The sequence below is a fragment of the Pelecanus crispus genome, chromosome 7 (assembly GCF_030463565.1).
Source record: "Pelecanus crispus isolate bPelCri1 chromosome 7, bPelCri1.pri, whole genome shotgun sequence".
Classification (NCBI taxonomy): Eukaryota; Metazoa; Chordata; class Aves; order Pelecaniformes; family Pelecanidae; genus Pelecanus; species Pelecanus crispus.
This window is the reverse complement of record NC_134649.1, coordinates 15,209,102-15,497,459: the sequence shown is the minus strand read 5'-3', so window position 1 is coordinate 15,497,459 and position 288,358 is coordinate 15,209,102. Positions and strand designations below refer to the sequence as shown.

Sequence of the window (288,358 nt, the reverse complement as noted above, 5' to 3'; positions counted from 1 at the left end):
CACTGGGGCTGGGAGCAGAGGGCTGTTCAGCAGCATTTGGCCCCCTTGGAGGCCCGTGTGGCTTGTGAGCCGTGTGTTGGCCACCGCTGCACTGCACCTTCTCCCCAGCATGTCATCCAGAGAGGGTTTTGTCCTTCAGGTCTCAAGATGATACATGGTTTCAATCCATCCTTATTGCTAAATCACAGTGGCAGGAAACTATTTACCTTTTATAATTACCTTGAAGTCTCATTACAGCAGACACCTGGTACTTGCCATCACATTTAAGGTTGCAAAACAGTTTCCATAGCAACAGCTGTCTCTGCACACCATAATTTTGTACACCGCTTCCCTATTGGCTAAAAAAAAATCCACAGTTGCTCTCTGTCCAAGGTTTAATTTTCCCATCAATCAATTCTGAATTAATTTGAGGTGAAAGAATATATTCCTTATTAGAAAAAAAAAAATACCTCCCATTTTCTTCTGGGAAAAACTATTGCAAAAATAGGCTGAAGACTACTAGTATTGTTTGGGCTGAGAAAAAATTTGGTTTTAATTTAGTTTTAATTAAAGTACAATAATAACTTGGGTTTATGAGGCAGTGATTTGTTTTTGACCATTCAGTTGTACTGTTGTCTGTCTGTCCTTTTACTTGACTTGCTTGCCAGTTTTAAATACTTAAACATTTTCAAAAAGTAAAAGCTATCTGTCTTTTTGGCACATATTCTACTTTGAATCTTAGCTGTCCAGACAGTAAAAATGACCCAGTGTTTTCAGACTACATCCCTTCCATTATTAATATACATGTAACATTGCTAGAATCAGTCACAGCTAAAACCATGCTGGGAGATTTGGAGCCTCTAGCTTTGACTTTACCCACTCTGACATGAATCAGACCCAGGATTTGCTGCTTTAAATGTTTTTAACTTAAAATTAGCAAAACATTGATTTTCTTCAGACTTAGACTTATACTGACTCCTGAAGAAATCTTCAAAGCAAATCCAGTTTGAAGAAACATACCATTTTAGTTCTAAAGTTATTTGCATTTAACAAAATTAATTGTAAACTGATAGAATCTTAGTAATGCTGTTTCAGATCTCATTCTGTCCATGTTTAATGATCGTCTCTTAATTTTATCGTTCTTGGATTTCTTCAGTTTCTCAAGCTTTATGAAAACTCTTTGTATTGTCTTTTTGGAATATTCTGCATAGCCTGCTTTGTTCAGTTTGGTAGATTTTAATCTGTATAAATCCCATTTAAAGCATTTGTAGGATTTAAATTGTGGGCATGTATAAAAACCCAAATTTGGGTGATAGCAAAATGTATTAGGAGTCAAGAGATATTTATGTTCCTTTTAACAGTATATATACTACAAATATTAATCTGGAAATGAATGGTCAGCTGTCAGATTTATTGACAGTTTCCTGTGCATCACCTTTGTGTCCACAGCAGCTGCAGCAGAATTGTAGGCCTCCCATTGCACTTTCTGGTGCCTAGCAGTTCTGTGCATAGTGCTTCAAATGCACAGCTTCCAGCTTGACCCCAAATGCCCTCTTATCCAACAGGTTACAGCACAGAAATAGTCTTTTGTCTTTAAAAAATGCAGTGCAGGTTAATTGCACATTTACGTCTTGAGAGATCAGAAGAAAATAACAATATTATATTTAAATTACTTTTATTCTTTGTGTATATACATTACGATAATCTTCAATAATCTGAGGATATCGGTTTTATTGATTTAATGAAATAACTTCCTATTCAAACTCAATATATGTGTATCAGTTTTTATACTACAACACTTTTTGTGTGAGGGAATGAGTTGATGGAAATTGCTTAGGTATAAGTAGAAAATTAAACACATTGAATTACATTGAATTACACTGAAAGTGTGTTATAAAAAAACAGTGCAAAAAGTCTGAATTCTAAAGCTGGTAATGTTAATGTAATGTGACTGTATTTTTTTTCTTTTAGCATTAAAATTTATAGCATTGCAATTTCAATGTATTCAAAATAATAGGCTGTAGAATTTGGGCTGCAAGTCTGAGATGGATTCAGTGTATTTGAAAGCTGTTAAATAATGATAGAGATTTTTGGAAGGAAATATCTTTTCCAACGTACTTGTGGTCTGGGAAAAAATTTTGCTCCTAAGAGCACCAAAATGCATATTGACTTTTGAAAAGACAAGTAGTCCAAATCTTACTTGAATAAATAGCTCATCAATTTGCCATTATCATGTTGTAACGGCATTAATGAATGGTATATTTTGGACAGTTACATTACACGGGAAATACCTATTTTTCCCATTTGCATTAAAGAATATATTTTCTAAAGTATCAGAGACATATACTTAGTTCTGTTAAAATTCAATTCTTTCCACAATTTTGAACTATACCCCTTTAAATAGGTAGTTCAGCAGCAGATTAGCAGAAAAAGGCACAATTACATTCACTTTTTCACGTTTTTTTGCATCCTCATCCATCAAGTTCAGACTTCCTTGGTTTTTGTCATATTTTTATTAAAATGTTAATGTACAATGTGAGAGTGCAAAAAGACTAAGAAAATGTGGAGGCATCTAAACTAACATTCAGAGTAACTGAAAAGAGTACATGGATCTTTTGCTGCTTATGTTCAGATGCTGACTTTTAGAAGTTGATAATATTCCTAAACATCTGCTGAATGTGTCTGTTCCTTGAGCCTGGTGGGTTATTATTTTTCCATTTTAGCTGAGCTCCTAGACTGTTCTATAACAGTAACATAGTTTTTGCAGTCTGACACTGCAAATTATGTGGCAATATTAAGCTATATTTACTCTTGGTATTTGAATAACACAAGCAGGTCAATAAAATAGATAAAAGTTGAGGTTTACAAAGACAGATCTAGCTGGAAAGGCAAAATGATCTGTGTTTCATATTCGACAGCAGGCAGAGTATTCCTATGAATAAGGATATCCAGGGATGCCTTTGTTAATGAGAGGGGACATCAAATTAAATAGCAAAAAACATTTTTCCTGCAAAAGAAGTCATTTTCGCAGGTTCAATCCCTGCTTACTGCAGGGGGGTTGGGCTCGATGATCTCTCAAGGTCCCTTCCAACCCAAAGCATTCTATGATTCTATGATTCTATGATTCCTGGGTGTGTAGGCAGCTTCTGCAATTTCCTTTAGTTTTATCATTACTACATTTTTGTGTAGTGTTTGGAAAAAGTGTTTGGAAACACTTTTTATAAGATGATTTCTCTTGGAATGACTGTCCGTTAATGTTTGGGGCTTGACATTAGTGTTTGATGTTTGATGTGGTGGTACCATCCTCTGACAAAGGCTTTGAAACTTAAATTTTTCCAGATGCTGCCTTACATCTTATTTTATTACAGGTCGTGCAGTTCTGTTTTGTTTACAGTCAGGTAGGATGAATATATCTTTTAGTGCTCTGTTTTAAACATAGCACGAAGAATTAAGAAGCATGTCTTCCATTTATGAATTGATATTTGGTTGTAATACCTGTATAAAGCACTAAGTATATGCCTTGCTTACAAGTTCTATTTTTCAGAATTTTTAAGAGCATGTTCTTGATGTTTGTGACCCCACTGGCTATTTGATTGATCCCTTTAGTGTCTATTATCAGCCATTTGCATTATAAATCCTGTAACATGGGTATTAGCCTTTTGCTTTGTACTTTTCCTTTTATGCTAGTGTGTTTTATTAATTATTAAACTGCAATTCTGTTTTGTTTCCCTTGTTTTTAAATCTGCTGCATTTTTCAATTTTGTGAAAGTGTGGGTTGCTGTTATCCAGTAGGATTTTTGCCAGTGTTTTCAATTTGAAATATAGTATTCTTAGCAGGGATGTTTTTGCTATTACATATGCATAGGATGTGAAAGAAGAAAAAGGTTTTGGGAGGTAGATACTATATAATTCTTGTTCTCTTTTTTTTTAAGCTTTTTTTCTAAAGAAAGAAGTTACAAAATACATTGGATATAGCATTAAATAAAAATAATGAAAAGAAACCAAAAAGAAAACAAATAAAGAAACACCACCAAAAAGAAACAACTTCTATATAAAAGAAATCTCTGAAAAATGGGCTGATTATCCAAAAGAGGTTTTATTCAGGAGTAAAGTCAAGTTTGTTTTTTTTTTTTTAAACTTTAAGTTTCAACTTCCTAGCTAAGCACAGAAGTCATGCAAATGAGGGAAAGGTGAAGCAGTTGAGTCCTTTGAAAGTGAAACAGTATGTCTCATCTTAGAATCAGGAGGGAATTCAATGAACTACTTAATATAGACTCTCTTTCAAGTTTATTAAATAGGGTTTCTCAGTTTCTGAACTTGCACTGGAAAAAGTTCTAGCTGATGTTAAAACTATTGGCTCTATTTATGACATTGAGAGTCAGCTTAGAGTCCGTAAAGGCAATTTCACCTGTTTGAGAGCTGACCAGAGTGGATTTATTACATGGATTTTTGTCTTGTGTTTTGAAATCTGTGGAGAGCAGGACTAGCTAATTATATACCTTGACTTAGATTGGAAAGAAATACTGGTAATACTTTTGCCAGAAATAACCAGCTGAAGTTTTACAGAAAGCAGATTTAGTTTGAATTATAAGATATTACGTGTTGTTAGAAAGCTTTCATTGCATATGTGTGGCCCAGATGGCAATGCAAGGAACTTATCAATATGAGGCAGGAACACAAGTAATGTATTAGTCAGACTGAACAACAGTTTGTTGTTGCCAGCATAAACCCACTGTGGTTAGTTAGGCTTCTGGAAAACAATTTGGTCTTCCTGAGCTGAGAGTTGTATATGGACTAGTGTGTGTAATAGCAATTAACGGACCCATTTCCTATAAATTTATGTAATTATTCTTTTTGGTTCTATGCCTCTAGAATGCATCTGGCCATGTTTAAACTGGCCTACAGTTTAACTGTGCACTATGTAAAGAAAGGTACTTGCCTTTTGGCTTGCGTTGGCAAGTCATTCCCTGTAAACCTTCTCGGTACTGTGTTTGTAGCTTTCTCTGCACCAGAATGACTGTCCTTATGTTCTCCTCCATAACTCCCACCTGTCATCTCTTTCTAGAATTGAAATTGTGTTCTGTGGATGTTAACACTGGTCATTCTCACCTCTGCTGTTCTGACAGGAAGACAGGTTGAATACTCATGGTAAGTTGCTCAGAAAATCATATTTGCATTTTTTTTTATCTTGTAGAGGAAAATTTTTTGGCCCTAGTGATTTTTCCCCTCCTTTTGTCTTGTTTCCTTTTCTGTGCATTAATTCTGACACAATTCCTCATATTCTTCCTTTTCAAAGATTTGAACTGTTACAGATGTTCACTGGAGTGAGCAACACCACAGATAATTCATTTAGTTTCTCTCCTAACCGAGAGTCCATCTAGCTCGCTAGTTTTGCTTCTGATCAGTCACAACCCTACCCTTGTAAGAAGGGACGAGACTGTGCATCCCACTATACACAGAGCTGCAAATCACTGCTGCAATGTCACAGGGATCTTGAAACTGACGGAGATATCTTGCCACTGAAAAGACAGGACCCATAAGCTAGCATGAAATGATGCAACTGCGTTTTGAGGGGTTTATATACTTGAATATACAGAATTACAGCAGTGCTCCAGTCTAGAAGCAGAAATAGTATGAATGTCTTCTGAAACTCAGGGAGGCTAACACTTGTTCTCATAAACATGTTCTGAGAAAAAAAGAACAACCCCATTTGGTATCCTGTGGCTTACACGATTAAGGACTCTGAAACTTACTGTGAAAAGGAGTGTAAACTTGTGGCTCACTCCGGCCCTTCTCTGGACTAGCCAGATGTGAATCAAGTCTGGTCTAGAAGCCTGGCCTCGTTAGAGTAATGTTGTTCCTAAGCTAACGTAAGGCGCTGTTGATGATCACAATGTCCTGCTAATGCAGCCGCATTAGCTGCATTGCATCCTGAGTGGACTAAAGCTGCCTCCCATCCACTTGACTTGGAGCATAAGCAAAGAAGTGTCTACATGGTTCAGGGTAGACACAATATGAACCATAAATAGGAAAGGTCTGAATGTTTCTGAAAATGTAGGCTTCTCAAGTCACTTAAGCCTTGCATATTAGAGCTACATCTAAATACTTCAAAAAGTCTCAGTCTAAATTAATACGATGCAAATGAAATACCTAATTGTAAAATACATGGTTGCAGCAGTCTTCTGATCATGAATTATGCTCTAGGAGAAACTATGAATAGTCCTGAGAATAGAAAAAAGGAATGTTTGTGACTAAATTACCTTCTAACTTCACTCTTAAATTGTGTAAAGCTGGATACTTGGTTCTTCTGGGGTTTTTTTTTTGGGTGGTGTTTTTTTTTTTTTTTTGGCTGATTTTGGAAACAAATCACACACAAACCATCTCCAATTACTAAGTAGTATAAAGGTTTACAGTGTGACAGAAAGACTGCTTAGTCTGCTATTGTGAATAGCAGATTCTGTGTTTCATTGCTGAGAATTGCTGTTTCAAAATATGCTTACAAAGACTCAAAGGGAAATATTCCCATTTGCTAGAAACTTCCCAAACATAATAGTTTTCAATAACTTCATGCAATTCAGTGATAAAATGGCATGTTTGCAATGAGTTCAGGAAAATAAATTTTTCTTTTTGAAAGCTAGTATGGGATAGTTGAAATAAGGAGAGCTTGGGCTGTTTGTCTGGAGTAGATATCATCTCTGAGAAATAAAAGCACAAGGAATGCCATCTGGCCCATGAAGATATGCCATTGAAATTATTATGAAATGATTAAATAGAACAGTCGACTAACATTTAGCAGTGTAATGAATATCATTGCTATCACTTTAAATAGGATGGCAAACCCAAGGATTTGTTAGAGCAAGAAAATTCTCCATTGTGAGAGGAACAAAATTCTTCTATGTCATTTATGGCCCCTGGTCACCAATTCACATAAACTCCTCAGCTGATGCAAGACTGTTAGCCATGCAAAGCTGGTGCTGAATTACCATTTCATCTTCCCTTGTGATGGAAATGTGTCTGCAGCTGCAAATGCAAAACCTCCTACGGATTTTCAGTGTTCAGTTCCTTAGATAGCTGGTGTTTCTCTTGGCACTTAAAGAACCCTGTATTCACCTCTGGAGATATCAAAATATTAACTGTGACAGCAATGCATATATCACAAGCTCTACAAAATGAATTTGTGTCATGTCACCTGTAGAGCCTGATAACCATACTGATCATTTCCAGCTGTGGGAAAGCTTTTGTGCTCTGATGTGAACAAGGAATGCCTGGATGGTTTGGAAGTGATTAGAAAATGATTATAGTTTTACAGTGCAAGGCTGGTAGCTTTTAACTTAGCCTGGTGAATGTGTGTCTGCCTCTTTCAGAAACAGGTGACGAACTTTAACCAAAAAGAACATACCAATTACTTATGCTAGTCATGATGCATTTGCAGCTAGGAAAGCGCGTTACTGAATCCTTCTCTGCCATTTAGATTACTGACAAAGTCATTTCAACTGTACATACAGAAAATATGGGAAACAAACAAAACTGTTCTCACTTATTAATTTAATACTGGACTCTGGGCAAATGAGTGAAGTTTCTATTTTCAAATGTGACCTTCATTTTTAGGTCCTGCACACTTTACAGGTATCTAACATTAGCCATTTGCTTTTTCTGAATTCAGGAGGATTGAACACCTGCTTTTTCTATTAACTACTACTTAAAGTACTCTCTAGATCTGTAGGAAAAAAACCCCTCTGAAAGTCAAGTAATGAAATTTGAGACATTTTTGAAATATGACTTTTAATTTCCTGCACTTCAATGTCCCCATCTGTACAATGGCCCAGCTGGATGCTGAGGAGGCTTGTCAGCTTAGAAGTAACCTGGAAGGAAGTCATTAGTACTGTTCTCAGATTGCACTGTAAAAACTCAGGAGAGGAAAAGTCCATGGTAATTCACGTTCCCCCATGGAGCTTTTTCCTTGCTGCTCTGTCAGGGGAAAGACTTAATTTCTGTTGCCCTTCAATGGACTTACCTCTAAATCTCACAGATATTGGGCCCTATGCAGAAACTCTGAATCTCCATGACAGTTAAGTGCCACCGGTGACTGTGTAAATCTTGTCAGCACAACCTTAAGGGATCTGTACTGGCCATTAAAGGATCCAGTGAAAATGATGAATATCTGCTCACACTTTTTCCATCCTTTTATGCCCATTCATCAGCATGTCTGCAGAAAGTGAGGAATATGTCTTAGTAGAGTGGCATCTACTCAAATACACATAATTGGGGCTCTCTGCGGGGAGCTTTTGTAGGCCCATATCTGCCACCTACAAAATGGTTGTGATGTTGGCCACGTAATGTCTACTGTATATACAAAAAAAGTCCCACTGTGAACTTGCTGGGCTGGCTGTTAAATGTATTAAACTCTTCTAATTGGAATGCCTGCACTGAATAGTAAAATCCTGGGTCTATATTTACCTTTGCAGTGTCTAATTAGCTCCCTGTGAGATTGGTCATTCAGGCCTCAGTTTCTCGGAGCTATGAACCAATCCTTAATTTTGTTAAGTGCAGGGAGTTCTCATTTTAAAAGTCATCTTCTGTATATTGAAATTTAAATAATTTGAACATCAAATAGGCATTTAATTTTATGTAATATTCTCCCTGAGCTTTGATAAAGCAGCGACCCTGCACAAAAGGTAAAATTGTTTAACTGACCAGCCTGAGCAAGCCTGTTTTTGAATAAAACTCTCTCTTTGGTCATGAGTTAAAACTTTCTGATGATATATATGAAAGGCACCTTGTCTGCACACCAGAGCAGCTCACAGTAATTTTCTGGAAACTGCAGACTGAGGCAGACTGTTATGCAATACTGGACAGCTTCCAATGCATTTTCTTCAGTGCAAATGTGCTGCAGGTTGCAGTGACCCATTCTTTGCTAACTTTTATAGGGAGTTATTTTAATTTATATGAAACTCCATTTATGAAAGATTAGGTTTTCAAACCCTTGATTGATCAGTCTCAGATGTCTCAGAAGTATTACATTCTTGGTAATCATAGAATCATTTAGGTTGGAAGAGACCTTTAAGATCGTCCAGTCCAACCATTAACCTAACACTACTAAGTCCACCACTACACCAGTTAAGGGTAGAATAATAGTTAATTTCATGTTTCCTGGCTTGGTGGCTGGCTTATTTTTTAATGAAAGTAAAACTAGGAATCATTAAGGTTGGAAAGGACCTCTAAGATCATCAGTCCAACCATCAACCCAACACCACCATGCCTACTAAACCATGTCCCAAAGTGCCATGTCTACACATTTTTTGAACACAGTAATGTATCTGCTCAAAGTCTCTCAATAATATTTATAGTGTTTTCTATCATTAATAGTTTCTGATTGACAGGTTTGAATTTTTGGTGGCTAAACCAGCCTGAATTTCAAATTTCTGAACTTTACAAGCTATGCTAGGAAACTGCATGGGGAAAATTTTCCACTTCTAAGATAGGATTAAGATACAACAGGTAAAACAAACCTAAAACAATTTGATCTTTTTTTTTTTTTTCTAAATAAGGTTCTGACTAATTTATTTATCTTACTCACTCTATTTGAAAGAAGAGTACAATACTTTGATAAATAGGAAAAAAATTGAATTTAACAGTAAAAGGAGTTGTCATCTTTGATATTACCTGCTTGACTCTTTGTGTTATTGCCTGGAAAATCATAGGAATAACAGAGCAATATCAAGGGCAGTTTTACACACGTTTACCCTTTTATGTACAGTATCAAGTACACTTATGTTTAGTCTATCTATTCCTTGGGCTTATACAAGGTAACCCTCCACCCCCATATATTTACACATGACTGTGATAGTTGTTCCTTGCAAAATTCCTTGCTTAGTCATTATCAATGGGGTTGTTTATTGATTTCCTACTAAATTTCATGAACCTAACACTGTTGAGAACAGATGTGGTGCAACTGGGATACAAATAGAAAGATTATATGCTTGATCCTTCTTATGCGTGTTGGGGTAAATGAGCTCCAGTGGGGTGGTGGAGCTTTGCCTGCCAAGTCTGGCTATAATTGAAGATACAAAACAGATAATTAGAGACATGATAATTAGAGATGTGAAAACCCCTCCAGCAGAGGGACACAATTAAGTGGTTGTGCCTTTGGCCTCTCAGTAAGGAAACTGTGCTCGTTGAAAGAGGACTGTATTTTAATAACATCCGATTTCATAAAACCAAAAGAAGCTATTTGTCCATCATGGAACAGAATGCTATGATTCCTGTTCTGGGGAAAACAATGCTGAATTTTGGATATATTTTTGGATGAAAATCTAGCACCATCTATTTCCATCTTAAAGGTTAGTTATGTGCATACCCAGAGCAGCAGCTGCGAATCTACTGATATTATAGCAGTTTCTCATTTTTTATGTTTCCATGATATTAGACTTATTTCAGGGACAATATAATGTGGAAACAGAGACAGTGTAAGTGGCCCAAGGTCATAATGTTGGCACCAGTTAGAAAAAAACAGACAGGACTTTAATATTGCATTTTATAGGCAGTTAAAGATGCTCCCAAACAGCTTCACTCATGAATATGATTCGCTTTTTTAATAACCTGTGGGTCTCTGAAAAGCAATGACAACAGTGTGATTGTTCTGCAAGTGTATTTCTAGGGCAAAGTATAATGACATAGTCATACAGCATTTTTGTAACACAGAAAGAGCAAGACTATGTTCTGATTTGCTTGTTGAGCGGTTCTGCCCCCAGATAAGATGTAAATGGATGAAACAATAACACCACCATTTTTTGAGGATTACTTCTGGTATGGATGAGCAAACCCACTTTTTTTTTACAAAATTTTAGGACTGTAGTTCAAAGGTAGCAACTAATTTAAAAAGTTATGATGGGTCAGTGTCTGGTTTATTCCATCTGCCATTAACAGCATGTAGAAAGGTCATTCTGAGTTTAGGCAGGAAATTTTGTATCCCGTGAAATCTGCATGGAGCTTTGCATTTTATATTTAGAAAAAAACAAAACAAAAGCAAGTATAGATGAAGAGCATCCTCATACAAGAAATCTGTTCGGAGGAGATCTCTCTGTTGCAAAGTAAGGTGGTGGAAGGATGACACCAGTTGCAACTCAAGTACTTATTCAGGAAATATTACAAATGACAGAACCTATTGAATGTGACGTCCTGCCTAGACTGCCAGTCAGGTTTGTCTAAGGGTACTGAAAATGGAGAAAGAAGGCCCAAATTAAAGGAATGGCTTTAGTGAGCAATTACAGTAGTCAGCTATCTTAAACAAAACAGGTACTGTAGGAGGATAAAGACCTACAAGAGTGAATACTTGCAGGCTATTTTGATGCTTTAGAGATGTCTCTACTTTTTGTTCTTTGACACATCTTTGTCATCCCAAATGTTAGTCACAAAAGACATTTTCTAGATGGTTTTTTTGCATTTCTGCCTGGGATGAATCTCTAAATATTTACATGAAAGTTACATTGCATATAAATATTTAGATGTTAGAGGAAAGATGGTCTGAATTGTCTTTACAGAGAGATTCCTTTGCAGTAGTAAGATAAACCTTGTCTCTATTTTGCAGACAAAATTAACTGAAGTTTTTTGCCTAGAAAATTCAGATCTGGAAAAAACTCAAAGATTTTCATGTGTAAATAGTGTGCTGACTGTGGTGTATCCATTATGTATGAATAATTTATATAGATCTGGAGACCTGCTGTATGTTTTACAGTCTTTCAGGCAAATGTATTCATTTTACAAATAGACAAATCAGTCAGATGGTTACAAATCTGTTTTACTTTCTGGCTTAAATCACTCTGAATGGTCATTAATTCCAAGTTAGGGCCCTTGCCTCTGCTGCCTTGATGTAAAGTTCGCACTTCCTCTGTGTGGCCTCATTGCCTTGAGATTTTGCCTGGCACTTTTACCTGACAGGTCCTGGAGCCCAAACCTGGTTACTGATTGTACATGACAAGCAGGATAGAAATGGGCTTTTAGTCTGTGTGGCGCTAGGTCTGTAAGCCAGTGAGAATAAAAACTAACTACATGGTGTCACGAACACAGATTTGTGGATCCTCCTCACTATATTAGTTTGTTGCGAATGAGTGACTTTACACACTTTGATTTAGTAACAGGTAGAATTTACTCGTGGCAAATCGCAGGACTTCACTGTGATATTTTAATAGCACTCAATCATCAGTCAATTAACAAAGTGATTAGACAAAATTAATCAAAACAGCGACTCAGTTACAGATTCAAAGAGCAAGGTTCACTCTATTACTACATGGAAGAAATGCACAAGGGAAAATTAAGTTACACTCGAGTTAGAATGATTCGCAGAGGGACCGTGGATGCAGGAGATAAAGATAACCCTCCCATTGAGTCATGAGGTTCAGAACAGACCCCCTTGCTTTCTAAACTCCTTCTCAGAGAGGAGTCTAGGTGCAGCTGGGTCTAATCTTAGTCTCAGAGGTGGTCAACGGTTTATGTGAATAAGGATAGATATATCACAAAATTAGGTTGTATACTTCTTAGCATCAGTTAAGCATCAGGCAATTTAAAAGAGCAATTTGATGGAATTTGGTACAAATCAAAATAGGGACTTAGTTAAAGATTCGAGAATGGCAAGGGTCACCCGAAACGTAGAGCAGGGTTGCACACACAGATGGGGCTTAAATCAAATCACACACGGACAGACCAACAAACAGCTCTAAATCAAATTGCACACATACACACACAGACAAACAGTTCTGAGTCAAACCGCACACATACACACCCTGAGGTTAACCTGTGATTAAACTTTCCCTTTGCGTGAGATTCATGTGCCGGCATTCATCAACGGACCGTCAGTGAACCTCACGAAATCAGGCCTTGGAGTCCTCGCGAAATTGTGGATGGACAATCCTTCAGTCCTCACAAAATCTACCCAGAGAGGTGTCGCAGCTCAGGGGGAGGTACTGGGTCGCACAGCCTGCTGCAGTCTTGGAGAGCTCCAAAAGGTCTCCCTTTTGGATCGCTATTTATAGGATCGAGATGATCGGCTTTGGTCAGTATTTTACATTCTGGCCCCAATTTGTGCTGGTATACAATTCAGGGAGCAGATGGTGCAGGTGTGGACAGGGAGTGCTTGACACCCAAGTCGCTGCACTTATGACCAAGGTAACATCACTATAGGGCTTATCCTGAGGTCCCAGGGTGGTCCTGAGGTACCGTGCAGGCAGCAGATGGCCCAGGTGTGAACAGAGACTGCCTTTACGCCCCAGTCACTGCATTTGTGACCAAGATAACAGCACAATAGGGCTTGTCCTGAGATCCCAGAGCGGCCCGGGGCAGGGGGAAGCTCCACCACCACACATAGTTTGAGCCACTCTTATCTTCAGGAATACCCTGGATATCACTGAATATCTGAAAGAAATTATACTGAATTTATAGTCTTAGATTCCAAGTTATTCTTTTATGTACTTTTTCATGGAAATGCCGCTATTGGAACACAAAAAAATTCACATTTCCAAACGCAAACAGTTTACATAAGAAGGTCCTTCAGAGCAGGGCGCTGTCTTGCATGCCTGCAAACCATTGTGCATGCAAAGATTTCTCTGTTAATGACAACTCAATGGAACTCTCATGGGTTAGTTCAACCCTGGAGGAGCATGGTACTTACAAGTGGGAGTAGTTCAGAATTGCATTGCCTGTCTTATTGCACTCATTGCTATTGGGAAGCTGCATGTTTTGTGTATTACCAAAGCAAAAAAAAAAACCTGGTGGTAGTGTAAGGAAGGCAGATCAAGTCACTGGCCAGCCCACACGCATTTTTCCCTCTGAAGCAGCATGGAGGCACTGGGATCTAAAATGCAACCCTTAAACTTGGTGCAGTCCATCCATCCCAGGATGACAGTGCAGTGGGTTGTGCTGATTTATACGGCATTGTTCCCAGAAGTGCAATCTTTTGATGTGTCTACTTTTTTTTCCAGAATATTAAAACCACTAAATAAGTATCGAATGGCATCATTCAGTGTAAGAAGGATAGTGAAGGGAGTGGATCCTCATCCACACAACTTGTTGATTTTTAGATCATTACATATAAAGCTCATGAATCTTTACCAAACTGCTTCATTCACTGAAATCCATAACTGATTTTTTTCAGCATGAGACTTGTGCTGCACAAATAAATTTTTAGCGTCTGTTGGAAAGCAGAGGTCATAAATTACCTATTTTACTGCAAACTCCTGGGATTTCAGTAGCAGGTTTTTAAAGCCTGTTGGACTAATTTTACATGAGGGGTGTATCTACTTATTCTACTGTAAAATATTCTTCTCTAATAAAATCTATGTGTGCAACTAGGAGAGGTTTTACTTGTTCTGTTATTTTGTTTTGGGTGAAGACATTTACTGGCTTTTATTAAAATAAAAAACAATGGAATAATACATTCAGTTTAGTATTTTATTTGCGGGGGGTTTTTTTGTTTGTTTATTTTTATATAGTGTTCTGTGAAGTCCTTCATGAAATTTAGCATTTACCTTGTGTTTATTTAATCAGTTACTTAATTTATATTCCACTCACTCTTAAATGCCTTGCTTGGAGCCAAAACTCTACTGTGTTAGATACTATGGAAATGTAAAGGAAGAGGACAATCTGGTTTTACCATCTGCTACTTGGTCTTGTGAACATGCACTTACATGGCACATTTTTTGCAGCATATACAGTTCCTGTCATATTAAAAGTAATGTTTGCAATGTATTAACTGAACACATTTAAGTCCTTGCCAAACTTTTCTGGGCTACAAGTGCTGCTTGACTAGTTCTTGGTAAGAAACTGTTCTCAATATCAGGTGTTGTATGTGTGTGTGTCTGTAAGAAAGAGCTGCAGGTGAAGACACATTTTGGGAAGGAGTAAAAGAAAATTACAGTTACAGTGTCTATGAATATAGGCTAGCTTCATGTACAGCAGGTTAGTTTGTTTCTTTTCTAAGTCATGAACTATAAAGAACAGATTGTATCACAGAATTACCTACTCCAGCTAATGCTGGCTTCCCATGGGCGCTGTGGCATAAGGTCTCTCTGTACAGTTCTGCCACTGACTCAATAAGCAACCTTCATTAGCATGCTTGCAATTGTTTCAAGGTGACAGTGCCGCACAACTTTGCTTTTTTTTTTGCTGTCTAAATCGGGATGGTGGTATCTTAATTTGATATATCATCTGTCAGTGAAACTGAGCAGATTTATAGGACTTTGCGTAATTGCAAAAGATGCAAATTGCCCATGCTCTAGAATTGGAGAAGTTTCCTTGTCTTCTGGTTCAGCTTCTTTATCCACAAATTGGAGATTATACTTAACCTTGCTTTGTGCAAGACTTGTAACTCCTCAGCTGATGCAGTTCCCTAGGATTATATTTCTTTCATTTTGTAGGTTGTTATTTTATTTTACCCACATTCCTAATAAAATAAAGTTTTACTTTCTAATAGAGTTCAAGTTACACAGCAAATCCTTAAACAATATGGATAGCAAAAGTTAATTATGCAAATAATTCAAGTACTCCACTGAGACCTTAGGAGAGTCAGACTCAATTAATCAGTAATAATTTAAATCTTTTAGTGCTTATTGTGTTTTGTTTTTATTTGGTAAAATAATTTTTGAATGAAAATGACAATTATTTAATGTTTAGTTTCTAATTCCCTAACAAACACAATGTACCCAGCTAGGAACTTGCAGGCTGTGAATAAGCAAAACCAGCTATGAACTTCACTAGTCTTAAAACTGTGTCGTGGTTTAGCCCCAGCCAGCAACTAAGCACCACGCAGCCGCTCGCTCACTCCCCCTACCCCGATGGGATGGGGGAGAGAATTGGAGGAGTAAGAGTGAGAAACACTCCTGGGCTGAGATAAGAACAGTTTAATAATTGAAATAAAGTAAAATAGTAATGCTAATAGTAACAGTATAATAATGATAATAATAATAATGATACACGAAGCAAGTGATGCACAATGCAATTGCTCACCACCCGCCGACCGATACCCAGACAGTTCCCGAGCAGCAATCGCTGCTCCCCGGCCAACCCCCCCCAGTTTATATACTGAGCATGACGTCATATGGTATGGAATAGCCCTTTGGTCAGTTTGGATCAACTATTCTGGCTGTGCCCCCTCCCAGTTTCTTGTGCGCCTGGCAGAGCATGGGAAGCTGAAAAAGTCCTTGACTAGCATAAGCAGTACTCAGCAACAACTACAAACATCAGCCTGTTATCAACATTCTTCTCCTACTAAATCCAAAACACAGCACTATGCCTGCTGTTAGGAAGAAAATTAACTCTATCCCAGCCGAAACCAGGACAAACTGAATGGCTTACATATTCATGAAGCTTTTTGATTGTCACTGGTGGATAACACTGCTGTTTTACATATTTCCTACCTCTATCTATGAGTCTCCAAAGTCAGGTCTCTTGTGATTTGCTCTATGGGATACAGAGAATGCTTGTCAGGCATATTGAAGAACAGAAGAATAACTAGTCCTTTATTTATTTGTCCCATTGCAATGTCTTTCATGTGAGCTTATACATGTTAGTGATTTACCAGCTACATGAACACATTTGTTTTCTGAGGATTAAGCTTAATAGTAGAAAACGTATTTTCTGAGTAGCTTACAGTATGTAACCTACAATTTCAGGGACTACAGTGATTACAGAGAAGAATTACCTTAAACCCCTTGGAATAGACAGCATCAGCTAAAAAAGTAGTGCTTTTCTAAAGTCAGTATTAAGCATCATTGTTATTTAATGCAAACCATGTATGCTCCAGAAAGGGCTTAAGGAACGAAGCTGACTACAGTACAGCCACCACTAGCTACAGTGGGCTGGGGTCCAGGTTTGAAAGTGGAAAAGTGATTATTTGTAGCTGAATAGAAGGGAAAGCAACCTGTCAGCAATCTTGTGTGTGTCATGATGGCAGTGGGAGGAGAGGGAGGCCTGGGGATTTAGGAATATTTGTCAGGGTGCAAAGACAACTGGCTGACCCCTAAGGTCAGGGGTCTCTCCAGCCTTTTTTGACCTATACAACTGAGGAAGAAAAAAAGATTCTCCATCACGAGTAAAGGTTTTATTCTTCAGCTTTCTCCCCCTATAGCTCTGACATTTTACAGGTGAGGATAACAAAAAAATCTCCAAGCTAATTCCAGTTCTGGATGCCGCGTATCTTACCACTGTCATCATGTCCATGCTAATTGCTTCTGCTGTGAGCCTAGGATGTCTCTGGGATTTTTTGATGACAAAGCCCCACTGCTTCTATACAAGTGGAACATCCCTAGTGTACGGTTTCATTTCCATTAATTTAGGCTTATTTTTAGTTACACTGAGCTTTGCAGTAATCCACAAGGTTCAGAATATTCAAAGTAGGTGCTTGCTTTTCAGAAGATTCAGAAAGCCAGAACAACACATACAAATTCATGTTCACTGTTCAATAGAGAATGCAGAAGAAGGTCTGAAATCACGCTTTATGCTTTATAGAAAGTAATGGCAAATTTATTGAAACAAAGAAATGCAGAGATTCCTCCTTTCAGGATGGTAGTTTCTGACCTGGTACTGGATGATGGCATGCAGAGTGGAGCCACTTCTACCAGGTGAGTTGCCAGTGCCTTCTCTCCGGACTACCAGGCAGTCTGGTAGAGCACTTCCTTGGGGCTGGGAGTCCTAGGCTCCAAACCCTCACACAAAGGAGGGAACTGAACTGTACAAGTGCCCTAGCCACTGAATTACATTTTATTTTTTAAGAGGCAAGGGTCCTAACAATGGTACCAGCCCATTACTTTTCTGACCACATTTTCTAATTATCAGCCCTGAAATAACCAGCCCCTCTAGATTGCCTGTGGGTTGATGCAATAAGAGAGGCACAATCCCATCGCTCCAGAGAATGGCTGAGACTGATTCATGTAAAGGTATGTACCACTCTGCCCAGACTGGAAACTTTCTGCAGAATTGTGGCATGTACAGAAATTCCACATTGAAAAGTTAGCCATGTATGAACTTCAGGTATGCCCTGGAGGTACCTGAGGGCTGAGTCATGGCTTTAAGTATTTCAGTTTTTACTTTTGTTGCCTAGATCCCTTTTGGATGTAGATTTGCACCATTTCCTTTGAAACCTCTTTATTTTATATATATATTTGTCTCTCTTCTATTCCTCTGTATGCAGCATTGGTGCTTTTTAATAAACAAGATGTGAATTCAGTTAATTTTAAGTCTTTGTGACTCTCCTATTACAAAATGGCTCCACTGCCTGTATGAATAGCTTTAGTGTAACTATTTTGAGGAGGCTTTTAGTTTGCATTTCAAATTGATATTTGAGAAGTGCTATATGTTTATTTAGATCAACAAACAAAGCAGAAGAATCACCAACTGGCAAAACAATCTCTCGTAGTTCGGTCTTCGTGATACCAAAAAAACCCCACCCAGAAATGTTGTTTCCATAGTCCATCAAGATGAGAAATGAAATTGAAACCTATCTGGAGACAACAAAGATGCTCTTGGAGATGAAATCTGATGAAAATCCATCAGTGTGGCAGAGGGAGACCGTATTTCAGGGCAGTTCACCTGTCTGAACTGGAAGGACTCTGAAGCTGCAGACAGTGACAAAATGCTGGGGCTATTATTTGTATATTTGTGTGGAAGCTGAAGCTTGCCAAATTTAAAATGTCCTCCCATATTATGCCCTATGTCAGGAAACTTGAAATGGGAAATAGTATAATTTTGTGATTAGAGTGTCATTTATAATATGGCTACAGAAATCTCTGTTGGGTATCTTGCAATGGGTGAATTTTTCTTTCACATAGCACTATATAACTTTGATCAACTCTTATTCTATATATAACTTTAATCAGGTTTTTTTACACACATATATTCTAGTGTGAATGGAAGGTTAATCTATAGTCATAGTCAGTATGATAGCAATACTGCTACTAAAGATGACAGAATTTACACTGTTCCCAAAGGCTAATTCTTTTCTACATCTCATTTAGAAAAAGCACATGGGACCCAGCATGTCAGAAGAAAGTTTGAAATTTTGGAGCGGTTTCCTAAGCCAATCACAGTTCTTTCTTATGAGCAGAAGCTGATCAAAGTAATCACATTTTTATTGGTTATCTTTGTCATTGGAGATGCATGACACGGCCCTTTTAATTTCAATGCCTCTTCCATGTGTTTGTACAGCTGCATTATGATCCTTAAGGCATCTGCAATTGTTGCTCATAGTGAAAAGTAATATTTTAAAAGATGTTAATATTCCACGTTTGCTCAGAAGTTGTTTGATCATGCTAGAGAAGGTGGAACCATTCTCAGCTGGGTATCTACACAGTGCAAGAACTGGGTAAGGAAAGAAATTATTTTTACATATTGGGATTTCATGGGACTATGACACATATGTGTACCTGAAACCAGAGTGAACAACATACAGTGGCAATTGGTATAAAATTATATTGACAGACCCTGATTAAGCATATTTGCTCAGTGGGATCATTCTAAAATTCCTGATGTTAACAGGAATAGAATGTAATTTTAATACTATGCTCATGCAAAATTCAGAGAAGTTATTATCTGTATTTCTCATTGCATAATTTTCCATTGCACTTCCTGCTGTTTGCTGTTTAACTCTCCCCCCCCAATACTAGCATTTTCAGGTTAAGTAATAATGTGGCAATTAAAATTCAGGATGCAACAAAGCTGGAAGCATGCGTTCCTGCCCTGTATAGTAACAGTAATTCAGATTCTTTTGTTAAGTCAGGGCAGTCAGGATTTCACTCTTTCATTTTTTTAAAAAGATGTTAAAGCTAACAATAGGTCTCACCTGTGTCTCTCCTACAGGGTGTAAAGAACATTGAAACAGACGTGAAAACAATCTGCTTTAAGTAATGTTTAAAGCTCTAATAAGTGTGAAGTTTTTGGCACAGGCCCTGTGAAGAGCTGTAAATGTATTAGCATGCACTTACTCAACGTTTGGAACAGTTGCTTGCTTTCTTATGCATACAGATGAACGTGCACATATAGTCTCACAACTAGATCCAGGTTAGTGAGGTAAGGATACCACATCTGAAAGAACCTGCACGTACTGTAATTTTGATATGATTTTCCTTAGGCCTTGCTGGTGTTTCTTTTGCGCTCAAACTGCAGATGTTTGTACAGTCAAATTTGGTAGCACAATACCAAATTTCATCAAACCCAATAATTATAATACTTGATGCTTAAATAAATGGGTAACTGGACAAATTAATTTTCAAATGTATGAATGCCATCAATGGATATACTTCAGTGTTTGTATAATGAAGTCTCTGGCTAATTGTGCTTTTCCTTGCCCAGGAACAACAGATCATATTCAGAATATTTGCAATAAATTCCTTGAAAAAAGTGTTTTAATGTTTTAAGCTAATGTTTAAGCAAAATGTATTGAGTAATTTGCTATCTGCTTGCAGAGAGAATCTTAATTAATTGAGAAAGTTTGTTAATTAATCATTCAGCTCTAAAGTAAACATGTTTTTATAATATAAGTGATTTATATTGATTATAATGGAAATTGTGGTGGCGTTGAAGCCGCTCAGATTTAAAACCTAATGTAATGGACATGTAAGGTTACACCTTAAAAATGTGACTCAGTAATATTTTCATATTTAGTAATTACACTTATCACACTGGATGTCTTTTATTATAGTTTTAGAATTTCAGTAGTGATTGTGAGCTGAAAGTATAATCATGGCCTTTAAGTATAATATTCTTGATTAGTGTTTGCTTGAAAAAACTACTATTTAAAGAAAACCAAAAGTAAGGTGGTGTCCTGAGGTTCTTTTTCATATTGAGGAGTGTTTGTGATAAGACATCCCTAGATATATTAAGTCTGTTTTGTGCAGAGGAGCTTTTTCCTGTATAAGAAGTAGCACTAGATTAGACAAACTATCTTAGATTTACAACATAGATGTATTTAAAACTGTCCTTGATTCAAAATTCACCTGGGTAGCTACAAGTAGTGTCACATTTAAATCGATTTATTTCCTTTCTGGTTTTGTATTCATGCTTTCAGAGACTTGTCTTTTCAGAAAAAGAGTAAAACATTCTGTTAGGGCCAAATTCTGCACTCGTGTTAATTGAACTATATAGTTTGTGTGACTTCAAACAAGGGCACAATTTGAAGTAATTTCCTGAGGACAGCTGCATATCAAGATAACAATAGAGTTACTGACACCTGTATGGTTTAAAATCATTGTTCTTACTTTATTATTCTATTTATTTAATGTTAACACTTCCTAGCAGTTAGACACTTGAAACACCATCTCTTCCACCACCCTCTGGTATACAAGGGATCAAGTAGAAATGATAATTAAGTCTAATAAATAATGACCAGATGCAAATCAATCTGGCCATCAAATTTCAGTGGCAGACATGACACATGTCATCAGGGCTATAGCTGATTGGACGTGAGTTGACTGAGAAGTTGTTCAAAATTCTACCAATTTTACCTGAATGTTCTTTGGGTTTTACTTGATTTTAAAATCAATCCTATTTCTCTCCTCCATTTCCAAGCTTTTTTTTCAATCTCTCAGCAAAATGTCTGAGACTTTTCTCTGCAGGCCTCCAAATTGCCCAGTATGCTTTAGATTGATGTCTGTACCACAGGTGCATTTACAAACTTTGTCAGCATTTTCAAAAGTGGGTGCCCAGGAGTTGAGCACTTCACTTCTCTTGAGAGCACCCAGGTAGAACTAGCCTGAGTTTCAGATTAGCTGAATTTCCTGGAATGACTCCAGCCCTTTTCAAACTAATGTATTTGTATCTTACGTGTTAAATTGAAGACTTGGGTTTTTTTTTCACTGCATAACTGAAAACACTTCTTTGAAGGGTTAACTTTTAGAAGCTTTGGGCAACAAATGCTGGCTGAAATGTTGTCCACCTGGCTACTCTTTGGACAGTTTATCTGCATTCTGGGCTCGTCCCAAGGAACTAACACATTAACTTCAATTACCTTACTGGTTTCTTTAATTTTAGGTTATAGTATGTTTTATTCAGGCCCAGGGTTGAAATTCCGTTAGTATCAGCTTTTAAAATGCCTCTTCTCCAAACACACTCTGTAAGTGGCTACCAAAGAATGTAGAATTTGAAACATGAATTTAAGAGCAAAGCAAGGGAAAAGTTACAAAGTCTCACTTGGTGAGTAAATGCTGTAAGAATTAATTGCATACCTATCTCACCTGGAACTGAACTATGTTTAACACTGACTGAACTTCATGCCTGAGACTGAGAAATGTCTCTGTTTTTCACCTCCTGATGCCATCCCACAGGATAGAAAAATGCCTTGGTTTAGTTGCCATGTTAGCTTCTTTAACCCTTTACAACTCTTGAGCTGCTTCTATCTAGAATTCTACCTCCTCACTAGTTCACAGTTTCTGAATGTGAGTATAAGTATTGTGATTAATTTGACTAACTGCTGACCAGCCTTCTGTCACACTTCTGCATTCAAATGACATAGAAATTGGTGCTGTTTAATTAAACAAAAGATGTGTAAGCACATGCAAGTGCAAACACATACATTACATGATAATGCAAGCTGCATTATGTTACGAGACATGTTAATTTTATATTATAAAGTAACCAAACACATTTTATTTGCTAAATGAAAATGAAGGGTAAATTACAAAAACCTGTAATGATGCTGAAAACTATTTTTGATTTAGAACCTTGTCTGAGACTTCCCCTGGTAACACGGTGACAGTAGCTTTTCCCAGTAGCTATGTTAAAATATAAAATGTAAATGGCTGTGCAATGATGTATGAAATCAGTAAGTATTATGATGATAATCTGCCCACCAATTCTGTCTTTAAAACCTGATGCATTCAATGTTAAGTTTCTAGATTCAGATGTAGTAACACAGATTTTTCTATTATTATTTTTATTTCTATAGTACAAAATCTCTAGACCTAGATCTGCAAAAGGCTGATGGGTATGTTGTAATTCTGGCTTCATTGTAATTAGTTAGTTGAATCCCTGTACCTTTGCAAAAATCCTGGCCATGATAGATAAAGGTTGAAAAGCTTCATATTTGCTCTCTTGATAGTAAAGTGAAACAAGTAGAAGACTTGTAGCTTGTAGAATGAGCTTTTTGCATCAATTTTCCAACATACTTTGCTTTTGTAATGATTTTTCCTACTCATTTTTACTATAGACAATGTAATATAAGTTTTTTAGTGCATAATGTCATTGGTATCCATTGCCTTCTAAAGTACACGTAACATATGGAGGTCCTTTAAGCTGTAAAATACCATTTGTGTCCATATACTATTTAGGTACATTTGATGGCACAGCAGAGCCTTCTTCCCCCCGCCCCCTGCCTTTCTTTCATTATTATCCTCAAAAAGCTAAATTGCCTCTACTTATTCTCTAATATTCCAGATAGTGGCTGTATATCTATTACAGTCTATAGCAGTAACTAGAGTAGTACACTTTGGTTGTAGTTTTCTCTCTCGTGTATCTCCTTCAGCTCAGTGTGTGGACTTGATAATGGTGTTTAGGCTTGCTCTTGTGGGAGGCTCAGTGCCTTCCTCCAGGTAGGGTGTTCAGTGCGTGTAGGATCAAGCCCGGGATAAATACATAAGCTGGGTTCTTCATAAAAAGAAATCATAATGAGTTCATGGGGGAACTTATGATGCACTGCTTTGAGAACACTAGCCTGGAGAGTTGTGGATCTGTAGGAAACACAGAGCCCAGAACCTTAAAAATACTCATATTGATTTCCTTAAGTGAGAAGGATTCTATAAATTAACAGTTCCCACAAGAATTTTAGGGCAAGGCTGCCCAGTCTCAGAAATTTCTATTCTAGTCTGATACAGAGTCTGACCCTGAATCCAAGAGTACCACAAGTGCTCTTTTCATTAAAGTGGTGGTTGAAAATCTGCGGGTGGAAGGAAACAGCAAGTTGAACCGTCATTTGGAGTGGAAGCTTCTGATCATGGAGAAGGGTAGATTTTCTGTTAAACATGTAAATGTTCAGGTAAAAAGATTAATTGGGGAGCTCATTTTCTAACCCAAGTATTGTTTTAATGTTACAAAAGTAATAAAAAGTTAATGTTAACATTGATTAATACTGTAGTCATTGATCATGATAACATGTTGTTTTGATCACAGATAGCTCTGCACATCCAAACAGGCATTATTAATTTCCTTTGCTTTTTTTTTTAAAGTTGTTACATTACTCTTTATACTGAATGTTTTTTTAAAGAAATATATTTTTCTTCCTAAATCTTAACCTCAATATTATATGTGAAAAAATACAAAGAATCAAATCTGTTTAAAGCACTTTTTAAAAGTCTCCTTTTAAATAATTCAAACAGTTTTGCAGTGTTAGTGACTAAAAATCATAACAATAAATACTTTCCTCCTGGAAAACATTCGTTTAAGAATATGCCAGCTGCAGTCTATTCATTTTACAATCTGTTCTGCAAAATATAGGACATTAAGATTTAATATAATCTAACTTAGAACACCGAGATTTAATAAAATCTAACTTACTGAATGTTTCGTCTTTTGGAAAGCATTTTCAGACTTTTTTGGGGACTTGCTTGAAATATTTAGTAGTTCCTCAGACAAAATTTTGTAATTTTGAGCAACAACTTGGGATGTGAAAATACATATCTTTTCTGTAGATACAGGAACTCTACACTTTTATTCAAATTCTGTAAATGAAAGGGAATTGTATTTATAGTTCTACAATGAGTGTCATGGAATACTACAAGTCTAGTTTATGTTCACTTCACCTATCAGAAAATACACTGTAATTTTATGACACAATATAAAATTGAAGGACATGAAGCCCTTATTATGGTATTGAAAGGTTTATAACTTCCTTCATCAATCAAATGGGGATTAAGTATATTCCTAATTATGCTATGCCATGATATTTTTCAATGAAATTCCCTAATTTAAGGAAACTAATGTGCATAAAGGAAGAAATATAGCCTTACATCTGAAAACTACCTTCAGACGCTTTGAAGAGTTACATCATAGAATCATAGAATAGAATCATGGGATGCTTTGGGTTGGAAGGGACCTCTAGAGGTCATCTAGCCCAACCCCACTGCAGTCAGCAGGGACAGCTTTAACCAGATCAGGTTGCTCAGAGCCCCATCCAACCTGACCTGGAATGTTTCTAGGGATGGGCCTTCCACCACCTCTCTGGGCAACCTGTGCCAGTGCTTCACCACCCTCATTGTAAAAAATGTCTTCCTTATGTCTAGTCTAAATCTATCCTCCTTTAGTTTAAATCCATTACTCCTTGTCCTGTCACAACAGGTCTTGCTAAAAAGATTGCCCCCATCCTTCCTAGAGACCTCCATAAGTGCTGAAAGGCCACAATCAGGTCTCCTCACAGCCTTCTCTTCTCCAGGCTGAACAACCCCAACTCTCTCAGCCTGGCCTCGTAGGAGAGGTGCTCCAGCCCTCAGACCATTTCTGTGGCCCTCCTCTGGACCCGCTCCAACAGTTCCATGTCCTTCTTGTGCTGAGAGCTCCAGAGCTGGACGCAGTACTCCAGGTGAGGTCTCACCAGAGCAGAGCAGAGGGGCAGAATCACCTCCCTTGACCTGCTGGCCATGCTTCTTTTGATGCAGCCCAGGATTTGGTTGGCTTTCTGGGCTGCAAGTGCACATTGCCGGCTCATGTCCAGCTTTTCCTCCACCAGTACCCCCAAGTCCTTCTCTGCAGGGCTGCTCTCAAGCCCTTCATCCCCCAGCCTGTATTGATATCAGGGGTTGCCCTGTCCCAGGTGCAGGACCTTGCATTTGGCCTTGTTGAACCTCATGAGGTTCACACAGGCCCACCTCTCCAGCTTGTACTCTCCATCATACTTAATAAAGATCTGATTGATAGCCTAACCAATTTGAAAAGAAAGTTGGGTTTAAAAAGTTTACTGAAATTGAAAGGGTTTGCAGGAACATTTAGTGAAAAATAGCCTTTGTGATGTATTGTTTTTCTGATATTTGTGTTTTGTTCTGGAATATATGTTATACAGGGATAGATAATAAAGTGCAGTATCGTAGAATGACCGTCTTACAACTTTTTAAGTAGAACTGTTGGCTCCTTGGCTCTGATTTGTCAACCCGTCTCAGTAGGATATGTACACAGGTATCGTTTCATTAAGAAAATTGTGTTTAAAATTATGCAAATGTGTATAACTGCTGTATTGAAGCCCCAAATTGAGAAATGATATTTAAAATTTAAATGGACCCATGTCTGGTGGTTTAATTCTCTGTAATCCTGCCTTGGCAGGGTACCTACGGAGCTCAGTATTTCATAAAGCAAGAAAAGTATTTTCTCAGCTGAGCCACCTAAATACTTTAGATATAGATAATGTAAGAGGAATTTGGTGCAATTCTAGTCTTCAGCATTAAACCTAGCATATGCCCATCATTTTTAAAGTACAGCTTCAAGCTGGAAAGTTGTCTCATCTCATCTCCTTCTGGCACAAAGTTGTTCCTAAGCAGACATTTTTAATGTATTGTAGTGAGAAATAGTTAATGTGACAGTGTTCAAAAAGGAGTGATGGTAATATGATCTCATTGCCTAAGAGGTTTCACTACACAAAAAAACCTCAAAAAATTCTTGTCGTTCTTTCACCTGAGTATTTCCTTATCTAAACCCTATTGTGTATACCTCAGTTTAATTTCCTCAGAATATTTCATCTTTCAGTCCTCTACCTTACTATGTAGCTGTATCATAAGTGTTGATGATCCATATCTTTTTGGTGAAAGTATATAGAAAATTTATTGCTTTATTTCAACTTTCCACCACCATCAGCGTTATTCTATTTAGATGTTGAAAGCATTATATTGGAATGTACATTGCAAACAAAATGTAGAATAAAATGAATGTGTGTATGTATGTGTTGCACACAGCAAAAATAATGACATTAATCTGCAGTATCTGTGACGTTAATTCAGAACGTTTTTATGATGCAGATGTAAAACCTGCTTCTGATGGATGTTAATGTTGTAGATAAGACCCCAAACAAATAAATGGATTATCTGCTGCAGACATAACACTGGATTTTGTGGTTAAGTATGCACACAAAGAAGGTAAAATGAAGGGAAAGTACAGGGAGACTTTCTGTTAATTTCTTTTTTTCTTTTCAATTTTTTTTTAATGTATAAACATGATGGTGTCCAGACATATAGGGCGTGCATTTTTGCACGAGTGTTCTGTTTGTTATCTTATACAAAGGACCTCTTCCATCTATAGTTACAGTCAATTCTTAGAAAAGCTTTCTTGCTAATGGTTGATTCTTGATTATTTTGAAAATGTTTGACCAAAAAGACATCTTCTGAAGCTGTGTGTGCTCTAGAATAATCTTTGTGTTGCTCGCTGTCTCTTGGGTCAATGTTCAGAACTTTGAAACTCGACCTGTGGCAGACAGACTGAAGTCATTTCTAAGAAAATAATTTGAGGAAAAAATTCCTTTTCCATTTTGACTGAAGTGGACTCATTAGAAACCTTCACAGACCAGAGAATTAAAAAAATTCCAGTCTGTTTTCATACAACAGATTAACAGAAACACTTAAAAAGATTACACATCCTTCGGCTTAAGATAAATACATATTTTTGATGTACTTTTAACTTTAAAAATACATAGAAGCTCTTATTTTTAGGTAATCTTTTGCACAATCTGTCTTTCATAGATTTATGTGCACAATGTAAATTGATCCTTACTGAAATGAGAGGATAGGAAGAGAAAACATTTTTATTCTGACAGCTCAGTGTAATGGCCAAGAGAATGACTGTTCAGTGGGCCCAGTAATTCTTCCAGGTGACATTCCAATTGACACTTTCTGTTGTGTTTTCAGACGCCAAGAAGCAGATTAAGGCCAAGTGAAAGATCTTGGTAGACTATTCCTAATTAATGTAAAATGCTTGAAGACTCCCTTCAGAAATGGATGATTAATTTCAACTTGTTTTCCACTGATTAGAGAAAACCAGAAATTCAAATTATGATTTGATTACCATGAAATTTTATATGCAAACAAAATCATGTTTTGGTTGGTGTGGTGTGAGGGTTTTTTTGGGTTTTTTGGGTTTTTTTTTTTTTTCTTCCTTTTTTCTTTCTGCTGTTTGTATAAATAAAGCATTTTAGATGTAGGAGTACATATGTCACCCCACAGAAATCCAAAAGATAGATTCTCAAATGATGTGGTATACCAAAACATAGTCACAGGCAGCAGTTTAGATGAAGGTCTATTTCATTTAAAACATAAATGTAATAAAGACTTGGGCAACAGTAGGAAATTGTTATTGATTTCCACGCATGACGCACCAGTGGGTTCTGACAAAAAGCTGATTACAGATATCCTCTGCTTGGGAAAATATCCAAATGTTCTGCCTGGGGCAGCCTCATAGATGGTGTTCAGCTGTGTCACAGCCTTTGTGTGAGTACCCAGACAGAGCTAATGAATGGTGCATGCGCTGCCACGGCTTGGACAGACTGTGCATGAACTAGAAAGGCTGCAGCTGCCTGCAGTCACCGAGTTGTTTTTCTTTGAATTTACCTATTGCTTGGGATGTAATTGGCAACAAGAGCTGGTAGGAAATTTTCTGATAAAATCAAGTACCTGGCAGATACTGAAAGTTAGTAATTTCCTTTGCTAAATGAGACTAGTGGGTCAGTCCCATTCATGGACAATATACACCCTGGGTCACAGCCCATAGGGGTTTCCCATGCAAAGTTTGCTCCAGAGATGTGGGCCCTGAGTGTGTTGAATTCAGTCCTCAAGGAATGAAGTGACCGAGGGGACTCTGTCCTGAATCCTGCTACACTTCAGAGTGAAATCATATTAAGGTTAGGTCTGTGAGGTTCCCAGGGTTCAGCTGGTGTGAAGCATGGTTGCTCTGCCCAGGGAGCAGTATGGGAGGAGCCCTGCCCTGCTCTTGGGGTCTTCTGTGCTTTGCTGGTCCTATGAGCAAATTGTCAAGTTAATTTGACATGACTCCAGGACCTTTTGTTTCAGGAATACAGCACTTCAGTGTTTTTAGGGAAAAATTTTTGCAGAATTTCTGGTTCATCAAAAATTAAGAGAGAGACTGATGACAAATCAGAATTAAATTGATATTTTTATGAAACACCTGTCCAGCCTTTAACGCCAGGTTTACTGACCATGGGGAAGATTCAGCTTCTAGAATTCTGTAATTCAGTTGGAAGACAGTTATAATATTTGTAGTGTGAAGTACAGTTTAAAGAAAGTCAAAAGAAAAACTGATTTTTCATTGTATATATTCCTTACTAGATAAGTTTTCTTTTAATTGATTGAGATATCATCAGGTGAGCTATTTGGGTGATTTTTCTCTATCCTTCTTTACTAGTATTTAGATGACTATAAATGCAAGCATATACTGATGTCAATTCTCATAATGCATTAGACTATTATATCCCATTTTTAGTCTGAAACTCAATTGGCTGAAGATGTAGCAGGAAGACAACAATGTATAGTGTGGAAGATAACTGGAAAGTACTGATAAAATCACTGCCAAAGAGAATACCCAGTTATGGTTTTGTGTTGTTTTTTTTTTTTTTTTAAAACCTGTAACTTACTTTTGTTCAGCGATACAGTCAGAGTCCTGAAACACATTTAATAAACTTCTGATTTTGAAACATTTTAGTGGCTTTAATAGCTAAGATTGAGTTGCTTTTGGCAGTCACAGATATGGCTGGTTGGGATGGTTTGTCAACCCAAACTGATCATCAGGCTGAGCAGGAAAGTGGAAGGTCCAGCAATTGCCATTAAAATATTATGGATGTGGTTCAAAATGACAAGGGGACAACCTTGCACAAAGAAATCCAGACAGAACAGGAAAACCTTTCCAAAAAGACTGTAATTATTTTGACAGAAGACATTGTACGTCAAATTTAAAAAAAAAAAAAAAGGCCAATCCTCAAATTGTCATAACTTGTGTAAGGAGAGATTTTACAGCTCTTGGTTGTTGGCATTTCTCATGGTAGGGGCAACAGAAGTGATGTGAGTCTCTGTGAGACAGAGAACAGAATACAGTAGATGAGAAAACTTTCTGGTAACTTGCTTTACACTTGCAGTTTGATCCAAAAGGGTTTCAGTACCTTGCTGAACATGTTCATCATTTCGTCAAGCTGTAGCAGAAATCACAAAAAGTCAAGTGAGCCAAATTCTGTAACTTTGCACATTTACATTTATTCCAGTGCATGTACTCATTTGTTTTACTTTTAGGATGGTGCAAGAGCTATTTTAATTTTATCTTAGTTTTTCCTCTTAGAAAGGAAGAGATAGTAAAGAGACATTTTCTCTAAAAGATAAGACTTGAGATACCTTCTTTTTAAAATACCACCACTAGCACTGCAAAATAAAACAATTGTTTATTCTTCTGTGGAACTCTTCTAGCAATGAAGAAGATGCACCTTCTCTTTGATAAGCACAATTTTTTAGGCTACCTACTATCTAAGAACTTCAGTATAGGAATGTGTGCTTGAATTAGGCAATATTCTGAAGGTAAAGCAGTTTATTCTGAATTTATGAGAATAAATAAAAACTCACAAGGTGATAATGTACACTTTGTAGAGAGTTTCTTACATTTGATCTTGTTCTTTTTCTGTTGCTGTCTCTTATGGACCGCATTTGATTCCTTTTATGTTTTTTCTGCTTGTAATGGCATCAAGTTTCTCTAGAAAGATAGGGTGGAATTGAGCCTGCCTGGAGAGGAGGTTATGAAGACTGCACTGGCAGCAAGTGAGAAGGCTTGAATTGGAGCAGCCAGCATGGTCTTAGAGGGGGTGGAAGGAACTTCCTAAGGACCAGAGAAGATTGGGTAGATTTTTCTGCAACTCAGAAAATTAATGAGCTGGGTAAAATCAACTCTAAGACTGTGGTGGTGCATCCTCCCCCCTCTCCCCTCCTTTTTCTTTCTTTGACTGCTTTATGATTTCAGGAATTCCAGACCATGGCCTTTGTGTAGCGCATCGGTCAGTTAAGTGCCCCTTAATTGTACCAGAAACTCCTACATGGTTGAAGCTGAGAGTGGTCCTGTCCTTATCAGAAACTCCGTATTGTGGCTAATGAGGGGAGCAAGAACAAACAGCTACCCCTGACAGCCTTGAAACAGAGTGGTATCATCATTACTGGAATTCCAGCAACTACCAAGGCAAATTGTGGCTTGGATGGAAATTTACTGATGAGTAAAGCCAATCACCTCACAATCCTATAAACAGCAGTCCTAAGTGAGGCCCTTTGAGATCTCCTGGACTGCAGCAGGCTGCACCAGCATGTCCTTTTGAGCGGGATGCTTCTCAGAGCTAGCAAACTCTCAAAGTTTGCTAAAATTGAAGGTCCATTGCTGAAGAATGATGGTGGAGCCTGGGCCGAAACCCTTCACTCCTCAAGGCTCAACCCTTGCCCGTTGAGAAATTTGATGTATTTCACTGAACTCGAGGGGAATTTTTAACAGGCATACCTTTCTTTTTATATATATATATGCGCATATGCGTCTGTGTGTATGCATGTGTGAACTAGTTTGTCTGTAGATCATAGAATCATAGAATCGTTTAGGTTGGAAAAGACCTTTAAGATCATCCAGTCCAACTATTAACCCACACTACCAAGTCTACTCTAAGCCAGTCAAGGGTTGACTAGACTAAACCATGTCCTGAAGTGCCACATCTACCCATTTTGTATGATTTAATTACAAAGTGAGTCTTATACTGCTGCATTATCCTTAGTCCTATAAACTGTTGACCAAGGCTGAGACTAAGATTGGACCTAGCTGTACCTAGACTCCTCTCTGAGAAGGAGTTTAGAAAGCAAGGGGGTCCGTTCTGAACCTCATGACTCAATGGGAGGGTCATCCTTATCTCCTGCATCCACGATCTCTCTGTGAATCATTCTAACTCGAGTGTAACTTAATTTTCCTTTGTGCATTTGTTCCATGTAGTAATAGAGTGAACCTTGCCATCTTTGAATCTGTAACTGAGTCACTGTTTTGATTAATTTTGTCTAATCACTTTGTTAATTGACTGATGATTGAGTGCTATTAAAATATCACAATCAAATCCTGCGATTTGCCACGAGTAGATTCTGAACTGTTACTAAATCAAAGTGTGTAAAGTCACTCATTGACGATAAATTAACATCAACAGCAAAATTCACAAGCCTGCATTCGCGACAAGAACTAAAGATGTGCCTGCATGGACAACAGGCTGGGAAGAATCGTGCATACTTTATTTTTATTGTGTTCTGCTTTCATTTTCCTTTTGTGCCCTCTCTGTTTCAGAAGGCAACTCTTTTAGTTTAATTCCAGTGAAACTTGTCTCTTTGGAGTTTAAAAGCCTTTCAGTATTCTTTTGGAAGCTTGCCACAGGGGAAGGTCTCTGCAGATGCACTGCAAAGTCCTGCCCACCTCAGGGTCACTGTTTCTGTTAACTTCTGAAATAACTGTGCTTGACCTTGAATCCTGCATATTGTCTTCTGTATGGCTTTTTTAGACTGCATGAACAGCAATGGCATTGTAGCTGACTCTGCAGTGTTTTTATTGCTCATCTAGGCAAGCTTTAAATTTTGTAGCTCTGTTCCAAACAACTTTTGGTATATATATTTTTTATTATGCTGTAAAGTATAAGCTTCATAACCAATTGTCAAATGTTACTTTGGTGTAACCTTATAAAATGTGAAAAAGGTCTATGTGATTGTAGATCACAATATTTGAATTCAATTGCTTTGCTTATGGTTAATGTTGTGAACATTAAACAGTGCTAGATTTTCCTGTGTCTCTGAATATTAACTCCCAAATATATAGGCTCATCCTGTGAGATCATGCTCATTCTGTCTGTAAGATGTTAAGCCAAATGTTTTCCGAGAGCTGTGCCCTTTGTAAAAGCATGAACATATTCATTGTAAACAGGATGGGCTGTGCAGTTGTTCAGTCATAAGCCCATTTCGGAAAACATAGTCATTTTTGCCCTGAGGGTGTAATTTCTTTCCAGTGTGGTGAAACATCCCTGGGTTAGTTCAGTAGAGGCTACTTTGAAACTGAAGCTCTGCTCAAGGGATTTAATTCAGGTTGTCCAGTTAACCTGGTTCTACTGTTTGCTGAACTTGCATTTGTGTGTCTCTGTGATCCTATCTGTCCTATCCACATCTCTCTCCAAGTCTGGTTCATTTCTGCTAGAACTTGCCATACCCAGAGAAAAGAGGGACCACCAGATAGGTTTGTATTCTGTTTCTTCGTGTGTTTCTGTTCCTCAGGGAAGAGGAAAAATTTCTGTGGTGCTTTTAAACGTACAGACAAAATACTTGGTCATAATGACGCTTGCCAAAGTATGAAAGCTTTTCAGCCCACAATGATAATGTCATTCATCACTGTTGTTTTCTTTGCTGTCTGACTTGTTTCATTGAGGTTTACATGTTTCCGTAGGAAGATTCGAGGGATATTTTCTCATACTAGGAATGGCTGCAGAAAATGTTTTACAGCTCTCCTGAGGGATTTCAGTGTATTCTGCAGAGTGAAGGTTTGAATCTGAATGAAGGTATATTGTTTTGAAATTTTGAACAAGAATGTCCAGAGGACTCTGCTGTATGTTGTGGCAACTGGATTCTACTGTCCTCTACTTTCCTCATTGACAGCAGACAAACCTCTTCAATTTTCAGTAAGACACAGCAAATTTAACAACTGTAACATCATCCTGCTTCAAGTTTTCTCCAGGAAAACTTGAAAGGATTGGGGTTTTATGCTGCTTAAAGCACACACTTCCATGCTGAGAAAACTATACTTTCCTATACTATGCTATATGTGTGTGTCTGTCTGATGTATTTTGCTGTATATTTGTATTGTAATTCCTTTAATGGAAGGAATGTCTTTTTATTATTATTATAAATACTAGTACTTATTTGTTAGGTCAACATGCATAGCTAGGTATATGAGGAGGGAAGAAATGACTTTTAAATATTCCAAAAATATTTCCCACACATTTTTGTTATCAAGAATCCTTTCCCTATCTTTAAGCCAACATTACTCGATTGGAGAATAAAAATTACCATTTGTATGACTGAGTAGCAAATCACAAGCACAAACAGTGATCAGTTCTCAAATGGTTCATAAACTGCAATTAGTCACCAGGAAATAATTCATAGTACCATTGAATAGTGTGTGTGTGTGTGACATTCCCAATTTTTTTAAAAGTAATGGAAATGGAAGAAGGGACGAAGTTTTTCTAGAAAAATATTCATTGTGCATTGCTAGCCTAATTCTCAGTTCTTCAATGTTTTGAAGGCAGATAAACTTCTGGCTAATGTTGTGTTCAAGAGGGGAATTTTAATATAAGAGAATGAATGCTTGCTAGATGCGAGGTTGACATGTAATGTCAATTATTGCTATGCTTGAAAAAACTCTAGATTTTTGAACCTTGATTTTTCCCAATGTTTAAAGTAATGGAGAATAAAGTGTTTTTAAGAAAACTCGTCTTCCACCTGCAGAGTGGGATAGACGTTGAGTAATGGTTAAATAGCTGTAAGCCGCAAATCAATGTTAGTCTTGAGCAGTATTGTTAATGCTGACATTGTCAAAGACTATTCTTTTGTTAACCTACATGTTACCCATATTAAACAGAAAGATTTTTTTTTCCACTAAGAAAATAGTAATTTCTGGCAGAAATAGCTGGATTATTTGGAATGCTGTTCTCGTTACTTCTAGGAGTGACAAGAGCAATAGATGCATATTTACACAAGATCAGCAAAATTTCAAGGGGTTCCCTGAGCAGGAGAACTAATGCAGTCTTTTAAAATTACTTTTTATTTATGTTGAGTTCTTTTCCACAAACAGAACACAAAGCTTCTAGTACATTATCAGCAGATGACTCCCCAGTACAATAATTGGAGGACCTTCTCATTACCTCAGAGCTTTATGCATCTTCTTAATATGTCCCTGGTATCCTTTAGCTCCCTCCCATGTCACTTACACATCTGACTGGCCAAGAGACAGAATATTTGCTGTGGCAGATATAGAGCTGTGCACATGCTCTTTGGCCAACCAGCTGCCCTTGCTTCGCACAATACTGACCTCTACTTCTTTCCTTTCCTGCAGTGGGCAACTGGCTCTTTATTGGTCACTGCTTCTCATAAAACCTCTAAAAGCTGTCTTTGAAATATTCAATGAGCTATCAGATTTCCTTGGAATTGCCCAAAAGTTTAAAAAAAAAAAAAAAGCAAAAAAAAAAAAAAGCTGGGGTATATTCACAGTTCACAGGTTAATAGAGTTTAATGGCTTAAGTTGCTTTTTTTTTTTTTTTAAGGAAATCAAGGCAGTGTATGTGTGCTTGTTTTTAGGGTAATTGCTGTCCATTGCAAATAAAAAGAACATCTTATTTTTCAAATAATGATTAGCAGAATTAGAGCTTATACTGAATAGACTAGATCCTTCTCATTTCTGTTAATCTCTAGCTGATGTATTTGAAGCTGCATAAACAGAAACTGTAGAGTTGTTATGAATCTAATGTAATGTGTTAATAATTAATCTCCTAGTGTTCCTTAGCATCAAGGAAGTAAAATATAAAGTTGATTATTTATTTCAGCATGTTGTGATAATAGTCTGCAAGTGAGAGATATAAAAAAAGATTACAGGGGAATACAGAAGTTATATGTAACAATAATTAGTAAAGTGATCATATAGAACAGTACTTGAAACCTTTCCAAAATTGCAAAGATTATTTTGTTGTGAAGCATGGATTCTTACTTTATTTTAGCTATTCATCCATTTTTAGAGAAGAATGATTTTATCCTAGAACCTTGATAAAATATTCTAATTAAAGCATATACTCATATTCTTTCTCTGAGGAATGATTTAGCTTATGGAAATTTGGGCGTGTATATTATATTCTGATATTCTGGATATACTTTTTCTGAGCTCTTTGATGAGCCACAGTAGAGGTAACACATTAGTAGGAAAAAAATAAACACTGAAAATAATGTCTCTGGACTGTGAGAAGAGATATCACTGTGTTTGGGGTTAATTGCACAAGATATTGTAAATAATGTTTTCTGAGTGGTTTTAATAACCACTTGTATGAATTCACTATAGAAAAATATGGTAATAGTAATACATTATATTAAGTATATTACTATATATATTACCAATTACATGATAACACAACATGCATAATTATATTATTATGTATTATATTACACATAACTATATATTATTTTTGACATTTATTGTTTATTAAAACATACTAATTATTGTTAATATAACATCTGCAGAAATGCTGATGATACTGTTATTACAACTGTGGTATTAATAGCCTTCCCAGTTTTTAGTAAGATCATACGAGTACTAACAGTAAAAAGAGGTCCTCAAATGTGCTGGGCAATTTGTTTCTGATCCTGTGAAAGACTATTAAAGCAGCCATTTTAGATTAGCTTCTGATTAAGACGGGGGAACTAAGAACCTAAGTTGAAAGCACAAGGTAAAAAAAATCATAAAAGATAGAACTCACTTTTTAAGGATAAGAAGATATTGGAGCAGCGGAACAATACCTTTCAGAGAAACAGACTTCCACCAATTCAGGGAACTGATATATGAGATTTCTTGGGAAGATAAGGTAAGGGATAAAATAGTGCAGCTGCTGAGGGAGATTGAGAGTTTGCTTTTGTACATGTTATACAATGTGGAGGTGAAATAGGAATGATAGAAACAGACTGTAATGGCTGTAATCGGGAGCTCTTCACTAGCTTGAAGATCAAATAGAAATCATATAAAATGGGGAAAAAGAGCATGTAACTAAGGGTGAATGCAAAGGAACAGAACAATCTTTAAGGATAAAATTGAATAGGAATTTCAGTTAAGAAGAGACACACAAGAAAGCAGGGCAACAGCGCTAGAATTAAGAGGAAACAAAGGAGGTATATTTCTACCACTGAACAGAAAAAGCATACATCTTCTGATTCAGAGAAGGCTAAAGTATCCAAGAACTTTTCTGAAAAAATGCTTAGTGTCTCAGTATTTACAAAGATTCATGTTAACAAGGAAGTTTAGGTCAATTTACCTAAAACAAATGTTTGGGGATACTTCAGGGATAAATGTTCAAGTTGGCAGGATCTGACTAAATTCTCCTTCCAATACTTTGCAAAAGGGGCTGAAGTCAATTTTGAACTCTTTATGTTTTTGAATGAATGCAGCCAGCTGCTCTGCAGGACTGTCAGTACAACTGTGCTCGTTGATCTGGCCTATTCATACTAGGGAACAATCACCTTCCCTAGCTCCAAGGGAAGTCCTAGTTTAGCAATCTTTCATATCAGAGGTTTTGATTCATCTACAGAGATAGAAGTCAAATACACAGTTCCAGTCTTTCTTTGGACTTCCCCCTAGATTAAAGGTGGTTCAGGGAGTTTTGATCAAGTCCTAAATCTGCTTATGAGGGATAGCTGTTTGATTTGCAACAAATAATAGACTGTACTTGTCTCCCTTGTATTTTCTAGCTAATGATGTTTGCTATGCTACCTTGCTACTTTCTGGAAATGCACTTTGATTTTTTGATAGTATGGCTATTAGCTAACTCTCTCTCTGATGTGGAAATATTTCTTCTGGCAATGAGCAATATTGCAAGAGTGTTAAGATTTTTTTCATTGAGATGAATGGGTGGAGAAGTAAAATGAAGTCTCTGAGTTTATAATAACAACAGATGTAGGAATCTTTGGGCACTGCTGAAGATCAGTAAATTCACTGGCTCCTAAAACAATAAATAAAAGTACCAGCTAGAGCAGAATCTTGTTTTCATGTAAAAGTGTCCTTTTACACACGAAAGGTGAAGACAAATTGAGATTAAATCTAAAGCTCAAGAGTGAGATGGAAAGCAGAACATAGCTCAGCACATGTTTTTAAGGTATATATCTGAGATTAGAAACAAAGGAGGAGGGTCCAATGACCTAGGATAGGGACTGAGAGAGAAAGCAGCAGGAGTTGGTGTGGTGGTACAACTAAGCGTGTACGTAGTTCCTGCTGATGCCTGTTACCGTAAGTTGAACGCACCACAAGTTTCTAACTGCATCACAGCAGAACCTCATCTTTATCTTAGCACAATGGAAGGACTGGACTGGTTGGTATGTTAAGTAAAACTTAAGAGAGTTTGAGAGAGAACTTAAGAGAATTGAGCTAAAAAGGGTCAAATCAAGCCTGTGCCTTGCAGCTTATGGACAACCTGATCTACAGGGAGCTAGTATTTCTCCGTGTTTCTTTAGCACTAATTGCCAACATTTTATGTACATTTATGCCACATGTGTGTATGCCTATTATTTCTCTTTCACGTAAACGGTAACTGACATATAGCTAGTGTACTGAGCTGTGGAAATGGTTGGACCAAAGCATTGTTTTTTTTTTTTTTTTTGTAATGAGTGTTAACTCTCTTTAAATTACTTCAAAGCAATTGAATAATGCACTTGAAGTTGTCCTTCTGATTGATTGATTTTTAAGGCAAGGCTAAGGGTAAAGGAGGAACATACCACTGTCCACTTTTTCCAATACAATCTTACTATATAGCTAACATATAAACTTTCTCCCTGGACTCAAACGTAAACATGTAGTGATTTTTCTTTCATTTTGTTGCTAAGAGTTTACATGTTTCTCAGGATGGAAAATCATATAAGGCCTACAAGTGGAGAAGGATGTAAATAGCCATGAAAATACTGATATAATTCTGTTGCCTGAATGAGGTTATTAGAACTAGACTGGATAGTTCTGCATGCCACTATACTATTACTAACACACCATAAGTATCTAAGTATGCTGTTATTGACCTCTGTAGCATAGTAGCAGGCTAGATTGAGAAAAAAATTCACATCTATGGAAGGGCATTTCCACAGGGTAACATATAAATCTTACAAAAGGCATAGCTGTTTCTAGTGATAACTGGTGAAAACAAAAAGAAGCTAGGAAACAAGTTCTGAATGCATCTTTTAAAGACTTTCATTGAATCTCTGTGGAAAAGCAGAAACAAGCTGTGCACACGTAGTTGGAGAGCATATGAAGCACTACAGACTGTTTTCAGCTCCTTCCTTGTACTGCCACAAGAAAATCTTTGGAGAGTCCTATCTCTTAAATCTACTCCGGAACAACAAATTCATTTTTAAACAGATCTTAAGGCATGAAAGTAAAAGCTCCACATCTTGGCACATCCTACTTCCTTGCAATTCATATTTAAATGATTCCGGTCTTAAATACCACTAATGAAAAAACAACAGATGAGGAAATACTGAAAAATATTATTCTTTTTCATTTTCTTCTGCAGTGTTTCTGAAATCTGTGTTCTTTATTTAGATTTAAGGACCCCAACAAAGGATTTCTACTAGGTTCCTTATTGTGTTCATATTCTGCTTTTGCCTAGAACTGAAGCTGCCTAAGAGTCAGAAACTTTATATACCATTACAATTAATTGTATTTATGTTTAGAAATAGTGATTAAGGGCAATGTCGCATAATGCTGGGTCTCCAGAAATGTGCTGCATGTGTCTGAATTCAGCTCACTGGGATGTTCTCTGACAATAATAAGAGTTGTGCTGTTACATTGCATCTTATAAGGCCATACTCTTTCCTGCAGATTAATGTATAGGTGATTGAATGTGGAGAGCACTATGTCACCTATCTGAATATCTCACTGTATTATATCCATTGCTTAAAAAGCCCTCCGTGTTGCATGATGTGACCTTATTGTATTGTTCACAGTAGTCATATTAAAATGCAGCTTGTGCTTTCAGAGTGCAGTTTAAATTTCCACTGTATTGGACAACAGACAGTCTTACATATTTGTGAATAGAGCAGAAAAAAAGGACTGTGTCCTGAGATTGCCCATGTGCACACTGGAGAGATAAACATGGTAAGAAAAGCTGCTGGAAATTTTTTGCAAATTTGTGAGATCTTTTACATTTTTCTGGTTTCCTATTAAAATAAACTATTTTGACATATCCACTGAAACATCTATAGGTACAATCCAGTCAACACTGAGACGTGTATGTCCTTCCTGTCTATTTCGAGAAAAGCTTTCCTTCTGCCTTCTTCCTGCTCTGCCCTCCTCGCCATCGTTGATAAGAAAATTAATATGAGATGAAGTCTTTTGTTTGTACGTGTTTTGCTGAAAGGTTTTTGCTTTGGGCTAATCTTTTCCACTTGGCCAGCCAGCCGGCTTTCCTTCTGGGACCTCTCTGACACTTGCTCTAGTGTTTGGCGGCTTCTGGCTCTGTAAGGTGTAATGGCTAGGTTATATTTTGTTTTCTTCTGACAACGTAATATATTGTGGTAGAAGTGCTGTATACTAGCCTTTTTTTCTTTTGAGAGGTGATGATGGTGACAGATTACCACTAATCACATACACTTGTAAAGATTTCTACTAGAAGTAACCAGAAGATTAGAGCAATTATTCCTACTAACTTTCTCCATATATTCTTTGACATTATAGGCAAGTCAGCATGAAAAGACTTTCATTCTTCATTTGAGCAAAAAGTGATGCACTTCTGTGTTGGGACTCCCATCATGACCTATTTCCCTTGCAGTCAGTCTAAATGTTTTCTTTTTCATTGATTACTTACCGTGCTATATAAAATATGAAGGTTCCTTCAATGTTGCACATAGCGTGAAATCTGCTTTGTTTGTACAACGTGTCACGTTTTTGTGCCCTGCATTTGCACATATTACAGTGAATCTGAGTTGTCACATTCTGAAATTCTTGTCTTTCTATTTCACATAACATGTGTGGAATTTTCCCATGACAGAGTGACTGTTGTGAACTGGCTCTTTGGCAAGTATTTTCATGCTGAGGAACCAGATGGACAGGCACCTGAGTAGAATACCTCCTTGTTTAAAATTATATGAGCTGGAGACCATTTCTTGTTAATTGAATTAGTGAAGTCAGTGAGATCTTGCCATTAAAAGTAAATTAAGTGGTAAAACCACTTATTCTGAATTTAAGAGCAATGTAATCATTCCTGGCTAAGAAATTCAGAGATTTAAACATTGAAATGAGTATTTGTGATGATAGAATCATAGAATGCTTCGGGTTGGAAGGGACCTTTAGAGGTCATCTAGCCCAACCCCCTGCAGTGAGCAGGGACAGCTTTAACCAGATCAGGTTGCTCAGAGCCCCATCCAACCTGACCTGGAATGTTTCCAGGGATGGGGCCTCCACTACCTCTCTGGGCAACCTGTTCCAGTGCTTGACCACCCTCAATGTAAAAAATTTCTTTCTTATGTCTAGTCTAAATCTATTCTTCTTTAGTTTAAAACCATTATTCCTTGTCCTGTCACAACAGCAAGTTGATGCAGCAAGTCTTTCTGGAATTAGATTCACAGGCCAACTGATTATTTCCTGGAATTTAACTTGTGTTTCTCAGGTGTTATTTAATACAAAAGAAACAAGTACACCAACTCCTTTCCTCACACCAAACCCCAATTCCTCTCTCCCCCCATTCTGACATCCCAAAAAAGATAGTATGCTACTACTTATAAGTTTGGTTGGTACTTATCCCATGAATGGGAATTTGGAAAAAATGCACGGGATGAAAATGGTTCCTTTTTTTCTCTTGGCACTTTGCATAGTATATTGGTTTTTTCTCCTCTCAGACCTAACTTTTATTTTATGTGTTCACCTTGTATCCTACTCTTGGCAAGAGTTTTATCATTATATGTACTTAAATAATGGCATTTACCCCAAAAAGATGATTGTTTTCCAGACAGACCAAAAAAGCAAAACACAACTAAACTGAAAATGTCTTTAATGAAACAGCCTTTGAGGTCGAGGATAAGTTATGGTGAGTTCTTGGAAATGCTACTTGATGTTAAGAGAACCTGATCAGAAGTTAATATGTAATTGCTTTTTAACTATTTTCCATTAAGGTAGTCTATGCAATGGGGAATTATGGAGTAATGCAGTGCATCTATAAGAATAGTTCTTGTTTTTAAGGGTGCTATTACAAGAAGAGTTATTATATTCCTCTGAGAAATCACTGTAACTGCTTAATGAGCCTGATAGAGGTTTTCCACACAAGCTACATTTCTGCTATGTTTCTAAAATGCACCCGTGAGAATTAAGTGCTGTTCATCTGTTGCCACTGAGCCTCAGGGTCACCTTCAGGCAGTGCATGCATAAGACTGGAAAGAAACCCTACAATTCAGAAAGAAAAACAAAGCCCTTTATAATTATCTACTTCGAATTGTCTAGACTTTGCAGGAAAACTCATAGGGTGTCATATGGATGACTCCATAAAGGTCACCTAGTGGGATTTCAATACAGATTATTTCTTAGAGGAATTTGCTCCAATCCTCCAGTGTGAAAAAGAATTTGTACATCCAGGCTCTAGAGCAGTTTCTGTTCTTTCATAGCCCAATTGGCACTGAGAGATAGTTCTGCAGAGTGAGTGCAAAACCACGTTACTACAGAATACCATGCAAAAAGCTTGGCATTGGTATCAGACAACCTGAATTTTATTTCTGATCAACAGCTGCAATTTTAACATTATTTGACATGCTATGCATATATTACCTTAGTTGCTGTTTAGCAGCAGCCCATGCAGACAGCTTACTGTGAATTTTGAATTCTATTTTTTTTGATGTTGATTGAGTATTATTCTTTCCTTGCTTATTTAAGGATTCCTTAGAGCTGGAAGTAACATGAGAATTGGTGTTTCTTGGCATGTCAAAACCTTTGTGTCAGACCAAACCCAAAGTATAAATTAAAAAGAGATATTTGAATGGACATTCATATCCTTTGATTCCTAAGGCAAGTTGCTCAGAGTGAAGACATCAGAAATGAAAGGTCATTTTGGATGAAAACAGTCTGTTCTGTTTCTGCCTACACTAAAGGTTATTTTTTATAGCTGCTGAAAGTCCAGAACCCTTGTGAAGCGGGTTACTTTGGGAATTCTATTGAAATCAAACCTACAGGGGAAATTGTAAGGGTTGTAAGCTGACGAGAAGTAAGTGAAACCATCTCCTGCACATCCAGGTGCAGAACAGAATGCATTTGCCTTACAAGTGGCATGTTGCAAGTCTTTCCCATGGGTGGTGAGAACAGCTCAAAATGAACCTAAACCTGGGTGCCCATCAGTAAATTCTGGCAATATAATTTGCATTTTACATGTAGCCTATAAATTTCCTCACTCTAGAGCCTATTGCTTCCTCAACATTGCTGGCCTTTGATTATTAAAGGCTTATTTGCTGGTGGGGAAAAAAATGAAGTGACAGGCAATTACTTACTTATGGTGACTATCATCTAGGTGCCTGAATGGTCCATAGGGTTTTTAAAACTTATTTTAAAGTTCCTACGTGCCAAAAAAGTTTTGTTTTTAAAAGCTTTGCTTTCTAATTCTAGAATATAAACAATATAATCTTCCAAGTTACATCACATGATCAGTATTATTTGATAATATGCCTATATATTCTTCATATAAATCTTTCTGCATTATCTGAGTGTTTTTTGTTTTCAGTGTTTTCTGCTTGTCTTCATATATTGAGCTTTTACAATTGCATTGTATTATCTTTCTTTGCTCTCATTGCCAGATATTAAGCTCCCCCCGCCCCCCAACTGATGTTGCTAACTAGAAATGATGGTTTTCATGTAACGGGGGAAAAAGTATGAATCAGAGCAAGGACACATAGTTTACATTGGAAACAAGATCTATTTTTTAGGTTAAAGAAATACAAGTGATTAATTGTATTTGTGAAGTTCATGCACCATAATTACATTACAGCAAAGCAGTAAAGAGTATTATCAAGCTTGCTAAAATTGCAGGTATAAAAAACCAAAAGCCTTAATTCCCTGCACCAAACCAAATATATCTGGGTTCTCTTCTTTCAGCTCTGGATATGAAGTTGTGATAAGTATGTGCAGCTCAGACAGGGAGGGTGGATGGTCTAATTATTGTCCACAGCTGGGCTAAATTGAGGAAAAAATGGGAACCATCTGTGCCTGCGGGGCTGGGAAGGGGCACCGGGGTGAGCCCTGTGCTACCAGTCAGAGGCTGCGGCTGCTGTGGGGAGCCCTGCTGAGGGGTGCTGGGCTGAGGGGAGCCCTGCTGAGGGGCAGTGGGGGAGAGGTGCCCTGCTGAGGGGTGGTAGGTGAGAGCAGGTGCTCCCTCTCCCTAGGCAAGGCAGCACCTGCCGGAGAAAATGTTTCTGGAGCTGGCAGGGTGCAACTGGGGAGCCGTGGTGGTAGCAGCTGGATCTTCAGGGCTGCAGGTCAGTTCCTGGGCTGAATGTCAGTAACACTTCTGAGTCCTGTCCCTAGTCCCTCTGAGTCCTCTCCGCTTAAAATGTGAAATCTTTTCTGTTTTATTAAGGACTTGACACAGGAGAAGGTGTCAGCAGGCCCACCACCAAACTCAGTCTGGCTTGGGGCATCCCATAGAACAGGGACGTGTCCAATAGAACTGGGATGTGCCCTGAGAGAGGGGGGAAAATGGTGTCGGGGAGGAACTGCCAGCAGGAAGATGGTGGCAGAGGGGAAGGGGCGGCTGTCCACTCTGTATGTTTTGGACTCTGGTAAACCAAAGAACATTTCCTTATTTCTATTTTCCATGCAGAAGAGGAGAGGAGAGTTCTAGGAGATAAAGGAAATGGGACCTGTTTTTGTGGTGTGAGTTGTCCTCTGCTGGGTTAACCTGGTGGGAGTGAGCCCCCTTGTCCTCAGGAAGAGCAGATGGCATGAAACAAAATGAATCCCACACCCATCAAAAGGTTTGTGTTACTGTACAAATTAAACTTCTTGAGGGAATTGTTTGAGATTCAGTAGTTTACTGATGGAATTATTAGCGAGCTGTGTTTTCTAGCCTGAGTCCCAGCCTGTGACACAAAATACCATGAGCGCTTGCGAACTAAGGGATAGTAAGGAACAAGAGAAGTCTCACCAGACTCATCAGAGTAACTTTTTTAGTTCTACATTCTGATCTAGAAATAAATTTGGCAAAGATAGTGGTAAATCTTTAAGTTCATTATAATGTCTAACCATTGCAATTAGTCTGGGACAAGAATTTATGAAATATTTTTCTGTTATCAAAAGTAGATGTTTGTTTTGGCACCTGTTGATTGAATCAACTATTTTCTTGAAATTTCTCGGAAACGTTTGAAAATGTGGAATTATTTAACCTAAACAAGATGAGAAATAATTTTGTAAGCAGAAATGGTAAAAAAATGTAACGGCCAGCTTAATTTTTCAGATAAATTTTTCATAAATTTAAATTTAAATTAATTTTTCAGTGTGCTAATTTATTCATCTCAATGGAAAACTAAAGCTATGACTTCTCACTCTAATGGCTCTGTTCATCTGCAAACATACAGTATTAATAATATAATTTGGAAATATCACCACTTTCTCTCTCTCCCTAAAAGAAGTATAACTTAGCTTCTACGCTCTCAACCTTTCTCATGTGAATTCTTTCAGTGAGGGTCTTAATTGGATTTCTTTATTATAATTTGTGCTGGGTTCATGCCTGCTTTGTGCTGCATCCTAGCTATATTTTCCATTATCCAAGGAAAGAAATGAAAAGATACTGAATGAATGAAGGCTGTTAAGGTCTATTGGGAGAGTTATCGACCTCAGATGATTGTGATTAGAATCATCACCCCTTAGCTTTTAGCTGATCTTAACTTTTATTTCAAAAAAGTTAATTTTCTTTTTTTTCTTGGAAATATGAAGTGGCTTCTGGGGTTGAAAACTATTATTATCTTCTACTCCTTCTGCTCCTAAGATGCTCTCTCTCACTGATGTCACTCTGATGATTAACTGAAATATTATGTAATTTCCTATGTTATGTTCCAGCTGCATGGCTGTGCTGTATGGTTAATGGTAACGCAAGACTGTCAGGATGAGAGAATAATCTGAAACAGTATTTAACCAAAAAAAACAACCCCCAAAACAATAATGATAGAAAAATTTAGCTGCTTTTCCCCCAAAATTTGTTCTCTGATTTGGTTGCTTTTTTGATTCTGTAAGAGGCAACTCCAAAAAATCCATTTACATCCACCTCTAACTGACAGTTTTAAAAGTTCTTTATTATTTGTTGTCTGTCAGTGCAGTCAGGCAGACATCATGGAACATAAGCAGAGTGTATTTACAAATTCATACAATTCAAATCAGTAGTTACATTGTTGAGCGTCTGGCAAGATAAAGATGTGTTATCTTGCAGGCATTAACATCATATGAATGACAGGTTGTAATGTACTGTCATTCTTAAAGGAATTTGTGCTTCTCAAATTAAGGAAAGGTGGGGGGCACCAGCAAGCCTCCTGTGTTGAAGGATGAAGAATGTGATGTACTAATTCTTTCTTTCATTCAGGGCTGCCTACTTTAAAAAAAAAAATTACTTCTGCAAGGCCAAGACGCAAAACTTGCACTCAAATACTCCATCCGCACTTAAGCTCTGTATTTAGGTTCTTGGGTAGTTAGATCCCATACCGTCATCTGGTATGTGAAGCTGCAACTAGTCAGATCAGTACATTTTCACTTTTGAGATGTATAATGAGCTGCTTAAAGTGAGGTTGTACTTTCACTCCTCAGAAATCTCTTGCTTCAATATCTCTTGATTTTTGTTGCGGCAAAGGAGTAGGAATGTAGGAGTAGAAATGATGAACTTGTCTGGCAGGTTTCAAATATATTTGAATATAAAATAAATTAATATGAGCATTAAGTATAAATATTTTGTATTCTTAAATAAAAAATACAGAAAGTAGATGTTAATATTTTAGTCACATGTTTTTACATCCTGTATATTATATTGTTGTAGTTTTATTTATTATAAGTTATGCCAACTCAGTGTGGGTTTTACTTTATAAGTAAGCTTAATTAGTCTGTCAAAGAAATTATAGGAGAATGAATGATAGCTTTTAATATGACTTTATGCTTAGTTTTGTTTCTGTCATCGTCTAGCTTCCTTGTCTCAAACCTTGGACTGCCTGAAGTAATGGTCTCTAGAGGCAGAATTACTTTCTAACATACAGTTTTAGAACTGAGCTATATTTTTATTGCTCTGAGCTAACAGAAAAGCATAATTCCCCTAGAGGCTGTTCCAAACAACTTTGTAAGAAGAGAGAAATATTTCAGGAAACAGATTATCCCTGACAAATATATACAGCTGTCTAACAGAGCAACCTCCTCAGACCCTGTCCATGTCATAGGATTTTTTTTTGTCTCTCTAATCTTCTTACTTTTACACAATCCAGGTTTGTATTCCATTAGTATGCATGTGTATGTTCTAATAGACTATAAAAATGCTGCATGACCTACTTACTGAGAACCTGGTTTTATATCCCATTAGTGGGCATGTATTTTCACAGTAATAGACTTTTAAAAACACTGTGTGACCCATTTATTCTGCTTCATCAGTAACTCCGTATGTAGTGTGTATCTATATCTCCTTTTTCATTGTCTGAGAAAATATGAGAAAACCTTCCAATGCTGAACAAGAGCTCTGTGCTGTTTGAACTGCTTAGACACTAATATGATACTTATTCTGCATAAAATAATTCACGATACTTGAAGGCATTTGCAATGTAAGAAAACAGAATGTAGATAAAGTGACCAGTACTTAGAGGAGGATTAATATTGCAATGTAACCTGACCTATTTTTAAAGGAATCCTTCTCATTTTACTGATTTATGATTCCCTGTTGAACTCACTCACGCCTTACTTGATTCGGTTTTCTCTGAGGTTTACTCGGGATGTTGATCAAAAAGGAGTTCTTATAAATGAAGAAAGCATCTATTTTTCTTTTTTTTATTTCCTTAGTGTAATTCCTGGATATTGTGAAGGACCACATCTTTTGTTTGTTTGGAACTTGCCATCTGCCTCTGTCATTTGGTATGCTTTATTTTTCCATGCCACCTTTGACTATATAGACTTCTATCAAAATTCTCCCTCAATCTTAAAGGATTGTGAGGAGTCCTGGCTGATTCTAATACAAAACTGTTTAATAGCTTTGCTCATCTTTGTCAGCCCTACTTGTACTTTCTATTGTTCTATTTTATTCTTTTTGAGGACAGGGAGACCAAAAGTTGGTGGCTTTTAAGATAAGAGTCCACCATGAACTGCATAATGGTGTTTTGGTCTTTGTTTCTTTCTTAATACTGCCTAACTATTACAACCCCAGATCTGAAATCCAAGTGAAGGAACTCTCAGCTGAGACCTTATCGTATATGCAAAGTGACCACTTCACTATTTGTGTCATGGAATGTTATTTAAATTTAGCCTGATCTGCCATGGAGGGTACTTTGGCAGACCTGTAGTTCTTTTGCCCCATACATTTTCAGGGAGATACAGTGTCTTCTGGTATAGTGCTATCCTTGGAGTGTCCCCAGGGTGCCATGGGTTTAGATGATCTGCACAGACGTCCATCTGCTTTCAGGCATACCCTAGAGTGTTTTACAGAAGCATATGGTAGTGGTTTCATAATATCACTTTATTTGTATCACCCATACTGGTGAGGAGACTATGCACTTTATGAGGTAGGAGACTTGAAAACTTAAGGTTATCCCTTGGCGTTCTCATCTTCTTGTGGGATAGAGTTATCCTAGTAGCAGCTGTGCCGCTTAAACCTATACAGTGGTCTGGCTGTGGATTGACTTACTCATTGTCCTTCCCTACATGCAACTGACAGTCACCAGTTTATAGCCACAATGCAACTCACAGATGAGTCCCAGAATTCAAACAGAAGACTGAGATAGATATTCTAGTACCAAGAATAAGTGGGCATAGCACAGGAGAGGACAGAGTGACCTAGTTCAAAGGATTTATAAAACCATCTGAACTCTAGTAAGAGAGGGTATTGCAGTCCTCTGGGAGTATCGATGTGTCACTGGTGTGAAGTTAATCCACTGAATTAATTGTATTTAATTTGGGGGTTTTACATTGTACTTCTGAGGCAGAAGCAATTGCATGGAGGAATTACACAAAAGCATATGAGCAGATTGCTCTGTTGTACCTCATCAGCACACAAATGCTTCCCCTTCTATTATATTACAGAGGCTTATTTATATATTTCTTTTAAACATTATACCTAGGTTCATTATTTGCAGTATTGGAATTCTTAGTGTAACAGGAAAAGTTGCTCTGTCAAGGGAGTGGCGTTGTAAGATCAAGGTTGTAGCTAACTTCTGATGCATAGTTAATATATTTAATCTGCAGTTAATCACTACTCACTAGTAGGGAATGGTACTATATTAAATAGTTTTCGTACAAACTATACGTGACCTACAAGCTAATGTTTAGAAGATGGCCATTTGTTTTTGACTTTTCCATTTGGGAACTCAGAGTGTGAAGAACTCAAAATAATTGGTTTCATTTGGAAGCTTTACATTAAAGTCTTGATGAAGCTCACTTACAGTGAGTCAACAAAAGAGATAGGAAAATGCTTAGGAGCTACGGCTTTCTGAACTCATATTTACTCTTGCAAAACATAGTGCATCTTCCCTCATGTTACTGATAAATCATTCAAAGCAGTAAGCATTATACACCTCAAATAAATGGATATATGACCTGGAAAGATACAAGATTAGTTTTTAGTTTGTCAAGGTACATTAGGTGAGGTAGTTGATCCATTTGATATGTAGCAAAAAAATAGGTATATACAAAGAGTGTATGTCATGTTAAGGGAACCAATGTTGTTAATGTTTGCATGGTTTGGACTCCAAACAGTAAGTTCTTAGCATTGTAATAAGAACATGTTCAAAAAATGACAGAAGTGTGAAACTGAAATAAATTCAGTAGGAATAGCTGTGTTACATGAACATATTTTTATTGCTTAACCAAAGTCTGTTAATCAAGCAGGGAAGTCTTTACTGAACTTTTCACCACTGTAAATGTGAGTTACACAGACTACTCAATGGGAAAGGGGAAATCATCTGTCTTTATACGAAACTGACAGGATTTTATCCAACTGAGTTTTGGTTATATTTACCTAAATATTCTCTCTTCCTCTTGAATGTCTGTAACTGCTGGTGTTCCAATATATTTTTAAAAAATATCTTTTAGAATCTTTTCACATACTCTCTTGTGATTTTTGCCTGACTGAGAGTTACAGAAATAAGCTATCAGGCAGTTGCCCACAAAGTCATTTGTTAACGTAGTAATTAGGAAGAGTTTATAGGGAAATAGCCAGTAATAGTGCTCTCTTTTTGTGGTTTGTTTGTTTTAATAGTTGTTTGCTTTTATTTTTTAAAAAACCTCTGCCCTCCACCCTCCCCTTTTGCTTTCTCCTCTTGAATGAATGTTTTGTCCATTTCTGACTGCAGGCCAAGTAGATAGACATGGCTTGAATGCAACTTACTGAAACTTGCCAACAGACTTTTTTTTTTTTTTTTATATTTTCAAGTTTATGAAACCATTAAGATAAGTTCTGAGGATGTTTAACCACTCTCACTCTTCCATTTTAACTTCCAAATGCTTGCAAATGCTCCTGCATTGAGTTCAGTCTTGAGCAACAGCTGTTGTTTTATATGGGATGAATAAACTGAAGAAGGGAGTAAGCTCTTTACGTGGCACATGACTACTCAGAGATTAGTCATTTGATTATTGCACAGTAATGTTAACAAGTGTATACGGTAAAATGTCAATTGTTATGTTTTTGTTTCTAGTCTTTATTACCTATATTTAAGCCCCAGGACTTTAGCTGGAGGATCTAGAGTACCTCTAAGCCTGAATGGTCTATAGCTCTTATTTGCTAATTGCTAATAAATTTTAATATGATGTTTATTAATTTTATCTGTTTTATTTTTAGAACTGGTTCCTTCTCTGATGTGAGGTTTAACTGAATGACATATTGTTCCCCACTAGCCAACATATTAGCTGCTGACTAATTATAGTTCATGATGACTAGGATTAAACAGTAAAATTCTGTTGCAGAAAATGTGATTACAGAATATTTTAAAGTCATAAAATGCATATAAACATCAACATTGCTTATTGGAAAAATGGTCTATTTAGCTGTGAGAGCAACTGTGTGGAGGTTTCAGCAGAATAGTTGATCAAGATTTCAGTTTTTCACTTAGTCCATGAATATTTGTGAATTTTCATTGGCTATTTTTACTGATCCATTGGGCTGAAATTGTATGTGGCATAACTCCATTTCATGTCACAGAAAATTAGTTACTGCTTTCATAATATAAATCAAGAAATAACATGGCATTTCATTTTTAAAAAAAAGTTGCTCTTTAAAGACTTTTTATACAAATATTTTTATATTTGTATAAAGGATGAATTGAAAGGTTAATTCTTACCATTTATATTGGTAATTAAAGCAGCAAGTATCTGACTGTCTCCTGGGATTATATCTTTTGAGTAAGAAATAATAAAAATGAATTGCATTATACTGACATTGTTTGCAATGGTAGGAAAACCCTGTTGCATTAGAAGATCAAAATAGATTATTGTAGAGAATGGCTATCAGAGGAGACAGCTATGGAAAAAAATAACTCTGAAAAGAGGCTTAGGAATGAGTCAAATTTATATGAGGCTTAAATTTAAGGACAAAACAATGGTATATTTAACCAGCTGCTTATGTTACTTTTTCTGTTTTATGGGTTACTTGGTAAGTAATGAGAAGTAACAAGCCTTTCCCTGTTCTGTGTGCCCTTTCCTGTGCCTTCCCCTCACATTGGTACTTTTTTCAGTTTGTAAGATTGATCTTTCTCAAATAATGTACCTACTGTACTAATATCAGTGATAAGAGTTCTTAACTTTATTTAACACAAAAAAAATTAACTGGTTCCGTAACAGTTGTCAGAGAGGTACTGTCACTGCAGTTATTTGTTTAATGTTTATTTTATTTCTAATCTTGAGTGAAGGTGATTCTGTATAACGCTGCAGCATAAATCAATTAAAATTACATGATATGAGATTGTTACTTCATCTCATTGAATACTATATCAATTTTGGAGAACTTTACTCTGCACCTCAACATATGAACCAAAAATTAACTACCACTGGACAGTTACACTAAAAAATGCAGAGTGTCTTTTGACACAATATTTATATTTCATTCCCTAAACCAAAGCAAATGTGATTTAAAAAAAAATGTGTGAAATCATTGAAATAAATAGTACACTTCATTTATCATAGCAGATCTTGAGGATCCATGGCTAACCAAACAAGTAGTGTTAAGAAGAGGAAACGCAATCTGAAATTTTATTAGTTATGCAAGTTCTTCAGGAGGCAAATGTTAAGAGTGCAGAGAATGCTAAGCCTAGGTTTTGCTGAATAAGAAGTCAAAGGGTGTGCCTACAATAGTGTTTTCATCTGGACTGGTTACGCTTTTGAAATGAATATCCTGATCATTCCCATCTACCATTCCTTGCTCCACATCATGCAGTAGAGCATGCAACTTTCATCATTTTAAAAATTTCTTCACGGAAAGGGTAGTCAAACATTGGAACAGGCTGCCCAGAGAGGTGGTGGAGTCACCATCCCTGGAAGCGTTCAAAAAACGGGTAGATGTGGCACTCTGGGACATGGTTTAGTCTAGTCTACCCTTGATTGGTTTAGTGTGGACTTGGTAGTGTAGGTTAATGGTTGGACTGGATGATCTTAAAGGTCTTTTCCAACCTAAATGATTCTATGATTCTATAAATAATGTAGCTTGGTAAGGATAAAAGCTGGCCAATAGACGTTGCAGCAAATAACGATGCCCTTCTAGGGGAAGCATAAAAGCTGGTGCTATAGGTGCATAGTGTAGAGGCAGCTGGCACTATATGAGTGTAGAGACCTCTTGGGCAGAATTCCAGGGAGTGCAATAGAAGATGGGTAATATTGCTACTGGAGTAAAAACAGGTGCTTGCCCTCTGCCTAGTAAATTCTCAAACTGGTACCTATGCTATGGGAAAACTAGATAGCTCTGTCAGAAAAACCAAATTTAGACAAGGATGTTATATTTTAAACATTCATTTACAATTAAATACTGTAAATGAGGCTACTGGAGATTGGAGGAAACTGGGAAAAACTGATAAGAGCCTATGTAAAACATATGCAGGCGAAGGTCTTTCCTTTGCCGGTTGTTCTTCTAGGTCTAGTTCTCAGGAAAAAACTTTCCTAAATGCTGAAAAAGGCCAAAAGTTAATTTTATAACACTGGCCAAAAAAATTCCACACTAAATCGGACCAGTTACCTCCTCAGTTCTGTGGCACATAGCTGAACAGTTAGTTACAAGAACTGATTTCTGTAGCAAAGGTATAAGCAGGTGATAGCGCTCTATTCTCTTAGAGGAAAAAAAAATTGAGGACCACAGAATTCTTGATATTGATGTGTACCATGTATTTATAGCACACTTCATCATGAACCTGAGTAGCATTGCTTTAATTTTAAATTAATTATATTAAATCTGTATCGATTACAGCTGTTTGCTTAATTAAACTTAATTAATCTTAGTTCAAGGCTCTAACATTTTGCATTTTCAGTTAGTAAAGGAAAAACAAAGATACTGTATAATCTGAAGACTTCTTATGTGCTTTGAATGAATGTTAATGACAATCCCTTGAAATTCATGCTTCTTTGTTGACAGAGTATTAAATCATAGAATGTTCATATTTATATAACTACTATGCTGTCTTTTATGAAAAAATAAGTTAATATTACAAATTTTGTCTGGAAAGATCCATTATTATTAACCTCATTTGAGCTGTGTTCACTTTTGTTATTTTTTTTTCTCCATGATGATTTGTGAGAGAAAACTTCTGCACCCCCTTTCCCAGTAATTACCTCAAGCATGGTTAGTAATATGGCATAGAAAAGTATTACATTAAAATCTATGACTGGTGCAACTCAACAGTTCAGTCTTGCTTTGTAGCTGAGCTAAACTCATTTGCTACTTTGATTCATCTCATGGGATCACATGATCTCCTCATTTAAAGTAGTAAATCCTTGTTTATGTAACTTCTTGAGAATGTCTGTCTGATTGTTTGGGCCGGTACTGTTGACATTCTTCCATTGAGAGCAATCAGATTAGAGAATTGCTAGGAATCTATTGCTAATTCACCCAGAATTGGTTTAGATTAAGCTATTGTACCCAGTAGTTACTGAAACCGATTTGGAAGTGAGGAGTGAAGGTATTTCAGAAATTAAAACTGTTTTAAGGTGAAGTGTTTCAAGTATAGCACGCTAGCATAGTTTTGCAAATAGGAATTGTCACTTCTACCAACAACAGTGATAGCCTTTTGGTATCTTATTTCATTGTTTACTCAAAATACAGAATGGTGTAAAATGCCTTGAATATATCATTACAATCTTCTCCATCTGTGAGTGCACTGAAACAGTCTTGCTCTCCATCTGTCCCTTGTTTCTATCACACAGTTGATTCAGTAAAACCTACGGTTGTTTTCTTTGGAAGAGTCTCAAACAGAAACTCAGTGAACACAACTAAGTGAAATGTTTAAGCATATTGCTATGATTTTAATAAATTGTACTCCTAATTTTAGCACTAGTGATTTAGATTTTAATAGTTCTGAGTCAAATCCTGAGTATAAATTGAGGTGTATTGTTTTTTATTTACTATCCTATAAAAAGACATTGGATCATGCTTTATTTATATGCCTGAGTGCTTTGAATCTAAAGCAGCTGCACAGGTTACTGGGGATGTCCAGTTAATCATTTTAGCAATAGTGGGGATGATGTGTTCAATAGCAAAGAAAGAAAAGAGAAAACAGCTCAGTTTAAGATTTAATCATTGTTTTTTAATTTAACGTGGTTTGTCTGTAGACAACTGATTTTTGCCCATGAAGGAAACTTACTCTAATACAGATGTGTGTAGAAAAAACTGCAAACCTTGGGGTCACTTATTCATAAGGAATCCTGTGTGTGATTCTGACTTATCTCTTTATTTGTCCTTGTTATTTGTGTGTGTATTTCCATTGAAATATGGGATGGCTGATAACTCTGGAGGCTCATGTAACATTCAATTTAATGCCAAATGTTTATGTAAGTCCTATGAATGAAATTAGAAAATTGGATTCTAGTTTTTTTGGCTATGTATCTGACATTACTGGTTTTGGTGCAGACAGTTCTAGTTATCAGTGGAATGGCTGGGAAGATAATTTTTCACACATCCCTCTTCTTTGTAATGTTTTCACATGTAACTTTTTTTTTTTTTAAGCAATGGTACTTTCAAAGGAAGGTCTTTAAAAATGTATAGGTTAGCATCCTGTTATTCCTTTTAGTGCAATCCTATTTCTCTACTAGTTCGATAATAATACAAGATGTTAAACATTGTTTAACACCTGAGGAAATAGGGTCGTATTATGTTAGAAAATGTAGCAGTTAAACATATTCACTGATCACTTTTCATGGGCCACATTTAGTCTACAGATTATTTTGGGGTACTAAACATAATAATTGTATTTAAAATTTGAAATCCAATTAATGAAGATATCAAAAGATGGAAATGTCTTGGATTTTCCCTTCTGGACTTGATCTACAAGTATTTTGACTACAATTGGCATAATTTTTGCACTGCCATAGATTCATGAAGAATTATTTTTATGCTTTTTACAGTTTTGAAAAGACCATATTATAACATGCTGTTTGATATAATCAGACTAGTAAAGTCCAGTAGCTTTGTTTATTTCAACTTTTTTTTTTTCACATAGGCTCAAATCAGTCTTTGCCTAATTGTTTCATCATAGGAACTGCTCTTGTTAGCATAAAGGTCCTGCCTGATGCTTGCATTTTGCAGAGAAAAAGCAATTGTTCACAATGTAGTGTTGACTTAACATGGGAGGTACTTTGTGACAGGCCCTGGTATAAACTAGTTTTAAGTAAATCTTTTTGCATAATGTGCATAATCTTCAATGCCTGCCAAGGTTTCAGCTCAGCTACTGGCTGGTAATCTTGGCTATAAATATAACTCCCCTCTTCTGACAAGCTCATAATAAATGAGAGAAATTATTATTTCACACCAATCTGGAATTTTAACCTGGCTGTTGTGCATTAGGTGTTTAGAAACACAAAATCCCACTTTGAAAAATACATCTGAAGAGTGGCTCCATGCAAAACTTGTCAAAGTGCCCTTATTTTGCTAGTCATTGGTAAGTAACTGCTAGTGCTTCTGTGTTATTTATAAATGTTTAGAGAGGCTGACTGTCATGTTTGTTATATTTACAGGAAGTCTAGCACAGCAAAGCCTCAAACTTGTTGACCTGTAGGTGCTGTCTCTGTAAGTGGTAAGTAACAGGGCTATGGTAGGTGTCAACAGATGGTACTGTCACATGCAGCCTTTCAAGTAGGTTTTTTTCTTAGCCTATAAGCATATGTTCAGTCTTGGGAAGACATGCTGTGTTGCTGTTAGCTTTGGTTATGCAAGTCTCGGTATAGTGACAAGTCTTTTGGGGAGGGCATATGAGAACAGCAGGAGAATTTGCTCTCTACCCAAGTTTCTGATTCAATTCAATTCTTGAGGCAGAGCTGCTCTTTGGGAACTGCCCACTGCTGTTGGGCTTATTACAGAAGGAAGAGATCGCCTAGAGGCAATGTGATAATTTCTGTTGCAAGCCTTGAACAGAGGTCCTGCATAGATAGAACAAGTAACACTTAAATTATACCCAGCCTTGACATCACTGGTTTCTCTTCCATTAGGAAGCTGACCTGCAAGGCCCCAGACATCTGCCTTCATTTGGAAAAGCAGTGTCAGAATGAATGCTGTTGTGGGAAGAAAGGGAAACAAGGCAAAAATATTTCATAATATCATACACATTGTATATGGTATTTCATTCAAATGATCTGTTTGGCAAATTTCATGGACCCTACTTCTATTAAGGGAGAAAGCAAAGAAAAAATAAGCAATTGAATATATGTGTGTTCTGGCAAGCAAATTTAATTTCATCATTGGCCATAGATATAGAATAGCTTGGCAACACAGATAAATATATTCTTTGGTTAAAAGGTATAGATATTTGTGAAGGAAGAAAACATGTTTTGATGTTTAAAGTGCATGGAAATCATGCTTTGTGTTTGCCTGTACTTGTGCAGCCTAACAATGGTCCTTTTGTTAGTCATATACATTGTTCTGTCATGCCTATTGTTGTGGTAGTGTTAGAAAGTAAAGACAAAAATTTTTTAGTAAGAAATACTGTTATTCCACAGGTTTTATTTGGGGAAAGTCTGATAAGTGTATATATATGTTAATCAATGAATTCCAGTTCAACATATGAACTATGTTTTTACTGTCTTTCTCTTTGCAACATACCTCAACTGTTGGAGAGAGAAAAACTTGGTCTTTGATAGTCTTTTCCTTAATAAAAAAAGATATTAAGAATGGTCACCAGCTGGCCGGCTGGAGTGGCTCTGAAAGGTATGCTGATGTCCTCATGTCTTACACTGGCCACTACTCAGTATGCATGAGTCACCCCCAGCCCTCCTTGTGAAAAACAGAGTTCTGCCTGTGGGTGCCACATGATCTCTCACTTTGGGGGACTTGCTGGCTAAAACCATACTCACAAACATAAGACATTCTGAGAACATAAAGCCTGATCCAGGGACTGGATCAGAAAATCAGCCTGGGAAGAAAGAAAGGTAATGCAGGAGAACGCTGAGACAAATGGATGAAACATATATATACTTTTTTTTTTTGGTTTTTTTAGCAATGCTGGTTTATGAATTGGCCCTGCACTTGGCTGCTTGTTCAACCTTATGCTATCTTGCCATGTCCTTGTTTATGCTAATACAGCAAACTAATTGAGGTTAAAAATAACCTTTGCAGCACATACTTACAGGCTGAAAGCCACTGAGAGAGGAGTGAGAGTCTACCTAAGCTGGCCTAGCTCCTCAGGCTAAATTCCAAAGTTTGCAGAAGAATAAAGCTCAGGAAGGAAAGCTTGGAAGGGTGGTAACAGGTCTTTGGGGAGATAAAATGAACGTTCACAGGTGTTGTGAGGGAAAAGTTTGACCAGGAGCATCTTATAATTCAGAACTGTGTGAAGTGAAAGAAAAATATTCATTCATCTATTATGCTGAAAACAAGAGAAAAGCTTTTTTGAAAAAAGCAATGTTCCTTTCAGCTCTTCAATTTTCTTTTTTGGTGATGGATTCTAGGGAGCCCCAGAAGGGGCAGCCATCAGTAGTAAATACTTCACATTCCGAAGAAGGAATTTTTACTTAAAGCTGGTAGATGTAATTGCTTCTTAGTGATACTTTGGATGTATTTGTTTGGTTTTGTGGTTTTTTTTTTTTTTTTTTAAATTATAGTCTTGGAAGCTCTATTCAGAATGTTGGTTTAAGTGTAAATTATCCTGTTGTATAGTTTAGGTGTATGAACAAATGAAATAATTTTGGATGTGCTAGTTTGCACAAAGTTACATATACAGCAATGATTAAATTTTCTTCTGCTGAGTTGCTACACAACATTGCAAGGGTTTTCTTGAGAGGATATTGGCAAATCGCAAAACAAATCAGAGAGGATAAAAAGAGATGAACAGGTATGTATGGAAATGGAAGTAGAAAGGAAAAGGTTTTCAAACACCTTCTTTTGTGCAGAAAGTGTGTACAAATATGCCTGAATGACACAGATGCCACCAGATATTCCAGGAACCACTCGTGCCTTATATGTAGTGATGCAAATCTTAGATGGCAAAAGATGAAATAAAACAATTGAGCGAGGAATTCTTTAACTTTGGATTTATATATCTGATGGGTTTGGTTCACACAGATGAAACCTCCACACATTTGTGTGTCTGTAGAGAAACAAGCCTCTTAAGAATATTCAATACTCAGCTTTATGTTGGCTGTACCTTCAGCAGGTGTTAGTAGCATTAAACTGAATAGATTGCCGCATCATCAATAAGTAAGGTTCTGTTTATCAGAAATATTTACTTTCATTCTTCCCTCTCCACCCTTGGAACAGGTTTCAAAGAGGACTTGGGGTCAATAAGTTCCAGAATATTAAGGCTGCCTCTTCGATTTCTGTAGATATTTATGGTGAATTTTGCAATTTTATTTTTCACACAGTTCCAGGAAGTATTTGAAGTCTGTCTGCACACATTTCATCTTTTGAAATGTACAGTGATCAGATGAACTGCTATATGTAGAGGTAAAGGGAAGTTCAAATTAAGGTATATTTAAAAAAAAAAAAAAATTTTTTTTTTTAAAAAAAAAACAACTGCTGCTGCTTCTGATATATATATACTTTCAGGGTATATACTGTACTGAAATAGAGTTATATATCATCCTCTTTATATTTCAACTCCTGTTTATTTATATCAACGTATTTGGATGCTCCAAAACTTGTTTATTTTTATAATAGCCAATCAGCATGCAGGAGAACTAAACCATGCAACTTGGGAGTTGCTCATCAGCTGTATAATGAAGACAAATGGCATGTTAAATCTTGTTATCTGATTATGCAAAAATAGCTTTTTATGACAGCAATGCCTTTGCTTTGCAGTCTGTAGAAAGCCATGCACCATGCATTTATTGATCAGGCAAAATAAGATTGAAAGAAAGAAGAGAGGGGGAAACAAAAGCAGGTGGCTTAACCTGGTGCTGAAAATCTTATTCTTTGTGGACAGACTTCAAGGCTGAAAGAATATCAAATGATAGTGAAATTCTCAAATTGTAGTGAGCCTAACTAAGAATTGGTTCTATTATTATGACTTTAAGAACAAATAATATAATCTCTAATGGCAAGTATTTGCCAGGATTGGTTAGATCGTAAGTCAAATGATGAAAAGGGCAAGCAGAAGGACAGTCCTAAATTCCTGATCCCTTGGCTTCCCTGTGGGATCTAATTATAAAGCAAATTTGTTGATAATGTCTTAGATAATAGGTTCCTGCACCCAAATGACTCCCGCTTTTATTTGTCTTGGCTGAGAGGTGTATGGCTTGGGACTGTTTCTACCAGAAGCCAGTTGTGGGGTTTGGGGTTTTGTGGGGTTTTTTTGGTTTGTTTTGGGGTTTTTTTATTTTATTTTTATTTTTTATTTTTTTGGGGGTGGTGGTGTGTGCGGTTGGGTTATTTTGGGTTTGTGTTTTGGGGTTTTTTTTGAGCTGGAAAATGCACAATAAACCTTCTTGCATAAGTTTCCATAGTCCTTGACATCTACAAACATTGTAATGAGAAACTTCAAAAGGCACACGATGGCTGATCTTGCTGTGTTCCTGACCCACTGTTTAATCACACATCTCAGAAGACTTGAAGGTGTCTTTTCTCCTGAGATTTTCAGATTGATGTAGTTCAGAACTCCTTCTTCTGAAAATGAATGTTCTCTTATCACAGCACATTGGGTCTGTAGAGGATAAGGATCATTTATTGTCACAGCAGTAAGTGACAAATTGTACTGTCTGTACAGTAAATGGCTGGAGCTGGTTTTTAGAGCATAAAATAGAGTACTGTATCAGAAAGCAAGGGGAAACTGAGTCAGATGATATGAATATGTCTTCCATTCATCCTCAGACTTTCTGTGAACATCAGGTCAATTATACACCAATGAATGGTAATGAAAGCAGAATGCATTATCATGCAGCATCATAAAAACCCAAACCGAAGCACTTGATGTGAATTTTTTTCACTTATATGATGGAAGATAGCTTGCTTTTTGCAGGGATTTTATGATGCAACGCAAAGCAGTATTTTCTGGATATTACTTTTGTCACTAGCACTGAAGCTAATCTCATCAATGATGTCCAACTCCACCATCTCTGCATTTTTACCTTGTGTAAAACTACACGGTATTTCTACTGTGCTGCAGGAGAAATGTGACCTAATTTTCCTGAAACAGTGCCTGGTTGAGGATAGGAAGCTAAGGTAATGACTGCACGTTCACTTTAAGGCAGCTGATTGAACCTAGAAGCATTGTGCAACACTTCACGTCTGCTCTGTAGTGGTATGGCAGGGATTGATCATGAAAAGACAAGATGGGACTGAATGGGCTCACAATTCTGTATGAGTGGCTTATTGGAAGGGTACCTTCCTTTCCAATCTAGGAACTCCACAACAGCATTAACAGTGAAGAATTTGTAATGTGAAACTGTGGTTTCAGAAAGCGTTTTAATCTCAGGGCTGAAATTCAGTGTTTCCTGATGGGAAACTTCAGCAGCACACAGGGAGAGATTCAAGGAGAGCTAGCTGAAAAATGTCTTAGAATTAATTTAATAAAACAAAGATCACTGATTTCAAACCTATACAAGACCCTTTCATCTTCATGTAGTTTAATTACTTGAACTCAGGCTTCTATTATCTTTCTGACTACATTGCTGATGTAGGCTTCTGGCAGTAATTGGACTATGCCATGTTTTCATCTGAAGGACACACCCAGTTTGCAGGATGATCAACAGTGCTGTGAACAGGCTGTTTTTGGCTTACCCTATGTAGTTGTTCCCCGAAAAATGCACTTGCCTTCCAGGGTCGTGGGGAGTTAAACAGTATCAGTGGAAGATTCAATAAGGAAGCAACATATCTTGAGTCTGTGGAAAGACAAAGTATCTAAGTTCCATTTGCATAGTGTAGAGTAAGAAAGCACTTATTCAAAATGCAATAAACAGGTCATGTCTTTGACAGATTTGCTGACAGCTGGCTGCTAAAGTCAAAGTTGGAAAGTCACCTTTGCCTTATGACAACAGTGTGATGTGGATATAATTCTCTGTTGCTTTGCACCTTGTACAGGTACTCATAGCAGTGCAGAAGACTGCAAAAGAGGTGTAAAAATTTGGTAAAGTAATATTCTCTTATGTTCTTCATACTGGTGTTAGAGTTCAGAATGGGAAAGAATCAGGCCTGGATAAGTGTTGGATGTCTAGGAACAGTCTGACAGGAGAGAGCAGTTTGTGCTGACAGGGATCATAATTTTGTTTTAGAGAGTCAAAATGAAAGAGTTGGTTTCTTACGTGCCCCAAAACTCAGTGCAAGATGCTGATCCACCTTTTTGGATCCATTTTTCTCTATAAATAGCTGTTGTTCTCTCTAAGGGCTCCACTATGGAGAGATTGTCTTTATGGAAGTGCTAAAAGCGTTGCAGAGAGGTACTGCAAAGTCATTCTCCATTGTGTGGTTTTAATTGAACACCATTCACTGCATCCTCAGTCAGGAAACAGGAGAAAAAGAAAGGTGACAGTCTTTGTATTTTATATCTTATCTGTACCATCTTTTCCTCTTCCACTCAATGAGCAAATCATCGGTCTTTATGATTGACAAAATTTGCCTTAATTCCATAAATGCTTAGTTGCTTTTCCTGGGAAGTGTTTATCCGGGTAAATGTTTTTCTTGGAGTGGAGAATTTAAAGGTAAACAAATTAAATACAAATGAAAAAAGCTTCTTGAAAAAGATTCATTTACGTATTACTAGCAACAGGTAAGACCCTGTATATTTAAAAAATTCTATCTGTATGGTCTTTTCCCTAACCAGATGGAGATGGTAACATTCAGTCAACCTTCACTAAGCAATTGCCATGAACATTTACTATCCGAGCACAAGAGCTTCTCTGTACTCCTCAGAGATTTGGCATGCAGTTTCAAAACAACCTCTCAATGGTGTACAAATGTTTGTAAATTCCTCAGGTGATGGGTTTTTTTCAGCTGAACTTGATTGTGACCTGTAAACTTCATACATAGATGTTGTTTCCTTTTCATGTTTACTTGCTACCGTCATAAAAGTTCTAAAATTAGTGTCTTGATTCTGAATGCATTTTGTATGTACATTTTTCAGTGAAATCTGATCTGGAAAGTGTGAATTCAGAACATAACTGCATAATAGCACTTCATATATGCCTGCTCTATACTTGGAAATGCAAAATCTACCCATTGATATCAAAGTCAGCAGAGGTGAAATTGTGTCAGCAGTAGCGAGGTAAGTATGAACGTGTTTCCTGGTGTAGACGGGATCTTGGTTAGCACTGCTAAGCTTTGCAACAGAAGGATGGCACGCATAATTACTTATGAGACTGACAGTCTGTATTGACTCATTTACAGTTTTTAAGTGTATATAAAGTGCTTTTGTGCAGCTGAGCCAGAATCTAAAACCCTTGTGAAAACATGGGAATGCTGTGTTGTTGTGATTAAAGGAAACTGATGCATGACCTAATGGTAGCTTTTAGCTAATAAGAAGAAACAATGAACCACTTCTTTCACTAAGCTAAAAAACAACAAAAGGAGAACTTCATGGCTAGAGGCTATAGTTGTTGATGTGTGGTTTAGGTATTGTCTAAACAATCAGGAAGTAAGTGTGTGTATTGCTGAATATTTTGAAAGGGTCAGGGAAATTAAAACATGGCTTTCTATAGTAATATTAATTAAACATAATATTTACTGAAGAAAAATAGATCACCCTGTATTTAGAACATCTGTCATTTTTATATCAAATTTGAAGAAGAGATTTTCTCCTAATTCTGAAAGGCACTCGTATGAATCATTATTGTTCCAGTCTGACTAAATGCACCACAAGTTGCTCATTTGAACATGATAGGCTGATAGAGATGGTGCTGGTTGGTTTTTTCCCCCCCTTTGAATTAGTATTATTAGAATCAGGTAGCATACTTAGCAAATATTTATCTCTATACGGATATGTAATATATATCAAAAATTACAAAAATAAGCAGAATTATTAAATGTCCATCAAGGCAGTGAGGCTGTTATTTGGGTATTTTTGGACCTTTTTCATGTGTTTCTGACAATTCTGTTACTTCCCCCCCCCCCCCCCCCCCCCCGCCAAAAAAAGTCTCCATGAATTCCTTTTTATCTGAGATTGCTTTTCAGAATGTATTTTTCTGTGTGCATGTGATGGTGGTCTTGATTTTCCAAGTCTGATAGGCATTCAGGAATGTGGTTTGCTATGTAACAGTAGTGTAGGCTCAACTGTTAGGAATGCTCACTGGTGTTATCTGCCAAATTGCATGAACAACTGCAAATGCACATGAGAGAGAGGCTTTATCAAACAATGGAACCTAGCACTTAGACCTTCATTCCAATCAGATGAGGTCTGTTAGATTTACGATTTGTGTGATAATTTCGCATGATCTGGTAGGAGCACTTTTCCATGTGTTTCTGACTCTTGATAATTAATAAGTTTGTGAAGGAGAGGTATAATGTGTACACATTCAAAACAGAGATCTTTTTTATTTCGGATTTGTGGTGGTTTGACCCTGGCTGGATGCCAAGTGCCCACAAAGCTCCTCTATTACTCCCCTTCTCAACTGGACAGGGGAGAGAAAATATAACAAAAAAGCTCGTGGGTCGAGATAGGGAGAGACAGGGAGATCTCTCACCAGTTACAGTCATGGGCAAAACAGACTCAACTTGGGGAAAATCAGTTTAATTTGTTACCAATCAAAACTGAGTAGGAGAGAGGAGTGAGAACATGTGTAGGGTAATGAGAAATAAAACCAAATCTTAAAATGCCTTCCTCCCACCCCTCCCTTCTTCCCAGGCTCAACTTCACTTCTGATTTTCTCTACTTCCTCCCCCCGAGCAGTGCAGGGGGATGGGGAATGGGGGTTGGGGTCAGTTCATCACATGTTGTCTCTGCTGCTCCTTCCTCCTCAGGGGAGGACTCCTCACACTCTTCCCCTGCTCCAGCGTGGGGTCCCTCCCACGGGAGACAGTCCTCCATGAACTTCTCCAACGTGGGTCCTTCCCACAGGCTACAGTTCTTCACAAACTGCTCCAGCGTGGGTCCCTTCCATGGCGTGCAGTCCTTCAGGAGCAGACTACTCCAGCATGGGTCCCTCGTGGGGTCACAAGCCCTGCCAGCAAACCTGCTCCAGCGTGGGCTCCTCTCTGTCCACCGGTCCACAGGTCCTGCCAGGAGCCTGCTCCAGTGCAGACTTCCCACGGGGTCACAGCCTCCTTCGGGCACATCCACCTGCTCCAGCGTGGGGTCCTCCCCGGGTGCAGGGGGATCTTTGCTCCCCCGTGGGCCTCCATGGGTGCAGGGGCACAGCTGCCTCCCCAGGGGCTGCACCAGGGGCTGCAGGGGAATCCCTGCTCCGGTGCCTGGAGCACCTCCTCCCCTCCTTCTTCACTGACCTTGGTGTCTGCAGAGTCCTTCCTCTCACATATTCTCACTCCTCACTCCAGCTGCAGTTTGTGTCTCTGGTGGTTTGTTTTTTTTTTATCCCAGAGGTGCTACCACTGTTGCTGACTGGCTCAGCCTTGGCCAGCGGTGGGTCCGTCTTGGAGCCGGCTGGCATTGGCTCTATTGAACTTAGGGGAAGCTTCTGGCAGCTTCTCACAGAAGCCACCCCTGTAGCCACCCACTACTGAAACCTTGCCATGCAAACCCAAGACAAGATTACTGACTTCCAGAGGAAGAATTCTTCAGGGGCATGGAGAGTTCCTCAAGGGGTATTCTTGAGCATGTTTTGAAACAGTATCCTTAAGTAATTACTCTAAATTTTTATTTAGAAAAAATTGAGGTGTAGTGAAGACTTAAAAGCTAACGATTTACTAATAGTTACAATTAGTATATACTAATATATATAATAGTATACTAAATATATATATACACTATACTAAATAATTAACTATCTTTGGAAACAGGATATCTTTAATCAATGTGTTCTGTATAGTAACCTTGCTGACAAGCTGCAAATTGACCTTTCTTAATTTTTTGGTCTTTTTTTTCTTCTCAAGTCCTTGGATTGACCTTCACTTAAAACTTGGAAAAGAAATAAATTTTTCATCTAAAAGAACTGTACATGGACACTACATTTTACATGCATCCTTCTTAAAATGGATTTGATCCACTTTGTCTGTGTAAAGACTTAGAAGCTGTATTTCAAATATGTTTTGTGAGGAAAGCCGAATTACTTAAATAGTAGTTGTGTCAGTTTTTCAAGTGTAGAAGTTTACTTCTTTGATAGTTTAAGTTAAAGGAAAGTGAAAGTTCAAATACAACTCTTTCTAAAAAGGTGGTTTTTGTGCTGTGTAACTCTTGCCAGCCGATAGAATAACCTTGACAGGGTGTAGGTGTTAACCTTTGCTTCTTTTTCATACATATTTATTCTGCTATCCTAGGACCATCCAATGGGAATTAATTACTTCAGCAATGATTGAAGAAATCTTATTTTTAACCTTAGCCATTTTCTCTGAAGTTTAATTCATAACATAAAAGCAGCTTCTGGCTAATAACTAAAAATGATATATTTTTAATGAAAAAGAAGTGTCTTGAATCCTCAGTGTGCAGGAGACATGCCTCTCTCTCTCCAATAATCACAGCAGATGATCTTTGCCATATAATGTTTAATAGTTCCTTATTTTGTAATCACTGGGCAAATTCAAGATTAATAATAAAAATTATCTTGACTGAACTAAGGGGCTTTTAGAGATGTAAGGGTGACTGGTTTACAGTTCATTTCCGTCACATTAAGAGCTATGAAATCAGTTTGGGAAGAACTCTGGCTAATAAGACTTAAAGTCCTTATTTTTCCAGTTTGAACACAAGCAGAAATTTATCAAATTATATGATTGTGTGTCGGGTCTCATAGTGATATTTCCAAATGACCCTCAGTTCTCTGCCTTTGTATTTTTCTGAATAATTTTTAGCAACATCATAGTTATAGTTCACAAATAGTATGGTCACATGCCAATGAAGCAAAAAACTCAATTTCTTGACTTCCTCAGTCAGAATAATGCTGCACAATAACTAATTGTGAAGCTCATAACCTGCAGATAATTGACAGAATTGGCATTCCAAAGCCTGGTTCTGTTCCTTGTTCTGGCATGGATTTATTGTATGACCTTAGGTATCTGTCTCTGCTTCTGTTTCCCTTTCTTATTCTAGTGTGCCTTATCTAATTTGAGAATCCCTTTGCAGCAAAAGTGTCTGCTTCTGGTTGCATTTTTACAGATAATAGGTGGCATATACAAAGTGTGTCTGTACCAGATATGCTATAAAACATGTTCTACTAAAACACAAACATAACTAGATAACTCTTTTCTTGCCTACTTTTTCCTAGAGGAAATGATTTTACATAGTTGTCTGCAACTTAATTTAAAATTCGGTATAATCATAGATCAGACAGCATGCTAAGTCTGAATCAAAACCTTGACAGCTTTGAATTTTAAATTTGGATCTCAATCTGCCCTTGTAGCTTAATGAATTGAAGTAGTTCCTTAAATTTGAACAATACTCAGCCTTTTGGGATTTTTGAATTTTTTGCTTTGGACTTCCCTTTTTGATATCTAGTGATAGCAAATATGGAAGTATTAGAATTTTGCCTAATGAAGTAATATCTCAAAATGACCTAAAACCTCATAGGTCTTTTTTTTTTTTTAATAATTCCAGATTTTATTTGTGAACTATTTTGCTTCTAGGAACTCCCAGTTCCTATGGTGTCATGAGATTTAGTTTGTGCATAGTACTGTTTCAGCTAGGCACCTTTAAAATAGCCAGGGGATTCATTATAGAACTATGTGACTCTACAGTTTCTAGGTGAAGTGTACATCAAAAGCTTAAAAAATACTGTGACATGTGTATAGATTCACTTCTTTTTTTAATAGGGGAATTTTTTAATGTATTAGTGAGGCTGTGAAATAATTAAGTATTTGTGTAATGTTGTTATTTGCAGTTGAGCAGGAAAATTGCTAATTGTCTTGCAGGAATTATTGATGGCTTTGGTGCATGCAGCATCTTTTATTTCCTAGCATTAGCTCTTGCATTTTTAGCTGGAAAGGGCATAAAATTATTGAATAACATCTTTCAAAAAAAGAATTTTTCTTTCTCTGAGGTGGCTGAGAGAAATTCATATAATTGCAGATGATGTGATGTATTTTTCACAAGGAATAAAAATCTAGTATTTCATAAAACATAAAGGATGTCTGCTTTTACTGGTGCAAACTCACATGGAACTCCTGTTAATACCTTACTGATGAATAGTGAAAAGAAACAGATGAACTGGTCATATATGAATTGAGTCAACAGAAAAATTGGTAAAAAGGAGAATTAATTCACATAGGTTTAAACAGCACTAATGCTTGATTCTTGTTGTCATTTCTTATTATCAATCCTTGTATTATGGTTAAATCTGAGGCAGCTTTACCAGCTGATAACAAAGAAAACTTTACTAATGATAATTGTCTGTGCATATATGTCATCCTAGCTTTAGTTTTTAAGTGAAACCTACTAGCTTTTCCTTAGCAAAGATGATACTGGGTATAAGTGGTAGTTGTAGAAGGTTCTGAACTGAGACAGAGGTTCAGATTTTACTTTTCTAATTCATCTGCCTGTTCAGTTGTGTGGTATCCCCAGATTTTTTTTTCCATTAAGAGCTACCTGTGAGCCCCTAGGTTGAGCTGCATATTTGTGTTTCACTGCAACAGTCTGTAAACAGACTTTAAACAAACTGTGTAAACAGTATTCTCCAGTGCCTCATGCTTTTGCTCTTGTAATCAGGATCCCAGAAGTTGTATTTATGACATTAACCTCGTATCACACAAAAAGTGTTAATAGGAATTTGACATAAGGTGTTTGTTAGTTGCACAGTATAGCTGTAGCTGATTGTGATCTCTTTAGATCTTCAAAAGTTGTTTTTTGGGTGTTTTTGTGGATTTTTTTTTTAAGGCAAATATTGGATATATAGGTAAAGAAGCATTATGAAATATTCTCCAGTGATGACTTTTAAATTGTGAATTAATGATTTGTTTGCCTCTGAATATTGATACCCTCACTACAGTGAAAATGGATTTACTTTTCATATTGATATCTCCCTCTAAAAATGTCAAGGAGTTGGATTATTTGGATTATTCATGGGCTTTTTTTTTTTTTTTCTTGCTTGCTTACCAGAGCCCAGGTTTGCTTGAAAAGTCAGTTGAAGTCTTCCTACTTGGTCTAGTAAAATCATTGAAGCATACCAAACAGTAAACACCTACAATTCTAGGCGGAGATAGTGACATACCCCATATTGTGCGTCAAGAAAAAAACAAGGTGCAGTGGTTAGAGAGTAAATTTGGAAGCTAAGGCTGCCTGCATTTCAATTCTGATTCTGTCACTGGCCCTGTATAGTTTAAACAAATAACCTAATTCTACTCCCTCAGCTTCTCTGTGTGTGAATAATTATGGTGGGACATTGCTTCCCTTGGAAGAATATGATTGTGGATAGGTTAGCAGCACAGCACAAATGCTGAGAGGTACTCACTGTTCTTGAAACTCTGACTTGTGACCTTTGGCTCACTGATGGCCTAATCAGAACTCTGTTCTTTTAATACCACCAAGAAATATGAGATAAAAATGAGGCTGCATGTTAGAGCAATGTACACATCTGTAGTGGAGACTATAAGTCAATTAATCTCCACATGGGACTGCATATTATCCTGTTGTTTGGACACATCTGCTCTTATACAAACACGCTTGCACATCATGTTTGGCACATCTTAGGCAGAAGTGTAAAGTACATTGAATTCAACAGGAAAAATTCCAGTTGTTTTCAGTGGGATATGAATCAAGCCTCGGGCGGGGGGGAGGTAAATTCCGAAATCTGGTGGCTTTCAAAGGAGAAAATTAATTCACTGAAGTTGAATTACCTTCTATGTACCAAGTCTGTTTGGTATCAATGTAATCTCATGCAACATAAAAAAATTTCTAACAATATTTAATTTAAAAATAAGAATAGCTCTCATTTTCATTATTATAATGCTCTTTCTTTGGCAAAACAAAGTAGAACTTACTTTTATTAAAGAAGTTGACACCAGAATGTGACATAAAAGAATATTTTAAACAGTCTGATAAGCTAGGGGGCAAAGGTGACTTTGACTCTTCAAGTTTTATGGATTCTGATTCTTCTTTTTGAATCTTTTAGCATCCAGTCATGCCCTTATCTCAAGAACAGTTTCACAGAGCTCATTCCTCTATTGTACATGTTACAAATCTCATTGAGAATGCTTTCTTCCTGTAAATCACATTTGTGAATGAAATTGTGCTGGTGACAAACACCGTATTCATAGTTAATTTCATCAAGTTCGGGGTTTTTTTTCCTTTTGTTTTAATGGTCATGATTTTGCAGAATGTAAATCTGCTTTTACTAGACTGTTTTGAAAAATAGGTGTTTATAGGCAGGCTTTGGTACAAGGTCAATATTGCTACTATTGACATATGCCTTTTTTGATGGTACTTTAAATAATGCAGGATTATGTGCAGGGTTAGTTTCAGCTGTAATAACAGAAAAAGGACTAATATCCTTACTAGAGATGTGATTATGAACAACTTCCCTAGACTTCTTTTAGATGTTGTAGTATTGAGATTAGCTTTCTGAGTGTGAGTTTATGGATCCATTTATATGTTCCTTTGTAATACAAATTCTGGTTCAGGTAGTTGTTGTTGACAGTGCTTATGGAACTGGTTACCTGATCATGATTGCTCCATGGGTATTACTGAAATACCATGGATATTATCATAAACTGTTGAAGTTTTTAACACTGGAGAAAAATTGCCCTCTCCCAACTTGCCTTTCTCTAACCTACATGGGTGGGCTAAATACAAAGAGTTAATTTTGGGTTTGAGATAAAGAATTGAGATAAGCTCCTGGACTGCCATACTACGCTGGTTACTGCTCAGATCTTTGGGCTGTTACAAAGCACTGCTGTGCAGTGAATTGTTGTCAGCCTCAATAGCTATTGCATTTTCTGTACATTAATATTGAGGGAGTGATAACATAAATTAAGAACCCTGCCTCAAGCAGGCCCAGAAGCAAGGGCACAACCGTTTGGATTCTCAGCTTGAAGAGTCACATAAACGCAGAACTTTATGTAAGTAGTGCCCCAACGCTCCTGCGGTCTTGAACAGATCTCCTCACTCACACTGTACATGTTTAGCTCTGACTGGACACAGTCCAGCTTGTATTGATGGTTTTGTGTGTGTTCCCTGCCACCTGCCCCCCCCTCCCCCCAATGTAGCTTATTTTCTGATATTATGGCATTGTCTGACTATAATTTCACATAGTAAAAGATGCTGTGCCATGCTGTGTTTCTTACCACTGACTTCAATAGCCTTTTAAAGTTTCTATTCGAATAGTGCTCTGACAACAAACCTTTAATGAGCATGGGCTGTGGGCAGGAAGAAAGGGAAAAGTCTCTTGTACTACTTCCCTATCATATATTAACCAAAGGAATACCGAAAGTATATTTGGTACTTGATATAAATTTAATAGATTTTGTTCTTATCATGGAATCTCAAAATGTATCTAGAACTTTATTCCTGCTGCTAGACCCCCTTCACAATGTGGTCTGAAGAATTTTTTGTTTCTTTCTTTCTCATGGTTAGTCACAGTCACCTTGAAATATAGGTATCTGCTAACTGTCCTTTGTCAGTCAGTTGTCTAAATAACTTACAGTGTAAAAGTCTCAAAGGACTTTCTAGCTGACAGGTCTGATTTAGAATTGTGCAGTCTTTGTTATGCAGAAAGGCCATTTTTTTTTAAATTCTGCCCTTCCTTCTCTGTTTTATTGCAATGTATCTTGTTTTAGTTTGGGGGTATCTTTTTTTCCAGTGACATTTTATTTGATACTGTAATCCAGGTGCAAACTGCCACTGTAAATAAAGATGTTCTTCCAAGCTTTCCTCCTCTGTTTGGCAAGTTACATTTTCTAATGTGCTCACTTTGCTCTCTGCATAAAGACATGTTATTCTCCAAGTATTCTAGTTAATTGCAGTTGCTAATAGAAACAATGTATGAAGCACTGGATTCTTAACCAGTACTGTGTTTCAATAACCTGATTCTAGCCATTGCATTCAGCCAAACAGGACTCTTTTAGCTGGCTGCTAGCCTCAATAGCTGACTTGGGAGCATTCAACAATGATTTAACCCCTTCTCACAGATTATTTAGCCAGCCAATCTAAACAATAGCATTTGCCAAAATTACAAGCTGTTTATAAGCACTTTGTAAATAGAAAAGAGATTCAATTCATGCAATAAATTTTGTATATAAGCTTTGCTTATTGTCTCTATGACTGAAGGATATGTATTCAGAGTTATACTCTTCGTTGTTTCCATCTAATAAAAATGCAGTAAGCAAATGTTAAATGTAAACAGTATTCCTGTTCTATTTTTTTTCTGCTGTGGAATTTCTCTCGGACCAGAAATGAAATTCTCTGCAGTAGAGAGAAGATGTGCTGCAATTATATGGGCTGTTGAACATTATTGAGCATATTTGATAGGCATTAAGTTCACTGCTGCTACTGACTCCAGCTCACTTCACTGGCTCCTGCAATGTTTCGTCTCTCATGTCAAGCTGAGTAGGGGAGAATGAGGGACTTGACCTAATTTCATAGTGGTCGTTGTGCTGAGGAAGCTCAGTCTGGCACATGAGTTTCTCACAAATTCTGTAGGAAAAGAGGATAGCATTTTAAGGGCATATTGATTTAACATTGTCACGTAGGTGCAAATTAGCATGTTGATATTTGATGCATCATTAGATGCAAATTGCTATTGTTTCTCAAGTTCCTCACGAGAATATTCCACGTAGTTAATGCTGTTGTGTCGTGGATATATATTATTCAGGGAAATAATCCCTGCAGACTCTTTAGCTTGAACTTGTTTGTGACAGCCTCCAGGTTGGGAATATGTTTATCTTTTTGTAACAGAGGGTAGTGAAATGCAGAACTCGTATTCAGACTCCACTTAGTACAAAAGGAGTGGGGAGACCCTCTCAGGGATCGAATTCTGTCTTATACCTCCACAGAAATCACAATCAACAGAAGTAACTCTTGGACTAGACTAGAACATGACAAAAATACAGAGATAGATCTACTTTTCTGTGTCTGTTATATCAAAGTCACACCTAGTGTCATCTTGTTCTTCTATGAGTTAAGGAATGCAATCTGAGGCCAAACTGCCTGTCAGCCCTCTTCCATGTCCATACCTCTCTTTTAGTGCTCTCCATCTTTTCCTCTGAGTGTCTCTCCATATCATTGGAAAAATACAGTGAAGGTGACTATGTAACAAATACTTCACTGGGATTATGTTTCCCTTCCTTATCACTGTAAAATATCCCCATTCTCATGCCGTTTTACCCTTCACCTGTAATGCAGTCTTCTCTACCTGCTACCCCTGCTGAGAATCCTCTCTTTCTTAGCAACCACCTCCTTGTCTTCCAGGGTCTTTTCTTCTACCCCAAGAACAATGACCGCAGCTATTCATTCAAAGCACCCATACTGTGTCACTTCAACTGTAAAAGCAAGGCAATGGTTTGCATTTCTGTTTCTTTTTTAATATATCTTTCAAATGTTAAAATTTAGGTCACTAAGAATTTTAAAACATAACGGTGCAGCTATTCTGCGTATCCAGTTTACTTGTATGTAGTGCTTTTTATGTACGACTGCTGTGTAATGTATATAAGCTCTGTGTGGTTTTTATGAACAAAACCCTGCCATGTGTTGTAAACTAAAATCAAGCTAGCAGGCATTGAGTATGTACAGTGCCTTCTCTACTCAAAGAAATCTAGGAGACTGTTATGTAGAGGAGGGGAGCATATTCACTACACTGTAGTTTTCCATTAGCATTCTACTGTTCAGTGCATATTTTGGCAATTCCTTTTCATTTTTTGATTCTGCTAGTCAGTAATTGACATTTGTTTTCTTAGTGTCATGACCTCAGGCCTGGAGGCTTAACTCACATTGTAGTCAACTGCCATCACTCGGCAACAAAAAACTTCCTGCTTAAATGGGTACACATTATTGAACAAAATGTGTGGGCCCTCTTAGACTTCAAAGGAATGAAAGTTAGAGCTGCCTCAGTAACAGTCAGAGGAACTGCAGTGAACCAAGAGCCGTAATTGTCAGCAAGCTCTTGTATATCTAGGGCAAGTGAAGGTAGAGATCTCCGCTTTTTCCCTGAGCGTGCTCTGTTACAACTCCAGTAAAATCAGTTGTGCTTACCAAAGTAAGTATGTTTTATCCATTATGTACGTAGTCAAACAACGGTCTATGTCCAGTTTACAGACCAGAGCTGTGAACAGCTCAGTAAGCTGGTTCTATGTTCCCGTGGGGCTCTCTGGGTTGTTCTCTTTGCCTGGAACTCCTAATACTGTTCTGAAAAACTAGAGAGAGAGATGTTAACCTATGTGAGACTCCAAGTCAATACAGATTGGATCCTGGGACTGTACTGTGGTCTGCTACTGTACTGTAAGTATTGTAGTAGAAATAAATAACAGAGAAATATTAAAGAGCAGACTTCTCTTTCTTCCTTGGATTAACTTTTCTGATTTTCTTGTATTTGTTTAGTTGATAATTAATCTATGACATTTTAATGGCTTTCACTAGAAAGTATACTGTATGCCCACTTGTTATTTCATATTCTGCAGTGATTAATTTAGCTAAATTCACAGGGAAGGCTTTCAGCTTTAATTGCTGCAATCTTTGAAATCTGAACATGAATTCTCATAGCAAAATGGTCACAGGCTATGAGTCATCATAGAATGCTTTGGGTTGGAAGGGACCTTTAGAGGTCATCTAGCCCAACCCCACTGCAGTCAGCAGGGACAGCTTTAACCAGATCAGGTTGCTCAGAGCCCCATCCAACCTGATCTGGAATGTTTCCAGGGGTGGGGCCTCCACTGCCTCTCTGGGCAACCCTTTCCAGTGCTTCACCACCCTCATTGTAAAGAATTTCTTCCTTATGTCTAGTCTAAATCTATTCTTCTTTAGTTTAAAACCATTGCTCCTTGTCCTGTCACAACAGGCCTTGCTAAAAAGATTGTCCCCATCCTTCCTATAGGCCCCCTTTAAGTACTGGAAGGTCGCAATAAGGTCTCCCCACAGCCTTCTCTTCTCCAGGCTGAACAACCTCAACTCTCTCAGCCTGGCCTCGTAGGAGAGGTGCTCCAGCCCTCGGACCATTTCTGTGGCCCTCCTCTGGACCTGCTCCAACAGGTCCATGTCCTTCTAGTGCTGAGGGCTCCAGAGCTGGATGCAGTACTCCAGGTGAGGTCTCACCAGAGCAGAGCAGAGGGGCAGAATCCCCCCCCTCGACCTGCTGGCCACGCTTCTTTTGATGCAGCCCAGGGTATGGTTGGCTTTCTGGGCTGCAAGCGCACATTGTTGGCTCATGTCCAGCTTTTCCTCCACCAGTACCCCCAAGTACTCAATCTCTTCATTTAGGAATAGTTTGCTTAGGTAAGCTGATTTTCAGCTGTAGAATCTGTTTGGAAGGGCTTTTTGTTCATTTTCTTCTCAAATGGGTTTGTCTTCAAATTAGGTTTTGTAGATTCATCATTTATGAATTGATTTATACTCTATAGTGTGTGTATGTGTTCACTTGGAGTAGCACACAAAAGAGAAACAGGTATTCTCCACATATGTGCTTTAATTTTTCTTTATTTCTCCAGGTATGTGCCTTAGTCTTTCTTTATTTCAACAAATACTTATAGTGACATCTTTTTGTAATATCCCAGTTCTGCTCGTTAGTCACAGTTCAATGTATGCCTCCCATCTCTTTATTATAATTTCTAAAATAATTTAACTTTGTTTCCTGAAAATTAATTTCTATGAATTTTTGGTAGTACAAGTCAATCACGTAAATGTGATGCCAAAAGACAAACACAAATGATACAAAAATACCATCAAAATAAGCATGTGTAAACAACTGAATACTTTCGAACACTTGCCCAGCTGTACTTTACAAATAACACTGAATCCATTTATGTTAATTTTATGTCTCCTAGATGAATTTATTTTAATACAATAATATAATGTGTTCCACATATTTGTTCAGCTCCTTAGTTTTCAAGAGATTTGTAAGAAATTGGATATTTAATTCAGACTAATGTGGTAATGGTAAATTATTCTTGTTTTTGGTGTTTGCCTACAAGATTTCTACAGCCACTAGCATGAGATTATCAGTGAAAACTAGTAAAATAGATGAGAGAAAAACAATGAAAATTATTGTTTTATCATTTCTGTTCTCTAACCTTCTCAAGTAATTCTGTTGATAATCTGTTGGAGTTAAAGACACTTTCCTATTTGACACTGGTTGGCATGTTTTCCACACTAATTCACAGGATAGTGTTTCATATGGAGCTGTCCTGGATGTACAGTGTATTTGTGGTCCAGAGACTCCTGTTGATGTTGACTCCAAAAGTTCAAGTCAGATTTCTCTTGCTCAGGGAAAACACTACTTTTCTTGGTCTAAATATGCTGTATTTATCATCTACCAAAATCTGTGGTTTCAAATATTTGTATTTTATTCTCTTGTTGTGCACATTTGATATGTAACTTTTTTTTTTTTCCCTCAGTTTGGGTAAGAGAGAAAAACTTAGACATAAGTCTTTCTTTTAAATACATGAATGCAATAACTTTCCAGCTGATTACACCTTGTAAATCAGCATGCATTTAATCACAGAGGGCAAAGGGCATGCAGAAAGGATGAAAGGTTTCTACAAGCAAATTCTGTGCAGTCTCTTTCTTACAGTAAAATAGTAAGTGTTAGAAATCAGATGTACCATTTACAGCTGCCTTTGGACAGCTGTGAATTAATGGAGAGCTTAAAACCAAAATAATAATTATATTTTTGATTAACATTAACTGCAATGATTAAATCCATAAACTCAGCCATGTTCTGATTTTGTTACATCTTGTTTTCATAATGAAAGATCTTTATACAGAGACCCTGTACAGATTTTGTAATTACCACTATTAAAAGTCAATGATGCTAATTTTGTTAGAGGCCCACTCCAAGTTAGCTGTAGAGGCATGGAAGCTGCTGTTTATATGTACTGTTTGCCATATGTCACAGCTATGATTGAGCTATTTGTTAGACTTGTCTTAGTCTACCGTCCTAATCACATCTATCTTAAGGTGCGAAACCTGAAGGTACATCTAGTTTTGCTTTTCTCCACGTAACAGCCTGTTTTTGTCTGTCCAGCTTTGAGAGTGAGGTGGACTAGATGCTCTCCAAACATCCCTTCCAACCAAAGTTATTCTGTGATTTGGCACCTTCTCTTGTGTAAACCTGTACTAGTGATGCAAATAGTCTTGACAAGATAACATGTGTTTATCAAAACACATCCAGCACTCAGAGGAGGAGTTTAATTTTCTTCTGACGCATCATTCTGATTGTATTTCTTATATTTCTTAACTTCCAATGAGTTTCAAAGTTCCATTCAACCTGTGACCTGGAAAACCATATCCTTAATGGTTACAGTAACTCAAGCTTGAATGAAATGACTGAAAAGCAGCCATTGATCTAAGCTCCCATTGACTTCACTGAGCACAGATTCCTGTCTGTTGGTGTGTCCTCTTCTGGAAACAACAACGATAGTAAAATAAAGCGATTCACCTTCTCCTTTAAACGTGAGATTTATAGTTGCCAACAATTCCTATTAACAACTAATGTGAATAAGTTGCGTAAATCACTTCTTTAATTTGTAGGGGAAACAAATTTAATCACTTATAAAGCTTCTTGGAATTAACTCTCCTTTTAAGTGTGGAATAATTGTATGAAGTAAGCTTGTGTAAATGATCTCTTTTTAAATCAAAATGCCTCTGAAGAAGCTGCACAAAGAAAATAGTTATGAATATGCTAAAATGTGTATGGGGAATATAGCTAGAGTGATAACTAAGCCAAATGTTGCCATTTGCAAAGGCATTTCTCAAATTCTTCATAAAGGATCTCTTGATTCTGCCAGGGTACAGAAAAACTTCTTACAATTATTTACAATCCAGTAAAATACGTCTTAGGGGGATTTTCAGTGATGGAACATATGTGGCATAAGAGATTGAAATCTTACTGAAGTCTAGATTTACTTGCGTAGAAAAGATTATAGATAACAACCAATAGCGAGGAAATAATTTGAAAAATATTTTTATAGTTTGTTGCTGGGACTTGTTGGGTCTCTTGCTGATGGCCCAAAACCTGTGTGTGTATTATTTTATGCAAATTTAACTTCCCCAAAGAGATAAAGTGTATAAAGAACCATGCAGATCTAGTTCCATCTGATAGATGTTTCTATTGGCATTTTAGCAGGTTCCTGGGTTCAGAGTCCTGTATGAAAAAGCTAAAGGTCAGTTCAGGTGCTCTGTTCTTAATGCAGGCATCATTTAAATATGGCATTAGACAAAATTATTTTAGATAAGTTCTTGTAGATTTCAGAATGTCTCCTAGTAGTAGCTTCAGCTTATGTACTTAATTCACACATTACTAACTTCCTCTTTTTTGTCAGATATTAGCTATGAAGCACATCAAGGAAAATTTAATTCAATTTCCTATATTTGGCTATTACATTTCCATCCTAGAAAACAACATAAAAAGGACAAAAAAAAATTCTCTCTCTTAACTCTTATTGAACAGAGTTATATAAAAGTTATATACAGTTCCAAGTATACTGGTTAATTTGAAGTGCTGTCATATCACAGGCTTCTCTAAATGTGTTTATTCTTTCCAGGTCCATATCAGATGGTTTCCATGTAGTAAAACTGTTCCTTGGAGCATGGAAAATTTGTACTCAAATTAATTTTGCTCTTCTCTCCTATCTTTTTTCTCCTTTATTTCCCTAGGTGTATGTATTTATATTCGCTATCTTAACAAACCAATACAAATGGAATTCTGCCTAGAATTTTGATTATTTCAGTTGTCACTGAGAAGTGAAACTGCAGAAATAGCTGTCAGTTCGCTAAGGTTAGCTCAGTTAAATTAAGAAAATTTTTGCATAAATTGAAATTCAATTTTTTTTAATGGAATATTTACTTCCCTAAAAGAGAATATAATAGCTTTTAAAACAGTACTGAAACTTTTCCCGTACCAGTAATGTTTACTGTGTGAAATATTTGAGTTCAACCTGCTTGCACTGTAGTGCACCATTGCATATACTTGCATTTTGATTCATAACAATGTTTAAAGCAGCCCTGTGTTGCAGAGTTAACATATTTTCCTCTCATCTTCCACATGACAAATTTTGATGCAGAAAGTAAACATTTCTCTGTTAAAAATAGTGAAACATTAATGCATACTGTTTAAAGCTGTAGATTATAAGGGTTTGCTTTACCAGATTGCCTGATTACTTCTAGTGTGTGCAACTGAGGGAGACCACTAAGAGCAGTAATTGACTTCCTTGATAAGTTCAGCTATTATTCCTTTATAGGTGAATCTCAGGGATAAATAGTTAAGTGGGTGGTGAATACATTATGCACCAAAATACGTGCCATTTCACAGTAGGATAAACAGCTACAGAAAAATACGATAAAAGTGCTCCAGGTAAATAAACAGAAGCTGTCACCCCAGCCTTTCTGTTTTAATTCACAGAGCCACAAATTATTTATTGTGGAATTCTCTTTGCATTTTATCCACAATAATTTTCTATGTTGCAGGAACTTAATCTCTTGATTATTCCCCTTTTTTATTTGAGACTGAGTCTGCTGATGTTTTCTTACATTAAATTGTTAACTGTTAATAGATTCTGTGTTTTAAGTGTCATCCACTGTAGACACTTTGGGCTATACCTGGCAGAAATATAGTTAGGAAGCAGTATGACTCTATACAAACAGAAATATCTCAGGAGGCAGTATTATACAGACTCAGATAAAATCCTCTTTAATTTTGTTAAAGTTACTGGAGCTACACCTGGATTTCACTTTTAAGTATACCACAACACACAAAATACATCTGAAATATTAAAGGTTTGGATTAGTTTCAAGATTGATTTTGGGTCTCTAAATCCTTGGGAGAGTTTTGCAAGTATTTGCGATTACACGCACCTTATATTTAGGAGGTATTATTAAAGTTACATTCTCAGAATTGTTTAAGGGGTCACTTAACATCTAAATTAATGAACTACTTTTTGAAAAGTGAAATTATCAGCATAACTTTTTCACATGGGGAAATGGCTTTTGAAGTGATGAGTTAAAAACTGTACTCATCAAAATCTCCCTCTGCCATAATGTATTCTGCAATGCATAATTATCAGCAGGATATACACTAATGAGGTAACTTGGGTCCCATCCCCCCGGCTATGATCTTAGTGAAGTATTAACTCTCTAAATGCTGTGCAGATCTTCTCTAAATATCTAAGTATACTTATGGCAAATCTGCTTTTTACTAGTCAAGCAAGAAGGTTGAGGGTGTTGAAAGAGATCCTTAAAATATTGTCTAAATATCTCACAAAAGGATATCCTGGAAAGAATCTGGTTTACCTATGTGGAGTCACATACTACATTTTTAAAAGGCTGGCATCAACATACTAGCTACATGTCCTCCCTTCTTAATTATTTTTTCCCTAAGCAAAGATGAAAACTCCAACCTCTGTTATTAGAAACACTTGTAACCAAAACCAATGACAAATATGTGTATTATTACAGAACAGTATGGTTTTTATATATATATGCACCTACCTCACTTATTATAGTTTTTTAGGACACTGACATATCAAATCTTACAGTTATACAAAAGCCAGATGCTAGACACTGGAAATTGTACTTCGATATATTATAAAGCTATATTGCAAGCCCACTGCATGGGCTTCACATGCACGTAAGACCTATAGGTACATAACCAATATCAAATGACAAAACTAGAGAGCAGTTTCTTCATACTTTATTTTACAATTTCTCACTAAGTATTTACAGGACACGGAGTTTGCTTTAGTGCAATACATAGTAATGTTGCATAAGTACAAACTGTTGAACTTTTCTAAAAAAAATAAAGAAATAAAGCACTTAACTGATATTACAGCTAAGTATGTAAAGCAACGTTAATAACTTTGAGTGAAAATGCTAACAGCATCTTTTCTTTTCATAAACAATTTCTAGAAACAAACCACAAACTGGCATTACATATTCCAAACTACTAACCCTTGTACAGTACCATATCATTTACAAAAAATGATTTTTTAAAAGCACATATACTGTACTGTTTGGCAGTCTTTTTCTACAGATACTGACCTACTCTTTTAATACAAATATGGTATTACCTTGGCAGTTTTGAAGAACAAAGTTATCTCAAGATATCAAACATCAATAACAAACTCTGATAAGCACAGCTTCTTGAGAACTTGCTTTAACAGCATTTCTTCACAGTGATATTTATGAAAGGTTGGAAAAAGATTAGCATAAAATATTTCCATCCTTTTTCAGTTTTTATGCAAAAATCGTTACTTTATATTGGTAATTATAAAATTACAAACACTTTCTATAAGTAACTGCATCTGTAGTAATGATAGAAAAAGTTATCAGTAAGACACCTAAAATGAGGCTTGCATAAAATGATGGTTTGAAGAAAACTAGGTACATCTTTTTAAAATAACAGTAAGAGAGGTAACTAATTTAGAATAAGCAACACAGTAGTTTAACAGAGACAACCTATTAATCAATTTAAAAAGCTAATTATTTATTAATAAATGTTAAAAAAATAAAGGAATTGTGATGAGGTGAAATCAACATTTAAAAAGATGTGATGAAACATTTACTCTTAATCTTAGTTTTGGCACTTCATTGGAACAATTACTTTACCAAAGACCAAAATATGTATAAAAGATATACAGCTCCTTGACATACCTTGCAAATATAGTACATAAGTACTGGCAAACACTGAAAACATAGTTAAACATTCCCACAGATTTGCACATGCATGCACTATTTGGACAACGGCATTATATCTATGTTCTTGGCGGTGACAATCTTGCATTACTTGGGTATTTTAGGCCATTTCTTCAGCAGATCTTGCTTCTGATTTAAGTCTTACAAATTCTTTAGCAACTTCGTCATTGGTCCTCTGAGAAAGTATTCTAAGAATTGTTAACCCAGTTTCATCTACAGAGATGTTTCTCAACAAGGGGTACCAAGATGCACAGCTACCTTTCTCTGCTATGTTTTGCAGCTGAATAACTGTCATTCCTATAATGCGATCTTCCCTAGCAAAGCAGTAATCTTTCACTGAGAGGTGAAGTTCGTAGGCTCCTGGCTTATCTTCATTACTCAAAATGCTGCATGGATTAAAAATATGAATTTAGAACAAGGAGTTTGGTTTAATTCCCCTAAGGAACGAACGTACTCTAGAAATCTTGTAAAAATTAAAGTGAGAGTGGTAGTTTAATTTTTGTAGTTCCATTTTGTTGTAACAATATCATTTAGTTTAAAACATTCTACACAGTTAACCTTTCAGATGCTACTGGTGATGTAGCTTCTGTTCCCGCTGACCTGAATAGAAACGGAGAATTCGTCATTCCCTCAATATCTGAAATAAACACTGTTACCTTTCCCTAGAAAGTACCTAAAATGTTCAACTAGTTCCACAACTATCATAACCACATTGTTAAATCAACTGGAAAAAAACCAGAAAATCACTAGCAGCAAGACTTAAAAGGAGCTTTGTGGTCAGACACTGAGGAAGTGAACTCTCTCCTAGTCAGGGTTGGCGGGTAAGGGGAGGAAAAAGAATTGGTCTCAGTTAAGAAAGGGGAGGAGGAGTAAACAGGTGAGAGGTACTGTAAAAAGTACTAAATTTAAAACTCCAGGTTAGGTGAAAGCTTCTTATTGCTTTAAGGATTAAATAATAGAGATAAATAATACCATTAACACATGCACAACACTTTACATATCTAGGTATCTCGGCAGTCATAAAGGCCCAGATACCTGGTAGTAACAATTAATGCTTTGGTCCAGATAACTACTTAGGCAAATAGATTCCTAGGTATATAAATAATTATTCCTGTATATGGAAATGAATTGTACATTTTAACCAGCTTTTCTAAGACTGAAAACTTAGTGGTTGTCATTCATCTTCATATAAAACAAAGACAGAAGTTACTAAATAACTTTGGAGTGATGTCTGTATCTATGGACTCCGATGTATATAGTGGCCTTAGGAAGTTTTTTTTATGTTCTTACAGGTTTAACTGAAAGAAATTCTAATAAAATTTGCATAAAATATGCAATTAACAGACAAAAAAGACTTACAATTGGAAAGTTTCATTGTATTTTGGTGACCAGGTGTTGCTCTTTGTCTTGGTTCCATGTTTTCTTTTCTTGTCACTTAGGTTAGGACCTAATATGCAGACTTCCACAAATGGCCGGAACATAGCTGTTGTTTGCCAGTTTAGATTATTAATTGCTACAACTACAAATAAATAAGTAAATAAATAAAAGTAGTTAAATAAAATTCCATCGGAAGAGCTCCAATTAATTATCCAGTATGACTTTTTATAGCCCATGAAAGGTGACCTGAGAGCTTTCCTATAGGATACCAACACCTGGCAAGCCTAGGAAGAGCTTTGCCTGTTCTCTGCCAAGTAAGATGTCTGACTACTTTCAGTTACAACAGTAGCAAATATAAACATATATTTCACAAATACTTTACATTAACATCTCTTTTGTCTGCTGCCATCACTGTAATTAAAAAACCAGCTTATACTAATGTAAATGATACTGGCTTTCCTCTGGAATTCAGGTTGTGCAGAACAAAGGCATTTTGTTAAAAAAATGGAACTTTTTAAGTCTTGGTGCAGTCATTCACCACCCAGCTTTGCTACAGCTTTTGAAAAAATAAATTATATGCAAGCAATTCAGCAGTCTAATTCAGCACATTCGAATTTATAACTCCATAAGTTCAAATAATAAATTTTGACTGTATACACACAAAAGCATGGACAGTACTTACCTGCATAATCTTAACTTCTGCTGATGTTTAGCAAGGAAAAAGTATGACCCTAATCACCTGAAGCATGCTCATAACTTTACAAGTACTGTAATATTTAACATTTGTTATTTCATTATTGGTATGTTTTACTTAGGATGTAGGGCTTGGGGGTTTTGGACTTTGTTGTTACTTTCTTTTTAAAATTAGCTATTTGAAACTTACCTTTTACAGTGACTTTATGCTCACCAGTTCCAGGATGTGTAGAGACATCCACCTGTATAGATATCTCACCCACTGAATTATTAGTGGTTTGACCTGAAATAATAATTAGTAGGTTAGCACACTTGGCTTCTCAATATTTCAAGAGAAATAGACCCTGAAAGAAGGTGAGTGATATTTTCTGTCAGAAACACTTAGAAATTTCTGACATATATTTCACATTTGAGTGGGAATCAGTTACAGATTTGTAAGTGAGTTTGCCACAAAAGCACCTACTAATTGCAAATGTCTATGTAAAGTGCCTCAGTAAGATTAAAAAAAACCCTTTTATCTGGAACTTTCCATTCTGGTTGTTCTTAGGTGTGTTTTCATCTTGAAATGCAGAAGTTGGTGGTTTTGTCAAACTTTGTTTGTATGTGCACCCCAAAAATCTTCTTGCAAGTATGCATTTGGCAAGTTATTTCTGTATTGTTATTGATGAATCCTTTGCTGGGGGTTATGTCTACGCAAACTACCAAAATTCTGCACTAGAACAGACACAGGGGCTTAAAGAAAAAAGGGAAGGTTGTGGGGATGGCAAAGGAGCCAGGAACTTAATTTTGAAAGTCTATACTTTTGAGCACCAGCACAGGTTCTAAGTCAATTTGCACATAATGATTCCTTAAAAGGACTCTCAGTATGTGTTGAAAGGTCCTTTAATATATCAGATTATAACAGTACAATATAAACAAAATTGGCTGTGCTTACTTGTTGTTTAATTGGATGACTGTGAATGTTGAACTCTGTGAACTGTGCACTTGCTCCCCAGTCCAATCTCTGTGAACCATATACTAAAGCAAATTACTACCCCTTTATAGCAGCCAGTTGGCTGCTATTTCTGTGGGTTAGCAGAGGAAACATTCTGTCTTCTTTCTATTTATACAGAAATTCCTTACCCACTCGTTCCCCATCCATCTATATGTGAGGAGAAGCAAACATTCCTTTAGAAGTTTTCCAACAGCTCATGCAGAATTAAGGAAGGGGAACAGAGAAGAGGGGTGTCTTGTGTAATCATATTGGGGAAAATGCCCCAAGTGGAAAAATGAGTTGTGTATTCTGTAAAAATAAAACAGAAACTCCCTATATTCTCTAGAATAATAATTCCTGCTATATGCAAGAGACTCCTTCTGAATCAGTCTGTGATTGTGCACAAAAGCACATTTCTGTGGAAGGCATCCTTTGTCCTGCTTGAATCCTTTAGCAGCAAAAAGTTTAAAAAAAGCTTTCCTATCAGGAGGACTTTGGAAACTAAATTCTAGGTTTGCATGAAAAAAGAGCCCAGCAGAAATAAATGGCATTCACAGACAATGAGCTAGCATAGAATTTAAGAGTAGAATTTAAGACCTTGGAATAGCAGGAGCAGTACCTCTGGTGGAGTGTACTTTCCAGCTGCTCCAGAAGTTAGGGCATGGAAACTGGGATGCTTTCATAATTTCTTGGGGGGGGGGGGGGGGGGGGGAAGGAAAATATTAAGAGTAGTTTGTTTTGGGGGCTTCGAGGAGCCAATGCTCCATGGTATGCAACATGGACCTAACAAGAGTGGCAAAACACATCTGAGAAGCTGAGCTAATCATTGGACTGTTCATAGGTCTCAGCTCTGACTCTCCAACTACCACAGCTATGAGTATTTAAGATAGCAGACTTTGTGTACGTAATTACTAAAAGCAGCACTGTAGCTATGCCCCAAATTTGCACTATGTATGTATTGTAATATAAACATAGGAAAGTTTACATAATAGTGCAAATTCTCATACAGAAGTATTTATGGAAGATAAAATTGCTGTGTCTGAAAAGGTATTGCCTGACCTGTCTGTTAACAAAGTTAGTTTTTAGCTGGTATTGTATTTAGAGAAATGTTATCATCAGTCTTGCATTCTCTTCTATTTACAGTTCAGTATGGCAAAATTTGGTAGCTGTAAGAAAGTGAAACACAGCAGCCTTGAAAACTGAGCAGTGAAAAACCAATAATTTGATGGTGTAAAAAAGTCAGACAGAAATACATAGTGCTGAACCCTGAGGAAAAAAAAAAAAAAATCTGTCCCTGCACTCAGACATGCAAGCCTTCTCTTTCATCAGCTTTTTGCCTGTACTACAGAGTTTGAAAACAGCGGTATAATCCTAAGTTAACGTATCATTTCATGATATGGAACATCAACTATCTTATGTTCTATCTTATGATGGCAATTCTTTTGAAACTGCTTTAAGATCTTTTGGTATTCATCACATCTTCCTGCTGGTAGTTTCATGTAAAATACTTAAATCTGGAGGATGCTTTATTTGAGACCCTGTTTCTCACAACACAAAAAATAAAAGACAGTAGCAAATTGCGTGTCAGAGAGAGAGAGAGCTAGATATTAAGGGCACGCTTGCAAAACAAGGGTTCTTTTTATGCTGCAAAGTCATCTAGTACCAGAAGAGCAGAATGATGGAATGTTTTTAATGTTCTTCAGCTAGGGACATATTATTCTTGTTTCTTCCAATAACAATTACAGTTTCCATAACAAGAGATTTCATTCTTTTTTCTTGTCTTTTTTTTTGTTTGTTTGTTTGTTCGTTTTTTTTTTTTTTCTGTTGAACTCCAGAAGCATTAATTGTTAAGGTGTTTGTGGTCTGTGCAGTGCCCGTTCTTGTTTAGTGGTGCTTGCAGGGACAATTCTAACTATATGGCCCTATTGTAAAAGTAAGACTCACTTTTTTCCAAAATATTTATAAGAACAGTATGCAGATGGTCTTATGCCTTCCATTGTCTCTGTGAACCTTTCCCTGAACTTGCATTGCATTTGCAAAGTTCATAGGGCTTGTTTGGAAAATTGTGTTTTATTCAAGATTATTCAAAAAATTCTATTTTATTAAAGAAAAAAGAAATCTTGGCAGTGAACAAGGTGGATTGTTTTTTTCCTCTACCTGCTGTCCTGTTCATAGATCCTGTCATGCTCAGTATATAAAATGGGGCGGGGCTGGCTGGGGAGCAGCGATCGCTGCTCGGGAACTGTCTGGGTATCGGTCGGCGGGTGGTGAGCAATTGCATTGTGCATAACTTGCTTTGTATATTGTTATTATTATTATATTGTTATTATTATCCTTACTATTTTACTTTATTTCAATTATTAAACTGTTCTTATTTCAACCCAGGAGTGTTTCTCCCTCTTACTCCTCCGATTCTCTCCCCCATCCCATCGGGGTAGGGGGAGTGAGCAAGTGGCTGCGTGGTGCTTAGTTGCTGGCTGGGGCTAAACCGCGACAGATCCGTTGAGCCTTAAGTATACAGTTCAGTTGTCAGAGTGTATGCCCAAGAGAGAGAGCTGAGATATGAGACAAGGAGACATAGTAAAAAATGGAGCTTTTTAGAAATGCAGGCAAAATTCAGTAGAAAAATAAGGGTTTGCCTTTGTCACCAAAACCAGCAGCTGGGTGTCCAAAACCTGATGTAGACCTACATTCATGGTCTTTTTCAGCTCAGGTTCCAGAGAACTCCGAAATATACTACAGCCCCCTCCTAATGAAAGAAGTTATGTATCTCTGAGGAGAGAATTGATTTAATTTCTGAAAGCTGGAATCTATTAAGCAGTCTACACAGTGTCCAAAAGAGATCAGTGTCTGTTCTCAGGTGTTTGAAAACAGAGCTCTTATTTATATTTGAAAGGCTTTTATACTATCTGCAGTTATTACAATGTAATAATCTATTACTTGCTTTGAAAAGAAAGCACTGAATGGCACAATTTATTGAATATACAAAAATACATCATCAGAAGTCCTTTACTTGAAATTACTATTTTTTTTTTCTTAACACGATTATATTCCAGTTTTTCATACATTCATGGTTCCTTACATTTATTGAAGGGCTGAAACAACCCCTAGGTTGAGAAGGTAAACATGAATTAAGTATTTTACTTTATGCAAAGGGAGTGCTTCATTAAACAGAAAAGGAAGCTGACATTTACCAAACACCTATCTGACTTTAAATACTAATATGTTTTGTACTGAACCAATCAGTGCTTATATCATAGCAATAATAAAAAGGTAAGATGGATTTCACAAAAATTTGGTCGTGTTTTTTTTGTTTGTTTGTTTGTTCATCTTGGAATTTCATAATTTGCTCATTCCTCAGATTTGTATTACCATGTTGGTATTTCTCTTCTTCCAGTCGGGAAGTTGGCATGGATCCATAATCAACTTTAGATTATTCACATTGCCCTTTCTGCCCTACTTGAGCTCTCTGATTTCCCCAACTTCCATACCAAATGGAAGTGATTCTTTCTTACTGAGTTTTTTCAGCCTTTCCCTTCACTTTATACTAATTTGATCAAGTCTCTCTTTGTATGTCTACACTGCCTCCTTCTAATGTCTAGGTTCTTATATTTTTATAGTTCTGGGGCTAGATGCTCTTTTAAAGACTGTCTTCTTCCCAGACTTCTGCAGCTTCCTGATGTTCTCCTCCTCTCATCCAGGCACTCATAAAGTTGTTGCAAGCAGTGACTTTTACAGTATTTTTGCCCTACAGTAGTCTAAGATAATAAGCTAGACTCTGAAACAATCTTTATAGCTGTATTAAAAGTTCCTAAATCTATGGAGGTTTACTTTTTTTTTTTCCCCACCTTTTTTTTCCTCTGGCTTTTAGGATTCAGGTTTTCCAGATGTTCTTTACCTCTCTGAGGATTAGAAATCTAGTTTAAAAGAAAAACAACTACCTGCAAACTAATCATCATGCATGACATGATTTTAGTACCTGAGACCTACAAAAGCTCACTAAGCACTGTGAGCCAGGCAATAAAACCAGCTGAACTGGCAGCGTTGCCCTGTGGTAACCCTTTCCTATCCCAATTGCTAGCTAGCTTCTTCAGCATAAATCTGACCATTTATTTAAATAGCGGACCTATGCTTTGACCTTGTTTTCTATATAGGTGTCCTGGTTTCAGCTGGGATAGAGTTAATTTTCTTCCTAGCAGCAGGCACAGTGCTGTGTTTTGGATTTAGTAGGAGAAGAATGTTGATAACACGCTGATGTTTTTAGTTGTTGCTAAGTACTGCTTATGCCAGTCAAGGACTTTTCAGCTTCCCATGCTCTGCCAGGTGCACAAGAAACTGGGAGGGGGCACAGCCAGAATAGTTGATCCAAACTGACCAAAGAGCTATTCCATACCATATGATGTCATGCTCAGTATAGAAACTGGGGGGGGTTGGCTAGGGAGCAGCGATCGCTGCTCGGGAGCTGTCTGGGTATCGGTCAGCGGGTGGTGAGCAATTGCATTGTGCATCACTTGCTTTGTGTATTATTATCATTATTATATTGTTATTATTATCATTACTATTTTACTTTATTTCAATTATTAAACTGTTCTTATCTCAACCCAGGAGTGTTTCTCACTCTTACTCCTCTGATTCTCTCCCCCATCCCACCAGGGCAGGGGGAGTGAGCAAGCGGCTGCATGGTGCTTAGTTGCTGGCTGGGGCTAAACCACGACAAGGACATAAGAATGAAAAAAATTGAACAAATATTCAAGCTTTCACAGTGCCCAATGCTTCATGAATTACACAAGTTATTAAATCAACATTTTAATTCAGACAAACATTTGTCATCTGATTAATGATGCCAATAAAATACATATATCTGTCTGGGACTCATCTGCTAATTTATTAGAAGACAAAAGATCAGGTTGACTAATCGAGTTATTTTTCACAGGATCCTGAGGCTCTATAATTTAGAGGAAAATCTTGAGTGCATGTTTTAACATTTTCATTTAATACAAAGAGTAAGTTAAAGCTGAATTATTAAGAGCTGGATGTTGCAAGCTAAATGATCTCTTCTGTATGTGTGTTAGAGAAAAGGAAGGCAAGCAGGGAAACCTGCTTTTAGTAATGATAACCATGCTAACTGCAACACATGCTTTGCTTTAAGAAGTTGCTATATAAACTGTTGATAATTGTTTATTTTGTGGGATTCTGAGAACCAAGTTCAGTTACTTGATGGCAGACTTTCAGCAACCATTCTTTCACCAGGCTGCCATGAAAAAGATTGAAAAGATTTAGAAGGTTTGTATTTGATTAGAAAACGTAAATCATCTGTCTTAAGGATCACTTGGTATTAAGGTTAACAGAAGATCCTGCAGCATTTGTAAGCCTCTCAATTGTACAAAGCCACACTATCAAAATACATTCTCTCCTGTTTGAATTTCTGTACTGTCAGACAAAGTGATATGGAGGGCATAATATAAAACCAGAATATCACGGTATGAGTACAAAGTACTGGTTTGAGTGTCAAGATGGAGTCCCCAGTTAAGGCTTTCCCCTTCTTGTCTGCCTAGTGTAAGCCATGCTTCACATGATGAGGGCTGGCAATTGCACAACCCCACTGTGACCCTCCATTCTCTGTAGCCATTTGTATGTCCATATGGAAAGAAACCAGGGATGAGCCAGCTTTAATGAGGGAAGTGAGTATCCAATTGCATCATCCATCCATCCATATGTGTGTGTGTGTATATATATAGATATACCGTCCAGCTTTTTAATCAGGCAACATACAGGCAAGTATAGCCTCTCAAGTTAAGAGGTTTATATATATATAGTGAAAGCTCCACTGATAACCATTAAGAAGTTATTTTTTAAAACTGCTGTTGTATAACGGATGGATACCAGTAGCTTGTGTTCATTTTCTTGAAGATTTAAGGGAAACCGTAATATACAATTTATTTCTAATTTAGGTGCTTTACTATTTCATTGAAGGAGTAACCAAAGACATTTTCTGTTGTGACTGCATCTTAAGTGAACATTCTGTAAACTTACGCTTCACCAGCAGTCTGGTTTTTTTAATATGTGAACTTTTAAAATATTTATTTTCTGCCACTATTCTGAATGCATTTATTTTGATATTAGCGTATGCTAGAATACTTCTATTAGTTGTAATTCTGCAAGTTTCTTCATTATTCTTATGTTTTCTGTTGTTCGTTACTCTATGCATTCCTTGCAATTGTATGCTGATTTCTGCAGATTATAATACAGGTCTGGTTTTTTTCTTTCATGAAATGAGGTTGTGTAACACATGATTGTGACCTCAATTTGAAACTACAGTGGATGAAGCAGGGATTATTTCTTTAGTTAAATTCTGTCTGAAGTATAGGTTATAAGAGAACTGGAAATGCACTGTAGCACTTAAAATTCATGACAGAATACAGGTATAGCTTTCAAAATATGACAGTTAATAATACAACGGTTTTGACATGCAAAAGAGCAGAAAAAAAATCTTTCCTTTTTCACTTATAAGAGCTGCTAAACAATTTTTATTTTCTATAGTCTGATGTCATCTGTCTGCTTGCCTAAACTATAGTATGTTTGCTGTTTTCTAAGTTAACTATTAGTTTAGTATTTGAGTCTGTTTCCATATATTTAAGAAGATAGATTGTGAGGTTCTGCTTTGCCTTGTACCATTACAGGTTGCAAAGGAACACAAGGTTGAATTTTGGCTTGGCAGTTGAAAAGAATTTCTCTTCATTTTTGATGAGGTAATTTCCTTCCCTATGTTGGTGGCTTCACAAGACAAGTATGGAGTTACTGTTGCAGTTACTCATTCTCATTAGGTAAATATTTTTAATTCTGCTTATTATCTTTTCTTGTTTTCAGATGCTTCTTCCCCCTTTTAGCTTTCAATTGTCCAGCATAAGAATGAAGAAATCTGACACAAATCAGCTGATGTGAAAGAATAGCGTTTTCTACAGCCATTTAAACGCACAACTAGGGATTGTAGTATGAGCTCCATGTTGCTAGATGAGTATTGATTTTTCTGCTTAAGTATTACAAACTCTTTAAAGTCAAGCTAAAAAATATGTATTGCAGTCCTGCCACTATGGATTGCTATGTCATATACCTTACAATAACAGTAGCATTTGCTAATGAGGTTTATAAAGCTAAGCTGCTGTAAATTTATAAGAAAAAATATTTCTCTGACTATTTCCAATAAGTAACCATTTTGGATGCAACAGTGGCATTTACTTTGGAGAAATAATAAATGAGAGAAAATTCAGGACACTGTAATGTTTGAGATGCTGTCTTTTTATGTAGTTTGCTAAAATGAAAATCATATTTGTCCAAATGTTATTAGAGTTGATGCTAACCAAATGTAAACATTGACAACACAGGCTATAGTTTATGAAATTACTGAAGATTTAAGACAGTTGCTAAACTGAACCACAGCCATAAATCTCCTTTTAATTTTGATAGCCTTTAAATTAAATAGTCTAAAAGGTGAAGGTATAACTTAATTCAATAAAAAGGTAACTGCCAGGTTGAAAATTCTCTCTTTTTTACGAATGAATTTTGAGAAGCATCACCAAGACTGGTCTGAGCTTTGAGTAACAGTAAGTCAAATATACCATAAAGTAGGAACATTTGTATAATAGGCCAATAGTTATGGATGTAGTTTTACTTCAGTTTCTGAGTCTGTTCCTTCTCTTCTGAAATACAGAAATACAGTAAGAGTTTGTCCTTTGGCTTGCATAGTTTTGTCTTGATTGTGAAAATGTGGTTGAATTTAGCTCAAGTTTAGTTAAAATTAGCTTGTCCTGCCTGAACTGAAATTTTACCTTTCTGTCTAGAGTTGAGGTAGGTTGACAACTTGTATAAATACATCAATGTACAACTACATGATCTTTTGCAGAAACCTTTGAGCTTTCCTTGATGATATTCTGTGCTGGCTTGCTGGCTGCCATCCAGCTGTTAGCCAGACATGGTGTGTTTTAGCCATACAGCACGGAATGCCCAAGTCATTGCGACTGAGCAGGGTTTTATAGGTCGGGCTTGGCGGTGCGCTACTATTTTACAACTCACTCATGCTTGGCACAAGCGTAGTGTGCACAAACACTTGTTTGGTCACAAAAGATGTTGAAAACAAACCATATTATAGTCTGAACCTATGCAAAAATGTTATCCTGCAGCTGAATTTAGAGGAGAAAAAAAAATAACTTTTGCAGTACAAGTTCATGTATATTATTAGTAGTGCCCAAACTAAAGTGACAATTTACAGCTGACAAAAATCAAAAGGAAACAGAATTAATCAGAGATCTGAACCTCAGGGGTTCTGTTTGGTAATAGCATACTGATGCTACAACATTCTCGCTTGGCTGTGTTTTATCTGCTCTTTGCAGAGGTATCAATGACCATTAAGATAGTAGTCACTCAGGCTTTGAAATGCAGTTCTCTTCACTAAACTGCCTTCAGGTTTCTCAAAATCCTTTAGGTCTATATCAGTGTCCATTTTAGAGACTCTAAAAGCAACCGGCTCCACAAAATGGTTCTTGGCAGCACTAACACTAGTGTATGGTTGAGTAAGAAGAACACACTGATCCAGAAGAATGTGCTTATAACAGGCACTGCAAAATCACCTGGACAACCTTCTTGTTAATATTAAATGTGAACTTCAGATAAGTGGAACTAAATTTTGTTAGTAGTGTATAATTCATTGTATGGAAAATTGTAAAAGTTTTCCTACCAAACAATACTGATAATTTATTTGCAAAAGAGAATGCTGCTCTATAAATTTTACGTTTGTGGATTGGGATTAAAATAGATCAAGTGCTGGCAGGTTTTGCTTATTTTTCTGGAAATAAAAATTCCTTTTTTTTATACTAAGGGCCAAACATAGATAATCTTCCCCCTTACTATCATATTGATACCAATGTTAAAATCTGTAATGATCAGAGTCTCAGCAGTATTTAATTTCCAAACAAGCTGAATGTGGGTGGCAGATCTGGAATAGCGGTAGGGATGTAATCGGAGAAGATAAACCTATGTCTCCTCCTGTGCCAGGCAGAAAGACAGGTGTTTAATATGACAGCATATGACAGAACTTAAGCTATGTCACAAAGTATGCTAATCTGATATCTATATTGTCTAATAAGTAAAGTTGATATGGACAACATTTGTCTTCTATCTTTCATTTTCATAGTGTGGTTACAGATTTGTTTTCACAACACTGACTGAGGTTGAATTTACAACTTTCATCATCATATTCCTTTTAAATGGCAAATCATTATACGGAGAAAAAGAAAACAAACAAAAAAAGCAATGTCATCAGTTATCCAAAAAATTACTGCCAGTTTATGCTCAGCATTGTCATTTACTTTCTCAAACACTTGTCTGTTTCAAAACAGTCTTGAGAGTCTGTAGAGGTGCTTTGAAAAGGAAAAATCAACAGAGTAAGATTATGGCAGTTAACTTTGTTAGTCCTGACTGTGTGATAATTTGCTTTTAAAGCATATGTCCATAACCATATAGTCTCATGAGGTATTTGAAAATGGCAAGAAGAGTTTAGCTTTCAAATATTTACTGTATTGAAACCACCACATGAACAACTATGAATCCTGAGATTAAGTCATCATTGTAAAAGTTAGGCATGTTTTTATTAATATTGCCTATGCAAATTACTTTGTTTCCAGGCTGGGAATCAAAGCTCTGGTTCAAGCAATCAGCCTTGTTTAGAAATGGTGTAAAAGCATATGCTTGGATAATTTGGTTATTCTTACTGAACTTGACCCTGCATGTACATGAATACAGGAAGTATCAAGGATGATAACATACACTTTTACAAAGCTGTTGTGCTGTCTGGGGTGGGGAAGTAAGTCCCCCTCCTCACACCAACCAAACAAATTTTTGCCCTTCAGTTTCTTAGAAACACTGCAGTTTAATCATGGCAAATGAAAAAGTATCTTCACCTGTGGTTAAAAGTAAGCCTGATGATTGTCTGATTCAAGTAGTCATTACAGGAAAACTGATCATCCATTTTTATCTACAGTCATAGTTATTATTCAAAATGCTGTTTTCTTTAGATTTGAAGTATTCTTTTTTCCACTGCTTTGAGTTTAATTACATCCAACTGTCTATTGATTATGGATTGGTTACCTGCACAAATATGAGGGCAGTTACAAATCTAATTATGCTTCAGAGAAAGTTTCTGATTTGCTAACAGGGTCATTTAAACTAAATACTAATGATACAGCTACAGTTGTGAGGCTGGAGGTCATAATAGATGAGTTTTTTAGTTCTTTTAAATGAGACATTAAAGGATGATGAAAAGCTATGAGCCATTTTTCCTTAACTTTCATTCCCAGTGGCTACACTTCTGAGAATACTGGTGTGCAAATATAGGCATGCTAATGTGTGCACAAAAATCAACACAGACTTCAGGCTAAAATCACGATGAAAATCAGAAAATTCACGTTTGTGGTTCAGGATTTATACAAGATCTCTGCTTATGGCTATAACCTGGATAAATTTTTTTTTCTCCTGAAGTTACAATGAAAGTATGCATGAGGAAAAGCAAAATATACTAGTAATTAATATTTTGCTGCCTAAATCCATATTGTTAATCTTTTTTGAGAGGCAGTAAAAAAGAATCTGTTCCTTATATATTAGAGTTTTATAGCAGTTTTCTCACTTGTAATGTATGGATTATTAACAGAGGTGCTCAGTCTAATATGGAAGCTGCCTAGGAAATCATTCCTTGGAATTAATCTCGGGGCAAACTGCACAACTAATGTTTCATGCTTTTTATACTGTGAGTAACATATGGTACTTCAGAGGTAAATGCAATTGATTTCCAGCTTACCTGTCCTATTAAAACTTTTCTGATTCTCATGAGTGGGAGCAGGGTAATTCTTTATAGATCAGAAAATTCTATTCCTTCCCAAAGATATTAAGTGGTAGACAGGTCATTTTTACAAATGCCCATTACATTCAAAAGAAATCTGGTAAAGATTACTATTATGTAAAAATTTGCAGTTTCTAGAATGCAGAAACCATTGAGCTTGGAATATAATGGGCATTATCTATATAAAAGCAGTTCCTGTATGTACTGTAGAAGTATGAAAACACTGTCCTAGATCAGTAAAAAAAATAGTAAGAAATAGCTTCTTTTTGAAAATAGAAGGAATCTTTGCCTAGAAGTATAACCATGAACTCTTGCCCTGTTATTGAAACCACGGAAAGTCCTCTTCTGAAATACATCATTAATGAATGATGTATGTATATATTTTAAACGAGGAGGACTTTGTGTTTCAATCTTTTTGGTGCACTACACCAAAATTCTGGAGCAGGAAAAAATGGCTTCAGTGTTGCTGATGTCCAGACTCAAAGTACACCTAATACCATATTCTTGCATGTCCTCTGCCTTGGTTTGTTTTTCCAAAAGTATCAACATTTTGAATTTTGATAAGCGGGCATAAAAAATGATGTGAAATTTTCAGCAGGATCCTGAAATGCATAAAGGAAAAAGTCTAGACAGGAAATAATGCTGTATTTTAGCCTATAGAAACCTTCTATTCCTTTTGAATCCACAGATGACCTGCTAGAAGGAGAAGTGTGGGTTCTGTAATGTGGAATCAGTGTGCTACGTTAAGGACACGTTGCTCACAGTCTATCGTTCTTAATGCCAGAAGGAAACCTTAAGGAATATGTCATGCTTTTGGCAGTTATTTGTGATTAGTAATTAATGTCTTCCAGCTCTGAAAGTGTCTAGAACTGCCAAGGTACTCTATGAATTTAGTCTGTTTCTGCAATTATAATATGCACTCTTGTATGGTCTCTACAACCCTGTTTGTGTGTGGAGTGCTCCTACAAATAACCCTGATATTCAGTGCTCATATAGAGCTATGGGACCTATTCATTGTGTAAAGTGACAAGCTGATAAATGCACTGTCCTCCGATAAGCTCCAGTGATTGACAACAGCAGTTGATATGGGATAACATCACATGGGCAAATTTGTGACAATAAACTCGAAAATATGACAGTGTTTGGAGACTGTGGTTGGCAACCAATAATTTAAAACGTAATTTGACATACTTATATCTCTCTTGCAGATCACTTACTTTGAGATGTCTGAGTGCCTATAAACTTCTTTATCAAGGCATCAGTAGTTTGTGTGTAAAGGCTAAGAGCATATCTCAGGGACTGTAGGTCTGGGCTCTTTTCCAGGAAATTCTTTTTCAGCCCACTTCCTCCAGCATGGAAGTATTGCTAAAATGAAAAACAAATACGGTCGTTAAGAGAGGCAAATTATCTGAGAGAGGCCTCAGTTACAGACAATTTTAATTTTACAATACAATTTTAAGTAAAATTCTTACACAAACTTTTAAAAAATAACACCCAGCATGTGTAGCTAGATTTATGATTATAGCAGTTGAGATAACTGGCATCATCTCTACTACAGAGCTTCTTTCCAAAGGTAAAAACTTAAGCCTCGTGGGAGAAAAAAGTATACAAAATTTTAATTTTGGTCTTCATGATCTCAAATATTTATACATCAAAACTGGACATATATGTTTGCAGGGTTCTTTTAGGTTGTGGAGAGTGGAATCGGTTTTAATTCTTTAAAAAAAATCTCTAAAATCAAGGCATGGTTTACAGCACAAGTAAAGAATATATTCTTTCTGAGGGAAGGGGGAATTTTGTTAAAATTTTAAGAGAGAAGATCCTAGAATATAAAGCTTTGGATTAGCATTGCAGTGTAATTGTGCCTGAAATTATGAATATGCTTTGGGAAATTATTAGAAATTCCATGGAAGTTTCCATGGTGATCATCTTTTTTGATTCCAGTTTTGACCTGTTTTACTGTGGATATGCAGAAAATGTGTGTGTCATCCTTGAGCGACCACATTAGGGTTTCCTGGACTGTGAAAGGCAGAGGATGGAAGAGAAAAGGAGCTCATCGGTTGGTACTGTCCTTGAAGACAGGGAGTAAATTTCATCCTCCAGAAGAGGATTTTCTTTGGGGCAGAACAGCTGTACCCACAGTTCTCTTTATGCGCTTCTATGAATGATGCAGCAGTAAACCACTACACCAGTAGTGCAAACCTAAGATGGGGGCAGATCTTCACTCTGCAAGCAGTTGCACCAGTGTAGAGATTACTGCCAGCTGTTCATCAAGGCCTGCTTACAAGATGGCACCCCTCCTTTCACTGTCCCACGTACACTGATAATTTGAGTACTCCCTTCCTTCTTACATTAAAAAAAAAAGCAGGGAAAAAAAAAAAAGCTGAATTAGCATAAATACTTTAAATAAAAGCTGACTCTTGATTTACTGGCGCAGCTAGATTTGGAACAAAATATATGTTGTCGTGGTTTAACCCCAGCCAGCCATTAAGCACCATGTAGCCGCTCGCTCACTCCCCCTGCCCTGGTGGGATGGGGGAGAGAATCGGAAGAGTAAGAGTGAGAAAAACTCCTGGGTTGAGATAAGAACAGTTTAATAATTGAAACAAAATAAAGTAAAATAGTAGTAGTGATAATAACACTATAATAAAAATGGTAATAATAATATACAAAGCAAGTGATGCACAATGCAGTTGCTCACCATCTGCTGACCGATACCCAGACAGCTCCCGAGCAGCGATCGCTGCCCCCCGGCCAACCCCTCCCAGTTTCTATACTGAGCATGACGTCATATGGTATGGAATAGCTCTTTGGTCAGTTTGGATCAACTATTCTGGCTGTGCCCCCTCCCAGCTTCTTGTCCACCTGGCAGAGCATGGGAAGCTGAAAGTCCTTGACCAGCATAAGCAGCACTTAGCAACAACTAAACCATCAGTGTGTTATCAACGTTATTCTCATCCTAAATCCAAACCACACAGCACTATGCCTGCTACTAGGAAGAAAATTAACTCTATCCCAGCCGAAACCAGGACATATGTTTACCACTTTGATGCCATGCTGACTATGTAAACTACTGCAAGTATTATATTATGTTTCCAATCCTAAAGCTGAGTTAAGAAAAATTAGGACAGATTCTTCCCAAAGTGAAGAATTTTCCCTAAAATTTTACACAAGACAGTGGTTGATGACCTAATGCACTTAAGCTACAAAGATATATTGGCCACACAAGTTTAAAACCATCGTTTTGTTCAAACACATTTCAAAGCATTTTGCAATCTACATTACAGTTCTAGGTCTCAAGATTGATGTATAAAGCTCGCGTTTAATGGCTAATTAGTAAAAACATACAATATTATTCAGGAAAACACTGTGACTACTTAATGACATGCAATATTGGTCCACTCAGTACAGGGAGTGTTGGGAACCGTAAGTAGAATCTATTCTCCCTGCATTTTTGGAGTGTTGCCAAAGGAATGTATGCAATATGTACATTTTAGTTCACATGCATACATATATACTAAATGCTTTATCCTAAGCATATCTGTGACAAAACAGACCTACAGGCCATACATGCCTGTTGCATTTCACCTTCTGATTCTCAAGATTTTTTGCATGAGATGAAACATAAATGAACTTTTCATACAAAGTCATTATTTACATTTCTGTGTTGAAGGCTACTGATTGTTACAGGGAAAAATATCTGTAGGAACAAAACAAAGTATTTGAAGTCATTAGGCTGAAAAGGTTTATAGTGTTTTAATCCTATGTATGTGGGCACTTAGTGTCAACTTAAGAGGTTCTGATTAAATCACCTTTATCCTCTCATCATTATATACTTACATGAAATTTGTATCTTTCCAAGCAAATTATTTCATAATATATGTTCCAAAGAAATCTCTATTGTCTTAATTGTTTAAAAGTGTATTAATGATTTCACCAAGGATCTTAATTTATAAGCAAGTGCTGAAATCTTTTAATATTTCCTGCTATTTTTGACAATTACTGTGATTTTGGGGTGTTTTTTTTTCTAGTTGTGTCTCCCAATAAAATGTTATCTGCAGCAGCAGCTACAAAAGACTAAAACCTCCATGAAAGCTAACATATATTTAAAGAGACAAGGACGCCTGACCCTAATCTTCCTCAGTTTTAAAATTTTTTTGCTTTTGCCCATAAATGGTAAATTTTGCATGCAAAACCACTAATATGAACATATCATGATTGTATGGCATCAAGTATAGAAAAATAATGAGTAAACAGGGTTTTACAGATTCAGTTGGACACCTAATAACCTGTTCTTTAGAGATGTAAACCTTAAAATAGTCCACCTGCTACTCATGCTCCAGTCTGAAGTGTTTCAAGGTTCACACACAGCAAAAGAGGCCTAAAAGTCATATTGACAAACGAAAGGTGCAGACACAAATGCATAATGTCAAGTAAGTGGAAATCAATGCTGTAGCCACTGCAGTCTCAGCCAAAACTTGACAAATGCCACACAAGTCATATTGGGTGGTAGTTCCATTTTGTAGCGTGCCTGTGGGTTTACAGTGCTTGCAAACACAAAAATGGAAACTAGAACAATATTATCAATGAACATTATCTCTGGGCTGACTTAAGAAGATAACTGAGATAACTCAGTTGGAGATAACTGAGGCCGGAAAGCCACTTCTCCTAACAGTAAACTGCAAATTAAGCTAAAAAAAAAAATTGCTAAGGTTCTTTTTACAACATACAAAGACTGATTATATGCTATATATATATATATATATATATTTATATATATAAAAATAAAAAAGATGAAAGATTATTCCTTTATTTCATGCTCTTCAAAGCATTAATAACACTATCAATAACACCATAATCTATTAAATTGTGATTGTAAGTTGCTCAGTGAATTAATTTTTGGTAATAAAAATTACACTAACGAAAGGAAAAATAAAGGAGCAAGAGATACTCCTCCCTGCACATCCCTTCCTTACAATAACCAGTTACTTAGTTTTTGAAGAGATACCACATGCCATTTTTACCATTCATCTGTTCTTATTTGGGAAGCCTTTCTTTTTTTTTTTTTTTTTTTGCTTTTAAACAAACCATATTTACCTAGCATTACCCAAAAATTGTGTATTTTGACCATTAAACTTATGAACTGCATTCCTAAATCAACATAGCAGTCTTTTTTCTTGAGTTAACTCACAAGTCTGTCTTTGTTCACTTTCTAATAGTGTAAGACCAATTTCTGCATGACCAAGAGTATTTGCTTAGTATTTTGGAAAAAAACAGATTTTGCTCTATCATGTACCAATTACAGTAAGCAGGTTATAATGCCATGTCATTGCCTTACAATTTGAAAATAGGTTTTTCAGAGCATTATTTTGCTCAGTTTATGAATGTAGTACAAATAGATGAGAATACTGAATTAACAGAGGATTTTCCCTGTTTCTAACCTTTTCCCTCCAATCCTAGACTTTTGTTTAGTAAAATGTTTAGTATCTATCTATAAGTCTTGACAGTTTAAGCACTGGAAATTGAGGCAAGGTTAGAATTGATATTTTTCCCAACTTTTATTTATTTAGAACACAGTACTTGAGCATTTTGTTCCATTTCTGTTTCCACAATATTAGTAATCCCCAAATACTATTTTTATTTCTGAAAGAAATGTGAATTCCACTGCAAACAAAAAAGATGGCAATTGGGAGCCCTCTCTAATACTTCTTTCTTGTCTTTTGAGACACTACTTCGTTGCACAAGACTTCATCATGAATATGTCCTCTTATTTATATCTTCAATTTTATACTTAAGTAGCTTCCCCTTTACCTTCCTGATGTGCTGTCTCTTCAGCATCAGACACAAAAATATGCTGTTATTCTAGAATTTTATTGCTTTCAAGTTATTTACCCCAGTGGAAGATCCAGGCCAATGAAAAAGATGGATAAGTACATTAAATAATATTCCTTAATGGTTCATTTTGACTTCAGAAACCAAGACTGTGAAGACTGTATGAAAGTCTCCAGTTTTTTACACCCCCCCCACCCCCCCCCCACCCCCCCCCCCAACCCCAACCCTAAAAAAAGGACTTTGTTAATCTCTTTATTTTTACATTTAGGAGCATAATGTGATAACCATGAAATGAGTGGAAGTGAAAACAAAGTTTTCAGAACATTTCATCTGGCCTATGGCCTGATCCTTTCATCCTTCCAGAAAGGTCAATTACTGAAGTTACATTATCAATTACCAATAAATTAATTTGTATTTCTGGTAATGAGATTAGCACCAGGTAAGGTTGGATGGATTGTCTCTAATATGGCTGCTTTAAAGATCTAATGTAAAACATTACTGCAATGATAAGATTTTTCTGAAGTAGTTTTATGCATTACCAACATCTGCATCAACAAGATATTGGTAGTGCATAAAAATTATTAATGTATTCAGAAGTGTATGTATGTAATGAATATGATTTTTTGTTTTCACTGAAAAGGCATCAACATGTAGAATAATTAAACGGCATCTTTAAATTAAATCAAATTATTTAGTAGTCACAGTAAATTAGGTGGTGAATTCCGAACTGTAAAAAGTTGATAAATTCAACTGGACATTGAATTTAAAACAGTGCACAGTAATGCACGGTATTAAAAGCTTTGTTTTCTGGTGTGCTATAAAAAAATGTGTGTCATACATGTTTGCTGGAGAATGCAGCTAGGAATAACCACACTTTTCAGGCTTAGTGTCTCCTTTGCAGGAGAAAAAGAGTCTATGCTGCAACATAATAAGGATTTAGCCCAGCTGCTTCAGCTGCACTAACTCTAAGCCCTAAAGGAACAGAAGAATCGGAGAAGCTTTGTCCACCAATTCCTTTAATGGAACATGTTCTGTATGCAACTGGTAGAATAACTTTTCTAACTTTTCTGCAAGCACACTATTAGACATTTGCTTTCAAGTCAATACAAGGAGCTTAGAATCAAATGGTTCTTGACATATTAAAGGGACCTTTATAATTCTAAGGGACCATTCAATATTAGAATCTATTGTTTATGTCAATCATGTTCTTGGTCATTCAAGCACAGAACAGAAAAACATGTAAAGCTGTACCTTTATAGTAGCTAGTGCTACTTCCATTATTGCACACTGCCTCAGGGTCAGGCTTCTGGCTTCCTCTCGAATCACATGGTCCTGCAAAGCAAGTTAAGACTGCAGCTGATTTTGAAAGAGAAACAGTATTGTGGCCTGTCTTTTCTTGGAAAAGTAAATAAACAAACAAAACCGCTGAATAAACCCCAAGCCTCTATGATTAACAAGGATTAATTCAGCTTCAGACTTCTTATACAACAAATTATAACCTAGAGCAATCATGCTGTTTCTTGAAAACATAGATTGTAGGGAAAAAGAACCAATGTTTAATACTGAGCATCTGAGTACCTTTTTCTTTTCCTAGAATGTATTATTTCTCTGTTCTGGGGGGTGGGGAAAAGGTTAAATTTTGAGTTTAAATGATTATATTAGATGATACTGAAAGAATTAATTTTATGAATGAGCCTGACAGTTTAACTAATATTTGTTAATGTCCCATGTTTAAAAAAAAAGCGTTTCCTATCAGAATGTAAGTTCAATAGTCATAAAGTGACTATACCTCTGTGAAATCTTTGTCTAAAATAAGTATCCTGTGATTTACTTAGGCAACATTTTAACTCCTCTAGCAAACTGAGCAATTATTTATAGATGCACGAATTACCACATTTCTGCCCAAATCTGAAATCCTAAAGGCAAAATTGATTGGCAAACAACTGACATCAGTATCAAACATCTGAGTTCTCCATCAAGTGTATTATGGACTTCAGTAATGCAGTGCTGATGAGTCTATTGTAGAGGTAGATGCTATGTATCAATACATATCATAAATAATACGCAGAAAAAAAAAGACTGGTATTCCCACCTTAGAGTTTTTTTCAGAACTGGTTCCAGAAGGGAACACAAAGATCTCAAAATTTTTTTTTTTGGTGATGTTTAATGCTTATGAAGCCTAGTTGTGCAATATGGAAATGACATCTTCTTGACCCATCTAGTGATCACTTTACCATATAAGCATACAGTCCTTTATTCTTAATTTGGTTTTGATGAGACTGTAAAATCATTATTCACCTATGAATAGTTACAGCTATATTTAACCTTATTATTGTAAATAAGCACAAAAATTAGGCATGAGGCTTGGCCTCACAGTCACTAATACTTCATCTATTTTTTTCATCAGAGCAAGCCATTCACATCTCCATTTGGCTCCATTACCTTGAGTTTTGACAGTTGTCCAAGATCTTTGGCTGCACTGAATATCATCTGGGGCCCCTGTAATCACATTGAAAATTCAGGAAACAGACTCATTATGGCGCGTTTGCTTTTCATGTCAACATGATCTTATTTTCTGCTAGGACATTAGCCAAAGTCACTGTTTTGCAAAGCTAAATGAAAATTTCAATTACACGAGACATATTTTCCTTCAATTGATAAGGCCAAGTAGTTGAATGCCTGCAGCATGGTTCCCTCCAGTATCATATACTTGATACAAATATTGCGTATTCTGTTGATAGTGGTTTCGTGTGCTCCTGTCTACTATCTCATTTTGTATTTAATATTTTTAAGGTATTGCTGGGATTGTTCTTATACAGTGTGTCAATGAGATATTTGTCCATAATCATAGCTCTCAGGTGCTACGCTAATATAAAAAAATCATAATGGGAAGTGAGCAGCCCTGAGGAACTTGCAGAAGCTTAACTGTCTACAGTGAAATCCTCAGTTGAGTAATACACAGCACAATGGTGTACTGTTAAGCCAGAGACATTTTTTTAAAGAAAAGATACCAAAGTGTTATCAAGTTAAACCAATATTTTACGATAGCCAGATCCCGGCACAATACCAAAGGCCAATGCCTACATGTTTGTCTTAAACAAACAGAATCCTACTATAATTCCACGCTCATATTTTTTAATCACAATTACTCCAAGAAGTATAATTACTAGTTCAGCAAGGCAGAGTTCTGAATCTCTGGATTTCAGGGGGGGAAAAAAAAATGTCAGTCCAACTTACATAGCACAATACAGAACAATTTTTCATTAGTCTTTCTGTTCCAAAAGGTTTCAGTTTCCAGGAAAAATTTTTCTTATGTATGGTTCAATTGCAAAAGATAGATGGAATATAGAACTGCAGCTTATATTTTCATTATTTACTAGTAGTAAGAATGGTAAGATAAATACAAAAATTAAAAAATAAACCCTGCTTCTGAATGTCTGTGCCTCTCACCGTCAGAGAAAAAGTAATATTCAAGGCTACAAAAGGGAAGCTTCTCTCTTACAGTGTCCTACTTTTCATTGATTTTAATAATTGTGTGTTCAAAAGTAAATAAAGTAGCAAGATAAATACAACTAGCTATACACCTTTCACCATGCCTGCCCACTGGGACACTTTATGTAGAGGCTACCGCTAGTAAAACCCAACAGCTGGCAAAGTGTAGCATACACATGTGATACTGCAAGAACTCTGAAAGCCTAATCCAGTAATCTTTGTACCTATTTTTCACGTTCCTTAATCATTACAGACTATATATTTAACATATTCTATCTTTCACTACACAAATGTTGAGCAAAATTGGAAAAAAATATGCTGCAGAAAATTTCTAGTTGGAGGCTCATGTTTCTTAAGTGTGTGCGGAGAAGCAAGGGTTGTTTCAGTTTTATGAAGAATGAGGGCAATGCACTTGTGGAAATCCCAGCTGTCACCATTTAAAATGATCTTAAAGAGTCTTGAATGATACGTGCAGTCTCTGCCTTTAATCAGTAACTGGCTGATAAACAGAAGACTTCTTATTCTTGGCCTCTAACTAATCGAACATCCATCCAGAAGACTCTTCATTCTGGGGGAGGGGAGAGGAGGGCTCCTTGTCTCTGCTTCTTCACCACTCTTTCTGTGTTCTGCCTGAAATGCAGAAACTTTGCATTCCAGACGTACACCTATAGCTTAATGAAGTATCAACTTGCTAAACTAATGATCAGAATAAGCTTTTTTGAAATATATATAAAAACTCTAACATCAGTGTCACAGCTTATTGCTTGGTGTGATTTCTGAGTATCAGTAAGGACAACAGAGGTGCTTGCAGATTCAGGCAGGTGAACTGAAATCTGTGTTCAGTTGGCAGTCAAAAGTTATTTTTCACTATGGTTGAAAGACTGAAATCTTTTTATTATTTTTTAAATAAAGATCTACATTCAAACTGTTGGGGGGAGGGGGGGATCTTTCAACAAATGTTTTACTATCCTAACTAACTGAAGCATATTGTGCTATTATCCAAGTGGGCTTACTAAATCTTTGATAGGTAATTCTGTATTCTTGGCAACCAATTAAAAAAAAAACAGCAGAAAACCCCTTTAACTCTGAACCATGCTGGTTCAGAGTGTAACAACTGGTGCTGCATAAAGCTAAAAATTGCTTCTAATGCCTGATGGGAAATGCAGTTACCCAATTTAAATGCTACTTATGTGTTTGCAGATAAAATTCGCACCAAAATGTTTAAAAAGCAAATTAAAAAAAATCTCAGAAATATAAACTTGACACAGTCACTCATTGAAAGAGGGGCTGTTTCTAATTATGCATAGTAAACAAGGGCATTATAGTAAATATGAACAAATCCAGTGAATGGAGTCCTGGCTATGATCTTGTGATTAGCTCTAGTCTAGAATTTTTACTAGCTCAGGTTATTTCATTACTACCTTAACACCATTTATACATGTTCTATTAAATTTCCTCTTGCCTCTCCAGCAATATTCTTTCATGTATCCTTAATATAACATGATTTAATGATATGTCCTTAAGATATGGATACTGACCAATAGATTTTTAGCAACTTAACTGATATCATAGGATGTATACAGTAAAGTTGCCCAAAGGCACACTATGGCAATGTCATGATTAGCTTGTCATAAAGATGGTGAATTTATTCTAGACAAGATTGAAAACGAGAAGAGTTAACATTTATGTTATCCCAGTCCCTCAAAAAACCAAAAAGCAATTAAAAAAGGCACTCCAAGCCAGGCTCTTTTTCTTTCATCCTTAGACAGAATCATATTTTACCGGTGCCCTCAGCTCTGTCACCACTTAGGTTTTATGTCAGGCCATCACCCACACCAGTCTGGCGTGTAGCAGCACTCCTTTCCGTATTAACTTACAGTTTCTTTCCCTCTTCTTGTCAGGCTGTAAATGCAGTCCTGCCCAATGAGGACCTCCTATCAAGTCTGCTATTAAAATACCCCAAAACTTCAGAGCTAAAATTGGCTTAAGCTTCCCGATGTTAAGTGCCGCCTCAAGATGAGGAATGACACAGCAGGCAGAACTGGAGAAAAGGATAGAGCATTCCTGGCTTTCTGGGAGCTGCAAAAATGGAAGCGATTGAATTCCCCGTGCAACGGGGAAGGACAAGGAACACTTGTGGTGTTACTGTGCATGATGAAATCAAGAGAAATCAAACTTAAAAGCCCTTATATGAAAGAACACTATGAAGTCAGTAATTCAGCTTCTTTTACACTGCATACACAAAAACGGCTCTGAGTTGGGGCAGGCACTATATGAAAGAGCAAGGTCTTCCTCACCAGCTACAGAACAACCACCTAACTATACTACTTTGAAACACTAGAGAGCAACACACTGCATACAGTCAATATATTATTCCTTCTGGTCAAGGTACAGAAAAGGATAGTATCAGACCCCTTGGCAAACACCTGATTAAGCACATTATTACAATCCTTTATAACATCTGTGAACTACTGCTGGGACACTTACGGTTTGGTCCGTCAGTGGTGGAAGCACAATTTGTTTTTCTATTTTGTTCAAGACTAACTTCCACAGCTCTTTTAAAACCCGTTTCAGAACTGTCTTCTCACAGATTTTCGCAGAGACACTTAAACTGGAATAAAACAAAACACAAACCAGTCTCCAAAACTAGCATTAAGACTTCTGAGCTGCTGTATTACTATAGGCTCAGATTAATGGCCCTTATGGTTTAGCTTTTCTCTACCAGTAAGGATTTCTCAATGGCTTAGTTCTTTTGCAATATTATCAGTAAGTAGTTTTGGCAAAAAAAAAAAGACTGGCAGATTATAAAATCATGTAAATGTCCACTATCCAATTTATTGCTTAATATATTACTGATATATGTTTATTGAAAAAGCAAAATGATGATGAGTTATGAAGTTTGATGGATGATACAATTTAGCACTCCCAAGCCCCTAAATTAAAGTTTTAGTATATAATTTGTTTATGTTTTAAAAACAAAAACCAAATGTCTCCCTACTGTGATGTAGAACTAGGTGTTGATAGTTAATTCAGGGCTACCATTTGGAAGCATTTATTTCTATATACTGGCATATCTGTACAATCATACTATCTATTACTAACAGTAAAATTAAATTTTTGGAGGATCTATGTACTTAGATATTTTTTCTGCATTTAAGAGTATATTAGTAAACCATCTTGTATGTATCGTCATGAATATGTAACATCATGAATAAAGTGCTGCAGTTTTCAGGCACAGGAAAAAAAATTGCAAAATAATATCACACAAATGCATATGTGGGGAACTTTACAGAATTATGTCTAATCTATTAATGTAAAAAAAGATTATTGTAAAGTCATTATACATATCACATCATAAATTTGCCAATACATATTTCTAGCATCTCTTACTACTCTTAGTAAGCACATAAATAAAAGCATAGTTAAGAAATAACTAAACCCCAAACCATATTAATATGGCATATTTATAATCCTATTATAAATATATATATTTGTAAGAAAGGTGATATTCCCTAGCAGTGGTTTTTGGTGGTTTTTTTTTTTTTTTTTTTAGATTTCACATCTTTATTTTCTGTGCATGGGTTTAGCATCTGCTAAAATTCCATTTAACATTCCTGTGGTGAGGAGTATTTCCTATTCAGACAGTAATTTAAACCCCATTTTTGTTTCCATTATGTCATTATTCAATTAAATCTCAAAGAAGCTATGAAGACGGCTTTGATAAATGGCAATTTGGAATCAACCCTGACAGGCAAAAGTCAGCTTACCCACTTTTTTAAATGATGAGCTTAGGATAACACTTGTAAGTGTATAAACACTTTTGGCTTTTCTTCAAGTCTTGTGCTAGAGTAAAAATCTTAACTCAAAGATAATTAAAATTTAAAAACATATTGCTTGAAAGCAACACATACCCTTCTTGTAACTTAACACGTAGGAATAGGTAGATTGCTAAAAGTAAAAGGCTGACATATAGATAAAGCAGCTAAAAATTTTTCTAGGCTCGGAATCTAGGCACTGCACTTGACAGTGTTGCAAAAATAGCCAAATCTTTTCAAGTACATTAAATAAGCATTTGCCTATTGCCAGCTCTCATTGAAATTCGTGTAATTGCCAAAGCCCTCAAAAAACGAAACCTAGAAAAATTAAACCCCCAAAGAAAACCCAAAGTCCCCTTCAGTTCCCTCCCCCACCCCTTAGGCCAATGACTTTTAGACTTTGGCCGTGTATATGTACAGTTGGGAGCTGTGATTCTAGTCATGTTTCTAAGATAGCGAGCCCATCAGTCCCATTTTTAGAAACAATAAGAATGTGAAGTAATGCCCTGGAGAAACAAAAGGCAGTTATAAATCAATTCTTTAAATCAGCCTTTGGCTTGGGTCTTACTAGTCCCAATATCAGAAGCCCAGAGAAGTGTTCTGTGCCTCCAGTCACTAACTTCAAAATGGAGTCTTCCTGATGATAGATGCTCAGCAGTTTGTCAAAAGCATAAAAACAAACCTTCATGAGGATCCGTGACTCTGAAGAAGTTTCATTTGGAACTGGAGGCTACCACCAGTAACACCACAAAATCATACACTGAAGTGTGGAGTAACGTGATTTGTACAACTTTACAATGCAGAAGACAAAGAAAGGCTTCTTGGCACTCCCCCGAGTATGTTCTGTTTAATGGGGAAAGAATCCGTGGGGGTTGGTCAGGGCTGAAAATGTTTGTCCAGGGATGAGGAAAAGGGCAGAGCTGGGAGGAAACAGATCCCAGAGGATTCCGGGAAAACTGAACCTATTCTGCTGCCTCTTAAACTCTCCAGACAGGGACTTTGCAAGACAGGCATAGCAAGCATCCTGCAAACAAGGCCTCTGCATCTAACAGAATGGCTTCTGGAAGCCACAGGCTTCCCTGAGCCTGCTCTCTGCCCGGCTCAGTCCCTTCCTCCTATCTTCTCAGCACAGCTCCAGCCTTAACCCTAGTCCTGGCCAGCCACTTCCTCCTGGTTATGCTCCTTGTTCTGCTTCAAGCAAGATTCTCCCTCAGCACACCTTTTCCACCTTCACTTTGAAAATGTCCGGCTAGGAGAAATATGCATAAAGAAACAAAAAGTTAAAGGGTATGTAACTCATGTATGTGTGACTGGAGACCCGAAGCACGGGATCAGTGCCATGCTGCTTGTTCTCACGGTCACTGCCAGTAAAAGGCCAATGGTGTTTCACACGTACCAGTAATAACATGATCAGGGACAGTGAGGTGCTTATAGATGTATCTGTGCTGCACATGGCCTTTCAGAACAGCTGATCCTGTCTGTCACTGCTGGGTGATGAGAAGACAAGATACCCCTACTTTCAGGGCCCAGAGTGAGTTTGCAGGACTATTTAAAAATTTAGCTTTTTACTGAGTGAGAAAAAAAAAAAAAAAATCACGCTGCTCCGTAAATCTTCAACTGGTGACCAGGTTTTTGGGGATACAGAAGTGCATATTAATAAGCAGGGGGACTTTGGGTGCCAGCCTAGAACAAATGCCAGACAATTTCAGTATAGGGGATTTACTCTTGTTCTTTTTCTCAGTACAATCTTCTGTATACCACAGCTCATGGAGGAGACACCATACACTAGCTCCTTTGCAATGACTCAAAACAAGACAAGAAATAGAAAGGCAAATATTTAGCTTAGGTAGAAATTGCTTAGTATAAGTAAACAGGTTAAGCATAGTATTCTGCACACATGTGAATGCTACAAATATAAAAAATACTGCAGACTGTTTCTAGGTATTAATGATGCTTCAGGGTGAAGCCAACTATGCCTGACTGTAGCATCCAGTTCCTAATCTGCCACACAAACCAGTCTGTCACACTTACATTTTGTCCAGAAAATCCATGAGAGGCCGAAGCACAATCTCGGCATCAATGGCCGCACTGTTCTTATTGGCTGCTGCATTCCCATTTCCTCTCATTTGATTGAGTTCATTGCTCATTTGTCTTACACAATCTTCAATAATAAATTGGAAACTACAGGATGGAAAAAAAAAAAGAGAAAGCATTCTGGGATAGAAAACATTTATCATTTTGCATCAGGTTCTTCAACAAGATTAAATCTTTTCTGCAATGATGGAAAGTTCACAAATGCAAGATACTGCAGGTGTTACAGACTGACAATAGTTCTTGCTAAAGATTATAGTTCATATAACTAATCAATGTGCTGTTTTGATTTCTTTCTCCTCCTTGTTTCTGTTCTGTCATTATGCTTTTCATTCCCTTGTAGGTGTGCAAAGTAATTATTTTCTGAAAGCAACAGGTGTATCAGAATGTGTAGTTTAGGGTATGATTGACTACCAGCTAGCAACAACTTCTCAAGATTTTAGTTTTGGTGTGAAAGGACAACAGGAACCGGTGACTATGAATTATTTTTCTTTTGATGGTTAATATGAACCAAGCTTTGATATTCTTCTTGAGGACAAATAGAAAACTTCTACTGATTTTGCCGTGTTTGGCTCAATTTGACTTCTTCCTGGATTTCACACAGAGTCAGTGCTATCAGAAGCTTTGCTTACTTCTTTGCAACTAGACAGAACTAAAGCATTTGCATTGTTTAAAATATTCTTTTGCAAAAAAAAAAAAACAAACCAACCCACTAGGAAGTAGTTAGACAATTCCTCTTGGAAGGAATCTTTTCCACTTTAAGGTGAGTGTGAACAAATTCTTGCTTCTCAAGTTGCATCTGTTCAGCTTTTATGAAAACTATTCTGTTTCCTAACTGATCTGGTTGAGCAACGTGTCTAAAAGTCTTGTAGTGTCATTAATGTGATACAGTCTTCGGTCAATATATTTAAACAATGCAGAACAGCAGTTAATTAGAGTCAACAGTTCGGAGGCAGAATAAGGCTCTGTACACACAGTAATTTGGTTTATGAATTGATTTATGATTAATTGAATTGGTTTAGGATTAGTTTATGAACAGAAATGCAAAACAGAGGCCATAAATGTACCAGGCCTATTAATGTGAAAAGATAAATGGCAAAGATTAACTTGAGGAAAGTGAAAGAGAATTTACTATGAGAGAAAAGAAACTTTATAATTATGCAGTAAGCTGTCCCAGCTGTATGGTTAATCATAAAAAGAGAACACAAATCATGTGAAAATTGGAAAAATTGGAAACTTTTCCAAGTACACTTGGATGTGTACTTACCTACACACGCCCTACATAAAATCAACATGAAGCTGCTATTGAAGCTGCTTATGTAGATCCTTGGGACCAGTCCCTCCAATAAAAGCCAAAATAATGCATTGGCTTTTCTTGACATTAGCCATCTTTCTAACGTTAACTTCACAAACCCCAGCAATAAACTGACCCATGAGGAACGTTCTAGCAAGCTGCAGCATACCCTAGATTGAGCTATTTGTGGGTTTTCTTTTGCAGAAACCTAGTTGACTCATTCAGAAAGAAGCTCTGGAAAGAAATAATGTTCATGCACTGTCAATGGTCAGAGAACCGGGGCCGGGGAGCAAAAATAAAGCAAGACAATATGAAAAACTAAGCACGCTCAGAAAAAGTGAACACTGTCCACCCAGAGGGTTCATCGATGGATTAAATAAGCAAATACAGACTTTGCTTAATGAATACCACTACAGCACTAATCCCTCTTTCTTCGATTGCTTTCTAATTTGAAGCAAAAATAACTTGCAGCTTCTTATAGCACAGACACTGCTGGCACAGCACCATGCTCATTCAACACTGCAGTGTGCACTCTGATTAATGAAAGATTTCGAGAGCATGGCTCAGTAGACCATTTTTGCAGAGCCACAGGCAAACAAATAACCCAAGAAGGCCATTCACAGTGACCATTTGAACCAGGCTACACATAGGCAGACACCCTTTGTTGAAGCAGGCCACTTGGAAAAACTGTCAGTCTCAGGAAGTAACATAAACATGGTCAGAGAGAAAAGTTTAACACAGCAACAGGCAAGAACAAACCAGCAATCTTTGTCTTCCAAAAAGCAGAACAAAAGTCATCAGCCTCACCTCTGTAACATGTTCATGCCCACAGACCATTTTGTTTTCTTTACAGTGAGGTTACTGCTATGTGTTTCAGGGACTAAACACATACACACACACAAATGAACACTTCATCAGGGCAGAAGTAAGCTGTACCTCAGGACATCCAAACAACCACCCAGACTTAATCAACAAGGTCAATTTTTGAACAGGAATACTTCTTTAAGGTTTGCAGTAAAATAGGTTTGTTACCTTGTAGCATATGTTATGCTGAGTTCATCCAATACATTGCTAAGTTTCACCTGAAGTTCTTTTAGAACAACACTAGCTTCAGGATCCAGCTGCAAAGAGATAAGTAATGTTATGTTTTACTTAGACACTATGGTTTGGGGTTTTCCATTACAATTAATGAATTAGGAATTCTATGCAATGATGCATTGCACTATGGAAAACCAAATGTGGAAACACCTGTTACAACACAGGATTCCTTTATTAGGCCTAAAAATCCAATTACCATTTAAAGGAAAATAATTGATCATAACAGTGAAGAGTTACATTGTTAGAAATCAAAACTGTGCCATTAAACAATGCCTTTCTGTGGGATGGTGCAAACTGTGTTGGCAGTCACAAGAATAGAATAACCATTATCAGGCAAATGGTATTCACAAGGCATACCAAGAGAAGAATGCATGAGAATGTAGTGTTTGTGTTAATAATACTGCAGATATTTTAATCTTTTAATTTTTTTGTACATTTCACCACCATCAGTAAGATTTTTTTGTGATTTACGTGGAAGGTGTTTCCATATTCCCATTAATGCAGCATAAAAGTAGAACAGCCAGCACTGGAGAAGATGGCTTGAAGACTATCCATGCTGCTTCTACTGATATAGTATGAGAGAAGGGAGTCTATTGAATTTCAGTACTTCTGTTTCTAAAAGCCATTAAGACATACATAATTCAAGCACAGTGCAACATATTCTGATGCACAGGGAGAACAGCTCCTGTACCTCTGATACAGATTTTCTAAACATAGGAAAAAAGAGAATGCAGGGGAGAAGTATAGTTTTACATTTACAGGAATGGGGATCCATGCATAACTATATAATCAAAAAGGTACTGTGTTGACATTGATCAGCAGCTTGTTTATTTGCTATGCATTCTTTTTCAAATTAAAAAAAATTGACTTTTTGTCTCCTTGAGATTTTAGCATTTAAGAAAAATAGTTACAGATGATCATCAGGATCAACAGCTGAATGTGAATTAATAGCTGATGTTCCAGGTCTTTCAGCTATCTACATCAAAATGTTAGGCAATGATTTTCAACGATACTCCTCAAATTCTTGGCTCTGTTCTGCAGTAAGGTCAGATACAGATCTTCCAACAATTTCAAAGGAAATTGCGCGTTTAGAATGTCTCTATTTGCATTTTCATATCTTTCAACTGCATGAGTAGTGTTTAGTGCTTATTCTTCACTTGATGCTTCAGAGTACTATGGTGCAGTAGGTCAGCTCTTTTAATCAAACTTTAGAGACAAGGGGAAGCTGTGTCACCGCACACTGGATAACTTACATGAGACTGATAACTTACACAGGAACTCTAAGGCAAAGTAAAGAAAAAACAAACTCTGAAACACCTTCAAAGACCTACTATGTTCTAATCTTAGACCATCCTTTCTCTCCTTAGAAGCTATATGTGGTTTAAAAACATAGAAAATCCAAGATTTTCATTACAGTTTTCGACAAAAATCTGAAATAGGTGACGAGGGGAATTGCCATACATCTCTTAGAAGATATTCAGTGATGTATAGCACTTTTCTAACCTGAGAAGCTCATATTTTAGCACTGTGACTACTTACTGATTTAGTTTTTAATTACTTTGCATTGAAAGAAGTTCTGTTGCTTCTCCAATTCATGTCTTAGTAGTTTCCCTGCCAGATACACTGACAGTTCATACACTTAAAGTGATTGTTTTCCTTCATGTGGAAAGCAGGGTTAAAAAAGCTAATTTTACTGAAATGTCTATATTAGTTAACAAAGATAGAGTTTACTAACAAAGGCAAAGATTTTTCCACGAAATGCGTTTCACTAGGGACTTATACTGCCTCCTTTGGTGGGATACATAGAGAACACAAATTTAAGACCACTAGAATATTAACGTTTAACAAATGCTGAACACACAAGCATTCACACTGAACATGGTACACATCAGAGAAAGTGCAAGAATACCAGGCAGGCAGAAGACTCAAAATTTTTTACCAGATCATGCACAAGCTAGAGAATCATCTTGTTACTGGGACTACAAAGGCCAATGTAGTTACTTTCTAACAGAGGTTGTTGTGATAACCAGAAAACACTACATCTTTGCTAAATTCACCTGGAATTGGACTTAGTTCGGCCATTGGATTAAACACTAATATCAGATTGTGGACATAACACACATTATAGAAAGGTGCATGCAAGTGCTAGATGTTTTAGAGGGCTTTATGCTCACAAGTTGCATGAACAAGTTTGTGTGTGCACAGCTGGAGGCATCTGGCAGGACATCCAGCCTTGTGTATACACATGCTCATGCTTATTAATGCAGTGTCATAGGGAGGAGTGGAATATAAAGAGGTATGCAGGCTGACAATCCAGGTGCTAGACACCTGCTGATGTGATATGTTAGCAAGATTTTTAAATAGTATTGTTATTTTTTTTAAGTACTGGAAAACATGCCAATTTGAGTCTCACCAGGAATAAAATGTGCACTTTTCATTTATTTTGCCATGTGCCCTCTACATGCTAGTGAGTTCCCAGGGCAAGTCAGAGGGTCCTCAGGCATCAGTCCTTGACTGGCATCATCCAAATATACCACAGCTATCAGCTGCTTTTTTTTTCCTGATATGGTACAGCTAAGATGGGAACTATTATGATGGTTCTATACTATGAAATTCTGGGGGGACTGGTAAAGATGTTTTTAGGATGGCCTTGTGCAGTGGAAATAAGGTAAGTCAACTTTTGGTACCTCTGCACATCACACACACTATTGTGGATTTTCTTCTGTATACCTTGTCTTTTATGCATAAATTAATCCACTGATTTTTTAATATGAAAAATATGTTCAGCTATGATGCCTTACTTAAAAAACAAAATATTTGGGAAAAAAAAGGATTTCAGTGGAAGTAGGAAGAGTTACTGTCTCCCTCTTAAATATTCTAAAAGGCTGTAGTTCACAACATGACTACACTGTGCAAAAACATCACAGGTTTGCAACAACAAGCTCAGAAAGGAATTTTATTTGCGCTTTAGAACGATATATTATTTCAGCAATGGTTTGAACAACTCCTGCTAACACATTTTATACCACGTTTGCTTATTCTCAGGAAAGTATTGTGTGGGAAATGCACTATAGCACTGTGCAAATGGTTTGGCTTAATGAACTTGACAAGCTGCAAGACTTATACAGGTTGACATCACAACACTCACTACTTGAGACAGTAACGCATAGCTCTCAAAACCACTATGCAAAGGAGGTAAGTTTCCCAGTGAGGCAAATCAATGATGAAGAGATTAATTCATTTATCTAAGGCTTTCCAGTGACCAAGAGAAGTCCTCAGCATGCTTGACTTGACTGAGATTACTTACTAGCAAGGGAGTAATGATAAAACCAACTATCTCTGTTTCATGAGCCAATCTGTTTCTGGATAGTGCAGAGTTATTATGGGAAAGGAAATGTATAAGAACTCAGATAAATGCAATCTGTAATTCTTTGTACTAGTTGCTCCTAGTAGCAGTTTAAGTAAATAGATACAAACATGCTCAGCTGCAGAAATCTCAGCCACCCAGATGTGGTTAAATGACGAATTATAGGGTTAACCTAGTGCTAATATTACCCTACTTTGCAAACAACCAGAAGGAAAGGATGAAAATGAGGCAAAAGTCAATGCTGATCAGCATCTGAGAAGATATACAGATATGAAAATGAAGGATCTACAATATTGGGGACTTTTCTTTTTCATCTTGAGTCTCATCTGCTCCATAGAGTTTGATGAAGAAGGAAAAAAAAAAAACAAAACCAACCAAAAACCATGCCTGAAACTTTTTTCAGGAAAATAAAAGAAAAAATGTTCTGACTGATCAGATTATTTTTTGGGGGGAAAAAAAAGATTGAGTGTCATTTATGTGCCATATATACATTTATGTGCCATAAAGACAGAAAAACCCATTTATCCCTTAGCTTCTTGGGTTCCAATTACAGTTCACAGCATGTGTGGATTAGTCCTAAAATATATTGGTAAGTTCCTCAGTTGTCAAAATCTGAATTGTTTTAAAGAGCAAACTTATTTCAGTAGTGGAAATGCTATTAACCTGTTAATGTGCAAATCATACTTTTCTACCATTTCTTAATTTGCTTGGCTTTCTTAGGTTCATAAATATTTCTATTATTTTACCATCTTCTTAAATAATACAGTTAATTTTTACCCACAACACACCGATAAATTTGTCGGCACACTTCATAAGATCTGTAATTATGGATTATTAAATAGATAATTAGAAGTTTGACTTTTTCTGAATGCTAAGCAAAAGCAGAAAACACTTTTGCTGAACAGCTGAAAAAAAAGAAATAAGAAATATTTGAACATCATTGTTTCCAAATGCTGCCTGTCTAAAACTGTGAAATTTTTTATACATACGAGCCTTGGAAAAGAGTTAAAGATCTGATAATTTGGCTGCTTTCTACATAATGTGTTAGACTGAGCTATTCCATGCTGTAATTTAATGTGTGCTAGTACGGACATAATCTTGTTAACTGCAAATTTGGTAGTGTTTCTATAGGAAACGACAAGGATGCAAATTACTTTTGCACGAGTTAAAGGGAAGCTCTTTAATCGGAATTCCATTTATCTGCAATTTCACGGGTCTAATTGCTTATAGTTTCCTAACGGGACCACCTGGTTAATTCTGTTCAGAAAAATTTTACAAATTGTATGTACATCTAGGGAAGATACAGGTATTTATCAGATCCATTCCTTTAGCGGTTCTTTTTGTCTCTGACAGACATCATCCCCCACCCCCCCCACCCCTTAGGCCTCTGAGTTAATAGATTTAAAGATGGACACTTCAGAACTATTCAGCTTAAGTCTGGGCCTCTGTCATCCCATCAAAGTCTTTAGGACCACATATAGATTCCTATAGGTATTCCTAAGCACTACATGTAAAGTTGCAACTGAACTTATTGGAGTGGAAATATGATTTACCTACAGTCAATATAGTACTGTTGTACATAAACAACCTGCTTTTGCTTTCCACTTTTTTTTTTGATCCTAATTGCTGTGACTCATTTCTGCCATGTTCTGCCATCTGGTGAAATGCAACACAAGCATTAACTTTTTTTCTTTCCCTTTTATCAGCTTCCAACTTGTCAGACATGAAAAAATGATTTAGTGCAAATGTATGCAGTCCTTTTGGATGAAACAAACAGGAGCTAAAACAAAATTCTACATTATGATAACCTGTTCCAATGATTTTGAGCTTGATTTTTAAAAAAAGACAGTGGGTTGGATCCCACTTTACTACTATTACTTTATTATGGCAGACTGATCTCCTTTATATAATTTTTTCAAGTACCCTTCCTGCTCGGCTACAGCAGAAGATGAGAGCTAATAAAGAAACTCATATTGTTCAGCCTATTTTATTTTAATGGCAGGAGAGCTGAGAGCCCAGTTTTTTCTCTATTTATAGAGCTCCCTGCCCTGCAATATGCAACAGGCCTACTCTGAACATAGGGACTGCTGCTTGATTGTAGTATTTTGACTGCATACTTTGAAAGACATGCTGCTCACAATGTGACACGGAGAAGATTAACAGCATTTAATTTTAATTCTAAAACTTGGAATTAGTTTTGCTTCAACTGAAATAGGTCTCATTATTCCACTGAAAATCATCTGACTTTTTATGCCCTCCACAAGCAAAATATTAAAATATTTTCTCCCTGCAAGGAAACTGCTTACAGATTTTATTGCTGGCTTTGTTTCTTATAAGTACCAGTTCAATAAGGCAAATTGGCCATTAGCGTTTATGCTCTTGGAATAGCTAGGGGGATAAGTATTCCAGTTTGAGGACAAACATTTTAAGGGCACTTCAGTTTGGGTGACAAAAAATTGAACATGAATGTACTTTTCTTCAAGAAATTCCTCTAATAAGAAACAAACCAAACCAAACTTTGAATGTATTTTTTAGATCTTTTTTTCTTGGACCATGAATCGGAGATGCACTTAAGGTACCTAACAAAGGGATTTTAGAAAAATATCTCTGAGCTCTCTCCAGGGGTGTCATGTTGCACCACATTAGTAGGAAATGTTGCTTTGATACTGTAACACCCTTAATAATTCATCCTCATTAACATCAAAAGGGAAAGCAAAAAGGATTAGAAGTGATGAGAGATTTTGAAAGAAAACTGCTATGAACCCCCCCCCCCACCACCACCACCTTTTTCCCCTGTTTTTTTTTATTATATAAGCTATTGGGAGCAAAAGAAAAACTAGTATTTTCTTGAGGAAAATGGAACATTTTGGAGATTCAAGAAAATATTCTGATTTGAAAATAAGTACATAGATATAGACATAAAGTGCTACTCAGCTTTCTTCTGTCCTTGTCTTCATCAGGAGTTATGAACACTTAGCTTTTTTATGATTCATGGCATTCAACATGCAGGACTGGATCCAAGACCTTAATACAAAAGTACTTTGCATACAACATAAGAGCATGGAAGACAATATTATTTGTAATATTTGGAGATTGAAAGGGGATTAATAGTAACCACAAAAAACATAGCCATGTTTGGATGATATATATCTATTTTTAAAGTTTTATATGAAATTTTAATTGATGACAAGGCTGCAGAAAGTTTATTTCATGTTCTCTGGAGCAGGAAGTATTTTTGCCATGGCAGCTTCAAGAAGCTGTTACTAGCTCAACAAAACCTCCTCATCACGGAGTTAATCTGTAGTTCATTTGGAAGGTGTTATTCATTGCATGACACAGGTAGTCATGCAATGACTATCTTACCTCTGTGTTCCACTGTGGATGTGGAAATATGAAATAATGTATTTTCCAATTCTCTCTATAGAGTGCTCACATTAGATCAAAGTTTTGTGAAACTATCAAACTAGTCTCAACAAGAAAAAGCTGATGTATGTGTAACTTCTTTTTTAAAGCCAGCTACTGATAATAAGGATAGTATGTTCATGATCTAAACATGGCTTTTTAACAAGAAGACAGGATTCTGTAGCTTGAAAAGATGTTAATTTCTTCATTCACTCTCAAAACAGTCAAAGACTACAATCAGCAAAGTATTGAAGCACGTGTTTGTGTCCTTTTACTGTTGACAGGACTTCAGGCACTTATAAGTCTTCTGAAATATAAAAGAAGATAAAGCTAAGCATGTCCTGGACTGTTGAGTAGCAGATCTTGGTGAAATGGTGCTAAATCTTGAATACAAGCAGGCCGTCAGATACTGAAAAGTGCACTTAAAAAATGTTTTCGAGATTTTTTAGAAATTCTGAAAGACTTTACACTATCTACCTAGTAAAACTTTTCAATTTAGCGTGTCAACTGAATGCCCAAGCATAGCTCTTTTTGATTTTAGACCATAGGGAATTACACAAATGCATCAATGGAAATTAGTAGGAAAAGTGACTGTTCTTAGACTTAGAAAGTATGGTCAGGAATAATAAAAGGTGCTTACTATCACAAACCTCATAAGAGAATCTCTCTCCTTCTTTCTTCTGCTCAGTGGATTGCAAATCAAAGGCATTAGACAAAGACATGACACATTACAGACAAAGCACAAAGCACATATTCTACAAAATTTTCAGATACAGGCAAAACTTACCAATACATAAAAAAGCAAAGTACAGTCCAATACAAACATTAAAATAAAGCTGGCAACTACAGATTGCAACAAAAAACACCCAGTGCTGGTTGAACTTTACAGATCATTAGCATGTTTCTGTGAAGTAGTGTTAGGTCTTTCTAGTATTGTCAGGACATTAAATAGTTCTTGTAGACTTTTTTTTTTTTTAAAAAAAATTGATTTTCTTTGCAAGCAGAAGTGAAGGCTGTAACTAGGTTGAAAACATGATGCTAATGATCTCTAAGGAACTTTGAATTAACCATGGAACAAATCTGACTCACCTCCTTTCCTCCCATGGACTCAAACATTTTCTCAAGCTGGACTCTTAATTGTTGAATGTTGTTCATCAATATACAGGGCTACAAAGAGAGAACCAAACGTGAGAATGTGCATGTTATGTTCATTTTATGTATGAGTATGTGTATTCACAGCTTCCGGCCTGAAGACCAGTTCTTCAGCAGCCCTACATTCCTGCAGTTGTGTTTCTTGGAGGGATCTCAGGTTCCAGGCCACTGCTGCCTCCCCTTCCTTCTTTAATTCATACTCCTCTTTGCCCAGGCAGCAAACCCACCCAGCCAGTGGCCGCCCATTATGCCCTAAAGACAGTGTTGGCCCACAGGAAACTGAATACCTTCTCCCAACTAGCCGGGCAGTTTTCAGATCCCAGTATTTCATGTCCTGAACCTTATATCCCATGTAGTTGCTAGGCATATTTAATACAATTACATCTGGTGGATTAATGCAAGTAGTACATTATCATCTCTATGAGAGTAGACACAATGATGATCAAATTACTTTGGGAGTGAAAACAGACTGGGGGAAAGGGAATGCTAGATTGCTTTCTAGACCCAGTCTTTGCAAAAAACTGTGACAGCACTGTAACCCGGATAATGGCTGATGCTTAACTATTCGAATAAATCAACGGGTATTTCTGTTAATAACAGAATTATAATTTCAGAAATGTACAATGTACATTGCTCGAAAAGTTGGTGAATTAACTAGGCAATAGAATTTTGTAAACATATTATTTTAGTCTAAAAATCTTGCTATTTAAGCTCATATCTTTAAGGAAGAACACAGAGCCACAGTGTAAAAGACAGCAACTGCTGGATAAATGTAAGGTAAAAAGTAAAACATGGATAAAATTAAGCAGCTTATTACAAAATTATGGAAGAAAAGATCTATTTAGAATTTTGTGTACTCAGAGGACATTATATGCTAGTTTGGTATGGTGCGGGGGAAGCAATAAGACAATACTTGCTAAAAGAGTTCTGGTTGGGCAAGGTCAGTGTGTTCTAGTGCATGATTGGATTAATTTAGACACTGAAGTAATGCGCTTCAATAAAACACATATACTTTTTTCAGACAACAAGAAGGTGATGGAATGATTACAGTGATTGATACTCATTTGTACCTTACTAGTTAAATGCGTGTTCCAATGTAGTGCTGAAACATGGTGCGATTAGATTCTGGTATTCAAAAGATCAATAACATAATTTAGCTTTAATTAGTTCTACATTATTCTCACAGGAATTTGGTGTCAGGGTCCTTCTCAACTGAAGGAAAAAAAAGAAATTTGATCTAACTTCTTAATTCTTACATTACTGCTTCCCAGTAAAGCATGCTATCTGGCCTCCTGCAAAAGACAGCTGGCTTTGTATAATGGTTGGAATACTTGGAATACCATCTCTCTTCCTGTCTCTTGAAAAATCCACAAACCCCACTTCTATCTGTTTATCTATCTTCTATTAATTTACGATCTCTCCTGTGCTCTCTCATTCATTATTCTGGACATATTCATTATTCTGGAAATTATCCGTGGTATCACAAATCAATGATTATGATTTCAGATGGGGGAATAAGTAGCTGAATATAATATCTGTGTTCTTTTGTTCAAAACAAGTGCAAATGCCTTTGGCAATATACTGAAACTACGAGATAAATACTTCATACTGAGGCAGTTTTCAAAGTTTCCTTTGAGGCTAGCTAAGGTTGCTCTTTCAAGCCTAAGCCTACCTTGGCTCAATGGAAAACTTTCTATTGCTGTCAGTAAACAACAGAACCAGAGCCTAAAAATATTCTCATCTTATTATTTCATTATCACCTTTTCCTTCAGAATACTCTTCGCAGCAATTTACAGGAATCAGCCAGCCAGAGGCAACAAGTAAAAGTGAGTGGCAAGTACAATGCATAAACCCAGATTTGTCTGTGAACTCTGACACGAGGTGGAAGATAAGAGGATGTTTTTACATTAGATACATGTCTTTATGAAATGTACCTTTGGTATGCTTTTATTTGAACAGTTTATGTGCATATTTTATAGTGTTTAATAAAAATAGTAGAAGTATTGACTTGAAAAAGAATGCCAAAATCTAACTTTAATCATAAAAGTATTTGTCTTAATCTCTTCTATCAACTCTAATGCAGGAGATGGACTTTTAATATAATTGAGATCATCAGATCAAGTGATCTTTTAAGGTAAAAGTATATATTTCAAAAAGGTAGCTTCTGTTAAAAATAAATGATGTCCCCCAAAGGCATTTGTTATAATACTTTATATTATAATGAGATTAATTCCATCTAAAGCTTTAGTAAAGGTTGGCATACCAGAGTGACCTTCAGAAATCAATCACTCCAACAATTAAAAAAATCCCATTGGACAGGCCAAAAGACTACACAAAGAGTTTGACGTGATGACTTAACACTATGTATTAAAATTAATTTCTTCTAGAAAACAGTAAGCTTTATTTACTATTAGCATTAAATTGAAAGAAATGGAAAAACATCATTACAAAATTTATTTCTTTTTTACATTCTATTTTGAGAAGAGTTATGGCTCATATTGGGTCAAATACAGAGACAGATTATTTTAGATGGAGCTTGGTTTGGACTGATCAACATTAAAGTAGAAGATGTGCAAGGCATTCACCCCTCCATACTGGGGAGACAGCGTTGTGTTCTTTTCAGCTCCGTATTTGCCCTGGAGGTGAGAGGGGTAAGGAATGTGTAGAAGGTATGTCTGTGAAGTTAAAAATGCATGAAAATTTACATCCTGCTAGATTATGGGGAAAAAACCCTGGCAATATGGTGTGCTGGTCTGTCATATATCAGCTGGTATCCAGTGACAGGACGTGTGGGAATGGTTCAAAGCTGCATCAGGGGAGGTTCAGGCTTGACATTAGGAAGCATTTCTTTACCAAGAGGGTGGTCAAACACTGGAACAGGTTTCCTAGAGAGGTGGTTGATGCCCCAAGCCTGTCAGTGTTTAAGAGGCATTTGGACAATGCCCTTAACAACATGGTTTAACTTTTGGTCAGCCCTGAATTGGTCAGGCAGTAGGACTAGATGATCATTGTAGGTCCCTTCCAACTGAAATAGTCTAGTCCAGTCTGTAACTGGCACGTTTCCTAGTGTTTCTACAGCTATAAGACTGATTGTCCTTACACAATGATTGCCAAACTTGGCCTGGTGCTTTTATTCTTTTCAGATGCTGAGAAGATTTAGTACTGCCAGAAGATGTGTGGATATCTACTAAAGTGAGTCTTTTCAATGTGTTTACTGCAAAGGGCCTCAAGGTTGAAAATATCTGGGAAGTGGGAAGTTAAATCTGAGACACGACATATCTGGATAAATAAAAGTCACACTTGTATATAAAACTTCTACTTAAGAATAAAGTTTTCAGTCTGGTATCTTTATTTATTAATTCTATTTTAGACAAAATTGTGTAAAAGGAACAGAGTAGTGTAAGTTTCTCCCAGCAAATACATCTGTGGCCTGAAAAATTAATGTTTAGACTCTTGTAATGTTGCTCATAAGAAGAACAACCAATAATTGATATTTAGCTGCAATAGATGTCTTTCTGAATTCTGTTATTGTGTATATGTTGGTGACCTCTAGATTATGACACTGTCTCACACTACAGAGGGCACTGGCAAGAATGAGCATGTCCTCAAGCCATGCACAGGGATGTGACAAATATAGCTGACATTTGTGTATGAGCTATATAAGGGCTGTACTTTTAAAGGTGGATAGTATGAGGATGGTGCTGCAGTTATTTATCTAATTGTAGATGGATACATCTGTACAACATACTACTAAATATAGCAGACATAGTCCTAAATGTTGCCTGCCTCGGGAGTACTAACTTTGACTGAATATCAATTATACTGAAAAGTCAGTTTACAAGAACAATTTTCCTAGGTCATGTTAAGCTATTGATAATATCTTGATTTGCTTAACCACATCTTTAGTGTCCATATCTCCTTTATTTCTGAATCCATTGCAATCTGATCCTTCATTAGGGAGGCCCTTGTAAGCAGCGAGGCAACAAAATAACATGATTTTCTACTCACTGCCACACGGATAAAGCCCAGAGAGTGAGTGGTAGTAGTAGAAAAGTCAGCACACACTCCCTGCACAGGGAGCAATGACCGCATAAACTCCCTAATGAATAAATTGATAAAGAGGAGCAAGCCAATGCAAAATGAAAACTCAAACAAAAATATTTTCTGCTGTTTGGAAAAAAAGATGAAGATATATTCACCATATTCACCGTTGTATAAGGTGGTTATCCAGGAGTGTGTTTCTGGCTGTCTTGTAAATTTTTTTCTACTTTAATACTGAAATTGTTAACTAGGATTCTTAACTAATTCTGCCTATTCCAACTTTTACACAGCAATGTAAGCAGCCATGAAAACATGCTGACCTTATAAAAAAAAAAAAAGCAAAACAAAAATCCCTTCCTCCATTCATGCTTTTTCTCAAAGACAAAAGTGATTACATTCTCAAAAAGTACAGTAAGTCATTTAAAGGTAATTTCTGAGGCAGAAACAAACCACAGCTTTTTACTCACCACATTTTCTTTATCACAATATGCGCTGAAGTAATTTGAAATAATAACAGCATACTGAAGAAGCACTTTGTTGATAGTCTAGGAGAGGAGAATAATCTTTTAAATGGTAAATTTTGTCATGTAAAAAAAATAATTAAAAAAAAGACAAAAAGCAGGTTTATATAAATTATAGATTTTACAGGTGCTTACACCTTCAGTACCTAGTATTCTTTTAGATATAATGTAAACAACCCTGTGAGCACATTTTCAAATCCCTGCACAACAGATGGTCGGTTGTTCTTAATGGAATGTAATCTTCAATAGCAGAGAGACTTTAATTTTAGTGATACCGGTTTTGAGAAGCATTGAGAGCTCTACTCCTCACAATGTCTACATACTTAATGGAACAGTAGCAAGCTCAAAAGATCCTCTAGGGTGACAATGTATAGATTAAAAATATAATGGAAAAATAAGACCAAGGGACCACTGTTCAAAGCCTGGCAATATGAGCTTACCTTACAATAATCATGTAAATGGGAACCTTGTATGCAAATGGAAAACTGTTGCAACTCAAGAACAGGAATAAATGTACATATGAACTTTTTTAAAGCCATCAGGACTATAATGGAAATCTAAATTTTGTGAGGAAATGTTACAATCCAAATAGAAAGCTGGTCTAACAAGGCTGAGTTTATCAAACAGCAGATGAATAAGAACTGCCACCTCAGGGCTTCAACCAACAATAGTTTATTGCCATACCTTGAATTTTTACTTCCCTTGCACTGACTAATTAGATAATTGCATTTCACTGAATTGCTCCATTAACAGAATTGTAATCAGTGCTTAGCAAGAGTAATAATTGGTTGTATAACATATATAAATATGAAAACTGAGAGAGGATAGAACTTCTCAAACTGGTAAGCGATTTTGACAAAGTAGATGAAAAACAGTCTTAAGCCACGGACAGCGTGTCTTTCTAAGGATCCCAGTCAGAGATAGAAGAGATTGATTCTAAACAACATTGGAATTACCTTTTAAGTACATGGCAACACAATGTCACTCTCTCTAAAGCTTAGTTGAGATGCATTGATTTTAATTTACCTTTGCAAATCTTCTCATTAAATGAGATAGTGCTTCTGGATTAGGACACTCCAGTTTCCTAATAATCTCAAAGCTTTGATTGAGCTGTGTGAAGACATCAACCACAGAACAAGAGAAGAGGGCATGGTCTGATGTTTGCTGAAACTAGAGAGAACCATTCAAATGAGTTAATACTTGTTCAGAGATCAAAACTGTGTTAACTGATTTTCTTACACTTGAAATTCTTCCTAGAGTCATAAAAAGTAATAAATAAAAACTGAATTTAAACAAAAAGTCTCACTGATAATATGGAGAAATGTGGTTTTTCACATTTCTTTTACTTTCAAACCTCTTAAAAATAAAAACGATATTTTCTTTCATGACATCAGTATCACGTCAGAGTTTAGTGAAAAGTCTGAAGTCTATGGGGAATTTAGGCAGATGAAATTAGAGCAGGAATTTGTCCATAGGGTTATCTTCCAAGAACTGTTACTGACTACGTATCTTGTGAGGTCTAACAAGAATATTGTAGGACCAAATATACTTCTGGTTTTGCAATACTAAATAGCTGTCTTAATACTTTCTCTATTCTTTTCTTTAAAAAGTAAAGGCTCACCCCATCTTTTTTGTCTCTTTCTAGTGCTCCATGAAGAAATTCCATTGAGACATCCTCATTTTCATCCAGCCACTGAATGACAAATGGTTCAAACCACCTGAAATTTAAAAACAATTTTGTAAAGTAAAGTAAGTACATTTCATGAAGATTCTGAGAGATGCCATACCACCCAGCAGTTTGGCATCTTGTGTCTTCACATCTGTTCTAGTTGCTAAAAAGTCTGTCATCCTAGAAGACTTTTTGTCACCAAAGACATTGTGGCTACCAAGAGGTCTTTCAGGCTTCAGTTTCACAGTACTATGATGTAAAATTAGCAGTAGCCATCAGACAAATGTGTCCATGTTTTGCAGGGGATCATATTCTGCACATTTTTTTTTATTTTAGTACGTGTCTTTTATCAATATTGGTTCTTTGTTAACATTTATTTTTTATTTATATGTGAAATAACTTGGAGAAGACTTTGCTTTAATAAAACATCAGCTGTGCTTTATTTTTCTTTAGTTTATTTTAAAAAGTTTTAAACAATAACAGGCCCCAAACCATCTTGGCAAATCAGCAGACTTGCAGAAGATTAAGGAATGAGATTAAGCCTAGCTCATATAAAAGGACAGGATTGAATGTATCAATTGCAGGAGGAAAGGCAAAAATTAAAACAGCAGCTGAATATTAACCAATGCAATAGAATAATTTCAGTAGTATATCCCATTAGCATTGTATCTTTATCCATATTTGGGTATGAAACAAATGCAGGGGCCTATAACTAATACTGCTGCTTTTCCCACATTTCATACCTTTCTCAGGCATTTTCTGACCAAAGTATTTTGTCATCTATGGACAGCTGCAGTTACAACAGCTGGATGAAGAGTCCTGTGAAACAGCTAATAGCACTTTTAATACCCGGACTATTTCATTTGAGACAATGAAGAATTAGAGAGGAGGAAGTGCGAAAAGTAAGGAGTTGACAGTGCTACACGCCTTGAGATCTTGCACAAACTTGAGCACGGATATTTGACGAAAATAATCCTTGCACCAAGCCCAAACTGATGGGAGACTTCCCTATACACTACTTACAGAGAGTACTCAGGCACTGCATCCTTGAAAGCAGAGAGTTCTCGCACATATTCATTATAAAACCATTTCACTTTGAAGTGCAAATTCATATAATCTGTGCTTTTGCATAACCGCTGCTTTTCATGTTCTGTAATAGAATGAGTTGAAATAAAAGCATTTAATAGCATTCTAACATAAATAACATTCTTGTGCCTCAATGCACTAGTGACATAATAATACAGTACTTGCATTTTAAAGCACAATTGGTCTGATTTTTTTAGAGGTAGTAGTATCCACAGTTTCAATCTTCACATTCTGAGTACCCTTAGGAAAACCAAACCAAAACAAAGACTAGACCACAAGTTAGGCTTTTCAACTCTCTTCACTGCAGTGAAGAAAACCCACAAACTTGCTGACTCCCTGTTCTTTAGATGCTTCTTTGGTTGTTACAAAATAGTTAAGAAGCTGTGTCAGATGTCAAGTTATAAAAGACAACTATATCTGTGGAGTAGCCAAATGAAGTAATGACTATAAATGCCAGTCCTATATGAATCTGTGAAACCTGCGTTAGCAAATGGGCTGCATTTATCACATATAGTTAAGAAAGAGGACACAACTCCACAGCTCTACAACCATCTGATTTGTACATGGAACAAGTAGAAAAGCTGTTTTAATAAAGTGTTTTTGAAGTTTTTCAAATGGGCTTCTCCACCTTCTCAGTATCCTCCTGTTTTCAACATAATGGATATATGGATGATCATGGATGGCAGAAGTCATGGAGCCACCTGTAACCACTTTCTGCATTCTTAAAGTCTGATTTAATTGGTTTAGAACAAATGTCCATCTTTGTTCCAGGATTATGATCCTTATTTTAACTTATCTGCAATGCTCTGCAGTCTTTCTCATCCAGTCACAGCTCCATTCTCTCACTCCATTAGCTAACAGGCACTTTATCCTTGCTCAAATCTTTCATTTCCTTCTCCCACAGCAGGAAACCATGGGTCCCCACAAATCTCAGGCAGAGTAATCCTTCCTTCACTTACGGCTCACAGCTTCCTAAAATCTCCACAGATCTCATCTGTTTGACATGTCATGTCACTTGCACATTCTTCCTTAAGCAAAAGACTAATCTCTTTTCCCAGCTCCCTTAAAAAGTGACCTAATACAGATGCTCAGCAGGAATTATGTTCTTGTGTAAATCGTAAGTATTGACATAAAACCTCCTTTTTGCCCCTTACTTCTGCTTGCATCATAACATAATATTACACAAATTTTTCATATATACTTGGATGTGAACCTGATTTTATATAACAGTGGGAGCATCCCATCCACTGTCATACACATGCATGAATATACCAGTCAGTTCTCTGCCAGTGCAAATTCACTGTGAAATACACATTCTGTGTTTTTTAGATCTGACCAGGTACATTAACAGGAAATTTTTAGTTTTATTATGATGCCAAATCAACAGTCTAGTAATATCACTGTGCCATACAAGAAATAAATGTTTCAGAAGCATATTATTATGCAGTGAATTACTAAGTTTTGTGGGAATCAGCTTATGAAGTGCCCCTGTAGGCTCTTATTGCCTTTTTAGCATTGTGTTAGCATTTTCACCTTCAGTGCCTTTTCATCACGCTCCAGAAAAATCAGTAAATCAGTTTCTGTCTAAATGTTGCATTTGTTCATGCCCAATTGCTACTTGAGAGTACTACAAATTCTCCCTAGCATAATTATGATTGGTTACTAGCCTTAAACAGAACCACAAAGAGTAAAATTTATGCATGCTGTCATGGTTCTTACTTTCTACAGACCTGTGGAATCTTATTTTTTTATTCTGGTAGCAGTTTTTCCACAATCTATTATTGTAGACAGCTAGATGACCAAACATTTGCTCAGTAAAAGGTCATTCTTACAAGTGATAACAGTCTTTGACTAAGAACAATTCTCTTATTACTATCAAATTTACTGCACATCTACTGCTTAAGTCATTATTAAGAAAAATCTGTCTTCTATTACATCTCAGTAGAATGGAATTTCTGAAATGAATAGCATTTTTTCATTCAAGTGTTGCATGAATGGGTTATTAGATTATACAATGCAACTTAAGAATGTCTCCTATAGTAGCACAAACCAAGCAAATGTTTATTTCAGTTTTAGAAATGAGCTGCTGCCAACGATGGGCAAACTTGTCCAGGAGGGTACAACTTATACAGTACCATTCATTTATATTTTCTCTTTTAAGTTAAGATCTAAATTATAACACATTAGAAACGGGCACAAAAGTCATTCATGAATAATTGAGTTTTTTCTCCAGGCTATTATACCTTGGAAAGAATATTTCAAAAGAATCTCGTAGGATATTACTTATAGCTACATGTAAGTGAAAAATGCATCCTTAATTCCTAATATTAACCTAGGAGAACATTAGAAAATACTTGACATGATCTGCAAAGTCATTTTGTCACCCTGCATATTACCTCTTCAGTCTGTATAAACCAAATAACAGAGAAAACAGGTGCCCATATGAGTTAGGCCATGACCATTTTAACTGGATGATATCAGATGGGTTTATCCATAGTAACCATGGATTTCGGTTAGGAAACATAGGAACGTCACTGCAGGCATTTTAAATTTAAATTAAGACCCATGGGTTACTCTCCTAATTTCTGAAAAACTTGCGCAAGTTAATGAAAATGTGAGACAACACAGGATATATGTATGCACTTTGGAGATCTGTGTCCTTTTTCCTTGAAGGACAGCTGGCACCATGTTTTCCTACAGATATACACATATATCAATTTTGGACTTCCTGGAAGACAGATGTAGTAGCTGCACAATACAACTCTTTCTAAAAAAGTCCACTCTTGCTTTGCAAAATTATTATAATGCTGAGTCAGCCTTGAAGTAAACCTGCCAATTGTATGCTGTGCAAATGCACTCATCAGAGATTATAATAGACCTTTCTCATAACTGATTCTAGATAAACGGAATCTCCAGTATGGTAAACATAGTATTATTAATCTTTTTTTTGTGCTGCTACTTTTATGAAATGTTCCTTGTAGTGCAGCATATTTTTATAAGCATCTATTAATCTACTGAGTTTCATAACAAGGACATTTGCTGTTGCCATTAGTGATAGTGGCACATTATTCTATATTAGTGTATCATGAATCCGTGAAAGAAATACTGATAAGATTTCCGTAAACTGTAAAATCTGGAAACTGTAATCTGTGTGTATGGGTCACTTTAGCTGCTTTTATCTATCGCAGTTCCAGTAAGAGCATCTTTTTTATATTTTTGATTGCACTGTGGGTTTTTTTAATATCTCCTCAGGGATAATGCTCTAATGTACATACGCTTTCCACAGCTTTGCAGTAATAGACATTGTAGCTGCAACTACAACGAAAACTGTATAGAGTTGTTCCATCTCAGTTGTACAAATTACAATTCCAGTAACACCTTTATGAAGACTTCCAGTAAGCAAAAGCACTGAGGAAGAAAAAAAAAATTTTCAGCTCAGGTGCTGTTTGTGTAACCAAGAAAGAAGAGAGATTTTTTTTAAAAGACTATTATGTGGAATGCATTAATATATGCAGATGTGTTTGGTGTGTGAAATCAGCCACTGACCTGGTGACACTGTATCTAGCAAATAATCTAATTGCAGACCATTGTTCTTTTATGGAAAAATGTAGAGACACATTGTAGGAAGGACTATAATCCAAGCTACTTTCCTCACCAGCCTGTGACCAAACAGCAATACTTTGGAATCATGTTTGATTTCTTGCTCATTTTCCCAGCAATTGCTAAAGAAAGCTGAGAAGGTTTTCTTAAAGCAGCAAACAAAAAGAAACTGCGATACAACTGTTATGTTGTGGTCTGATGTTGGTAGCATCATGGTATTTTGTCAATAAAGTCATAATGATGACTTACTAAGCAGAAACATCTACATGACACTAAAGACATAAAGCCATTTAACAAACTGGAATAGAATCCCATTCACTACAGAATCCTTTTTCCTTTTTAACCTTGGGGCAATAACATCACTCTGAGTATCCATGTAATTTTTGATAAGTATTAGTTACTAAAAAAGGAAAAAAGGGTAATCTAACAACCTTCATAAAAGATGAATGTTTTAAATATTCAGGTAAACAATTTGATATTTTGTTCAAATCTAATTTTCCCTTATTTGGGTACAAAAGCTGAGAGCAATTCTTTTTTTTTTTTTTCTACAGCAGTTTCCCAGCCAATGTTTTTTGTAACAACATACAGTTAAACTGCTTGAAGGATTCTAATGAGGTGGCTTTGAAGAATATTTCAAATCCTTATGAACAAGAACTGCAAGAAGGAAATTTGTCTGTAAATGTAAACAAATTGACATAAATATATATGAATAGCTAACAAAAAAAAAAAGCTCGTCCAGTTTCCAGGCTTTAAAGATAACGTTTCAGAGATGAATAGTTACTACAAAGAATATTTATGTGTAGCAAATTAATTATATCAGTTGGTTTGACTGTTACATACCTGCTATTGCACTACAGTTCATTAAAATGGAAATGATTGAGACTAAGCATAAGGGAATTGTGTTTGGATTAACTGCAAAATTTTCCATCAAAACTCAGATGCTATTTTCAACCATTGTGACACAATTCCATATTATTTGCTACTGCAAATTGGTAATTACCTACCAATCATTCTACAGACTACCAGCTGCATATTTTGTCTATTCCTTTCAGAACTGCTGTTTCAGAAAACCTGCTATTTCCAAACTTTCAGTTGTATAATTGGGAAGTATATGCATGGTACAAACGGAGTATGGCTAGTGGAAGAAGAGCTCTTAAGGAAGACCTATGAGGAATGATATTGATTATGAATTGGTATTCCTCCCTCTGAACCACTGTGGAAACATTACACCAGTATGATGCACCTGTGTTTTGGGTACTTAATCCCAATGCAATTTCCCTACAGTACAGGAGTTGGTTGCTATGCCATTGCCTCTTTTAATGTGGGTATTATGCTTATAGTGCTCTAGACTCAATCCCTGTGCCACGGAAATGAAATGGAAGACTCTAATTGAATGTAACACATTGAATCAGGCTACAAATGAAGAAAAATGTGAACTCAAAGAAAGTTCATAACCGATTTAGAAGGAAACATTACATTCTACTAGACATTTCATCCCAGGATTCTTCTACTTCGCTAAAGGCAATGGAAGTCACTGGTTATTAACTGAAATACAGAGCAGGACACAGTTAATTGATGATTACGTATAATTTACATTGATTTTGATAATGTGAAATACTACTGGTCTTTCTGAAAGGGCTCTTTGTGTCAAGACAAATATAATAAACTGAAAAACTTCTGCTATTACCTCCTTTTTTGGATTGCACTTACAACTGATTTACAACTAAAACCACCTCTAATTCTCCTTTTAAAAATAAATTGTGTCTCTCATAAAAGACTTCTACGTATTCAATCTTTTCTCTGCATTTTCTTGGAAATTTTCATCAAAATACCTTTGAACACTTCACAAACATAAAGGATTACACCTTGAACATCTCTGTGGGGTGATTATATTCACATTTTACAAATGGGAAACTGAGGTATAGGGAGATCAAGTGAATTTACTAAGGCAACATACATAAATTATGAAAGGCAGTGTAGATCTTGTTCAAAGATTTCTTAACCAGAGAGTCATATTTCTTCTCAGAACAGAGACCAGGGAAGGAAGGCAGACTGTCTCATTCTGAATTGTGAGAAAAAATGGATTTACTGTTCTTTTTTGTCTTCTTGCCTGCAGTGGAAGTGGGCTAATCAGTCCTTGACTTAATGCAGTGCACTTTAAAAGCTGATATGACATTGCCCTTTATATTCAAGGAGGAGCTCTCAAAGCGAGAGGCCATTTGCTCAGAATGCTCTGCTTTGCTTCACGTTTCACAGCAGGTACAAGTCAGTTCAAGGCCACCTGCTCAGCATCTGAAAAGGCAGAGCTGTACATTACTTTCTAGGAGAGGTATACTGCTTGTGGGAACTTCAAGGGCGTCAAATATCAATGTTACATACTATCTAAGAGATGCAACATGTACTGTCATAAGGGATCTGTGAATCTGCTGCAAACAACCCTGTTTTCTACTACAGAACATTGCATTTGCCATTTTTTACCTACTGTGTTATATTGCCTAAACATTTCAAATTACTTTAGGTAAATTAACTTTGATATCTTCTTAACATTACTGAGTTGGTTTTTTTACTTCTTTTGGAAAATTAGCATATTAGTCTCATCAATTAATTACTACTTCACAGCCAAATACTTCCAGAAAAGTTCCAGAAAAGTGGATGGGTATATCACCAACAGGACAACTGAAGATGCAAGATATGCAGCTTGATTAAGCATAAACTTTCTCTGTCCTGCTTGCAACTAAGACAAAGAAAAATGCCAGTACAACAGATAATTTAATAGGATCAACCTCAGTATAGCTTTTACCCTTCAATATCACATCAGAGAGAAATTTATGTACCATGAAAGCTAACAGATCAATACTATTCAAAGAACAAACACTGTCTTTGGATATACATGGCTACTATTGATTACAGAAGGAAATAAGCATTTCCTTCCAAGGACTGAAAAAATCTGAACTGTGCTTTTTTACTGTTAGTGGAATTCTTGCTTCACACATGAATTGACAATGGAAAGCCTAAGGAAATGCAGGCTATAAATGGAGCAGAAGAAATGGTCCATCCTATATGATATGAGATCATAGTATCATAGAATCATAGAATCAGAATGCTTTGGGTTGGAAGGGACCTCTAGAGGTCATCTAGCCCAACCCCCCTGCAGTCAGCAGGGACAGCTTTAACCAGATCAGGTTGCTCAGAGCCCCATCCAACCTGACCTGGAATGTTTCCAGGGGTGGGGCCTCCACTACCTCTCTGGGCAACCTGTTCCAGTGCTTCACCACCCTCATTGTAAAAAATTTCTTCCTTATGTCTAGTCTAAATCTATTCTTCTTTAGTTTAAACCCCTTACTCCTTGTCCTGTCACAACAGGCCTTGCTAAAAAGATTCTCCTCATCCTTCCTGTAGGCCCCCTTTAAGTACTGAAAGGTCGCAATAAGGTCTCCCTGCAGCCTTCTCTTCTCCAGGCTGAACAACCCCAACTCTCTCAGCCTGGCCTCATAGGAGAGGTGCTCCAGCCCTCGGACCATTTCTGTGGCCCTCCTCTGGACCCGCTCCAACAGTTCCATGTCCTTCTTGTGCTGAGAGCTCCAGAGCTGGATGCAGTACTCCAAGTGAGGTCTCACCAGAGTAGAGCAGAGGGGCAGAATCCCCCCCTCGACCTGCTGGCCATGCTTCTTTTGATGCAGCCCAGGATTCGGTTGGCCTTCTGGGCTGCAAATGCACATTGCCGGCTCATGTCCAGCTTTTCATCCACCAGTACCCCCAAGTCCTTCTCCACAGGGCTGCTCTCAATCCCTTCATCCCCCAGCCTGTATTGATATCGGGGGTTGCCCCGGCCCAGGTGCAGGACCTTGCATTTGGCCTTGTTGAACCTCATGAGGTTCACAGAGGCCCACCTCTCTAGCTTGTCCAGGTCCCTTTGGATAACATCTTGTCCTCCTGGCGTGTCAACTGCACCACTCAGCTTGGTGTCGTCTGCAAACTTGCTGAGGGTGCACTCGATCCCACTGTCTATGTCATTGACGAAGATGTTAAACAGCACCGGTCCTAGTACAGACCCCTGAGGGACTCCACTTGTCACTGGTCTCCATGTGGACATCAAGCCATTGACCGCGACCCTCTGGAAGTGACCATCCAGCCAATTCCTTATCCATCAAACAGTCCACCCATCAAACCCATATCTCTCCAATTTAGAAAGAACGATGTTGTGGGGGACCGTGTTGAACGCTTTACAGAAATCCAAGTAGATGACACCCATTGCTTTTCCCTTGCCTGCTGATGCAGTCATTCCTTCACAAAAAGCCACTAGGTTGGTCAGGCAGGACTTGCCCTTGGTGAAGCTGTGCTGGCTGTCTCAAATCACCTCCCTGTCCTCCATGTGCTTGAGCATATTTTCTAGGAGGATCTGCTCCATGATCTTCCCAGGCACAGAGGTGAGGCTGACAAGTCGGTAGTTCCTAGGGTCTTCCTTTCTTCCCTTTTTAAAAATGGGCACAACATTTTCCTTCTTCCAGTCAGCAGGGACTTCACCTGACTGCCATGACTTTTCAAATATCATGGAGAGTGGCTTGGCAACTACATCAGCCAATTCCCTCAGGACTCTGGGATGCATCTCATCAGGTCCCATAGACTTGTGTACATTGAGGTTCTTCAGGTGGTCTCGAACCTGATCTTCCCTTACAGTGGGAGGGGCTTTACCCCCCTGTTCCCCATTTTTTGGTGCATCGATTTGGGAGGGGTGAGGAGAGAGGTTGCTGCTGTAGACTGAGGCAAGGAAGTTGTTGAGTACCTCAGCGTTCTCCTCGTCTGTTGATATAAGTTCACCTTTCTTGTTCATCGGGGGGGTATGCTTTCTTTAACCTTCCTTTTCTGGTTGACATACCTGTAGAAGCCCTCCTTGTTATTCTTTACGTCCCTTGCCAAATTCAGCTCCGTCCTCACCTTGGCCTTCCTGACCTCCTCCCTACACAACCGGGCTGTTTCCCTGTATTCCCTCCAGGACACCTGTCCCTGCTTCCACTGCCTGTGCAGTTCCCTCTTGCTCTTTAGTTTGACCAGCATGTCTCAACTCAGCCATGCTGGTCTCTTCCCTTCCTTGCCTCATTTCTTACACCTGGGGACTGATAGCTCTTGTGCCTTATGGAAGGTGTCCTTAAAGATCTGCCAGCTCTGTTCCATTCCCCTGTCCCTGAGGACCGTTTCCCAGGGTGTCTGTCTGACTAACTCCTTGAAGAGCTGGAAGTTTGCTTTCCTAAAGTCTAGGGTCCTGACTACACTCCTCACTTCTCCCATGTCCCTCAGGAGTGTGAACTCCACCAATGCATGATCACTGCAGGCCAGGCTGCCTCCAGTCTTGACATCACCAATGAGCTCGCTTGCATTGGTGACCATCAGATCCAGTATTGCATCCCCTCAGGTAGGAGCGTCTATTACCTGGCTTAGGAAGTGATCCTCAATGCATTCTAGGAATCTCCTGGATTGCCTACAGCTCGCCGTGTTGCTTTTCCGGCAAATGTCGGGTAGTTGAAGTCCCCCAGCAGGACAAGAGTCTGCAAGCACGAAGCCTCCTAGAGCTGGAGGAAGAAGGCTGCATCAGCAGGCTCCCCTTGATCAGGTGGCCTGTAGTAGACACCAACCACAAGGTTCCCTTTGTTGCCTCTGTCTCTGATTCTTACCCATAAGCTTTCAACCTGCTCGTGGCTATTCTTCAGGGTCAGCTCTTCACACTGTATCGATTTCTTTATGTAGAGGGCAAGGCCTCCGCCCCTCCTTCCTTGCCTGTCCCCTCTGAACAGCCTGTAGCCATCGATAGCCACATTCCAGTCGTGAGATTCGTCCCACCATGTTTTGGTTATGGCAATCAGGTCGTAGCTTTCTAGTAGCACAGCAGCTTCCAACTCCTGTTTGTTCCCCATGCTGTGTGTGTTCATGTAGAGGCATTTCATCTGGGCTGTTGGCCGTGTCACCTTCTTAGTGGAACATCCCTTGTTTCCCTTGGGGTGTTTCACAAAGGTTTCCTTGTGAGCTCTAACTATCTCAGGAGCCCCCGGCTCATCTCTGCAAGACTTCCACTGTGTTGCAGTGTCCCCAGCACGCCTCTGGGCAACAGGCTGAGGGCTCACAGCAGCACCCCGTCCCTCTAACCATTGTGTACCATCTCACAGCTTGTCACAGGCAAGCCTGATATATTCCCCCTCTCCCTTCACATCTAGTTTAAAGCCCTGTCAATGAGCCCCACAAGCTCCTGAGCAAAGATCCTCTTCCCCCTTTGAGAAAGGTGGCTCCCATTTGTTGCCAGCAACCCTGATACCATGTAGGCTGTCCCATTGTCGAAGAACCCAAAGTTGTGACGGTGGCACCAGCCATGGAGCCATGTGTTAAGAGATTGGATCTTCCTGTTCCTACCAATGTCACCTCCCACAACTGGAAGGAGGGAGGAAAAGATAACCTGTGCCCCAGATTCCCTCACTAACTGTCCCAAGGCCCTGAAGTCTCTTTTAATCACCCTTGGGCTGTGCACTGCAACTTCGCCACCACCCACGTGGAAGAGCAGTAAGGGGTAGTAGTCCGAGGGCCATACCAGGCTGGGAAGTCTCCTGGTGATATCTCTGACCTGGGCTCCTGGCAGGGAGCAGACTTCCCTATGAGGAGGGTCCACCTGGCATATTGGACCCTCTGTTCCCCTCAGAAGGGAGTCTTCTACAACTATGACCCATCTTTTTTCTTCCTTGTGGAGGCGGTAGTAATATGGGAGGTAGGTCTTTCTGGTCTTGGCGACTCCTCTGGTGTAGATGGATCGACGCCCACATCATCCACTGACTGGTCCTCCACATCTAGAGCCTCATACCTATTGTGCAGAGGCACCTGGGGGGTCGTCGTGGGCAAGGAAAGGGTTCACTTGCTGCCCTGATTGTGGACTTGTTTCCACTCACCGCTTCCTCCTAAGACTCTGCCTACGTCCTGGTGGGGGGAGGATACTGGCTTCCTTCAGTCACAGGCTTTTTCTGGAGGCTGTCCCTGGTCAGGTTTCCAGGGGCTCAGAGCGTGGTTCCGCCTGCCTATCTCTTGCTCAGACTCCCTGATGCTCTGTAGCCTGTCTACTTCCTCCCTTAGCCGAGTAGATAGTCCACTTGGTCACAACGCAGATCCTTGATGATGATTAAAGATCCTTGATGACGATTAAAGCCCTGGTTCTGAAGAATATGATGGAAGTCTCAAATACTTTGTACTGAAGCTTCAACATCTATTCAAAGTAATCACATAATCAAAGTAATAAAACAGGAAAAGAAATGCTGGTATATGAATCCAGTTTACATTGATTTTGGCTTTGATAAATCTCTAATATATATAAAAATAGCAAAATAAAGAATGAATGTACATGCTTTGTGGAAAGCACTGCTTCTCAGAAAATGTTATCACAGAATTAAATGCTATATTTTAATGCTTGAATATGGGAGGAAAAAGCTAATAAAGGTAATAAAGGCAGCCTTCATTGTATTGGGTCTTAACTGCTGAATACTCAACTTTGCATCTTCAGTGTTATTTTTAAGAGAGGTTACTTTCATTTACTTATTGTTTCATTTTTTTAAAATGTATCTTTCCATGAAGGAAACATTTAGACCTCATTCTCTGCTCTTTGGCTTGTCACAAGAGCACAAAGTGAGCATAAAACATTACCAAATAGGCATGGTAGCATTTTATAAGCAATTAGTAGAATGAGGTACAAACATGAATAATCAGGCAGCAAGATAAATGTGTGGCTTTAATAATTACTTGTGTTGTATCTGGATCTGCCTGTAAAGCAGAAGCAAAGGCAAAACCACAGAGGTGTTCTCTAATTGTTACCCAGTAAATTGCACTTAAGGCTTATTAAAAGATAATGTGCAAACAAGCATTTTTAATGGATTTATCCTATTCTCCTGGGGGCGCTGGGACCAGTAACAAATGTTTAGTTTAGAAATAATGCACTTGCCTGTAAGGGGAAATTTACCTGTGTCTCTATAGGAGAAAAAAGACACTAGTGTATCTCTGTATGTGGAAAAGTCCTGAAAGTAAAAGACTGAGTCTTCAACTTAATGAAACAGAGGCTGGGAGAAGAACAGTTGTTTGCTGTATGAGGAAAGCTTTTACAAAGTGCCTTAGTGTGAAGTTTAAGAATAGGCAGGATTAAAAATAGCATGCAGGTTGCTTGTTATTTTAAATTTTCTTTTACTCAAATGTTTGATTCCAGTTGATAAAGAAAAATATTTTAAGGAAGTTGTCATTGGTTACTGTTTCTAAAAGGAAAGAAATCTGAAACACAAGTGGATTCACAGCATGATTAGCTCACAGAATTCATGAAGAGATGCAGCAGCTAGGTTCCACTCCTACTGTGTGAGCATTATGCAGCTCCACTCTGATAGAGATAAGGGGAATAAAACCCTCAAGAAATAGGACAGGGAAATTCAAGCCCTAGCTGCTGGACTACACGACTGCGTTAGGGGAATGTCCTATAGGAGAAAAAGGATGAACCTTTTCTTCAACCAGCAGATGCAGAACCATGCTAAATAATGCAGGTCCTTTAAGTGACTTTCTGTGGGGACAAAGTCACAATTTGGCTTGATTTCTTTTTTTTTTTTTCCCAGCCATAAAATTATTTCAGACAAAAGACATAACTCTAGTTTTTGTAAAAATGTGAGTTGCAATGAAGCTGTTTTTACTGGTGAAGAACAGTAATCAAGGACAAGAAGAAAGAATAGGCAAATTATTTTTCTAGGCTGAGATACCTAGTAAGCTACAGAAGTCATCTTGGCTGCCCCTTGGTACAAGACAGAGCTCTCTTCCTGCTCCTATAGGTGACATACAACCCCTTCAGCTGAACAGAACACTTCTCCCTTACTTGCATACTCAACTCATTGGTTTGTGGTAAGGACAGGGCCATGTCAGCTATAAACAACCCCTAATTATTAATCAATGTAGGATTCATTCACAGCATCATTTACAGTCTAATAACCTATCTAGCATGGTAGTACTAGTGTATGTTGACCAGCAAAATTGTCTTGCTCACAATTAGGCAACGCTGGAAAAGCTTATACATAAATGTTTTACAATCAGTGACTGCATGGGTAAGAGCTAGTAACAATGTTTCAGAACAAGATTAATATTTAGTGGTTAAAAGAAGATTAAATAAGGCCAGAGCTTTCATTATTAAATACATAAGGCAATATACACTGCTATTACTGAGTGACAACTTTAAGACTAAATAATGAAGTCAGGCATTCACTGACACACTACATTTTTTCTCGTAACATCTGGCACCATGAATACACTTACAATCAGACATAAAGAAGCGTTAACTTATCAAGATTACTGTAGACTTGTACTGCAGTATAAACATTTAGTACTACTTATTGTTTTGATTATGGTTCAGTATGTAAAATCAAAGGAAATGGGTTAGGGAATGACCAAATGATACAGTGGGCATGCCCCCAAGTGCAAGGTTGTGCCATACTAGAGATCTCTGAGGTAGTTCCAAGTAAGATGACACATTGATACAGCACAATACAACACCATGAAGAAATATTAACTTAGCTCCTGGGAACAGTTCTGTCCACTTTATCTGTCTTAATTAGTGGGTCTAATTAACTTCAACAAAATAGTGCCATTTGGTATGGCTACAGTGCTTTTTAGGCAAGCCTGGGGATCTCTGTATTGCACGTGATAGGTACTCAACTGGATTCTCATACTCGTAAAGCTCAGCCCTCCCATACATACAGTATGTAGCTGCTGTTATTAACATCATTGTCTGTGATGCTGACCAAAGAACATTTCTAACTCCCCTCTTCCTCCAGTCATGTCACATTCAATCTTATTGATTATCTGCCAAAGGAAAGTTTATTATTAACCCCAACAGTAATCTCCCTGTCTTTGCCTTTACCGTCTCTCTGAATCCCCCATGAGACTACCTATGACTCTTTATTCCTCAGGTCTCTGGAAAAATGAGACAGAATACATTTGTTGAAATGTGTGAATGCAGAATGAGATTCACTAAAATAAAAAGGTTTCATATTTTGATACCCTGATGAAACCTTGCATTCTGGTGGATGCTGCCCTGTTCTCCCTTCCATAACCTCAGCGCCATCTCCCCAGATCTGCTCTGTAGTTTCCCTCTGAGCCAAGGCTATATTCTGTCTTAAGGGGAACTTTGTAAGTTGTAAAGTTGGAGTGAAAATAGACTTGAAATCTGCCACCAAATGGCGTGACCTTTCTCTGGGAGGCGTTAGCCTTTTTGTTTTTTTTCTATGCTGTCTCTGTGCTCAGCATCAACTCAGAGACCTGCCTCTTTTTCAAATCACTTCATTGGTTTCTGTCATGAAAGAGGAATCTGTCAGAGAAACAGGAAGATGATATCTGCTTATACATTGAGGACAACAGCAAACTTAAAAAGCAAACCTACATTAAATGCATAAAATGGTGTAATGACTCTCTTGTTCTTCTCCTATTTTTATAAGGCCTGACACTTCAGAATCTTAGCTCTGCAGGATTGAGACTGTCTATTGCTGTATTTACACAGCAGCTAATTCAGTTCTGGCCGGATCCTGGTCTCGACTTCTGGCTGCGACCAGAATTAGATTATCATAATAACAGCAATTAGAATGTTCTCTTTCTAACACACTGGTTAGCTTTGGACATTTGATCTGACCTATTCAAAAGTTAGAGATGCAAAAGATCTGAAAAAGATATCTCTGAGGACATAGAATAAAAGATACTTTTGTAATTGTATCTCTAATTTCAGCTTATTACTCTCTCATCATCTTTTAACTTTCACATCTTCATACTTGAAAGGAAAAGATTTCTTACCATATGATGTCAGTAACAAATCACTTGCACTGCTGGTGAAACTCTCTCTCTGTTCTCATTTGTTTGTACCATAAATACAGAATAATTTGAGGTCCAGACAGTACAAAAATATTAACATCCTATAAGCTCAGATATGCTTATGTAAACTAAAAGCCAAACAACAATGTATAAACTATCATGCAAATCACTGTTGCTTCATGAATAACCTGCAAAGAAGAAAAAAACAAAAGGCCAAATCTAATGAAGTCAGTTCTCAAAGAGAAACATGTGATGCCTTCTCCATGCAAAATCTATACATGAAAATAATCCCAAGCTCCTTAGATCAGAAAAAAATTAGAACTGGTGTAGACTTAATTTGTTAAAGTTTGCATAAAACTTTTAATACTATGCAAAGGCTGAACATTGTTATTGATTTAAAATGGAAGAAAATATAGAATGAAATTATGAACTCAATACCAGATTTCAGTACAGTTTTGTTTGCAAGGGATGTCAGCTTGGCACAGTGTAGCCCTGATCTTGGCAGCTGTGGAGGCTTGAATTGTGCTTTGGGATGTCCTTTCCTCCCTCACCCCAAAAGCGAGCTGTTTCCCCTGACAGCAGCTATCTACCCTGTCACATACAAATACACTGCCTTGGTATTCATAGAGACGTGCAGCCACTATACTCTTCTCCAGCAAAAGGCCACTGCTATGGAAGCTGCTGTTCCTTCTGTCTTCTCCATATCACAACAGCAGCCTCCTATCTAGACTGTCCTGGGCAAGAATCAAGGGAGCAGACAAGGCAGAGGGGTGTAATGACTGCTGGTGCCTATTGGCTCTTATTGCAAAGGAGGTAGGCAGCACTGCTGAAGAGCAGCACCTGTAGCTCCATACGTCCCATGAGCAGATACAGGAGGCATTCAGCTGTACAGTGAGAGGACATAGCCTGAACAGCCATTCTGAACTGCTGTCAGGAAAAAGGAATGTAAACTGGATGTTCCAGTATTGGTCTTCTGTTAGACAATGACGTTATACTCATTTCCTGAATTGAAGCTGATGGGAGTGGCTGGATATATTTGGGAATATATAAAGTGGGGAAAAAACAGAAACAGGGTCTTGGATGAGCTAATTTAACCTTTTTTATCACATCAGCAATCCTTTGGCAAATGATGTTGGACTATTTCATTGCTTCTTGATTGGATGCAGAAAGGAATCAACTTTATAACACAAAAGATCCTGCTTCAGGAGATTAATACTAAATTGAATCAGGCAAAGATTGCAATCACAGCCCTGGACACTACATATAAACAGATGGTAGCCCATGTTAATAACTTGGAAGGCAAGACTGGCATAGCAGAATGCAATGCATTTTAATGAACTCCATTAAAACCATGAGGATGGAGTGTGACCATATTTAAGAGCTTGCTTCTAATCTTGTAGAATTTGAAGCAAAAAACTGTATTGCCGTTAACAACCGGAGAATCAAACTCAGTTTGTAGAATATCCATGGAAAGAATTAATGATTTAAAAACCAGCAAAGCTGGAGAGAGAAACAGCATGCTGATCTATATTTTGTGACTAGATTTATTGAGGTTCCTGTTTAGGAATGAAACCATAGAAGATGAAATTAGGTATATTTATAATAATTTATAATTTATTTCAATTTCCTTTAATTATTATTTATACACAGGAACTGTTTCACTACTGATTGTGGGAGTGACTTAGAATTTCTAATGACAGAAATGGCATTTACTTTCAGTAAATACTGCCAGGAAGACAGTATCCACAGCAACACAGAGATGACACCATACACAGGGGCTGGTTTGGGATAGACATAGAAAGTCAACTGCTTCCTAATGAGTCCTCTCTATCTCTCTCTGCAGAATTAGGATATTAATGTTAATATGTTTCAAAGTCCTGATCCAGCTCAACCGTCCACACTTCATATACTGCATAACTAACTCTTCCTCAAGAGTTTCCTGTTGTATTCTTTACAACCAAGAAACCACAGCTTGATCTGAAGCTGCCTTTTGAGAGATCAGTACACTCTACTTAGCGAATAGAGTGAATTATCTTTTGTGAATTATCTTCTTCCAGTACAGAATGTTTATAGTTCAATGGCTAAAACACTACAAGCACTGGGGTGCTCAGGAATGTGTGTGTGCAGAGTATAACTATACATTCAAAGTTATGAAAGCATGACAATATAATGGCTATTAGAAATTCTTATTAATCTGTGCTAGCTACCTATAAATGCAATCACAACATTGAGTTGCTGAACAGACATCTTCTGATACCTGTTCCTGATTTACAGCCTTTCCAGGTATATGATTGTTCTCACTGATGTAACCAGGAATATGTTCTAACCCAAAATAGTGGCTTTCATTTGGTCTTCATGCTTCTCAGGTCTTAGTAGCTTTTGACTTCACTGATCACTCTCAAAGTATGATCTGCCTGACATTAGCTTTCTCAAACTTGTACTTTTGATTCACTCTGACGTGACTATAGAACACTACCTTCAAATGAGTTTGAACATCTCTTCTCCTACCCACATCTTAGATTTGATTTCTCATGTTGTCTGTTGTTATTCTACATATTATAATCACTGCTTCAGTAATTAATTCCTTCCTTTTTCTTCTGCTGTGCTTAGTGTGCAAATTCCACATTCAAATAATATAATTAATAAAGTAACACAACAGCAGATGAACAAAATAATTCTTCCATTAATAGCACTTCTAGTCACTCATCTTTTCTCCCTTTTTCTTTATCATCATAAAAATCTACAGTATCATCAAAGTACCACCACACTGATATTATAGCATTAGACATTCTGGAGCAAATAATACAGAAAATAATCTTCAAATATTCCTGTTTGTTTTTTGGTTTTGTTTTTGGTTTTTTTAATCCTTTATGCCTGTTGAGTTGCATTGTTGTTTAAATCCAGCCTCATACTTATTTTCACCACTGGCAGACTTGGTCTATAGTTAGTAGCAGGCATGACAGAAGACAATGTGAGTTTTGCTTACCTAAAAATCACTATTAGCTATTTCTGCTACTGTGGAAGTAAAAAAAAATGTCTAGCATATAAATCCTTTCTTTCTCTGAATAACATTTTTTTATAAAAGGTTGAGAAAAAGATTCTTTTGTTTTTAAAAAACAGTGCTCTATATTATAATTCCTTTCACATCATGTTGGGGTTGACCATGAGATTATAAACTGCACTGACAGCTTTACAATTGGTTTCTGATATACTTTTTCTTTACTTTTTTTTTTTCCTTACTTCTTTTTTTTTTTTCTGGAGAGAAACTCCATAAAGATTGTATACATACAAGACCAACATAATGCATTTTATTACTTATCTTACAATGAAAAAAAAAGTTTACTGATCAAATTCAGATTTGACCCATTTAGCTTCCAATTCATCTTAGCTATATTCTTGATGTCAGATGGGAACTAAGATCCTCTTGCATTTCCCTCACATTTAAACCTGAAATCTGTTTAATAGGTAAAGAAAATCAGTGAAGTTCAGTTAATGCCATCATTTTTTGCTCTGCAAAAATAAATACTAGTTAGGGAGAGTTTGATGAACGTACTTTCAAAAGTCATGATTTTAATAATGATCTAAAAGTTCATGTGAATACATGTATATGGGCTGGCAATATTTCTATCATTAATTAAGACTGTTTCCTTAATTTATTCTCTTGAGTATTTTTCAAAAAGTTTCACACAGGTATTTTTACTTGGTTTTCTGCAATAACCATATTTTAATGAGTGGGTTTGAAATCATTATTGGAGATTATCTGCTCTACAGAAAAAAAAAGTATATTTTACCTATGGTTAACCACAGTACTATCTTAAAGAACAAAAGGAAACTGCATTTGATTCTGTTGGAACTAGAATGAATACAACCTGCCTTTTGAACACAAAAATGGTTTAATTATCTGTGTGTGTTTTCTCCGTAACTTCATTCTGCAAATGTTTCTTGTGGGCAAGTTAGCAATTTTCAGCTAGTAAGAAAAAATGGAATGCCTACAATGCTCTGTAAGAAGCATATTTGTGGTTCTTTGGACACTGATGATTTTGTCAGATTTAGGTAATAAGAAGTAGCATTTCAAGTTACAGTTTGTCTCCTTCTTCCACATATAACTTCACATAGTCCCAGTGCAATGATTTTCTTCCTTTACAATGCTTCTTTTTCACTAACCTATGAAATATCTTAAACAAATATGTCAGAAAACTCTTACCACCCACAGAAATCTGACGCCAGGTGTGATTTGCAGTGGCAATCAGTCTTGGTGAACTCTCTAGTGTAATTAATAGTTTGTTCTAATTACCTTCCAGAGCATATTTCATGTCCTGGGCAAACAGAGTCCACATGATTTCAGCACTGATTTTTCCCATGTTCAGCTCTTGAGGGAACCTGCAATCAATCACATTACATCAGTTCACCTGCTGCTAGAAATTATGCTTACAGCTGCACGGCAGAAAGGCAAATATTTCCATGAAATAATTCCCCTAGTATGCACTTGCTGTATTTTGTGTTTTGTACAATTATATGAACCATCCTATCTTCAAATAAAAACTTCCCTTAGTCTAATATCAGAGGCCTAAGTAATTAGTTAAATGTTGCACCAATTCCCTCACATGACATTTTAAATCAAGAAACATCCATCTATCTTGCAGATAACTCCTCAACTTTAGGTAAATCAGAAGGCTTATGAAAAATCTGAAACAGTTGGCTCAGATGTTTAGCCGCTACAGGTTTTCCTTAATTGCCTTATTGCACTAGAAAATATTGAATTTGTCTGTGAAGCTATATTGCTTTATACTAGTTGAATATACCTTGAAGTACGGGTAAAACCATAAAGAATATAAAAGGTAGAAAAATGCATAGTTTTGATTAAAACTTTTAGTTTTGGTCTTATGCTTCATGTCATCTTTGAAAAACAGTCCTTTTTAGATATTTTTTGCTGTTACTAAGTAACTATTTTTCCACAACTTTTTCATAGATCCCAGCTGCTTCTTATTCTATGTAAAAGAAAAGCTTTAATCTCTCAGTTACCACCTTCACTGTTAGCTACTAGCAAAAGCTGACATTTTAGTGACAGACACTGCATGTTTCACATCATATTTAAAAGGAGAGCTATTTGTCTGTCCTTTTTTAAAAAAAACCCAACAAAACACCAGTCTGTCCTTACCGCAGGTGTGGGACTGACATTAATATGAGCAGTTTTCAGGGCACAGAAGCAGACCAAAGCAGGTCATGCAGCTAAAGAGCAGGAAGTGCTGCACAGAACCTCTGAGTGGTATAACAACTGTTTATACTACAGCTGTGAAGTGAGAGCCATATCAATACACTATCAGTTCACCACGAATACATAAAATCACCAAAGACCATATTCATGAGGAAACACACAGAGATGTATGGCTTTTGTCTTGAGTTTATTACGCCACTTTACTCTAGCAGATAATTTGATCTGAAGCATTTTGACCTTTTATTGAAGCACTAATCAAATTCAGAAAATATTCTGCAATAATTTTTGTAAAAATGTAAGAATTTTTAAAATTTTTATTGCCAAAGAAAGAATGAGAATGATGTGCAACTTTAAGAGGATAGCAATATAATCTAAGTAATGTATTCTTTCCAGAATTCTTTCCAGGGACACATTTGACCCTGATCATATCTGCAAAGAAAAAGTACTTAAACAGCTCATTAGCTCTGTCACTTTAACATGAAGCAATTGCTAGCTCAGATCACTGATATGCCTTCATTATGCTAACGGCTGCTCAATTACGGAACTTTCTATTAATACTGTTAACACAAAATTAATTGTTGTTCAAAAGCTCAAATGTATTTTAACTATAACTGCCTTAATTTCTTTACCTCCAGTCCAGTCTGAGTGCTCTCTTAGCACCATACTTGAACTTTGACAATGTTGCTCTGGGGAAACATTTAAAAGTTGATTTAATATTGGCACTGTCTTTTGTCCATAATGCAAAGCTGGCCATAATGCAAGGCCAAGTCTGATAAAAATGCATTTGTTTGATTAGTGGTATATATTTGTGTATACATTTTAACTTGTGAAAACACATGAACACACAAACTACTATTATGTTTTCATGAATTTGTTTAAATTACTGTAGTTCTACACAGTGTCCTCGATTCATCCCACCTGACTGCAGTTAGGTACCTAAAGTTGATGCCCACAGATACCAGCTTCTGTGTCCCTGAGAAATGTAAACTTAATGAATAACAGTCAACTGGACATAACAATGAAATCCCTCCACCCAGTGCCTAGGGTATGGATATTTGCAATTTTATCATTAGATGGATACGATTGACTGCTGTTCCCATACATCCTGTATACATTTTATCCACCACAGTAACCTCTTAGCAGATTACTGTGGCAAAAATGATCATACAACAGAAAGCCCACTGTGTTTTATTATAAAACTTTTACTTTTCACATGTAATTAATTTGCTTCATGACAGCTATGATATCTGTAGGTGTATTCATCAGAGATTCAAATAACAGATTTTAAAGCTGCCCAAAGTAGGTTAGTAATGTAATATGGACAGTTAACCTAATCAACATTTTCAGCCAGTGAAATTGACTTAACCTGTTAATGAACTAGGTACCTAATATGCCTGCAGATCTCATTGTGTTGCAATATTAGCCATAAAATACACTTCTCCAAGCATTAACATGCTTGGAAATGACATCACATAGCTTGCCAGGGTTCAAATAGACTTTATTTCATGAAAGTTTCCTACAGTTTAATAGTTTGACTTCCAGATAATTTAATCCTGATTCAGAAAGCAAAACCACTTGCTTGTCACATTATAATTACAGAGCTCTGGCTTTAGCACTATTCCAGCCCCTTCTCCACACAACGATACCATTGCTTTTCCACTTTTTGCATTTATGAACAATAATCATATCAGAGCTGGCGGTTAAGTGGAATCCCATAAGCAAAGTAAACTTCTAGTTTTCAACACTGCCTTCACAAGCTTGGATGTTTGCTATTGCGGCTCCACCCAGCTCAGACACCTATGCACAATGGAAACTGTAACAAACATTGTTTTCACACATTAGAATTAACCATTTCACATCTGATTCATGGCTTTCTTTTATCCTGTCATTCATATGAATTTTGTTGACACAAGAAAATAAGCTTTATTCCACTACTCTGCTCTGCATTCTTTATCCTGTTCACTGATGTACTGTTGAGACAGTGCAACATCTTGTATCACAAAACTAATTAGCCACAAGCTGCTTATTAAAAAAATTTAGCACTTATAAACATATTTCAGAAATAAACAGCTGTTATCTACCATTGTTAAAATTCCTTTCATATACATACTAACTATAATGGTTGAAAAATGAATTGCATGGAGACATTAATGCTGTATGGTATAGACAATTTGATTTTAAATTTTTCAAGTATTATTACTTTAAAGAGGATTGGACAGAGTTTATCAGAATGTAATTGATATAGCATTTCTGCATTAATTACTTTTTCTTAAATGGAATGTAAGTTCTAAATAATTTTATTTTTTCAACCAATTTCTGCATTTGCTAGTATCAAAACCCTGGGATTAGATTTTCCCCCTTAGTATATATTTACGTTTATCTAAGTAAGATTTATGAGTAATTTCAGTTAGCTATTCTTTTAATGAAAATTGCACAAAGCATACAGGATTGACAGAATACATCATGCATTCAAAAGATTTTCTCTGAACATCAATGAAAGGGAAATAAAGCTAAGACCTGTGTCAACAAGTGTCACAGAATTGTGATGGAGTAGAATTTTGTCCTTAACATGAAAGGCTGTAATATTATATTAAAATATAATAATTTCAACCATTATAGGCCAGGATAGCAACGATGACTGCAATACACTCTTTGTCTATGCATCCAGTATTGACCACATGGACAATAGATTGGACTCTGTTCTGAGCTAATGCAGTTATTTTTATAAAAATTTTGAACTATTTAAGCTCGAATGGACATCTGAAGGTCGTCTAGCGCAAAGCAGAGAGAACCTCAAAGCAGTATCAGGTTGCTTGGGGCCTGTACAGCTGAATTCTGACTACCTCCAAACATTAAAATAACACAACCTTTCTGGGCAACATATTTCGGTGTTTGAATTCTCTCATTGTGGAATGTGGATTTGCTCCTGTATAGCTAATACGAGTTTCCCTACCTGAAAATTGTGCTTGTGCCTTTTACTGTGCATTTCTGGAAGTGGTTTGGCTCTGTCTTTTCCTTATAACAACTCATTAGGAAGTTGAAGAATGCAATCAGCACTGCCCTTAGTTGTGTTTTCCTCAGGATGTACAAACTGCTCCCTCGGCTTCTCCTCACACATCACATATTCCATCCCCCTAATCTTGGTTGTCCTCTACTGTAGTTCTCCAGTTTGACAATGTCTGTATTGTAATGGGGAATCAAAACTGGAAATAACCATCCAAATGCAGTGTCATAGGTTCCAACCAGAAGGAAGCAATCACTTTGTTCAACCTGTGGGTTGTGGTCTTCCGAATGCAGCCCAGTATTTTATTATGCAAAATACAACTCACTGCACTAGCAGCTTTATTCATGAGGGCAGCAGGATTCGGTCTCTTCTTAATGTGCTTAAATTGCTAAAATGGTAGCTGAGCTTTTCATAGTACTGTGTTTTGATTAACATTCCTCCGTTGCATGAAATTTTAGTAACAAATGTCATGGTTTATAAGAGCTCCTTTATCAAAGCCTGAAAAGAAGCAATTAAAAACACCCCCGAATAAATAAAAAAATCTTTGAAATCTCCACAGATTAAAAAAAAAAATTGAAATCCAAATGATTGCCTAATTTCTTATTCAAATCAAACAATCACTTATGTATTTTAAATATAAACCCAAGAGAAATCCATTGAAATAGGTGTTTTAAAACATGTCAAATTATCCGCAAAAGTCTCAATTATCCACTTCATTTCCATTTGACAGAGTTCTTATGCAAGTGTGGGCATACTAAAATAGATCTCAAGAAAATAAGTTAAAGCCTCGTAGAACTTCAAATAGGCAAATTTTTTTATGTACTTTGTTAAATGTAGCGCATCAGAAACAGAAGCTTCCTTCCACACTTCTCCCAAATGTGTCAGAAGTGAGGTTCTTCATTCAGTTAAATCCCACAGGATCTATCAGTGAAGCTGGTTCAGCTTCACTAATTGTAGCAGAGGTGGCACCTTTCAAGCAGTCAATGTTTTAGATATTTCTTATACCACATCCCAGACCTTGTGCTGATGGGCATGGAACAAAAGTCCACTGACCTCCCTGCTGCTGATAATGCAAGATATCTTCCTCTTTCAGCTACATTACTGTTAGGACTTAAGGTGCAAGCCAGTGATAGTAAATCTCATTAGACACCATGATCTACCTTGTCTGCACGGTGTCAAACAGATAATGACTTTGCAGATCTTATTTAGAGGAGCAGCATTACTCATTCCAACACAGGTGTGATGAGGGCAGGCTGACTTGGTGCTTGAAATCTAATGTCAAACGTATGTCAGCATCTCTATGGTAAGTACAAATGCCAATACAAATCGGTCCTACCAGAGTAAGTAGAGAAACCAACTGTAAAATGACAAGCTTGAAAGGAATGTTCCATTTAACTCCACCAGCAGGACTGTTTGTGTGAACTATGTGGGAAATGTCTGTATTATTTCAATGAATATTCTGTTCATTTTTGTTGATTTGATTGTTGTGAAGCAATCTGTCATACAGTGACAAGCTGGTTAATGCCTGCAGGCCTTTTTTCCAGTCTTTATTCTGCTACGAAAGAATCAAGAATGTTTCTAGTGGCTTACCATCTGCCAGGAGTTACTGGACAATATTGGCAATTTTCACAGTATGCTTCTCGTCTCCATTACTTGCTGCATGGTTTGTACCTTATCTAAGGGAAGGGCTAAAAATCGTGTCATGTCTACTTCACAATTTATACTAACATACCTGTTTTTAATCTCCCTAACTTTTACTATGTATTTTAAACAATCTACCCCATTGTTATACCATTTGTGCATTTCATTAAGAATATAAGGGCACATGAACAACCTCAGACTGCAGAATACTGATGAAGACTTTATGTATATATGTATAATATACAAGTGCGAGCCTTTTTTTTTTCCTGTGGCGAAGTGTAATTGTTATGGCTACGGTATGCACCACTCCTGCCACAATTTTCCTCAGAGATATCTTTATGCATGAGTAGTCACATTTACTTTAATTTGGGTACTCACGTTTCTAAGATTACTCATGTAATAATAATAATATATAATTTATTATTTGCATTACAGTAGCACTTAGAGGCTTCTGGTAGGTTTAAGAAATCCCTATGTGGGAACTTGAAAATATGTAGTAAGAGAAAATCACTGACCTTCAAAACTCACAGTTTGAAAAGACAAGACAGAGAATGGGGAAGGAGACAAAGCAGAAGTTACTTGCTCAAGGTCCTACAACAGATGAATGTCAGTCAGCAAGACAACTTAAGCTTTTGAATCATCCTCTGAGCCCTCTTCCCAACCAGGACAGGATTCTAGTTTGCTTTAGTGTACATACATATATATAAATATATATACACATACTACTACATGAATATTCAGAGAAAATATGAAATAAATAAGAATAGAAAATTCCAGGTGATTGATTAACATTTGATATTTATCTCCAAGCTCCCAAAAAGCTTACTTTTCCCTTGTTCTCAGCTTGCACTTTGTCAGAGAGATGCACTTAGTATTCTATCAGCCATATGTCATTGTCTGACTAAACTGACAGGCTGAATAATCAGCAATATGAAAAATGCTCATGTTAGGAACATATACAATAAAGAGTAACCTGCAGAGCAGAACATGACTGAGATTTTATTATGCCTATTATTCTTCAGTATTAATCTGTTCATATGGGTTTGCTTCTAAGTATATTATGTATATTTAGTATTTTCAATACCCTCTTAATCTTCTAATTCTAACATCTATACACCTATAGGTAAAGAAGCCTATTTGGAAAAGAGCCTAGGCTTGACATTTGTGGCTACCATTAAAACTGCTTGGAGGACCCTAAAAATACTATTCTAAAAAGAAAGACAGCTTCTTATAACTTCCATGTTATATTACATTCCTTCCTGACATCATGTTGTAATGCTAAAATCAGTACTTGACAACTATACGTACAACTTTTAATTTGTGCTATAAATAGTTATGCCACATCTTGTGTTTGTTTCCAAATGTCAGAAGCAGCAGTAATGTTTTTTTCAACTGTAATATATCTTTCTGGCTAAGAATAATGACAAAAGAAGCTATATAATTCTATTTATTTTCTCTGAAAGTTACCTTCCCATAGAATACTCAGACACTGCTCAAGAAAGTCGTATGTCACAGTTTGCAGCACTCACCACTGACTTATCTGCATTTGGGGCCACAACTGAAGGCAAATTCCGACATATATAAAAATACACACACAATTGAAAGCAAAAATTACTCAAAGCATTAAAATATAAATAAAAAACAAGTCCCCAAGAAGTGTCTTTTAAATTCTTTAAATATTTAAATAATTCATAGTCAATTTCTTCACAGACTCAGGTAGTTAGATTAGTGTGGAAGTTCTCTGGTTCTCTGACAAAATACACAACAATTAGTCACATGCAGGGCTGATTCTTCTTTTCTTACTAAGGTTTGATGTAAGAGAAACTTCATCTGTAGATGAACGAGCTCAGTGAGAAACCATCCTTCACTAAAGGACTGAAATTATTATTCGATTCTAAACAAGTTACAGACATGCATGATTTCTTAGCATGATTTATGCTGTGCACAAGATGTTAATGGATGTTAAAGCTGGGGCTTGGATTCAAAAACTAATCCAAATAAAGCCAAAGGGCATGCCAAGCACTCCGACAAGCTCAAGAGAAAGAGGTCAAGTGTCCTCATACTGTAAAAAGAGTGGGACTGCATAAGAAACTAGTCAAATGGTTAGTCAGAACTCAGTGGGATGGTCTAGGGTTTATTTTTGCAAATCAAAGACTGAGATAACATCTCTAAGTTGCACGAGCTGCAGGCAGAAAAAGCCTAAAGAATTTTTTAAATGGACAGTGACAGAAATGGAAGACAAGGAGCTTACTGGGTGCCATACTTCAGTGCAATTGCTCATCTGGTCATTCTGAGTAAGGAGATGGAACCAAGAATCTAGGTCCATCTTTATGTAAATAAGCACTGACTCCTATCACATATTTTTTACTCTAATGAAAACAGCATTTCATGCTCCTGGTTTTCAGATAAAGGTCTGGGTGAAAAAAAGCAAAGTTATTTCTCTTTTTCCTAAGCTCTATCTTAACTGTACTCCAGAAATTCAGTTACTGGAGTAAATCCCAAGTCCTCTCAGATCAAACTCATTGAAAGAAACCCAAGAAAGGAATTAGAGACTTCACTGTATTTTGCAAAATCTTTTACCCTATTCAGAGGAAGGAGATCTATTTGAAGGAATATATGAGACACACATTTGTCAGAAAAGTAGTATGCGTCCTAGAGCTTCTTCATCGAGTTTGTATTGGGTTTGCATGGCAAGGTTGTGGTAGCCGGGTGCTACAGGTGTGGCTTCTGTGAGAAGCTGCTAGAAGCTTCCCCTATGTCCAATAGAGCAATGCCAGCAGGCTCTGAGATGGACCCACTGCTGGTCAAGGTTGAGGCAATCAGCAACAGTGGTAGTGCCTCTGGGATAACATATTTAAGAAGGAAAAAAAAAAAACCCAACCCAAAACACTGGGACACAAACTGCAGCTGGAATGAGGAGTGAGAATATGTGAAAGGAACAACTCTGCAGACACCAAGGTCAGTGAAGAAGGAGGGGGAGGAGGTGCTCCAGGCACCGGAGCAGAGATTCCCCTGCAGCCCATAGTGAAGACCCTGGTGAGGCAGCTGTGCCCCTGCACCCATGGAGGCCCACGGGGGAGCAGATATCCACCTGCAGCCCATGGAGGACCCCACGCTGGAGCAGGGGGATGTGCCCGAAGGAGGCTGTGACCCCATGGGAAGCCCATGCTGGAGCAGGCTCCTGGCAGGACCTGTGGACCGGTGGACAGAGAGGAGCCCACACTGGAGCAGGTTTGCTGGCAGGGCTTGTGACCCCACAGGGGACACACGCTGGGGCAGTCTGCTCCTGAAGGACTGCACCCCATGGAAGGGACCCACACTGGAGCAGTTCGTGAAGAACTGTAGCCCGTGGGAAGGACCCACGTTGGAGAAGTTTGTGGAGGACTGTCTCCCATGGGAGGGACCCCAGGCTGGAGCAGGGGAAGAGTGTGAGGAGTCCTCCCCTGAGGCAGAAGGAGCAGCAGAGACAACATGTGATGAACTGACCGCAACCCTCATTCCCCGTCCCCCTGCACTGCTCAGGGGGAGGAGGTAGGGAAAATTGAGAGTGAAGTTGAGCCCGGGAAGAAAGGAGGGGTGGGGAAAAGGTGGTTTAAGATTTGGTTTTTATTTTTCATCACCGTACACATGTTCTCACTCCTCTCTCCTACTCAGTTTTGACTGGTAATAAATTAAACTGACTTTCCCCAAGTTGAGTCTGTTTTGCCTGTGATGGTAATTGCCGAGTGATCTCCCTGTCCTTATCTCGACCCACAAGCTTTTTCGTTATATTTTCTCTCCCCTGTCCAGTTGAGAAGGGGAGTGATAGAGCAGCTTTGTGGGCACTTGGCATCCAGCCAGGGTCAAACCACCATAAAGTTGGAGAAAGGACAGTTAACAGCATTCCTATAAAGACTAGTTTGCACAAAGGCCTTTTCCTTTTGAGATAATTTGTTCTAAAAGGATAATGGTAGCCATGATCTGCTCTCAAAAGTAGAGGTGTTGTAACTCTGGAAGCTGTAAAGGATCATAGAAAGGAGATAGCCTCCTTCCAGTCCCCTGCATTATGAGTATCTGCCTAACAGTCATTATTAAGCTCATTATTCTACAATTTGGTTAATCACTCATCATCATGGTAATGAAGCACAATTGTATTGGCCTGCACATCCTGTCCTTTTATGCATTGTTAAGCCTGTGATCTAAGAATTATACATAAAGGAAAATTTGGGTTTCTTTCCTGTGTGTGAATCCACATAAGGATTTGCATTTTCTGTTGTCGTAGAGTCAATCTTCTCTCTGTTCCCTATGTCTAAGCATTTAGTAAAATATGTGTTTTCATTATTTGTATACTTTAATTTAGTGTTTATGGGCTACGGGTATACTTAATTCCAAGTTGTGTCTGAACTTCCTATCAAAACTCATGCTAGTTTCCATACTTATAACAATCAGAGACTGATGGGTATTATGCAGCTAGTTACGGATATTATGCAACTATCATAGTTACGACAGCAGAGAGGAAACTGTCTAGGAAGTTCCTAGAGCATGTGGAGGATAACTTCCTGATGCAGCTGGTAAGTGAGCCTACCAGGGGAGGTGCCTCACTTGACCTGCTGTTTACAAACAGAGGACTCGTGGGAGATGTGGTCAGAGGCTGTCTTGGGCTTACCAACCATGATATGACAGAGTTTTTGATTCTTGGCAAAGTAAAGAGGAGGGGCAGCAAAACTGTTACCATGGACTTCCAGAGGGCAGACTTTGACCTGTTCAGGATGCTGGTTGGGAAAGTCCCTTGGGAGGTAGTCCTGAAAGGCAAAGGGGTCCAGGAAGGCTGGGCCTTCTTCAAGAAGGAAGTCTTAAGGGCACAGGAATGGGCTGTCCCCATGTGCCGTAAGACCAGCCGGCGGGGAAGATGACCGACCTCGCTGAACAGGGAGCTTTGGCTGGGACTCAGGGAAAAAAGGAGAGTCTACCGCCTTTGGAAGAAGGGGCGGGCAACCAGGAAGAGTACAGGGATCTTGTTAGGTCATGCAGGGAGGAAATTAGAAAAGCAAAAGCCCAGCAAGAAGTTAATCCGGCCAATGCTGTAAAAGATAATAAAAAATGTTTTTATAAGTACATCAGCAATAAAAGGAGAGCCAAGGAGGATCTCCATCCTTTGCTGGATGTGGGGGGGAACATTGTCACCGAGGACAAGGAAAAGGCTGAGGTACTTAATGCCTTCTTTGCCTCTGTGTTTAACAGCCAGACCAGTCATCCCCAGGGTACTCAGTCCCCTGAGCTAGAAGATAGGGACGGGGACCAGAATGGAGCCCTCATAGTCCAGGAGGAAGCAGTTAACGACCTGCTATGCCACCTGGATGCTCACAAGTCTATGGGGCCAGATGGGATCCACCTGAGAGTACTGAGGGAGCTGGCAGAGGAGCTCACCAAGCCACTTTCCATCCTCTATCAGCAGTCCTGGTTAACAGGGGAGGTCCCTGATGACTGGAGGCTTGCCAATGTGAAGCCCATCTACAAGAAGGGCCAGAAGGAGGACCCGGGGAACTAGAGGCCTGTCAGCCTGACCTCGGTGCCGGGAAAGATTATGGAGCGCTTCATATTGAGTGAACTCAACAGGCAAGTGCAGGTCAACCAGGGGATCAGGCCCAGCCAGCATGGGTTCATGAAAGGCAGGTCCTGCTTGACCAACCTGATCTTCTTTTATGACCTGGTGACCCACCTGGTAGATGATGGAAAGGCTGTGGATGTCATTTACCTGGACTTTAGCAAGGCCTTTGACACAGTCTCCCATAATATTCTCCTTGGGAAGCTGGCAGCTCATGGCTTGGACGGGTGTAGTCTTTGCTGGGTAAAAAACTGGTTGGGTGGCCAAGCCCAGAGAGTAGTGGTAAATGGAGTTCAGTCCAGTTGGTGGCTGGTCATGAGCAGTGTTCCCCAGGGCTCTGTTTTGGGGCCAGCCTTGTTTAATATCTTTATCAATGATCTAGATGAGGGGATTGAGTGCACCCTCAGTAAGTTTGCAGATGACACCAAGTTGGGTGGGAGTGCCGATCTGCTGGAGGGTAGGATGGCCCTGCAGAGGGATCTGGACAGGCTGGACCGATGGGCCAAGGCCAACTGTATGAGGTTTAACAAGGCCAAGTGCTGGGTCCTGCACTTTGGTCACAACAACCCCATGCAGCGCTACAGGCTTGGGGAAGAGTGGCTGGAAAGCTGCCTGGCTGAAAAGGACCTGGGGGTGTTGGTCGACAGCCAGCTGAACATGAGCCAGCAGTGTGCCCAGGTGGCCAAGAAGGCCAACAGCATCCTGGCTTGTATCAGGAATAGTGTGGCCAGCAGGAGCAGGGAGGTGATTGTCCCCCTGTACTCAGCGCTGGTGAGGCCACACCTGGAATACTGTGTCCAGTTTTGGGCCCCTCACTACAAGAGAGACATTGAGGTGCTGGAGTGTATTCAGAGAAGGGCAACAAAGCTGGTGAAGGGTCTGGAGCACAGGCCTAATGAGGAGCGGCTGAGGGAACTGGGATTGTTTAGTCTGGAGAAGAGGAGGCTGAGGGGAGACCTTATCGCTCTCTACAACTACCTGAAAGGAGGGTGTAGTGAGGTGGGTGTTGGTCTCTTCTCCCAAGTAGTTAGTGATAGGACAAGAGGAAATGGGCTCACAGTGCACCAGGGGAGGTTTAGATTGGATATTAGGAAGAATTCTTCACGGAAAGGGTGGTCAAGCATTGGAACAGGCTGCCCAGAGAGGTGGTGGTGTCACCATCCCTGGAAGTGTTCAAAAAATGGGTAGACATGGCACTTTGGGACATGGTTTAGTGGGCATGGTGGTGTTGGGTTGATGACTGGACTGATGATCTTAGAGGCCCTTTCCAATCTTAATTATTCCTAGTTTTTATTTTCATTAGAAATAATCCAGCCGCCAAGCCAGGAAACATGAAATTGCTACTCTACCCTTAATTGGTTTAGCAGTGGACTTGGTAATGTTAGGTTAATGGTTGGACTGGATAATCTTAAAGGTCTTTTCCAACCTAAACGATTCTATGATTCTATGATTGTTGCAGTGTTACTATATGTGAGAAGTTAATAAAGTTTAACACACAACAGAAGCATGGAGAATTTTCTGCACTCTAAAGATAAATGGTAACAGCAGCAGCTGACTTATTAAAGGGAAGTAATAATCAATGGTCAAATTCTAAAGCATCTATCTAAATAAGGAATTTTGTATTATTTGTATTTTATCACCTTATTTTTAGGTAAAAAAACTTTTCTTTGCAAACTATTTCAGAATTTGGTCACTAAGCTGCAAAATATCAGAGAAATTTCCCATGGAAACCTCTTCATATTACGTTTTCTAACCTTTGTAAAAGCCATCCATTTTCACATTTCACAGTGAAGCAAGAGGATGAGCAGGGGAGTGCTCTATTAGTCATTTTGTTTCCTCTTGTTACAATTATTTCTGTCTCACAGGCCATAATTTTCCCAATTTCTCTGTCATTCTTAGAACAATACTGTAACATCTCAGTTTATCCAAAACATTGCTCTTAAAATCACCTTCCTCACTTGCATGACAGTCTCTAATCCTCAACTCATCTGTCAACCATACAACACTATTTGGTGGAACTTCTTAATAAACAGAATATGGTAGGTTTTCATGGGAATAAATTAACCATTAGGTTGCCCGTACATGATCATTTCTATGTATTTCCAAAGATACTAACCTGCATATAAAAGGTAGCCACTTACAAATGTCTTCTTTCTAAACTGATTACACTGGCTAGTTCTAATGAAGTGCTATATATAAAACCACAGATCAGTGGAATGAAATTGAACTCAGCTTGAAAGAAAACAAGAAGAATCAATGTATGAAACAAAACATAAATAACCCCCAAAAGCATTTATCCTAGATAGCACTGCATGTCTCTAGTTCAATCCTAAACTAAGAAATTCCTATCAGGAAAATTAAAAATGCTTTTTCTTAATTTGTGCTGTCACATCTGCAGTCTGCTACATTTTAAGAATACTGAAGCCCCTGAACCTCAGATGCACATTCTCAGCATAGCTCATATTCCATACTTGGTGGGTTCACCCTCATTCAGGTGCTAAAGAGTCTGGTCCTGGTATGTGAATACACTAATTTTTGCGCTGTGCATGCAGCAACAGGTAAGATTGCACTATTTGTGGAGTGCTGGGCCTGGTCACTGCTTCACTAGTTCTTAAGACAAAATTTCTATCAGATTTTGGAAAATAGATATTCTATTTAAATTGTGAGAAAAGAGTTAATTTATTCTCACTTTTTGTGCTCTATCCACCACCTATCCAAAGTTTTTATTTTTGATCAGAGCAATGTTCTTTTTCCTGAAGAAAATATAATGGACAAGACAGATACCTTATACAGTCTATATAACTAATCTGGTTTTAAAGTGTCTGATACATTGCTCCATGAGAAAATGACAGCAGATCTTGTGAAAGAACAGAATATCGCTTTGTTAAACTGGATAATGTTCACAAGTTCAATGAAATAAGTGATGTTCATATGTTTCCACAGAATGAAGTGTAATTGATAACAGGGAGTATCACTGAATCAAGACACGAAACACATTGGATACACTTTCCATTATCAAAGAAACATTCTAGAGTTAGCCTGATGTAGTCCAATTCATGATATAGTTTACCTGATTTTTTTTGCTTCCTTCCATGCTTTTGGGTTTTTTTTCCACAGATGTATATTTCATAACTCACTGACTCATAGGTTACAGTTATGCTCTTTGTTCAGTATAAGTTACTATCCTTGACTTCATGGATTTATTAAACATTCTAGCTCCTGAAGCAGGAGGAAATCTGCTCCTGCAGATTTTATGTGCCAGTTCTTTCCACACTGTGAAAATGGGAGGGAGTGTGTGAAACCTCTTGGAGGCTTGCTTTTACAGCAGCTCTGATCATTTCCATTTCCAAACACTCAGTATCATTTGCCATTCTGTGTTGGCATCAACATCGTTCAGTTAGGTTCCTTGTCCTATGTTATCCTCCTTTAATTTCTGAATGCCCAGATCATATTTCAACTAAATACCATGTTCACTGCAAAGAGAACTCAGGCCCATTGTATTCAATTTTTCTTTGCTCTCTTTTATTTTCTTTTGCAATATTTAATCTATGTTGACTTTTTAAATTTTAAGCTAATGCTTTCTGACTTCCAAAATTTAAGTTTGCTAATCATATAACTTTTTTTTCCATCTCTTGTAGGCTCTGGTTTTCACCCTAACATTCTTGTTGAGTTGGTTATTCCCTATGTCTTCTTGAAGAACATAGTGCTGACATTGATCCAAGTTCTTATCTCTAACTGCAAATACAAGTTCCTAACAGATTTTGCAATACTATTTCACATTTGAATACTTTCTCTAAGTATCTTTGATCAGCTCTTCTAAACACCATTTATGCTTTCTTTGCCCAAATAATAAATTGTGTCACTTCATGGTTCTTCAGTGACTCAGATAATTTTGTGGGTATCCAACCCTGATAATCTCAGACAACATTAATAAGCATTTGTTCTTGAATGGTAACTATGATTTTTATTTTCCTTTCAAGATGTGATTTTTAGGAATCACATAGAGACTAAAAATTTCAAGGGCTACCTAACCCAGTATTTCAATATTGTCTGCAGGAGTCACTAAGACACAGCACTAAAAAGTACTAAAGAAGTACTGAAGTACTAAATAAGAGTATGAAACACACAGTGTTCACAGAGGAGAGAAAACAGATCCTTACATTGCAAAGATGTAAGAATCAGTAAATAACAAATTTAAAAGTCCCACTAGAGCTGTCTTGTTTCTTAAATTTGTATTACAACACCACACATGACTGTTCTGAGTATATGTGCTACATAATTAAATGAAAAGCTTTTTACTAAAGATGTGCAGAGGTATAAAGTTTAGATCCTGATTTCCAAATGCACAAGCATATTTCAGTTGAAGATTTTGTTCTTGATTTGTTGTTCATTTTAATTGAACAGGTATTTTATTTTGATAATATTTTTTGCTGTCTTGCAGTGTGTACAATGCATATTTGACAAGTGCCAGGAAGTCCTAGATTTGCTTGTGAATCAGGTTCCAATTATCTTTTACATTGTTTTAACTACTAGAATGAGAATTTTACAACTTAAATACCAGACTTTATGTTTTTCCCTCAAACTTGTCAAGTTTCTCGTGTCATATAAGATCTGCAAGTTGCCCACACAAATCCCACTGAATGGTCTGGTACCGTCTTTCAGTTGCGGCAATCCTTGCTGAGGCAATCATGTCATGTTTCATCTGGATTCACCATCTGATACAGTTCAAACTGCTCTATCACAGCATCTTTTTTGCCTCCAAGGTAGATATAAAAATAGGGTTTCCAAACTGGTTGAGGAAAAAAATTCTGAGCAATATTAGACCATTGTGAAAACTCCTATCAGAATGCTTGGAGCTCTCCTGGGGATCTTCAGTAACCTCATTTGTACAACAGGATTCAAATGGACGTAGGCCTGAATATTCCATTGAGACACTGCATGGCCATATATTTCTGATAAGGAATCATAGTTTTGCAATATTCTTATGCATCCAACTTATGTTTTCCTGTCACCCATTTTCTTTTCTGGGGTAAGCAAGGGGGAAGAGGTTGTCTGTCATTTTTCTCAACAGTTTTTACATGCTGCTTTTGTGTTAGGAGAAGCTTTTCTTTAAACAAAAAAGTATCTAAAGCAACTCTGAACAGTTTTTCAAGTTTTTCCACCCACAGCCTCTTCGTCTCTTGCTCGTGATGCCTCCTATCTCTCAAAGACACTTTATTCCTTGTGTTCACCCTTCCACTTCCAAAACAACAGTGAAAATGAGAGAGAAGTCACACACGCAAACTCTCTCCCTTAATCTGTCCCAACTCTGTCCACTCCTGATTCTCTTTTCACATCTTATACAATCACTCAGCTGTACTTTAGGGAACCTCCTAATCCCCCCAGAGGAACTCTGTTCTTTATCCCTTTCCTTTCTCTCTCACGTTTGCATAAGAATATAGCTAGAACAATTTTTAAGATAATTAACCCTGAATTACTCTTCTTTAATTTCATTGAAAAGACTGAAATGAAACACACGTATGTATTTGTTCCAGTTAGATGTTTTATGATAAGTATATTTGTTATACAGACAGTCAAACAATTGAGCTTTTGTTAATAGAGGAACTTCACGCTAAGTTGTATAAATTAAGTAAATAGGAAAAGAGTTTTCTTTCCTCTGTATGGTAAGACCTTCTTCCTTAATAAGGTCAGTGCAGGAAACCATTGAACAAAGACATGTTTATTATCCAGGGCTGAAACAACCCTTCATTTATTTAAAGGAAAGCAAGGAAGCAGAAGGCAAAGAAATATCTTCCAACTTTTGGTTATTACCAGGAGGTTTCTTTGGTAATTATACCGTGGGTCCATAAAAAGTTTGGTACCTTTTATCAACAGACATACACATTTCCATGTACAGAGCATCTTTCAGTATCTACCCTATTTTGGCCAAAAGAAACAGACCTGTTCTTGCTCCCCTTCAGACCATTCCATTAACTGCCACTGCAGATAACTCTATTAATTCTTTAGCCATAAGACGGATACAAGTTTCAATTTTAACCTTTGTATAAGTCATCAAAGCTAGACTATGCCTAGATTTTCTAGAATCTCTCTGTAAAATAGGCCCAAAGAACTAAAAGAGCTAAAACTTCCCTAGGCCCTCACCATGTCACATTTCAATTAGTGAGGCATCCGTTTCTCCAGCCTTAACATGTGAAATATGTTTCCTTGCACTCCTTCTGTATATTTAATTTTCAAAACTCAGCACTCTATCTCCTCCTTCTCTGCTTATTGATTGGCTCTCTCTTCTCTACCAGTGTATCAACTGTAAGTTATTCAGCTTGTCTTGGTTGTTGATTGTACCTCCCTCATCTGTTACTTCTTCAATTCTGAGAAGTCAACTTCCAACTCTGGTAAACCCAGGATATTTCTCTCCATTTTATAAATTTTCAAGTCAGCCTGGCTAGGCTTTCTCTCTAGACAATCATAAATTTGGAGAGGGTTTTTTTGTGAAGCTCATTATTCTTTTACAAACACATCCCTAAAACTCTATCATAATGCCTAAAAAAGTCTCAGCATGATTTGAACGCCTTGTGTGCCAAGATACTATCATAACATCAATACCATCACACTATTACACTGAAATTTCCCTTCTGCCTATCCATTTAGTTCTCTTGCACAATATTTTACTACTGAACTTTTTAGGATTGTTCATATACCACGTCTTTAGTGTTCCTAAAACAAAAGGTTCTCTTTCTATGATCTGAGCACTAAGTCTTTATCAAAATATGTCAATGTTATATTCTGTATTTTTAAAAATTTCTAGCTAGATTATATTTTAAAACAACTACTGATTCAGGTTTATTTCCTGTCCTTATTTTAATAAATCCATGATTCTTAATTTTTATGGGGAAAGTAATTACTTACTGGTTCAAGACAGGTGTATACGCTGTTTTATCTTCATCTATGATGGTGACCATCAGAGTAATAAGCTGTGCCCAGAAATCCAAATTCTTTGTTGTTGGTCCCTGTTCTTCTTTAGGAACTTCTTGTTTCTTACCCTGTTAAAACAAGATTAAATGTATTTTATGTTAGAGAAATTAGAGAAAATATTATGGGATTTCTACCTATAGATTATTACTTGGTTGGAAAGAGTGACATATTAAGAATCTTCAGAAATTTTGGACAAAGACTATCTATCCAATTTAGAGTAGATTGTATGACAGACTACCTGGCTGTGGACATATATAAAAAAACATACACAGTGCAAAGACAGCCAGGTCAGCAAAGATGATAAATAGAGACTCAATTTTTAGTGCACGTCCATACATTCTTAAATTCTTTGTTGTTCTGAAACCGAATGCAGGTAAAATTGTCTGCTGAGGCAGAACTTTTATACCCTACACATTAAATACTGAACAAATCAATGATAAGGAACATTTCTTGTTTTGTTTTGGATTATATGCTGAAGTTATTGGGCCTAACAGCTGCTATGCTGTTCTCTCTAAACGAAGAAGCAGTTAAATTTCCCTTTATTTTTTAATAGCCAAAATAAAAAAGGCTATTGCCCAAAGTATTCTGCACAGAGATTTTTGAGGCACTCATAGATTGCCTGGCAGAACCACAGAGTGTGCATTCAAGAGAGGCAAGGGAGAACACGACAAAGTATGAGGGGGGGAAAAAAAATGCCTGGACACATAAAAATAGTAGGAAAAGGTACATAGGAATATCCAAAAGAAAGGCTTTTGAAGGTATTGCCTTGCCAAGGATTTTAAAGCTGTGAGCAAAACCAATCTATTATTTGATTCCTTTTTTATCCAGGGAAATGAGATTTTTGTATACTCCTTGTAAATGAAGAGGACTGCAACCAGTTTCACATCCAAAGCAGAGAACCTAAGGTGCCCTATTACATTTTTGTAATAATCATGAGGAAGGACATGACACACTGATGTATCAGATGGATTACCAACATGACTTTCCAGTCATTAATTAAAAGTTGGTAAGCAAAGCAGTGGTTTTTATTCCTCTTGACTAAAATCCTGCCTTTTGCACCTTTTGCATAGTTGTATGTATTAATATTCACTACTTACAAACTTTTACTGAGACTTTTACACTTTTTAATCTCATTAAAATGTACATTTACAGACAGATTTTGTCTCTACAGTTTAGTTTTATGAATTCTTAGTCTACAGTTTCCTAGACAATAGTATTTTTCAGTTCTTCGCTTGACAGAAGGGTCAGATTCCTTATCAATGTCCAATAAATAACTTAATTGCAGAGAACCAAATATGAAAAGAAATATTCTTATATCTGTATGGACACACACATACATAGACACATAATTTCTGCCACACAGAGGTATGTCTGCACACGCTAGATGTCTTCTATACAGCTGTCAGACATAGAAAGGAGTCTTTTCACTCAACTAGTAAGTCACAGAAAATAAACATGCTTATTATCTTGCAAGTTTAAACATATATTCCCTGTACTTCTCATTTGTAGTCCAAATATGACCACTTCAAGGGACCCGTATCTCTTTGAATAGATATGACACTCTATTAGTGTCATAGTGAATTAATTAAATGTTATCTTAACCTCAATTAACTTTTATCTATTAACAGCTTTTAAAATGGCAGAAAGGGAATTTCAACAACACTTAATTGAAATTGTTTTTGTGGTCACTGTGGAATATTTTAGAAAAGTATCATTAATCACACTGCTAAATACTCAGCTGATCTACAAATGCTACAGTTTTGGTGTCTAAAGCAACTGAAGTAAAGGGGAGGCTCAGAAGCAGTTACAATGGATGGTGTGTCTAGTATCACCAGCAATTTACAACCACACATGCAAACAAGAGTGCTTTTCAAAACAGAAATGAATATTGGAGCATTAATGTCACTCACAAGGGCTTTCCCTGGTGTACATTATACTTTTATTAAAAGACCTTGTTTCTATATCAAAGATTTATTTCTAATATACCTTTTTTCTTTTTTTTCCCTAAGAAACTAGTGCATGTTTAAGCCAAACCAGCTGGAAGGCAGTTGTAGAAGACAAAGACAGTTCACATTTAGTCCAACATCTTATCCAAGAACTATATTTCACAGAAAAAAACTGCAATAGCATGTAGCTGAGGCAGCTTTTCATGATTGTGGATGTGAATCACAGAATGTGAAATTCTGTTCTTTAATATAGACACCAAAAAGCAATTAATTTACAAAGTAGTAGTTGCACAACGAGGTGCTTTCTACAAAAATTCTCTGGCACAGAAAGATTTAAAAATCAAGGTGACCTTTCAAAATCCCCAGAGAATATATTTTTTAAACAGTCCCACATTAACACATGTAGTTTTATGCTCTGAAATGAAAGTGCATACTCTGCCCGTGTCCAGATGTAATTTCCATTCTTTATCCTAAAATCTAACTAATGGGTTAGAAATGCTCAGAATCATTCAAGTTGTTTTTACATTAATTGTTATTATTGCTGGCATTATTATTTGTTTTATGTGGTTTCTGGCAACAGATGCCTTCACAGAAGCATTATAATGAGGTAAAACAATGTTGGAAGTTTGATTACATTGATTAGTTGCAAACTTGCAAAACTGATGGAAGAAAGTTCTGTCTTGGAATAAAAATTAACTTGAAACAGACCTATTTGTGTATCAAAAAAATTTCAGTGATACAATCTGTCTTGAAAATGTTTCTATTAGCATAACTGAGAGGCACAGTAAAATGCATAACAATGTAGAAAAAGTGAGTGGGAGGACAGCACTGTACAATTATATTTTAACATTTTCTTAATGAAATGAAAGACCCTTTTAGAGGCACTGAGGTTTGATTTCTATACCACTTCGCTGAAGTCTGCTTTCATGGCATGGGTTCATGTTGTGAACAGTCAGTAAGAATCACCTCTTATTATATGAAAAAACAAGTTAAGTTTTTCATTCTCTGTGGTCTCAAAAGAAATTTATCTGCTCTAATGTTGTAACTGTGATGAAAATAGCTCATGTCTCAGTCTTGTGATTTGGTCCCATATCCAACCAGTTGTCAACAGTATGCATCCTTTCACTTTAGGAAATAATACCATATGCACTTACATGGTACAGTGTATTTACAGTCTATGCAGAAGTTGTGGAAAGGCCTTTTAAAATGCCAAGGTTAGATTAGTTTGTACATAAGCAAAGTATGTGCTTACAACAATTTGCACACACAAAATTTCTGGAGTATAAACATGGTTAACTATATGGTCTATTAAGCGGAAAAAGCTTATCTTGATAATAGTAACTTTCTTTTTTTCACTCAAGTTATAGCCATTAGAAAGAAACTGCCAGTCTAAAAACATGAACTAAATACCTGATATACCCAATTAGTGCCACATAGGCACAAATACAGTGACAAGATATATGAGCCACTGAATACTGCTTATCATTATAGAGGATAATACCGATAATGAGATTTCAAAACAACACATCTGAAAAGGTCAAGAGGAACATAAATTCTCAATATATCAAGATGATAAAATCACTAGTTAACAGATACTGTTCATCGTTCATGACTTTTTAAAAGAATGGTTTCCTGAAGTTGCTCGTCTTTCATTTTTCATGGATATGTAATTCACTGAACAAGCTAAAATCACAGATTGCTCTTATAGTGACCGAGAGTGCTTTCAGGAAGTATTGATATGAATGAAAGTTTGCCAGTTAGCAGAATCACTTTCTTTTTCACTAGCCTTTTGACTTGGGGAAGACTACCTAAAATATCTTGACCACCTGTAATGTCACTTGGGATAGTAATGCTGTCCACATCCACAGAATCATGAAATGCCATAAGAAGATACTGTAGTACATACTATACTTAAAAGTTTAATAACTAACTGGACAAAGGCAGAATAGTGATATTGCTAAAAGGCATCTGCTGGCAGATCAAACAAACAATAATACCAGATGATGTCTCACCATCAAGACATGACAATACAGGTTTTTATGTGCTCACGTTAATGGACTTGGCTTCTTCTTGTCTTTAGGGTGACTCTAAAGTTGTAGAATACCATAGATCCTTTACCATACAAATATGTCAAGCAGCAACATGGAAGTGGCAAACTTAAATAATGAAATATTTCAGAAAAATGGACTACATGAAACAGGCATGAGGAGTAAATGTGATTGCTTGTGTACTAATGAATATAGCTGTTTGCCTGATTTTGCTTTTAAAAATGATACATTCTCATCATGTTTCTCCAAGATGACACAGCTCAGGACTCACAGAATTGGAAATTTTTGACCAATATACAAAGTACACTATTTTCACATTTCCTATCACTTAGAAAAGTTTACAAAGCAATCTGTTACAATTATAGACATGTAATTAGATTTAGATTAGGAATGTATTGCTAAGGATCCTAGATTCCAAATGTTCCTTTAATTAAAATCTCTCTGGTTATATAAAATCTCTTGGTTTTGATCTCAGCCAATGCCCCTGTCTTATACAGAAGTTATGTCCAGTGAATTTACTCAGTGGATCATATATCTGATCATCAGGCACAGGTTTTATGATGCATTCTTAAATTTTATTTAGTCTTTTTATTAATTTTTTGTCACAGAGAATGCTGTCTTTACTGCTAATAGACAGTGTTGAGTAAATTTCTACAACAATATATTAACACTAGTTAAAGACATGTTAAAATGTATTTGGAACACATGAAATAAATCCAAACAGCAGCCAATGCCAGGAATGACACTGGCTTCAGTGGTGATCCCATATCTGTTGGAAAAGAAAATCCCAAAAAGCATCATAGGACTAAGGTAAAATGCAATTAGTTCCTCACTTTATATCAAGTGTACTAAGATGTTTTGGATAAAATTTCAGTCAGTTTCAGAGAAAAGAAGTCCCAATCATTTTGTAGAGCTACAGTAAGTTAGAAGTCCTTGCCTGGGCAAAGCTGTCTTAATTCAGTTTTGGTCATTTTAGGAATCCAACTGAGAGGTAACCTAATGGATGTTTCTTCATGTATTTTGTAATATATTTTGTTACGGGATATTTCATTTTACTGAGAGCATCATAATTCATTTGGAAAACTAGATAATTGCAAACACCTTATAAGTAAAGTATCTTTAAACAGAAGTCAGATTATTCACTTAAGATTAAGAAACACAGGAAATATTGTGGATTCTATGGCTTTTTTAAAATGCAAGATCCAAACTAGGTGATTTATAACTGTTTGGCTTTTGCCACAGAATACATCAAAATCAGAAAGAGGAAATGAGTAAGAGGAATTTTTCATATGATACATATCAAAATAAATTCTTTACTTGCACTAAATCATGTTTTTCTCAATTTCCTTTTGCTGTCAATTTCCTCGTCATCTGAGTTCATATGCAAACAATGGATCATGTAGCACAGAGACACCAAAAACAGTTGCTGGAATTTTGATATTCTCTTAAAGAAAAAGATAACACATAGAGGGATTTTTCTGAGTTTAAGAAAGAAAAAGAGGCTAAACTGTTGACAAGCAAACATATTTTGCACTCTGGAAAACTGGCTGAGGATGGAGAAAGCAATCTTGGGGACAGCGTGAAGCAGGATTACAAAGCTACATCTGTATTACCCTGAGACAAATCTATAAAGGCTGGTCTGAGGAGCAGAGGGCTTTCAACTTCTCTCATCATTGATTTTACCTGTTTGTAGGACAAATATCTGGTTTTATTTTGCTTTGTTTTTACTTTGTTATGTTCTGTGCAATCAATACACAACATCTGTAGGCGTGCGACTTTGATAAATCCAGTCCTATGATTTCAGAAACTAATCTGCATGAAGACTATATCTGATGCAAGCCCCAAGCTAGGTTTCAGAATATCGTATTTTCTATATAAATAATGGTACAAAGGCAGCTGAATGGAAACTAAGACAGTAGCCCTGATTAGTGTGAGGCTACAGAGTGCAATTTTATAGACCAGTCTTAGATGATGAAATATTACTTTTAACAGTACTTCTGTGTTTTTAAACTGCTCAGTTAATATTATTTAATTTGGAAGAGGTTAAGAATCATTAGGGAATACACAATATGCAGTATATATAGCATATGCACATATAGACATTTATATGTATTACACACACCTATTTTTATAATTGTATATGATTTTTAATACTTTTTTATGTATGTAAAGAATTAAAATTTAGCTTTACAGCTTTTACTTCGGGAGGCTAAACCCAGAAACAGTTTGCAGATGCTCAAAATGCATTCAAAACATGTGAGGGATTCACTGGACCAGTACCCCCTGAGCAGTGCTATTACATAGTAACTCCTAAATTGTTTTCATATTTGAAACAGAAACCATATTCCATGTATGCTTCTCCAGTACCAACAGAAATGGAATGGAATCCTTTTGGATAAATTCTAATTAAGATTCTTCACTCTTTTTTCTTTGAGGACTTGCACATGAAAGGAGCCAATCTAATTGTTCTACCCATTCAGGGCAGTGTAAAATGCATAGCTCCTCTGGAGTGGCAAGCCAAGTGCTACTGTGGTTTGATTTGCCCCACCTTCCCAAGGGCACTATGCTTATGCAGGGAATAGGTGGAGAAAGACGCAGGTGAGCCCCTCACTTCCTGAAAGCTTTTTGCAGCAATCTGCATAACCTTTATACTGCCCTGAAATATCTACACTGCAATGTTTTTAAAAATGTGGAAGTCTAATTGTAATAATACCCTGCTCTCTGCAACATATCTACATTAAAGGACAACTGTGGTAAAGAAAGAAGGATTCACAATAACATCATGCATCTTTTAGAATTTCTTTATTAGATACTATACACTATATAGCATATATTTGATGTATGATATGCTATATGATATATATTACAAATTGAAAGGATAGAAATGTTGCTCTTACTTTGGAAAACTGTAAACCACAGCATTTCAAGTTTTAACAAAATTTTTCAACCACTGTAGGCCTCTTGCTTTTTAACTGTGTAACGTGCATACTTAACACTCTGAAGGTTATAACATACAGAACAGTCTACAAAGGACTACAGCTCAAACATTATTGCTTACAAGGTTTTAAATTCAAATCTACTTGCTAAAGAAAGAAGAAACAATGATGTTTTAGGCCAGTCATGTACAGCTCCAGCGAGGTAAATCAGGAGTTTTCTGACCCCATGGGCAGAAAGGCAGTTCTCTCTAACAGTGTCTCACAAGCTCTGTTTCCTACTCTGAGGACACAGCAGTCAAGACCACTGTATATTCCACGCACTTTGTCTCCTGCATATTACACTGGGACTCACCATTGCCACAGGAGAGACATCTTAAGATTATGACAGATATTTCCATGAAAACATCAGTGCACTGATAAAGCCACACAGAGAGCAAATCAACTGTGAAGAATTATCAGAACAGAGCACACAAAAAAGAATATCCTTACTCTACTTCCTTTCTCCGTGGGGTGATCATATTTTGAATGTTGTGTACAAATCTGACCTCTCCCCTTCTCCTCATCCTGAAAATAATATAACAGAACTGGAAGATGCTCAGAAAAGGACAGCAAGGTTTATGGAAGATACAGAATGAGTTCCATTAAAGGAATGAATATATGAGCTAAATATATATATTTATATATATTTTTATATATATATATTTATATAGTTTATAAAGCTTTTCCTTAGCTGGAAGTTTCTCAAAATATCTGCTTTGCTCACAGTCAGAGACAGGATGTTAAGCCAGATAAATCTTTAGTGTGATGCGGCATGGCCAGTCTCATGCTCTTAATCTTTTGGCCACAATGTGATCAGAAACATGAGGTAAAACAGCGGGAGGGAAGAACTGAAATGCAGTAGTGAGGACGTTCACTATTAGCATATTTTATTTAGAAATAAAAGTCTGTTTACAGCATGGATAAATATATGCATGGTCATGTTAATCTAGATAGAAGAGGCTGAAGTACTTTGGCCTCAGCTCAAGTATGTAATCAGGACGCCAGATAGTTTTGCATACCTGAGTTGATGCCTGTCCAGTGATTGCTGTACTAATTACACCATAGCCATCTACCTACAGGAATAATGTCACAAACTTAGATGCAGAAATCCATGTGTGCACATTTCTCAGAATTGTCACTGTTTCACTCAATTCCAAGTCAATTTTTACTCATAATCAGTTTGGAGTTGTATTATGGAAGGTCATATTTCAATGTGCAATTGCTTTTGCCATTATTCAGACACAAATTGGACTTGAAGCAACTGCATACAAATGTTCAAGTTTCATACCCTTGTAGCTACAGGGCTCAATAACACAGGAATCTGAATCCTGGGCATTCTACTCAAGCTTATATTGTTCCCTGGGAATATTAGGATAGCCCAATCACATAGTATAAATAATTAAATAATAATGATCAATAAATAATCAAAGCAAACTGTTTGTAAAGAGCTATCATCTGAACTACTTTTAAGAACACAGAGTACGTTCACAACTAAAGGGCCGTATTGTGAATTAACTGCAATCTCATGAAAATCAATATTGATTAGACATTTGTTGTTTATGAGATAATCTGTATTTAAGGCCTCGGTAAAGTTCAGAACAATTTTGCTCTTAATTAATAATCAGCCTTTACCAGCAGTCAGATTTAAGCACTGACAAATATTTGGATTTTTGGAGATCTAACATTAACTGATAACAGATCACTGCTATGCACCTAGAGTTAACATAAACAGCTGAAGAGTATAAGGCTTTCGATAACAAACCAGTTTGCTCATCTCTTCTGATGACAGTACTACTACCCTTCCTTACTTCTAGGCTGAAGGTCTATGGCTTGTCCTATTTTCTCTTTTACCAGATCTCTGCCGCCACTGGAGGATGAGCTGTTCTCTTGACTTTCTAATCAGTGTTCTCAGACACACTGCTAACAAGCAATTTTATCTGTAAGAATTGGTCTTTCTCTGATAGAGAAGTCTCAGAATGGGGTTTGAAATACCACGGCAAAAATTCATCCTTCTGCTGTTCTAAAGGACTTTATCATAGGTTTTTCTGTTACTGTGGCTAACGAGCTGCCCTTCAAACACAATGCTACAACATAAGGAGACGTCTCTAAGTACCCTCTGCATGCAAGATTTGAAGAAGTTAGAACCTTTGCAGTGCATCTAAAGCAGTATGTAAATACAACAAAGTGCCTCACAACAAGTATCACTTGACACTGAAATTTTTATGCCTGAAAAATTGGACTCCCTGGGTAAACTGCTTTCACTACTGCACAACTTTATTTCCTGCTTAATACTTTTGAATGTGTTTGGAGATCACAGATCACATGCTTCGTGTTTCAATTCTTATAGTATTTCTATAAGAAATTAATGATCTACCAATTTTTTGTCATTTCTACTAAAAAAAAAAAAAGAGGTACACATTCAAAAGCAACTAAGTGGCTTGGGTTGCCAAATCCCAACTGGAAAAGTGACCAGAGACTCACAGACAAGTACAGCAAAACTGAGCCAGCTGTCAAAGCGTAGATCCATCCACATGCTAGCCTACAGCATCTTGTTAATACAGGTTCCCGAAAGCTAGCATATTATTAGTACATTACCGACCTGGCCTCAGGTGCTATACCTCTAAGCAGAGATAAATCACAAGGGAAGAGCACTGTGCTGCTACAGCTGTGTAACACCTGGCTCCAGAACTAGTTAATTTGTTGCTAGTTCCTGGTCTTCTGCACCATGCTTCACTGTGACAATACACAGAGCTGAGAAACAGACTAAGAAAATGTCTCCAAAATCAGGTAGAATTTCAATACTATTCTGCTGAGCAGGTGTCAAATATAGAGCATCCCAGTGTTTTTTTCCAGTATACTGGTGCTATCAGTCATGAAATGATTTGTACTGATCAAGAACTCTTCAGAGAACAGGAAGAGTTTGATTTGCACCTTATTGATTTCACTCAGCGGAGAAGACTGCAAAAAGAATTATTGAAGGGACTTCAGTCATTGTGAGAGTCAGCCAAGATTTCAAAATTTTTTTGTTTTCTTAAGAAAACAGAAACAGTGACATATTTGTAAATCAAATCAGAAAGTTATCAAAATGCTTCCTAAACTACTTTTTCAAGTAATTATTTTTTTCAACATAAGGCAGCTAGCTCTTCACTCAGATCAGTGTTAATTAAAAAGAGAAAATACTACATCAGCTGCATAAGGAATTAGGTAGTTCCTCATCAGAATGCTTTTTCTCAACTAATGAGGACAGTAATATACATGTCAGTACGACCATCAAGATGTCATGTTTTACTATCTGTAGTATTCGTTTGTTTTTTGTCATCGGCTGTTCTTTGTATTCTGGTATGAAACTGTAGTATGACATTTTTGCATCCTATTAGCATTTACCATGCTTCACCCCAGGAAATGTTGCTGTTCCCCAGGGGTGATATTTTGCTGCAAGATATTTGCTTTATAACAGTGATTGTCTCTCTGACACAAAGGTAGAGAGTAATAAAAAGAGAAAGCAGGGATTACTGAGCATATTTTGTGATTTACTTGTACTCTTCTTACAGTAATACATTTCCCCAAACTCCAGCTTGAGCACCCTCAATTTCATCGTTCATTGTTCTATTTTCACCCCAAAATAGACAATTACACGCATCCAGACGTTAACCATATTTTCTAGAAATCCTGCGGCAGGCATCTTTGAGAATTTTAGGTTGTAGACAAAAGCAAATGCAGAAGGTGGTTAACATGAGTTACACACAGAGATAGCAGATATAACATGCAGGAACCTACCACTTCTGGCCAGATGGAAATACTACTGCAAGTAGACTGTCTAGGATCCACTTTTTAATAACATTATCCACAATATGATTCAGGCAAGAAATGTACCATGGTAAAACCCTGAGCCTGCAGTGCGCCTCAGCAGGACAACAGCTGCCAGTCTTTCCCCTGAGTAGGAGCAGGTGGTGACCTACATATGAACGGTTTCCTGATGCTTTGGGGTTCATCGATTTCAGTTCTCACTACCCACAGCTCCAATCTCAGCTGTGCAGGTAAAACATGAACCTCCTGTACTGCACCACCATGCTAGGATGAATTCCTCTCCTCCCTCTGAGAGGAGGCGGCTTCATCTGATGGGGAGGCAAGTTGAGATAAGAGGAATTATTAATGAAGAAGGCCTAAGGGTGGAACCTGGTATAATCGGACTAAGGGGTTTGAACACAAAGCAAGTGCAATGTTAATTACAATATTGGTTACTGCTTTGTTATTGTAACAGTGATACCACAAGCCAGTCTGCAGTGCACCTGGATTCACTGGAAAGCCTCCAGAGCTATAGGTTCCAACAAGCTGTATACTGAGCTCTTCCTAAATTCAAATACACATGCAGCTATATTGGTAGCAAACTATAAGAGGATAATGCAGAAGGTAGTTTACTTGTACAACTCTAGAGTTGATACAAAATTTAGGTAGTAATTTGAATTATTTTACTCATCTCTCTATTAAAGCAAGATTAGTTAGATTATATTTCTCAGAATTGCCTCCCACCTGCTGTGAAACAGAAAATTTTACTATCTGTTATTAAGGTTATATGCGTTTGTTGTTTGATTACTGTATAGCAATGAGTTATTTTGAATGTGGTCTATTGATCTTAATTTTAACTTCTGCTTTTTGCACATTTTCACTAAAATTTCTTGCACTTGCTAGTGATCACAACTCTATAGACATTGTTTGCTTAAAGTTTCTACATACAAACTCACCTGCTGGAAATCTTGCTGGAAGAATAGAAGCAGCATATACATACAGTGAAATGCAGTTAACTCAGTTTTCCAACTGAGTGAATATATGTGGATTTTTTTTTTTTTTAATTTCAGGATTCATATTGCTCTATCATTAAGTAGAGTTGTGCAAGAGAAAAATAATGTAATGACACTGCCCATCCTTCTGCTCAAAAAAATTTTTTTTTGAGAGAAGTGTCACTTTAAACTTGTTTTACGTTCTCTACCAAACAGAAAGGCTATAATATCCCTGCATTTTTAAACCATCTACTAAAATAGACAGGCTAAAATATTTTATGAATTCACAGAAAAAAGTGGTGAAATTTTTTACATACAGATAAGCTTTTGCAGGTACTACAATGCTTTGCAGGAGTAAGATTTCTTCACTTTTAAGTGTTTACTAAAATGGCTAGCATCTGCTGATAAACTCTGCAGACTTATGTGATACCCAGTCTAGCCACAGCTATTTTATATTTAACAGACAAGATCAAATTGCTGCAGAATAAATGTTAGCAAGAAAACAGAAGAGTTTATGAGGCAAATAGATGTGATGTCTGAAGCTGCTCCTTCTACTAATTTATACTGTTACTCCACTTGCAATATAATCTGGTGGAGAATAAAAACAGATTGTGGGGTGCCTATGGGTGCTGGTGAGAAATTCTTACTTTCAAAGCTTGGGAGCTAGAGACAAGTTTTCTCACGTAACAGGAATCCAACATTAGAAAACAAACTCTCATTTCAGAAAAGTCAAATATGTAGCATGTACTGCCTCTCCTGAAATACAGGAATTAATATTTTGGATTCAAGTGAAATGTGCTTTCAGATAAAATTTGATGTCTTATATCATGTAGTATGAGTGTTCTTATCTACTATATATTACACAGCAAATGTGCATTTGCCAAACAACTTAATTCATCCTTTTCAAGGCAGGAATAGTCACCAAAATACCATTTTTCCAGTGTATCACCCAGAAGGCAAAAGTAAGGAACAAGAGGTTATGTGATAAAATGGTGATGCTTTTTTAAGGCAGTTGTATCATTTTGCAGATACGAATTTCGTAATTTTAATGTTACTTATAGAATAAACTCTGGCCATATTCTAGAAGAAAAAAAGCATTCTCAAGGCTTTTGCATAGCATTTGGAATACAACAAATGCTATAACTATTTTGCATTGACAGTTCAGCCTGACGGAACTAATATTAAGAAATGTTATAGAATTATCCTCTGCTTTCTTGAAGCAGTTACTAAAGCTTGGATCCAAGTATGTATCATAGGTGTTAAAATATAAGGCTGGAAAGATGGTATATAATTTTCAGCAAATTATAATGCTTCTCTTCTAAAGCTACTGAAGTGAAATATTAGATTTTTCAAAATTATTTTCTGATTACAGATCTTAAATGAACAGTAATCAATCTAATGTCACCTTCCCTAAAGCTACTGGAAAATTTTACAGTCATGTCCAATGTGATGACTAAGTTATGAGTTAACATGTTGATTTTAAAACTCATCTTGCTAATCATTTTAGAGTTCATAGCCATCTGTGGGGTTATTTATAATATATTGCTTCTTCTCACATAAATAAAATTAAAATAACCTGAGTGCTTTGATATGAAGGAACACTGGAATGCCTTTTATTTACTTATGGTAAACTAACAATAATGAATGAGTAATAGCATGAAACAAGCTCATATTTGCCTTACCTGATCCACTAACTGGGAGTAGAGATCATAGCAATTGTCAAAAATGTATTTATAAGTTGAGTCCAGGCAGGCTCTTACACAGTCTTTCACGACAGTACTGGCTCGGGGTGGGCTTTGCAATTCAAGGACCTAATAAAATATTTCATAAATGGTAGAATGTCAGAATTAGATTGAACACAAAAAATCCAAGTGTTGCAATGAATGTAGTTCTGTAATACAGGATGAAAAGTGTTGAAATATAATAATGATAAAAATATTTAAAATTGTGTTGACTTAAGGTGACCTTAGTTTAAAGATGCATTAAAATACATACTTCAGTTAAGCAAGTAGATTCTATCACTAAGTTTTATTTGAATGAAATTGTTCATATGATGAAAGAGGCATACATGCCCAAGGATTTACATCTTTCCACTTATAGTGGAAAACGTAAAGGTTTTTACATTATTTAGGAAATAATCAAACCATATAATTATGTGCTTTCCTCTGAATAAGAATATCAGCCAAATAGCTCTTTGAAAGCAAAGGGTTCAGCTTTTTGCTCCACTTTAGGTTACATTAATCTGAACTCCAACTTAATGGATTATTTCAGTTCTCTTTATGTAGTGCCTAACACAGTGAAATCACATGCTATTGTGACAAATGTTTTGTGTTTCTGTGGTTTCATACAGTAATATCTATGTGTACCATTCCATTCTAAAAATATTTCAGAACTTGACCACCTAGATATCAGGATCTGGAGCAACTAAAGCAAGTAGAGTTATCAGACCTATTTTGCTGTTTGACATGTGATATTATGATACTACTAGGAAAACATTATTCTATGTGACACATGTTCCTAAGGAGTGCAACTGAGTTTGCTTTATGTGACTTGACTTTAATTAAAAAGGTAAATTTGTTGTTTCCTTAAGGAGTTGTAAAAATAATTGTTAAAAAAGGAAAACTTAGTTGTTTATTTTTCAAATAGCTTTTACCACATTGTTAATACAAAGTATGAATAAGATTACTTCAATGATCTTCAGTAAGTTGAGAGATTTAACCTAAAACTGAAGATGAATTGATTACAAGTATTAAATAGAGTATGATTTTCCTGGAAAATAAAAGGCAACAGCATTTGTTCTTTTAGAGTCATTGTGCAAATAAAGGACAATACCTTCATTCGGAAAAAAGTAATGCTGGTAAGCAGGTCCACAGTTGATTTCAGATCTTGGAGTCTTTCAGAATTGCTGGCAGGAAAATTATCCTGGTGAATCAGGAAGAGAGGAATCATGTGAAATTGAAGTTACAGGCAAGATCCTTGAAAAGGTAGGGAAAAAACCCTCTAGGAAAACAAAGATGCTTCTTGGAAGGATTAGAAATGTTCACACGTTACCTGAATTCTGCCTGTGAGGAAGTCAGTGATGAGTATCCCTTTGACATGAATAGGAACACTTCTTATAATGCTCCTGTACTCATATTATGAATGATTTAAAATATTGTGATATTTTCAAAACAGTAATGGAATAAAAAAATACTACAAAACGACTGGAAAATGTTTCTAATGAAAATAATTTCTGGGTTCTCTACGGTACATAAATCACTTGTAGGCATAAATGCAGTTGTAAGCTTAATGAAGAAATCATATATGAAATTTTTGCTATGATCTCTAGGTTAACAAGAAGACTAATGGGAAGTAGTGTTATTTTAAATGGTTTCATACTAATGAAACATCAGCCAAATATCCTCATGCTCCAATATTATCTGGATAACATTCTTCAAAATTAGAAGATCCTAGGATGAACATATCTGCTGCATGAGGGATATGGTCTTAAAAACTGAGTATGTGCAACTTCTACTACCTCTAATGCTTTGGGGTTCTTTTAAATATTCCCTTTCTTCTTCAGTTTTAGAAAGCAGGCCAGATGAACAGAGAAATCCCTGAGTTGGAGGCTGCCATTCCTAAAAGCTGAAAGGAGAGCCATAGCTGATGGAGTCCTAATTGCTCATGTATCGTTCAAAATTTTCATGATCCAGGGGAATGGAAAAGGAGAGGGAGTTCAGAACAGTATGATGACTGACAGGTATTCAGTGCATGCTTTTTTCCTGAAAGGCTGGGTTGAGAACATACCTCAGTGGAAAGAGCTTCCATGAATCAGAAATGAAACTGGAATTCCTATCATGTAGAAAAATGAGGATCTTAGCATGGAAGCTGTAGCAAAGATGTCAGCCTCTCAGAACAACTACAGCGTAACTGCAATTTACACTACATGAATCAGTGAAGGTAATTCCCAGATGAATTAACTAAATCAAGTTATGGATTAATTTAACCAAAGTGGTTGAATCCTACTCTTTCTTGAATTGACCCATTCTTAGCTTTTAGAAAGAAAGAATAACTTTTTTCAAATTGGAAAAATATTGTTGTTAAATTGCTTAAATTCTGTAAGTTTTTGTTCCAAAGGATTTGGGGTGTCATGTCAGCACCCAATATTTTTACCTTCTGTGCCACAAGAGGGATTAATCTCTAAAACTTCTTCAAGCAGATAAAGTGCACAGGGATATCTACACAAAAAACCATTTGAGTTTTCCTCTAGATAGAATACATTGCACATACCCTGTATTTAGATAAATCAATCCTCAGAGAATTGTGCAACTGATCCAGCAGTTTTATGAACTTTTCCCTCTGTAAAAAGAAAACAAGAATATGTTGCATAAGATTTTGCAGGTTCCTGTAATTGGTGGGTTTTTAGAAAGCTTTTTTCCATTCTTAACTTATTTGAAAAACAGATTTTTTTCCACTGTTTCACATAAAAGTGCTGGTCTGAGATAGCTGTGTTTCAAGGCCAGGCAACGCATCTTTTATCATTTTGTTTTCCTTTCTATCCTGTATTGTGATTTACCTGGTCTGCATTCAATATTGTGCAGCTGTGCAATACATTAGTGAGGTGACATACTCTCCTATGCAGTGTTTTCTTTTCTGAATGACTGATGCATTGTTAGATAATTCAAAATATCTAAAAATTGAAAAGCATTGCCTGATGTCGCTGACCAAAAGTGCAATTAACAGCATCAATTCAGTATAAAGTCCAAAGTTTTAAGTTATATTAGCAAGGCTTATTAAAACAGCTAAGCTTGTTAGATTTTTATATTTGCCTTGTAATTGCTTACACTCTTGAAAATAAGTCTTCCCTCCTCCTTTTAATGTGTAAGAAATTATGCTCATTTACAGCAGAATTTGGTGTAAAAGTATGATTGAAAATTATACTTTAGAAAGAGTGGCTTTTGTAAGAGTAAGCTAAGTAATACTATGCAGTTAGTTTTCCCTTTCAAATGCAGAAATTAACTTATCTTGACAGATGAAGGTGCAGTGAAAACATTTTTCTCTGAGATACCCAGCTGAGTTGCGCCATTCTTAAGTAATACTAACGAGAGCTTATAATTACCAGTCTTCATGTTAGAACATATTCAATAGTCCACTGCACAAAATTGTGCAGAAATCCTTGCCAGTCTGTGTGAAAGCAGAAGGCTTGTGGAAGTAGCAAGATCTGATAGCTCTCAGAATGCATGACTGTATCCGCACTACCCATGAAATATGATCGGCACTAATACGAAAATAAAGTTCCTTGTGCACCATCTCTCATCAGAGGAGCATTAACCTATACCCAAAGCCACTAATTTGGCACAGTTCCCTTAAGGGATCAATCAAAAGGGAACTTTTTTGTCATGTTATAAATCTGTACTGAAATATTCAGTCAGCCAAATCCTTCCCAGCTGTAGCCTGAGGACTTGAATTTGAGATGTTCTTTTTGATGAATGATGTGCAGCACTAACAAATGCCTTTTGACCCACGAGAGAAAAAAACCCTAATATTTTGCCTATAAGTCAATTGTTTGAAAAAAGAGCTCCAAATCTCTATTAGTGATGCTCACTACTGTCTTTCCATCCATCTGTTGAACTATGAATTGGATTGGAATTTGTGTCAAATGTAAACTGGCACTTAATCTCTGTCCAATCTGAGGATAAAAGTAGTTCTGATCATTAGAAAAATGGAAAAAAAATAGAAAATCCAGCAAAAACATTCTAAATTTCAAAAGCTGGATCAAACTCAAAAGTCTAATAGAGCTTGAACATTGAAAGAGTAGCCTTGTTTCAAAAAAAGATGTAGAGTCATTCCATAATAAACCATCAATTAGCTTATAAGAGAAAACCTGAATAAGAACAGAGCAATATTGTGTTATCATGGTAATACAATAATTATATCATAAATATTCTGATAATGCTTTTCATCTGTAAAACTTTTTTACCTTTTTGTAATGGAGGAATGTTAATATTCCTCTTTCAAAGCAAACCTCTAGCAGCAGGAGATAAAGTTCCAGTTCAGGAACACGTTGTCTCCAAACTAAAGACCCAGCCCTGGGTACATTTATATGCAAGTACTTCCACCAGACTTAACAGTTAAAAGAAAAATAAATTAATATTTAGAGTAAATATTTCTCTAAAAAACTACTGAATGGACCTGAAAATAATGACTTAATTGATTTTTTTTTTTTTTTTTTTTTAAACAGACATGACATCCCTTAAACTTGAAGATATATTAATGTTAGTACTATTTTAGGAGTGTTTAGAACTAACTGTTGACTATTTACAGCTGTAAGCAGTAGCATCAGATCCTAAGAACATTCAGAATTCAGCAATAATAACAAAAATAATTTTTTGGTATTATTACTACACAAAGTGAGTTTTATAGATGTAAGTTCTATCTTAAAGGTACTGGTGCATGAAATGCAACCTAATATTCAGTTTCAACTATTTGAGGCCCTGTATGAAAAAATTATGAAGGAATGCCATATTTAATACTTGTTTGTTAAAAATCAAAATTTGTTTTAGCATCCAGAGCAAATTTCCTTTACAAAACTGAACATTTACACTTTTCCAGGCATGAATTGAATTACTTTACTAAGCATAGTCTGATAATTGTGTTTCTGACTTCTGATAGGAAGATAAAAGCAAAACCAGAATTAAGTCTTTCTTGGTTACTAGTCCAAATGTGTGATTTCATAATATTGCCTTGAAAATCCTGAAATTAATGATGCTTCTATTATTTTTAATACTGGAGAAGAGCATTAGTACCGCTAACGCTACTTCAAACAACTATAGTTTGTATTTAATAAATTTTAATTATGTTTAATATTTCATTTCATGTCAATAAATTATGTTTTCTATTTCTAAAATAGAAAACATTACCCTATTTTTATAGCTACTGTTAGATGAAAAACAGCTTTGATATCAGCCATAGAAATAACAGCCATACAAAAGAAAGAGGAAGGAATGCATTTTTCAGCATCAAATTGTGTTTATTTCTGCCTATATCATGTGTAATAGTACAGATATGAAAGCAACCTCTTTTAATTATTGCTCTCCCTTCCTGCTCTCATCTCCCCAGTGAGGGTAGGTGAACAAATTAGAATACAAAGTGAATGTATCTTTATTTTCTATCATGTTTAAAAAATAGGAAGTCCGCACTGTGAGATATCCACAGAGGGGAAGTTAGCAACAACAAAAGAAGTACTACCACATCCTGAGATGCTGCTATTCCTCCTAAAATTTCTGATACCTAAATCCAGGACTTGTACTATGCACCATTATTTCAGCAGAAAAAAAGTCCACCATTATAGACTCTTGTGAGAAGAACAGTATTTATGGCTAGATCCATTAGGTTAGTATGAGTTCACTGATAACACATAGCCCAAGAAAACAATTGCAACCCATAGTCAGTCTAGTGCAGTTAGTAGTTTGCAAGCCCCGCTGCAATAAAAGCAAAAACTGATTGTTGAACACTTTAGTACTATGCATATGTGCCAGTGCTTTCTATCCTATATGCCTTACATATCACTATATAAGGAACAGTATCTTCTCCAGCTTTTATAGTGGTTGACTGTAAAGACTCAGGGTAAAATTTTCAAAAGCTAATAGCAACTGTTACTCTTTAAAATGACCAACTTTTGAAAAATGTTTGAATTTAGAAGTTAATATTAGGAGAAGAAAAAAAAAAAAGATGCGGACTAGCATTCTATTAAAAAAGAAAGTCTACTTACCCCAAAGTTAGTAGCTGCAAACCGATCTGAGGCCGATACATTAGTTGCTGCTGTAGTATGAGCATAGAAAGCATTTATATTGGCCAACAACGTACTCATAACTGCTGGAACACCAGGGCACGTATATTTAGAAGACAGACAGGAAAAGTGCCTACAATTCAGACAAACTGACAGTTATTAAAGATGGCAAAGATTCTGCTCTTTCTCTCACCACAATTTCTTTTGATCCCAGAGAGAAGCTACAGCACTGCCAGTCCTGTGGCATGGTGCTTGGACTAACAAGGGAGATTAAAGCCACAGCATATCTTTGTGCTGCATGCACACAGCACAGAAATATAGGCATTTATACAGTGAGGTACACTACTGGCATGGGGGGGAAGCTCAGAGTGATGAACTCAGTTGGCTGTTGAAGGCTGAAGCTGGCAGCAGCAGTAGGAGACGGAGAAAAGATTGGATGAGCCTCATACTCCCATTAGGAACAGTTCAGCTAGATCTATTTTAAGGCACTTATGAAAAGATCTGTCACTGAGCAGTTTCCTTCTGCTGTATGTAGAGCTGAATAGGTCAGAGTACAAATAAGAGGGTTTATGCTCACAAAATGTTGAATTCTACAGTAAGGAAAGGAAGAGGGAAAACAAAGAAACTGCCACACAAGGTTGCATTGCAGAATGTCAGTGCAACTAGTCCCCAGGCTGAACATCATGTCCCTCAGGATGCCAGCATTTAGCCATTCCGACCTTTAGAGCTTCTAACTGGAAGCATTTTTTTTCAATGGAGTTCCAGCTTGTATTCAACAAAATCTTGAAAGTAAGAATTTGGGCTGAGTGCTGATCACATAGTAACAGTGTGAAGTGGTGTTCTAGTTGGTTTTGAATACTTTTGGCTCCCTGACTTGCTAGTAACCTTTCTGTTTCACTTTTCTTAAAGAAACCAAAAACCATTACTGCTCACAGCACCTCCGGCAAGCAAATGTAATAAAAACCCAACACTGACTTCCATCCAGATCTGAGTGTATTAAATCAGCTCTGATTTTTAAGCAGTCTGCTTCATGAGCAACCAGAATTTATTAGGTGAAATTTTAACACTGCTGAATCAAGTGAGAACATAATGTTAGGTAATTAAAAAAAGGTAAACCCCATCACATAAAGTCACTCTTGCTTCTGCTTTTCCAGTACTCCCCTCTCAGTGTACAGACTCTTACTACAGATGCTCATCTACAGATTCAGAAATGGGCCTAAAAAAATGCTCTGGACTGTCAGTACCTCACATCACTCCAAACTAAGCTCTCTCCAACACTTTTATTTATTTTGCAGATGAGACATCTAAATTGCAATGCTTACTTCAAAAATCTGTGTCAGGTCATAGACATGTTAAAAAAAGAAGAAAATTCCCAAACTCCCCAAGTGTCCAGGCTCAGGAATCAGTCTTCATTAATGTACCTGATATCCATTCAGTACCTAGATATCAGAAATGGACACCATAAAATTATTGGCCAAACTGCTATCCTGAACAGCCTTAGTCAACAAAACAGGCTACAGAACTTCGTAAGATATTTGAAATACAATCAGCTACTTGCAGTAAGGTAAACATGATGCTAAACACATCCACCTATCATTACAGGTACATGATCACTATGGTCAACACAGGACAAAAGTTTTGGACTCATCCTAGATGTAAAGTGTGTTTTAATCACCAGTGAGTGCTCAAAACATGTGATCCATAAATTAAAGTATTTTTCTATTTTTTTTTTTTCTAAAAGAAAATAAAGCATAAAAGATATATACCAACTGACCCTGTCATTGAAAAGCAATTGGCTGGAAAACTTCTAAAATTGTAATTTTCTAACTCTTTTGCATCTCACTCTAGACAAATTCTCTTATAATTTAAGTCCTAATTCCCAAGAAAAAAAACAAGTCATTAATTATGCACGTACAAATACCTAAAGAAAATCCCAGCACATATTCAGTTTTCTAATTTTAAGTACCATCCAAGGTCTCCAAAGTGTTAAGGACATAAGATTTCAACAGGAGTGAATATTGGGATGAATAAAGCCCTTAATCCCACTCAAAAGCTAGGCTGAGAAGCTGAATAATTGCTGGATTTTCCAGTTTACCTGTCCGGGCAAAGAGACTGGAAAAGAAGGGATCCAACTGGGGATGGGAGACAAGAGAGGCAGGCTTGTTTTAAAGAGAATCAAGGGGTACAGTCTGTATACGTGGGGTCCCTCTGTATTTGCAGCCCTTCCAGGCCAAGCCAGGAGACCCACTTTGTGTGCTTCCTCTAGCATTAGACGCTCTTTAAAGTATTTTCATACTGGCTTTATATATCACAGTCTTGCACCAATGTGGTGATACATATTGATACTTAAAACCTGTACCATGGTAGTCATGTTCAAAGTGCTTTGCAAATATTTCTCAGCATTCCTGTAAGGTTCATTAAGTGCTATTATCTCCATTTTACAAAACTGAGAAAAACTGCTCAAATCTACAGAGCAAATCAATCACGTGGGCCAGGACTAGAACTTGGCATTCCCAGCTACGTGGCTTATAGGGATAATACTACCAAACCTTTCATTCATTGCTAGTACTTTTCAGAAGGGCTTTTAAATACCATGATGTGAATCTGACAAAAGCACAACACAGCTACTTTCTTAGGAAAATCTTTCATTGTATGTCACATGTTTCCTATCAACTAGAAGAACAATAATTTCCTTTGTATAAAATACAGTACTGATGTTGGGTGATTCTCACCAGTTTCAGGTAACCTTTAAAGTTAATAGTAATCTCACCTGATTATTCATCACATGCATTTTGAGAAATATGTAGAGATGATCAGAACTATTTTTTAAAAAATTGACACCAAAATAACTAACATATACTTTTACTGCTGACCTTTAATTTCAAAAAAAATCTTCTAGTGGACCTAAAGATCCTTAGTGCATGAGGAACCCCAAGCTGGAGATAAGAAGGCACTAACAACCCCACTGGCCTTAGAGTCATACCTATAACATATGCTCTCGTGAGGGGAGGAGGCAGATAAAAGGGTCAGTCAGCAGCAGTCACTATGTAAAAGGCTATCCAGATTGTATCAATTGTCTGCAGGGAACATGGCAGACCATGGAAAAATAGTCTGGGTCAACCTTTTAAGTTCAGCAAGGTGTCTTCTGTAGGCCCTTCTAATAATTTCACATTGGGCTACCCAAGGCCTGGACTGAGCTCTTATCTTGAAAATAGACCCAAATTATACTAATCTGTTGCAAGGAAAACGTAAACCTATTGATGTAATTTATTTATGTCCTTATTATATTACTACACCATTCCACCTGTACTTTGGTTAGTGAAATCCATGATAAAGCATCTGTGCCAAGTGACAGGTTATGTGAACTTTTGCTTCTCTCCTTCATTTAATTAAAATCTGTAAAGTTCAAAGAACCTATTAAGTTTATCACATGCAATACGGGTCATGACTCTGAGAGTGCTGATAACCCATATAAGGGTCATGGCTCAGAGTGCTGATAACCCAGCTAAGAAAATTGCAAGCCATCTGGCTTCCTTCTGCTTGCTAAAATAAACTGAAGAGGAAACTTCCTTCCATGTTTTTGTAGGTCAATTGCATGAGTTATTAGCTACTTCTAATGGTATCACAGCAACCATTGCTAAGTCTCACATATTTTAGAGTAATATTGCATTGTTTAAGCTAGAGTCACGTGTCTAAAACCAGGCCTGCTTGCTTCAACTTTCTTACTATGCAATTTCCTGACCAACATGCAGTGCCTGTGACTCTTCCAATCTTTCTGTGAGCATGAATTGGCAAAGAAAGAAGGCTAATTAATGTGCTGCACTCAGTAAGCAAATGCTATCAATGAAAATTACTTTAATGGGTGATTTGTGTGCTTTTGCAATGCAGCCACATTAATTGAAGACTAGCAGGAGAAGAAGATGGCATAGTTAATGCCCATTAACCTGCTGGAACGAGAACTATGTTGCTAATTTAGAAGCATTAGGTTCTACCTGTGGTGACTCTTGCCAGCAAGAAGTGAAGATCTCAATAGAGCTTTTATTGCACTTGACTCCACTACACAGTAAATCCAGGATGCTGATGTTATGTATAATTTCAGTGTCTAGTCAAACACTGTTTCAATACGTGCTCTGCTTTTTGCCTTCTAAAGAGAAATAAATTATGTTGAAAGATGGATGAGAGACAGAAAATTATTTTTTGTCGGTGGTGGAGGGGTGGCTTAATATATGTAGGTAAATAAGCTTCCAGTACAATTTCTTCAAGACATTGAATTTACAACATAAATCACCATCCATCACTGCAGCCATCAAAATAAAGGCCAGCTGGATCACTGAGCTGTTCTTCTGCTTTTGTTAATCTGTTTTCTGCCATATCTATTTTCTTTCCTATTCTCACACATACGTGCTTTGACTTCTGGGAGTATATGCATACCATTCATGTAGCTAACAGTGTCTATTTGGCTGCTAACCATCACGAAAAGAAAAATTTTCTTCTGACCCATATAAGAGTGGCTGTAATTGTCTTTTATTTCTTTTCCCAATATAGACTCCATGAGGAGTGGAGGAATATAATAATTATAAGAAAGATGAGTGGATTATGGAATCTGTACAGTTAAGACTTTCCAAAGAGCTGCAGTTACTGCAACACAAACAAGTTTGTTCTTGTATTTTGATTTTGGGTCTATGGTTGATTTTCTATTCACATGAATTCCACATCTGGTAACTTAAAAGCAGATTTCCTTGCTTAGGAACTGGGCAGTTAGAATCTGTATCTTTAAAGTAAGACACCCCTTTTAAGTGGGCATCATTTAGGGAAGAACTGTATATATTTAATCTCATAAAAATGTGGATGTTTCTGTCTCCAGCAACAGGTACAATCACACTTGAATTCATTCTTTATAAGTTTAATGAAAAAGGTCCCATTGGGAACAATGACTAAGGCAGATAAATAACCATCTATGGGATAACTGATATCCCCATTCCAGTAAGTCTTCGGTGGTGCACAGGTAATCTCCTTCTGATCTAGAATCAAACACTGACTCATACATGACATGTTTTGAATTGCAGAAAATGCAGAATTTCTTTGCTGGTGCTGGTTGGGAGAGGAAAAGAGCTTGAGCTTTATGTTTTCAGGACTTTTAGTTGGTCACCTATTGGACTGATTTTCCATGAAGCAGTCAGGCACTGAAACAATAAACATATAATTTCTTGCTTATCTTTGCTGAGCTGCCACAATTGTGGTTGATGAGTATTTGGAAAAATCAAGGCTATCCTTCTGAAATATTATTTCTGTGCTTTAAAGGAATAAATATAAATAAATATTGAGAGCCAGAAACAAATTATCAGGGTCTACTAAGAGCATCAGATGACAAAGCCACCAGCATGAACCTGAAATGATAGACAAGTGGGGTTGCTTATTACAGTAGCAGAACAGGATGCCAAATTGTTCTAGGAAGTGGTACTTTAGGGAGACTTAATTAGATTTATGTTGTGTTCAGAAATGCAGAGTGGCATATGTTCCTACTCTAGCATATGCTATCTACCCATACCTAAAATGGTCAAGACTGCCTATCATTAAGTGGCACTGAAACTTTATATGATAGGTAATTTTAAAACTGCAAACAAATATGAATTTAAAAAATTACATTTAGACAAAAAGAATACCTCATTAGCAACACACTAGAACTCAGTTGAGTCTGATGCAGTGCATAAGCAGCATGTATATGCTCTCTGGGGTCTGGATCATGGGCTATGAAAGCATAATCAGTTTTGCATTTACAAATGCAAACATTTTAATTTACAATGTTATCATGAGACATGCAATAGAAATATTCTGCAACTGGATTCTTGAGCATAAAATGCTTATACAATATTCCTTTGGGCTAAGTGATTACATTCAAATTCCCTCTCTGTTGTACGGTAGAAAATTGCTTTTCTTTTAGTAGGAGCACATTGTTACTGAATGGAATCTGATCATTCTATTTTCCCCATTTTCTCCAGCCATTAAAGTTGTTCCAGGAGAAACAGGTGATCTCATAAACACAAATAAAAACAACAGATAACAGTCCAAAAGGAAATTCCCCATGACAGATCTAGTGTCTTCACTACTATTCTCCCTAAAGTCTGAATGCTCTGAGAGACGTCTGCAGATGAATCAGCAAAAAAATGTATATGCATATCTATTCTTCTCCAAGTATTTGAGATTACATTCACTATTGATTTTATTCCTAACTTAAACAGGATGTGGCCTACCCCTCAAATAGGGATTGCTCATTATTAACATGCAACATTTTAAAATGTAAATGGACATGGGTATGGGGACAACGAAATCTTAGACTTTATTTCCTGTGTAAATTACCCATGACTACCAATATCAAATTCACTTTCTTATTACCTGTCCTGGTTTTGGCTGGGATAGAGTTAATTTTCTTCCTAGTAGCTGGCATCGTGCTGTGTGGTTTGGATTTAGGATGAGAATAATGTTGATAACACACTGATGTTTTTAGTTGTTGCTAAGTACTGCTTATGCTAGTCAAGGACTTTTCAGCTTCCCATGCTCTGCCAGGTGCACAAGAAACTGGGAGGGGACACAGCCAGAATAGTTGATCCAAATTGACCAAAGGGCTGTTCCATACCATATGACATCATGCTCAGTATATAAACTGGGGGGGGTTGGCCGGGGAGCAGCAATCGCTGCTAGGGAGTTGTCTGGGTATCGGTAGGTGGGTGGTGAGCAATTGCATTGTGCATCACCTGCTTTGTATATTGTTATTATTATTATCATTATTATATTTTTATTATTATCATTACTATTTTACTTTATTTCAATTATTAAACTGTTCTTATCTCAACCCAGGAGTGTTTCTCACTCTTACTTCTCCGATTCTCTCCCCCATCCCATTGGGGTAGGGGGAGTGAGCGAGCGGCTGCGTGGTGCTCTAGTTACTGGCTGGCGCTAAACCACGACATTACCCCTGCCTTCAAGTGCTTGGTTTGCAGTCATCAACAGCAAGGAAATTTGGTGGAAAAGGTACAGAAGAAAGCAAGAAGAAAAAGAGGACAATCCAAAGTAGGTCATTTAACTTAAAATGGCTTGGTTAGAATTTTTGAGTAAGGATTCCTGAAAAATGTGTTGCAGTACTTGCCCAGCTCCATTTTAGATGTTCAGACTAAATCTACTTCCTTGTCATGAATATCTGTATGTTATGTTATTTGCTGATATAAAACCAAACCATCTTCTTCATGTGAAAATATAAAGTGTCCATTTCTAACACTGTTAAATGAAAAAGCTTTCTAAATACTCACATGTCAATTATATTGCTATTTTTGCAATGCTGACTTTTGCTACATTTGAATTTCTAAAATCAGTTTCAAACTTTCTCTGGAAAATTTCAGAGTACTGGCATTCATCAGGAGATGAAGGAAAAGAAACATCAAAAAGTTTTTCGGTTGAGGTTGTCCATCAAAAATACAGCCATATTGTACTGAGGTAACCAGCTACTGGGGCTATAGTTAAGAGGAAGCACTAATGCTAAATCAGTCCTGCTTTGTTTCCTAAGGAAAACAGTAATAACAGCCCTCCCTTGCCATTAATAGCTCTTGAGAATTCATCTCGTATAAAGACTTTAATTCATTTTGATACATACAACAGGAACAACTCTATCGTTTTGGAGATTAACAAAATGGCATACCAATTCAAACCAAGTTATAAAACCATAATACTATGCTCCTTAATAAGTAACATAACTTAATCAAGATGTAAAGACATACATGGCTAAAGAGAAGCTAAACATGAAAACCCCAATATTCCTGAAACTCAATGCATGAGTTCCTCTGTATGTAGTATAGATAAACAATACCATGGGGGAACTGTCAAGCTTAATTAATTCTTCTGCGCAATGTTGTTTAAGGTCCTTGGAGGAAGAGAATTAAAAATGTATATATTACAGATACTTCCTCTACCTTTCTGTTAGATGTATGGTACAGTAATTCACAATGAGCTACATAAAGTGAAAGCCGTGTTCATTGCAATAGCAGATGGTAGTGTTATGTCCTGCAATAAAAAGAAAACTTCACATGTTTATGTGCCTTCATACTTGTTATAAGTTTTTTAGGATGTACAGTAAAGTGATGGAGGAAATGAGATACAAGTTCTGATTAAAAATTCCATAATATCAGCTTTCTAGAAATAGGAAAAAATTTCTGTATTTCTTCTTTAGAGGACTCCAAATGAGAGTCCTCTGCTTTTCTGTGGCTGCAGTAGGGGCAGAATATAGTCCTTTTCACTGACAAACTTTTCACTGGACAAATTAAGAATACATGATGGAGATCTTGTATCCCCAGGCCTCTAAGCTCAATGGTGGTGTGTTGTAAAGTGATCAGACAGCTACTTTAGTACAGATAATGTAGTCACAGGTTCTAATATCATTAAAAATGGTTTGCATGAATTATTTACATATACTATGGAAGTTTACTATAGCCATTGCTGGTGTTCTATGATGATTTCTGTACTCCTGGAAAGTAGTACAGAACTTGTGAAACCTTGTTCTACCATCCAATCCTATCTGGAATAGTGGAAGTCTTTCTGATCCTTGTCACATATCAGGATCATAAGTATTAAGAACTGCATTAGCAGTAATACCAGTAACAGTTTATAAAATGCTTATAATATATCTTAATCCCATTGCAGATGAGAAGCACTTCAATGAGAATCAGATGGACAAAAATGATAACAAGAATTTTAAATAGGGAATGGGAGTGAAATGGAGAATGAAAGCATGAAGGCTTGGAACACATCACTTCCCTCAAACACATTCTTGACAGTAGAGCAAAAAACCAGACATAATAATACTTACGTCATAGCTTGATAAATATATTCAATTCCATAGCGCATTGCAAATTCATCTACAATTTCTTGTGCAGCGTCATCAAAGTACACCTTCCAGGCTTCATCACCTCTCACTTCAGGGATTTTTACAACACCATTAGATTTAACTTCCGTCAAGTAATGGAATAGATTCTAAATGTAAGAAATGTTTCAAATAGGAACTTTTGGCTTTTAAGTGGCATTCTCGAAGTATATCCTATATAACAGTCATCAATATGTTCATTGCTAGGTTTGGGGTTCTTTTTTTCCAAATTTTTCTGAAGACTGGCACTAACTAGTCATCATTTGGTAAACAAAAAAACCGCAAGGCTCTAAACATATTTTTGTAATGGAACTCTGGTAGTGCAGGCTTGTGATTCAGTGCAATGATCTATCTCCTTGATATCAGGTTATATCAGTTAACTGGCACAGAGAGACTGCGACATAAAATTGTGCAGAAACTTTCTCTTCTCTATCATATGCCCTTGCTAGTGAATGAAATTGTGATGTTATAATGCTCACTACATAGTGCTTCAACTTTAATTGGATCTGTGACCAACAAATTTCAAATTCATTATTTAAAAACTGTAAGTTACAGGAAACCTATCAGAAATATTGCAGAAGCCTCTCAAGTAGTGAAGGGCATGCAATAAAGTTTAGGTTTAGCAACCTTAGGACCAAAGCTAGTATTATCATAGAATCACAGAATCATGGAATGCTTTGGGTTGGAAGGGACCTTTAGAGGTCATCTAGACCAACCTCCCCGCAGTGAGCAGGGACAGCTTTAACCAGATCAGGTTGCTCAGAGCCCCATCCAACCTGACCTGGAATGTTTCTAGGGATGGGGCCTCCACTGCCTCTCTGGGCAACCTGTGCCAGTGCTTCACCACCCTCATTGTAAAAAATTTCTTCCTTATGTCTAGTCTAAATCTATTCTTCTTTAGTTTAAAACCGTTACTCCTTGTCCTGTCACAACAGGCCTTGCTAAAAAGATTCTCCTCATCCTTCCTGTAGGCCCCCTTTAAGTACTGAAAGGCCGCAATAAGGTCTCCCTGTAGCCTTCTCTTCTCCAGGCTGAACAACCCCAACTCTCTCAGCCTGGCCTCGTAGGAGAGGTGCTCCAGCCCTCGGACCATTTTTGTGGCCCTCCTCTGGACCCGCTCCAGCAGGTCCATGTCCTTCTTGTGCTGAGGGCTCCAGAGCTGGATGCAGTATTTAATTCAATGTTAATATCATAGAATGCTTCTCAGATTACCCACCTCCATATGTATCCACAAACTCAGCAACAGATTTGATTTCCTATTTTTAGTGACCAAAAAAACCCCCAAACTTTGAACTAATTTCAGTTTTGCTAATTAGCCCATAAGTCTCTCATGGATTATCTTAAAGCAATAGAGTTTTGCCATTTACTTCACAGGTCAAAACATTTGCAGTATCAGGTCAAAATCTGTGAGCAAAAATGCCCTGAACATTCAATTTTACTCATGGTGAACAATGGGATTTTGTGGGTACATACTAGTGCTGAACTTGCAGCCGTATATTATCTATCAGCTTTCAGAATGAACTTGTCTTTTTGGAATAGAACTTCAATGTGGATCACTGTTTGAGGAAAGAGGAATCAAATACAAAGAAAATCTTTTGAGAGACACACTGGTTTATCAGTGATTATTTTTTTTCAACGTTGACAAAAGCAATCTAGATGATAGGAGAACCAAATTTTATACTGTTTGTGCTTCTCCTGCTTTTTCTTGCTCTCTCCAAAATATGAATTAATTTATCAGGAAAGAAGTCTTTTACAATTAATAGCTGTATTTCTGTAATATACAGAAATGGTTGTATCTTGATGTTAGCAAGCATGTATGGAACACCAAAATGTTAAAACAACATAAGGTACGGGGAGAACTTAGCTGACTCCACCTCTTTTTTCTAACTCCTACTGGCAGGAATGATCTGTTGGTGTTACAGTGTTCTGCTTTTGACTCTGAATCTGATACGCCATCAGCAATACAAAGTGGGAAATCTAAAAAAAAAAAAAACTTGTCCTGAGGTGTAGCAGCAGTTATTTGCTTCAGTGTCCTAATGTTCTGTAGCCTTTTCTTCCTTATCCATGGAACAACTGAATAGTAATTTCTGTGTAGTATGATCTCTTTAACTTCTCCAACATACCTCATGTAGACAGGTGTACTGCATGTGGTAGGGAGCAACTTTCTCCTCTCCTTTTATTTCAACATTGATTTTCAATCTAATGGCACCAGAAACAGCTGATTTATCTGTTCGTTTTTCTGAAGAGCAGAAAAATAATATATTAGTAACTACCAAGAATACATATATGCCACGTGAAAAGCTTTCATAAGTCACTATAGCTTAATAAGAATGTTTTTTGAAGCCAGAAAGTCCTGCTGTTGAGAACAAGAGGTTTGGGGTTTTTTTAATACCTCACATATGGCTCAGGCCATGAAGCAGAATACCAAACTATGAAGTAAAGAATCCTTCTAATTTTATCTGCCAAATTCAAACCAGGCTGCACAGTGCTTTATTTAACACTTTTCCCTTTTCAATAGAAACTACTTCCATTTTCTATCTGCTATCTGTACTAATTATTATTATTTTCATTATTGATATTTTCCTTTAGTTATGAAGACTTTAGCAAAAACCTGAACTACTATGTCTGAGAGAAACTCAAAATGTTCTTAGCAGAACTCAATTACAGACCTAAGCTGAATCTTACAGAAGAAACGATATGAAGAACTTTGTTTATGCTATCTGTGCTAGTCCACTTAGTTGCTGTCACTCATTGGTTACTGATCTCTGACTCCAATTTTCACTTTTCCAACCCACTCTAGCAGTATAACTGAGTCACTTGGTATAACAATTGTTATGAATCTTTCACAAAGTGCTGTGATATGAGTGGTGAAGAACAGCACAATTAATAAGAATTGGTATTCCACAAATTCAATTCTTTTGTTTGAGTATTTCACTCCTCTTTCCCTGTATGATGTGACATACTGCAGTTTTGTCAATGTGTGTATGTATCAGAATAAAATATACCATTCTTTTTAGAATATTAGAATTATCACAAGCCATTTACCAATATTTCTTTTTAGATGCTGATTGAAAGGTTTTCATTCTAGATTCTTCCTTTTGCAGAGCACATAGATTTTCAATGTTATTATTAAACTGCTTCCTGTCAAATCAGTTCAGCAAAATTTGTTTTAAAAGTGCATTTAATAATAATTTATATCAGTATTTATATCAGTTTAAGTCACTGAAATTTTTGAAGAAATAAAATCCAGAATACATAATGACCCAATTTTCTTACCTTTTAAAAAAAATCTCATTATAAATAGGAAATAAAGCAAGGTTTTCTTTTCTTTGTCAATAAGAAATCAAATAGTTCCCTGACACATCTATATAAGTCCCTGGGAAATGCAACACTAGACAGGGAAACAAGGACCGTTGATTAGGAAACAAATGCTCTACAATTTCAGAAAATTATGTCACATAATTCACCCAAAGTTTTCACAGAGCAGGCAACCTAGATAAAAATGTTACTATCACATTTTTATCATCAAATATAGGAGATTAACTTTTAAAGGGCTACTCCAGAATATTTAGTGCACCCAAAGATATTTTTAGAATTAAAGAACAGTTGTATGCTTAGATTTAGATAAAGAAAATATATGCCGAGACACACTTTCATTCATTTATTTCTGGCTTAAAGAATGATACTTAAGACCTGTCCAGACAAGAAAGTGTAGTCATTAAGGACAACAGAGAGCATTTTGAGCTTCAGCAGGCTGTCTTCAGTTTATGTCTCTTCATGTAAACACATTTGACATGTACAGAACAGAAAACTCAAGCAAGTTTCATGAAGAACCAGAGGTGTAAACAGTGAAAACCAAAGATGATTAGGCCCAGAATGGTATATAAATAACTTTTTAAAATATGTGATAAAATGAATGTGGACAACAAGCAAAATATTTGCTAGATTTTTCTATGTATCTCTCGATGTATTTCCCACAGAATGCTACTATGAATGGACTAGTCCGAAATGTTGGGTTTTCTTACATATTTTCAGTTTTGCATTAAAATGAAATATTTTTCTTTGGTATTGTTATGATTAGTCTCCTCTCTGTAACTGTCATAACTCTGGATCAAAACCAAGAGAGTATCTTTCATTTTCAAATCAACCTGTAATATTTAAGATTTTTAAAGTTGTATATTGGTACCAAAGCTATATATTTTGAAGTACCAAATCTACAGATGCTGAGATTCTACCTAAATTTGTTTTAAAAAATCAGTAAGAATCATACCTAAATTATACCATACATCCATTTCTCCACTCAGTGTTCTTACTTCAATGATTGTTTGCCCAAGAAAGTCATCTGATTCCTTTTTGAAATGTTGTTTTACTCTAGATTTGATGTCATCATCTTCATCCCATACTCTCACTTTTATTCTATCTGTAGAGTTATGGCATTCACTGTAAAAATAATAATAAAAATGTGAGTGATACATAAGCTACATTCATTTGTACTGCTGTCTAATTCATTGTCTTCGATTTCCTAAATCCTAAACACTAAAAAATTCCTTGCAAATTTAAGTGGCTTACTAAGTCCTCATGAGTTGAGCGGATATGAGAAACTACTGGAGAGAGTGAGGTGGCTTCACTTGCAATCTGCAGATTTCCCAGTGGATAACACTTTTTACTCCCAACTCCATCCTGCATATATTTTCACAGAAATGGAAAAGAAACTCTATTGCTACTTATTCCTGCAAGCCACAATGAGGACTATTTACTATTCATCAGCGTTGGCTTTTGATGATTTCATTGGAATATCCTAACATTGACTAAAGTCTGTGGTAGTGAAAAACTTTCTGATAACGTTTAATGGCTAGTACAGACCTGGCATTCATTATAAGCCATGTCATACTCATGCATCTGTACTAAGAAGGGGTTTTTTAATATCCATTCAGTAATACTACAGCAATATTTAAAGTATTATGAATCTTTGGTTATCTTTAAATATAGCTTTAAAGTGTAGCAGCAAATTTTCATTTTCGGCAAGGTCTTAGTTTGACACTAGATTAAGAGTTCTTACTTGCATTCTATTCCAAGCACTATCACTGCTCAGTGATCTGTCTCAGTGTGTCCAGCATTAAAACAGTAATACTATAACTTATCTCCCAACTGGTGCCCCTCAGGGGTGTTCTAAGAATTAATTAATGGTGGTAATGGGCTTTGGAAGTATGAAGTGCTTTAAATGGTATTATTACTGTCAAGGCCAATCAGTCACTAAAAATGGCATGCACAGCTTTTACTCTGCCTCACTCTGACATCATTCAGTGGCACAGAAATGCTTGTGTCTGTCTGTATTCCAAATGTTAACACTGCAGATATTTCTGGTAATTAAACCCCACATTGTTCTGTGATTAGCAAAACTAATGAAGCCTAGTTTCCTTTTGTCTTATGATTGGCTTTCCTGATATCTAACAAACTGCAATCACATATTGAATCTTCTCCCATAATTGGGATTTTAATAAATTACCCCTTCATATGGACTCCCTGGTGTCTATTATGGGGTGAGCTCACACTGAGGACACTTTTAGGATCTCATGTCTGTCTGACCACCTATTTTCATAGAACATGATGGACGTAGTATTAGGCAATCTGTGAAATTTCTCTGACTGATCACAAAATTCAAAAGCTATTGGCAAGGACATATAAAATCTGGGAAGACACAGATGGATCAAATAAACATCTTTGCCTTAAGAAACCAGGCTAAAACTAGAAAGCATTTAATTTTCCTAAACTGTAACCCTGATTTATTGCTTAACATTGCCAGAGTCCTGAATTGCATTTAGCTGTGCACACAACAGAAATATTAAATGGGATTTCCACAATGGCATAGGGAGATCCATCACTGGTGAGGCATTTATGTGACCCTCATCACTGTATCTGTGCTATCAGTAGAAATCTTGTTCCTGCTTTGCTTCTCAGGGAGATGCTGCATATATAAAGTCATTAAATGGTGCTTCAGTACAAATACCATATTTTTATTCTCCTGAGACAACACCAATTTCCCTCTGATGTACACTTAGCTGATTCAGGAATATTTATCCAGATGGTCAGGATGACTGCACTTTTCCCTGATATCCTCATTTGTCTCTCCCACATCTTTTTCTCCTTTAATCTTAGGTCAGTGAAACATGGTGAGACTTATCACAAGCAATGGGTTTACTCACATGTTCATCTTTGTGTCTAAACCTTTAGCTCTGCTACATGTTTGTAACGTTCCTGTCCAAGACCCCCAAACTAGCATAGATTTGTGATGCAAGAACGGAAGGGTGGACGAACATGTATTTCTACTGGCCTGTTCTGTGGCAGTGAGATTGCAGGGAGATTTACTATTAAAGTTACAGAGCTGTCTCTGCATGATTCTACTTACCTGCCCAGCCTCTGGGAAGCAGCACTATATAATGAGATGCACATTCTGCTTTAGTCACTGGTAACATCTGTGCAGAAGCTCTGTGGCTTTGCAAAAAACACTGGGTGGGATTCCTACTTCTGCTTACTCTGCCCAGGAAAATCAGCCCAGGGAATTCAAGGCAAAGACAACATATGCTATTTACAGTGTTCCTCTTCTAGCCACTCTGTTTTATATGCTCAGTAAAAGTATTCATGAAGGTGTGATACAGGAAGGTGAGAAGTAAATTGCTCTTTAGCACACAGAGAATGAAGATATTGATGCTTTTGAAAGCTGGAAAAGCTGCAGTATATTCAGAGATGCTAGATAAGAGAGACAGTTTTAATATCAACAATCTGGTGATGCTACCTTACTTCTGCATTTACAGAATGCCACACAGACATGAAATAATCCTCACAGCATTCCTGCTTAATCTAATGGCTAGAGTAATAAAAAAATGTAATAATAAACTATCTTTACTATAGTAGCCTCATGTAAATTTAATATTAGGTGCACTGGCATGACCTGATTGTACACCTCATCTAAGAGATCTGCACCCAGTGTTAAAATAACAACTAATTGATACTATTCTGCTTTCAGTAAAGAAATAAATGCAAATGAATGAATAATCTGGTAAAGAATGTATGAAGACTAATACCCCACTCTGTCAAAATGAAATACATTCATCATAACAGCATTCTTTCCTTATAGCCTTCACTAAAAACTCTTACATCCACTAACAAATTTGCATACTCTGAATAGTTAGTCTAGGTGGAGAGGATTTTTTTCCCCCCTAAAGAAGAAGTGTTGTTTCTATAACTTAAAGAAAATAATTTTTCCAATAAAATACACTATCTTGGTGAAATTCTGTAAGCAATCAGCAGGCAAATTAGACTATGTCTGAGATGTAGAAGATGAACTTGACTGACAAGCCTTTGCAACACTTTTGCCTGTTCACTTCCAGTTTTGCACATCTTGTAGCTTACCTTTTTTTCCTAAATCAACTTTTAACCAATCTTTTCACAAATGAGTAGTCTAAAAATCAAACATACACTACTTTTAATCAGAGCTCCAAAGAGGTGGAGAAAAATCTTTCCTGTCATAATAAGAAAGACAAATCTGTTTAGAACTGTCTTGTATTCCCTGAGCACGCAGCAAACTACTTGAAGAGTAGGTAGTGGTAGAAAAGCTTTGAAGAACTTGTACTCTAATAAGAAACTTTTCAATGCTACAGATAATGACCGTGCTCTTTTAAAAAAAAAATCCTCACAAGTGACAGAACAAAGAAATGTAAAAAAGGGAAGCATTATACTATTCTTACGCCAATTTTACAGCTGGGATAATGATTCACAGACAGGTTAAATAGCTGTACAAATATCTTCCTTAATTCTCTCTCATAGTGGTCATTTCTCCTTTTCAAAATGTATTTAGCCTTTTTTTCCTTCCTGAAGCACTAGCATGCATTTTTATTCCCAACAGTGGTTATAAAAAAAATAGCAGTGTGAGATTAAGTTTCTTCTATAAACATTCTCTCTGCTCTTCAATGAGGATTTCCAAGTTGCAAATAATATTCCCCTACATAACTTTCCAGAAATGCCAAATCTAGAGCCAACATGACTTGCCAAAGTTCCAGAGAAGTCACTCTTGTTGTTGACGGACAAACCTGAAGATCTTTTAATTTGTTTTCAGCAGGCTACTCCAGCTGAAGACTGCCAGCCTGCCTATGTAAGGGCACTTGCTGAAGAATTACTGTGGTCTACTGTAATTGAAGTACATAACCTTTGTTTTTTGCTGTTGGGTTGTTTTGGTTTTTTGGTTTTTTTGTTTGTTTGTTTGTTTGGGTTTTTTTTATGTTTCTTTCTCTGGTAGATTCTATTTCTGTTTAGCCTGTTACAAAAGCACCTGAATTCTTTTTGGACATACACTCATTAAGACACGTAAAGAAAACATGATATATACCACTTTGTGATACTAACCATAGATACACTTATTATTGATATCATTATTTCAGATGGATATCGCTTTAGTTGTAGACCATTACATATACCTTACATGTCTTCCACAAACTAAAGGAATAGATTTTGGAAGACAATATATTGTTCTTTTAAGTGTTATATTCAGTGAGTCAACATTGACTTAATTGGAAAACATATAAAAAATCAAAGTGCTGTTTGGCTGCATGAACTATGTGTGTAAAAATATAGTTCAAAATGTATCACGGACTAAAAAACCACAGAGCAAATGACAGACCATTGTTTTTTGTAAACCCCCTTACAAACAAGCATAAGGAATAAATTTTGTATAGCAGGTAAAGCAAATAAAATGAGCCAAGATTTGAACCTTGCTAAATTCTTAATCAATTTTATTTTTATTCCCTTATACTAAAATATCTTGGATGCCATATGGTCTAGATGGAAATGGAAAGTGATAACAGAGATTTTGTCCTAAAAGTATAAAGAAACCACATGGTCATGGAAGAGAGTAGTAGAATAAATTTCAGGAAGCCATTTATTGCTATTATTACCCTCATGTTTATTATTATTGCCATTACTGCAAGCCAGTACCAGATACACCCATGGCATTGCTATGAGAATTCTGTCCACTCTGTTCGTAAGTGTTCAGAGACAGCTCCATAGTCTCTCAGGAGATCTATCTATTCCAGTACTTCATTAGCCCCACTGTTGGCAAACTTTTTCTGCAGTCTGATTTAAGCCTCTCTAAATGGAATTTGTCCCTATTACTTCTTGTTATACCAAAAAAATAAGCATGGAAAATAGATATAAAAATACTCCTTTCCTCTTTGCAGGAGAAAGGATGTGTTTAAAGACATCCTTACCTCCACTACCTGTCTCCTAGTCTGGACAGTCCCAATTCTTTACCAGTGTGGTCATGGGCCATTGTGGTGGTGCATCTCCCCCCCCCACCCCATTCCTCTCTCTCTTCAACGGCTTTACGATCTCAGGAATTCCAGGCCTCCGCTTTTGCGTACCGAGTTGGTCAGTTAAGCGCCCCTTAATTGTACCAGAAACTCCTACATGGCTGAAGCAGAGAGCGGCCCTGTCCTTATCAAAATCTTCATATTATGGCTAATGAGGGGAACAAGAACAAACAGCTACGCCTGACAGCCTTGAAACAGAGTGGTATCATCATTACTGGAATTCCAGCAACTACGGATGCGAACTGTGGCTCGGATGGAAATTTACTGGTGATTAAAGTCAATCATCTCACAATCCTATAAACAGCAGTCCTAAGTGAGGCCCTTTGAGCTCTCCTGGACTGCCGCGGGCTGCACCAGCATCTCCCTCTGAGCGAGACGCCTCTCGGAGCCAGTGAAACTAGCAGACTCTGAAAGTCTGCTGCAACCAGAACTCCATTGCCGAAGATCGACAACGGAGCCTGGGCTGAAATTCTCCACTCCTCGAGGCCCAACCCTCGCCTGTTGAGAAATGCCAGGACATTAGACGTGAGTATTTCACTGAACTCGAGGGCAATTTTTAACAGGCATACCATTTTTATATATGCGTTCATGTTTGTGTGTATGCATGTGTGAATCAGTTTAAGTGGTCTGTAGATGTATGATTTAATTTCAAAGAGAGTCTTATACTGCTGTATTATTCTTATAGCATTATTCTTATAACCCGCTGACCAAGTCTGAGACTAAGAGTGGGCCTAGCCACAACTAGACTCCCCTCTGAGAAGGAGTTTAGAAAGCAAGGGGGTCTATTCTGAACCTCGTGACTCAATGGGAGGGTCATCCTTATCCCCTACATATGCAATCCCTTTGTGAATCATTCCAACTCAGTGTAATTTAATTTTCCTTTATGCACTTCGATGTAGTAATAGAGTGAACCTTGCCATCTTTGAATCTGTAACTAGGTCACTGTTTTGATCAATTTTGTCTAATCACTTTATTAATCATTGATGATTGAGTGCTATTAAAAATATTGATACAAGTAAATTCTAACTGTTACTAAATCAAACTGTGTAAAGTCACTCATTCATAGTAAATTGACATAATCAGCAGGATTCACAAACCTGCATTTGTGACAGCTATGCTTTCTGATAAAGTAAAAAGAAACTAATTATGCCTTTTCTTGCATTAGTTTACTCTGTCATAACAAAGAGAGTTTTATAAAATTAACCTGGATTGACAGCATTTTGAAAAAGACACTCAGACCAAACATGCTGTACTGTGAAACCGAAAAACATTTTTGCTGGACAAAAAATTTACCACTTGAATAGGTTCTTAGAGATGTTCTGCTCTCTTGTTTTGGGCTGAGGTTGTGAGATACAGTTAATTTAATTAGTAGGATGTCTCTCAGAGAGTTGGCTGCTTATTGAAGAATTTTTAGAATGGATAAATCCAGTAAACTAATTTGCAGGTTTCTATTACCTAATTGGGTTTGTGTAATATAATTCTCTGTTATAAACTCTTGCTTATGAAACAATCCTTAAGCTGCTTCAACAATTCTCCCAAGACTGTGTTTAGATATCACTGGAAACTGGAACACTATTTAAACAGTGAACCAATCCTGTTGTCTTCAGGTACAATGAAGATTACGCTTTTTACAAGTCAGTTCAGTTGATCAAGAATGTATATAATGACAGTAGGAAAGGACTTTGTTAAAGTCCTCTTGTTGTATTTATTTCCTTTACATGGCTGCTTATAGTAAGTATTGCTTTAAATGAATCCACAAATCACTTTTTTGCAGTATAAACAAACTGTGCGAGTGCTGCTCTTCTCTTAGATATCTCTTATCTGCTTATTAGAGCAGATAGCTGCTCTATCTCTTAGATAATTCTAAGGAAAGAACATCCACAGCTGGATGCCTGAAATAGCTGCCAGAAATTCTCACTTCATCAGAAATTCTAGACTGAAATATCTGAAATATGAAGCAGTTGAACAGCTTCTCTGACCAACACAGAGACTTTAACTATCACAGTCTCTAATCTACGTCAATGCTGTTTGGTGCTAGAGGATACGTTTTCCCAGTATTATCTGCTAAAATATATAGCAGTAAGAATTCTCAGCAATATTCTAGTTTGTTTGAACAAATAAGTATGGGGTTTTTTTTATGTGAGCAATTGTAAATCTTCTATTATATTTTATGTCTGCATTGCATATTTTCACTATATCACCAGGAACATCAAGAATGTCAGAAACTGGACAAATTCTAACAGTTTAGTGATGACCGTAATATTGGTCATGTGGTGATCATACTTTTCAAAAAAACCCTTCTCATTGGTCTAATTTAAATCAATTAGATCAAATGTTTTCATGCACTGAAAGGAGTAATCAACATGCAATGAAGCTATTTATCAGAGCCATATGGTGGCCTAGTGACAACCAAAATAGAAAGAATAAGTGATGTAAAATAATCATCCAGTTGCATGAAAGACATCTGTATTATACAACAGTATCTGAGATGTTAAAGAGTGGTCAGAGGAAACATGGTACCTGCAAAGTCTGCAAGGCAATTTGGAGATGTGTGCTTGCTAGACAACACTGCCAGAAAAAAGCAGAATTCAGTATTTCAACAATCAACTGTTGAAAATAGCCAAGAAAAGAATGAAAGTGGAGAAGAGTTTTATTATACTGTATAGTTCTAAAAGATTGTACAAAGCTGAAAACTATACAGCCAAAATATCTCTTCCTTGTAACTAAAAAATAAAAATGCAGTCCCTTTTCTCATATCAGATGCCACACTCAACCAGAAGAAGGAAGGTGACAGATAGCTGAAAGACTCTTCCTTTGCTCTGGCATTGAAAAAACTCCTATCACTGGTGTTCTATTGAAAAAAATAAAAACTGCTCTGTTATCTCCTTTCTAATAATGCCAACAGAAAGGATCAAAGCCCTTACCACCTATATTACATTCATTAAAGGAATATCTGCTGGCCTATTTACTTCTCTTTCTTGAGTACAAAAAAATATACATTACAAGGAAAGATATATTCTTCCTCTGATAATCTTGTTTTTTAACTGAGATGCATGCAGCTGTACGTAAGCTCTACTTTAGTTACGGTTTATGAGTTCCCATGTTAAAATCTATGCCAGTATCCCATGGTCATTTAGCAGAGGGTTACATTATGTTTTATTAGAAACATTCACTCTCTGCTTACTGTACAACCATATTAGGGTTATGCGTGATTCTGCAGACTAGAACCCTGCCCTCGCTCTGTCTGCTATGACAGAGCAAATGCACAGTGGGGAGCCAATGTTTTTTCCAAATCCTTGTTTTGGAACAGATAGGGAGATTTAAACGACTGTTTTGGTATGATGAGTAAATATATGATTGTAAGATTATGAGATATATTTTATTTCTGCAATTTATCATTTAGCAGTTATAATGATGATTATAATATATTATAATATATTTGATCTTAAACAGGACTTTCAAATATCACTAGTAGAGCCTAATTTAAATGAAACTTCCTGAGTCAATGAAATAGTTATATTGATCTACTTTAGATTTAATCTTGTAGTTAAACATTATCATTTATTTAATACACTTTAGAAATTCTCATATACTTTCAATTGAAATCCAATGCATTAAATAGCTCAGGGAGATAACTTTATTTTAGGAAGTACAAGTGTTATAAAAATGATTGAAAATGTATTCAGTTCAAAGCAGTTACTCAGGAGATTTATGCTATAGTAGAGTTTGTGATTTTTTTTTATTAATGTTATTGCTAGAGCAGCAGATGATAGTAATACTCAGTGCTGGGTGAAAAAAACCCATATTTTCAAGTTTCCAGGGATTTTATGGTAGCCCTGCTCACATCTTTGAGAAAATACATTTAAACCTTCACACCAAATTTGCTGAGTTGCTCATCCAACTTTTGACACTATGCAAGTCATAGAATTAAATGCAAAAAGTAACTGTCTCCTACCTTTAGTTACTCACAGTCATTCAATGAGGTATGACACTTCAACTGTCACTGGAGTAACACAAATAACTAGAAAAGACAACATGATCTGTGTATGGGAAGCCTGTAAAAAGTACCTGAGTGTGTGTTTTCTCTGAATTAACTATTCATTTCTAGTACTGGCCTTTGAATCTGTGAAAGGAATGGGCACACATTGTTTAATATAGTTGGATTACCTAGTACTTTTTCCAGACAAATAGTAGCAACATCTTGGGTCATACCTCTTTCAAACTCACTAGCGAAATGATAACCTCCTCAACAATAAGGTAGCAGATTTTAGTCAAAAAAACAGGGAAGAGAAAATAGCTGTTGTGCTACATGATATGAAAGTAACCTCTGGTGTTGACACTACATGTTCTTGAAGAAAACGGAGCTCTATTTCAAATGCCTGAGCCATAACAGAAATTGTTTCCATGGTTAATGTAGATAGGAATAATGACAACTGATGTCTTCGTTATAGGAGGAAAAGAATTTAAGAAGAAACTAAACAATGTTATAGTCTGAAGACAATTATTTTACATCGTGATGAGTGGTTATTTTGAAATCGTCTGTTGCACACAGTGACTAACTAGAGATTCTGAACCTTGACTGGGCAGTCTGCAGGATCCTGAGCTGTTCTGCTGCTGCTTCATAAATTCAGCGTTGCTTATAAAAATGACACATCATTTTTATCATCACTGATACAGGCTTTCATCAAGTTGTATCAAACTAACATCCAGTTTTGAATAACACTATTAGGCGTAAACATATTAGACTTTTATAACATAGTACCAAAAGGTTAGAATATTATAACATGTCAACAGTTTGCATATATTCTCAGTAAAAATGCAAATAAAACTGTTGTATTTAACAAACACTGAAATTGTATATCCTATTATATTATTAAAATTTCTTCTTTTCGTAATTTACTATACTAGTGTTTTCACACAGCTTCCATAAAATACCTACTAACTTCATATGATAATACTGTGGTAGGTGTTTTCAGGGTAGACTGAAACTTTCCTGAACAATTTAAAAAATCTGACTAAATAAACATTTCTTTTTCACTTAAAATTTTCCAAAGAAAATCTAGGGTTTATATAGCCTTTCAGAATCCTTAATTGACTTTAACTATAGTAGTTAAGTGCACATTATATTCTGCAGCCCATAGTAATCAAGCTGAGAAAAGAATAAATGCTGAAATACTTTTGCTACATGTAAAGGAATAACACTGAGCAAATTGATCCTATTATCAGATTGGTCACCTTCTCAGTCAGGAACGTTTGCATCCTAAGGCAATATTTTCAGGAAAAGAACAGTATAGTACCCATGAATTGGCATTTCCTGTACTGTAACATGTATTTCTGAAAGAAGTTCTAGGAACATTGCCAGAACTAGAACTGCCATGAAATCACATTCAAACCTTAGTCAAAGTATTACAGACTGAAACATCTACTTTGCAGTCAGGGTTGAACTTCCGTGATATGCTGACAACAAACTATACCATATTTAGTTCAGAGGCTGTGGCCAAAGAAAGGAGTCAGGAGGAACGTACCACGCTGTCCACATCAGACTTCTGGAAAATACTCAGTCTTGGAAAGGACAGACATTACAAACAGCCCATCCCAGAGCCTGAAACATACCAGCTGCTATCACAGAATCATAGAATCGTTTAGGTTGGAAAAGACCTTTAAGATCATCAAGTCCGACCATTAACCTCACACTACCAACTCCACCACTAAACCGATTAAGGGTAGAGTAATAATTAATTTCATGTTTCCTGGCTTGGTGGCTGGATCATCAAATTCCCTAGTTTTACCCAGGAGAATCGTAATGTTGAATAAAAATGCATTTAACTTGCATGGTCAGTATCTGAGACATAGGAAGGCATTTATAATGCCAACATTTGGTACGTAAGGTCAAAGTCTGAAAACTGTCACTTAAGTTCCCTAAAAAATTAGAATAAATAGACACCACCAAGAGATCCCCCAAAAGACATAATTATGAGCTGTATGACTACTATATGATAAAGTTACAATAACTTCTATGCTGTCTCCTTTCGGAACTTGCTAATTTATTAATGATATGAATATGCATAGTATAGACAAAAAATATTTTCAGATTAAGTAATTGTTTCACTTGGTAGCATTATATCACCAAAATGTAAATTTAAAAAGCAAAAAACAACAGTCTCTTCTATACTTACAAATAGAATTTTTCATCCCATACTGGATTCAAGTTTCCAAAAATAGTCTTTGTTCTCCGCTTGGTTTTGCCAACTTGCACAGTAACATATGGGTCACTTGAGCCAGTTTTGTCCTTAGCCTGTAAGCCCTGAGCACAAAGAACTGCAACAAAAGGAGAGAAATATGCTTTAGCCCTCATAGCCTTCATTGCCAAGAAATAAATGAGACAGTGACAACAGCAACAGGAAACAAAGCCCTCAGACTGAGGATTCCTGAAAGAAAGCTTTCCGGATGAATTTTCCCAGCGTCTGTTACTCTAGGGATAGACAAGGCTTGTTTAACTACCCTTCTGGACTGTATAAAATTTATAAATATGGTTTAATAGAGTAATACATTTAAAGATTCATTACAGAGCACAAAACAAATACTTTTCTTGCCATGCATAATTCAGATACTCTTCTCAAACTTTGGTTTAATCAGCATGGCAAGTAATATAATGTTGCTGTATAACTTGGCTTGAGTCTAATAGGTCCCTAAAATCCCCCCCCCCCCCCCCAATAAGTAAATAAATATTTTCCAAAGTTTTTCCAAAGATCCAAACTAAAATTTCCAAAATAAACCCTCCAGTTTTCAGAAATCTGCACTGTGGATTATGAAACTAAACACAAGGGACATGGTTATGACTTTGTCATTTGTTTTCCTCATGTGAGAGATGAACCATGAGGATTTTCAGAATACTTCCTATTCTGTCACAGACAGGGTGACATTTCAGATCAATTATCATTAACTGTTTATGTATCTGTCAGCCTTTCTGACAGTTAATGTGGGTGTATAGTTAATGTGTATGCATTTTGTGGCAAATATAAATACACACAATTTGATTTTCCATTCGAATTCATAAAACTGGAAATCTCAGGAGAAAGCAGAACTGTCAAATAGCAGCTTACCAAACCCAGAGAGCTGCAGCTAAAACACTTGCCACAGCTCCTAGCATCAGCAGAGCTTGGTTTTGTTATTTTGCACATATTATTTAAACCATCTCAGTGGTAACATTTAGTTAACATTCTCTAATGTCAATCATTTTGGGTAATGAAGCTCCCTCATTGTGCTCAGAAAAATGATTACATAAAAACGGCACCTTCTTACTCAGCAGATCAGCTCCCGGTGTGGGTTCAGTCCTATCTGCTGACTTCAGTGAAAAAAGTAAGTTGCTGTTACTTTTTTACACACCTCATTCCTGAAAAGACTAACTCTTCGGAATGAACTAGACAGTCCCAAAATTCAGCAACTATTCTTTTGAGTCATGCACTTTCCCATAACCTTCAGAATGGCCTCCCTTTTTCCTAATCCATCTGACTCACAATCTCAGATTTTCCCTAGATTTCTTCTGGCACATATTTGCTATCCTTCAGCTCCATGTACAGTTTACATACTGCCCCAAATATGATTGGGCTTTAGTTTGGACTACAGAGCCACGTGTAGCTAAAAACACACATACGAACTCTCAGAGAGCAATTCATTCATGGTCCACTTGACAAATGCCTTTCTCCTTCCCCTCCTGAATGCCAGCTTTACCTTTCAGCAATGGAAATGGCAATTCCATCTCTCACCATAGCTGAAAAAGTTGCCTCACAAAGATACATAGATCCAAATGGAAGAAGTGCATTATTGGCTGCACTTACTAAATCACTACACTAATTTTTCAATCCCATCTACCAATTAGGCAAAGGTTTTTGTTGAAATTCAGCTGGTAAATTTCTGTCTTGCCTGATGTCAACCAGTTGTTCTTGCAAACTAATTAGAAAGTGTTGCATTTTCATAGTTTTAACAAATGGGTTCAAAACCCACTGGAAGATTTTTAAACAAGGTAGAAAATTCCATTTCCAAGTTTTTTAACTGTACAGATTAGAGTTTTTGTAGGTGACATTGTTTTTTGCAGAAAAATCACATAGTGATGGAAACATTTCCAAACATCCATTTCCATAATGCTCTCACCATAGCACGAGTTTCTTTCAAAAAGCAGTTACTTTCTCACTCATTGTTAAAATGACAGCTTTACCTTGAAAGGACTGTTTAAATGTGTTTATTTTTTCAAAAATATCTGCTAGGTAGCATACTACTGACAGCCACTTGTCATTACAGAAAAAGTCAGCAAATTTGAAACACATGTCTTTTTGTAAGACAAAAATGTGTTATCTTTAAGTTCAACAACTCTTTTAACACTTTGCCACAAGATAACCAGCAAACCTCTGTGTAGTACAGAGTATTTTCATGGTCACTCCCCATCTCACTACTAGGTATTGTAAGGACTGTAAAGAAGAAAAACTTCACAGTACCCATCAAGTTTGACTGCAGCAAATGCCTTGCAACCTGGCTTAGGAAGTTTGGGGTAAAGGGTAAATGCAGAGCGACTCTGATTTTGTTGTTGTTGTTGTTTGGGTTTTTGTTTTTTTTAAATGATAGGTAGAACATGATGCCAGTCAGGGAAGGAATTAGCAGTCTTCTATAACTTGGGACCCAACATATACTAAGCTATTTAGGTGGAAGTACACACCTCTGAAACACCAGCAGGGAAAGACCTATTCCCTATTAATATTTTGGTCCTTAGGAAGTCTGGATTCTCTTTCCATCTTTCTCTAAGATCCAACAATTAGCTTAGGTTTGCCTCTAAGTTTCTTCACTTGGTGTGGGAAATTCTCTCACGAAGAGAGAATCTTGCATTCTCTCTTCAGGGTATAGTCAGCAAACTGAAGGAAGTGTTCACTTGCATCTATTTGACACCTGTGAAGCCGCACCCAGATTAAATATTGTTTCTGCACTTTGAAGCTCCCCAGTAAAAGGGAATGACAAACTGGAGAAAGTCCAATGGAGTGTTGCGAATTTGTCTGGGGAATTGGGACACATGACGCAGGAGAAAGGGCTAAGGGTGTTCGGTTTGCTTATCCTGGAGAAGAGGAAGGCTAATAGGAGATCAAGCTGAAGTCCTCAACTACCTAAAGAGCACGACACAGAGACGATGAGCTCCTGGATAAGCAGATCTAGTTGAGGATGTCCCTGCTTATTGCAGAGGGGTTGGACTAGATGACCCTTAAAGGTCCCTTCCAACCCAAACTATTCTATGATTCTGTGAAGCCGGACACTTCTCGAAGGCACAGAGTGAAATAACACGATATAAGAGCTGCAAGCTGCAGCAAGAGAAATCCCAGCTGGATATAAGGAAAACAGTTTTACAGTGCGAGTGGTTAATAACTGAAACTGCTTGTCCAGTAAGGAAGACAGGTTTCACAGAGAGAATGTGGAATCTCCATCCTTTGAGAGTTTCAAATCTAGTCTGCACAAAGCCCTGAGCAAGCTAATCTAACTTTGAAGTTAACCCTGCTTTTAGCAGAAGGTTTGAATATACTGTAGAAATCCCTTCCAACATCGCTTCCTAAATTATTCTATGATTCATTTATTAGGTCATGATTATGCAGAACTCAAGTTAGTATGAGTTTTACTTCTAAAAGACAAGAAACAAGCCATTCAGCAATACAAGTGAGTTTTGCACTAACACTAGTAAACTGATGTTTACCCAGCAGATAGTCTGAAGACATTTGCACATTTACTGAGTAACTTGTTAAAATAATGCCATCTATCTGCTCAGGGTATCCTAGTCACTTGTTTCATAAAGAAAAGAGTAGTAAAGGACACTCCTGTATTTTTTTAACAGTGTGCATGTGCTTGATCTTAGAGAGGATATATGGAAAATTTCTTATAAAATACATTAGCAAAATTACCGTATATACAGGTGTGAAATATCAGGCACCAAGAACTGACTCAAACATACCTTTTATGCAAGTTGCTGCTAAGTAGTGAGAAAACTGTGTGTGTTACTTACGTATAGACTATTGTTTATTTTAAAAATATGGCTTTTGTTTCACTCATTTTTATCAAAACTGACTAGTAAAAGCTAAAAATAAGTTCCTAAACTAAGTTCCTAAACTTTATCTCCTTATCCACCCTAACAGGAATACTGCAAATCCTGGAGAAAGAGAAAATATTTAATTTACTTTTAGTATCAGAAGAGAGCTTATTATTTTTCATTACATTAAAACAAAATTGAGGCTAATTTAGATGTGAAATCTAACCAGAGTCCTCTGATGTTTCACATCACTGCCTTTCAATTCTTTGGTCTTTTAGTTTAATCTCTATTTGTCTGTGCAGTCAGCTGAGCTTTTATTTAGATTTTCGGCACTGAGATTTTAGTTCAAAAACTAAAATGTCAAAGACAGAGGACTTGGAAATCTTTATGAGCAACCAGCCTAATGCAGTTGGAACCAATCTTGAGAATGTTCTGGGTGCACAGGTTTCCCTGGCTCAGCAGCACTTTAACTGGAACACACCCTTGGTCAAGCAACAAGAATGGATGATGAGCTTCAAACCAATGGGGTCTGGAATTGCAAGCTGCAGTGTTCTTACAGTCATTCAAACCCATAAACACCACTGTGAACTTTAACTCTTGCAACTGGTAGCAAAAAGTTCAACACTAGCACAGGAGATATTGGTAGGAGGTAAAGGAGACCCAACAGGACCATTTACTTATCTTCCACACTACTTATCAGTGGAATATAAAGTAGTTTTACCAACAGTTGTAGCTTAAAACTTCCAGTTAGTATACTATAAATCCAACCATTTATAGATGCACCAAGTACACAATTGAACACACAGTTCCAGCTCTAATTTTAATAAATCTTATTCCCGAACCAGGGACTAGGAAAGAAACAGCCCTTAGAGCAAACAGTTCAGAAGAAAATTTACCTGTGATGGTTATTTTTGCCGACCATTTGGATGTTCCATCCAAAACACTTTGTTTTGCTGCTTTTGTGTATTGTACAAAATCTTCTTTGGAAATATTAAACATTTCCTGGATCACTTCAAACACCTCTGGTCTATTTTTCTCCCTAATCTTCATTCTTTCCTTCATAGCACTAATAATATTCTGTGTTTTATCTTCCGCACCATGTTTGGAACTTTTCTCAGCAGCTCCTGAAATGAGAAAAAAGGTTAATACTTTTATTAAAAAGTTGCTATCTTAATTCTTTTTCTCCTCTAGGGTCTCCAGCCAATTCTTGGTACTGCAGTACTCAAAGGAGATATGTGTTTCATCTGGATAATATCAAGCCTCTTATATTTATTCTTTGTGATAACAAAAATTATCAGTTTATTTAGTTTAACAGGACAGGTTAATATTCAACTTCAGTCAGGTATGTGTTATACCTAGAAATATATATTGAATCAGTACTATTCAGTACTGATCAGTACTGTGAAAACATCCAAACATGTGAGTAAAATTTCTCACATAATTAGGCATACTGATTCTTCCAGAAAGGTGTGTAGAAGTGTTCAGTATCCGGGTCTGTCTGCTCTGCCCTTTGTTTCTGTTACTAGCTAAACTTCAATAATGCATATGTGAATAATTCTTCAAATAATTTCTTAGGAGTTTTTCTAAGTCAGCATGATATAACAATATTTTCATTCCTTTCTCTCTCTGCTTTTGGAGCAGGATGGTACAAGAAACTATACTTGGTTCATTAGGACAACCCCCCCAACTCCCCCAAATTAACAGAAACAGTATTTAAAACAGCTAATGTTTCCACCTCATTTTTCAGAGAATTTTTAGTTTGACAGTAAGGAGATTAATCTAGACTCCTGCTATGCTGTCCCACAGTGGAAATTTAATGAACAGTAGAAAGAAATAAGCATAGCAGCTTCAGAAGCTTTCTTGACTGCTTCCAGATATATCTCAATATTTACTGATGCTGCCTGCACTCATGGAAAGTTTTTCATTCCTTCCTGGAACAGTGTTCATAAAAAAATTTTAATTATCACATAAATCCATTTAACAAAGCATTCAAAATCTACTGAACTTAAACATCGACTGGATTTAAGCATTTAGATTCATTTGAAACTACGTTAACTGTTGAACAGTTCTGTAACACTGACTCAACATCTTCACTCTGGATCAGTAGTGCACTCTATCCCTTCTTTAGACATTATACATGAATAAAGGAGTGCTTCACAAACCTCGATGTTAACATGGAATCTTCTGATGGCTATTAAGGCACTCTTCCATGCCCTATCTCCCAAAGAGTAGATATGACATTGTACTAGGGCTGCAGCTGAACAGATTAAAGGGAATGCTTTTCCAAGAATTCTAACACTGGAACTACCCAGGGAATTCCTGCAAGGAATACTGTGTCTAGTAGACACAAAGAAGGTTCTGGAAAGAGTGAGATGGGGATAGAGAATCTTATGAAATCTAATTTTGCAAATTTATTGTACTGAGTGATGTGGTCCTGCATTATCCTGCTCTTAAGACCTGCAGACCAGGGATAGGATTCAAGGGAGAGAATTGTAGTCTCCTTCCTTTTATGAAATAGAAAGATGCAGGTGTATTAATAGATGTAAACATCATGGCAATAAAAAGTAGAGAACCTCCTAACTAAAACCAATATCCTTTCAAGAAATAAATTTATTGCTTTGCTACAAAGGCTTGTGTCATGCAGATGGAAACCTAATGACAGAACACAGCTATTGCAGGGTCAGTCCTGAGATGCAGCAACGCTTGCTCTCTTTTGCCATTACATTGGCAATGATCTGTAACTCACATGGAGTGTCACATGACAGCTTGCTTTGTTTTCACAGTACTACCAAATGCCAGTGTTTAAATAAAAGGAAAAAAAAAAGAAAAGAAAAAAGGAGAAAGAAAACAGAAAAAAGAAGAAAGAAAACAGGAGGAAAAAAAAGAGGAAAAAAAGAAGGAAAACAAGAGAAAAAAAAAAAGCTGAGCAGTAGGCACTAAATTGTGACATTAAAACTTAATCTTTACACACCACACTTGTTCTTGTGTGGTATTAAACTTTAGGGCCTTTTGGAAAACTCTTCTTGAATGACCACCCAAGAAAATAATATATCACAGGTATGGAACAGACAGGTTGCTCTCTCCAGTAAAATTGTCATTATTGATAATTTCAGTAAATATATGAGAATTGTAGAAGAGGTCAAAGGATATTATCTGTGTGAGAATAACATCTTGACTCTATTAACCTGTGGTGGTATGTCAGGTCTATCCTATAAAACAAGTCTGGAAAACAAAGAAAATACAAAAATACTCAGCTTTTACTGAGTTTAAAAAAAAAAAAAAAAAAAAAAGAAAAAGAGAGTATAAGGAGACCACGTTGTTACAGGTTTTAGTCACAGTTCTTCCCAGGAGAGCTCTGGAGAGATTTCGCTGTCTAAAAATCATAACTGATCTCAGAGGCCCTTCAAAAGCCACAGTGAAGTTCTTATAAAATGTCCTTTGTCTGCCAGAAGAAAGTGTTTCTGATCAATGTCTTTACAATACATATTGTATTGGAATAACCTAAGTGTACTCTTGAAAAAAACAAATGTCCATCTTGCAGTTGGGTGTGAGGAAAGAAACATCAGACTTGTGTGGGCAAAATGGTATTACAAATGTTGGAAGAAAAATTGAAATTCCTGCAGTGTTAAATAGGCTATTTCAACTCTTGATGAGACTGACATATAGAGCAAGATGCAGGAATACTACAAATTTTATAATCAATGACACATTACCACTTGTTATACATATTGCTGAATTTTAGCTCATATTGTTAAACACTACTTGAGGGCTCGTGGCACTGAGTGTGACAATCATCGTCATCATCATTATCACTAGCAGCAGTAAGTACTTTACCCTTCCAAAAGGTTGTGAAAACATCATCCAACCAGCCATCCTCAACTCCTGAGAGGATCAAAGTATTATGGTTCCCTTTAAAGAGATACTAAAATTAAGACAAAATTATGCTGAACAACTTGGTATACAATTAGAATTCAGATATTTCAATACTGAACAGGAACATAGTTCCTTCTCTACAATACCATCAAACACCATTAAGTTCTTTTGATGGCATTTTTTTGTTGAGGTACTCGCAGCTTGCAATGGCTAATGATGAAATTATCAACACATCTATAGAGCTAGAAAGGATCATCTTTCAGCATAAGATCTCAGTGAAGTCTTACAGAACAAATATTTTATGCTTTTTTTTCTTTACTGTTTTGATTGTGTCTGAAGGTTTCTTAGCACACTGGAGGATGAAAGAGAGATACATATAGTAAAGTAGAAAGACATAAAGTTGTAAGACTGGAAAAGTGTGGGATGAGATACCAGATACCAGCGATTCCAGATTCTCAAAAGGCTGAATTATATGGCTTCTTCAAGGTGTTTTCCATGGCTACTAAATCTTGAGAAATCCTGAAAATCTCTTGGTCTGAGTACATAATCTTTTTGAATGTGGAAGAACAAAGTTCTAGTGATTAAGGATTTTTCCACACGGAAAAATTAGGAATTAGTAGAAAATTAATTAAATGCTACCATGAAACCAAATACAAGTTAAAGAATTCTCTAGTGATTTTATCACAAAAGAGATGATTGATATGCTGCCTGGAAAGCATGACAGGTGGTTCTTGCAAGATGCAGGAAAGCAACATTTTTTATTTTCTCTCATTTTCTGCCCTTCCTTAAAAAGTATATATACAACATAATAACCAAATGATAAACCATGGACACAATCTGAATGACAATAATGTATTCCTGTTGAAAACCTTGCTGATTTTTGAGACAGTACAGATAAAACTAGAATATGTGTTAAAATGCCACTTGCTCTAAGTTTTACTGAAATATCAGCATAGCCTTCTATTTATACTAAATTATTTATTGCAGCTATTTTTACATCCTCTATTGCTGACAGTCTATCAACAGCTCTTTCCATGCAGTATTGATCAGACTAATTAAGACAATATTGTAACTTATATTGCACAAGAATTTAACAAGCCCCTTTTACCCTAGGGACTGATAGAAACTCAGCATGATTGAAATCAATTCTGGTTTAATATTGCACCTACTACTAGAAAGTGATATCTTTTTGAAGATGAGAGGTCTAATGAATGGACTACTGATTTGTTTTAAACTTAATTTAGAACAAGCTTAGATATTGACCTTGAAGAGCTTGAGATGTTAATTCATTTCTACAGTCTACATTAGCAATCATTACATATAAAAAAAGAAAAAAAATCACACAAGTTTGGAGGCCATATGTCCTAGTGATTATGAAATGGCCAAAAGGATGACTGTGATAAAAATAACCACAGTCAATAACATTCATTTCATTTTATGATGCCGTAGCATCAGCTTTCTTAGAAATAGAGATTTGACCAGCCACACTGGTCAATTAATTTTTTCAATGAAATGTTAAATATTTTTAACATAAATGAAACAAAGTATGTGAACCCCATTTTCAAAGTAGTATAATATTCAAACTCACTGAACAATTAATCTGTTGCAAAAAAATATGACAGGATGCTCAAAAACATTTGCATACTAATGGGAAGATTGGGATCCTGTAGATGTGTTGAGTATTTTTTTTTATCTGCAGCTTGCCTTCTAGAGGTTTATTCTTTCAAGACCTAGTTGTTCAATGTTTCCAAACTGTTTACACTACAGATGACTGCCAATCTTATTTATTTTTTGCAGGCTCTCTCTCAAACTTATAATTTATATATTTGTAAAAGTTCTTCAAAGGCAATATGGTGCTCTGAACCATTTCTTGGTTTTTTGGACTGGTGATATGGACCAGGGAACCTCTGCACTGAGTTTTTCTTCACAGAAGTGAAGAGGAAGATAAACAGGATACTTCTACTCTGTATGTCTTTTGTAGCTTTTCAGTTTTGCCAAGATTCAACCATTACAGGGATGGATATATCTCTCATGCCACCTGCATGGTTGTGGCACCCTGAAAAGCAGCTCAGCTCTTAGCAAGTTAGCAGCAGTTTATTTCCTTAACAGTGGGAAGGGTGGAACAGGAAGAAGTGTGGTCAGCATGTAAATATCATGTGAAAGTGTTTTACCACACTGGGAAAGGATTACTAATTTTGAGTGGCAATAACAGCTCAGCCCCTCCATAGAGGCATGACAATATAAACATTTGGAATCAGTTCCTGTACTCTTGCTCAGAAGGAAGTGAACTGCAACCAAATTGGAGGTCATGCAAACAGAAATACAAAGGTATTACACTTGGGCCTAGCTGGCTTGAATGTTGTTTTCCAGTGTGTACAGTGGCAAGAGATTTCATTACTTTTAAGAAGCCTCAGAAAGAACAATCTCTCTAACGATTCTCTATTATGAGAAATCATGGACTAGATGAGGATGGCAAAAAACTTGTAACCCTGACATTGTCAGGGACATGATCTTGGATCTTACTTTTCTCACAATGCTTTTATAACTGAGCGGAGAAAGCTTTAGTAACAATTCCTGTTTGAAATGTGACTCTTTCAAATAGCAGGAATATATTAAAATAGTATACTTTATATATGCTAGTTTCCACAGGCATCTCAGGAATTTTATTTTTCACTCTGCAAACTTCTGCAGGAATGAGAACACAAAGACTAAACCGCTGTTTTCTCTGATAAAAATTAATCCAAATCCTAAAGGTAAGATCTAAATACTCTTAAAATCAGGGGTGATTGGATGTGAGGCATCTCTTTAGAATACACCATTGATCTGTGTTGTGCTGTACTTAGTAGAGTGCACTACAAGACAGATAATCCTCGAGACAGAAATAAATGCCCTTGCCATATCAAACTTCCAGTACAAAAACCACTCCCAACTCCCTCTAACATAATTCAAAAAGGGACTGAATGGTATGCAGTAACTAGGTGGGGAAGCCTGGTGGAATAGAGGAGGTTTTTCACAGATGTTTGGTGAGACAAGAACAACTAACAGCAACAGAAAGGTTCCTCCAAACAGAAAGGCATGGTTACGATGCTCATAACCATTTGATCTTTGCAATACTTCATTATACGACTATTAAATCAAGATGTCTTGTATATGTCTCACCCATGGAGTGAATCAATCTTGATTTCCTTAAATTAAAAATGTTTCTGAAACAATGCCTTAGAATGTGATATGCTATTCTGTTGAATCATCAGAAAGAAAACGTCCGCATCTGATGGAGAAAGTTTCAGCTATGCTTTATTACTAGACCATTATGTATGTAATTGTCATAGGGGAATTCCCACAACGCTGTATAGAACACTTGATAGTTATCTCTTTGCCACAAATACAATCAATATTTTCAGGGAGCAGCAGATAAGAGTCCTAGAGAAATATCTCTAAATCCAGCAATAGCTGGATTCCTTGAAGAATATGCAGAGAGTAAGCTTCAATGAGACCCACTGTGATCCATACAGATTTGTTTTGAGGTCCTCCTACAAGATGAACCCCACATTCCATTTTAAGAATATCAGAATCAATTCAATGCCCCTCCCTCCATGTTTTCTTCCTCCTGTACATAAATAGGGCTAAAGAAGATGTGCATAAGGGGAGAGATTAAATTTAGGAAAGCTATTTCTACTTCCTACTCCCTCCATCAACTTAACAAGCAGTTAGTTGGCAAATGACTTGCACATATCCTGTGCAAGCACAAGCCCATCATTCTTTTAACTCGTTTTCATGCCTCTAAGTCCAGGTAATATAAGCCAAGCGATTCCCAGCAGAACTAGGGTGTCAAATGACTACCTAAAACAGAGAGATCAATGGGCTGATGTGTAATTAATTATTTTTAGCTAGTCTTAAAATGTACCTAGAATGAAATGGGACAATTAGTCAATAAGAGTGAACAGAAACTGACATTATGAAAGCGTACCTTCTTTTGTTACTACACAGGTAACAGAGGTTATTTGCACTTAGTGAAGAAGCTACTCACAAGTATCTTCATTAGTTTATACACTTTTGAAAACTCACCACCAACAATCATATTAATGCTGCACAATGTACTTTTATAATATTTGATTTTCAAAGTGAATATTATTTTCTCACTTGTGAAACTATGTCAAAAGTTTAGCTGTCAAACACAGCCCAGTTTCAACCATAGTGTAGAAACACAATTAAGCTCAGTTAAGCAGTTTGATTTAGAAATTTGTCATTGATTTATGCTCCATGGGGTCAGTTGCTCTGGGAAATTGTGATTAGTTCCTGAACAATATGAATCTTAAGAATCCATCCCTTGTGACAGCTCCTCACACAGAGAACACAGTGGGAAGGAAGAAGACCTGACTAGAATATCTATGTGGTTTTCCTACATGTAGAAGTTAGGTAAACCCTCAGGAACATATCAACAGTGAACAGTGTGGAATAATTCCAGAGTTGTAAGAGCTCCTTCCATTCCAAAATCAGGATATCAGAAAGTTTGCAGGTCTTGGTTTTCTATTGTTTAGAATCTTGTGTAGTAATTGTGTAATTTAAGTATGGTTTAAATGCACCTCAGGTCTTTACGGAGGAGAATACATCATGGCTGGAATCAATCTGGCCAATGAAAAAGCAAAGAAAAAGGTTGTTTCACCTTAATTCTAGTTCCAAAGGACTTCGTGACTAATATTTTTTTTCCCTTACACATACATGGTTTGGTAGTTTGAAGGGGCAAGATCCTACTTACTGTTTCATATTCTCATCTATTCTATAGCATTTTAATATGACTACAATAAGTATTATGAATATTTTTTTAATCTTTGCTTTGATATTTCTTGTAATCTGAGTTAAATAAAACAAAGAGGGTTTACATCATATAACAAATTGCTCTGGGTGTTGCCATAGGCAGTGGAAAGTAAATAATATACTAATGCTACCAAACTTTATTTTGTAACTGACCAGCAACATTTGGCAAGTTCCAGGGACAAAAGCAAAATTAACAATAGGTATTTCAAAAGGTTTCTGGCTAGCTCCTCAGTCAATGAACATCAACATGTCTTCACTGATTCCTGATGATCTGGCCCTTCATTTCAGGAAATATCCTAGTGTACACACAAAATGCAAAGGTGCGAAGTACTGCAAAGCTTTAGCAGTCAGGAAATACTCACTCTGCAAACAGTCAGCATTTAGGAGGTCTTGGCACTTCTCATGGCATTTGACACCACATTCGGTGCATCTCATGCCTTGTCTGGCTATGCCCCAAAGTAGACCTTCACATTCATAACAGTATGTAGGAGTTGTAGCTGTCCAAACTTCAAAGTTATGAGGTGTAGTTGATGATATTGGGTAGATCAAAGCCTGCAATGTCTTCTTGAAGACATGTATTTTCTGTTAGGTAAGAAAAAAACAATAACCAAGACTTTGGTTGAAGTATTGTTTAATACAAGTGAACTGGAGCTAAAGCATATGTCATTACACTTACAATGTTACAAAATATCAGAATATACATAGAAGTATGAACTAATCTACAAAATACTGATTTCATCATTTTGCCTTGCACTTTAAAGACAAAAGAACCTTGGATGACCATTTTGACTGATTACAGAAACAGAAGAGTTAAGTTGGAATCAGATCAGTCAATTAACACAGAGACTTATATATAATTTTTATATTTTGGGACAGAAATTTAAAAATTCATTAGCGTTACAGTCACTGATGCATTGAAAGCAACTACCTAACACATTACTTCTGAATATTTAAATACTTCCTACAGGAACTTAGACACACTGCACAAAAAGTGCTTTGATTATATACAGTGCTATCCTTCAATACTTAGTGTCTGTATAATCTCCTCATCAAATAAAAGCAGGCCAACTTTATGGTTCCATTTTGTCTGTATTCCTATAATAGCACACTCACTACTTCCTTTTTAGGCACCAAGATGCTTTTTACCTATAAACAAGAATGATCCATATTCTCAAAATTCCACACCTATTTCTTGGACTGTTTTGGCTTAGAAGTCACACCAGTTCTAGCAGGAGAACAGTTATCAGCTGCTCACTGATTAGTACTGCAAACAACCTGAATCTCAGCTTTGTTTTCAGGCATTCAGATCTTCTAAGTCCAGTCCATTTGTTGGGAATAAGAAAAACTCAGCAGCTTGTAGGCAGCACTTGACACCAGACAAAAATATGACCTTGGTTTAGGGTTTTTTTTTTCCCCACTAAATGCACACCTGGCTGCCATGAATGTATGAGAAGTTCTAGACCTGTTCCCTTATAAATGAATAGATTGTTTCTTTTAGAAAGAAGGAACCATATTAAAAGATGTAGCACAGTGGGAAGTAGGATATTTCTGAAAGTCTGTCTGTCTTGCCATCTCTTTGTCTTGTGTGCATATAATGCAAGTTAGCTGTAATGCTGGCTGTGTAGCTGTAGCAAACTGGGGAACAACATTTTGGAATTTGCGTGGTTTGTCCATATGAGCTTTAACATCACTGCCACAGTTCTGATAGTATAGAAAGCAAGGCTAACTTATTCAGTTAAGCATTTGTTAATGTTCCCATAATTTTAATATTCAGCTATGGTAAGTATATGCCAAATGCAAGATATTAGCCTCTCTAACAGCATGCTGGCATGCTCTTGGTTTTATGTATCTGCATCTCTGCTCAAATATGTGAGATACTCTGCTAATAATAAATTGTCTAATAATTTTTTGTCTGTGTGCATATCTGCATAATGTTGCACAGAGACATCAATTAAAGGATTATTGCTACCACAGGAAAACCATTACCATGTAGCCATAAATCTACTGACTCATAGATTCAAGCACTACAAATAACAAAACCAAATGTTAAGTAGCTTAGGCTGCAACAGCTCATATTGAAGTTCATAGGTACATGCTAAAAACAACATCTATCCTGTGAAGCCTGGCCAAACAAATGTGGTCAGACATTTCATGGACATTTGATCCTAGCACTTCTGAGAACACTGTAGAACTGAACTAAGAAAAGAAGCCGATACAGCAGGAATGACTAAAACAAGTACTGAATTGCTCTCCAGGGTGCTTTCTTAGCCTATCCTAGACAATTAACCACCTAGTAACTCCCCTGAAAGCAAGCAAAGGTCTGCACTGGTTTAATTTGGCAGACGCTAAGAGGGACTGGGCTAGTCATGGCCACCTAACTCTGCAAACTTCATCTTTGTGCATTTCTCCACCCTCTGCCTATCATGTCACAGCTTACCAGCTACAGGGATCAGAAAGAAAATTTCAAAAACAACCTAAAGTGAATTTGTGCAGCTTGTGGAGGAATCATGTTTCTCAGAAACCACCAGGTCTTTGAAGATTCCTTTGCAGATTACACTCATGCACTCCTGAACTCTAGTAGGATCAGTACAAATCCTGCCCTTTCACCCCATTCAGATTCACTGATTTTTCACAGTATAAATCATTTTAGAATTTTACCAGTAACTTTTATCTATTTCTGAAACGGCAGTAAGTAATGAAATGGCAGAGCTCAACAGGCCTTGAAATAAACATCTGAACATAAATGACTTTTTCAGCCGAAAGACACAATTTGTAGATTGGTTTTGCTGCTGAACATGATCTTTCCCCTGTTGTTAATAAAGCAAACTACAATCATAAAGGAAAATTTTATTTATCTTACTGTCTAGAGGCTTTCATTCCTAATACTCTTCTCTGTTTAAATGTATCTATTATATGCATTCACTGAGCTCTGGGCATGGCAACATTTAGCACTGTTAATATAAAGGAGGATTATTTAGTTATCTGCTTATCCTCTGAATTGAAGTTTTTTTCTGTCATATACTACTTGAGATACTTTTTCAATGTCATCGATGTATTATTTTCACAAACTTGCAGCTCTGCCTCTTTATTCAGCAAAGCAATTAAATGAATGCTCAACTGAAAGCACACATTTAAGTGTCACTGAAGTTAATACTTTGACATTGCTTAAAATGTCTTTGGATCAGTGCCTGGGAACATACAAACTTACTGTGTCATGAAAGTGTTATACCAGAAGGATAACAATGTCAGGTGGCAAAGCTCAAAGCATTTAACCTCAGGTTTTAATTTTTGGAGTAAGTAATTTTTGGCATTTGCTTTTTAATAGAAAACATTATTTCAAAGAATTTCCATTCTGAATCTAACCAGCCAAATAACCTGTTTCCATCAGAGTCATTAATACTCCCTCTAGAAAAAGCTGAGGGAGACTAAAAACCAGGAAAGCCTTAATCAGAGGAATAACTTGCCCAAAGGGGATTTTCTTCCTTAACTCTCATCAGTGACTGCACTTCTTCATCTGGTTTTGTGGAGAGTATCTGGAGAGTTCTTTTATGCCTGAAAATGTCATAGAATCACAGAATCATAGAATGCTTTGGGTTGGAAGGGACCTTTAGAGGTCATCTAGCCCAACCCCCCTGCAGTCAGCAGGGACAGCTTTAACCAGATCAGGTTGCTCAGAGCCCCACCCAACCTGACCTGGAATGTTGCCAGGGATGGGGCCTCCACTGCCTCTCTGGGCAACCTGTTCCAGTGCTTCACCACCCTCATTGTAAAAAATTTCTTCCTTATGTCTAGTCTAAATCTATTCTTCTTTAGTTTAAAACCATTACTCCTTGTCCTGTCACAACAGGCCTTGATAAAAAGATTGTCCCCATCCTTCCTGTAGGCCCCCTTTAAGTACTGAAAGGCCGCAATAAGGTCTCCCCGCAGCCTTCTCTTCTCCAGGCTGAACAACCCCAACTCTCAGTTCTTTTTGTTTTCAAATATTGTTCTACTCAGTTTTTATGATGCCTTAGGGCATTAAGTTCTGTTGGCTACAAGTAGAAAAGTATTACCTTTCACTTGTTTTAAATATCTTGCAAGTGTTTTTACTGGCTGTACCATTACATTTATCCTTGATAGAGTACCCACTTCCCTTTAGTATGTTTAGTGAAGGATAGATTAAGACAGGGTTCTCTTATTCACCTCTTCTCCGAATTAGCTTTTTACATTTTCTCACCAAATGAACTTTTATGTATCTAAATTATATTTGTTGTCTGCTTTTTGGACTTATGTTTTCATTTAAAGATTTGTTAAGAAATACCTATTTCTGGTACGCAATTTTTCACATAGTCTGGTTCAAATGGAGGCCAAAGAGTATAACAGCATAAAAATACGTTCAACTTATTTTTCCCTTTCCATTTCTCCCGAACCCTGGTTGACCAGTTTCTCCTGATTGACAGCAAGCATTGGAGAAATGTTTGTATTGAGCTGTCCACTGGGATTTGCTGCCTTCTTTTTCCCTCCTGAACAGTACCACTTAAGTTAGATAGATTCTAACTTAAAATAGTTAGTCTAAATTATTCTTTCTTGTCCTGCATTTGCTGGCAGTTAATATTATCCCCAAAACTTCTACCTTTAGCCCTCCAAAGTCACAGCCTGGTAGTTTTTGCATCAGGGGAAGCATGTAAACAAACAGTTGAACCCATATTTATTGTCATAAAAGGTAGCAATACTTATAAATAGTTTTATTTGTTTGTTTAGTAGACATCTTTTAGTAAAGCATATGGAGTTTCTTAGGGTCTTTTACTGAAGTTAGATATTTTTGTAGCAGCTATAACATAGATGGAAAAACTCTTTTTGCACCAATTGCATGGCATAAGTTTGTTCTCTATAATTTTCCCTCAGCCTTTAACTTCTTTTTAAGATTCCATAGCTCTCCTTTGTTCTGTCAACCTTTGTTGCTATTTTGAGATAGCAGAACAAAATAACTACTGCTCCTACTGAAAGAATATTTTGAACACCAGCTGTTTCCTACCTCATCAATCCATCCCTGAGCACTACCAAATTGTTCCTTTGTGATTACCATATAAGCATAGAAAGTTCACAATGAATCAGAGAAGAGTGATGGATGTGTGTATACTTGTGCTATGGGTCTCAGTTCCCAGAATATCTGTCAACATATTCTACTCTTCCATTCTTCTACTATGGAGCTTAACAACAGTGTAAGAAAAATTCAACACTTCATTTTTTTTTCAGTGTAGGATATATTCTAGAAGGCTATGTTTGCACTAGCAATTTAAGGAACACAAAAGGGGCCTTTATTTTTTCAGATTAGTACTTTAGCTTAGTTCAGCTATGTAAATCTGTTTGCATCACACTTTAAGTATTCCTGAAGAAAATGGCACTCGTTGTGTTTTTGTTTAAAATAAATTACTTTTGCAAGATGTAAGTGAAGTAAAAAATAAAAAAACCCACAACACAGGTTTTACTAGCTAAACGAATATGATTCTTCAAAAGATGTTCCTGGTCACTTGTACAAATTAAATATTTCATCATCTAGAATCACATAATTAGCAGGAGTTACATTTACAAACTCAAATAATGTCCCAGCCACCTATAAGGACTGGGGAAAAAAAATAATAATCACACAGAAACCTTCTTGCAGAGTCTTGTCATTCTAATTGTACTCATGGTGTGATGAAGACAGACAGATGCTGATAAAGAGAGACAGATGCAGGTAAAGCATGGTGCAACTGGACAATTAAAATACAAGGTTTCTCCAAGTAACTATTTTGTAAGACAAAGGTTTCTTGCTTAGTCTCTTCTGACTGTCATGGATGTGAGTCAGCAGAAACAAACCTGGTCTCATCACTGTGGATCAGGTAGCAAATTCTGCTCAAGATGAATGAATGGAATGCTTATACACTCATGTTTTATCCAGTTTGGAGTGTCTAAGGCTGAAATAATTTCTAAAGAGCTTTGTACAAATATTTCTCTATTATTTAAATGACTTAAAACTGCCATTGAAAACACTTACCATTTCATCATTGTTTATGGAGGTCCGGATGAGCATGGCCATGGAAATACCAGATTTTCGAGCTGCAAGTGTCTGTTTAAAGCAAATGCAAAACTGTTAAAAATTATACAGGTAACTCCAATTGTTGAATCTAATGGAAGGAAGTAGTACTTGATTATGCTATTGGATTTAAGAAAAACTGTAGGTGTTACAAAAACTTTTAGTTAATGTTTGCAGCACACAACTTTTAAGGTTTCAGTACATAATGCAAGAGCACATTTTCCATCGTCATTACTGTTTCTTTCAGCAGTGTCTAGCTGAGCTGCCATTTCTAATAGAAAACCTGTTATTCAGAGGTTTATGAGTCAGTTTTTTTAAACCACAGGCTGTCACTGTTTTTCTGCTTTGCCAACTAAATTAATGTGCTACAAGGATAGGCATCCTGCCCTAATTTGGAAGCTGTCTGTGCCTGCAGCAACATGGGAGATGATCTGCAATAGTCTTATGGTTCAAGTAGTCAGTCTGGATAAGTTTTTGTAACTCACTGAGCATTTTCAAACTGTGTGTATGTATATAAAATGCTACTTGTCTTAAATAAAAAGTCTTTGGGAAACCTAAAAGTAATTTTTTCCTTAAAGACAATATTCATTCAATACTACGAATAGCTAAGTGGAGAAATACTCTGGTTCTTGGAGGGAGAAAAAAGACTGGAACTCTGTCTCAATCTGTCCTCTTTTGCCCATATGACATTAAGGGTATATGAACACCTCCCAGTTCCAAAGGCTACGTCCTTGGTTGTAGAGACAATCTCATTTGCTCTACTATAGTACATACAAAGGCACTTAAAATATTTTTCATATACAATAAACAATAAAATTTTATCTTCCTTACTGCAATATCCCTGTAATTTAAATGGGTCCTTGAGAATTAATTAGAGGATATAATGATCAGAAGGAAAAAGACCCTGGGGAAATGAGTTCTGTGTGTTTTCCAAATAATATTTCAACTCTGAATATCACTTCTGCTATCAGTAGTCCTTTTGGCCTGACAGAAACAGATAAAATTTATTCCACTGTACAAAATATTAACCATAACACCTCTATATTACTTTATTTTACCTGCAAAATTTGGCTCATGCATCCTTCCCCCTATTCTAAATCATTCCAAGCGTGTCTGTATACTTGTGCTTTATCTCTGTTCTTCCGTAATTCAGCATCTGCTTTGTCATACCTTGCTGCCCCCATAGTCTAGCAGTGTGAGAATGATCAACTATACCACCCACTAACCATAAGTCTGTTGTTGCCTTTGTTGTGAGGATATAGATTTTTGCCTTACTGTGAACTGGGTCTTCTGTAGTCCACCATTATAGAGCTGTTATAGCAAAAGTTTCAATGATATTTTTGCATATGACTCTTATTTTTGTGAAATACATATTAGGTCAGAAGCAATTTAGGCTTACATCAGCAAAGGAACTGCATCGTTAATCTTTGGATGGAGAGATAATTCCAATTTCTTCCCATTTTATAATTTTAAACACCAACATAATTTAAATGGATTTCTTTTTTATGTAGAGCTATTAAGACTTAATTTTAATTTTAAATGTTTACTTTCCCCTGAGAACATACCCATTCAATTTTCAATAAGTTTCCCTTGATAATAATTAAACTTGCAGATAGACACAAAATTATTAATCTTGTGAAACCAATTATAGGGTAAGAAGTCATCCTTGGCACAGAAATATTTGATTTGATTCATCACTGTCCTATTACAATTAATATGGGATGCAAAGAACTCTGCCCCCCCCCCCCCCCCCCGCTTTTGCCTATACCGTTAATTCATTACCAGTTTTCCCACTCTGTTTTTAATAAGTAAATAAATTCTGTTTGCTTCTCTGTGACCATCTTTTCTTTCTATTTCTGTCAATATGGGAAATTCCATTGGTGTGTGCCAGTGAGATTGACAGTGACAGGAAAGTTTAAACAGAGCCCAGGCTTTGTTTTTTCAAACATTTTGTGACAAAACCTAATGCTACAGGACCAACACATCAAAGTCAGAAATGGCAAGCAAAAATGTGTTTGGAACATTAAGAAAAAAAGAAACAGTTTCCATAATCGGTAGTTTTAGGTTTAAAAAGATTAATTTTAAAAGCACCCATCTTCTGATCCTTCTTGAAGCATAGGTTTCTTCTCAAAGTCTTGGAAAGTAGCTATTTACATTTACTTGCCTGCAGTAATTTATAGTTTTGACCTCTAATCTTCATGTCCCTTATACTTAGAAAGTGAGTTGATACTTTTAGGTCTAAAATACACATTCTAGGCTACAGAGCAATGTGGACTACTTGTCAGGGCAGGAAAATAAAGGGCATAACGACATTAACCTTGACTATAGGGCAGTGAATGATACTGTGTTCTGTCCTCCAGCAATATATCAGTCAAAGTACATCAGCCAGCAGAACTGCAGTTTCATGCTATCAGTATAAGTCAATAAACAGATACTATTTCCTTTGAGAAAAAGGAAAGTAGGGAAGCAATTTTGACCCTGTCTTGTGTCCTTGAGGCCCAATACTCCCAAGGGCTACTCCTGGAGTCATGTAGCTTAACCATTTTGCTCCTTAATCAGAAATGTGTCTAAAATCATAGTACAGTGTCCTATATGAAATAAAGCAGCCGAATAGGAAACAGATAATTAGGCTGTTCTTAATCAAATGTTTGTCACGTTGGAAGGATAATAGAACAACGTGATATCTAGAGGTATTTGTGATAAACCAGTAAAGTTAACAGTCGTTATGGATTAAATTTACAGGGATTTTAGTCGAAAAACTCACAAGTATTATTTCCATTTATGTATCACTGTCAGAATATACTGCATCTACAAGAGAAAGGCAATAAATAAAATGTTTCTGTTCTGAAATACTGTAGTTGGTGATAATTCAACAGCTTGAAGCACTGAACAAACACAGAACCATGCCTGTTCTTAAGGATGGAATGAAGCAAGGAGGAGTGAGCATTTTGGAAAGAGTAAGGGGAAAATGTTGCCAGACCCATTTATGGGAAACAAGGTGACAGGTTATGAATGTAGCAAGAAAACTTTTCCCCCTATTGTCCTCTGTTTTTAAATAGTAGCAAGGAAGAAAGGTAAGTGCAGCTAATCATCTGGAGCCTCCAGGAAGGAAGTCCAAATTGCCAGAGCATCAAAAGAACAGGGAGAGCAACATGAACCTGAAGCCTTTCTCTACTCTCCTTTAACAGGACACAAGAGTTGTTCAGCAGTTTACACTTGCTTACTGCCTCAAACTGAAGTTCAGATACCACCTCATGTCTTTCCTTATACAAGAATTTGACCTGCAGATCGTAAAGATCTGTATGTAGGTATTATTGCATGATGAACATCTGGACAAATTTATTATAAAAAAAAAAAAAAGATAAAGCAGAACGTTGTCTATTTATTTTTAAGTGTTTTTCCAAATTCCTGATACAGGATTTAAAATAACTTGGTCTCCTTTGTACTCAAGTCCTTTTAGACCCCCTAATAACTTGTATCTACACTATCTTATGTATTACCTCCAAATTTGCCTTAGTAACTTAAATAAATAAATTAATACCATTAGAAGTCATTCTAGCAAAAACATTGAAAAATGGTAACTATAAGTAAAAGAATTAGACTCAAGCTACAATCAAATGTTAAATGAAAAATTGTGTGGGTGAAAAAAGAGCTACCTGCCATGATGGAATAAAAGAAAGCTGTGTTTCTGATCAGCTAAAGTAGCAGGGAGCAGTCAAGGTAACATTTTTCAGCTGTTCACGAATGCTGGCTGTGTCATGCAATACTCATTCCTCTGTATTTACAGAGGTTTTCTGTTTTCCTGATCATCTTTTCCTTCAAAATTTTTTTCTTTAAAAGAATCTACAGACTGTTATCACCAGGGAAAAAAAGTTGAAGACAAAATATTTGTTACCACTTTACAAATACTGTTACATTTTTAATGCAATGTAAAAGTTACCCACTAGAAGTGAATCTGCATTTTCAGCATTTAAAAATCTTCACACTTTCAGAACTGTTTCTTTTTTGAGCAACTACAGGTAATTTATCACTCTAGGGATCTCAACTTTATTAGTCTGAAAGAAAGATTTGTAGTCTGTTGCTTGGGGCTGAGAGTGGGACAGGAAGGAGTAAGAAATCACTCAAAAGGAAACAAGCTATTGTCCAAAATTACTCACCCTCTTCCCATAATTTTTCTATTAAAAAAGTTGATGTCTGATCCTGAAATGTTCAACAGAACTGCAGATTTAGAAAGGAAATCGCAACTCAGCTTAACTACACAATCGTTACTGGACACCACTGTAATACCATTTACTTTTTCTTCATATTCGTTTTCATAGCACAGACACAAGAGCATGTCCCGTCTAGCCTCTAAGATCATTCTGAATATTAAAGTCAGTCAGAAATGGCATGGAAAACAGCAGACAAGTTCATCAATAATTTCTTAATTTCCCCACAACTAGTCCTAATTCCTGGAACATATAGGTGTGAAACAAAGGAATGTAATCATATTATTATGATTTCCATTTAGCAGAATTAAAAAAAACCCACAAATATAAAAATACTGTTTAATTATTTTTATGGTGTACCTATTTAATGTATGAATATTAAAATATTTAATCCAATTTGTCTATTAATGATTAAAGGAGTTAAGAAAATGGACTGCAAATAGCAGATTTAATGTAAAACAGTCCAGATATTTAGCTTTTATCTAATGATTACTCTGACAATGTACAAAAACTGAGAATGTGGCAGCTGCAATTTATACGAATGTCTTCAATCTTAAGAGTTTAAACTACCATAATCAAGTTCTAGTCTCTCTAAATGCTTTTGTTGTGGAGACACTTACATAAAAAGAAGTGTCAGTAGATTGTTGTTTTAGCTGAAATGGGCAGTTGTTTCATCTGGTGTGTTCACTTCAACAGTATGAACCAAGTAGTCTTTTACAACAGCAGCAAGGATTCAACAATTATTCTTGTGTTCTTATAATCAAATGATAAAGCTAAGTAGTAATATATTCTTGAATGATCAAAAGAAGAAATCTGCCGGATTACAGTGATTGTACAGTATAAAGTAACCTTTAAATCAAATGAAACCAGGTTCTATAGCTTTCATAACATTTGAAATGATGACTTGCATTAACAGAAGCAAAGACTAAAGCATAGTGAGATAGAAGAATAGAGCTAGCTAACTTTGCCTACGACTGGGCAGATCATCACACCTATTTGGCCATCATGGGTTAAGTACTTCTAACCTCTGTAATTATTGCTATTCATCTTCCTGGTTGTAGTCCCACCTCAAACAAAAGCTCTCACTAGCACAAAAGAGTAACATATTTTTTTAAAAGTAGAAGTTACAGTGATTACATCAGCAAGTGCACTTGACACTTTTTTCTGGCTCCGTATTGAACAGAGGTCTGTTCAAGCTCTCTGTATTGTTATTCAAACAGCTCTGTCTATTGTTACTCCACTTGAATGATCACTTCTGCTTTCATTGTCTTTCCTTCCCATACAGATATATTCTACTAGAACTCTAATAATGACGCACAGCGAAACTCATGACTGCATCAAAGAGAACTGTTCCTGTAGATGGATTTTGACTGCCTTACCCTCTCTAATGACTCAATCCAAAACAAGAAGGGAAAGCAGAGACTCTGAATGCATTAGTGAAGAAACTTATCTCAGAGATTTAGGAGAAAGAGTACTAGTAAGGCTGCTGTTGAAAACTGGATTTTTCAAAATGTGAATTTATGGAAACAAATGGGAGTCAAAGATATCATCTTAAGAAGATACACATAATTTTGATAAACCTTATATTGAGATACCATGCTGAAAGCATGGAAACTAATGCAGAGAAACTGGAAGTGCGAAGGGGCTAGGAAAATAAGGAGGAAACTTTACAAGTGCCAAAGTTGGTGGAAAAAGAAAATATTTCCATGAGTCATTAATTTAGTTATTAGACAAAATTACACCATAGTACCTAAAAGTCTTTATTTGATTTAGGAAATTCACCTTTTACAAGAGAGGTCAAAGAATTTAGTTGATTGATACAAGAGGATTTAAAAGTAGGGAACACTTTCAACTTCTCTTTATCTAGCTATCTAAGGCTGTTCAGTTCCACAGGGGAAGCATCACGACTGGGTCATAGAAAGGACATTTGGAATACAAAGATAACTTTTTAACATAAACTTCTCCTAATAATTTTGACATATATGATGCAGAGGACAAGACATTCACATAAGACACAACTTCACTTAGGATTAAATTCTTGGTCAAAATAGTTTTTCTATTTTCCAATAAAAGGTCAGCATAAAATATGGCATTCATGAAATCCCTACAAGTTATTATTTTAAATTATAAATTTTAGAACATTTATCAGTATAAAAGCACTTACCATAGCCTGAAAAATCCAGCCAAGATAGGAAAGAAATTATAAAGAATATTAATAATTTGTCAGATTTATTGAGACAAAAAAAATATATCATATCTACTTCAGTCAGTGTCAAAAGAGTCTAGCACTCATTTCTAGCAATAGTATTTCTATATTTCTGAAACCGTCATATAAGTAAACATAAAAAAGATCATTTACAATGTATCAGATCTTACAAGGACTTGAGAATTAAGTTATTGATTAAAATGAGGTATCTTGGAATCAACCTATTACAAGCTCAGAGCTCACAGGAGATTGCTTAAAATGCACATACCTTCAAATAAAAATAATCTTTCAAAGACGAAGATGACCTACACTAAGTCTGAAATAAGTTCCTGTTAAGTTGGTAAAATTGTTTTAGGTTTACAGCTGCAGACCTGAATTGTAATATAATTTACTATTTTAAAGAAGTATATAGTTAAAGAACATATAATTAAGAGCTATACTGTAAGTCCATAATGATTAAATTCCAGAACACATTTCAGTTTTAAAACTCTGCAACTTCCACTTATTAAAGGTATAATTCCTTCAAGAGGAGTTATCCTTCAATGACTGGACAGCAAAATAGTAATCATTACACAGTACTCATTGACATATTAGAATAATAAAATGAAAGTTTTATTCCATCATTCAAAATGTGAATTTTCTTTTTTGTTTCTCTTTGATAATTATGTTTTTCAAAGTGAATAGTCAATATTAAGATTCTGATGTCTTAACTTGTTCTGAGCAATACCTGTCTGTAAACAGTTCCAACAATTAAGAATAAAGCAAAGTGCTATTTCATATGCATAAAATTATTATAACTTGGCTGTAAATTATACTCGTGTAATACAACTTACAGTGGAGTGGCTACTGTCAAAAAGATGGTTTCAATGAATGAAGGCTCTACTATGTCATAAATTGCAACTTTTCATTGATTTCAAGAAGGAATTCTACTCTAAAATGGTTGCTGCACTTTCTCTTTGTGACCCTTCAGATAGTATGGTATATCACTGTAGAGTAACAGAACAGAGTAGCTGAGAATATATTGAGCAATAATTTGGCAAAGATTGATCTTTTAAAGACAACTATAGTAATCATTTACTCTGGCTGACTCCCTTTATTTACAATGTGAAATTGGTTTGGGGGCTCACCACCACCAGAGACTAAATATGCATTTTATTGAATTATGAATTCTATACTTCAGGAAAAGAAAAAGAGAAATGTGAATGGCACTTAAAATTCTTCAGAGCAGACAGATTCTACTTAATCTTGTTTAGACTAGAAGTCAGAATAAATCTCAAAGGAACTGCCATTCTTTTCACCTTTCTGAAATTTATTTGCCTAGATTATTATTGTCTACAATGACTGCTAAAACCCCCCATACCTCATCTTGTACCAAATGTATGCATAAATCTTTAAAACATTCATACTGAAACGGGGTTGCTTTTTAGAAGGAACTTTATTCCTCTCTCAGTATCATAATAAATCACGTCCACCGGTATCCCAAGCACTCAATAACAGCTGTCTTTGTAAGCTAATTCAAGATGAAAATGAGTAGTTTATCATTGCATGAAATGCACATTACTTGATTCCACAAGTAATATCTAAATATTCGATGAGATATTCAGACTTATCTAGTACATTATAACAACTGCATCATTGACTTTTACTGGCCTGAATACATTCTCTCAAGATACATTTTTTTTCCATAAAACAATTGTTGACAAACTATCATTCACATGCACACTAGTAATTACAAGAAAGATCTAGAAAACTGACAAATGAATCAACAGTTTCATGGCATCAGAAGTTACTTACCACATCTCGAACAATGGGAAAAGATTTCTTTCTACGCAGGTCTGGCATACTATCAATTCCATACAGCCCACGACCAGCACTGTAGGAGATGAAAAGGCAAGGAAAAAAATAAAAACCTGGGGCTTACAAGTTTGCACCCTTAAGAACTGCTCATAATATCTGCATTTAAAAGTTAAAATCAAAATTAGCAGTTATTGGCTAAAGAAGGTAAGTGTTCTAATTCTTATGAAAGTTAACGAGAGTGTTCTTGGTGTGGCTGACTTTTTCTCCTGGCATTCACCCAAAGCAAAGAGTAGCTGAAAGGTTGCTTGTTACCTCCTAAAACTTTTTACCATGGATTTAGAAGTTATAACACTAGCTTTCCATCAAAAAACTTGTATATCTGATAGTTGAGATGGAGCCCAACATTGTACAGGATATCACTATTGTCATAAATTTGATACAAAGGGTAAAATATCTAACTAAATATATAATCACATCTTCTCATATGAGTCCATGTGAATGTGGAAAACAGAACTTATCACATTTTAAGATAATTCCATGGTGACCATCATTATTTTCTCTTGCCTGGTTTAAGCTTTTTCATTAAGCACAGATTTAAAACCCATGATATTAGATCTCACATACAACTTGGAAACAAGAGCAAAGAGCAACTTGGAGCCACTTCAAAGAATAAAAGGCTAACACACCAATAGGATTTAAAAGAATGCATACTGATCTGGTAACAATATGCCTCATTCTCCCTGACTCTTCAGAATAGGTAATACAGGTATTATCCTCCTGCGTTTTTTCCACAGTGGATATTGGAAGATTGTTATATACCTTGTCAGGTCTAATTCAGAGATACTTTGAGATTCTCAGAGAAGCTGGGATACCATATTTTTCAAGACCAAACATTTTCGCCTCCATGCTCCTTCTGTTTGGTACTGTCTCAAACGCCCTTTTCAGTTGTTCTTGTATTTCTCTCCATGTATAAAAAAAGTACATGTCACAGCAAACAGTTTCTCATCTGAAAGCTCTCATTTTATTTATACACCCCACAATTATTGGGTGAAAAGAGATTTAACTGAAATTAGTGACAGAATTTTCACCTCCTTCCGAAAGGTCAATACTTTGTCCCAAATACTCCTCTGCTGATTTGATGATTACGACCCCTCACCACTAGCAGAGTTGACAAATTCCGTATTTATTTAAGCCAAGACTCTGGCTGATGATTTCTGTTGGATATAGATGTCACAGTTCCACAGCTGCTTCCAAATCCAAAAGGAATTACGAATCAGAGACTTCAACTGTCACAATTTACAGCCTGGCATATTGATATAAACTGAAATCTATGCTGGATTATGCTAATATGCCAGAGTCCTGTCTCTAAGATATGTGAGACACAAGCGCAGTTACACCATAAAAGAGTGATGACATGAATGGAGCAAATGTGGGCTAATAGACTACTTAGTGGGCAGCTTTTCAAGTAGAATAAATTGCAAAAGGAATTTGAGAAGCTATCCTTAAGGTGAAAGAGTACTTTTACATAGCAGGGGACAATTCCCTAAGATGGAATAAAAAATAAACTTACAAAACCACAAACTGGAAACAAACATTTGGGGCAAAACTAATAGATATTGTGGCATGGATAACACTGAAATCTGTGCTTTGGATGCAAGAGATCAATTAGCATCAAGGAACCGTTAACTGTAAAGCTAATACTAGAAATAATGAGTCAGAAAATACTGCTGCACACTCCAGTCCTGCAGACTCTTACTGTGATGAAGCACTCATCACAACTGCCAAATATTAAAACTCAAAAGTAAGTTAGATGTTATAAATTGGAAGATGTTGATACACAGATAAATCCTATAGAGGGAACAAAGCCTGTTTCTCATACCTTGCAATAAATAAAGACACTCTGAATGTTGTTTCTCTTATGGATTTTAAAAGATTAAACACAATGTTCAGGATCATCTACACATTCATTTAATCTTGTAGTTCAACATACCTGCAAAGACCTTGATAAAGATTTAATATTTACACTGATATACACATGATTCAATCCCCAAAACTGATGAGTTTAACTTGAAAAAAACTGATGGAGTCAAGAATATTTCTCCACAAATTCAAACAGGACTGAGATTAAATTCTAAAAGCCCCATGCCCAGCTCTCCTAACATCATCAACCATTTAGACTTCAAAGATCTTTCCTCTGTTTTAATAAGTTAGTATTATTTTTCATATGGTGACAAAGTTAGATGATGAAAATGCAATGCTTTTTTTTTTCCAAATAAATTATCACTATTAAAGTTTTTCCATAAAGCTAAAAAAACCCCCAAAACCACATTTCACTATCATTTCACAAAGCAAAAACTAGTTTCACATAGCCACTAGGAGTAAAGCTGGCAGAGGAGTAAATTTTATTTCCTAGTAGGAGAACTTCTGAGCTCCTCAAGCATTGATGTTCTTCAGGGAAATCCTATTTGACAATGAATTTTCACCCTTTCTCTTGCAAAGAAAATAATAGATATATTTTACACTCATAACATGGTTTAGAAATGAAGTGATGCTTTCATCCTTAAGTTGTATATTGTTATTAAAAAAAGCAGACATTTGGTGTTGGATTAAATTGCTTGATCCTGAGAGATGCCAAACCTCCTCAAACGCTTTTCTTCAAAATGGCACACAGTATTCTGCATAAAGTGTCTTGGCACTGTGCAGGATTGAGTCACAGGTCACACTCAGAATAAAGTGAAGAATAAGGGTATAAACTGATTCAAAATATTGCTTTCTTAAGAGACTACAGCAAAAAAAAAAAAAAATCAAGATCTTTAGAAGCTGAGTAAGGTGAAAACACTTTTTGGTGTTCTTTCACTGTGATGTCTTCAAGTTATGAGGCACTTTATTGTTAATAGATAAGCTCTTGCTGGAAGTATCTTAAGTTGTATGTCATTAATTGGCATCATACTTATGGGGTGTATTGTGGGTAATACTCTGAATACAGGTAATAATTTCATATTATAGGGGCTTAATTGAAGTTGTGTTAAGGGATGTGTGTTGCTATTAAGGTACTAGTTTCCAAAGCTTGAAATAAATATGACCTTTATATACTCCCCAGAATGTATATCACATTTAGCTAAAGGACAAGGCCCAAGTTCTACTTTATTGTATGGTCACCCATTGGTTCACAGACAAGTTTTTATTCTGCAAAAGTTGAAAGTAATTGTTGAGATTTAAGAAAAGAGTTCGCAGTTTCATTTTGATCTCTATTGACCAAACCTAATTAAAGATATAAAAACAGTATAGGGGAAGAATGCATTCCTTGTTCCAGGTTCTGAAAAAAAACCCCAATGTACAAAGGGGATTATTTCCAAGATTTTGAAAAAACTAAAGCTTAACCTTCAGTCTCTAAAAGAGAGAGATCAATAAATTCCTCAATACTAACAAACACGTGACAACAGTATTAAGTATTCTTCTTGATGAAAATCCTTTAACTAGAAAAGAATTCAGAATGTTCTTTCAAAATGGTCCTGCTCTAAATTGTGGATATTATTGCTAATACTTCTGTACAGGAATGTAGTGTTGACATTAAAGTAGTCACAGTCATTAAAAAAAAATGTAAGTAGTTGACTAACAAAGGAACTAAGCTTGAAATTAATGTTTTAATATCATCTTTCAGTGATAGAAGGTCATGGTATTGTTTACCAGTGCAGTAAGGAATGGAGGACTACACGCTGCCTTCATATTAATGGCCTTACCGTGGATTAATAATTTCTGAGCTATTCACTGCATCAGATAAAAGATACATTAACAGCCATGACTGACCCCGTAAAGATTTCCTGTACAGCATAGAGGCCTGTTGGTCCAAAGGATATTTGTAGGCAAAAGGACAAAATAATGTATAAAAGATATAAAGCTGTCACATGAGAATCATTAATTTTCTAATTACTGCAAATAATTTAAATGGAATGGTACAAATATTCCTACACTTTCTGGAACCATCCAGTTTTGGTGAAATGACATTTCTTACCTTTTGCCTATTAGAACATTTTTCTCTAAACTCACATGAGAGCTCAGTGCATGTATGATACACTATGCCCGAAATATTGTAACTGCCTGTAGCGTGAATGAGCTGGTTAAGACAGCAGCAAGAAGTTTTTCCCTATAGTTGATTGCTTCTGCTTCACATTCTTGAATAGGGCTTGTATGGATCCATTTTCCTTGACTCTTTTTAGATACAGTGCAGAATACAGTGATGTGTTATGTTCACATACAAATATTTAATCAGATATGCTGTCAACCTACACAATCAATTGGCTTCACTCCATCTCTGCCAGTGACTAGACAACAGAAAAGTAATTATTCTAGAGTTTTACCAAGTCAGGACTCACATGCTAGGGAACTGATTTTTTAAAATTTATTTGTAACTAAACTGGGAGATGGTAAATTCATTAGTTCAAAATGTCAGCCAAAAACCAGTAGGATATGGAGGGGAGAAAAGAGTAAATACATTTTCAGTGCAAGGAGAATGCAGTTCTGGTGCAATTGTCCAGAGAGACTTGGATCTGCCATATGCTGACTTTTGGTGTCACATGACATTTTAAGATAGTTTGGATTGCACCTGTCTGTACTTTACTTATAAAGAAAAAAATCTTTGTAGAGATTCCTAAATATTTCAGCTGTCAATAAATTCTGAAGAAAGTCATCACATTAATAGCTTTAAAACATTACAGTAAATCATTTCCACTTAGTCACAGCAGCAACAATAATAGCCTACTTAGTCTGATCCTGCTAGCATTCATCAGGCCCACACTGTTCATTCAAGTTAAATTGTTCTTTCTTCTTTATTACAGACAAACATAGGACTTGAAAGCTATAATCAAAACACTCAAAATGAACTCTGATGAAAACAGTAATATCTTCCAGTAAAATCTGATTTTTTTTCTAGACTGACAGTTTAGCATAGCAATTCAGATGCAACTCCCAATAGTAAAACATGTAATAATTTCTGTTCTGTAACTGGTAGGTAGCCTGTATTGTGAAGAACATGACAGATTATCTATATGTATGCATATAGGTATATACACATGTACCATTTTTTTTGCAGGTGAGGACTATGTTTTCCTTTCAGCCTATATAAGCAGACAGTTCCTCTACTAAACTATTCAAAACTCTATTTGGAAATTGTGATTCTTAGTGTGCTACTTCTTGCTGTATACTTCAGATATTTCACTGTCCAAAAACTTCCAAACTTCTTCCCCTCTCCAACCCCTTTTTCCCCCCAATTCAGTCTTCAGTTTTAGAGGACCGAATTATAAATTGAGAGTTGTGGAACTGTGCATATTCACTAGTGGTTCTCAGAAAGTTACAGTTTAATATATAGTAACATTACAAATATTTAACAGTTGTAATATTATGAAAGGCATCAGTCTTATGTCATGATACCTGTATTTGATCAAAATAAATCATTGCATAAATGTTGGTATTTTTGTCATTAAAAAATGAAACATCTCACTACTTAATATAAAGACGTTTTTACTTTTTCTTCTTTTTTTCATTCCTAGGAATAAAAAACTTGGAAAGAATCACAGCCACTCTTTAAGGTCTGTGTGACTGAGTTCATTTCCAGATGAAAATAATGACAAGAATGCAGAGGTGAGGTTTCACTGTTTTGTTTTATAAATCACTCAGTACCGAGTATATGTTTTAGGTTACTTGGATACCTCATTTTCTTGAAGGTCTAAGGATTATATAATATTTCAGTTTAGATGAGTCTGTTTTATAGCATAATTAAACTTATGTAGTTAAATGTGATAAAACACCTAGGCAGCTTTAATAACTTATAATGCTGGTCTGATCTCAAGAAAGTTGAGATGAATTTTTTTAAGATTGAACTAGGGGGTGAGGAAGGGAAGAAGAAATGTATAATTGCTGTATATTATAATCACAAAATGTAGCCAGTGGCTTTTGTAAAAACATAAAAATGGAATGATGCAAGTTAATGAAAATAATTATGAGACAGCCACACTGTCTGAAGACCTATAAATCCACACTTGGGTAGCAATACATAATTTTTGCTGGAGCACAAAACTGAAATTGGAGATCTAAAATTGTATATGAATATTGGGAAAAAATACCAGCATTATAACAGTAATTATAGGACTGGATTTACAGCTTTTCCTGGTCCATATTAAAATGCCACCAAAGAAATACGTAGCACTTCCTCTGAAAATGAAAGTTGGGTTAAAATAGTCTTAATATGAGCTAAAAGTACTGTATGAAGAAACTAAAAAATGAGCTAAATCCCTCCACAGAAGAACACCTGTTATCCTGGCCAATTCAAGAAGCTGTCAGAAAATTTTGGGGTAGACTAGGTTATACTAAAGGACTATATGCACTCAAATTTTGACAGACTGTGTGCTCAAATGAGTATGCATATTAATGTCATGAAAATTTTGAAATCATGCTTGTTAATCATATTTCTATAGTAAAGATATGAATTAATCACACATTAGGATATATTGACAGAAGCTCAGATTCTGGCTGAGGCAACACACCTTTGTGAATTTGTGACTACAGCTTTGAGCCTCCCTCTGCCTTCTGATCACAAAATCTGTTGAATGCTTCATCCCCAGGTGTAAGTCAAAGCAGAACAACAGATACTCTAAATCGTGCTAACAGGCCTCTGGGGCTATCCCAGCTTTTGGAAAAAATGAAGTTGCTTGCAAAGAAGTTCTGACCTCATTTCTCTTTCCTGTCATGCTTCTTGTCGCATTACAGGGAGATGATGCTAGACAATTAATATGACTTTGTGCTAGCCTTGGGCTATGTGTCCTCAAAGCACCACTATTTCAACTTGCAAACATTTTTCCTTTTTTTTTAAAATATTTTGAAAAAAACAAAACAAAACAAAAAACCCACAGAAAACCCCTCAAAATATTTAAATTATTTCCTAAGGCCCAAACTAAAAAAAATTATTAAAAAACAAGCATCAGCAAAACAACATTAAAACTACATTTGCTGATATTCTTGACTCTTATACCAGAGTAAATCCATAGTAACACTAATGACAGAGTATTCACAGTGCTGCAAAAAATTGTCTAGAAGGAAAATCTGGTCTCAACATTTACAGGGAAGAGAAAAATCTGAACATCCTTCTCAAAATTAATGCTCCCTTAGCAGAACTATTGTAATACCATAAAACCAAGGACTCATTTTGAATTCCCTCTACTATCCTTGAAGTCTGTGTAAATGGCTTCCTTAGTATCAACATGACCATAATGAAAAGACACCAACAAGGGAAAGAAAAAAAAACCAATTTGCATAAATGAGAATTTATAAGGCAGAGATAGGAAGTTCTACAAGACAAATTCACTTGCAGAAAGGGGATGGAGACCTTCGTAGAACCAGATGAGGTAATGGCATGCTACACTTAATTTACCTTTGATAATATGCATCTCTGTGTTTGTCATTATCTTAGGATCATAGCATCTAATCAAAATAAGAATATAAACCTCCTGGAGCAGAAAGAGATAAAACAGATTAAAAGCAACACTGAAATGTCAGTGACACCCTAATGAAGGTGGTGAGCCTGTATTTTACAAAAAAAACCCCAAACCTTAATTTCTCTTTTAAACCCAGATATTTATGTAGCTGTGAACTTTCAGTATGCTCTATCATCATGGAATCATGGCCAAAACAGCTTTACTGCATTTCCACCTCTGATTAATTAAGAATTTCTGCAGATATGATGTCACCTGGATTTAGAAATATATCCATAGGAATACATCACTGACTATTCCCAGCCTATACAGCTATATTCTAGCGACCAGGAGCATGGCAAACAGGAAAGGCAAACAGGGCATGGTGCGTCAGAAGGGCGTGGCATGGCAGTTCACATGGGCAGGGCATGTGGGGAAGGCGAATCTCTCTCCTAACTCAAGAGCTAAGTTCAGAAAGTTCAGCTGGTGAGAGGGAGCATAACCATGGCCATGGTATCCACCCAGTGGAAGGCTGTACCTCTGCACTAGCCAGAAAGGATCTATCAACCCAGACTGAGGTCCCAGGAAAACACACAGCCGTCCAGGTCTCCGGCTGCAGGGAGTGCCACCAGCTTGCACTGGAAACAGATGGCAGTAGACGGAATGGCTGTGTAAGGTGTGATCAGGTGGACTACCTACTCGGCCTGGTGGCAGAGCTAAGAGAGTAAGTAGGTAGGCTACGGAGCATCAGAGAGTCTGAGCAAGAGATAGACTGGTGGAACCATGCTCTCACCTCCCAGAAACCTGAACAGGGACAGCCACTAGAAAAAGCCAGTGATAAAAGGGTTCCAGTATCCTCCCCCCACCAGGATGTAGGCAGGGTCTTAAAGGGAAGCAGTGAGTGGAAACAAGTCCACAATCAGGGCAGCAAGTGAACCCTTTCCTTGCCCACGACGACCCCCCAGGTGCCTCTGCACAATAGGTATGAGGCTTTAGATGTGGAAGACCAGTCAGTGGATGATGTGGATGTCAATCCAACTACACCAGAGGAGTCACCAAGACCAGAAAGACCTACCTCCCATATTACTACTGCCTCCACGAGGAAGAAAAAAGATGGGTCATAGTTGTAGAAGACTCCCTTCTGAGGGGAACAGAGGGTCCAATATGCCAGGCGGACCCTCCTTATAGGGAAGTCTGCTGCCTCCCAGGAGCCTGGGTCAGAGATATCACTAGGACACTTCCCAGCCTGGTACAGCCCTCAGACTACTACCCCTTACTGCTCTTCCACGTGGGTGGTGATGAAGTTGCAGTACATAGCCCAAGGGACATTAAAAGAGACTTCAGGGCCTTGGGACAGTTAGTGAGGGAATCTGGGGCACAGGTTATTTTTTCCTCCCTCCTTGCAGTTGTGGGCAGTGACGTTGGAAGGAACAGGTGGACCCAATCTATTAATACATGGCACTGTGGCTGGTGCCTCCGTCACAACTTCGGATTTTTTGACAATGGGATGGCCTACATGGCACCAGGCTTGCTAGCCTCAAATGAGCGCCACCTTTCTCAAAGGGGAAAGAGGATCTTTGTTCAGGAGCTTGTGGGGCTCATTGACAGGGCTTTAAATTAGATGTGAAGGGGGAAGGAGGACATACCAGGCTTGCCTGTGACAAGCTGTGGGATGGTACACAATGGTTAGAGGGACAGAGTGTTACTATGAGCCCTCAGCCTGTTGCCCAGAGGCGTGCTGCAGACACTGCAGCACAGTCGAAGTCTTACAGAGGTGAGCTGGGGGCTCCTGAGGTAGTAGGAAACCTCCGTGAAAGACCTCAAGGGAAACAAGAGGTGTTCCACTACAGAAACACACACAGCATGGGGAACAAACAGGAGGAGTTGGAAACGACTGTGCTGCTAGACCTGATTGCCATTACTGAAACTTGGTGGGACAAATCCCACGACTGGAATGTGGCTATCGATGGCTACAGGCTGTTCAGAGGGGACAGGCAAGGAAGGAGGGGCGGAGGCCTTGCCCTCTACATAAAGAAATCGATACAGTGTGAAGAGCTGTCCCTGAAGAATAGCCACGAGCAGGTCGAAAGTTTATGGGTAAGAATCAGAGACAGAGGCAACAAAGGGAACCTTGTGGTTGGTGTCTACTACAGGCCACCTGATCAAGGGGAGCCTGCTGATGCAGCCTTCTTCCTCCAGCCCTAGGAGGATTCATGCTTGCAGACTCTTGTCCTGCTGGGGGACTTCAACTACCCGACATTTGCCGGAAAAGTAACATGGCAAGCTGTAGGCAATCCAGGAGATTCCTAGAATGCATTGAGGATCACTTCCTAAGCCAGGTAATAGACACTCCTACCTGAGGGGATGCAATACTGGACCTGATGGTCACCAATGCAAGCGAGCTCATTGGTGATGTCAAGACTGGAGGCAGCCTGGCCTGCAGTGATCATGCATTGGTGGAGTTCACACTCCTGAGGGACATGGGAAAAGTGAGGAGTGTAGTCAGGACCCTAGACTTTAGGAAAGCAAACTTCCAGCTCTTCAAGGAGTTAGTCAGACAGACACCCTGGGAAACGGTCCTCAGGGACAGGGGAATGGAACAGAGCTGGCAGATCTTTAAGGACACCTTCCATAAGGCACAAGAGCTATCAGTCCCCAGGTGTAAGAAATGAGGCAAGGAAGGGAAGAGACCAGCATGGCTGAGTTGAGACATGCTGGTCAAACTAAAGAGCAAGAGGGAACTGCACAGGCAGTGGAAGCAGGGACAGGTATCCTGGGAAGAGTACAGGAAAGCTACCCGGTTGTGTAGGGATGGGGTCAGTAAGGCCAAGGCACAGCTGGAGCTGAATTTGGCAAGGGATGTAAAGAATAACAAGGAGGGCTTCTACAGGTATGTCAACCAGAAAAGGAAGGTTAAAGAAAGCATACCCACCCCGATGAACAAGAATGCCAACATAGTATCAACAGACAAGGAGAAGGCTGAGGTACTCAACCCTTTTTTGCCTGTCTTCAGCAGCAACCTCTCTCCTCACCCCTCCCAAATCAATGGACTGCAAGGGGTAAAGCCCCTCCCACTGTAAGGGAAGATCAGGCTTGAGACCACCTGAAGAACCTGAACATACATAAGTCTATGGGACCTGATGAGATGCATCCCAGAGTCCTGAGGGAATTGGCTGATGTAGTTGCCAAGCCACTCTCCATAATATTTGAAAAGTCATGGCAGTCAGGTGAAGCCCCTGCTGAATGGAAAAGAAAACGTTGTGCCCATTTTTAAAAAGGGAAGAAAGGAAGATCCCAGGAACTGCCGACCTGTCAGCCTCACCCCTGTGACTGGGAAGAACATGGAACAGATCCTCCTAGAAGATATGCTCAAGCACATGGAGGACAGGGAGGTGATTCGAGACAGCCAGCATGGCTTCACCAAGGGCAAGTCCTGCCTGACCAACCCTAGTGGCTTTCTATGAAGGAGTGACTGCATGAGCAGACAAGGGAAAAGCAACGGATGTCATCTATTTGGACTTACGTAAAGCCTTCGACACAATCCCCCACAACACCCTTCTCCCTAAATTGGGGAGACAGGGATTTGATGGGTGGACTGTTAGGTGGATAAGGAATTGGTTGGATGGTCAGAGGTCCAGAGGGTAGTGGTCAACAGCTCGATGTCCAAACAGAGACCGGTGACAAGTGGTGTCCCTCAGGGGTCTGTACTGGGACCAGTGCTGTTTAGTACCTTCATCAATGATATAGACGGTGGGATTGAGTGCACCCTCAGCAAGTTTGCAGATGACACCAAGCTGAGTGGTGAAGCTGACACACCAGAAGGACGAGATGTCATCCAAAGGGACCTGGACAAGCTAGAGAGGTGGGCCTCTGTGAACATCATGAGGTTCAACAAGGCCAAATGCAAGGTCCTGCACCTGGGCCGGGGCAACCCCTGATATCAGTACAGGCTGGGGGATGAAGAGATTGAGAGCAGCCCTGCCAAGAAGGACTTGGGGGTATTGATGGATGAAAAGCTGGACATGAGCTGACAATGTGCACTTGCGGCCCAGAAAGCCAACTGAATCCTCAGCTGCATCAAAAGAAGCATGGCCAGCAGGTCGAGGGAGGTGATTCTGCTGCTCTGCTCTGGTGAGACCTCACCTGGAGTACTGCGTCCAGCTCTGGAGCCCTCAGCACAAGAATGACATGGAACTGTTGGAGTGGGTCCAGAGGAGGGCCACAGAAATGGTCCGAGGGCTGGAGCACCTCTCCTACGAGGCCAGGCTGAGGGAGTTGGGGTTGTTCAGCCTAGAGAAGAGAAGGCTGCGAGGAGACCTTATTGCAACCTTCCAGTACTTAAAGGGGGCCTATAGGAAAGATGGGGAGAATCTTTTTAGCAAGGCCTGTTGTGACAGGACAAGGAGTAATGGTTTTAAACTAAAGGAGGATAGATTTAGACTAGACATAAGGAAGAAATTTTTTACAGTGAGGGTGGTGAAGCCCTGGCACAGGTTGCCCCGAGAGGTAGTGGAGGCCCCATCCCTGGCAACATTCCAGGTCAGGTTGGATGGGGCTCTGAGCAACCTAATCTAGTTAAAGCTGTCCCTGCTCACTGCAGGGGGGTTGGTCTAGATGACCTCTAAAGGTCCCTTCCAACCCAAAGCATTCTATGATTCTATACATGTTTGAGTCTGGGTAGCATCCAAATTAAAACTTATTCAATGACAGTGAAGACAATTTATTTCTGCACCACATACTGGATCAGAAAGTCTTTCATAAGACAGTTAAACATAAAATAAGGGGAGTTAAATCAATATGAGAAGTGCAGAAAAGCCTTGAAATCTGGGAGGCTGTGAGCTCCTTATGGGTGTGGATGACAACTAAAGCACACTTCATCTGAGAGTTAAGAGGAAGGATGAAATGGAAAAAGTAGAGAAATCAGCAAAAGAGACAGCAGATCTGAAACATGAGGGACAAGAACAAAAACTTGAAAATGAAGATGACCACTTCAATTAGACTTGGTAGTAGCTAGTAAGCAGGTGAAAAGAGTCCTGAACCTCTCAGAGCAAATCTAGACACATAATTTGTGACTTGTAAAATTTCAAACAGGGATTCTTGAAAAGCTAGGCAAGGAGTAAGCAGTTCTACTAACTACAAGTTATTGCTAAAGTTTGACAGATACACAAGGAGAGATGAGTAGTTCAAAACTGTTTGTGTAATTAGGATGCTTTTTTAAAAAGTACAATCTTCAGGATTTTCATCTAATTCTTCTAAAGCATCAATTCCATATTGACACAACTTTTTGTACAGAAAATTCCCAAATTACCTGTTGGCCATATTAAAATCCTCAAAGGCATCCCTCTGTTTCTGTTTGTAGAGTTCTTTCTAGTTACAAGAGAAAAAAATGCTAATTCCTTTCATATCTTAGTTGAGTGCATAAAGCACTTACCTGGAGTATAGGTGAGTTTATTTTAACCCTTAAGAGCATTACCACTTTCCAAGCACTATCCTAACTCTTATCCTATAAGCATAGGAGATAATCTGTTTATAGCTCCTTATATATCTGTTTATACCTCCTTCTGATGCACCTGCACCATTCTGTAAGAAAGAGAAAGGGATTCATAGGCTGTTTATGCATTTCCTTTACATTTTCCCATAAATGGTCTTTGGTGCAAGGTTTTGATATTAGAATTTTCTTTTCAAGAACATAAAGATCAAGGCAGACAAAATTGCAACTTCCAGACACATCTACAAATCTCAGGAAAGCATGACAGAAATAAAATAACATTTCTGAGGTTGTGAAAAGCAAATGTACAGAGACTAAGAGATAATCACAGAAACTCTGATTCTCAGGGCTCTTTGTTACTCAGGAGCGGTTCCATCAGCAGTGAATAAAACTCATGACGTGTATAAGGCATTCTTATGCCACAAAGAGCTACTTCTGACAAGCAATGTCTGTAAAATCACTTCCATCTACAATTCTGCTCTATAACACAAAATACGATTAAAACTGAGGTTCTTGCTGGACTCCTTTTACTGATCACTAAGGAGTAGCATATAGCAAGGAAAAAAATCCAAATTCAAGAATGACTAATAGTCTTTTCCTGGGAGAAAAAATTACATCTGAATGAAGAATGATGATGATGTTACCAAAGAAAGGACAACATGGCTTTTGAGGGAACAGCAAGAACGACAGAATCAAGACAGATGACTACATAATATAAAGATATTTTATTATGACATTAGTGGTGTAATTTATGCTCAGTCAGTAATTTGCCACAACTCACACCTCTGTCTCTTTAAATAGCTTGGTTTTCTACTCAATCTGTACTGCCCCCTGCAATCTTTTCATTATGATTTCAAGCTCAAGTTCAGCTTAGCAAAGCATCTAGAGCTGATCTTTTCTCTGTGTATCTGTACAAATCACAAATATTTGCTTAAAAGTTATATATGATCAAGATGTGCCCATTTTGTTATTTTAAAAAAAGTATTACTAAAAGTCATTCCAGTTAAAATATTAAGGACATGAAATATTTTGGTTTTAAATGAGCTTCACCATCTCTTCTGACAATACTAGGGCAGTACTGTAGCTACTATCAAGAAGTTTATGTATTCTATCAGTTTGTCCTGCTACTTGTCTGCAACTTTTTCAATTACTGAAGTATGGCAATGTCAGAGAGTTCTTACACATACTAAGAGATTAAAGAAACTAACCAGACTTCAAGGAATAACTGCAATTTTGAAACTGCAGCTTATAAAGGAAACTATCTCCTTTCTTTTGTGCAACGAATCGATGACCAGATGAACTCATATACAACAATAATACTTCCTGCCTCTTCTTTGCCCAGCATTCAATCAGTGCATAGTAAAGATCATAGAAAAGATTTGAGACTAAGGACTTATGCCTTTACTGGTTTCAGTTCCTACCATAGAAAAGATGATTGCTTCGTAGCCGTTACTTGTTACAGTGTATTTTAAAATGATTATACTGGCAGTTTATACTAATTCCACTGAAGTATCTTATTGGTCTTTAGTTGCCATAACTAGGACAAAATGCCAATGTAAATGAAGTCTAAATTTTACCTACTTTATGTATTTAAGGCAGCTTTATCACATACTGAAGAAAAGTAGGTGACTTTTACCTCAACCACACAGTTAATCAGGGCTAAGTCCTTCACTGAATCATTCTAGAATGTTTTTCTTTATTATTATCATCAAAGGTAAGCATTTATTATTATTATTATCATGAGTCATTTTAATGAAGAATGTCTAGAAATCTCAGTATACAAACTGCTGGAAAGTGAGATGTGATTTCCTTACTCATACCTTGTCAGATGAAGTACAAAAAATGTTTGATCAGGAAATGGAAAAGCAGCTATGCAATCTACCAGCACCCTGTGCTGAAATCATTCATTTTGCTGTTTAAAAAAATTAAATTCCAGCTGAACTACACAAGAACTCTTACCTGGACTGAAAAAAACAGGAGGAAAGGCAAACATGAATACCATATAGAGGTATATTGGTGATTATCTGTAGAAGCATTACTAAAAAGAAACAAACCCAAAACTTGTAACTCCTAGTCTTTAACCATCTTGAAATACAAATAACACATTAAAATCTTTGCTGAAACAAGAAACGTTCCAAGTATCAGAGATAGGTTGACTGGGGGAAGTTTGAAGCCAGGCTGAGACTAGTTATTGACTGATATTTCAATTGCAAAAACTAGGAATAAATTAGTATCTGAATGTACTCTCTCACTTCAGTAACACTGATAGAACACATACTCTGCAGAGAAATAAGACAACCATGGGAAAACTGCTAGATATGGTCTGGTGTCTAGAGCATTTCTAGTTAGCTATGTTCTAAAAACCTCTTTATATTGTTTGCACTTGGCATCCACAAGTTTAACAGTCATTCTAGGTTAGTATGCTTCAAAACCCACTTCCAATTGTCTTTTGATTACCAGTAGATATTTTAACAGATCAGCTTATAAATGATAAAGGAAGAAACGACAAGGCAAGATGTTTCCAGTTGCTTTCATCATAAAGGAGTACCCTTCTCTGTAAGAATCTAGTGAAATGATAAAAAATCCTGTTTTCTGCATGAGAAACTAGCGTGTTCCTTATGGCAATAGTAAAGTAGAATCCAAGGAATTATCTGAAGCCATTGCTTTACCTGCAGGACACTGAAGCTTGTATTGTTTAGTAGTCAGTGTTCTGTATTTTGACATGAATGAACATGTTCTCGAATTATCTTTCTAGAAGAAAAAACTGTACGCTTGTCTCCTACTTTTCCTACTACCTCATGTGCACCCTGGAACATCATTAATTGCTCTGCTTGTATTCCTGATGTGATTAAGCTTAGTTACAGGCAAAACAGTTCTCAACAAGAAAGAAGAAGAAGAAAAAAAAAAATCAACCAGCAAAACAACCAACAAGCCCAAGCATCCAACCCCCCAACTAAAACCTCAAATCCACGTTTTAGTTTTTTTGAGGGAAAGAACATTTCTTTCCACAACTGCAGCACTGCTTTCGTTTTTCAGAATTGTTCTCCAGTTATACTCCACTTAGGCTATACGAATTCTCACTTTATGAGGGAGTTGTGAACCTTTTATAAAACTTTGGATTCATCTGGATCCAACAGCTGCTTCTGCTTAATTTGGGATAAACAGTGACTTTTCCTTTCTTTTTAAAGGTTAAAAGGAAACAGGGAGAAGAGCAGCTTTGGCAAAGGTTTGGCTGGAGCAGGTAGTGGTGGCCTTGCAGTGGTTTGAGACGTCAGGATTGTTTGAGGTGTGGGATTCAAAGGAAGAGAACAACAACAACAAAGACCATATTTTTAAACTTGGGAGGAACAAATTATATGAAAGGCTGGAACAAAGGAGCTTGGAGCAGATGTAGGCCTGTGTATCTATGTTTTGGGTTTGGTGGGAAGACAGAGGGAAAGTGCATAAGCAAGGTAATATGCTTAAGAAGGGCTACATCAGAAATTCTGATCACTGCCATTTAGGCTGAACACTGGTAGTCTGTGGACACAGGCACATATAGAAGGATAAAGGTAATAGCCACGGGACTCCTGCATATATTGAGGGGTGGGGGGAAGCAATTGAGTGGTCTGTAGGCAAGTTATTTCCATGTTACTTCTGGTAGCAGAGCAGGTATAGCATTTTATATTCTTTTTTAAACAGTTTTAAATGCTGTTAATTAGTTTTTTTCCCCAATATAAATATTTAGTTACAAGCACTATATAAAGGAAAGAAATTACAGAACTAATTAAAACAAAAAGTCATTTCAAGGACACAGACAAAACTAAAATGTAACAGCACAAAAGGGGGTTGGTGCACAATAAGGTGAACAATATCCAGTAGAGACATGGAAAGGCTGACCCACCAACCTCTCATATCTCACAGATAGATAAACAATAAATGTACACCCACCTGGGAATATCCATTTCTGTTTTAAGTGGAGAGTAGGAGAATCCACTGGGAGTTCCAGTGGGGGAATACAGTTCCACTAATATATATGTGCACTGAAAGCACACATTTCAATCTTATTCTTGGACAACTGCACAGTTAGTACTTTTTCTTGCATCTTTACTAAAATGGCCCTGACTTTGGGGATATGAACTAGAAATTCTCCTATGCACAAATTCTCCATGCAAGAACAAATTCAATCCTTCTAATAACATTTAAGAGAACTATAAGTATGCAAAGATTGTTGGCTATCAGCTGGAAGTAAAGATTAATATACTGATCTGGACTGTAAGATCAAATTTTGTTGAAAAACAGGAGAACAGCGACATTACCAGAACTAATAAACCGGGCAATGCTGTATTGACAGTGAAGTATTAGTCTTTGTGTATAGTCTTTGGAACATTAAACACTACAGCCATAGACAAACTGTTCATGTTATGTAGCTTATACCTTAAATTTTCTACTCCCCTCCCCACCTCCAATAATGGCAATGCAACAACATCCTGACAAAGAAGATGATGAAGTTGAAGGCACACAAGTTATCATTCAAGGCAAGAAGAAAACCTGTAATGTTGACTATTTTTTGTGTTCTTCTGAAGGTATTCTGCATAACAATCATCTATTTGAATTTGCCAGAGAATTCAAGAAAAGTAAATTTGTTTTACCATTAAGAACACGCCACTGAAGGAAAGGAGTAATCATCTGCATGCAGCACCATCTGTGTACCATTAGCAAATTTCAGAATGGATTAGGCTACGTAGTAAACTTATTAGTCTCTGACATCACTGCCATCAGGCAAGCAGTGAATTAACACAGAGCAAGTCTCTGGAAAAAGTAAAACAGTACTACCCTAGGTTCATATACATGATGAAAAACCCACCTGACCTCCAGGTACTTTCAAAAATACTGAAAGGATGAATTCTAAAGTGTCTCATCTTCAATAAAATGAAGAAGAAAAATTAAACAAAGAAGATATTATTTGATACTGGCATGGAAAGAAAAGGAAAGATGGAGCTTTTGCCTTTTAACAGAGAAGTAGCATGAGAAGCTCCAGGAAAACTGTATTTGGTCTTTGCTTTTCTTTCGCATCCTGGCTTTTCTCTCTTTTCATGTAGCCAAGTGGAGATCATGGCAGAAAATGAAGAGTTGCAGTCTCTGCCATGGACTTGGGATGTGCTGGTGCATGTGAGAGGGAAGAGTAAGCCAGAAAAGAGGTAACTGAGATATTTCTTTATAGATAAAGCAAGGTATCAAGGGTTGCAAAGGAAAGAATCTCCCCTCACTTCAAACAGGAACACCTTTTGGGAAGAGTAACATGGAAAAGGAGTCATAGCTAAAGCTGCAGCCAGTTATGCCGGCAGTGAAGAGGCTGGAATTTAGGATTAGTTTTTGCATGCAGGAGTAGAGTGGAAAGCGTGATTAAAACAGAGCCACAACAGTCTTTGAGATGTCAGGGTTCTTCAGCCAAATGAGAAGTTAAATTAAAATTGCATCACTGTTTTCAGGGAGGCCTAGTGAAACAGAAGCTTGCACAAAGATACTGCAGACAGTGTGGGGAGTAGAGGCCCAGTCTAAACTTTGTCAGCAAAAGAAGTAAGGTTTAATCTAAAACCATGAGCTAGTATTGAACTACTGTCAGTCATTTGAAGTAGTCCTATGCAATAGTTACGGAATGTCTGTACAAGGGATTGACAACCTTATTCTCAGAGGATTAAATATTAGAATTTATTCACCTGTGAATGGAAGAGATGGCATAAAAAGAGCAACTTCTGTCTGTACAGTCCTTGTCACAGGCAAAAGGTTTCCTTACTTCTATGAGATAGTTTTTGTGCACAACCCACAAAAAATAAGAATTCTATACACTCTTGTACACTACTTTTCTAAGTCCTGTACCTATTAGGAAACTGTAATTAAGTAATTGGCTATGGAAAGTAGTGCATACAGCAAAACTGTATGGTCACATGCAGCTTCCCACATGCACAGATATCTATACGTATTGTCAGTGCCTATATTCACAGAGTCTGCTTACAAAATGCTATTCCTAAACTACACATTAACTAGATGTTAAACTGTTTCTCTTCTGGTTTTGCAGATTGCAAGCAACATGACAGAACGAGCTCTCTCTTATTAAGCTTTCTCATATTGGGGGGGGGGGGGGGGCGGGGGGGGCAAACAATAAAAGCTAACAGAGCAACAAGTAGGTTACTTAAAGAAGGGGAAATAAGGAAAAAAAGAAAATTCATATCACATCAACAATTCTACTGAATGTTAAGAAACAATTCTCTAGCTTAAGCAATGAAAGCCCAACCACATGCAGTGATCAAAATTGGGTCATTAAAAATCACAGGTGACAAATCCAAGACAGTTTCGGACTAGCTTTATTTTCAGTCTCAGATTTCTGATTTTTCTAGAGAAAAAAAGCCATTTCTTCTTATTCTAAGAATACAGCATTGAATGTAATGTACAATTCTGAACTGAATGGAACCTATAAAAGTATCTGAAAATGGCAATTTCTACACTGTATTGCAAGAATTTGAACTCATTTTGATGTTAAATATTTTTCTCTTATTAGCTCTGAAAACTATGCAGTGACCTATACACCAAACTTCTCAAAAATAGTTGTTGAAAGGGGTGAGCAGCTTTTTTTTTTAAATACACAAACCCCAAGGCTTTATGGCAGGCTTACACACTAATGCTTCTGAGTATGATCATTCTTAGTTTCAGTAGATAACAGCTTACTGTGTAGTTTTTAAGATGTCAGATTCCTGCTTCTCAGTGGTGAGGTACACTACATATTTGCAGTGCCTCAAATAATAAATTACTCAAATCCGAGGCCATCAAAGCCTATGAGTAAAAATGAATTGACATTGCATAGCACAAAAGAGAAAAGAAGGATATACCTTCTTTGCAGATATGACAAAGAGAATTTGAGGCAAATATCAGAAGCTGCCTCTATGATGCATACTGGTTCTGATATGCATTAATTTTTTCAGTGAAGAAGCCACCAAATATAAATTGTCATACATCAAATCAAAAGGTTATTGTCGTAATTTGCTGGCACAGTTGCAATGTTCTGATGAAAGCCTTCCATGATGCCATTAGAAGAATAATGTGAACACCAGCATAGAGAAGTTTGGTATATAGGTTACTGCGTAGTTTTCAGAACTAGTAAGAGAAAAATATTTAACATCAAAATGAGTTCAAATTCTTGCAATACAGTAAATGTTTTTTGTGGCTAATACATTGCTAATACAAAGTTGCTTCAGATGTCCTAGTTTCATGTTGACAAAAAATATAGTTCAAACAGAAATACTAACGTTTTGCATTTTGAAGTCAGGACAGAAAATTCACAGCAATTATATTGTTCTATTTTTAAAATGTAGAGAGATACCATACTTAAAAAATCCCATTCAAAGGAGGAGTAGTTGTTTTGACACAGTAAGAAATAGTGCTGATCAATAGACAAGGCAAAAATTTTTATAATTTTAGTTATGAGATACTTTCAACCTTTCAATCTTATGAGAAAACTGCAACTGATCAAAGTGAAAGCAATGTGTCCTTTGCGAGCCAGAAGTATACTATAATTTTATTCTAATGCCAAAGAGCAAGTTAATAAAAAACCCACATCAATTATCTCTTACAATATTTAAAATGTTTCACGTTGCATTCAGCAACTAATCCTGCACAATGTCACATATGGCCTCACACTTTTACAGCAACTCTGAAGTTTCTAGGAGCTGGAAAAGGAAGAAATACAACACTGAGGTATGACAACCTACATGGAGACTACCTAAGCCACTGTAAAGCTGCAGAGTGCTCTTAAATTTGTTTAAGGTTCAGCAATAAGTACAAATGTTACCCTAACTGTACCTTCCACAGCAGCATGTGAATTGTATTAAGCAAATTAATATCATTAGTAGCTTTTTTTTTTTTTTTGGGGGGGGGGGGGAGGGGGAGGGGAGGCGGGACCAACCCAAAACAGGAATCTAAATGGAAAAACTTCATAGTGTCTAGATTCTGTTGTATAGCCTTGAAGATGTACAAATGAGAAGATGGAAGATAAATTAGATAATTTGATCTCATCACCTTGCCTTTGTGACAAAGCATAACTATAGCAAACAGTGCTTATATAGTGCACCACCAAGAGGATAATATCCCTTTTGCATAGTTAACTAATATAACTGATAAATTTTACCACTGGCTTTTACTTTTTCTCCTTTCCAAACTGAATAATAAAAAGGTATTCCAACTAGGAAGGAGAAAGTTTCCTCAAAAGAAGGAATCCCTAGAACTGGATGTAAGATAACTCCACGTGGAGACAATGAAACAAAATATACAAGTTTCTGCCACATTCACTCTCAGCAACTGGAAGACCTTTTTCCCTTGACCTTTTAGATTTCAAATATTATACTGACATTATTATATTACTACAATTTTACTAAAATGAACACATAAAATCAAACTACTGTTTCAAAGGACATTTATTTTATATGCAAAGAGGTAAAAACTTTTGTCATCCTTTTGACCTGTGCAACTGAATTGCTGTATTAATTTCTTAAAAATTAAGGACTTAAAAAAAATTAAAAGAGAATACATACACAGTGAAATTGACTATCTTCCTTTTAAAACAGTTCAATTTCTTATAAGAACAAAACTTAGGAAAAAACCTATAACATTATGAAACTAATTTGCAGGTATAAATAACAAAATCCACAGTCATATTGGTACTTACCCACTAAATGCCTGGACTGCATAAAGCTTGGAAGTATCCAAGGAACTTCCACTTACTATCCGAGCCTTTAATAAAGACCAAAAAAAGTGCAGTTATTCAGTTGCTTTTAGTAAGTCTGGGACAGAATTTAACTGCATCAAACATATAACACCTAATATGAAAATGTTTAGCAGGGTCAGCTCCAGGCCAAAGCTAGAGTAACTATTGCTTTGGAATACATTTTGGTAGCATTCAGCACTTAGTGAAACACACTGGAAGAACCCGTGGGAAGATAAGATATTGCTTCCCAAATACTGTTGTCCTTTAAGTCCTATAGGGTATGCAGTGTAGATGACAATTAGAAGCAAAAATCCCAGATATGTTTGACAGTAGCAGACCCCTGTGTTGGCAATTATGATAAACACAACAGTGAGGGTTATCCTGTTTATAAATGCAACACATTTGCAATACACTCAAAGGAGAACAAAAGAGTGGAAAGCTGGGAAAAACATGCAAATTTCACAGCTAAAATGAAGGAACCAAACAGGTCAAATAAGTCACAAACAAACATTAATAAACAAAATACATGATCCCTATAATAAATACATGATTTTAAACCTTTTCATCCACAGAACCGCTATCTGAAAGAGAATTGGGAAGAAGGGGAATATACGTTAGACAAAACAGTCTCTGAGAAAATATCTTATGCTATAAAAAACTGCCACTGTTTTAATCTGCTAATGCAGAGCAGAATCCAAGTAACACCTTTGCTTAGCTGTATCATTGTGGCAAGGCCACTGTCACTACATTTTAAACATGCAAAAAGATGTTTTCTGTAAATAAGAACCCCTGCCACTTATACAGGCCTGTGTGGATACCATATAATTTATATACTGTAGCCCATCTTCACATGGTTTTTAAAAAAACCCTTCTGTTTGTTTTTAATATGTTTTTTTAATATTAATGAATATATATTTAATATAGTTGCAGTGTTCAAAAAACAATGCTCTATTTTCAAGGAAAATGAGTGTTTCTAGTAAAGATATTACAAAAAAAAAAAAAAAAATCTCCTGAACTGTTACTATTCTGTTCTATTACAGCTATTCATATAATGACAGAAATTACCCTCCAAACGCCAACAGCAGAACTACAATTGTGAACGTGTAAGATATGAGGGATATATACAATTATAAATTGCTTAATGCAAAAATATGATGTATTCACATTTACTATCAGACAGAAAATATTTGCTGACAGGGAAAGCTACCCTTATTTTATTGTCTTGTTGATTTTAAAATACAAGTACATTTAAAATTGTTTTTATATACTATTCCACCAATAATTGTCCTTTTTTTTTTTTTTGACACTTTATAGTACAGTGCATAGATGAAACTGCATTGTTTTAATTGTCACCTTACTGATCTTTCCATTTTTCCTCCCCAAATGGAGTACACATTCTACAAGCCCTTTAAATAGTTCAGGTATTTTTTAAGATGTTTGGAGATATCCCACATTACATGCTTCACAAAATAATCATTTACACCTTAGACACTTTCCATGTTTCATTTTAAACCAGTTTATCTACAAGAAAATATCACATTAAAACACATATGTGAAAAATATATTGGTAAATGTAAAGGTGCATGCAGTATAGTACCAACAATCCAGGGAACTAAAAGGATCTATTGTGCCACTAATTTTAGAGCCTACTTATGTGATCAAAGCAAAGCACATGCACAAGAACAGGCAGAATAGAAACTGGAGATAAGATGTTCCAAACATGTTTTACCAGTCAGATTATATGTGATTTTGTATTATTCTAAAAGGTTAGAGAGGATTGAGCTACCTGGTATTAGCAATGTCACACCACCAAATTTGAACCCACAAAAGTCCAACTATGCAATTTTGTGAGACCACAAAATTTGCCATTTTCTTAAGCTTGACTACAGATCTTAGCTTTTCTTTCACAGCTATTGTGAGCTATCCTTTCAGAAAGAGTATGCCTAAAAGAATGAACTATAGTCTATTGTCCCAAGGAAAACTTATGTTTTGATTTATACAGAATATTACGTTAAAACTATTACTAACAGTAAATTCACAATTTTGTAAAAATAGAGTAAGCATATCTCTGTGCATCAAAAATATCTGCTTAACGTGAATTGATTATTTTTGCAGTTCTTCTCCTGAATATAAATGGACATGGTATCAATTTTTTCTTTTTATATTTTAGAAAAATCCATTAAGGTCTTTTTTCTGCTGGGACATGAACTATTCTGATGTTTTCTCATTTCTCCCCCCACTTCTCAAGGCTTCCCCTCCCCCTTCAGAAATCCTAGAATTTTTATTTTGCTTCAGAAATTAATTCTTGACTAAATTAAGCTATAGTGTTTTATTTGTCAAATTACCCTTATTTGACTGAGTAGATTTATAGAAATGTGATTAGTCTTTACATTTTCTTTTGAATTATTTGTTTATTTGTGAAATGTATTTGTCTGACTACATCAGATGTGATTGGCTACTCATTCTCCACAAGCATATAAAGATGATTTGGATGACCATATCATCCTACTTTCCCACTCCAAAATCATTACAACATTTTCATAAGCAGGGTAAGAGCAGAGCCAGGAGTAACTAGATGACTGTGAGCTGGGCTGCCCATGGAAACAAAGTGGGATATGCCTTTATGAGGGCTAAAGGAAATATGAGGAATTGTTAAAACCAAAGTGCTGGAGCAGCATCTGGACAGGTGAATGAGAGGGAAGGCAAGAGAGGATATACTAACAGGACTCTAAGTAGGAGAGACTGAGACTGAATTAATTCTCAAAGTTGTAAAAAAGGCAGAGTCCAAAAGGTGAAGAGAAATTTGGGGACTGAGGGAAATTATAGGCAGGACATCACTTGTAAGGTAAGAAGCCTCACCATAATCTGTTCACGCAACCTACACATTCTTTCTAGAATATCATATCAAAACAATATTTATAATACTGCCATTTAAAGATGCATAATACATCTCAGTATTATTTATGTGAAATGCAATTTTTAAATAGTTTACAGGTACTTTGCTACCAGCTGCCTAAAGAATCACATTAATTATATGTTTAATTCAGTTGTTTAGAAAGTTATATTAAAAAATACAAAATTGTTGAGACTTGTCTTCCACATTAAATGGAATTTTGTATTTCAGAGCATAAGAGATGGACATATGAAATTTTCTTTACCTCTCTTGGGTTTCAGCCAGCTCCATCTAATTTCACTACACTTCCTTTACTGGAACCTAATTTTGCCTAAATTCAGGAAGGAGAGCAACAATCAAAAATTAGGAAGGGAGAAAAGGTATTACATGTTTGGGCTTAACTTGTTTTTCTTTGCAGTTGCTACTTTAAAAAAAAATCCACCGGTCTAATGGCCTCTTTTGTCAATAGACATTGCATAAGGCAGACAACTGACGCAAATTTCCCATTTGAAAAGAGATTTTTGAGAGCATCTCTTTTTTGTAAGAAATGACTGCATCTTCAGAGACAATATTAGTTTGAAAACTTCATTGTTTATTGCTTCTTCTGAACTCACCATGAGTGAAATAATCTGAACTGTGGAAGTGTTCTCTGTGTGTATGAAAGCACCAAATCAGGAAGTGTACAGTCACCAAGCAATTCACTTGGTAGTCATCAGGCTACCAGAACAGACAGCAACTTTCCTTGATGTAGATAAGAAATGAACTGTGCTTATGTAAGAGACCACTGAATGTATTTTCAAATCAGGGATACAAGGCTAGACATCTCAGATTATACTGCTGAATGACAATGATTTACTTAAAAGAGCTTATATTCATATAACTCATTTCTGTCATCCACACATTCTATGGCAAACAACTAACCTAAAAAAGTTATGAATGTACTAAGAACAGTATAAACGTTGGTTCATTTAGTTAAGCCTATGAGATACTTCTTATTTTATTTCAATTACTTTGTTTCTCCTTAGATTTTTATTTTATGTGAAAATTCACTGCATTATGAAATATCTGTATAGCCTTCATGTTATGCCTCTATATCATATCATATGCTGTTTTAGACAACTGGAGGGTGTTTTACTAGGATTATAGGAAGAATCCATGGAGTGACATTGGTCCCTAATTGTTGCTATTTCATCTCAGTGCATTCCATATATATACCTGTGTAGTGGAATGACGAAGAGTAGGATGGTCATCTAGCTACTTACTACTAAAAATTATGTTTACGAATGTCAAATATTGAAGTCAAAAGGAATTTCACCCCTGCCCCTCCCTTTTTTTAGGCAGTCTGATAGTTTTACACTCAATTATATTTAATTATGTAACTGGTAAAAAGAGGAAAAAACTGCTTTAACCTAGTTAAGGATACTGTAATGGTACAAGGTTTCTGTTGATCATTTAATTTTATATAATTCTAACAATTCATACAAAGAAGAATAATAGGTAGAATATTATAAATTACAGCAAGGAAAGCATGATTATCAGCTGTCATATCACATGTCTCCAGATAAGCTCATTTTCTATGCAAAATTCTTGAGAGTCAATGATAGAACACAAAAACTTCAGGAAGGAGAGTACAACCTTAAGGAATATTTAGCAAACAATATTTTAAAATGCTCCTTCTAGCTAGAAAGTTCTCTTCAGCTCCATACCATTCTTTACCACTTATCTCTAGTCCTTCTTTACTACCACTCCCTAAGCCTCCCATGAACAGACATAAACCTTTAGGTAAACAAAAAATTAAAAATATTCGCTAGTTAAAATTAGTCTTTAGTGTTCTGTTAATAAGAAGTTCCAGCTATGAAAAGGCTGTACAACATTCATCATACCCACTAAATCCTGGCTTCTGTTGAAAATGGTTTACAAGTATCCACTGAGGTAAGTTAGTCCCCAGATGGTGGGGGGAGTGGAGTGAGGGAGACTTGTTTGGCATTCTTTCAGCCCCCCCAAATAAGCCCCCAAATTATTTTCTGTCCACATATCAGTTTAAAGTTTTTGAGAAGGCTAAGTATAATTTCCAACAAGTGTTTATTAATGCTGCATGATTACTATTCAAACTCAGTCTGAAAACTAACAGATCTTATAAAATTTGAACTTTACACTGTTATCAACTCTTTTCAAATTAACATGTGATCTGATTTATCAATTTTTAATAGCAATGTTGCCACCTGTAACTTATCACACAACATGGGAATTCATCATACAAGATAAATAGTTTCTATACCCAAACTTCCTAGAAAAAAGTCTCTAAAGGATGCTGAAAAGGCAGATTCTTCCAGCATGAAAGATAAACTAGCAAGGAAGATATAGAAGTGAAGACAGACCTTTGCTTTTGCAGCTTGTGATACCATCAGAAATACAACTGGACAATAGTCTCATCAGTCAACGGAGATATTTATATCAAATATGTTCAGAAGATTCCCCCCCCCACCCCATCATAAGCATCCTTCAAGCCTTGTGTCATTATTTCACTTTAGCATTTTTCTGAGCAGCAGAACATCATCTTAATACACTTCTCTTTCTTTAATGATTGCAAAATTTAGTTCACCCCCCCGTCATAACACAAGAACTACGATAAGGTTGTAAAAACCTTAACTATTAGGAAACCTTAGGATTAAAATGGTATTACGTATACTACCTTGATTTTCCACTCTTATAAATGTACATAACTGTATAACACCAAATTGAAAAAAGATTTAAAGTTCATTATTCTCTCAAAGTACCATTTTAATCTTTAATTCTGCAAAATGGTTGCAAGAACGTCAAACTGGCTGATAATTACATCATTCCTGGAAGCAAACCCTTTAGACATAATACTTCCTGGAATTAGATAACAATACAGCTGTTCCATGGAAATAACATGTGTAAAGTATCCATAGTCATAGTCTGAGCTGGACAATTCTAATTAGTATATATTGCTAAGAAAGGGAAATAAAGCATGACAACCAGGGTCAAATAAAAACAGCGCATTAAAGTAGTAGTTTGTCTGTCCAAAACAATAACACAAATTAAGCCATGCTAAAATAATAAATGCTGTACCCAGAAGCTAATATTATCACTACAGAACAGAATATTACAGTATGTAAGCCTAGAGGATGTTGTGTTGCTGAAGTATATTCTAGGAAGATATACTGTAAAATGCTTGAAAGATAATATTAAAGCTAGCACATCATAAGAGATGAGTGATGCTTGTCTGACAAAGTGAAGGTCAAACTTGAATAAAGCTTAGCTGACAGGAGAAACAGAAGAATTGCTGCTAGCACTTTACGAGCAGTGATGTAGAAAAATTACTAGTGGATACATTGAGAGCCGAAACAGGAGGTCAGCTTGGTGAAGATAAAAACTGCATTTGTGTCTTTATTAATAAACTGGTCTGCAAATCTGAAATAAGAGGACATGCTTTAAAAACGTCTCTGGTGTTTAGAAACTGAGTCCCATTAGACTTCTAATGGCTCTTGTTTCCTATTGTCTTTCAACAGCTACTAGATACTTCTAACCAACTTCTGAAACTTACCTCTAAAAGAATAAATTATTGACCAGCAAGAGAACCTGTTGATTACTGAATGTGGTAGGACACTAGTGCTTTTTAACTTTTGGTGGTCTCAAAAAACTAGAGTTCTCTTGAAGACTGAGCTTTCTTGACAGTCTCTGGCTAGTCAAAATGATGGTAGGGAGTAAAATGCAGGGTGCATTTTAAGCACTCTATCTGACCCCAGAACACATCAGAATGGTAAAGCATACATTATCCATAAAGGATAAAGAGGTATATTTTAGCTCTTTTGATACAAACGATAACAGTAAATGGAACCAAGTAATTAATAATAGCCTATAAAAGCAAACATATAATTGATTATTGCAAGTCTTTCCATATCACACAGCCAACATCACCACAAAATATTTGACTTGGACTGCTATATCATGGTCTTACTTGCAAGCTGAAGTCCGGTTGTGTTTATTCCAAAGAAATCCAAGCAAACAGCCACTTGGTTTGACACCAACTGTGAAAGTAGTCCCTCAGGATGCAAACATATGCATGTTCCTTGGTGCTTTTTACACTGAACATGACAATTCCACCAAGATGTGCAAGCTGGTTTGTACTAACGGCATAGACGGAAGTGACTATAAGGCAGGAATGTTAAATAGCTGCCTGGGACATAGGAGCAAGGTGCTGACCATCTTGGGCAACAAAGAGTATGCGTACAATAGCAAATAGTTTAGTGTCATAAGAACAGATCAGAAGGTCAAAGCATTCAGTGCTGAAGACCCAAGTGTCCGCACCACAAATGTTTTGGGGGCATTTACTTCATACCAGTTCTCTTTTTGGCCCTGTGGACTGAAAGCCCATTAGTTGCTGAGCACATCAAGTGTGATCTTGGAGAGCAACATCTGCCTTGGTTGCATCAGTAAAATATCTAGATCATGTTCAGACACTCCAGTAGTCAAACCAAATGTAGTGAATTGGGAAGACTGAGATATTTGCTTCAAAAGCGTACCCCTGTTGTAAAACAAAATGGTAATGGTGGCAAACCCATAACTCATATAAATGTCCTACTGTTAAAGACCAAGAACAATATATACACCTAGGATCAAGAACAAAGGAGCAGAACATACTGACTGTGAAACAGTCCCATATTTCACAGACTATGATGTTCATAGCTGCTGCTGGTATGAAGTTGTTTCTTCTCCTGTGGAGTTTTATCCACTTCCTAGCTAAGATTTAAGAAACTATCTAAAATATTCTCAAACACTTTAAAAATTATCTTCAACAAACCCAGATAAGAGGCTAAAAGAATTTATGTAAGTCAGACTAATTTAAAGACTTACAGTAGTGGAAGAAAAAAAATGAGTCAATGTATAATCACATACAGAATAAAAAGATCACATCAGCCAACATTGCTTACTGAGATAAGACAAAGAAATTCGATTTTATTCTGTTGATAAGCAAACTGGCTTAACTAATATGAGAGAAGGAAAAGACTTGAAATACCACAACGCTAATATGATATTTGAAAATTGTTTTTCATGACATTCCCTATGTAAACAAGAGAAATACAATAAAGTGAAAATGGTAGAAAACAGTATACAGTTGTATTGTGATATTTGGGAGTAATACTTTTGGCAGAAGTATCTTGTGGGGTATCAACCAATATCATACAGGTTGATTTCAGCCAATGTTCTCAGCAAGCTGGATGAACAGAATTTCAGAGTCTGTAGAAGACACCCATCTAGAATGGGTTGCAAGTGTTTGAAAGGGTGGAATTAGAATTCAAAATGTTCTTCACATATTACTGAACTCACTTCACTGCCTTGACACTACTCCTGTAAAAAATAGTTCTATGTTTGGATGAAAAAATGAAAAATGGCAAAAAAGTGATTAGATAGCAGTACAAAGCATATAGCATATTTGAAATTGAAAGCATTGTTGATGTAATATTAGTGCAAAAAATGCTACTGTATTTCTGGAAGGTATTGGTATGTATCATATGTGAGAGAGATGACTCAGCTCTAAAAGCACCTGTTAACTTCAGCTGAAGTTGTCTCTCCAGTTTTTGGAATCACACTAAAAGTAAACATATTTAATAGAAAGAGGATGACAAAAGTCAGAACAAGCTTCATAAAACAATCTGTGAGGATAGACTGAGAGGATTTTGTTTGTTCTTTTCTTATTGAGAGATAAAACTAAGGAGTGAGGTGGTGACAGTACTTCAAATGCATTAAAGAGTATAACAGAGTAATACTTTTTTTTCCTCTATGACTAATGACGTTAGTTACATATTAGATGTCAAAAAAAGGCAAGAACATATGCTTACAATTACGAAATATACAAGTAACATTCATGTAGCAGATACTATAAAGCTCAGCATATTTTGTTCTGTAATATAATTTCCTTTTTTTTTAAACTGAAGCAACTCAAAAAAGTATCAAGACAATTCTTATAAATGTAAAGAAACTGACCTTCTTAACAAAACATTAAAAAAATTGTTATTTTCCCCATTGTTAACTTTTATGCTATAGGTAGAAACCAAATCAAATTACACACTGTTTCAGCTGTGCTTGAAAGTAATAATAAGTTGGAATAATTATGCATAAACACCAGAGACACACAGCTGTTAAGAGCTACAGACTGGTACACTGGAATTCAAAGCATGACTTGTTCTTCTATTGGACTTTTTCTACCTGATAGGACATGCATAAGTCCTTCTTAATTCCACAATCTCCTTTTTACAGTTAATAGGAAAAGGCATGTTTCCCTGTCCTCTGCTTTTATTTTTTTATAAAAGAAAACTTCAACCAACATGCCTTTTAAAGTTCCCAAACAAAATTCCACTACTTAATGTTTGCAGTATCATCCCTGCCTTATGGATGCAGAGAAGCATCAGTTCTATCCTGTTTGTGCTAAATGGAACAGGAAGACCTACAGGTTAAGATTAAAAACTGTGTTAGTTCTTACTCATCCGTTTTATACATATTCTTCTTTCCTGGTTTATTTTACATTTGATAATAAGTTCATCATGTCTCTCTCTCCTTATTCCATCTTGGTATAATATATGCAGCTGATGGACAAGAATTCGTTTGGTGAGGCTGCAGTTACACTGGTGACACCTAGAGCTATACATAGTTTATGAATCTGTGATAGCATTGACAAATCACTTGCTGCTGTTTGGCCTCTGATCAAGAAACATCATTTCTCAAAGAGAAGAATCAGAGTAAAAAAAGATGTGTTGCCACATCACATCTCTGAGATTCCAGTGGAATATAAACAAGACCAACCAGCTAGTTTCAGTAGTCAGCTCCAGAGAAGCTGCTAGCATATCAGTGAGCAGCTTGCTCTTTACCACTACTCATTTCATGGAAACAGATCACAGTCTTTTCTGTGTTCAACAGGGTTTTCATTTTTTCCTAGTTAACTTGTATCTTTTTATACACCATATTCTTTATCATAGCACCAAGGACATTTTTAAACAGCTCTATCAGTAACACAACTAGAAGACATGGGCTACCTGGAAAACCCTCTCTTTACATAGGTTTTAATCTGAAAATTAGTAAAATTTTCAGTGGAGTGAATAAGAGTTTTACATGAGGCAAGTGCAGAAGAAAACTCTCTTACAAAACCGGTATGTATTAAACAATATAAAAATGTAGGTGTCTGTATGTATGCATCTAGGATTTTTGTTAGAATCATTTATGTATCAATCAATCCTGTCTTTATTTTCAGGTTTACCAAAACTTCTGATCATACAAGATATCTTAAGAATACTCTCTAGTGATCAAGGAGACAAATCTCATGGTTGACAAGTTGTATCAGTTTTGATGATAATTTTGCATCAGCAGAAACGGGAGAGGTTTCAGATATTTTCTCTTATTTGAGTCCCAGGGAGACACAACTGTGCAAGTGCTCCACTGATTGCCTGGAAAATGTGCATAAAGAAAAGGTCTGGCACCTGTCCCATGAAAGTAGTCAGAATTTCGCTTTGGCAGCATAACAGAGAATCTCTTTAGTTTCACACTTTATTGTAGTATTCTACTTTCCCAGTAGATCAGAGGAAGATTTGAGCATATTTATGAACTCATGTTTTCCAAGTCATTACATTTTTTAAATGCATGTCTAGCTATTTTTTTCAGCCAGTTGCTTTAACAAGATTCCTTTTATCCTGAAGCTGCATTGTAAAATGATGCAGTATTTTTTCTGCTTCTAAAATACAATGATCTAAAGAAAAGGCTTAAATGTTTTAGAAATAACAATAGAAAATATTTCTTAATCTTGGTAAATATTATAATATAATATAAATATTGATTTGGGTTCATTTCCATAGCAGAACCAGTATAAGTAAGTCCTTGGAACTGACATTCATGCTCAGGTTTTCTCTTAGCTCTAGCAAATTTATATTAAATCTGCTTAAGCACAAAAAGGGCAGGTAAATTGCACAAATATTAATCAATCTAATTCTAAAGTCAGTGAAAACAGTGCTAAATAGTCTCCTGTTCTTATAAGGAGTAGAGTAGTAGAGACTTTCTTCTTTTATGAAGGAAACTAGCAGTTTTAATTAATTACTTTTCCTAGAAAAGGAAGTCATTCTCTAAACAGAAGTGGTTTGTTTTCTTTTCTCTTTTGTTTGTTTGTTCTTAATAAACAGCCAAAATATGGATGATGTCTGCTAAACCTTACTGATCAAAGATGGTGGGGTGTGGCATTGTGTTTTGGGTTTTTTATTGTTGTTATTGTTTTTGTTTGTTTTGGGTTTTTTTGGTAGGGTGGTGGAGGTTTTTTTTTATGATGATTAAAGAATAGGTATAGCTTTTCCAGCAAACGGGCATCTGATAACAAAAGAATTTTTTTTGGATTCCCAGATTGTTACACAAGTGTATTTGTGACACACATTTTCCTGATGTAATGCACACTGATTCAGTAAGAGTTACTATGCTAAATTAAACTGTTGATCTTCAATTTATTTGGTTACCATTCTTTTTTCAGAGATGCAATACTATAATCTAAGATTTTCCTGTAAACATGAAGCCTGTAACTACAAAATTAAAATACAATCAGCCATAAGAACACTCTTATGTTTTCTGAAAGACATATTAAACCATTTTTTAAAGAATTCTTTCACATAAGATTTCTAAAACTTGGATTTTTTTTTTTTTAACAGACCTTGGGAAAAAACATAACTTCTTGTTAATAGATGTTTCCTTTTATTTGAATGGTAACATCTCTAAGATGATGATCACTATTCTCCGTATAATTTTGCTTACTCTAATCCCTCTTTTGATGGTCTGAACATGTAGTAGCAGCAAGCAACTGATGCAGATCATCCTTCCATGAAGTCCTAAATTTAGAGTAGGTAGTGAATGTAACTACTTGCTCTTCACAGACAAAAGATGAATGTATCATCTTCATCTTTAACTGATTAATTTCCTCACATAATTTTTCTAAAATAATCTTTCTACAATTCTATTAATCTCAAGGTGAACAGTCTGCCATTCACTGTCTTAAATCTCTTATTTTCTTTGATTTTCCCCATCAAAGGACAGAGAACAAGCGAGAAGGGAAGGGTATAAAGACTTCTGCCTGACTTTAAAGTGAAACCAGTGGCAAGAAAAAAAATGCATAGACTCTTGTGTGCATGAAACACAAGCATATGCAAGAGAGACTCAGTCAAATCATTATATATTGGTTCATCTGCAACATCTTGACTAAATTCATGAAGTTATTAAGCAGTCTTTAGAATGCTATCTTACTTCCTGTAATATTACTGGAAGATTGCCACAGTGCACGTATATACGTAGGAAAAAGGATTTTCTAGAATTTTAGCTAAAGCAGGTTGAGGGCAAGAATATATTGTATTTATCAATTCCTACCCACATCATCTGCAAATGTATTTAGTTCCCCCCCACTTCAGCTTCTTACCCACCCCCAAGAAAAAAAAAAAAATGTAGTTAAAGGTATCCATCATTTTGTTTACCTGACCAAAAGGCAGGCACAAACATGAAGGTAGGAAAGAAAGAAAGAAAAAAAAGACAGTTGGAAAAACTGGATTATTAAATTCTGTAGTTCATTGTCATCCCCAACACAGCACCAAAACAGATTCCTTAGCTTGCAATAAATCTTCTTTCCTCAGTACCACACATCTATTCAAGTGTATAGCAAGGGTATCCATTTCTTCCCCAGCCTGTTTACACAATACATCTATTCCATTGTCACAGTCTTCTGATGTGAATATGGAAGGGAACTTACACTGATGAAAAGTCTCTGTAATCTACCTGTTTACATTATTTACATATAAAGAGAAGAGCAACAGATGAATCAACATCTGTTGAAAAGTATTATGTTCGCAAATCCAGCTCTTTATACCTCGTACATTAGGTGAATATCTATTTTTTTTTTTTTTAAACATTGCAGATCAACTATATCAGCCACACAGCATACACAATCAGCCTTTGTATTAACTAAAAGTGGTCCTGTCTGGGCTCTTCTTTCACAATGATGCAAAGACTAACTGCAGTATACTCATTCATTAACTTCTTTTTCCCCATTAGGCTATGCCTGAGATTAGAAAGATGAGAAATGCCACCAGGCTCAGTGAAGGAAAAGCATCTCGAAGGGATCATGTAAAAAGAAAAAAAGTTTCATTATTTTGTACAAGGTGATGCTAAACTCAAAGGAAGCTTAAAGTGTAGCCACAAGTCTGCTTCAAGCCTTCCAGTGGGGGCTTGTGCTGAGTCTTGTGTATGTGAAGTACACATAAAGCAGTATAAAGTATGTCAAAACTATATCAACTTAAAGCTGCATTAGTTCAAGACAGCTTATTTAGATTTAATTATGCTCAAGCCTTCAATAGTGCCACGACACCATTATTCATTAAAGGATAAGTATAAACTTAAGTTTGTGTTTAATTTCTTAACAACAAAATACTCGAAGAAATGAGGTGGTAATGACAACAGAGAGGTCTTACAGATTTCAAAGAATTCCCACAAGACAACAAACTGTTACTTTTGTTATGACAATGACAGACTGATCTTAAGAAAGGTCTTAAAGGTCTTTTCCAACCTAAACAATTATATGATTCTAAATATACATGTTCTATTTTTATTAATTCCTGTAGTATTTTATACACTGAACTAGAATTCTAGCATGTGACTAGACATCTTTCCTTTACCCAATCTGCACCAGCAGCATGAGAAGGAACTTTATTTTAAAGAAAAAAACCCACAAACCCAAACACAATTCACAATATTTTAGTCAGTCAACATAATTACCTCAAGCAATTAAGAAATAAGATGGGATATACATCTACCTTTCATTTCTCTTTCTACAAACAGTGGTCCTTTCTTAAAGCCACTTCCCAACGCAGCTTATGTAGATTGAGTGTAGGAGAACTCTTTAATATTAAAAAGCAATTTACCTTCTAACATGCTTCTTATTTCCCCATTACAGTCACCACCAACCAATATGCAGTTGCCATGACCAAGGTAATGGTTTTATTTATCCTGTTTCCACCTGAATGGCTATAAAATGACTGATTCATTTACTAAACAATACCATATCAATTGATTTTCATCTGGGCCACAGCACTGATCTTTTCAAGTCCAAATCCAAGATTTATATTGACTATAAACAAAACTGGTAGAATACTATTAACTATAGTTACTATTAACTATATTTACTAGTAACTGCACCTACACAAGTGTATTAAAAACAAACACAATGGAGGTAAGACATAAAGGAAACAAAAGCCCAAGTACCACAGGACAAAGTTAAATTAACTTCTAAAGCTTATACTCTTTGGGAAAATACAGCTGACTCGGGCAGTTCCAGCAAATAGTTATTATAAAAAGGCCAGAAAAGCTGTCAAAATAAGAAATTATATACCTGTTTCAAAAGAGCATAGTTTGAACAGACAGTGTTTGAAATATACATTAGTAATATACTTATTTTGATGACAGCTTTTCTTAATGCGGAACCAAACGACCACACTGCAAGGGGAGCGCAGTAATACATTACTGGTTTCTTTGGTTTCAATGTTAGCATCACGCTTCCTCCGTCAGGCATATACAAAATAAGGCTGTATTGGTACTGATCTCTAAGTTCTGTTCTTCAGTCAGACACCACTAAACGTAATACAAATCCTTCCTACAAAACAATAGAAAACCCACTTTCAGTCACGTGTTAGAGAGGCAGCTCCCATCCCTGGTGCCTGATCTGACTTGCCACTGTATGTATGTATAGAGTAAGATGAGTTCACCCATCTTGATACCATAAACAATCTACAGGTTATTCTGTGGCAGAAAATTCAGACCAAAGGTTTTTTAAAATCTGACCAGTCACCAAATGACCAGAAAGATCTTCAACAACTAGATCAAGAAACTATTGCTCCTGAACTACCATTCACAGAGTCTATGTTACCATAAAAGCAACTCAGAAGAGTGCATGCAACTCCAGAGTGATAGTTTCATCAGGAGAGAGAATAATGCTTATTCTAAGGCATCTGTAAAAGATAACAAGATAAGGATGGAGTGAAAGAAGCCACTAGGGAAAAAGAAATCTAGAAAATAACAAGTGAGGACTGGAACGATATATAAAAAGGTAAGAGTTATTCTCAATTACAGCGTACAGAAGAAATAAACCACTGGCTAGCATTTCTCTGATGTTTTTCTAACAAGCCATCAATCCTTCCATTAATAGAGGCATTGTGATGATGTATGTATATGTCCTTACAGAACCTTAAATCCGAGGATTACTCATGTACCGCTCGCATCTCCTCTCATCCATATACCCTATTACTTTCACTCCAGTATGTCTCCAAAAACACTTTGTAATAAATAATACATGAGCAATCAGCCCATAGTGTATTTTTTCTCTCCAGCTAGAGACGGAGAATAGGACTATCTGATGGGGCTCTTGTGCACTAATAAATTGTTTATGTACCAAAGTTTCAATTACCTTACCTCATGTGTTACCAGAATGAAAATAATAGTATTCTAAACCTTTCTTTTGTACTAAATTGGAGAAGTAACACTACTGTATTATCTGGCTATATCTCTGGTTGGCCAGATTGCTGTCTACCTGCTCCTGCCTACATGGAGAGATGAAAGAATTCATTAAACAATAGGTTATGCTTTGGTTATATAATTAAAATTCAAGAAACTTGATCTGCAACTAGCATTTTTCCATCTGCAAATAAGAAGTCAGAAGTCGACTGAGAATCAGTTACAGGGGTAAAAGAGCAAAAAAAAAGAATCATAAAAGTAATGTAAACACTAGATCAGCTATTAGTCACTTTTCTTTGAAGTTATTACTGCTCTTGCAAATATTAAAAGGAAGATATAATACCTCAAACTACTATTTGCTTAAATGATAAATTAAGTATTCTCTGGACATGCATACATCCACACATAAAGAAGAGGGGGCAGGTTGTGAAAACTGAGAGGCTACAAACTGTACATTTTGTGTGTTTTGTAGAACTCCTTTAAGAAGTGATTTACAAAATGTTGTTTCCTATACCAAATCAAAATTGCTGTGCAATTCAAATAATAAACAGAAGTCAAATATGTTTTGTCTTAGAGGACAAACTGACATTAAGATGACATCCTTCTTCAAAGGCTGCATACAAAGTCTTCAAAAAATTTATTTCCTATGTTATTTAATAATGTACACAAATATACAGACTTTAAATAGTGGAACCAATTTGGGTTTCACTATTGTGGATCTTCCCTGTGTCTGTCTTTAATTAGGTCCTCAGACCTTTGTATTCCTATTGTACAACAACAGCTAGGTAAAATGACTGTGGTCCCTCCCTCCCAAGGCTCATAAAACTATGAAAAAGTCATGAAAATACTAGCTATTGCTAGCTGTTTCTTCACACATACAACATCTAGTGTCTAACACAGTACTGTAGAAAAATATCTGCAAAATGCAAATCTACAATCTAGTGTCATTACTTGAATATAAAAATAAACTTTAAAATAAACTTTCATATTACTAATATTTAATTGCTTGTCTAACACACTTTCAACTTGACTATATGTTGATTGTAAAAGTAGTTGTCCATGTACAAAAGCAACTTTATAGTAGCTCAAAGCTTTGGATGCCTATTACTACTAAATACAATCTTTGGCTAAAGGCACAATTCTTCACCTTTAAAATGAATGTATCAGATTATTACATTTTCAATGCAGATAAAGAAAGCAAAGATTCAGTCAAGGTGACAATTACCATCTGGCTAGCTACAGTAATTATGTGCTCCCAATTAAATGGACATGCAATGTTATAATGTTAGCATTACACTGTAGGTTAATATTGAAAATCACCATATTTGTTTGTTACTGGAGATATTAAAGTTATGTATATGACTGTCTGTTTTGAAGTCTGTTAACAGAGAAGATAAAGATCATGAATAAATCTGTGTCAACACCCTCTATGAGTTAAGTTCCTTTCTACCGCCTCTTCATACGTGGATGCTACCATTTACACTTCTCTTTCCTCCACACCCTTCTCTTCCCTTTTTTGGGGGACTGACTACTTGTTTGAGGGCTTACTGGGAGTACAACTAAGGACAGAATTAAAATCAGTTTCGACTCACACTCTCACAACTACATAACAAGTTATAGGTTTTATACAGGATGCAGAACACTGCTCATCAGGATGAATATAGAACCAACCATGCCTTGAAAACTGTTAAAGGAAGCACTGTAATATCTGAACACTCCATACTACTCCTCTGAATACATTTATAAAGCTATAAGAAAACCAAGAACAATGTACTGTTTAGTTCTTTTTATAGGATTTAAATCTTGTGAAATTTAATTTTCAAGTTACTGAAATTCAAAGCAATACAATTGCTTATAAACATGTTTGACTAAACATATTCAGAAAATTACTTCAACACAAACTTGTAAAATTTTAGTCTTTTGACTTTTGTGGGACTATTTCACCCTATGAACAAAACCAGACATAAGCAGAATTTTTGTCACCAAATTAAATGTAAGCAGGATCAGGTACCATACAGAAATTAATGTCCAAATGTAGCAAGAACAATGTTTTACTCGAAAGACAATATTAAAATATTATTACCTCCAGCAAATATCTTCTCTTCCAAATCATTCATTTGTTTCTTGTATGCTTTTAAAGCAGCTTCTTTAAATGATGGCCGTATTCTTCTTTTCTTTGGAGTTTCAGTAAACATCTCTGGGACATTCTGATTTTCATCTTCCCTTACTTCCATGTCAGCAGCCGTGCCACCTTCAACTTCCAATATCTCTTCACTGACCACAGTGTCAAACTGTGTGTCATATTGTTCCTCTGGTAGTACTGCATATGGAGTTTCATATGAAGGCTGCCCCAGTTCATATTCTTGGACTTGCTCACTAGTTTCACTACTATTAGTTCTATTTTCTAGTTTAGCAAGCACTTGTTCCATTACTTCTACATAGTCTGTTTCATTCCCACCAGGTGGTTCAATTAAGTCTTCCTCATACTCTGCTTTATAGCAATAAGGCTCAGCATAAACATCAGAATCGAGCGTTGTACTTGATTCGTTTGCGGTAGACTGAGATAAAGTTCTAAACCTTCCCATGAAAGATGATCCACTGTCTTCATATCCACTTAAGCTTTGTGTACTTCTATTCCAGACTACTTCTAAAGCTGACTTAGCACGTTGAAGCGTAGATCCAAATTTAGGAAAGCTGAAAGTCTTATCAGAAAGATCTATGCTTAATCGGCTATGCCATGATTTAGGGGCTGTTCCTTCTGAGTCATCGCTTGGTAGTTCACTCTGACTTCGGTACATCATAGGCAATCTGTTTTGATTCTGATATGGGGAGATAGAATTTGTTTCCTGGTAATCATCATATTGACCAGTCCACTGACTTTGTGATTCGCTATCAAGGCCTGGACATGATGGAGAAGTACCATCAAGGGTAAAATCATAGCTTTCAGTATCATACTGGAGGTCAGAACTTAGGCACTTTCCAAAATCTGTCTGTTGATCTGAAGGACTGCTCATATCATACACAAAAACTTCCTGTGTGGATGAGTCTAGGCCTAAATCTGCCCCTTGTTCCAACTGATTCCAGTCTTTCCATGGTGAAAGATCATCATGTAAAGAAAGCTGAGAATCACTATAGTGGCTTCTGTCTCCAGATGCACATATCATTCCATTGCTTAATCCACTGTCAACAGTTTCTGTGTTCTCTACTGCATTTTGCTCTGGATACTGTTGCATATCTTGGACAAAAGCCTGTTCCTGGGAACTGCCATACCAGTTTGTAGAATCATTTTGCCTTCGCTGCCAAAGTTCTCGATCGGAGGAAGACAATAGAGAACTGCCATTTGTTCTGCTAAAATACTGATTTTCTGAAAAATCCTCAGAGTAAGACTGGCACAATTTTGAGAAATCTGACTCTGAACGGCTGAGTTTTGGTGTTGCAAAGTCATTCTGTAAATGCCATAGAGGAGTCATGTCTGAATAATAGGTCTTCGATTGTTTTTCCACATTGTCAAATTCGAGTGACTGATTGCCATAATTTTTTCTGTTTGAAAAAGTGCTATTGTCAGCCATTCTATTAAGGTCTTTAGTATTTGGGGACTCAATACTCCCCTTTGCAGTGCTTCTTTTTATTTGAAGTGTTGATTTAGATATCTTTGCATAACTGTTCTTATTTATATCTGATTCCAAGTCTTTATCACTGTCAGGTGACTCCCAGTCATGCATTTTAGCTTTTGTCTCCACAGTTAAAAGCTTCATATCCATACTCTCATACGTCTGAGAGGAAGGTAGTCCTCTTTCTTTTTTGTCTTTTATGTCATGGGAAAATATATCTGTAGAAATTCCAATACCAGTTCCCTTAAGTTTATAAGACTTTTTTAAAATCAAATCTCTCTGTTGTGATGACTCAAAGTAAACAAGAATGGGTCTTGGCTTTGCATTTGGACAGTCTCTTTGCTGCCCCAGTCTTTGGGCAAACTCAATTTTAATACTGCTTTGTGCCTCTGAGAACCCCAGTTTATCTATTAATATTTTGTAAACTACGCTTTCAGTTTTTTCAAGCCTCTCTTCAGGCACATTTAGAAACCTAAGACTTGCTTTGTTTCCTGGATGGCCTATCTGCTTAATGTAGTCGTGTATGTCCCGAGTTTCCCTTCTGGACTGTACAAATCCAGTTCGCAATTGTTCAATTTCATTTTGTACAACTTCTACACTACTAGAAATTTCATCAATTGATTGTTTCAGAGCATTAACATGCCCTCTTAATTCAGAGAGTTCTGTTTCAATTTGACTTATTCCCTGAAGCTCTTTAAAGATCATTTCCATAACATCATGGGTTTGACTAATACAACCTGTCGAACTAAAGCCAGGTTCAAAAGTATTTGATTTCTGGTGACGGCCAGTTCTGTCTAGAGATTTACTTCTTAAGCCCCATGTTTTCTTCCATGTACTTAGTTCTGAGTCTGATGAGACACATTCTTGGCTCTTCTTCCATTTCCTTAGTTTTCGTAAAGCTCCCAGCTTCAGTGTGTGTAAAGTACGTTCTCCATCAGAACTTCCATCAGATGGTGCAAGGCTGCTTAAGCTTTTTCTGTTGCGTCTCACAGGCATTGTGTGTGATAAGTATTCGTTTTTCTTGCTATTACTTTTTACTTCATTTAATGACTCAGAATATGAACTATCATTTGAAGACAGATCTTGAACTATATCTTCATTATTATTGTCTGTTACAAAAATATGCTTTTGCAGTCCATTGGCAATAGCAACTCTGTAACTGAATGTTGGAGAAAGTGAAAATTCTCTATTACTTTCCTCTTCTTCAGTTGATAAGTTGCGAGCAGATGGACACTTGGCAATCTTTTTAACAGTGCTTTTTAAAGTATTGGAAAACTTTGGATTCTTTGTTTGTCCAATCTGAGTTAAGTCTTGTTCCTTTTTGCTCTGACAACTCTCTTTCCTTTTTGTACTATTTCCCAATTTCTTTGTAAACATTCCTTTGCAAATCTTATATATGTAAGATGAGATCAGGCTCTTTAAGAGGGCAGAAACCATGGAGTGAAATTTATATTAAACTGTTTCCACAAAACACAATTTTTGATCCAGACAAGTATTTGTATCTCCAACAGGATCATCAGCAAATATTTCATCAACAGAGACTATAGACATATAAACTACTGATGCTCTGGTATCATTTCAGGGAAAAAAAAAAATTATGTATAATCACACATCTGCTTGTTCGAAACAAAATCCTGAAGGGGTTTTGTATGTCTTGCAAAATCTCACTCGGTTGCACATGGCTTCTTGAAGTGTCTAAAAAGGAGGGAATGGTGTTACAATGGCTGCCAAACAAACTTATCATTCAATAATACTGATGGTTTTTAGCTGGGTTACAATGGAAACACAGAGCAGTTAAATATTTATTTATACTTTCCCCATAATTGTCTGAATTTTTCATGAACAGTTGAAGCTGAAAGCAGCTTTAGGCAAATATTTTTAACATAAATTAATAAGTTATACTTATTTACAGGCTTCTTTGTCCAGTTTAATTCTTTGACTTCAACTGAGAAATTTGGTATAAACGTTGTCTGCTTTCTTTCAGAGTAATGACATTTCAATTTAGATCCATATAATATACAGCAGTGGTCAAAAAACCCACAAGGGAACAAGCTGTTCCTAACTGTTACTAGCTAGTGAAATGCAGTATAAAGGTCTCTCTTGGTTCATCTTCGGAGCAAGGCAGGATTTCCTGCAACAAATCAGTATTGTATCCACAAAGTACTGTTCTATCTTGAGATTGAATTATGCACATGGCTATGGTTTGAGAAATAGGTGCTTTCTTCTTATACCAGACTTTAACACGTTACAGTAAGCCAGGACTTAAAGCGGGCATACTTCCTTGGTTTCTCTTCTTTTACAAGAAAAAAAAAAAAAAACTATAGAAAAATAATAGAAAATCATAATGACAACTGATGGAACATTCTCATCCATGTTACTAAGTTTTACATTGTTCTGGTCATGGCCGGGGGGAGAGAAAGGGGAACAAAAACAAACCACCAAAACCAACCCAAACCAAAAAACCCTACACAAAACAAGACAAAGAGGGAGAAACAAATACAATTTAAAAGTCTCAGGAAAAAAAACAGGTGCCACTAAAACAGGAAAGCAATTTAATCTAAAATATGGAAGAGTAAGAAAAGATTTCATGAGGTATCTGGAAGCTTCTATTCCATAAAACAAAAGCTTGTATTCCATAGAAATGTAGTCAATGGATTTTAAACATAAATGTATTTTTTGGTACAGTACATCATTCACGTCCTAGTCTCATAGTTGCAGAATAAAAACAAGACAAATAGCTCAGAAAAAAACCAAAAAAGTAGTAGTTCTTAAATTGGCCATTTCAGTTTCTATCCAGCTAAAAATTCTTTGGCAGAATAAGAAGTTTATTTAGATACAGAGTATATGAAGGGTTAAAACTTGCTCTGTGGTGTCTTAAGAGGAGTAAAGGATATGAATTGTCCTCCTTGTCTGCAAACATCGTGGCACTGTATGAAAACTTATGGTCTCCTCACATACCTCAAGATCTGGTCTTTTCATTACACAGTTTGTCTTCACTGATCTTACTATTACACTCATGTTATGGTCAATAATAAAAACCAACTACTGATTCATACTGCAGCAGCAAAATGTATCATGTTGAATAGAGCCCAAGCAAAGCTCGTAAAAGCCCGGCTGGCTTCTGAAATCCTGGAACAGAGGATGTAAACAGACTTATTTCTTTTCCAGTTATAACAAAATTGGGATACAGCACAAGAGCACACAGAACAAGAATAGACAACATTCCTCATCTTTCCCAAAGTTGCTGCCTGTTATTTTATAAAAGGTAAAATATTTGTGGAACATGAAACACATTTTTAACATATATGCATCAGCATAGCTCTTGTGACTTCTTTTTCTTCCAGGCTTATGCCTGAAGTCAGAGTATTAAGAGTGAATTAAGAGCAAGCAATGTTTGGAAGCAAAAGAACGCTCAATGAGACTGCATGCAATTTTCAAGGCATGCAAATGGCATCTCTCAGAATATTACAAAGCTCTCAGTAGAGCCAAGGCTGCCTTGTTTTCACATATTATTAGTAGAGGAAGGAACCATCCTGGGACACTTTTCAATATCAAAGGCATGATTCTAGATGTAGGAACACTTGTTAACCATTCAGCTCTTACATTGAAGGTTTGTAACCATTTGTTGAACAAGATTTGAAGTGTGACTGCCTGCCTCCTCTGCCTACACATCCATAGCTTTTTTTAGTACCCTCTTATACAAACTTCACTCAGATGACTTGGACATTCTTCTCATTGAAAAGACTTCAAACCAACAATGTATAAACAAGCTAGAAGGTTTGTTTACTGGCTCAGCCTACAAAACATCAAGAAATAATGAAGTTATCATTGGAGTAAGGAACATTTCAATTAATTTTAAATACAGTTTAATTCTCTGTAGAAAAATCTTTATTTCATTGCCAGCCATATGTTTTACCCAATGCCTAACCTATGCTTTTTATCAGAGATAACTGAAAGTATTATAAATAGCTGCAAATTCAGTACTCAATTTATTTAAACCCAGTTTTTGACAATGCCATAGTAAATTAAAAGTTCTACTGTTACAAACACACACAGATCTGCTAAATGGAGCAGATTTATGTCCTCTCATGCGAGTACCATTCTACCTCATCTATATTAGTCATATGATCTGTTCATTAGTTTACAGCCTGCCATTGTTCTGTCAAGTACTCATTTTCTGAAATTGTATATCTACACATGGAATCAAGTTTGAGTTATTATAGGTCTCATACATTTCTTTCTGTAAAGGTTTGTTCTTACCATTTTAAATCAGTGTAGATTAAAACTCTAGGAAATAAGGAACAGTCTTCTGAGAAGCACATAGGACAAAAGTCAATTATTTGAAAGAGCTGGAAGTTGTCATTCAGTGATTTTTCTGGATTTATCCAGGTCTCCCAATAAACCATCATGACCCCATTTTTTTATTTTCACTTTGCTTGTTTATTGACTTAAATCAATTTATATTATAAAGTTGAACACAGATGGGTTAACCCATTCTAAACATAAAGAATCAAGCTGAAATCTTGCAGCAGTATAGACTTTATGCTAGATGGTTATAGAGCAGGAAACTGGAAAGTGTTATGGATTGTGAGACTGGAAAGGAAAGAAACTGTTAATGGGTTCTTTCTGTAAAGGAAGGACACAATGACACTTCCTTCAACTTTCTACCCATAACAAGTCTGAATATAGACTTTTGTCAATCAACTTGATGGTGAACAGGTAATTTGGACTGATTTCAAGGATGCTGTTGATAACAAAGCATTGTCAAAATAAAACTTGTCAGTTGGAAGCATCAGGTATAAAGGATCTTATTCCCAAGTCTAAAACTAATGTGTCAGGTAGAAGGGGAGTGGAGTGGGCTGGGTTAAGAATGACAGCTTTTTAAATAATGCAAGCGGTGTATTTTAGTTGCATGCCTGAACACCAGGTCCTCATAGTTCCCAAATTTTTTTCATTTTATCAAATCCAGCCCTCTATTTTCATAAAGAAAGAAAATTGAATCATCTTAAAAAATAATTTCAGTATTTAAAAAGAATAGCTAGATCACTGATGACCTTCTGTTTGGATCCCAATAAATGAAGCTGTAGAGCAGCAGCCCTCTCCATTCAGAGGTAGCTTTGTGGATGCAGACTCTGTCGTCCGCCCCCCCCATGAAAAAAGCAAGAAACAGGCAGAACCATAGCCATGCTTAAGCTTTACACTATTTATCAACTACAAAGGGTCTGTGTGTATTGGAAGGGGACAGGGAAGAAGATGAGACTAAAGTGCAGTCTCCCTCTGTAAAAAGGCATACGGCAGTTTGTGTTCACAACACCAAGACAGTAGGGGAAAACAAAACAAAACCAAAAAGCCTTTTTCTGCAGCAATACCACTCTGCAGTACTGCCAAAGTAGTCACTACTGCCTGTAGGCAGCAACATCCATTTGTGATATGGAAAATGCTTCACAGAAATTAATTAATCACACATGACAAACAAAACATATACAATCCACTTTGCAGCCGCAGAAACTGAGGATAAGAGAGGTTCTCTTGCTATCAGGAACATAAGGAATCAATAACAGAATAACTAGAATTCAGACCTACAGATTTCTCAAGTATGGTCTTTGTCTAGTCTTATGGTTGCCTGGGAATAAGGTTATCCTGACAGAATTGTACTTAGCATCAGTGCATGTCTGTTGGGCAAAGCCTACACTACCTTTCTTTAGACAAGCATAACTCTGCATACTCCAGATTGCTTCATTAGTTTACTATAACAGTAGCATTATACTGACAATCATTTCAGATGACCTGATTCAGAAGAACTTAATTTGGAACAATTATTTGCTCCTTTATATTCTTCCTAAATTCTCCTTATATTCTTATATATTGGCATTTTTGATCTGTGTTATTGGTGAGTCTCAAGGCAAAGTGATAGTCATCTTAATACTGCACATGCTACATAGATGACCTACCTGCAGACCCTGGCAAAGACAAGGACAACAGCAAGAAAGTAGTTCTGCTTTCTCTTTTGGATAATTACTCTTTGTTCCAGGAATTCCTCAGGTTTTCACCAGCAGAGTTTTTCCCTATCCTATTACCCCCCCCCAACATTCACATCAGAGCATGGGGTGCTATCAGCACTCTCTCTTTTTGTCCGTTAATATCATTTGGAAAGTTCACTATATCTGCTTATTTATCTCATGATATTTCTTTATGGATCCTGCAATTAATGTATGTAACCACCATTAAACATGTTGCCTTTCTATTTATGGGGAATGTTACCAATACAACTAACGACCAAACTGCTGTTTCAAACCCCAGTCTAAAGAGAAGACTACAGTCTGTTTATTTTTTAACCCACAAGGCCTACTGCTGTCCTGAAGAGCTTGCACATATGCTCATCAAGTACACTATGGAATCCAATCTAAATATTTAGATACTGCAAGACCGGTCATTCATTGCTTTTGTTTGACTTACATGTTCTTTCAACACAACTTAATTTTAAGGACAAAAACAGATGCAAGTAGCACATACTTAAAACTGACTTTGGCTCACTGTGATTTAAGACAGCATCTGAAACAGAAACTGTACACAGAACTTCGTATATTAGTGAATTAAATTGGTGGTTTAACGGTTATTTGCAATTAAAGTACTTTATAATATATAGAAGCATATTGTCTTCAGGACAGCTCAGAAGAAAATGTAAATTCCTAGCTAGCTAGGATGAGTAATTATTCTGGAAAGAAAAGTCGTCTTCACTGCTCCCCTACTACTATGACCACTATGCGAAAAGAGGGGATTTTTTTTGCAGAGTCAAAGATGGTTTTTCCTCAATTACTGTTCAGGACAGACATGAGTTGAAAAAAATAAACACTCTTATTTTGCAATAATTTTTCTTTCTTTTTTGCTTATACTGTTCTCCTCACCTTTGTGTGTATTCATAATATTTGCATTTCTCTCTGAGAAGTCTTGTTACAGCAACTGAGGCTAAAGTTGCCAGTCAATTATTTATGAACTACTGACAAAATTGTTGAAGACATTTAGAACACTATTTATTTTCTCTAGAAATGATTGTGTAGTATGGTATTTATATTACAAATATGAAAATTTTATTTGAAGCAATTGTCCTTAAGGGACAATGGCCCTGGCTAAATGTACTAATCTTTTTTCTTTAATGTTTCTAGTTGTTTCCTCAACTTTTTAAATTAAAAGAAGAGGGGGTGGGGGGAGGGGAGAGTCCTTTTCTCCCCTTTTACAGCTGTATATATGATGTATGCTGCCCTACATAAACTTGTTTTTAGTCAATACTCTCACTTCAAAAGCTGCTAAGATTTAGAGATAATTCCATTTAATAGCCCATTCCTATTTAAATGCAAGCTACAAAAGGAATGGAAAACCTGGAGAGGGAAAAGCTATTTGCTGACAATATTGGGATAATTGTATTACTAAGTCAGTACCAGGCATATTAGCTTCTCAGTATGAGTTAGACTATTACATGCATACTATTATGTCAGATTACCACAAATATACAAAAGATTTACTGTATACAGTACAGAATAATCAGAACCTATTTAATATCTTTAAAAAAAAAAAAAAAAGAAAGCATCAACATGCATTTGACCAAATCTCAACTCTGTCCTTAATTTTGTCTGTGGTTTTAATTCAGATCCTTCTTTAGAGCATTATACCCTGAGAGTCCAAGTGTTTCCATTTAAACTGAAGCATAACACATATGCAGAGGATATATTTACAGTATACTGAGTGTACATTCAATGTCTCATATAATACTAACATCTCAAACTTTTCAGCAACTTTAAACAATCTCTATAATCATTCCATCAGAAAATATTTTTTAAATTCCTCAATTTTCTTCCAGGTATAGAATTTTAATCCTCTAATTATACTGGTCTGAGCCTTGGGATGGGCAATTCTCTGCCCTGAATTAGATCTCTTTTGGACAGAGACCGCCACCAAGTCTGTGACCATGCATGCACTACATCACTCTATATAACACAGATTATTTGAGAGCGCTGTGATTTTTTTTTTGTTTGTTTGTTTGGGTTTTTTTGGGGGCGTGGGTTTTTTTAAGCTACTTACAAAAATTCTCTGTGAAATGTTTAGATCAAGGGAACAACTTTAAATGGGCAAAATGTTACTTGTAAGCCCTCTGGATTCCATCCTTCCCCCACAAAAAGGTTGTAAATATTTTCTAAAATGTAGTTAACTAATAATTCCATTAAATTTTTAGAACACAAAACTATGTAATGGACAGTTTTTGATAAAGAGGTCTTTCACTCAATAAATGGTAGCGATCATCTGTGACATTTACATTTGAAATATTCCACAAGCACAAACCACTACAGCTACTGGTGACAGCAACATACACTAGGATGAGTAGGCACACACAGATAGGAGCCATGCTTGCTAAACACCTGAAATGACATTCATTGATAAGAATAGTAGATATTAAACATAATTTTAAATTTGCTGTAAAAATGCTATACCAAAAAATTCTCTGTTTTCTTTGCTTCAATATACTGACAACTATGGAGTGATACTTAGATTTCCACCTGAAAGTAAGAACCTTTGCTTTAGAGCTATTTGAATGACACAGATAAGGTAAGAAAACCAAAACCTGTACAAGAACCTTCTTAGGTGCCAAAGAATTTTTATGCTTCAGAGCTTCTGTTTTACTGTAATGGTCTCGCAAAGCAGACTCTAATACACTATTTCATTCTTCTTAGATTTTCACAACACTACAGTTAAAAGAAAGTTTGGAATTTTCAGTCATCCTTCATACTTTAACAAATTGGCAGATACTCTGAGCTGTCTGTCTTCTCCTCCTTGATAATACTCTGGAATCCCAGTACTTCACCTGTGATTTCCTTAATGTTTCCACAGCAATATACAGTCATTATGATAATGTTGTGCTGACGTCACTGCAGGATCAAGCAAATGGTATAGTGACAGAAAACCTTTATACAACTCTCTTCTGGTTGTGTAAATTCTACTAAAAACCCACCATTTATCTTGTATCATGACTTCTTTCTTTATGAAAGGTCTTTGAGATGACATTAACCATAATTTCTACCATAATATCCTTTACAAAAGTAATTTATGATTAACAAAAGATGTTTTTACCTTAAATACTACTTTTCAGTCTTCTTAATGCTTTTAGACTCAACAGCATTCTCTGAACACTTTTCTCAGTATGTTGATTTATATGGTAAAAATTAGCACTGATTTTTAAAACACTCAAATGTGTCAAGTAACCTTACATTTTTCAATTGCCAAATCATAGTTGTGTATTACACTAAATAAAGGCATCTATTTTATGTAATCACTGATGCTTCATTCAGGAAACAAGCATTGTATTGCCTCCTCTGTGAAAAATAACTACAACTTTATGACCAGAGTTTATTTTCACATCAGAAAGCAATTAAATAATGTTACATCAATGAATGCTTTTAAGGCACAAGAATTCCTGTCAACCAGGGGTTAACATCAGTATTAAGATGCTGGAACTGATATTAACCCTTTTTGTATAAACGTGTTATAAAAACCCAAAAATCTTACTTGAAACTGGGCTGTATTCAAATTAGAAATACAACAGAATATTTTAAGAGATTTCAGGACTACTGAACAATCAGATGAGCATTATTTTTAATGTCTTGAATGTTATTAATGCATTTTTACTAGACATGCCCATTATAAGACAACTATTAGTGTCCTTAGTTTAAGGGCACATAGCTTTATGTTCTATTTCACTTATTACATACAATCAGTAGTCTGTTGAAAGAAAAATATTACTAACAAGATAAAAAATGCAATAGGACCCAGGTGACTAAAGAAAGTTGGGGGTTAATGAATACAGTCAGATTTTTATATCTGCATAATTCTTCCTCTTAAAGCAAAATGAACCATCAATCTCATAGTAAGAGATTAGTTTCAGTTACTATTACTTGGCCTCTGGAGTTGCAGAGGGCAAAATACTAATGTTATCTTCTTGAACATAAAAGGATGGACAAAAAAGTATTAAATAGCTATGGGGTTTTTTTAGGTTGTGGATTGCGGGAGGTACATGTGAGAGGGTATTCTAACACATAGGTTTAGCTGTGGAACAGAATCAAGCATGTATTCTAAGCAAGCTGCCTCTTCAAAAGAAAGCTGCAGGGTATTCATCTTGAAGATCAATCAAGACCCAGAAATACATAAGCATCTGTAAAGCTCAATTGATTACTAATCCTATCATGAACTAGGAAAAGAATACTGGCAGATATAAGCAAAACATACTGTATTTTCACCATGTATTCATATATCTAAATTATTTAATTTATCTTTTTATACCAATTAAAATGTTCCATCTCATTGTGAAATCAAATACTATACTGTCTGAACTTATATTGTGAACTTACCAACATTACAAAATAAACCCCCCACTTTTTAATGAAGTGTTGATTCTTAAGTCCACAAGCACAGACAGTTTCATCAACATTGTAGCATTAGAAAGCAAATCAGTTACAAATCAATGCATTGCGTTAGCTAGAACAGTGGGAGGTAGATTCAGAATGAAAATAAGGAAAGGAAACAAAGGAAACAGAAAAATGTATGTAGACTAGATACAAAAATACAAAGAGGATACATACCTGGATTAAATTCTTCTTAAAAATAAAATACAAATTACATACCACCATCTTTATATTATTTTCCATTTACGCAGAAATTCTGTACACAACTCCATTACTATTCTGCCGTTCTTCCTTCAGCCTTAAAAACGGTACAATACAACATGAGGCTGCTTCTCAGTGATTCAACTGAAGTGCAGTCAGGCATGCTGTTAGTCCGCAACGGTATCTGTTCTAAATTCCACCGTATTCCCTAGGCAGCATTAAATGGTTTGGTTTTTTTTTTCACTCCCTCTCCCTTTTCCACCCCCCCCCCCCGCTACAACTTGTGCTAAAAGCTAAGAGTAATCATGGTGTTGGCTACTAATTCATTCTGCAGCTCAGCTTTATTTCTCCTCTATAATAGCAAACCAGAAGTCAGTGCCCTACTGCTGCTCAAATACAACACCAACATGAGAGAAGAGTAATCATCCCGGTGTTTTATGTGCTGGTAACTTCACCCGTTGCTGTTTTCTCCTGCCACTGCTTCTGAATGCGGTATTCGCTGCAATAGCCACAGCCCTCCTTGCGTGGAAGGCAGCCCCTCTGCTTCACAGAGTAAAACAGGCTTATTGAGAACCCTTGCTCACAGAAACAACACATGCAGTGCATCGTGAGAGCTAGCAGGTGCATCAGTGGCCACAAAGATAGCAGTGTGAGGTCGTATCTCTTATTTGGTAGGGCCATGTTTCACCTAAGCTTTTATTTATCCGTCTGACATGACCCAGAGAAACAATTGTATAGTTATTTCTTTCACCAGTGCTTTCATTAACAGCTGATCATTTTCTGTAATGAACCTGCTAAACAGATTCATAACTATTATCATACCATGATTATTTAAGGATGCTCCAGATAATAAGAAGCGTATCACTCTGTTTTCCATTAAAAGTATTTTGTATGTTCCCAATTAATACCTAAACAGTGGGATTCAGTCATTTGTTTACTGGGATTCAAAGAGCAGAATGGATTATTATTGTGCATTCAGTGAGTAAAGTATCCTGTACAGAATACAATGGGTGTTTTTTCAAATGTTAACTGATTTAACAGTGTGTGTAAGGCCCATTCAGCCTTATATATCTATATATAGAA

The 288,358-nt window shown here is 36.6% G+C and overlaps 1 protein-coding gene across 2 annotated transcripts; it reads right to left on the bottom strand.

Annotated features, from left to right (window-relative positions):
• Window positions 1-81,543: 81,543 nt before the first annotated feature.
• Window positions 81,544-278,063, bottom strand: UNC13C (unc-13 homolog C). 2 transcript variants are annotated; one of them, XM_075713782.1, is made up of 32 exons: window positions 275,099-278,063; window positions 258,141-258,163; window positions 257,544-257,608; window positions 235,892-235,970; window positions 234,056-234,061; window positions 227,645-227,716; window positions 221,991-222,210; window positions 213,837-214,064; window positions 209,060-209,201; window positions 197,792-197,961; window positions 195,645-195,760; window positions 193,468-193,631; window positions 184,596-184,746; window positions 181,115-181,183; window positions 179,678-179,767; window positions 178,528-178,656; window positions 165,033-165,166; window positions 146,980-147,065; window positions 128,172-128,298; window positions 127,101-127,197; window positions 126,506-126,649; window positions 125,426-125,503; window positions 120,855-120,932; window positions 112,931-113,019; window positions 110,545-110,694; window positions 107,186-107,309; window positions 103,649-103,705; window positions 102,458-102,538; window positions 96,592-96,739; window positions 83,704-83,796; window positions 82,803-82,962; window positions 81,544-81,829 (listed from the first exon to the last, which is right to left on the bottom strand). In XM_075713782.1, the coding sequence occupies exons 1-32, from the start codon at window positions 278,061-278,063 to the stop codon at window positions 81,544-81,546; spliced, it is 6,621 nt and encodes a 2,206-aa protein (XP_075569897.1). The 2 variants fall into 2 exon arrangements, with proteins under 2 accessions (XP_075569897.1, XP_075569896.1); XM_075713781.1 differs by lacking the exon at window positions 234,056-234,061.
• Window positions 278,064-288,358: the final 10,295 nt, after the last annotated feature.

What these genes read in the sequence shown, in the direction of transcription:
- UNC13C (XM_075713782.1), bottom strand. Translation starts at nt 278,063, where the DNA reads ATGGTTTCTGCCCTCTTAAAGAGCCTGATCTCATCTTACATATATAAG. An exon ending in TTGATTTATCTAAATACAGG is followed by an intron (nt 179,768 to 181,114) that starts GTATGTGCAATG and finishes CTGATTCACCAG; the next exon opens with GATAATTTTCCTGCCAGCAA. An exon ending in ATGGATTTTCTGGACAAAAT is followed by an intron (nt 107,310 to 110,544) that starts GTAAGTGTGACA and finishes GTTTTATTCCAG; the next exon opens with TTTAAGTGTCTCTGCGAAAA.